The 276,287-nt window shown below is 38.9% G+C and overlaps 1 protein-coding gene and 1 long non-coding RNA gene across 2 annotated transcripts; both read left to right on the forward strand.

Moving 5' to 3' along the window:
- Positions 1 to 8,987: 8,987 nt before the first annotated feature.
- On the forward strand, positions 8,988 to 209,525 carry LOC110674320. Its single transcript, XM_021838608.1, has 3 exons — positions 8,988 to 9,626; positions 209,219 to 209,372; positions 209,432 to 209,525. Exons 1-3 carry the CDS (start codon positions 9,329 to 9,331, stop codon positions 209,523 to 209,525), a joined length of 546 nt encoding a protein of 181 aa, XP_021694300.1. The 5' UTR covers positions 8,988 to 9,328.
- On the forward strand, positions 186,006 to 186,682 carry LOC110681522. The gene is made up of 4 exons (XR_002503234.1): positions 186,006 to 186,220; positions 186,284 to 186,353; positions 186,408 to 186,475; positions 186,598 to 186,682. It is a non-coding gene; the product is annotated as an uncharacterized LOC110681522 (long non-coding RNA).
- Positions 209,526 to 276,287: the final 66,762 nt, after the last annotated feature.

Here is a 276,287-nt window from a genome sequence, read left to right on the forward strand (position 1 = left end):
TCTCTGTGGTAAAATTAAGAACTGCACCAACGATTTTCAACCGACTACATTAATCTGTTAACTCTATACTAAAACATAGTCAACATTACTACACAAGAAAATATATTCTGTTTGTTTAACCAGAGTTGTAGTATTTATGACTAGAAACATTCTAGATTTAACAAGCTTGGTATTATACTTTTGACCACACTGTGTTGTACGGTGGGTGCCACGGATTGATTTACAATGCTTTGTAGTGGATGCTACACGCTAAGATCAGATTACCTAAAAAATGGGTAGTTGAACGACCCATTTATGGGTTTTAGATCTAGTACTCATAATATGGGTAAAATATACCTATAAAAATTGGTAAAATTCACTCATATTGTTAGTGAACTGTCTTTACCCAAATATGGGTAATTGCCTTTACCCATATCACAGATAACAGATGTTTAAGTCCGATTGAAAAATTGTGTAAGGCAATTAATGGTGATTTAAAGTGGCAACACAAGTAGCAACATCGTGGTGGCGTTGTTATCGCTAAGTTCCCATGGTGATGTACGTGGTGAATATGAAACATTTCAAGATAGTTATATTCACCACTGATTGCAGCAATACGTTGTGCCCAACTAACATTTAGTGCAAATGTTAACATTCTCTAAGCCTTCTTTATACGGCTTCATGCTGAGTAAAGGCGCTGTACATAAGAACGAAAGCTTCTATACGATCCTTTCACCAACAAATCTGGCGAATCTACTCAGCTATTTTTAAGCTGTGTTGGCAGCTCTTATTCATACCGATTACTGCTCTATCTCGACAATTATACGACATGTAGCTGTGTAAACATCTTCGGAAGGCGCTTTTTCAATTATTTCGCAACTGTTGAATAATTTTTATACAGCTTCGCTGTATTATCGAGTAAATATTATATCCAAGCTGTTTCACAGCTTCCAGAATTTAGATCATAAGTATTTGAATTAATGTTCCCAAAGTTACTCAATTAAAGGTATCTGCCACCGCTTGGAATCGAACTCACGATCTCTGCATCCACAATTCTCGACGTTGTCCTTGCTGCCACCACAGTATATATCAAAGTCAAAGAAAACACACCGTTTTGTTCTACATCGAAACGGTTCATATAATATTCTATAATGACGGTAAAAGATGTTAGGGATCGTTCAAATATTACGTAACGCAACAGGGGGAGGGAGGGGGTCCAGCATAGTGTTACGGTCCATACAAAAATTTAAAATTTTCCATACAAAAGCTGTTACGTGGGGGAGGGAGGGGGTCTAAAATTGGCAAATTTTGCGTTACGTAATATTTGAATGAACCCTTATAGCCACGCTTACACCACTTCATCAGGCTGTAAAAGGGTGTGAAACGTCAAACGCAATGTTTACATCCAACAGGCTGTGTAGATTTGCTCTCCCATTAACGGAATCTTTTTTGATCAAGTGAAACTGCTGCTGAAAAAAGTGCGCGTGATTCGGTTGTGTGCGGTTATTCGGCGGAGTACTACCCGAAGGTCCACGGACCTTACGATCCTGTCCGTTTCTACGGCAAGCCGGACTAGGTGAAGTTGAATGAATTGGGTGCTTGGTTTGGCCACCGTGACAAGAACCCAAGGCTGCCGCTGGAGCCGTGAGCCGTGTCTTTTGGAGATGGCAACAGAAGTACTGAAAACCCAAGCGGATGGGAATTGCCCCGTTCTTCCAGGTCAACGTCGGCGGAATGGTGTTCTTCTATGCCAAAATGAAGCACCGCAGTAACTACAAGTACCACTAAACGAAGGCCCCTGGAAGTGCGATCCGCGGAGAATAATTTTGGCAGGATCTGGAGGGTGGTTTCGGCTTGTGGAAGATAGCAATTCGGTATGTATTGGCAAGCGGATGCTGGCATATAGTGAAAATCTGCTTGTTCGGAGAGTAAATTACATAATTTGCGAAAAATAAAACGTGAAAATCTAGCGCAAATTTCGTGTTTCTGTTAAATGATGGTCACTCCTCCTGTGTTGATTCTTCGAAAATTAAGTATGAGGTTAATGGAATTGCAATAGATGCGTCACAAGTTGTTGTTTTACAGCTTACAACTGTATATTCGCTGTATAACTAACGATAAAGCGCTTCTTAATTATATATTGAGCAGCATAACAAATCATATTGTATAGAAGCAGCCGGAATAATAATGGGAACTTTTATTTCACACCATTTGGTTGCTACTTTTTACAGTGTTGAGTTATAGCTTAGTGAAAGCAGCAAAAGCGATAACTGACGAAGTCTATTCAGCTAATATTTGTAGCTGCAAATCGTTTGCAATACAGCTGTATTAACGCTAATAGTTCTATTTTTGACAGCTTTCAATTTTTGTTGCGATCGCTGCTTCAATTCAACTGTTATACAGCACAAAGCAAATAATCTTGGCTTATAGCGCTAAAATTGTTAGTTGGGTGTGGCGGCGCTAGTGTTTTCAACGTGTTTTAGTTTGAATATTTACACAAGTTTTCAGAAGATGTTTGTTCTAGCATAAACATCTGTTATCTGTGTCCATATTTGGATGAAAAAAAGAAAATTTCAGCAATCTGTGTGAGTCGTTTATGAAGTATACTTATAATCCATATTGGAGCAGCTTTCTTCAAAAAATATCTAAGTTCGTGGGATGGAAAATTATGTTTTTTACTGAAAGTAAGTAAAATAATACTCTTTTAATCTTTGACAAGCTTATTATTTTATACCTTGTCAAGCTTATCCGTGATTTATTTTTTGTCGTGCTTATGTAGTGAAACACGCTACCCTTGGGACTTTTCAAAATTTAGTTTCATTTTGTTCGGTTCGGTATCAGAATCACATCGTCTTCTTTAGCATATCCTCGAATAATACGAGTCCAAGCAAATTATTTTACATCCGAGTATTGTTTAAAACCAACATTCTATGTCCCAAGTGAAGCCCATAAAACAAAACCAGAATGTGGAGAAAATAAATGCTCACAGCAGATCAGCACTCAGCTCTTATCAGAGACGCCATCCCCAAAGGAGATTTGTCTCAGGAAATTTGCCGCAGGAAGAGATTGGAAGCTCATAATGGGGTGAAATATGGAATTACGATCATGAAGGTATGTTCATTTATCAGAATCGTATCGATGTTTCGTCATCATCCAAAATTTTGCAGATTATTTTGTGAGAGAGCTCCATTCCGGTCGCCGTAATCAAGTCGGAGACAACTGCGATTTTGATCAACGCGGAACAGGTTGGAATAAGCATTAACCATGAGTTGCAGAGACACATTAACCAAGATATAATTTATATGAAAATAAATGAGTTGCATGTGAAAATTGTTTTTCTTACATTTTCATTGCCTTTGTTTATTGACTTCGCAGCACTAAACCGTAGTCGCGCTTTGACCATGCGATGCGAAGTTTTTGTGCGAAGTAACTGTCAAAGCTGCTAATGACACAGAGCTGTGGTGAAACCTATGCCGTCTGAATGTAAATAAAACAAATCGATCATATAGTAGTGTTTTCTTTCGGACAGCTTTTGGATTGCATTCAAACTAAATAAATATTTAAAGTGAGTTCGAAAACGAAAATATTTCAGAATGAGCAACGTTATCATCAGCAACGTTTAACGGAAGCACGCAAGCCCGAATACAGTGTACCACGCTCTCTGCGGACACTACTTTCTCGGTATTTCAAGAAAGGATCTGGCTCTTATTTACGGAAAGGCTTTGTCAACCATCTGCAAGTGGATTTCTAAATACGAGGAACATGGATATTTCACCCGTAAACAGCGCGACCAGGTATACAAAAAATTTGGATCGGTCATGCGCCAATGGGTCATTGATTTGTATCGGAAGGAGCCGGTACTCTTCCTGGAAGAAGCCAAACACAAGTTTCATCTGCACTTCCATCAAACCATCAGCGTATCATCAATCTGGGTGATTCTTCATGAGGCAGGGTTTTCATGGAAGTTCATCGAGCGTCGAGCAATCCAGATTCGGGATGATGAAATTATTCGTTTTGTGAAAGAATTGTTATCTATTCAGTGGGATTTATACAATCTTGTGTTCCTCGACGAGGTAGCTTTCGACAATCGAGACATGCTTCGAAACAAAGGATACGGCGTTGTTGGACAGAAAATAATTTACCGAGGAGAATTCTGTAGAAAACCTCGGGTATCCTTTCTTTGTTTTTTGGGGCTAAATGGCATTGTTGAAAGTTTTTGGACAAAGGGAACCTTCAATAGGACGAAATTCTTCGATTGCTGCAGGAAATTTGCTTTGAGAAACCCGCATGTCCAACAATACCCAGGATTCCATTCCGTTTGGATTATGGATGGCGCAAGAATCCATTGCGACCCGAATATAATTCGATACCTACGCTCAATTGGGATTATTCCAATATTTCTTCCTCCGTATTGCCCGTTTTTTAACCCGATCGAAGTAGTTTTTGGGTTGATGAAGCAGTTTCTCAGGAAAACTCTCCAATTTTGAGAGACGTTTGTGGAACAGTTGATAGATTTAAAACCTTTTCGACAAAACACATTTTCGAGCATTGTGGATACTTTGGGGGTGGAGTTTTCCTACCTGAAAAAGGATTGGGTCAAGATCCGAAAGATATGGATTTCAATATCATGCCGTATTGATTCAGTTTTAGATGCATGATCGTACATATTGGTTTATTTCACAGTCAACAGAAATAAATTGATTTTAAAACAAAACAAAACTTCAATTTCTTGCCAAATCGTTCATATTGGTTTATTTCACAGTCAACAGAATAAAATTGATTTTAAAACAAAACAAAACTTCAATTTCTTGCCATAAAACAACAAACGGGAATTAATTTCCAAGTCCAAATCTCTCAAGCATGGTCACAGGCTGTAATGTTGATTCCATAGCATCAAACACCTCAGATCCAGCTGAACCTCTCGCTTTCATCGCACTTAGTCTGCTCGATACTCCTTGTAAAATGTTGAGAGCCAATGATACATCTTTCTCCAGATCCGCTACCTCCTTTGTCCATCCAGTATTTACAACATTGGCCACGACCATCCCTCGATGCATAGCTTGTAGTCTCGCTGATTCAGATACTGCTGCCCAGCGAAAATATTTTGCCAGCTCAAGAGGAGGGGCACTGGCAAGCTTCAGACGATCACGTTCGTGTGCTGGTGATGAGTTTACGTAATTCGCCCACAGCAGCCAGGAGCTGAAATGTCCTTCGATGTCCGGATGTGACGCGCAGAGTTCACTAGCAAGTGAGGAATCATCACGCGTGGAAATGGCACCTGAACGATCGGGATTTTGTGGGGAAATCAGCACGCGCTGAAGTTTTTGGTGCTGTGTATTCGTTTCCACATTTAGGGAATACACGTACACAAAGATTTTTAAAACTCTTCCTCGCCACAAACGTAACACTCGAGGTGTGATACTAGCGATAGAGTAGAGTTTTTTTGGTTTGGTCCTGGAGCATCACGAACTCACCGATGTCTTCAAAATCCAGATGTTCTTTGTCGCACCACGACGGTACCTCATCTTCGAATTGCACTTTGCGATTAACATGGTGTTTTGCGGTGCTCCAAATACATCGTAGTACATCATCCACGGAATCGCCGAAGATATCTCTGGAAGACATTTGCCCGGGACGAAGTTGGCTTCGGAATAGCTTACAGAAAAATGTTCCTTTGAAGGAAAATACATAGCTCTCGGTCGCTACAGCATCCGAGGGCTTGTCGGCATCATTCAAAGCTGTTTCTTCCACGAAGTTCTTCTGACCATAATCAACTGAATCATTCAGGGTTTGGTTCACATCAGGCAAAATTTCTGAGGTGTATAGTTGATTTCTTTCAGAAGTGCCTTCCAGGGGATCATCCTCCAGCCGCTCTTCTTCAAGGAACTCTTCGCTACCAAATGATCTGTAATGTAATGATGCATTTATTAATGTATGTGACAAAAAATCTTAATATTATTTAGTATATTTTCCTACCGATTCATTATTCGTTTCGTATTCCACAAACTTCAATTTTTCAACCAAAACAAACTTCTCTGGAAGATGGGCTAAAAACAAGTCACTGAAATGTCAATCCGAATCAAGAGTAAACAACAGTTGCACACTAAATGGCGTATAGCGAACTAAACACAAAATGTTACGCAATGAACAGATTATATATACTTTGCACTGATTTCGATGAAAAAGTTGTTCCTTTAATTGAATTAGGGCAGAATCATATACGTATATAGGTAAATAACAAGATTTGGCGTACAAATATTAACATTTCATTTTGTTATATAACTATTTATTTGCACTCACAATTTAAAATGTTTTAACTCACTAATGAGTACTATTTTTAGATATGCAAATAAGTTCGCAACTCGAAGGCTGAGTTGCGATCGCTATTTGGTTTTTATCAAAAAAGTCAATAAAATGGTCATTAATGCATAAACTTTAGTAATTCGGTGTCTATTTTTATTTATGGGTGTACAGTACAGTGACCGTGGTTGCGAGAGAAGCAAAACTACCCAATCGTAGATAAAAACTTAATGCAGCCTACTCAAATTTGTGTTTAAGAACTTATTTTTTGAGTAGTCTGATTTCTCCGTGCATGGTATATGCCATGACTTTAGACCGAAGTTCATGAGAGAAATGAAATATCACCGAAAGTTCACCGAAGTTCGGCGTCGGCATTCTACCAAAGTGCTACGCCGACAAAGGTAATCCTTATGCGTCGGCGAAGCACCAAATTAGAATGCCGACCCCTAACTTCGCCGAAGTTTTGACTGCCGAGCTTCTAATTGTCACTTTAATTGTCAATACGGAACAGCTGATCGCCGCAACAGCGTCAATAGGTCCTAAAGTGTTTAATGAAATCTTGTTTTTATTTAATAACAGGAAAGAGTATGTTACTGCAGTTACTTTAGCAATTTTTCCCGCTCAAATAACGGCTATATCATATTTAAACTTTAAATCAAAAATTGGGTCCATAAATGAACATTGACACTTTTGATCATGTTTGACGTTCGCTCATGTTTGACGATCTATCTGACAAGCTAATCGAGCCCTCTGTCACCATAGAAGATGGTGTCTCCATCATGTCGATAACCTGACAAAAACACCACAGGGGGCACTGAAAACAAAATACACCCGAAATTTGAGTTTAAGCCAAGGGGTGTGACAAAATCTATTGAAAACATAAAAAAAATGTTCTTTGGGCTTAGACAAACGAAAAACATTATAAAATTGAGTAAACATGTGTTTTTAGTCTAAACTTAAGCGTTTGGCACTAATATTGGGACAGAGCTTTAGGACCCTATTGACAGGAGACCTGGGATTAAGGCTAAGTAGCCCGTCATTCGTTTTGGCAACAATGATTACTTTTTAGCTTGCATTTCAAAGTGATAAAACTCAGTCTGGATGGTTTATATTGACTTGAAAAAGTATCACTGTACGCGCTTACATGCATAAAGTATGCTGATACTTTTTCAGCTGTGTCAGTGCAAAACCAAATGATTTTCTTTGATTCGAAATCGTGAGACGAATTAGCAACAATTTCAATGACGGCCTACTTCGCCTTAAATCCAGCGTGATTTTTAACAACGCCTCATTTTACCAAGTGGAGACATGGAGTAATGACAAATAAAAGATACAAAAATGTACGTTACTGCAACATTGCACCTAGTTATTGTATCAGCTACCTCTTTGTTACCCATATTGCACATAAAAAGGCACTTTTGTGATCAGAAATGTATTAATATTTTTTTCTCCATTTATGTTTTCGCCTGGATAAAAAGCTACGCTACAAATCCGCACAATCATCAACCATCATCATCGCGATAACTGATGACGATGTTTGAATTCTCCCTGGTCTCCTGTCATTTGACCAGCTTCGTAAAATAGCTCATATTGTCGCGCGCCCACCAAACCGAAACGTTCCCGACATAGGGGAAGGGGTGGTAAAATGAACACCTTAAGGAAATCATCTTGTTTCTGATAGAAAAACGAGGAATTTGTGTAGTTATATCGCTCAACATTAAAAATAGGGAAGTAATCTATAGCAGCGACATGGATTCAGACTAAAATAGCTAAATTTTCACATATTTTCATCGCTATCAAAAAGCGATGCAAATGTTCATTTTACCTGCATTATGTGGGTAAAATGAACAGCGATTAGTGGTAAAATGAACACCACGCAAAAAACGTGAGCAAAATAAATATTTCTGAAAATTTTCATTGCCCCACCGAAAATACATCCATTAATGATTGTAATCCATTGAAAAAGAATTCTAAAGGTATCGGATTTGACATCATATCATAACAATATTCACCTCACTAAAAAACCTCAAGTCTTCCGAGCTTAAAGTTACGTCAGTTCTAAGTTTCAAACGTGGTTTTCTAAAATCTTAGCTTTCGTTGATATTTTCACTTCAATCGACCTCCGTATCAACTCGAATACTCAGATTTGTGCTCTAAATCGTCCTGCGAGATAAAAATTCATCGAAATTTGTTTTTTCTCGGTAAAAGGAACGGTGTTCATTTTACCACCACTTCCCCTAACTGTCATAATGACATGTGTTGCGCTGCATTCTTACGATGTTTACGAACACAGCGCACTATTCATATATTAGTCGCGACGTTTGGAGATTGAGAAAAAATATATTTAAAAAAAATGTTTGTCCTTATTTCTGTCGGATCCATAATAACTTGAGCACATACATCAATCGTCGCATGATCGATTTCTCTTCATCGATCCTCTCTTCTGTAAATAAAGGTGACAAGATGCGGTGTTGTCAGCATTTTTCACCTCATGAAAGATTGCATCGCTATCTTGTGTCCTGAAGTGAAAAAAATGCTAACTAATCCGCATCTTGTCACCTTTATTTATAGAAGAGAGGATCGATGAAGAGAAATCGATCATACGACTTACGCCTTTATTCTAGCATACGCTTGAAATAGCGGGTGCAAGGTATTATTTTTATCAGTGTACAGTGAAAAGCCTTTTGGAGAGTTAACGGCGTGAGCTCTCGTTGTTGCTCGCACGTTTTCGCTTTCGTTGCCGTTGGAAAGTTTTCAACCGTTTTTTCAGTACTCCGTTGATTTCCGAACTGTACAGTCGCGTTTTCAATTGAAGTGGGCTTCACGTGGTGCGCAGCGCATTGATAAAAAGTGCTTTGAAGCCATTTAAGTAATCCGCGAGTGCAAGCTGAAAAAAAGGGGCGATGATGGCCTTCTAGTGCGATTCTGTGCGCGTTCCGGATCGTCCGACCACCTAAACGAAATTTCTAAACATAACCTAAACATAATTCGACGTGACATCACCCGGGTTCGGTTCGGTGTGATCGTTACAAGAAAAAAAAAACAAGCAATGTCCGCCTTGGTCGTTAAGGAGGAGCGTGTCTCCCGGAAGCGCAGATCCTCGACGGATTTGGACGCGTCGTGTAGTTCCGTGGAAAGTTTGCTCGCTTTGGAGGGGGGCCCGGGGGAAGAAGTGGCCGGAGTGAATCAGCAGGTTTTTCGCCTGCAACGGTGCTCCACAGGGGTTGGCCTGTCTCCGATGTCGGAGATAGCGCTGAACCTGAAGGACACCTCGTTGGACACTCCCAAGACCGGACGGGTTAGTAGCGGCGTCGGCGCTGGAGGACGCGAACGGTCCCTGGGCAAAGGTAGGTGCATTTTTTGGGATTGTTTGTGTTTTGGTTGGTCGGTGTTGCGGGCCAGGGATCGTTCAAATATTATGTAACGCAAATTTTTGCGTTTTTGAATATTTGACCATTAAATTTTGCGAAACTTCCGCCCCCATCAGGGATAGGGTGCGACTCAAAACTCTTTCGGTGCAGCACGCGCTGCTGCGAGACAGCACGTTCAATTTGAAAGAGACGTGCTAGTGCAATAAGAATTGTGTTGCACCCATACGCCTCCAATCGCGAAACGCAACATACTGTTAGCCATCTATACTTTAGTAGCGCAACTAGTCAGATGATGAGAGATTTGATTTTTCACGCATCCATCACATGCCGCTGTGGGGAAAAATGTTATTTTCCTGATATAAGACGGTTCACTGTGAAACAGTTAGACGGAAAAGGTAGGAATATCCATTCTCTTTATTTTACATACGTTTGTTTTTTGTATTATTGCACTACTTTCATAAAAATTGAGATCCGGCTGGTAGGAGCACTAGTTTGAGGTTGGAAAACCAGGATATGTGAGGTTAGTTTCATTGGAACTTTCGCCTGAGCGATTTTTGCGCTTGAGTAAAACACGTTTCGGGACATTCTCCGCTGACCCTAAAAATACCATTGGGTAGATAAATGAATTCTCTACCATTGGATCTCATTCAATTTCATACATAAGTGAAGTAAGCGGTGAAAATAAATATTTTGTTCCGAATTTTTTGAAACCATGAATGAGTTTGACATTGCTCTCGTCAACCATCATCATGACGACAGCAGCACACCCTACCGGACGAATTGTCGTATTGGGAGCGTATTCTTTTTTGTGTGCTAAAACTCCCATGTGCCGTTGCTGAAAATCTCTCTGAGCATTAGGCAAGGCTCTCTCAAATAACATCACTTTGCTTTGATGATGGAGTACGGATGGACGCCACTCTCAAACGAACCACACAAACGTTTGTTTACTTCAAATAATACATGAGTTCGCCTCACACATACTTTGATAATTTCGACGACTTCGGTATACTTTTCGTGTTGATCAGGAGTTTTGACAATTTCCTGAACAAATGATTGCTTTGATTAGATTCAATATATCTGACAAAATTTTCGCGTGATCGTTGTGTTTATTGTTGTTTTTGCTTTTAGGAACTAGGTCGGCGATCAACACATAAACAAACCAACAAGCAAATTGTAGTTCGGTCGAACCTGAATCAGGTTGGGGTTGAAACTGTGATTTAGAACGAGTTGCGCCAGTTTCAACGTAGGTTCAAAAACGAATTCTCGCGTAACTTTTCAAAACGGCCTATCTAACAATTCACACATTTCGAGTAAATCGAGCTTGAAGGTTGTGAAAATATATTTTGAAACTGTATCAAAATGAAACAATTTTTCCCCACTGTGTTGCTTGTAGAGGGAAGCAGTGTAATAGAGTTCAACGTATGAAATGAAATTTTGTTAATTTATTTGGAAATTACACTGAAATCTATAAAAACATCAGATAGGACGTTTTGACCAAAAATATGTACATAGGATAAATCACATAGGTCGTTCTGTTTCAACAATTGTTACATTGGACATTCATTTCTGTCATTTTGTTTCAGTTATAGTAACATCGGATATTTTGATTTGAGCACACAACAATCATGTTTTATTTCATTTTGTATCCACGTGCGTTGAACTGCTTCAACATTCAAGTTGAACTGCTCATTTTGTTGCGGTGTGATTATCGCAGGCACCAGCTGTGCTTTGTTTTTATTCATTTGAAGAAGAGACGAATGACCTTCGGGTTAAAGTCTCTCACGAACAACAACAATTTGATTCATTCAATGCCACGCCGTCACTTTTCTCCCCCCGTCTATGTGTCCTATGTAACTACAGAAGGAGGGGAAACGTTGAGCTGTATTTGGGACTTTTTGCTTTCTCACTGTTTCTCTCTCAATATTCCCCCCGTTTCAATGCTGGTTTCGCCCACACTTGTTCGTGTGTGAGTTACCCACTGCACGACGGGTGGTGACGACTGTGTTGCATTCGGCACCAGCCGTCGGCGCAAACAAGAAATAGCGGTGGGAAATGATGACGATGACGGCGCCGTCGATTGTGTTGTAGGAAACCAATGCCAAACAAATACATACATCTTCTCCGCTCTTCGGTGAATGATTGCTCTGCAAATATATGTGCGCAAGTCGCGCATGCACGTTGCTCGTGTTGCTGCCGTGAAGCATATGTATATGCTTCATCGACCATGGATCTCAATAGGATTGATACAATAAGATCATGATGCTGAATATCATTTCCCTACATGCACTCAATTCGCTGATAATCGACATTTTGTTGCGGTGTGCTTATCGGAGACACCAGCTGTGCTTTGTTTTGATTCATTCAATCCAACGACGTCACTTCTTCCCATCCGTCTATGTGTCCTATGTAACAACAGAAGGAGGGGAAACGTTGAGCTGTATGTAGGACATTTTGCTCTCTCACTGATTCTCCCTCAATTTTCCCCCCGTTTTTATGACGGTTTCGCCCACATGATCATGTGAGAGTTTCCCACTGCATGACATGGTGGTGGTGACGGCTGTGTTGCAATCAGCACCAGCCGTCGGTTGAAACAAGAAATTGCGGTGGGGAATGATGACGATGACGACGCCGTCCATCTTGTTGTAGGAACTCGAGAAAGGAGCCCACGTCTAACAAATCTCGCGGAACATTACTAAAGGACCTATCTAACATAGAGAGGCTCTCTTTGTTTACTTTCTCTTTCATTAATAACTGAGTCACGTTAACCTCTTCGGTTGAGTTTTTTGTATGAAACGCTAGTCAAGGAAATTGACTTTCGATCTATAGTGAAAAACTTTCCAAAATCTTTAGTATTCCACTGTTATAATGGAAAGAGAACGAGAGAGGAGAGAACCTCTCATTTGTACATAGGTCCTTTAGTAATGTTCCGCGAGAAATACATAAAGCTTCTCCTCTCTTCGGTGATTGATCGCTCTGCAAATATGTGTGAGCGCGCATGTACGTTGCTCGTGTTGCTGCCGGGAAGCATATTTATATGCTTGATCGACCATGCATCTGAATCAGATTGATACAATGACATCATGATGCTCAAGCAATATCATTCCCCTATATGCACGCAATGCGTTAATAATATGGAAAGAGATGTTGCAGCTGATCCAATCCAGCGAAACGGTAAAACATGGTTTGGCAAAAAGACCAAAATACAGTTTTGTGTAATTCATTCTCTTTTTGTCACTTGAGCGTTTTCAATTTTGCGAGGCAGTGCGACTCTGAAAATATCGACTGAAATGATTGAGAAGCAGTTATTATGGCATTCTATGCATCTAAGTAGTGTCTCAGACACGCTTCTACAAATCATTCTACCTTTTAAACTCCATTCCAAAGCTTTATTCAGGAATGTCCAATGTAACATTAGAATCGTGTTTATTCATAAATGTTACATAGGACATGTGGTTGGTTCTCTGATCAAAGGTCCAATGTAACAATTGATTAAAAGCGATGCAGTTTTGATCATTGGTCATTTTGTTCAGCTTTGAATAGATTAATTTGTTGTTAATATATCAGAACGAGTGTTCTAGTGTGCTGCTGAGTGGTGCAACGCAAATGATTTGCAATGATAATCTCGATTTGTTTACATTTGTTACTTAGGACGTTTTGAAAAGTTACGCGAGAATTCGACATATATTAATGCTGTGTGCGTTTGAAACGCAAATATCAAATGCGGGAAGACCAAACGCGGTAAGATTTTTTTTACAAGTTTTTACAAGGAAGGCGAAGTCGAGAATTCTCGCTAAACATTACTAAAGGACCTATGTACAAATGAGAGATTCTCTCCTCTCTCGCTCTCTTTCAATTATAACAGTGGAATACTGAAGCTTTTGGGAAGTTTTTCACTATAGATCGAAAGGCAATTTCCTTGACAAGCGTTTCATACAAAAAACGCAACAGAGGAGGTTAATGTGACTCAGTTATTGATTAAAGAGAAAGTAAACAAAGAGAGCCTCTCAATGTTAGATAGGTCCTTTAGAAAAGTTGAGCGAGAATTGCTTTTCTACGGAAGTGTCAAGAGTTTTGTTGGTTTTTTTGACGCCGGCAGAGGTGCACAATATCAGTCATATCAGCTGATGGCTGATGGACTAAAACTATCAATATCAGTTGCGAACTATCAATATCACTTTGATCTGACAATCAAGAGCGGTGATGCGACATCGCACTCTAGATCACAATCACTACAGAATGAGTGATCACGTGGTAATTACCCACGCTATTAATGTTTTTCAGTGACCAACACACAGTTTTAATTCGTCTGCAGCACTATTAAGAATATCGTACCGATAAATTGCCATTTTAATTGCCTAATTTAAGGCTAAACTTGACCCATCAGTGATATCCATAGTCTATCACCATCAATGCACTGGTGATGGAGTAGACAGCATGATGTTGATGTGATACGGAATGATTCGAATTGTATCGCAGTCGGCCTGTACAAATCAGCAAATTTCAAGCGTTGATAGTGACAGCAAGCAACTCTGGACGCCGGCTCTTCCGAGGGCAGATTTGTTGTATGAAATTAAAAATAATTTGTCTGGCACAGGGTTCTGAATTTTTGTATCAATGATGCGAAATCTTCGATTTATCGCATGTAAGGAGAATGCTTTTTTGCTTCCTCAAGTGAATAACTTTTTTTCGCTCACACTTATTTTCCCTAGAGTTACGATGGAGGATAACCGAAAATCATACCACTCCAGGGATAATTTCTTTATCACTCCATCACCAACTCCTCCTGAGGATTATCACTAATGTTATAAAAAATGGTTCCGCCGACGGGATTCGAACCTACAACATAGCTGAAAACGACCGCGATGTGTGCACGCTAACCATGCTACCACATTAACTTGACAAGAGCAGTGGTTGATTTGATGCATAAAAGCGCCTGCTGCTTGTGGCGATGAACACATGAAAAGTTCTACATGGAGAGAAAGAGAAAATAAAATTCTCACAGCTGTGGAGTTGTGCCATGATCAATTTTCGCTTTTTTTTTAGACGGATAATTTCGCAAAACAGCTTTTCGCTGAAAATTGTTGTGAGGAAGAAATCCATTCTCGTGAGAATGAGTGAAAATTCGGAAGCTTGGTCTGGCACGTAACAAACAACTTCCTCCCCCCTCCGCATGACTCACCCTACACATAACTCTTTATTTAATTAATGAACGGCCTCTAATAACAAAATAATTTCCGTACATTGTAAGAAATATCCTACGTCCTACTTTCAAATTCACGTCGGGCCCGTTCACAAATTTCATAACGCTGAAGGCGGGCTTGGTTGGCCTTAAGATGTTACAGTTCATACAAAATTCGAAAAAGATTCATACAAAATGCGTTACGAGGGGGTGCGTGGGTGTCAAAAATGGCCATTTTTGGCGTTATGAGATTTGTGAATAAACCCTTAAATGATTTTGAAGTGTAGAGCAAGCAAAAAATGATACGACACCGCCGTCAGTCACATTCGTCCTCGATTATGTTCTCAATGCAAAGCACATTGTGCTTTACTCCATGCGTTTCAAAGAGTAGAGCTGGAGCTATCTTTTGTCTCTCACACAGTTGCGGCAATACTCGCACCTTCTTTTGTGTCACTCAACAAAAACAGGAGACGCATGCAAAAGTCGGGTACAGCACATGCATATATTGCACCGCTCCGAGTTTTCTGCCATTCTCTGGCCCCCATATAAAAAAACTAGCGTAACATTTGAAAAGAACCTAACTGTAAAATGTAAATAAACTCGATTTTTCATTATTCGTGTTCATGTTCGTGTTATATTTTACGTAAATTCTAGCGTAACATTTGAAAAGGGTCTAACTGCAAAATGTAAACAAACTTGATTATTCATTATACGTATCATTTTTTACGTAAATTACTCCTACATACTCTTACGGGCATGCAAAATGCATTATTAATGGTAATTTTATTCAAATTTAAAAGGGCCTTCATTTTCAGATAAAACTAAGAGGGCCTAACTGGTCATAAAACGGCCTAACTGAAAATTTCCATCAAAATCAGATTGGCCCTTCCGTGCATTTTTAATTTTCCTCCATATTTTTCAATATTTAGCCATTGTATAGTGTTTTTCTCACATAATGGAACCTAGTGAAATATTTGAAAAGGGTCTATAAGCATAACGTAAAAATTGAGAAATGCTCGATTGAAGATTCTGTAACATATTGATTGTTACTATTTTAAACTCATTGCTATAGTTTTAAACTTTTGTTCGACTCTCATAGTCTATTACTGGGCCACGTAACGTTTTAAATCTAACATAACATAAAAACTAGTAAAAAATGTTCAATTCAAACATCATCGGCAGATAGGCCCTTTTACGAGTCTTCAAACCAGTTAGGCCCTTTCAAGTAGGCCCTTTAATTGAACATGGTTTCAGTTAGGCCCTTTTGTTTAACATAGTTCCAGTTAGGCCCTTTTGGAATTTGTTAATTTTATTGATTATTGAATAGATTTTCAAAGTTTTAGAACAAAATCAATCGATTATGTGGCAGCGTCCATTTATTACGTAACGCTAAAATTGGAAATTTTTGACCCCCTCCCCCCCCCCCCCTCCGTAACACTTTTTGTATGAAAAATTTCAAATTTTTGTATGAGCCGTAACGCTGGAGCCTACTCCCCCCTCCCCCTAGAGCGTTACATAATTTGTGGATGCCGCCTGTGAGAAAATCAATATTGAATATTGAAAATTCTTTATTGAAGATTCAGTACTATATTGATTATTCATATTTCAAACCCTTTCTCCTATTTACTAGTTTTATACTTGTGTTCGACACTCATAATAGTCTACTAGGTGGCCCATGGCGTTTTAAATCTTAAATAACAAAACAACTCGTGAAAATGGTTGAATTCAAACATCATCGGCAGATACGCCCTTTTACGAGTCTGCAAACCAGTTAGGCCCTTTGATTGAACCTGGTTTCAGTTAGGCCCCTCCAGTTAGACCCTTTTATTAAACTTAGTTCCAGTTAGGCCCTTTTGGAATTTGTTAATTTTATTGATTATTGAAGTGATTTTCAAAGTTTTAGATCAAAATCAATCGATTAGGTATGTGAGAAAATCAACATTGATTAATAAAAATTCTTTATTGAAGATTCAGTACTATATTGATTCCTATTTCAAGCCCATTCTCTTTTTTACTAGTTTTATCATAATCTTAATGCGAAGTTAGTTGGAAAACTGATTTTTTATCCTGAAAAAAAAAATCAATTACATTAAAAATTTTGAATAATTTTTATTTGTTAATTTTTATTTGTTGCCTCTAGGTGTGGATCGAGTTCCAAAAGTCGCGATTTTCACAAAAACAAATTCGTTTGTTTTTGTAACAGCCCTGCAAGAATTGTTCTTATACTTCTTCTTAGCATTACGTCCTCATTGGGACAGAGCCTGCTTCTAAGCTTTGTGTTTAATGAGTACTTCCACAGTTATAAACTGAGAGCTTTCTTTGACAAGTTGCCATTTTCGCATTCGTATATCGTGTGACAAGTACACTGAGAAAAATCTATGGATTTCGTAATTGACTTCACGGTATAATAACATGTGTATCAACATTAGGTTGTCATGTGAAACAAACATGAATATCCAAATATTAAATCATGAAAACCAACTGATTTGCTTATTGAATTCGAAATGTAGTGGCTTTAGATAGTCATGTGTTGTGATAGAACATAAATGTCAAGGGACTGGAAGAAGAAATTTGGTAGAAAAACTTTTTCTCCCCAAAATATGGATCCGAGGCTCCTCTGCTTGTCGCAAGCTCTCTTGATTTTTTTTTCAAACCCGTGAGCCAGCAACAAGCGGGGCGCCGCAAATCCATAATTTGGGAAGCCAGGGATAAGCATATTCCATTTTTTTTTTTTTCGAAACTGAAAGCCGGGAAAATCTGTTGATGGAATCCGATTTTTCTACTAAACTATACATTATAATCAATGTTTTCTTATAGAAAGGTAGAACTCTCGTGTATCGGTCAACTTCACTAATAAAAGAAAAATCGAATTCACAAATTTTCATCTAACACTTTCAGCTTCAAAATTTGCTTCTTCTCTTTGGAAGCATGATGATGACTGTCGTTCGACACGAGGTCCAACCGCAATTCAGGTCACTATGCATCCCATGGGTTGATCACAAACAATTTAGAAGCTTTGAACATGGAAATCGATAGCATAGCTCATGGATTTCATCATAACAATCTCATTGCGCAAATCAATGAATGGACCAACTTGAACATGATGATTATGACACAAGATAACCATAAGCAAAACACACTGAATCCGTGTTGGAGTGATGATCTATGCGGCCAAAGGTTGACACATACGAATCTGAAGAGAACTTATGTGGAAAAAATATGGAATCCCTGTTGTCGGTTGATGAATCAATCCATGAAGCAAAACATAGGAATTTAATGTGTAACACATACGAAGTTTGCAAGAAAATCATAGCAAATCGATATGGACGTTCATGAATCGATCCATAATTTTAAACACACAGATCGAGCGTGTGGATTTTTATCAGTGTAAACTAAAACCATGTCCAATCAAAAGGACAAATTAAAAGGCCAAACTGGTTTGAAGGTTCGTGAAAGGCGCTGTCCATTAATTACGTAAGACAATTTTGGCGCTTTTTAGACCCCCCCTCCCCCCATAGTAAGGTTTTTTTGTATGAAAATTAAAAATTATTTGTATGGCACGTAAGAAATTCCAAAAATCATCATCAGAATCAGATTGGTTTTTTGTATTTTTCAACATTTTATATTGTTTTTTTTTTTCACATGATCCTTAAAATTTTTAAGGAATTGTACATTTACACCAACTTTTATTATAGTTCGCTAATTCGATATCGAGATACAAATCATCGAGTAACGAAGAGTTGAATGCATTAAAACAACTTCACTCAGTCTTCCAAACAGAATCCATTTTTTTTCTATGCTTAAGACTGCATCAATTTGACATTATTGTTGAGTTATAAATTCCTATATGAAGCTGGTGATCTCAAAAACAAAAGACAAGGAAGAATAGAATTGCGGTGTAAACTACGATTCGGGTTCCTTAAAAATGTTTTCAACAAGAATTTGTGGAAAGTGAAATTTGAGGAAATATGATTCTAGAAAAGGATAAGAATGCTAAGAAAAAAACCGTACATGGTTAAAAATTTCTTTTATTTTTTTCAAAAATTGCTGCAAAATTATTAAAGCAGTTTAAAGGAAGTTCCTTCCTGGATTCCTAAAAAATATTATTTAATCTATCAAAGTATCGTTGATTTCTTGACGATTTTCAAAACAATTCCTATAGAACTTTCAGAGTGTCAAGACGTTCTTGGCTGATTCAGAATTGCCGTAGAAATTTCTACAAGTAGCTCTTAGGAATTCTTGATTTTTTTGTATTACAGTTAACTCTCCCTTACTCGATATTCCGTATCTCGATATCGAGTTAGGGAACCATAGTAAAAGTTGCTTTTCATGGCTAACTCGATGGTTCCTTGGAACGCAGTTGCACTGCTTTTGTGTTCTGTAACTCGATACCTCCCTAACTCGATGGTCCCTTCAATATCGAGTAAGGGAGAGATGACTGTAGTATCATTCCAAACATTACATTCATTTCTTATATCTAGGTGTTCTGTGTTATTATACAACACTATCATCCTAATTTGGTAAAACATTTTGTTAACAACATGTTACATTTCATTTGCCGTAGCAGTTCAGATTTTTTACATGTGAGTTGATTTCACCTGCTTATAAGAGAAAAAAACGTTTTGATTTAACTTAACCTAACTTAACCTAAACATATAACGCATTAATCGTGGCAATAGAAGATTGTAACGATTTTTTCCTGAAATTATTAATGATTTTATTTGACATTTGTTCCAATGTTTCAACATTGGATATTCTATAAAACTCATTACTACTATACCAGGGAGGGAGCCTCAGAATCATTTTTAAAATTTTATTTTGAATTCTCTACAGAGCTCTGTTTCTGGTATTACAAAATATCAAAATATATTTTTGTTATTATGATAACATTTCGTCAAAACTTCTTTTGTCTAATTCGATAAGCATCCAACCAGTACATGTTTAAAACATATTTGGATGCTAATACATGAATCCTATCTTGTGTTATATAACAAAATTGCTCTAAAGTGATCAACTTCCCCCCATTTTACGGTAGCTGTAGAAAATTTCTGCAAGGAATCAGCGAGAAATTTCTTAAGCGATTTGTTTTCAGTAGCAAATCAGGCAACCAGACCATCGCGTTTTTTTTCTTCATCCTACGGTCTGCCTAACCGTTTGCAAACGATTACCTGTAGTAGTTGAAGCAGTGGATCTTGCGTGGCACATTGCATGCCTTCTGGAGCTTTAGGTTCTGATGTATAGGCGGCGCAGTTGTTTGCTTTTTAAATTGATTCTGTTTTCTTATGTTTTTGTCAGCATAGAGGAAGTAGTGCATGTTATGTTGGTCTTTGATTTAGAGAATGCATGATAGGCACCGATTCAAAACATCCCAGGTTTTTCTTAAGCTGTACCGCTCAAGAAAAGTGAAAATTTCTTCGAAAAGAATGGTCAACAAATTTCCTACAGCCAGCTCTATTTAAAATAACATTTCTTTTCAACTGCGTATTCCGATCAAAGAAAAATACTTTTCTTGAGCATTCTGGCTAGAAACTCCCACGCAACGAAATATGCTATTACATTTCTTATCCAGTGCACAGTGCCCAATAGGCCGTCCCTTATTTTTCGAAAATGCGAAATGTTATGAGTTCGTCATTATAAAGCAGGCCTGCCCAACCTTTTCGAACCGCGGGCCACATCGCAGGAACAATTTTGTGTCGCGGGCCACATTTTTAAACGCACAATTATTCCCATGAAGTCTGACGAAAGGCAGTAAATGAAGTTCATAAAATCTGACGAAAGATTTTACAACTTTCGTGCCTAGGATTCCTTAGGAATCTCACTCAATAATCATTTTGAAATGCCACCTAGAAATATTTAAAAATTCTTAAAATTATTTCAAAACAAACCTCATCATTTTATTATAAATTTGTTTAGTTTTCTGGCAAAATGTCACATACATTATGTTGTAATTTGGCACGGATTTTACAACATTATGTATTGAATTCTTTGAAAATTTTGGCTATGGAATTCTGGTAAAAATTCTATGAGAATCTTGTCAATGTTATCCGCGAAAATCGTGTCCAGAATTCTTAAAAAAAAATCTGTTCAAAATTTTGTAAAAAGCCTGCCTTTCTTATAATCCTGTCAAGGATGAATGTCAACTGAATGAATGTCGAAGAAAGTCATGGCAGAAACATTGTTGAAACACCCATAATTTGAGATTAGGAATTTGAATAAATTAAGTATCTAAGAAGGTTAAAAAACAAAACAATTTAAATAACTACTTTGCTAATATTTTAGGTTGAAACTAAATTGAAAATTAAATAGGCTTAGTATGTTTTAATTTCGGGTTGGTAGAATATAAAACGGGCCAAATATGAGAAGAATCTTCGAACCCTCCACGGGCCGTACGTTGGGCAGCCCTGTTATAAAGTGCTTGTTTTGGTAAGAAGAAAATCAGGTAAAAATTTGAAGTCCGTACGTGTACGCTTAGTGGTTCCCCAACGGCCCTAAAGTTATTAGGCGTAAATCGAGCTCGCTGCTATAGTGCACGCAGCATGAGTATGCAAAGCCACCAGTAACAAACTGTCCTACGCGCGTTGATAATCAGCATAGAAGTTTGTTTTCTTTGGGGTGATTCAAATATTACGTAACGCAAAATTTGCCAATTTTAGACCCTTTCCCTCCCCCACATAAATGCTTTTGTATGAATAAATTTAAAATTGTTGTATGGACCGTAACACTATGGAAGACCCCTCCCTCCCCTGTTGCGTTACGTAATATTTGAACGATTCCTTTGTAGTTATGAATTTTATGTCAGCGTGCAGTGTTATGAAGATATCCACATTGTAAAATATTATTTTTCTTGAAATTCTATGCTGATCATCAATTTGTTACTAGTGGCTTTTCGTACTCATGTTGCGTGCACTGTAGCAGCGAGCTCGATTCGGCGCACGGGGTCATCTACGCCTAATACCTTTAGGGTCGTTGGGGGACCACTTAGCGTTCACGTACGGGCTTCAAATGTTAACCTGATTTTTTTCTTACCAAAACGACCACTTTACAATGACGAACTTATAACATTTCGCATTTTCGAAAAATAGGAGACGGCCTAGTGCCCAATGGTCGTCTTTTAATTGTTGTTCAAACGAGAAAACCCTAATAAGTTATATGTCAGGAACCCAATTCAAAGAAAACATTTATTCATTTCTACATCCCTATTTTCCTGACAACGGAAAGGTTTTAATTTTATATTTAATCAAATAGGGTAAATGCACCGGTTTTGGCCAGCCTAAGAGAAAATGTCAATAAAAATTAAATGGGAAGCCGTATTTATACTACAAATATGTCAAATGCAAGCTTTCAATCCATATAATGTGTGTAAAATATCAAAACTGAGCTATATCCATTTTTTCGCTTTAAAAAAAACCCGTTGGTCAATACAGGCCAACTCAACCAGTTTCGGCCAGAGATTTATCTTCGGTTCCTAAATAGGCCAGTCGCATTGATTTCTCATGAGAGTAGCCAAATTAAGAGTGTCCTGGCCAAATTAGGTGTATGGGATATAAAATTATAAGGAAAATGAATTGTTTCTCTTATGTTTTGAATCAATTTGGACGAGTAAATGAATGTAACTCTATCATGTGAATGTAATCTACTGAACACAAAAGGCTGATTGCCTTTTTAAAACGGTGTATTATCCTCTATGGCTACAACTGGCGTATGGCCAAAACCGATGCTTCTTTCCTAAGTTCTTCGTCTCGATCTCGATTTTTTCTCGATGGTCCCTTCGATATCAAGATGTGGAGATTCGACTGTACCTCCAAATTTTCTGCAAAGCTAAAATGATTGAATTGCATGAAACTCAGTACGATGCACTTCTACAAGGAGCAAATTGTTACAAATATGAGGCCGGTAGTTTGTAAAAAATCCCCTGCTGAAGTTAAACAAAAGTTCTAGGTATGCGTACAGTTCCTTTTCTCGTTACTTTCACAATTTTCTCTCTTCGGACAATCACCTTGAGTTGAAACTGATCAATCTCACTTCAATATTTAGGGCTCATGCTTGATAAGAATTTATTTTTCAAAAATCACATTGAGGGCATTCAAGCCAAATGTAATAAATATGTAAAATGTCTTTATCCCCTTATTAATAGAAAATCGAAACTTTGTCTTAAGAACAAGCTTTTGATATTCAAACAAATTTTCAGGCCAGCCATGCTGTATGCTGTACCAATATGGATTAGCTGTTGTAATACCAGGAAGAAAGCTCTGCAGAGAATTCAAAATAAAATTTTGAAAATGATTCTGAGGCTTCCTCCCTGGTATAGTACCAATGAGTTACATAGAATTTCCAATGTTGAAACATTGGAACAAATGTCAAATAAAATAATAAATAATTTCAGGCAAAAATCGTTACAATCTTCTATTGCCACGATTAATGCGTTATATGTTTAGGTTAAGTTAGGTTAAGTATATTTAAAGCGTTTTTTTTTTCTCTTATAAGCAGGTGAAATCAACTCACCTGTAAAAAATCTGAACTGCTACGGCAAATGAAATGTTATATGTTGTTAACAAAATGTTAATAAAATCTTAAATTTGTTTTACCAAATTAGGATGATAGTGTTGTCTAATAACACAGAACACCTAGATATAAGAAAGGAATGTAATGTTTTGGAATGATACTAATAAAGAAATTCAAAAAAAAAAATCTCACTTCATAGTGAGGCTAATTCAAGAAAAACATAGAGAAATTAGATGCAAATTCGATGAGATTTTTAGGAAAATAAATTATGTTCAATATTATTTTAATAAATTAGGGGAAATGTAAACATACACTGATCCACTATGATAACAATTTATGTTATGAACAAAAAAATATAACCCACCCTAATTAGAATGCGGCATAACTCTGTGTATATGTGGTCTTAGGGGACGGACCTGGTGTAGTGGTTAGAATACTCGCCTCTCACGCCGAGGACCTGGGATCGAATTCCATCCCCGACATAGTCACAAAAAATTTCAGTGACGACTTCCTTCGGAAGAGAAGTAAAGCCGTTGGTCTCGAGATGAACTAGCCCAGGGCTAAAAATCTCGTTAATAAAGATATAAAAAAAAATGTGGTCTTAATCTGTACGTTAAAACCAAAACCATGCAGAAGGTGTCTGGGAAGGGTGTTCATCCATCCGCGAAATACGGGAAAAGCGGAAAAAAACCCGGGAATTACAAAATGGCCGGGAAAATACGTGAAGGACCCGGGAATCTGGAGAAAACACCGATAAAATATGTATTTAAAAAATGAGAAAACTGGTTTCTTTCAATTTCAAGCATAATGAACATAACAAGAACATTTTTCCGGGACGTGCGCTCAACTCGTACTTCGCATCATGGCTAGTTTTTGGTGAGCTTGTTGTTTGCTTGGTGAGAAAGTTAACAATTCATTTTTTTTATCAAAATCCTGTATAAAAAATCGTTGATTTTTTGGGGAGTAGTTAGTTAGATTTTTCTGACAATGGGTTACATGCATGTCCTGATTCGCTACTCTCCACACCGTAACGCACATGCGCTAGTGTCTATGCACGAAAATTCGCTAAAAGGTAACGCGAAAAATATTTGTATGGCGGAAAACATCTGAGCGGTTCCACAGAAAATGACGACTTTTTTTCCCAAATTTCATTTTTATATTTTTTTGATTTGGATGAAATTTTGCACATGCTTTCTTTATGCCCAAAAATGTTTTTTTTTGCATCATCGGCTCGCCATTTTGACTCTAGCCTTACTTTTGAGAAGGGCCTAAGAAAAAAAAATCCTTAATAATTTTCAAAAAATTATAACTTAGAAACGGTTTGTCCGATCAGTTTGGTGCCTTCCGCAAAGTTTTAGGTTATTGTTGGGACTATCTATACACTGTAAAAAAAAAAATGTAATTTTTTATATATCGAAAATAAAGCTTAAAAATCAATTTTCTCAAAAATCGGATTTTTGATTTTTTTTAATTTTTTTATATGTTAAAGTAGACAAAAAATGAAGTCTTTTGCACAGTGGGTCAAGATGGAGAAATCATGGACAAAAAAGTTGATTTTTTTTTAAAAAAAGGTTGATTTTTCAATATGGTCTAAATAAACTTTTTGAATGCTTTTCGACCCGATTTTATGAAATTACGCAAAATTTTCAACAAAAAAGGTATATGAGAAAATTTTGCTAATTGCTACCGAAACGTTTGAAAAGTTTATTATGACCATTTTCAACAAATTCACCTTTTTTTAAATCATAACTTTTTTGTCCATGATTTCTCCATCTTGACCCACTGTGCAAAAGACTTCATTTTTTGTCTACTTCAACATATAAAAAAATAAAAAAAATCAAAAATACAATTTTTGAGAAAATTGATTTTTAAGCTTTATTTTCGATATATAAAAAATCACAACATTTTTTTTACAGTGTATATTTTTTATCCCAACAATAACCTAAAACTTTGCGGAAGGCACCAAACTGATCGGACAAACCGTTTCTAGGTTATCATTTTTTGAAAATTTTTAAGGGTTTTTTTCTTAGGCCCTATAAATAGGACAGTACTTGTAGTGCAAATATCTTGAAAATAAAGAGGTTTACAAGAAAACTGTCTTCTGCAAAGTTGATCACAGGATTGCTGACTTCCACTTGGTAACTATTTTAATTCAGAATTAACTCACCAGGTGGCGCACAGACGCTCATATCTTCATCGCTCATATCACGCATCAGACGTTTTGCTCATATCTTAGTCCAGCAATGAGATACAAAATTGGTGTCTTCGAAAAAGTTGAACAACTAAATAATACCTATTTGCATAGAACCTTATAAATTCTGAAAACACTCAAAAAATGGCGCTAGTGTGCCAATACTGTATTTGCTTGTATCTTAGTCCAGTTATGAGATACAAAGTTGGCGTCGTCGATGAAGTTGATCAATTAAATGAGACTAATTCGCCTAAAATCTTTTTAGTTCGTAAAACACTCAAAAGCTGGCGCTAATGGTCGAACATGTTGATTGTTTATATCTATGTTCAGTGATGAAATACAAAGTTGGTGTCTTCGACAAATGTGTTCAACTGAATGAGATCTAGTCACCCGAAAACTTATTAGTTCGGAAAACATTCTTTAGATGGTGCTAGTGAGCAGATTTTATTTGTTTGATTTTTCGCCTAAAATAGTTTTAGTTCGGAAAACACTCAAAAGATGGCGCTAGTGGTCGAACATTTTGATTGTTCATATCATATCTCAGTTCAGTGATGAGATACAACATTGGTGTTCAACTGAATGAGATCTACTCACCCGAACATTCATAGGTTCGAAAAACATTCATTAGATGGCGCTAGTGGGCAAAGACTTTATTTTGCTAATATTGAACAACTAAATGAAATCTTTTTACCTAAAACCTTATTAGTTCGGAAAACACTTACAAGGTGGCGCTAGTGGTCAAATATTTTTTAGCGATGAGATTCGAAATGGGTGTCTTCAACAAAAGTGTTCAACTAAATGGGATCTATTCGCCCAGGAACATAGTAGTTTGAAAAACTCTCCCAAGGTGGCGCTAGTAGTTAAACATATTATTTGCTTTTATCGCAATCCAGTGATTGGATACAAAGTTAGTGTCTTTGACAAAGTTGAAGAACTAAATGAGACTTATTCGCCTGGAAACTTATTACTTCGGAAATCACCTAAATGGCACTACGGGGCACACATTTTATTCGCTTATATATAAATCCTTCTTAGTTCGGAAGTCATTCTCATGATGGTGCTAGTCGTCAAATATTTTATTCGCCTATATTGAAGTCCAGTGATGAAAAATTTGGTATCTTCGAAAACGGTGACCAACTAAAGGAGATATTTTCGCAAAAAGAACTTATTAGCTGGGAATTGCTTTTATGTGCGAAACATCAAGGGAACAACCAATAAGAAATTGGTCTGCCTAGATCAAAACAATGGATACTTACTCTCGAGTCGAGCAACAATCGCTTATTTTGGATGCAATGCTCCTTACATTTTTAGATGAACCTCAACCACCATTTATTGAAGGCTAAATGAAGAAAACACATGTGTTTTTGCCGTCGAATGAAGAAGATGATCTTTTGAAGGGAGTAAAGAACGAAAAAAACGATTAATTGGCCTATCCATCCATGAACTGAACTCCAAGAGTGATGGGCGGCTGTCAAATGAGAGTAAAATTGAATAGCCGCCAACCTAAGTGCAGAACCAGTTTTATAGCTAAACGTGGAAAAGTAAAAATTATTATTCGCAAAATTACAGGTAATAAATGCGCTTGAAAGATATTGTTTGCAAGCAGTTATTTACTACGCGCTACTGCAGTGCGTTGTTGCCAATTTAATCTGAAACTTCTATAAAATTACTAAAATGAATGTTCAAGAAAATTGATTACGCCTTCACCATTGTTTGGTCGTATTTTTGTAGGGTTGTTTGCTTTATGGATCCAGTGACACGTTGAGGTAGCAGTAAAGAGCCTCCCTTGCTTAACTCACTCGGTCCAAGAATTGTGACATTTGAGCGGGCACGCTTCCGTATGCTCCCCAGGTATTCTGGCCCGCTGTAGTGTCAAAAATCTTGGACCGCGTGGATTCTGTTCTATCGGTGGATAAGACCAAATGCATTAGTGATGCAGTAACTTCAACGTTATGAACGAATAATGTTGGCTTCAAATACTCACGTCTGTAAAGCATGTAATAGTTGGAGCAATATTTGACTGTCATTGGACTGAAGGACTAACTTTTGATTAGCACTTACGAAATTCTGATATTGCCAAATTATATTTCGATCGCTGTCAAATCCGAGTCATATTGTATACTAATAACTTGTCCCAGAAAAAATATGTTGATAGTTATGTTTTCATTATCAGCTGGCAAGTTTTATGCAATCTTTTTGAAGACCATTCTGAAACATCTGTAGGTTTTTTTTATAATCAAAATATTTGACGAAAGATTTTATTTTGTTTTTGGTATGAAGGATGTAAGTGTGCATAATTGTACATGTACATGTATGGAAATGTATGTATGTCTGTATCTTACTTACGTGGAAGGGCAGAAAATTGAATTGAAGTCACTAAATGATTTAGCTCTGGCATGCGTCTTTCGTCTCTGAAATTTTTATTCGTTATGTTGCAATTTATTTATCAGGGCACGTCCATAAATAACGTCACGCAAAGTTTTGCCATATTCATGCTCAATTTTCCTCTATATCACACTTTTTGTATGGATTTCAATTTTTATATAGGTAGTCACGTTTCCTTGTAACCCCCTCCTTCCTCTTCTGTACGTGACGTAATTTATGAATTACCCCTCTCCTGCAGTTTTTTGTCAACTTGTTTACATTGTAATGGGTCGAAGAGCATGAAAATATATTTGATTAATCTCGAAAATAAACTTATAGAACAACTAGATATGGACGACACACTTTCAAGATTTTTTTTGGATCTCCACCATAGAATTGAAATTTTTTGGTGAAATAAGGTTTAATTTATGGGAATACGACTATGAATAACAAAAACGGAGCTGAATTCCAATTGTGAGATACCTTGGGCGTTAACGGGTTAAAGCTTTCATTTACGAGATATTTGCAGTTAGATGCTTTTCCCCATACAAAATGAAATGAGAAAACTTCTGCTGATCAACTGTGGACAAGTGCAAAGCAGGTAATCCATTCTTACAAATTTCTCGTTGATTTCTTGTGGCAAAATATTGAACAAATTCAAATAAGATCTTTTGAAACATCAATATTTCTAGAAGGGTACATAGCGAGGCGCATTTCAATTTAGAACCGTGACGAATTTTTAATGAGATCTTTGTAGAAATACTAGCGGAAATCGAGGTGACAATTGACCACTGGAAAATAAATTCAAGATTGTGTACAAGATTTTAGTGGATTCTAAAAAAGATCTTTGACTGATACTTCTTAAAATTCTTAGTAGATCAGTAGCGAAAAGCTTAATTAAAAAAAATATGTCAAATTTCTTGGAAGATCTACTGAAATCGTGGCAGATCAATTAACAATTTTGTTTGACGGTTCCTCGAGTTACTGATGATACTGATTCTTGGCTGGGATTGAATTTTGAGAAAATTGAGGGTATTTCTCGCTTATCGTTTATCCGTAACACATCATGAGAACTTGTTTATCATTTTCTGCTACAACAGTGCGCATCGTACCTTCGTGCTGTGCGTACACGAATACTCTCTGATATAGGAAGTTTTTTTGAAAACTACCTAAAGCAATAAAACAGTACTTTTCAGTACTATTTTTTCTACTATTGATCCCTTTACGATCCTTGATTGGAACCGTGCCTTCGATTTTTGTTGGACCCGTTGGCGAAAGCTAGCGTTGGTAATCCTTCTTGGACACCATCTTGGGAAAAAACCTCTCGAAGGTCACGTTTTCTTTATTCACTAAACATGGTTGCAACTACAAACAAAAGGATGGATGAATATCTGAATTCACAACTTCCTTGCAAAAAAGTGTGATTTAAAACTCACTAAACGTGGCAAGAATGGAAGAAAAGACGTTCCTCCGGAATGCGAACTTTCTTTCAAGGGTTCAATGGATAATGTTGATAATTGCATCGAAATGAGCAATCAGTTCGATGCTCTAGACCAATTTTTCGAACACCAAATTGAATCAGTATGTAGCCCAGGCTCTTTGATTCAAGTGAGGAAACAAAGAGTGCCGCATATCGTGGTCAGTTGTTTCGAATTTGGGGGATTTAGGCAGCAAATCTTGAACTCCATCAGGGGAATCAAGGTCTCCTTCCAAATCGCAAAGAAAAGAGACTGTCACGTTTTGCCGGAAACTTTTAAAGATCGCGAACTTCTTCCAGAGTGTCTACTACCTGGAAAAACCTGGAAAACCTGGAATCATCAGGGATTTTTTTTAACCTGGAAAAACCTGGAATTCTCAGGGAATTTCGGCCATAATCAGGGAACTTATTTTGAATCAGTAACACAAGGTAGAATATGTCCTTTTTGTGTCATAAAACATTTTCAAGACGCTACTAGAGATGGTCAGTCCTTATTTTTATAACGATTTTCATTTATCTAACATATTTTTTTAACGATTTTTATCTATCCAACATGAGCTTAAGATGAAAAAGATAGTAAAGACAAGTACAGTTCCCATATGAAACTTAGTTGAAAACATTCCAAATTTGTATACAAAAATGTTTTTCGACTATTTCACAAGTTCTGGAGGAAATTTCAAGGTATGCTTCAGGTATTCTAGTGATCCTTCTCTTATCTTTCTGAACTTCTCCAGGGATGCTACCAGCAATTTTTAAAGGGATGCTCAAATGAATTCCTTCACAAATTTTGTCAATCCAGTGATTTTCAAATAGATCACTCCAAAAAAAAAAAAAGAATTGTATAATCACATGACTCAGGATTTCCTTCTGATGTTTTTCCTCTGATTCATTCACCGACTTTTCTAGTTGTTACTTCTATGAGAAATAACCCCAAAACATAAAGAAGTTCTTCCATTATTCCATAGTTTCAATATTGTTTTCCAAGGAACCCTTGTATAATTATTACGCCATTTTTTTTCATTTTTACATGTATTCTTATTCTATAAAAAAAATCAGCCACGATTACTTTCAGAAATTGCTCCGAAAATTCCTTCAGGCATTATTCGATGAAATTTTTTATGAAATTTTCCAAGAATTCCTCATAAAAATTTACCTAAAATTCCTCATAAGGTTCTTCTTGAATTTTATCTCAAAATTTCTCTAGCATTTCATCAAATTATTGTTGCTGTAGTTCAAACACAAGTGGTCTTGAAAGGTCTCTCAATTGACTATAAGTCAGCTGAAGAGATCGAAAATGGAATAAATGGTTTGCTTGGATTTTCCCCAGTCCAAGTAATCAAAAGAGGTTTTCCCGGTCTGCAACCCGGATAACATACCAAACCGCTATCCCACGAGAGGTTCATAAAAGTGAGACCACTTCACAAAACCACTGAATCGTAAAACTCGATTAACTGCGGCACAGAAGGATTCATTAACGCCTCGGACCAGGTTTTTCTGGTTCCCGAACCCAAGAAGTGTCTTCCCCGAGTGGTAACGCGCACTATTCTCTTGTACATCCCGAAAAGTCGAGTGCATATAATGAAAAATGCACTTTCCACCAAAGGTGGTCATTCTAAGGCCGATTCGCCGCGGAAGGGTCACCCATTTAATAACGCATTAAGCCACAACGAACCGACCGGACAAACAAATCGTAAAACTCCGTCGAAAACAAATTTCCCGGGGAATGAACCGTTTGTTTTTCGGTCCGATGCCCGCGGACAGTGGTCAAGGAGCGACCGTCGTCTTCGTCTTCGTCCGAAATCGCGTAAGAAACCGTAAAGGGTCACTGACTTACACCGCCACCGGCATGACCCCTGCGGCCACTGTCCAGAGAGAATGCCGAACAAAAATCCTTTTGTAATTTATCACTATCCCCGTGCGATGATCGCATCCTAGGGATAAAACAGAAATCCTCGCGCATCGAACCCTTTCACCGAATTTCTCAAGTGTCCGGCCGACCCCGCGAATCTCCTCGTGACTCGCGGCGTCCGAAGGGATCTCTTTCTCCTCCGACTGCATGCAGTCGGTCGACCCGACCAGGAGGTTACGACAAAATTGTTACAGATTTTATTACACGGAGAACGAAATATGTTGGACTCAATTATTTTTCAGGTTGAATCAACTATTCTTATGGGTTATTGAAGATAGCTATAAATACAGTTGAATTGACATTTATAATTGGGTCCTAAAATTTTTAACGAAATCTTATTTTTATTTAATAACACGAAAAAACATGTTACTGTAACTACTTTAGCAATTTTTCCCGCTCAAATAATGGCTATATCATGTTTAAACTTTAATTTAAAAATTTGGTCCATAAATGAACCTTGACACTTTTGATCATGTTTGACGTTCGCTTAGTCGACTCGACAAAAACACCACAGGGGTTTTAGTTTGACCACTGGGGTTATTCCTATCTGACATTTCGTAAGGGACACGGAAAACAAAATACACCCAAAATTTGAGTTTAAGCCAAAGGATGTGACAAAATCTAAAAAAAATGTTTTTTGGGCTTAAACCAACGGAGAACATTAGAAAATTGAGTAAACATGTGTTTTTGGCCTAAACTTAAGCGTTTGGCACTAAAATTGGGACAGGGCTTTAGGACCCTATTAATTATAATTCATTGTTGTTAACAACTACATATACTTTAGGTAGGTCATGGGTACGAAATCTTCTTCCACCAAACTCTTTTGCAATCTACTACGTATGACACGCAGGTTTCGTCCTTTGGCGGAGAGGCCTGTGTCATCCGCAAACAAGGATTTTTGACATCCCTAAGGTAACTCAGGTAAGTCCGATGTGAAAATGTTGAATAATTTAATATTGGTCCCAGAATGCTGCCTTGATGATGCATCTCCATTATTTTTTGCAAAACCGTATGAAAGTTACTTACGTCGATTTGAAAAAGTAATCGAGAATTGTTGTCTGATCCTTTATAACCATTAGTGTTAATTTAAAACAGTCTTCGTGATTATAACTGTGTTATAATATTCTGCAACAACTCAAAAAGCTTCTAACATCAATAAAACAAAAACGTGTTATTTGGATCAGATTTCAATATCATTTTAATGCTACCATAAATTTTGCTGCAATCCACTGATCGGGTCGGTCGAAAAAAAAGGTTGAGGTACCTCCTAGAACTGACCCTTTCCCGCGATGCGCTTGGCTCGCTTCGGGCTTTGTTCCTCGTATCTTTACGATTACGGTTTATTTTGATAAGTAATAAAAATAAATCAACGTGTTTTGAGCGGTGTTCGCGCCTGGCCCCGCGGCCACTTTCTTCGCGACTGTGAGGTTAGGACAATAGGAAAGTGCCCTACCAGAAGCGGACGTGGGACATTTCATACACGTCACACGTTTCTAGATCGGAAAAAGGTCGCGTCTTGGGAGCGATTTTGTTTCCCAAGGGGCTGACAATCCGGTGCTGCAAAACCGCTATTAGTAGCTGGAGGAAAGGTCCGTTCGAATCGAAAGGGATATCGGGCAGGTAGAAAGGGATTTCACGGTGACGCAAATTTCCACCGGAAAATGGTGGCCGTTGAGAGAGCGGCTTTGTAACGGATATTTCTGAGACTGATAGAAGAGTACGGTTTGGTCAAGCCATTAGATAATTCAACAGCATTTAGTGTGATTCAGAACACGCTAAATTACCTTGGTGAAAAGCTTCTCTTGGCTGACGTGAGCATTTGTGAAGATTCTAAAAATGTTTTTTTGTCTAGTTGTCCGGCAAACGTTGTATTGCCACGCTGTAGGCTATTACTGAGGCTTTGTAAAATTCCGTATAAATTTATAGTTTTGGTTTTCTTCAGTTTTCCAGACTTTTCCGACGAATTTCCTATATCCTTAATACCTACGAACATGTCGGAGACCTTGACGAACGCAACAGTGGAAGAACTGTGGAAATCTGTTGACCCGTTCTCAAGCCATTTCGTGACATTCAAAAACCATTCCATTTTCATCTATATAGATGCAGACACCTTCGTATTTTGAGGGTTTTTCAAAATTTTACATAATTTCCGAAAAGGCTGGGAACCAGAATGCAATTATTTAGGGTAGAAGCACCGGTTTTGGCCATACGCCAGTTGTAGCCATAGTGAATTATACACCGTTTTACATAGCCAATCACCATGAAACCTTTTGTGTTCAGTCGATCACATTCATATGATAGAGCTACATTCATTTACTCTTCCAAATTGATTTAAAACATAAGAAAAACAATTCATTTTCCTTATAATTTTAATTCCCATACACCTAATTTGGCCAGGGCACTCCTAGTTTGGCCACTCTCATGAGAAATCAATGCAATTGGCCAATTTAGGAACCGAAGTTAAATCTATGGCCGAAACTGGTTCCGTTGGCCTATATTGACCAACAGGATTTTCAAAGCGAAAATAAAGTTTTAGCTCAGTTTTGATATAATACATACATAATATGGATTAAAAGCTTGCATTTGGCATATTTGTAGTATAAATACGGCTTCCCAAATATTTCCCTGGGCTTGGGATTATATTTTCCAGGGAGCGATGAATTTTGATAATTGATCGCTGTTGTTAGTAGTTTTGTTTAGATGTTGGGTAAATTTCAAAGCAATGGCAACCTTTTTATTACAAAATTTAGATTTTATCTTCTGACCTAAAGATTCTGGTTAAACTACTGTACTATGCAGTTGGGCTGCACTACGCTATCACTCATCAAAATTACTTTCACTTCGGGAAAATATAATTTCAAACTGGCGAGAAGATTACAGACTGAGGGTGGGTTAGGAGCACAATCAGACCCTTGAATGTGCAATGTGGGGTAGTAATTGGGAATGCCATTGACGGTTTGTAATCTTCTACGAGGTTTTCGAAAACCAACAGGGCGCGTGCACCGGGTTGCGGATAGGAGCAAAGGGAGATCAATAGCATCTACCTAAAATAATAGAGCAAAAAGCCGTTCCATGATTAGGTAATGTTAAGCGATCTTCTATGGTGTTCTAGTACTATAAAATTCTTCACTCACTGGGAATTCTGGCCTTGATAATATCAATAGTGGTAAAAACATAAAATAATACCTAATACTTAATAAGTACAATGTAGCTTTAATGTAGTAATAAATGAAATAAAATCAATTTTCTATACTTGACAAGGTTTTGAAGACAATCAATGAGTGAAAGAACTACCTATTAGAAAAGCCACATCAGCTAAGTCTATACATATACAAATGTTGGTCATAGGGTCATGGCGAGCATTCGATATGTATGTCTATGACTGATTCTGATCTAATAGGGGCACTAGAAGACCACGCGGACAATTTCGAAACAAATTATTTTTATACATCGGTCTTACGTTCCGAAAGGCTCAGCTATGCTGCAAAGTAATTTTATAAGTTATTCATTACTGCTGTTTAATTGTTTATAATTCTAACAAAACTACATAATTAACTCATTACTAATCACTGTTCCTATATTCTCTTTTTCTCTCCTTCTTATCTGTTGCATGATTATGAGCATCACTAATATAATGCATGAGCATGCACAATAAGAATAATTTCAGGATTGAAAGCAGTACATGGATACCTGGATAGAATAGCTTCGAAAAGGGCGCTCAAAATATAATATTTCTGGTCAGGGAAGTATTTCATCAAGGGTATGTAAAATTTTTCCATTATTAACACCTAGATCACACAAACAAATGAACTAATATCAAATATTTTTTAAATATTTTTGTATAAATCAGCATCGTCAATCAGTGTAAAAACAGATAAAGTTTGTAAAGTTATCACCATCGATTAAATTGCGCTCTGTATAGTAATGTTCATTCAGTATCAAAATCTCCTAAAGCGTCGCATTGTGCCATCAGCAGCCCTTAGCATCACTCTCATATTGTTATTATTTTGTTGTTTATAAAATTTCTAGAAAGCGATCAGCATATTCTTTCTTACTTGTACAATGGCCGATCTATTTGGAATTTTAATAAGTCAAATCAAACTTCAGAACTCAAATTAAATTGCTTTCAGCACATTTACATTTTGCAGCATTAATCGCATTACTGTGTCAAGTCTTCTCCATTCCCTATACCCTACCCCAACCCTTCTTATCCTTTCCGATGGTGTTCAAGTGGTCCGCATAGACTATTACGGCCATTACCTATCCCTTACCCCGGCTTTGGACTGACTTGCGCTCTCATTGCCCCACCAAACGCTGCAAAATGAAAATGAAAAATGAAATAAATACGGCTTCCCAAATATTTGTTATTGACATTTTCTCTTAGGCTGGCCAAAACCGGTGCTTTTACCCTATATGTATATTCTGAAAAATGTTTGAAAAATTTATTTTCTTTAGATCCTGCTATTTAATTTTTATAACAGGATCACTAGTGTGTTTAAATTTCAGTATTACGATATATATTCCATATCAATAAACTTGAAATTTGAAATGTAACAGGGACATACGATCAGAATGAATCAGTTCAAGACGAACTATTGAAATAAAATTGCGGTCGTTTCCATGTCCAAAATGTAAACATATTGGTTTTCTGCTGATTTTAGTGTATAAGTGTTAGTACTTAGTGAAACATACAATAGGTATTCAAAAATATATATAAAAGTTGAAAAAAATATGGTTTCTTCTGAAAGTCTAACCTGGATATTTATCGCAAATGCGACCTTTCCCAAAAAGGCCACATTTCTAACTTCCTGGTCTTATCAGCCGGCTTCTATAGGCACAAATCAAAAGGCTCAATACCTTTTGATGGAATAAAAGCCTCATTTGCTTGAACTCGTTATTTTAAAAGTTAGGATTTTCGGCTAAAATTATAATAGATAAATTTTATTGCCTAGTTGTGCCTAGTTCTTCAAACGTGAATGATAAAAATGTTAATAATGACAGCGAATGCAGAAGAATGGATCGAAGTGATTTTTTTTACTGTGACTTTCTTGATCGTAGTGCTAAATCGTAGTTTGAATAGTAGTGACTCAACAGCAACAAAAATAATGAAAAATTTCAATTGATTCTCTTTTAATTGCTTAGCAATGATAACAGATGGTAAATGGTAAATAATAACAATGAATTTATATGAAAATGGTGTGCTGTGAAAAGTGATATAATGGAAAGTATATCTGAAGTGTATTACGAAAGTTGATGAGTGATAATCGGTGATATACGTGATAGTGTCGAAAATAAAAGTGACAATAGTGAGTGATGAAATGAAATGGGGAATGAGGACCTTTTAATACAGGGTTTCTCAACCGGTGGTCCGCGGACCCCTAGGGGGCCGTGACGAGCTCTCAGGGGGTCCGTGAAGCCATTGAGAATAAGTGTCGTTTCTCTTGATATAGGTAATCTGCTCTTAATATAGTAGGTGCCGTCCACAAATTACGTAACTCTCTAGGGGAAGGGAGAGTAGGCTCAAGCGTTATGGCTCATATAACCTTTTTTGTTTCATTCAATTGTTATAATATTGGGAAATTACCTTCAATGTATTTTTGTCGGCTTACATAGCAAGCCAGAGATAATTACTTGATCTTGAAAATAGTTTAGTTCTTGGCAGATTTTGCCAGTTTCCTGCCAAGATCCGCCAAAAATTTCTCAGGACTTTGTTGATTATTGGAAATAGTGAACAAAGCAATATTTTTCACAGCTTTTACAAAAAACATTCGCGGAAGTCGTGTGAGGTTTTCATGTAAAATTTTCGTTCGGTATTTTGTGCAGTGATCTTTCGTAGATTTCTACGAAGATTCCTCACGGATATTTGGCAAAGCTTTCGAAGATTTCCTGGCGAATCTTTTGAAATATTCTTCCCACAGCAGAATATAGCAGAGCATAGAAGCCCATTAGCAAGTCTTTTAAAATATTCAATGCAGAGCATCCAGGGCTGACGACTTTTGATGAAATCTTCAATTAGATCCTAAAATTATTGACAAAAACTTATTTTTATTACGTAGGACCGTGTTCTTGTTACTAATTTGGCGAATTTCCCAGCGTAAATAATAGCTATACCATATTTAAACTTTAATTTAAAAAATGGGTTCAAATTCGAACCTTGAAACTTTTGATCATGTTTGACGTTTACTTAGTCGACGAAAACGCTACAGGGGCTATACTTTTTAACATTGGGATTGTTCCTATCTAACATATAAGAAGCGACAGGGAAAACAAAATACACCCAAAACTTAAGTAAAAGCGAAGGGGTGTGACAAAAACTCATAAATCAGGAATAAATGTTTTTTGACCGTAACCCAACCAAATGCATTTAACCTTCCAGTCGTCGCGCGGTTTGCCACCGTCAGAATCACCACGCTGCTGTTGTGAACGAAAAGCGAGGTTTTCTCAGCAGTGCTGTACAAAATACAACAGCGCGACGACTGAAGTGTTAAAAATTGAGTTAATATGTGTTTCTGGCCTAAACTTGTTGAGAAGCCAGTGGGATTTGGAGTGTTAAAGAATGTATTTTAATCTTTGGACTTTTGTTTCACGTCGGCAGGATATTTAGAAAGATACTGAGCTCATATTTGTTTTGAAGAAACATTTTAATTGCAAAGTTTCGGCCAAGAAAAATTCATCATCTAAAAGTGAATCTTTGTTGTCCCAAGTTTTTCTTTATTCTATTCTAAAACCAGACATAAATGCGGTTTACTGCAGAGTTTCAGACCTTCGGATGGAGAAAATCCACAATGTTAAAGTGGAAGATGAAGGTGCCCAAGTAGTTTATCCTACTTGGCCTGCATTATTTTTGTTGGATTTTGTCAACATTGTTTGAGGAGCTTCCTAGTCATACTTTTGAAGACATTCTAGTAGCCAGAAATCTACAATCCTGGCTCAATTATTAGTAAACTCATCCAAAGAATCATAGTAGGATTCTTGCATTTGATTTCAAGCAGGATTCTTTGCATTTGAGGGTCCGCGAGACGTTTGTAAAGCTTCAAAGGGGGTCGCAACACCGAAAAGGTTGAGAACCACTGTTTTAATAAAACTATTTCGTTCTTCACTTTAACCACTCTAGTAGCATTTCAGGCCTTATCATAGTCTGAACTACTAGACTGCAAAACTACGGTACGGGCTGACTGCTGCTAGGGTACACAGTGACCATTTGAGCAACATTGCTTAGGAACGTCTGTGTGATGAACGCAATAGAGGCTTATAAAAGCAAATGCTGGGAAGGAGCTTAGGGCAGATTAAGAGTGCCAGTACTACCCCTATCGCTACCGACAAAAAAAAAAGATTTTCGGCTAAAATTATAATAATGTATATTAATTGCTATAAATCTATTTGTTCAGTATTCGCGATTTTCGCGGATTTATAGCGGACAGAAGGAAATTCTGTCGCGAAAATCGCGGATTTTCGTAGGCAAGTTCAGTTGTGTAGGAAAATATTAAAAGCAGTAACATTTCATCTGTGATTAAACACACATTCAAGATCTGAAGGCACTTTCTAAAGACAGGGTATCTACTACCTGAAAAAACCTGGAAAACCTGGAATTATCAGGGAATTTTATTAAGCCTGGAAAAAACCTGGAATTGTCAGGGAATTTGAACTAAAATCAGGGTAAATATTTTGAGGTAGTAATTCATGGTAGAATATGTTCACTACAAAGGATTTTTGCGTCAAAATCCAGAGATTACCATTACTTTCCAGAATACTCTCTTCAATAAAAGAATTCGGCTGCGCCGCTATCATAACGTTACTTCAGCTATTCAGTGGGGTTCTTTTCAGGCATGGAACTTAATCGCCTTTTTGAATGTCGACGTATTTCTTCAAACTTCCACTATTATATTTTCATCGCAAGACAAAAATGCAAAACTAGTTTTAAGTAAAAATCGCATTTTTCCTCCCTATCCATGGATCGCATCACCGATCAAAGGTGACTCCCAGATATTTTTCCTCTCTCACCAATAAACACCCTTCCCGTAATTATTGTGGAGATGCAGAGGTATTCTCGGTCTCTAGTAGCAACAATCATTACAACCTAACATCCTTCCAATCCTAACTTACTGTAAGGACTTGGCCGGCGCCGTTATTGATCAATAATATGAGATCTGCTAAAATTGCACTCCGAGAGTAAGCGGAAACTCCCATCCCTTATTCAGGGTGTCTACTACCTGGAAAAACCTGGAAAACCTGGAATTCTCAGGGAATTTTATTCAACCTGGAAAAAACCTGGAATTCTCAGGGAATTTTGGCTACACTCAGGGAAATTATTTTGAAACAATAATAAATGGTAGAATATGTCGTTTTGTGACAAAACATTTCCTCAATTAAAAATTTTTTCGGCTGCGCCGCTATCAAAACACTAGTTGATTTGATCAGTCCTTATAACGGTTTTTTATTGACAAGTAATCAGAACTTAAGATTGCCAAACTGGTAGAGACAAGTACAGTTCAGTTGGGTGTCGTTCATGAGCAGTTGATAAGTTGAAAACACTAAAAAAAATACATTTATCAAAAGCATTTTTTTTAGAGTCTTAATCACCATTTTAATGCAAAACTCCAGTTTGGTAATGGTATCTAAAGCCTATATTGTAATAAAAATTATCTCTTAAGTCACTTTTTTGATCTGTTTGCAGTGAATCCTGGTGCAAAATGCTAGAGGTTACAGAGGAACCTATTAGGCGACTATTCCACAAGTTCTTATCGATATTTTTGTCAAATCTCGAGGAATGCTTCAGGAATTCTAGTAATTTCTCCAGTAATTTCTTCTTGAATGTTTTCAGAAATTTCTCCAGAGAGGCTAACAGCAATTTTTCAATGAATAGGTACAGGAATTTCCTCAGAATTCGGTCCAAAAATTCTAGAGCACTCCAAAGCTTCCACAAAAAATTATTCCAAATTTTTTGGATAAAATCGTTTCGACATTTTCCATAAATTGCTTCATATATTCCAGGCATTTTCATAAGTATTTTTTCAATTATTCATCCACGATTACTCTTAGAGTGCGTCGTAAACGCCCGAGAAGTCGTCAGTTATTTTTCCCTCTCGGGTGGCGCGTTTCTTTTCTGCCGGGCAGTGCGTCGAGAAAGTCCGAGCAGTGCGTCGAGAACGCCCGAGAAGTCGTCAGTTTTTTTCTCGGGTTGCGCTTTCTTTGGAGTGCATGGAAAAAGCCCGAGTAATTTTAGTTTGTTTTTCCTCGGGTCGCGCGTCCTTTTTTTCTGAGTGCTTCTGAGGCCGAGCAAACGAGTGAAGCTGAAAGTGGATTGTGGCTGCTCAATCAAGGATTAAGGATCAATTGGTGAGCTCGTTTCATGCTTTTTTCAAATCTGTAAAATATGTATGACCGCACATTTAATCGTTACATAAATATGATTTTTCAACAAACTATGAATGTTTCGTCACTGTAGTGTCGGCATAAACTCTTATTCATAACTTTTTTGTATTATATTTTTTATATAAAATCCATTACCTATATTTTTATAAATAAAAAAAGCTTTGAATGGTTCGGTCTGTTTGTCTGTGCTAGAAGTGTAGACTTGCAAAACTTTCATTTTATTCAAAAAACTTTGAATGGTTCGCCACTGTAAGTGTCGGCATAAGAATATTATGTGATGGTCAAGCCAATCGATTTTTTTTTTCAAATTTGAGTAAAATATCCTAACAGCTGTAGGAATGTTGCTTTTAGCTACTTGTTCAACAAACTTTGAATGGTTCGACACTTCAAGTAATGACATTATTTTCTCATATTTGAAAATTATCCATGTAAATTGAAAATATTATATTCCTAAGTATGTTTATATCTCACAATTAATCGTTTATTATGGTCTAATCGCTTATCAAAGTGAATCCTGTGACCCAACGATCCTCCCCATTAACAACCATCCCTCCCAGTAACCTTTGTGGAGATGCAGAGGAAAACACGGTCTCCAAATAGCAAAGGTTACACACTAACATTCCTCCCCTCAATCTCACCTGACTGCAGTCTAAGCTAAGCTAAGCTAAGCTATTCATCCACGATTACTCTTAGGACCTGCTCCAAAAATCCGTCGGGCATTATTCGATTATATCTATTATGAAGAAGATCTTGATAAATTTAATTCTAGGATTCCTCATTAGGTTCCTACAGAAATTTCTCTTGGAATGTCTCCATCATATCTTCAAAATATTGTTGCTGTGGTTCAAACATTTGTCTAATAATTTTTCAAATTAAATTGCCCAATCTCGGTGGATTATTCAAAACTTTATTCAAAGTTCAGGAATTCTGTCCTAATTTCTCCAAGTAATTCCTTCAAAACGTCTTGTAGAAAATTATATTAGAGATTCTATTTTTTTATATTTTAGGAAGAATTTCATCAAAAATTTAGGAGGTCTTTCTGGTAAAGATGCATAGAAGCACAGCCACGAATTTTCAAGAGTACAAGTCTAGAGAACCAGACAGCCGTTTGTGCTGAAAATTTAACTCACTGGTCACTCGCTGGAGGTGACCCATCGATCAAATTTTCAGTGTGAATGGTTGTCAGGTTCTCTAGTTTTGTGCTCTTGGAAATTCAAGATTTGTCTTGGATGCATCTTCACCTTCAGAGATCCTGGTAGGAATTTAACAAGGCGTACTTAGAACTCACACAAGTTTCATCTTAGGTTACTCCAGGATTGTCTTCCGAAATTCAATGCCGCAGATTTTTTCTTATTTCTCCAAAACAATCTAAAAAATTTCCTTGAAATTTCACCGGATTAATGACTTGAAAAAATATTCAATGATTTTATTGAGGAATTTTTCCAAAAAATAAAATTGGAGGAATTCGTAAAGGAATTATTATTATTGACTTTATTAACGAGACTTTCAACCCTTGGCTGGTTCGTCCCAACTTCCTGAAGGAATTTTGAATTCTTGACGATGCTTTAAACGGGAATGCTGGAGGTAGTCCTAGAGAAATCAATGGAATAATTTGTGATGGATGATTCCTGATGTGGTTATTTTTAGAAAAAATCCAGATTGAATCAATGAAGGAATATAAACGGAATTCTTGGAAGAATTATTTAGAAAGTTCGTGCAAAATCTCAAAACGAACTCTTAAAGAAATCAGCGGAGTAATATGTTAAAAAAGCTAAAGCAAATCGAGCTGCTATACTTGTCGTAATGTCATAAGAAATTCAAAAAAAAAAAATGGCATTAGAAATATACTTCGAAAAATGTGTGTTCAACTTTGGAATCAAACTCTCATCTCGTGCTTCCTGATAGGTTTTTTTAGTATTCACAATTCATTCATTTTTTTAAGCAAGAGGCCATTAAAGTTATTATTTGCAATACGATCGTACTACCTGCCCATACCATACCATACCAGCCCTGATTTCCCCAAAGCAAAAAATACAAAACGCTCTCTAGAAAAAAATATTGCAGGTCCATCGCTGATGTCCATACATCTGAATCCAATTTTAAGGGAAACGATTTTTTTTTTAAATTGATTTTCGTGTCAATTAAATAAAAACCACAAAATTATTTGATTTTTTTATATGTTTACACGTTAACCCGTATAGGCCTGAGTGAAAGCAAACATACTGAAACCCTCACCGCTCAGCGAATTCTTAACGGATTCAAATGATTTTTTGTCTGTTCACTGGCGTACATATCTAGTTTCTAGAAGTGGCCAGAGGAACTCGGAAATATTCATGTGGCCGGAGTTATTCCGGTGGGTCACTGGGTCAAGTCGGGTAAAAAGGGCTATTTTTGGGACATGCCAAGTTACCTTTATTTACTTGCAATGACAATCATTTTAATTTGCATAAATCATTAAGATCTGATATTCAACGTTATAAATGAAGAGTTTTGCACCATTTAAAATATATCGGATGTGCCATTTGAACGTAATGCCCGGAAAAACCGTCTGTAGATTTGCTGGATACTAAACCGTTTCAATTCTCGAAAATTAGAAATCAAACATAATTGTGCACTAAAGTGCGTTCCCACAAGCTTGGCATAGATGTTCGGATACAAATTGGCCACTTTATAGTAAGTTTGAGGCATCCCGGGACCCGAAAATGGTCATTTGTAGGATTAATCAAATGCAAAACTCATAGTTATCCAATTGAATCGTTTCTCAAAAGGTTTACACTGATGCAATTTTCTTAAAATTCCGCCATGTAGTGGCCACATTATAACCGATTCCGGAAATTATCTGTGACTTGAAATTTGCCAACCTTCAGGGGCACAAACGCACAGTACCCTTCTCACCCGACCTGACCCAGTGATCCACCGGAATAACTCCGGCCACAGGAATATTTCCGCGTTCCTCAATCCATTCTAGAAACTAGATATGTGTGCCAGTATACTGTCAAAAAATCATTTGAATTCATTAATAATTCGCTGAGCGGTGAGGGTTTTAGAATTTTTGCTTTCACTCAGGCCTATACGGGTTAAAAGCAAAATATATTATTGTTTTATTGAAGCGAGAAATACTTTGTTAAATAAATTTATTTCGCCTTTCATTTGAAAAAAGTTTTTAATCATCATCAAATCATCAAATTGACTACAGTGATACCCCCATGAGTCGATGTTCCATGACTCGATATCGACTCATGGAACCATACTAAAAACAAAATTTCATGGTTACTATGATGGTCCCTATAAGCAGGTTTGCAAAGGATTGTTGTTCCATGACTCGATATTTCCATTCGACTCATGGAGGTTTCACTGTATTCACATATTTTGGAGAATTTCTTTAACCTGGAATTATTTTTTGAAACCTGGAAATCTCAGGGAATTTCATTTCTGTAAATGAGTAGACACCCTGTTATTCATTTGGATCGAAGTGCAATTCTTACCAGTTCTGACCAATCACGGAGTAGCAACCATTGACATGTACAGTCAGTCTATGCTATACTATGCTTATCTAAAAATCAAATATTTTCAAGTATATTTGATCAGTATAGGATTCACGTGTGTAGGGCTGAAGGGCAGGTCTCTTTTTAGAGACTTGGACTCTATTTTTATTCCAATCTCTAATAAGTCTCTATTTATGATGAAAGGTCTCTAATTTAACCAATATGGTATCTAAAGGATCTCTTTTCCCTATCTTGCTTGTAGTGAATTCTGATGCAAAAGAAACTTTCAGAGCCTGTTACGAGACTATTCAACTAATTCTATTAGAAATTCTTCACATATTTCTAGAGACAATGTTCCGAAAATTTTCTTTGTGTTTTCTCCAGATATTTCATCTGGAATCCTTTCAGGGACTAATACAGGATTCTCTCCAGGAATTCTTCAAGAGATTCCTCTGAAAACTCTACCAGCAATTTTTCAAAGGATGCTTAAGGGAATGTCACCAGAATTTCGTTCAGGACATCCTTGAGCACTTCAACAATACTACCTCCAGTCATTTCCTTAAGAATTACTTTAACTTTTTTTTCAAAGACTATTCTAGGACTTCCTCGAGATATTTTTTCACTAATTCTTCAACTGAATTTTCCAGCTGGAACTTTATCAGATCTTCCAAAGTCTCCCACAGAATATCTTCCAAGAAGCCCGCAAAGGTTAATTCATAAGCTTTCAGGGATTTTTTTTAGAATTTCTACGCCATTATGTCCACATTCACTCCAAAGAATTGTAACATAAATTCCTCGAGTAATTAATTAGTAAATCTATTAGGAACATTTTATATTCGACCTGTGTTTCGTGGTTCAGTTTCTCTATTATTCATTTTTGGGATTTCCTTTGTATTTCATCCAAGGATTACAGTTGTTCCAAACATTCCTCAATGAATCTAATAAAAAATACCATAGAATTCTCAAAAGCTCATCTAATACTCCACATTAGTTACTACTACTGTTTTTCCAAGAAATCCTCCGATAATTCTTACACAATTTCGTAGCGATTTAGTTTTTCAAGGAGTTGCTTCACAGAGATTCAATATTGATCTGTTTTTTTTTTGTTTCAATAATTTTAGAAATTACTCTTAGTTTGTCAAGGGTTTTTCTAAAAATCCTTATTTATCAAGAATGACTTAAAAACTTACACAAGTTTTTTAGAGGTTACTCTAATATTTGCTGGAAATTCTTCACAAAAAACTCTTGGAAGAATGCTTGTGAAAATTTATGAAAACTTCATTGAAAAATCTCTAAAATTTTCTGCAGGAGTTACTGTTAGTGGAATTTCCTGTTTCTGGAATTTCCAAAGAAATCTTAGATATCTCTGGAGTAATTTCTCAAGATATCTTTAGAGAAATTCCAAGTCAAAATCTTGAAGAAATTCTGAAGGACAATTATGTAGGAAATCCTGAGAAATTCCTAGAGGCATTTCAGGTTGAATATTGCAACATGTTTAAAACGGGAGCCTTTGGACGATGTTCTAGGAAACCCATGAGAAAATCACCAATAAAACCTTGAGGACTAGAGATTTTCTTGAAAAATATCTGAAATTATATATGAAGTATTTCCTCATGGAATCTTCGAGGTAATTTCTGTGGTTATTTTTGGAAAAAAATCAGGTTTTTTAAGATACCCAAAATAAAATTCTTGGAGAAAATACTACTTGTGAAACATCTTAGATATCTTTTTGTCTTGTTTGCATCATTTTTTGTCAATATTTTTCAGTTGTGAATGGTTTTGAAATCATATTCTCAAAAACAAGTTATTTCAATTATAGTGACCCAATGTCACCCCCTCTATGGGGTGAGATTGGGTCATTTTTCATTCACTTGTGGTGCCGCTGTGAATAAATATTTGTCTTTAAATTTTTGGACAGTTGTTAATGTACCATCAAAGTACATACACACCAAATTTGAAGTTTATTGGAGTTAAATTGCGATAGCTATTCAAAAAATAAATCGCACATATCTCTTTTTGACCCATTGTCACCCCCAACGACGGTATCAAAATTTAACAAAATAATAAATAACTTATCACAAAAAAATTTAAGAGATTTTTTAACGAAACATTGATTGGGTATTGTGACATGAAGTTTTGTACTTGTACATGTTCGTTTTCGTCATGATTGAAGATTTCAATGACAATTGGAATCATTATTTTTCTGCGTGGATTGGTCGTTCCAGGTGCGGATCGAATTTCAGAAGTCGCGGTTTTCGTGGATACGATTTTGAAGTTTTTGTAACAGCCTTGCACTTCACTTCAGAGCCATTTTCGTGCAAATCAAGAACATTCGAGGCTGTACATTCGAATATTGAAACTTGAAAATATTTAATCATTTTGGAAATGCTTACAACCAATCTATACTACGACCGCTATTCAATTATGTCATAAAGCTTTCGTCACTTATCCTTGACAGCCTAGTTATAGTAGAACTTGAATTCAGTCCCATATATCTTAGCGAAAAACATTTTTACAAATTAGGGCCGTTTTTGTAATCAAGGCTAGACATTTCCATATACCGTTAAACGCCTAGAGCTATGCAACCCCCAATATACTTAACGTAATTCATTAGATTTTGTTCGAAATATTCTCATTTAGGGCGTCTGTACCAGTGATAGTGGCAATATTAACAGTTTGAGGAATAAAAAATCGCCAGAAAACAACGGAAGCTCGTTTTTCATATCTGAATACGTTATACGAAAGTTTTTCTATTCTATTTTACCTAAAAAATAATCTTAGAATGATAAAATCATTAAATCTTTCAAAAAAGCAAAAAAGGAACATGTTTCAGTAATAGTGGCATTTGCTAACGGCTGTTCCTATAATAATGGTTTACATTGATTTCCCATTGAAACCCACTATTATAGGAACGTCCCACTATTACTGATGCAAAGGAGCAAAAAAGTTAAGGTTTTTAATTGTTTTCAACTATTTCCTTACAACACGAGTAAAAATGCAGCACTCGAAATAAGGAGAATGAGTTATGATTTCGGGAGGAAAGTGTGTTTCATGTTATGAAAATACACCATGACTAAAAGTCATGAAATCATGAAGCATTTTACCGTAACGCCGGCTGTACGTTACGTTTTCAATTTAAAGCGAAGAAAAATGTCAGCTGGAATCCTCAAATCATGAAGCATGTATGCTGGAACCATGAATAAGATTCATGGAAACATAAGCACTATTCATGGATTTAGTCATCTGTCATTTATGATTCCTATTTTTGATACGAAAATTGGCAATTTCGGTCATGAAAAAAGTTGCACTTACGAAATTTTAATAAAAAAAGAATTTTACTCAAAAAAAAAAAAAGAAAATTTATCTGTATTGAAAAAAAATAGTGACAAAAAAAAGTGCCCACTTCCTTCTTGGCCCCAGAAAATATGATTTAAGAAAAATAAAAAGCAATTTAATAGTTAATGTGTCCTCCTTTGGCCTTAAGGACTTGCTGCCCGAGCAGAAGAAAATAACTACTGAATACCAAATTGAGGTATTCCATACCAGATAATTTCCAATACTTACAACCTGAATGAGGTATGAATGAGCCCTGCATAAGAGGTAAAATACCTCAAATAATACCTTCTGCATATTCTACAAATACCAAGCTGATAATTAGATCAGGTATTGCAATACCTAAATAATACTTGATGGATTTTCATATAAAAGTGAAATTTTTCAATAATAGTTCAATACCTCCAGCAGTCCTAAATACCTATCGAATACCAAAATGAAGAATTATTAATTGTTTTAATTATTTTTTTCAAATACCATTATAATACTAAAATGAGGTATTGATAACTGTACAATACCTAATTGTGGTATGATACCAAAATATGGTATGCATAAGTAATTGCCGAGTTATTCTTTCCTCCTCGGGTGGAGGCGCACAGTGCGTAGAATGCATGGGGATGCGGGACAAAAATCAAAACTGGAAGATCAAGCCATTTGAGCACCTTGGTATGGAAGGGAAAGTTGTTTCTGGTCAAAAGAGCTACAATTTGCATAAATGACATATAATATACGCGTAATCGAAAAACTGTCCCAAGCGACAATTTCATTATTTTCCCAGATAAACCTTACAAATTGTACTTGTATTGCCTATAATGATGTAAGAAGTCGTTTAATAAAAAGACAATTTACACCGTCTTCAGCCAGAGGCTGCACATACTGAACATAACTAACAGTAGACAACGGACACACGGAACGACCAGTGGACCAGTGAAGAATTTTTCGTTTGACTAAAAGTTTCCTCCGACTGGGGCGGGAATCGAACCCACACTCCATAGCACAATACGCCTAAACGACTGACGCCGCTAACCGCACGGCTACGAAGCCACAATTTGCAAATATGTCTCTTTTCACTCGTTGCTGCAAAAGTGACTTGTACGCCTTTATGAAAAAAATTGCATTTTTTCTGTTTTTAAGGTGAAGATGAATCGAAGCCAAACCTCAAATTTTCAAGAGCACGGATCTGGAGAACCAAACATCTGTTTAAGCTGAAAACCTAATCGATTAGTCACTCGCTGGTGGTGACCAATCGATTAAGTTTTCAGCTCAAACGGGTGTTCGGTTCGCCAGATTTGTGCTTTTGAAAATTTGAGGTTTGGCTTTGATTCATCTTCACCTTAATATAAAAGTTGAATAAAATCTTGAAAACTACAATTAAAATATATTATTTTAAGCATAAACTTGCTTTGGTGTAATGTCTGGTTGAGCCGAGATCACATAGCGTTGCAAAATTTTCGGATTTTTTTATCACAAACAGCTCATTTTCATATTTGTGCTGGTTAAGGAGTATACCTAAAAATAGTCAAAAATCTCGAAGAGTTGCAGGGAGTTGCAGCTGTATCTTTCAGACCTCTTAGAGAACACTCTAAGGAACATGTCTGTGCGTGATTTAGGGTGAAACTCGGTGGAACTTTTTTTGAATCGATAATCAAAGTTACATGTTAGTATTTCATAAGTTTGATTTCATAGCCAACTCATCGTGCCGATTTCTCATATTCAAAGTTAAAATTGGTGTGCTTATCCCATCGAATAAACTTTACCAACCTTGACCAACCATGTTCTCTTTCAAATTTTGATTGAATGGATTGGTTTCAACACCCTCCGTACTAGTTGAAAGTAATATTGAAAACATGCGACAAAATTAAGTTTTTCTGATACTCCGACAACTGTCACTTTCGACGCTTGTTGTAGTCGTCTTAGTGCTTTATAAATCTTATAAATACACGTTTCAATAGCCGATGTTATCTATAAACACTTGTGGATACTTAATATCGCCGAATAAAATAACTTGAAATTTGATTTTTGTCTATGGAGCATCGCACTGTGAGGCGCTTCGGCATGCATTTCACCAGGTGTTGTAGGTGTTGTGAATCTAGTTCTTCCCAGGCGCGCTCCAAGGCTTCAAAATAATTATTTTTGTTGGTAACACCAGTTTTGTCAACTCTGGCATCGAGAATCGCCCACAAATTCTCGATGGGGTTGATGTCTGGGCTTTGTGGAGGCCATTTCAGCGGTTTAATCCGACAAGACCGGAAGAAAGACTTGGTACTCTTGCCAGTATGCTTCGGGTCGATGTTCTAGAGAAATATGAATTACTCTTCAAGGCCCGTCTGGATCAGCGAAACCTCCAGATTTTCCCGCAAGATGTTGATGTAGGAATCTGCCGTCATTATTGCGTCAATTTTCACGAGGCTTTCTACTCCACCCCATGAAAAACACCCCCAGACCAAATTTAATTATGTATAGTACGAATGATATTACTCTTGTTCTTGTTATTAGTACTGGTAGTGTTACATTTTAATACTTTAAAATTAAAAAGTATCTTATTTATTCAAAATATATGTATATACATGTTTTATACATTAGTTCACACTAATACGAGCAAAAAAAATATTGTAGTTAAAATAATTTGAAGAAAATTCATCCACTTATACACATAAGTTATATTGAAGTATTGTGAGATTAATCCTAATGATGTTTTACAACAACACTCGCAGTTTAAAAATATTAGCTACATTTACTTTTGAATAACAAACTGAAATCCTTTTATTCTATTTATGAATATATTTGTACCATCTGTCTAGAACAATTTATATGGTCAAATAAGGTACGATTATATGCTTTCAATTGGAAAAATGTATATTTTGAACTTGCCATATTGCCAAACTATTTTGGACACAGCCTGGCTGTGGTATTGATGGAGATGCCTTTCAAGGCGCTGCTATATTGATTCCTTTAGTTTTTGGTGATGTACCGTATTTCTTAGATTTATTTTCGAAGCCTCTTCTTGACCACAACAGAAAAAAGGCACCATTGATTAATATTATAACTACTGTGATATTCTACCAAGTCGAGAAGACTTTCACGGGGTGGAGCTCTTAGAATAGACTGAGTACACGTTGAAAAGCAAGAGGTCCATATTGAACCATACCAAAAGGTCCGGATTAGACCAACATACATTTTATGATGTTCTATCTAGTTGAGCACAAACAGTGCATAGACTTATCAAAACCATATGGTCAGATGAAAGCTCAGGCTTTGGGCATTCCATTACAACATAACACAGAAACATTGAAGAATTATTGTCGCTTAACCTTAGTGAGAACCTTGGGTCTTTTTCGACCCATTTCAAAATTCAAATCAATGTAACTTTTGATTGAAATAACCTAGAAATTTGAAACTTCCTGACAATTATTTTTTGTGGAAAATATTGTTTTCTCTTCTAATAAGGTACAAACAGTCAGTCAAATCATCGTGCAAAAATTTGGGTTCACCCCTCAGTATGGTGTATCGTGCAAAAGTTTGGGTTCACCTGAACCTGCAGAATCTCAAACCAATCATGTACGCGCCATTATTTGCGCACAAAAAAGCTTTAAACCAGGGTTGGGAAAAATCTTGAAATTCACTCTACAGTAGCCAAGCAAAGCCAATCACAGTCAGCGAAGCCAGTGAAACTCATGCCCATCGCTGCTGTAGGCAAAAAGTCTTGAAAATAGCAAAACACCCGTTGCTAAGGGCAACCCAGAATTACTGTAGAGAAATGTTCTATTTCCCGCTGCATTTCCCGCATTAAGAGCCTTCAATGACACTTGTTTTTTTTTTTAATTTCTTTATTAGTATTATTCCAAACATTACATTCATTATTTCTTATATCTAGGTGTTCTGTGTTATTAGACAACACTATCATCCTAATTTGGTGAAACAAATTTAAGATTTTATTAACATTTTGTTAACAACATATTACATTTCATTTGCCGTAGCAGTTCAGAATTTTTACAGGTGAGTTGATTTCACCTGCTTATAAGAGAAAAAAAAAGTTTTTAATATACTTAACCTAACTTAACTTAAACATATAACGCATTAATCGTGGCAATAAAAGATTGTAACGATTTTTGCCTGAAATTATAAATTATTTTATTTGACATTTGTTCCAATGTTTCAACATTGGATATTTTATGTAACTCATTGGTACTATACCAGGGAGCAGGGATTGAATCCTGCGAAAATTGAGAGAATCGCTCACGTATCGCTCTCTAACTATTATAACATGCTGCACATTATGAGAGACTGTTTATCGTAAACTGCTACAACTTTGATCAGATTGGGGGGATAGTAGTGTATGATAAAACCCCTCTAAACATGCCCCAAACATGCTCCAAGCCTGGGGGACACTATTGCTATTGGAAGTTCGTGGATTGTTTATCGTGCCAGTAAAGAAAAATACCTATCTCCAACGGTAAACAAGCGAGTAAAATGGGTTTTATCATCGCTTTCTCATTGGGGCTCTCGCTCGCTGCTTCCATTTATCAGACTTGTTACACCTTGCGATACAGATCGGTCAGATCGTGGACCGCAACAGATGGGATGTTTTTCTTTGCTTGCTTTGATCGTGCTTCATACTCAATTGAGAGCGAATTCTGGAAAGCCTGCCAGGGAGGAAGCCTCAGAATCATTTTCAAAATTTCATTTTGAATTCTCTGCAGAGCTTGCTTTCTGGTATTACAACAGCTAGTCCATATTGGTACAGCATACAACATGGCTGGCCTGAAAATTTGTTTGAATATCAAAAGCTTGTTCTTAAGACAAAGTTTTGATTTTCTTCTATTAATAAGGGGATAGAGACATTTTATATATTTATTACATTTGGCTTGAATGCCCTCAATGTGATTTTTGAAAGTTAAATTCTTATCTAGCATGAGCCCTAGATACTTAACTTCATCTGACCAATTAATTGGAACCCCTCTCATCGTGATCCTTCAATGACACTCATGATTTAGAAAATTCGTGCACCCAATATAGGCTACTTGGTGAGATTCACGTTTTTGAACTACTGTACTGGAGAGCCACGTGATTTTCGCGAAAATTCAAGCCTACTACTATTACCATTCCCAGCACTGCTTTAAACTATTAAAATCGGTTGAAAATGGCAGAGATATTGACAAAAATGTTGTGCGTGCGGCTCAGGTGAACCCAAACTTTTGCACGATGACTTGACTGACTGTTGCATTGATTTTGAATACTTTCCAGATTTTTCCGCCAAAATTTCGTTGGGTCTCTTCAAAGAATATAAGAGTACGATTCTAATGACACTTTGATTTAAAATTTTGGTCGATCCAATGCTGAGGAAATTAGATATGATTTTTCAGTGTGTTTTTTGAAAAATGTAACAATTTGAAGTAAAAATTTAGTATACAACATTCAAAAAATATTTTTGAAAAAATACATACGAAGTAAGAATAACTCTTTGCCTTTCGAATACGGCTTAAAGAGTTTCAATTGGACATGTAATCACAGAGATATGGACAGAACACTTTTATATGTTTTTTTTAGGGGGTGAACCCAAACTTTTGCACGGGACTGTATCTGCTGATTAAAATTTTATGTTTTGATTCTGCATATAGGTTGCTTTATTATGAGCATATGTACGGTGTATGTGCTAGCATGAAAAATGTTGACAGTCGCTTTACAAACGTTGGATTTTCTTCTTCCTTCTGACGTTACGTCCCATCTGGGACAAAGCCTGCTTCTCAGATTAGTGTTCTTATGAGCACTTCCATAGTTATTAACTGAGAGCTTTCTTTGCCGATTGACCATTTTTGCATGTGTATATCGTGTGGCAGGTACGAAGATACTTTATGCCCTGGGAATCGAGAAAATTTCCTTTACGAAAAGATCCTCGACCAGCGGGATTCGAACCCACGACCCTCAGCATGGTCATGCTGAATAGCTGCGCGTTTACCGCTACGGCTATCTGGGTCCCGTACGTAGGATGTATGTAACCAAATTATAAATACTAATTAAAGTGCACATAGGGCAGAATTGAAATTTATTTTTAAAAAAAAAACGAAAAATGGTTTTAGGAATACTTTAGTAGGCTCAAAGTGTAGATTATGCGTTTGTCAAGCCCATGCAAAGCAAATCTCGATTTGTTCATTTTTGCAGATACGTCAGATTGAAGAGGCCCAGATAGTAGGGTGGTGCTTATTTTCAAAAGTCTTCCGTAGTCAGGATTTACAAAGTGGAAAATGATCATCGGTCCCAAAATAACATCCTGTGAAAAAATGAGAATTTTTGGTGAAGGTTTAGAGGTGGCGCAAAGGGCGTATGTGCAGTTTTCCCATTTTAGCGAAATCTGAAAAATGTTGGTGTGCTTTTCAGCTTGTTTTGGTGATTTTAGGACCCAGTAGGGCAAAAAATCACATCAAAATTGCGATATCTCCACTCCTTTAGATGATATTTGACGAAATATATTTTATGTATACGATTTTTGGCCCTTGAATAGGTTACGCTAACTGATTACTATGAACCCGAATATGCATATGAATAGCTGGGGAGGACTCCTATACTAGAAGAATGGAACAAAGAGCAAAGAAGAATGAGAGAAAGAACAAAGAACACAGAAGAATGTAAAGTGGGGTGGGTTAAACAGGGGGGAGGGTGTAACTGATTATATTACATTAGAATCAACTACGAAACCGTGAAAATATCTCGGTTGGATGTATGTGATGTGATTACATGCAAGTTTAACACTAATTTAGTGGTTTAGAATGTCCGTTGGATATAACTCCAGCAATTGCTTTTATAATCTGAAAGAAATTACAGAGGGGGCCTAAATTCATATAGGGTAAAAATCCGTACACTTCATACAAAAAGAAGAAATTTCATATGAAGTGGAAGGGTTTAGATTCATTTCATAGGTGTTCAGATTCTGATCCCGCACGATATATCCTTATAAGATAAATCCATAAAAAAAATTCTGCTTTCTAGCAATAACAATTCCTCTTAGAATTTCGGGATTATGATGCCATTTCAACAATTAATTGCATTTGGGCTTTCGCCACAACACCTTCAATATAACTTTGGACAAAACGAAAATGCAGTTGAATTTCAATACATCGTTCTACATCTGTATTTGAAATCGATGTATATAAACAAGAGCAGAAGGAAAAAAATTGGTAGTCAAAATTCAAATTAGTGCACAAGCTTCTATAGGGTGCAAGAGATAAAGCACTTCAGTTTGAAAACCTCTCGAATAAAACCAAAATATAATATAATATTATAAAGAACTATGAAGACAGTTCTGAAACATATTTTTTAGGAATTGCGACAGAGCTACATGAAGGAATTTTCACAAGATGTCCTATGTATAAATAAATAATTATATAAATTTATTATGAATTAAATAGATACTGCGTGAGGCTGAATTTCCAGGATGTATATTTTGCAACGGTCCTTTTCGATAAATTGCTGTCATCATTCAGGAAAAAAAAACAACCGAACGATTATTAAACTAAAGCTGTAGAGTGGTCAAGCATTTATCTATATCTTCCAGGAAAATAATGATGAAACTTCGCATGGAGTTGAGGACATTTTAGCCGTTTCTGCAGTTTTTCCATAAAGAATAATCTAAAATCGTATGCGTAAGTCGAAGGTAGTTCAAAAATTTGTGCTTTTCCCCTACTTGAATAAAAATTGCTCGAAATATTTCTGAAGTAGGTTATATTAAATAGTAGTCAACATAATCATCGTTTTCTACTGGAACTTTTCTCCATTGCGTAAAATCGAGATTTTTCAAGATTCCTCAGTTAAACTTTAGACATCACTAGTTTCACCCTCCCACCTGTTTAACCCGCCCCACCTTACATTCTTCTGTGTTCTTTGTTCTTTCTCTCATTATTCTTTGCTATTTGTTCCATTCTACTAGTATAGGGATTCTCCCGAGTTATTCATATGCTTCTTCGGGTTCATAGTAATCAGTCAGCGTAACCTATTCAAGGGCCAAAAATCGCATGCATAAAATATATTTCGTCAAATATCATCTAAAGGAGTGGAGATATCGCAATTTTGAGGTGATTTTTTGCCCTACAGGGTCCTAAAATCACCAAAACAAGCTGAAAAGCAAACAAAATTTTTCAGAGTTCAATAAAATGGGAAAACTGCACATACGCCCTTTGCGCCACCTCTAAACCTTCACCGAAAATTCTCATTTTTTCACAGGATGTTATTTTGGGACCGATGATCATTTTCCACTTTGTAAATCCTGACTACGAAAGATTTTTGGAAATAAGCCCCACCCTACCCAGATAGCCGTAGCGGTAAACGCGCAGCTATTCAGCATGACCATGACCATGAAACTCATATGCTCTGTCACAAATCAATTGATCTTAGTTCCGAGCCGACCGTTATTATGACACAGCACTTTTCAATTTTCGAACCTATAAATACACGTTTGGTATGAAGAATCTATGTCGTCCCACACCTCGCAGATTGAACATTAGGGTTAAGTTGGACTGCACGTCGGATACTTTCGTTCCAAGGAAAAGGGTGCGAAAGAATTCCACTCCCTTTCTGGTGTCAGGACTTGTCAGACTAAAAGCTAAACCATTAACTTGAGTATCGAGATGACTACGGTGAATAACCTCTGGTCTCGTCGTCACGCTTACACCCCCTAGTGCATCAGACGATAGGAAGGGGGAAATAAACCGTTTAAAATTTTCCAATTTTCCAGTGAATGAGAAACGGTAATCTGGAGCCGAGATTAGTAGATTTTGAAGCTGCGCGTGCGACCGCTGCGCCGTCAGTTGACAGGAACCAGAGCTCACGCAGAGCATATTTGTTCTGATAAAAGCGAGAAAAATGAACTGACTGACGCAGTGTCCCAACCTGATCAGTGGATTGCAACAGAATTGTAACAGATTTTGTCCCCGTAACAGCCGTGGGTATACGTCATCAAAAAAAAAAAAAAAATACAAACAAAAATTGCTCACATATTTAGCAATTGCTCTCTGATTCCACAGTGCTAAAACAACGTTGTGAAAATCTAGAATATAAAACACCCTTGATTATTGTAATTTGGTTTTAATTGTGTTCTAATTTCCTTTAACAACTTAAATAGCTACTTTAAAAATTAAAACAAATTTGTTATATGTAACGAATTTTGATATAGTTGTAATACAATTATGTTGCAATCCCCTGTTAAGGAAAGGCCTACCGAAGCGCGCACGCAGGGATAGAAACAGTAACAAAATAATGGATTTGGCGCGTGCTTAATATCAAGACGAGGGCGTATGTGCGCGCGCCGACCACTTCTGCTTGACGTGTGCGTGGAAACGAAAATAGCGAAACGGAAAAAGGACTCTCGCTCTATTTCACTAGGACTGCCGCTATAATCTACCGAGGTGTCCTATAAATAGGAAGGAAACTGTCAGCTGTTCAGAGCCGTCGTCCTCGCCGTCTTCGTTTGTTCTTAAGCGGTCGACAATCATTGTCATCATTCGTTTTACTTTTGGGGGTGACTTTTTCATCAAGGAGTGTTCCGTTTTCGATTCCTTCGTTCGCTTCCTTACGGTTCCTGTTGCGGGTTGAATGCACTTTGAGTCCGTATTGCTTCCTAGGGTTTGTTTCAAATTTGGATTCGTACCGAAAGCGTGAATTGTAATCTTAGACTGGTAAGAAGATTTCATCGGCAAGATCCAGCAAGAAGAAGCAAAATATTGAAACTCCTTACAAGATCCATCAACTGCATATAGGGTGTCCATTCAAAATTAGTTTTCCTACCCAAATTCCAATTGCTGCAACTTCATACATACTTTTCATACTAGTAAGCTAGTATGCAAATCATTCTGCATTGTGTATCTAAATTTTGCCCTAGTTTCAATGGCAAATTTTAATGGCCAAACCATTTTCCTCTAAGGCAGCGTCAATGTATTACGTAACGCTAAAATTGTCAATTATTGACCCCCTCCTCCCAATCCGTAACGTTTTTTGTATGGAAAATTTGAAACTTTTGTATGGACCATAACGCTTAAGTCCACTTCCCCCTCTCCCAAGAGCGTTACGTAATTTGTGGAAGGCGCCTAAGAATGTCTTCGAAGTAATATGTCAGAAATGGTTTAAAGAAACTCTTGATTTGGTGAGATTGCAAGGTGAGATCTTTTCGACAGAAATTACATCTCGTAAAAATAAATGCTTGCTCTCCCAAGTACCGTTAAACGGGGTAACATTGATCAGCGGGGTAAAATTTATCTCAATGTCACTTCTAGTAAGCAGTTCGGATTAACATTTGGTCGGTGTTCAGACAGACTGCACCCAAGTGTTCTTTTAATGGTTTTAGAAAAACGTACCTCAGGCATTCTAAATAAAAAAAAATAAAAAAATATTTGCTGTAATAATGGAACTTATATATTTGATAATTCATCCGAATCGAAATAGCATCGGAAAAATCAGAATTGATGGAGTACCAAAATATCATCTGATTCGGTCTGTCTGACACCGACCATTTATCCATAGAATTGATTCAATGCATGAATTGTGCTTCTCTTTCTTACATTCATTCATAGGCTAACAAAAAATAAAGTTTTTGTGAAAATTGATTTTTTTTTCATGGGTAAGTTTTTGACTTTTCAAAACAATGATTTCCATGACACTACCAAAAATTCATGTCCACATAAGTTCTGCAAATGATATAAGTAAAGAAAATGTGCTGTTTACTAAAAATGACATCGCCGAGAATGATTTCGTTGTCAAAATTTCCTTAGGTCTTTTCAATTCAGCCAAATTTACAAATTACTATGAAGTATGTAGAATTTCCTTATGAAATTTCCTACGTTTAGTCGTATTCCGCGGCTCAATCTATTTTTAATTTTAAAATAACCCATTTTAAATTCGGCCGCCATCTTGAATTTTGTTAGAAAACCCGTTTTTTATCGCTCATTTTGAATTCTGAGATCACCATCAGAAAGCTGATAAAAAACTGAGTAAGAAAGACTGAAAAAAACTAGATGAGCAGTGGTATTTACTTTATGAAATGAACGAATTTCTAAATTATGTACTACGATTTTGATTTAAATGGTAAATGCAATTAATGAAAACATCTTTTTTTTTTGTACAACCCCTCCACAAAAAAAAACCGTCCATCCACCAGAAGACGCCTCACGGAAGACCGTGCTTTGGGGAGCACATCCATCCTCCGTCAGTATCAGATGGTGACTGAGACAAACTGACCCTCTTCGCAGGCAGCTAGCCTCACTAACAGCAGAGCTCTCTCCTACCTGCTCTGTGTGAGCGTAAAAGAGTAGGAGAGAAAATAGATGTAAATATAGATAAGTTTAAAATAGATCTGTATCGGTAAAGAAGCTACAGATCAACTGATTCCGGCACAGTGGTGGCCACGAGCACAGAGTGCCTTAAAAAAACAAGTTTTCAATCGTTGGTTTTGTTTTTTTTTTCGTGTCAAGTGAAAGATAATGAAAAAATCTGGCTGCCATCTTGGATTTTGACGCCATTTTGATTTTAAGTAGTAGAATGGTTTTTTGCCTTTTATTTTTCATTTCTTAATTATATCATATAAAACACTGAAATTGATCGTACTGTATGTAGGGATGTTGCACGAATATCGACGTAAGCATGTCAAATTGAAGGTTCTGCGTCCCATAAACTGCCAATGCAGGTAAGGACTCATTCACAAATTTCAAAACGCGCGAATTTACGACGCTATAGTGATCTAAGAAATGTGCGCGCTTGAGCTGTTTCTATATATTTCACTAGCGTTTCCCCACAATCTTTATCACATTTCGTTAGCAAATCCACCAGCAGTTCTACCTGTGATTCCATCAAAAGTTCAACAAGAAATTCCTCCAGGGATAGAATCACGAATTCCTACAAGGAGTTCATTAGGAATTTTACCGGGAATTCTTCCAGGTAATACTGCATGAATTTCTTTAGGAATTCTAGCAAATTTTTTTCATGGAATTCGTCTGTAATTCCTTCATGAAAATTATGAGGTGTTCATTCAGAAATTTAATCAAGATTATGTCAGTGAAAATTCACCTGGAATTCCTCAAACGATTCCATCAGGAGTTCCTCTAGGGATTCCTTCAAAAGTTCTTCCTTAGATTCCATCAGGAGAAGTTTAGAAGTGTTCATCAGACGTTATTGTAAGAATTCCACCAGGAATTCCATCCGAGATTTATTCTAGAGTTTAAATGCGAAACAGCTTGGAATCAAAATTGAATGGTGTATTAAAACTTTGAAGGCACAAATCTCGCGAAAGAAGCATCAAACCACAATGCAATTTTTATTTTAGCTTTGTGCCACAGCAGTAATTAAAAAAAAAAGATTAATATGTGTCACCTTTAACAAGAGTTCGCCCAGTAATTCCATCAAGAGTACTTCTAAAAATTCTATCACGAATTGCACGAAGAATCAGATGTTCCTTCAGGGTTTCCTTCAGGAATTTCATTGGAAGTTTCTCTAGGGATCCCATCAAGAGTTCTTCTTGGAATTTCGTCAGGAGTTTTTTAGAATTCCTCCAGGAATTCCATTCGAAGTTCCTTCAGGGATTCTACATGGAACTCCTTTAGGAATTCCACCTGGAGTTTCTCGTGACAATTCATCACAACTTCCTCCAGAGATTCTACCTGGAAATCTTCCAGGAATTACATCAGAAATTCTTGTAGGGATTACATAAAAAAATCTTCTGGGGATTACATCAGGAATTCTTTTAGGGATTTGATCAGGAGTTCAATTGCCTTTAGATATTCCACCTGGAATTCCTCCAGGGATTCTATCAAAAGTTCCCCTAAGTCTTTCCACCGTAGTTCTTCTAAGGGGTTTCATCAGGAGTTCCTATAGGGATTCAATTAGGAATTACTCCAGAGATTCAATTGGGAGTTCCTCCAGAGAAGTTCCTGTAGGGATTACATCAAAAGTTCCTCCAGGAATTTCATCAGTAGTTCCTTCAGAGATTCCGTATGGAATTCCTACAAGGGTTCTTTCAGAAGATCCTCTAGGGATTCCATCAGGAGTTCCTCCAGGGATTCCATCTAGAATTCATTCAGGAATTCCACCTAAAACTCCTCTAGGGAGGTCCTCCAGCAATTCCATCTGAAGTTTTTCCAGGGATCCTATCAGGTGTTCCTTTAGCGATTCCACCTGGAATTCCTCCAGGGTTTCTATCAGGAGTTCCTCCAATGATTCTTTCAAGAATATTTTGAGGAATTCCTCCAAGGATTCCATCAAAAGTTCCTTCAGATATTCTACCTGTGATTCCTCCTCCAGATATTATATAGGGAGTTCAGGAGATTACATTAGGAATTCGTCATGGAACTCGATAAGGATTTCTTCTAGACCAGAAATTTCTTAGTAGTATTCCACCAGTATATCCTACGGTGGCTCGGATTTCCTCTAAGGATTCCACTTAAAAATCCCGTACATAAATCCTCCAGGATTCCACCAGAGGTTCCTTCGTGGATTTTATCTAGATTCACCTAAGATTTCCATTAGGAAAACCTCCAAATCTTTCAGCTAGAATTCTTATGAGAATTTTACTGGTAATTCTTTCAGAAAGTTCACCAATACTTTTCCGGTGATTTTACCAGGATATTTCTCCAGAAATTCTTCCAAAACATTTTGGGAAAAATTCAATATCAATATCCAATAAATTCCACCAATAATTCCTTCATAGACTCCACCAGGTTCTCTAATTATTGCACCAGTAATTTTTCGAGAAAGGAGTTTTTTTAAACGAGTTCTTCTACGGGTATCAACAGAGTTCCGCCAGAATTTCCACCTGAAAATTTACCCGAGTTTTGTCAGAGGTTTTACCAGAAAATACTTCTAATGTTTTACAAGGATTTTTCTTTTTAGAATTTATTCAGGGTTATCAAAAAGTTTTGGACGTATTTGGGAAGGCCCAAGCAAGACGGTTTATTTTCGGGACGCCAAGAAGTTTTGCTGTCAGTGTCAGTTTTGTGTTCAGTCGAGAATGGATTACCAACTGGTGAGTTCGTTTCATGCTTATGATAACACATATTTTCTTGAAAGCGTTACTTTTATGTAATATTAAAACAAACTTTGTATGGTTCGTCACTATATGTGTCGGCATTATGCTTTTTTCTTATACAATTTGAATATACATATATTTTTCTCTTTTTGACATTATTAAAAATTATTTATTAAAAAAATCTTTTGAATTGTTCGACAATGTGAATGTTGACGTATTTTCTAAAACTTCTACCATATCGAGACAAAATGCACAGTAATACTCATATGTAATTTTCAAACAAACTATGTATGGTTCGTCACTACAAGTGTCGGCATTATTCCTGTTTCATATAAGTTAAAATATATACATGTAATTTTCAGTTTTCGTCATTAATAAAAACGTCTTTTGAATTGTTCGACATTATAGATGTTGACGTATTTTTCCAAAAACTTCTCGAGACAAAAATACAAAACTAGCTTTAAATACAAGTCGTATATTTCCCCCTTGTCCATGGATCGCATCACCGACCAGAGGTGACTCCCAGATCTTTTCCTCCCTCACTAATAAACACCCTTCCCGTGGTGATTGTGGAGATGCAGAGGTATTCTCGGTCTCTAGAAGCAACAATCATTACACCCTAACATTCCTTCCCCATCCCAACTGACTGTAAGGACTTGGCCGGCGCCGTTATTGATCAATAATATTAGATCTGATAAAATTGCACTTCGAGAGTAAGCGGAAACTCCCATCCCTTATTCATTTGGATCGTAGTGCAATTCTTACCAGTTCCGATCAATCACGGAGTAGCAACCATTGACATGTACAGTCAGTCTATGCTATGCGTTTTAGCTTGCACGCGTTCAGAGTTTAGTTTCTCGCGTCGCCGGAGTGATATTTTCGTTTTGTGGAACGAGCATGCTGATTAAAGTAGCTCCAGCTCCTCAATCAAGGATGGATGATGATTAATTTGGTGAGCTCGTTTCATGCTTTTATTTTAAATGTAAGATATATTATGGAACATCTATTTATTATGACAACGATGGGAATGTTACTTAAATGAATTGACTTAACAATATATGTACAGTTCGTCACTCTAAGTGTCGACATAGACTCTTGTACATTAACGTTAAATAACCCATAAAAAATAACCTTTGAATGGTTCGACGCCAAAAGAGTCGACTTATCGTATGTTCACGTTGTCTTTAGAGTACTTATAGGTGATTTTTTGAACTGAGGTTGCATGAATCGCATCACTTACCAAGGTGAATCCTAATCATGCAGCTATGATCCCTCCCCACTAACAAAACTCCTTCCCATGACAACCATGGAGATGCAGAGGTGATCTCGGTCTCTAGTAACAATGGATGTCACACTAACAATCCTTCCCTTCCCCGATGACCGTAAGGACGTGGCCAGCGCCGTTATTGACTTTTCAATGTCTGGAGTTCTCGAAAGTGTACATTGAAGATGGAAAGCTACTCCCAAGCTACATCTTTTGGTTCCTTGTGCAACTTCGATTAGTCTGGTCAATCACGGAGTAGCAACTACGAATTGTACGGTCATCAATGCTTATGCTTTATGCTTATGCTTTATTCAGGGTTATCAAAAAATCCTCCAAGGAATCAACCAAACAATTTCCAAAGAGTCCACAAGAATTTTTATCTGAATAACCACAAATATTTCCACGAGAGAATCTTCCAGAAATTCCGCGAAGGATCTTTTATCTTATCTTTCTCTTTCTCTTCTATGAAATTCCAAACGATTATTCATCCAGGGATTCTACTGGCATTTATTCAGAAGATTAAACAAAGCATTTCTTCGAATGCCTCCAGGTCGAGTCCCTGAAGTAAACTGGATGATTTTTTTTTGAAAATTTCTGAAAAAATCCAAGGTACAATTTCTTGATAAACCTTGGAGGAATCACCAAAGAGACCACTGGAAAATTTTCTAAATGTTTTTCTGAAAAAAAAACTGCATGAAATACTGGAAAGAACTGATGGGGCCCAGATAGCCGTAGCGGTAAACGCGCAGCTATTCAGCAAGACCAAGCTGAGGGTCGTGGGTTCGAATCCCACCGGTCGAGGATCTTTTCGGGTTGGAAATTTTCTCGACTTCCCAGGGCATAGAGTACCTGCCACACGATATACGTATGCAAAAATGGTCATTGGCACAGTAAGCTCTCAGTTAATAACTGTGGAAGTGCTCATAAGAACACTAAGCTGAGAAGCAGGCTTTGTCCCAGTGCGGACGTAATGCCAGAAAGGAAGGAACTGATGGATAAATTCCTTCAAAAATTCTCGGAGGAATTTTTGGTGGATTCTTGAAGTAGTTCCTGAAGAAATCTTAGGACGAATGCCTCGTACGGTTCCTTTAGGGGGATACCAGGAAGAATCTTTGAAGGAAACACTGGAAAAATTTATAACAGAATTTATTGAAGATTCCTCAGAAGAATCCCTGGAGAATAACCTGGCAGAACCTCTCAAAAAAATGCAAGCGGAATCTCTAAAGAAATTCCTGGTGGAATTCCGTGGAGTGGTGGTGTATTCTTTTTCTTCTTATGATGAGAAATTCATGATGAAATCCCTGTAGGAATTCCTTGGAGAAATTCTTGGTAGAATCACTGTAAGAATTCCTGGATTAAATCTCTGCATGTTTTTCTGTAAGAATTTTTGAAAAATTTTTTAGAAAAAATCGAGTAGGAATCCCTTAAGCCAATCCTGGAAGAATATTTGGATTAATCATTGAAGGATTTTTGATAATAGGGATTCCTGGCAGATTTTTTGTTATGGAATTCCTGTAGTAATTTCTTGGGAGGGATTCCTTGAGCAGTCTCTTTAAGAATTTCTAGAGGAAATCCTGGCGAAATCGCAGGCAAAGAATCCTGAAAGAATCTGCTCAGGACTTCCTGAAGTTTTGCTAGAGGAATTTTCAAATAAATCTTTGGAGGAGTTTTTGATGGAATTCTTGAAGAAAGCATTGGAATAATCACTGAAAAAATCCCTTTGAGAATTTTAGGATTAATCCCAGGAATTTGAAGGAAAAATACTAGAAAGAATCGCTGAAGAAATTCCTGATCCTTCTGACAGAACTTCTAGTGGAATTTAAGGAGAAATCCTAAGAGGAAGCCCTGCTAAAAGTCGTGGTGAAATCCCTGGACAAGTGTTTCAAAGAATTCGTGATGGGATTCCTGGGTAATGCGTGATTGATCCTTATAACTTACTTCTAGAGAAACTTCCGATTTCTAAAGGCATTTTTATAGCAATCTCTGGAGGAATTCTTAGAGGCCGTGAAGAATTACTAAAGAAATCATTTTTTTAGATTGATCTTAGAAGGAATCAGTTGAGGAAATCCCGAATATTTTGTAGAGTATCTTTGAAGGAAGTTCTAAGAGAATTCCTGAAGGTATACCTGAAGGATTTTCACCGGAAGAATTTCTGGTTGAATCTGTGGATAAATTTCTTGAGGAATTATTGATGAAATTCTTGGTAGAATCTTAGGAAGAATTTCTGGTGGAAAATTCTTACTATAACCGATGCATTCCTGGAAAAAACTACAACGTGGTATAACTAGAAAAAAAACCGCTAAAAAATATGGATAGAAGATAAGTGTTTTGCCTGAATACTTCGTGCGAATTATAACTGGAATTCCTCATCAATATCCATTTCTTCCGTCACTTAAATTTCGAAAGTTTTAGTCTTCCTTGCTACGATTGTTGTCCAAAAATCGTAGAAATATTCTCACCACTGCCACAGAATTCGGGAAAATAACAATCACGCATGCACTAGACTTACCGAGATCATTGCAACGAACTTTAACAGTCGATGAAACACTTTTGAAAAAAGTTATTCAATAAAAACCGATTGGCTAGGTAACGATGATCCCCTTTCTGTTCGTGATTTTTTCGAAATAGAAATTTCCTTGACATCCCTGGGCAGAAAGTATCATCGTACCTGCTACACGATATACGAATGCAAAAAATAGTAACTTTGGCAAAGAGAGCACTCAGTTAATAACTGTGGAAATGCTCATAAGAACACTAAGCTGATAAGCAGGGTCTGTTCCAGTGGCGATGTAACACTAACAAAAAGAAAAACCTATCGTGGATTTAACATTGACTCCAACCACTACCTGATAATGGTAAAAATGCACCAAAAACTCTTCTTCGTTAACAACGTACGGTACCGACGCCCGCATCACTAAGCAACATTACGATGAACATTTGATTGGCGTATTTCCCCCCTTCAACATTTTGTCCTTCGTTCTTTCGTCGTAGATTCAGTTTGGAGATGCGAAAAACTATGATGAGAATTTTGACGGAATCATCACAACCAAATCTTCTACGAAAGCCTAGAATTCTGCGGACTTCTAATGCAACACCGTTTTGATCAAGTCCCTATAATTCACCTTGGCTGGGTAAGAGCGCCAAAATACGCGCGCGAATAACGTCCATTCCAATCCCCGATATTTTACCTCGAGGCAAGGAGCAAAAAAAGTACATCTACGTACAAGTCGTAATCTGTGCAAGCAAATCTCTCTCACTTCACCGTAAAGGGGTCGCATTTTGGCGCGCCAGCCTCAATCTTTTACATCGTCTTAAGAAGAGTCCTGGAAATTTAAAGGGCCAAACAATACAATAGCAGTTGGGACTCCTTTGTGCTGTTTGGGTCTACTTGCGTTCGTTGACGTCAGATCTAGTTTCTTCTAGATTCGGCGCCGCTTTTTTTTTTTGCTTTCCGCATTGATCTCAAGGGACCAGAGCCAAGGAGGCAAATTAACATTTTTGCTTCGAAGTTGCTGGCCTGTGTATCTTTTGTCGCTGGAAGAAAGGGTATTTAAATTTTTCGCTGATGATGTCGCGCGGGAACTGGTTTACGGCGAACTTAAAGGGAACCAGGATATGCATTTTCTCGCGCTCTCTCTTGTAGAGTGCATATGAAAGACGTTAACTATGGATAAGGATTGAAGAATGCAAAACATGTTTGCAGCATTGGCATGCAAATGAGCTTTGGCGTTGCGATTTGTTAGTATGATAATTGCCCAAAATGCAATTTCAGAAGTGCTTTAAAATTCGTTTCTTCCATATTGTTGCTATCGGGATTATTATCTTATGGGGAAGAAGCACCAGTTTTGGCCATAGATTTTTTCATATGTAAAAGCCTCATATGCACAAGTTTTACGTCAAATGAAAGCTATCAATCTATGTTTTGTGAAAAAAATATTTCTTGCATTTGATTTATCATGATTCAATTTATCCTATCAGTTTTCTAAATGCTATTGAGGTCAAATAATTTATACACATATTTCTTCGTATACTTATGTTTCTCAATAATGTGGTTATACTACCCTTCCGAAAAAAAGTTGTCACTTTAACTTTTACATAAGTAACTATCTTCGGGATGGAATTCGATCCCAAATCCTTGGCTCTTCGTAGAAAAGTGCATCTCATGACCGAGTTTCAGACAATTGGAGCAAGTAAAACCCGTCTTGATGAAGTGAATTATTAAAGTTTCCGAGTAGCGCCTTGATAGTACTCATCGAGCCTTCTTTAGCTTCTTAGATTATTCAAGCTAGATCGTAAACTTCTTCCGACACGAAAGCCTTTACCGAATGCAATGAATTATAAATTCCTTGACAACTGCCCGCACGCCGACATATCCTTTGGCTCGTGCGCGCTCGTCCTTGTGTGACCGGAAGAAGAAATGTCTTGTCCCCCAATATTGCTTCTGTCACGCTCCACTCCGCTCGAATTATACATATATTTGGCGGTAAGTCAGTTTTGACCTCCTTTGGGTCGCAAACGAAGACGACACCCTCAACGCTGCCGCTGTTCCTCCGTCATATTTGTGTGTAAAACTGTGGAAATTAATAGGTAATTAGAAATTCATAAGTTTCACCACCACCAGGATAGAGTTTTGCCGCCGAAGGACTCCCTAAAACTTTATCAAGATCGACATGTACGAAACGGTAGAAAGGATATTGAACTTTCCCCGAGACTACAAGCCGTATGGCATCGAAATGCTGAACTAGTACTGTTTTAGGATAGGAGCATTAGAATTTGGAAAGGTCAAGGACTCCACTAATGACTATTTTCTACGAATACGTTGTTCTGCAGTAAACGCATATCTATCCAAGTATGTACTTTACAACCTGTTGCACATCGTAGAGTCGCCCCTAACCCGTTACAGTTCGTTGGTTTTCTGTTGTTCTATCAAGACTAGTTTATATGGAAAAATGCATGCTCGTTGCCGCTTCGCGTAGACTTAATTACGTTGCGCAGGAACTTGTTCTCTAAGAATTCTAGAACTAGTACAAAAACTAAAACAGTTTTTATAATTCCTGCAGACGTCTTAACCTTGAAGACTACAGCTGAACCGGTTTCCGTACGAATAGAACAATTACGGTTAACCTCGAAATCAATACCATCAATTTACGCACGTACACCTTTTCCTCTCCCAGCACCCGGTCGATTATCCTGGTGGTCATCGCCGTCATTGATAGGTACATTAACTCCGATATCGCATCAACATCTGGTCGAAACGGGGACTGGAAAATTTTGGCACGTGCTCTTGTTGTTGAAACGTCCATCCCTTGCACCTCCGTGGACTCGTCCTGATCGGCGGACTGCAATTAATTACCCCAAACAGGACGAAGACGAGTTCGACGCTGCTGCCCCTTATCCAATTCTCAAAGGATCAAGGGAGAACGTTGGAGAAATGAAGGAAACTAAAAAAAACATCTGATCACACCGCGAAAAACCTATAAATATTGACGAGTCGCTTCGTTTGGACTTGGACATCGTGTGCCATCTTCATCACAGGGCTGGTAGCAATGCAGAGCAAGTCTCTTTGTTTTAACCAAATTAGTCTCTAAAGTAACGTGTGTTACTTTTTCAGGTTTTGCTGCTAAATTGCAAAATTTTAGAAACTGCAGACCAATTATCGGAGACTCTACACAGAAAGAAAAATACATGTAAATTTCAGCGTAAAATCGTGCACATAAAGGGAATGCCAGATTTGTCGCCAATTTACATGACGCATCGTGTAAAATTACATCAACATCATGTAAATTTATGCCAATTGTCGCATAATCGGTTAGAGTCCATGCTAGATTACACGATGTATAGCGGAAACTTGCTTGATGTTATTGTAATTTTACACGAAGTGACGTGTAAATTTGCGACATCTCTGGTATTCCCTTCATGTGCATGATTTTACGCTGAAATTTACATGGATTTTTCTTTCTGTGTATCGTGGCTTTTTTCTCTAAGTTCCCTCGAAAAAGGTCAGAAATTCTCCAAGTGATTCCTCCAGAGATTTCTTACAAAATTCTTATAAGGACTCCTCCAGGAATGATTCTAGAAATTCTTCTAGAGATTCCTTTACCAATTCTACCTGCAATATCCGAAGAATTTGACTTTCAAAAATCACATTGAGGGCATTCAAGCCAAATGTAATCAATATGTAAAATGTCTCTATCCCCTTATTAATAGAAAATCAGAACTTTGTCTTAAGAACAAGCTTTTGATATTCAAACAAATTTTCAGGCCAGCCATGTTGTATGCTGTACCAATATGGACTAGTTGCAGTACCAGGAAGAAAGCTCTGCAAAGAATTCAAAATAAAATTTTGAAAATGATTCTGAAGCTTCCTCCCTCGTAAAGTATCAATGAGTTACATAGAATATCCATTGTTGAAACATTGGAACAAATTTCAAATAAAGTAATTAATAATTTCAGGCAAAAATCGTTATAATCTTCTATTGCCACGATTAATGCGTTATATATTTATTTTAAGTTAGTTTAAGTATATTCGAAGCGTTTTTTTCTCTTATAAGCAGGTGAAATCAACTCACCTGTAAAAAATCGGCTACGAAAGAAATGTAATATGTTAACAAAATGTTAATAAAATCTTAAATTTGTTTTACCAAATTAGGATGATAGTGTTGTCCAACACTGAACACCTAGATATAAAAAATGAATGTAATATTTGGAATGATACTAATAAAGAAATTAAAAAAAAGAACCGAAGATTTTTTTGAGAAACTTTTTAAAATTTGCTCCTGAAATTCTAAATCTCCAAAGCTATTATCTCCAGTAATTCTCGAAAACTCATTCAATTAGACTTAAGTCAAAAAAGTTAACTCGATGCTACGTGTTACGTAGACAAAATTCTACACGTTGAGCTCTAAAGCACTTCGATTTTTCACTTTTGAAACATTTAATTTCAGGATTTACAAAAACGGCAAAAGTAAGATTTTCAACTTTCGTAACTCAACTATTACTTTCACCGCTCCGTTGTATAGAGAGAATAAGGACTTAACCACAGTTTTAGATGACTAGTTGTGATTCTTTTTAATTAAATTTCTCAAAACCGCATGAAAGTTACTTACGTCGATTTGAAAAAGTAATCGAGAATTGCATTTTTTATCAGGATTCTGCCTGTATTTTATTCTTTGATGCTTGCACCGATTTCTCCAGTTAATTCTCTAGAAGTCCTTTAAATGATTCCCACAAGATTTTTTTCCAATAAAACTAATCCACATTATTTTACAATCAAAAGTTTTTGAATACAGTCGTTAGGGTTTTTTTCCAGTACAAGAACATTTAGGAGTTCTTACGCCGATTTTTTCAGTTATTCTTCTAGCTATTTTTGTATGAATTACTTTAAGAACTCATCCATAGTTTCTCCCAGGAATTGCTCCTAAAATTCTTCTAGGGATTATTTAAGGATATCTTCAAAGGATTTTCCAATACAAGAATTTTACCAGAAAACACTACAGGGTCATTCCATACCACGCGTCAACAAAAAATTGCAATTCGTCGATTTTGACTAAATAATAATAAATAATTTACTTCAGCTCAATATCAAAAAATGTAATTCAATAGCATTTAGTCGAAAATATGTAACACCACCAATTGAAGTATTTTTAGGAAATCAAGTAGTGCAGAAGTGTAAAATTGTAAGGGATTTGGTCGTAATCCTAGACTCTAAACTCACTTTTGTAGAACATTATAATTCCATAATAAACAAAGCAAACAGCATGCTTGGCTTCATTAAGAGGTTCAGCAACAATTTTCAAGACCCATATACTATTAAACTATTGTATACTACATATGTAAGACCAATTCTGGAATACTGTCACCTAGTATGGAACCCGTATCATGTCGTACACGAAGAACGCATAGAATCAGTACAGAAGCAATTCCTTTTATACGCCCTTCGGAAATTGAATTGGACTGTGCTGCCACTTCCGTCGTATGAAGCACGCTGCATGCTCATCAACTTGGAAACACTTAAGCCACGCCGGGAATTCGCAATGATTCTCTTCATAAACAACATTATTTCGAACCGTGTAGACTCTGCTGCACTTCTTTCTCAACTAAACTTCTACACACCCTCTCGGCATTTAAGAACAAGAAAATTATTTTCAGAAAAATCATGCAGAACGCATTATGCTCAAAACGGACCAATAAACCGTATGATGCGTCAGTATAATGTACATTGCGAATTCATTGGCATTACTATGTCCAAAGAGCAGCTTAAAACACAACTAAAGAACAATAGAAGTAATCCATAGCATGTAAGAAAGTATTGTAATTATTGTATGTAGTCTACCTATGCTTGACGAAAAAAATAAATAAATAAATTAAATAGTCAAATATTCGTTTACTTATAACATCCAATACTCCCAATTTCCATGCCTGTCTGATCACCTCTCGACCCGTGATTCTGAATTTGCCAAAAATCCATGATTTTTCTTACCTTCCTCAATTTGTATCTTCGATACTTTAAAGTAGACATAGTTAAATACGATCTTCAGCTTTTTGTGCGAAATTGGTTAAGTAGTTAAAAAACATATACATTTTTAAATTTAATACTTCAAATTAATTTTTCGTAGAATGAGTTTTTTCCAATTTAAAACTTTCAATTCCATCGTTTTTATCGAACATTTTCCAAATCGGAAGCACTTATTTCTAAGTGTTTTCAACACATCCCGAGTTTTGAAGTGGAAAACTCCAAACTTTCTATATTCATTTTGCTAAATTGCATTTGACGAAAGGTTCAGGGCTCAATTCAAAGTTGAGGTATACCGGACTGCTTAGAAAGTACACAATTAAAAATGGTGCCAGTGTTGGTGCCAGTTCATTTTTTTTTTCATTGTACATCCAAGTTCTAAAGGAAAGCAAAAAAAATGTGATTTATTTAATCAAATCAGCCGTTGTTTAAGTAGACAAAATATGGGATGACAGTGTTATCATTTATGCAATGTTGTTTTAAAATAAACAATTTAACGGTGTCCAGTCATTAGGCCGAAGTACAGTAGGCTGGAATATGTTAGGCCGAATGGGTCATTAGACCGACACCTTCAAAACTTTATTTTAGCAAAAACTACTAATTGAATTTTTGCAAACGATAGGCCTATTTCGTCTGCGACTTAGGCAGCATCCATTTATTACTCAACGTTTAATTTTGCAATCAATTCAGGAATGTCTGCGGAGGATTCATCAGAAATTTATTAAAGTAATCATCTTACGAATATTTTCAAGATTATTTGCAACAATTTTGAAAAATTTCGGGAGATCCTGGAAAAACTCTAAATGACCAGAAGAGAATGCATAATATGAATTTAAACGCTAAAGTACCAGTTTGTTTCAAGTTTCAGCACTTTAAGTGAAAATAAGGAAAACTGTTAACAGTTTCCAGTATTTTTTCAGCAGGTCATTTAAAAACTCATTGGTTTCTGGGAAAGATCTTTAACAATTTTTTTCTTACAATTTTTACCGATTTCTGGTCTGCCCATAACTGCATAACAGTCACATTCGACATTTTTGACCAATTAGAGTTAATACCGGGGAGAGTCATCAAATGATAAATACTTTCGATCAACTTACTGAAATCTGCGAGATTGTTCTAGAAAATTCGAAAAAAATACCAAGTTGTGTTGTCACGTTGGTAATTATAATCGCATAACGGTCACATTGAGATCGTAATGTAATAGCAATGAAATTTCTATCAGAATTATTTTCTGACTATACACGTAGTATGCGATATGAGTTGTACAAAATATCAGCCTCAAATAAGCCCTTTTAAGATCCTGGGAATTTTTAGAAATTTTAGTTTCCTCTCATACTGCCATAAAATGCACACTTGGTATTCCATTTACTCAATACCTACTTTTGTCGAATGTTACAAATATGCAGTTATGGGCAGTGGTGAGTTACACAGTATAAATTTCGGACGGCGAGAAATTGAACAGCTACAAATAAGATCTTATGGAACATCAGAAAAACAAACTAAAAGGGGGGTATTCAGGGGTTTCTGACAGGGTCTTGGTGCGATGGTCGATAGTTTTTTTTAAGTTTCATGAAAAATTCTTGATGTGATCTTCGCAGGAATCACAACAGGAATCTAGTCGACAACGTTCTTTGGAAAACAAAACGTAACAAAAATGACATTTTTGCGTGTCTCAAGGAACAAATTATCTGCATCTAGTAGATTTGGAGTTGCTGAAACTGATCCCAGCACGTCAACATTTTTAGCTACAGCAAGTTGTATAAAAGATTGGTTTTATTGATGTTTACATTAAATTTAAAGTATATTTTATCAAACTTTTTTGTGATCTTATTCACCAAGCATGTAAAACAGGACTTAAAATTTTATATTGTATATAATATGGCACAAATTGAACGATTAAATTTAGATTGTACCGATTTCTTCAACATGCTTGCAGTCTCCATAAAAAAAATCTTCGTTCTCTTATATGGCAAAATACAATTCTGTTCTTAACCATAAAAAAATACTTTTCCACACCGAAAGTATTATAAAACTAGCTTACCCAGCGTGGCTATAGCCACGCTCTAACAAAATTTGACAGCGGAAAGCTATGCATAATCTTCCAAAGATTGATAATGTCATAATGTTTATGTTTAACTGCAAAATGACATCAAGGACTAATAGGGGAACTTACGTATTATCGGCCGATTTGTTCTCTTCGTCATGGGGGGTTTTTATCGACCAAAACTTCTGAAATTCGGCAGTAAGATGCACTTATATGGTGAAAGTATTGGTGCATAATTTAAGCCCAATATGTTTTAGAAAACCACCCAAGACGAAGAGAACAAAGCTGCCGAAAATACAACAAGTCACCCTACATTTCTCTGCTCATGATTGTGAAAGTGCTCTATTAATAAGCTGAGAAGCATACTCTGTCCCAGTAGAGGTGTAATGTTAGAAGTAGAGGATAATGGTTATAATTTTATTAACATGACCCGACATTGACACGTATGATACTAATGACCGCCAAATTGCCTAAATTTATGCTCTCACCATACTCTATTGAGCACGTGGCCTTAATGTTGTTGTAATGTTCTAATCTGGAATAATTACAGCCCTAATGCTGTTGTAGTGTTTCTTCAGCTGTGAAACATTTCGAAAATTCCAGAACATTCTATGAATTAGAGAGAATAACATTCTCGAATATTCTACTGATCGCAGTGTTCCATAATTTATTGTTGTCTTTCAAAATCACAGTTGTAATGACGCATGGAAATATTGACTCATAGAACAGGAATGGTTTGGAAAGCCTTTAGGGGGGACCAATTTACATGATGTTATTGTAATTCTACACGATGTGACGTGTAAATTTGCGACATATCTGGCATTCCCTTCATGTGCATGATTTTACGCTGAAATGTACATGGATTTTTCTTTCTGTGCATGATTTTTTGATTTTAGTATGTTTTTAGTTTCACTGTAAATAAAATAAAAACTATTTGGCGGGCAATAATCTGATTCAAACTCGTATTTATAGGTTGGAACTGTAAAAACCCCTTCTGAATCACATATTTAACCCCAACCCAATTCAAGTTCGACCGAACTACAATTTGCTTGAAGTTTACGATTTGATCACCGAACAACACGTTTCATCGAAGTCACACAAAATTGAGATCGATTCAAATGTCAATACAATCTGAAAAACTGCTCTTTTGATGATTTCCTTCGCTGTATATTGCACAGCGCTTATCAATGTAATATGAAATTTTTGAAGCAGCATGTATCTGCACAAAAATGATTTTGCAGCATGAGTGAACATAGATATATTGGTTTAGAAAAGCTCAATTTTGTTTAATTTTTTTTTAAAGAGCAGTTCCCAAAAATGAATACGACAACGATGAAAAATTCTAGAATATTCTACGAATGGAAAAGAAACATGGTCCATAAAACTCTAGAATATTCTGTAAAATAACTGTTGTAGTTCTCTACAATTTAAAATTGTAATGTTCTAAGAATCAGATTTACTGTTGTAGCGCTCATCGAAACTTTTCGGTGAAATATTTCAAAGCGTTACTGACAGACAGACAACTCTGGGATTTTATATATATATGATGTAATAAGTATTGTTCTACACATAAAATTTGAATTATGTGGTAATTCAAGCAAACAAGTTTCTTTACAAACTTGCATGCAAGTTGTCTGAAATAGACAATTTTTGCATTTTCAACAATCAATATCTCAAAAACTAGACGTGCTATTGTATTTTTGTAAACTGCAATGAATTCAGCAACCTTAATTAAGCGTATAGCTGTATTTTGGTGCTTGAGACAGAAATGTGTTTTCCGCAGTGAAATCATTGAAAAGGTAATTAGTGATTTTTCCAGTGATGCTTTCAATAGCTAATAAAATGTTTATTGGATTCCTGAAATCCTTAGCAGATCTCTTGCAGTTGGTAAAAAGTTGAACTGAAAAGATTTTTACGAATTTCTTGGTAGATCTCGGCGGTTTCGTTCTGAAATCCTAGGCAGATTCATTAGGAATTTCTGTTTGGAGGATTTCTGGAGACGCTGACACTGACATTACCTTGAAAAAATCTTCGAGAAGTCCCTGACGGGATTTTGTATGGTTTTCTGCAAATTCTCAGCGATTTTTTTCGGCCAATATGAGATCCCTAATGAATCCATGAAAACGTCTTTGATGTATAGATAAATGGTGACGTCCGGTATATATTTATGAGTTCAACCCAATATGACATTTCTCAGCACATTAAGTTTCCTAGACTACGTTTTGCGAAAGGAGTAGGCTTCAGCTTTTTAAAGAGAAAATCGAAATGTATGGTTTTGAGCAGTGCTAGTGTGAATATTCGACACTTAGCGCGACGTTCGTTTTGTTGCCATGGTCTGCAGTCATTTTATTTATCTGAATGAACATCGAGAAACACAAAAAAACTGTCGATTGAATGTCGTCTGACACGATGACATTTGCTTAAATCATAAGTTTTGCATAGAAATGACAAAAAAAAAACAAACAAAACCGTAACGTTTCCTAGCGAAGCTATCGTGGTCAGAGGCATTCAATTGACATTTTTCTTTCCGACATTCGTTTGATCGTTCGTGTTGTGAATGTATCAGGGAAGCGCTGTCGAATATCAGAGAAGTCGTGTCGACTACCGTGATTGCTTACTACAATAGTTTTGAGAAAATTGGCTCATTGCATTTTTAAATTATATATTTTTTTTTATGACAGATTCTTCTAAAAATGCATTCTAGGAAATTTAGCAAAGTTTTGAAGAGAAATATTATATTGGATAGTCCCTCATATATGTATGTACATAGTCTCATTCTACGCGATTTGCGTTTTGATCAAAACATTCTCTTAAGCAAATTTGCAGATTAAAAATTTCATTAAATTTTACTAAAAAGATTTTAAGAATCGCTCCCTTATTACTTAGATTGAATTGTGGAACCAAATGTTTGTTATTTTATGTTCCTTCCGATCTAAGCGGACTGTAAATTTCTGCGTTTTTTCGGGTTTCGATTTCGGGAGTAAAATCAAACGCGACCGATTGACTCGAATGATTGTACAGAACTTGTTTATTCAGGTTAATTGGGAGACTTACAAAATAATGTGTAGAGTGTGGTTCGGCACAGAAGGTGCTCTAGGAATGTTCACTCTGTTGGGATGCTCAGGTAATCGAACACCCTCCCCGGGTTGAAATACATATTTCAAGCGTTATCTTCATCCAATGGCAAAAAACATATTTCAGTTACTGCCCTCTTAAACTCTCCTCCATTAGGAACTCTTACTGTAACGACGCGAATCACGCCGTCCTCACCAGGATGCGTCGCAGTAATTCTTCCTAGCGCCCACTGCATGGGTGGCTGATTCTTGTCCATCAATAGTACCAAACTGTTATTAACGATTTTCTTTGTTTTCAGCCACTTCTGACGATTTTGGAGTTCCGGCAGACACTCCGCTGTCCATCTCTTCCAAAAATGCTGTACCATGCTCTGCACTAGTTGCCATCTCGAAAGGGAGTTGTATTTTAGGTCGAGATAGGACGGTTCAGCTACCGCTTGCATTTCTCGCCCAATCAAAAAGTGTGCCGGTGTTATCGCCGCGTAGTCACTCGGATCGTCTGAACACGGCGCCAGGGGCCGAGAATTGAGTACTGCCTCGATTTGCGTTAGCGTTGTGTACAGCTCTTCGTAGGTTAGCTTCCGGTCACCGACGATTCGTGTCAAGTGATGTTTGACCTGCTTCACCCCGGCCTCCCATATTCCGCCAAAGTGAGGGCTCCTTGGCGGAATGAAAGACCATTCCATTCCCTTCTCGGTGCAGAAGCTTATGATCTTTTTGGTGGAACACTGGTTCTGGAAAAGCTGCCACAACTCGTGCAACTCTGTCTTAGCCCCGACAAAGTTGGTCGCGTTGTCGGAACGCATCGTTTTCGGATATCCTCGTCGGCTTGTGAAGCGTCTCAAGGCTGCGAGGAACGCATCCGTCGTCAGGTCAGAGACCAATTCCAGGTGTATAGCACGAGTTTGCATACACACAAACAGGCACACGTAAGCCTTTGTGATGAGTGGTTTACGCGCAGCAGAGGATGACTTGACCCAAAATGGTCCAGCGTAGTCAACACCGGTGTTTGTGAAGACCGGAGCTGGTCGAATCCGATAGGACGGTAGATCGCCCATCATTTGCGTTGTTTTCAGAGGGTTTGCTTTGAAGCAGACTATGCAATTTCGAATTACCTTGCGAATTGTAGCCTTAAAGTTTAGTGGCCAGTATCGCTGTCGGACAATCGCGAGCAGTCCTTTCTGTCCGATATGCAAATTCTCCAAATGCAAGTATCTGACAAGCGCTTCGGTAATCGGATGCTTTGCAGGAAGTATCATTTGGTGGCGGCTGTCGTAAGGAATAAATGCTCGCTTAATCCTACCGCCTACCCGTAGAATGCCGTCTTCTTTATCCAGGAACGCTTTCAATCCGTTGAGTCGGTGCTTCGTGTCAGCACCGTCTTGCAGAGCACGTATTTCGGGCTGGAATGCTTCATGTTGGACCAACCGTACTACTAACAGGATCGCTTGCATTGATTCTTCGCTAGTGAGTGGGCCCTTCATCACTTCCCTTTTGCTCGATTTGATGTACCTCGCAAAGCGAGCGAAGTAGGCCATGTAGCGCACGATTTTTGAAAAGTTACTCACCCTGTCAAAAATAATCATTCGCCGAACGGGAACCGTCACTGCCAGCACGACGCCAGCTCGCATTTCAGGAAGCTCTTCATCAGGAATTTCTGCTTCTTCCGTTGCCTCGACGACAGCGCGATTGAGGAGAGGCGGTCCATTCCACCACAGACTAGATGCGACAAGCTTCTTCGGTTGCTCTCCCCGGGATATCAGATCGGCGGGGTTCTCGTTTGTAGGTATGTAGCGCCAAAAGCAATCAGGGACGAGCCCTTGGATCTCACTCACCCGATTCGCCACATAGATGTTTAGCATTTGCGACGGCTTCCCAATCCATGCCAAAACAATTCTTGAGTCGCTCCAGAGATTTGTTGATGCAAATTCCAGCTCTGTAGCGTCTGAAAACTTCACGACCAGTCGAGCGAGTAGCAAAGCCGCCAACAGTTCAGCACGTGGAGTCGTAATAGCCTTTTCCTTCGCCTTCTTTTTTGGTAGAATGCGCGACTTGCTGCAGATTAGTCTCATTTTGACGGAGCCATCCGGAAATAGAGCACGAGCGTAAAGGCATGCCCCGTAGGCCAAGTCGGAGGCATCCGAGAATCCATGTAGTTCCAGTTGGAGCAGACCTTTCCACGAGATCCATCTGGGAAGTTGTATCTGGTTCAGAAGTGTCATTTCCTTGCGCAAGTTTCGCCATTTGGATTCAACTTCATCGGGTACTGATTCGTCCCAGCCAATCTGCAGTTCACCAACCTCCCGCAAAATCAGTTTCGCAGTAGTAAGCACTGGACCAAAGAAGCCCAGTGGATCGAATAATTTTGCGAGCTGACTCAAAAGCTTCCTTCTCGTCACGTCGTCGATGCGTTCGTCGGAGACTGACACCGAAAACTAATCCTCGGCTGAATTCCACGTTACGCCTAACGTCTTCACGATCAATTTCGAGTTGTCATCTGTAACCTCGAACGAATTGCCCCGCAGAGCATCAGGAACATCTTCGAGTATGTCAGGATGATTTGCGCACCATTTATGAGCATCGAAGCAACCCTTTGCTAATAGACCTGTTACTTCTCGTTGCAGTTGACACGCCGCATCAATAGTGTCGGCGCCCGACAGGATGTCATCCATATACGTGCCTTCCTCGTCGACCTTAGCAGCTTCAGGAAATTCATCCTCATGATCCTCAGCGGTCTGCTTGAGCGCCATGGTGGCTTGAAACGGTGATGGCGCCAGCCCATACGTGACTGTTGTGAGCTCTCGAATGGTCAATGGTTCCTCTCGATTGTAGCGCCAGAAAATACGCTGATATTCAAATACGACCCTTAATTTGGTCGTCGTGCTTGTTGGTCTCAATACGCAGTGGTGGGGCAGATAAAACACCGAATTATGTTTCTCTGACGGGTCCTCCTGTACCACACGCATATGCCCGAGCAGCTCGTATTCTCGAATGAACTGCGAGTATTGCTCTTTCAATTCCGGCTGCATATCCAATTTTCGCTCCAGGTTCAGATAGCGTCGCAGCGCCATACTACGCGAATCGCCCAACTCATGTCTTCGTTCGTTGAAGGGGTGTTGCACAACGTATCTTCCCTCTTCAGTTCGTCGGTGAGTGCGCCTGAAATGCTCCAAACATCGCTCGTCATCCGCCTTCGGAGGCAGGCGAATCTCGTCACAAGCTTCCACGTTGTAAAAGCTCTTAAGTAGCTCGATAAGCGGCTCATCCTCAGCAGTCTGACAGAAAGTGTGCGCAACGACTGGCTCGTCGCTTGCGATTACTCCTCCAGCGATCCACCCAAGCTTGGTGTTCGTTAGAGTTGGCAGATTCGGGCCGAGCTCGATGCGGTCACTCTCCATCAATTCCCAGAAGTATTCGGCGCCGATCAGCATATCGACGCGTCCTCGTTTGTTGAAGGCTGGATCAGCCAACACTTCCTTGTTGCGGATAGGGCATTCCGAAATGTCGAAGGATTTCACCGGCAAGTCACCAGTGATTCGGGGAGTCACCAGCAAGTCAAGATCAACAGCATATTCTCCATGGCAGGACTTCACGGTGGTGTGCAGTAAACGACGAATTCGTGTATTGTTGCCGTTCAATCCACTAACCGTATAATCAGCAGGCTCCAATCTCAAGGAAAGTAGATTCGCAAACCTCTCCGTTACGAAATTCATTTGCGAGGCGGAGTCCAGTAGCACCCGGCATGGGTAGGGTGTGTCGCACTTACCGTAAACGAATACCACAGCAGTCGAAAGCAAAGTTTGCTTCTTTTGGCTTTCCACACTTGTACACAGAGTTGTGGAAGTTCCTGATGATGGGCTACTGTCAATCGGAGTCGGACTTGGTTTCACTTCTGGTGTGGGTGCTTCCGTTGGCCTTGCTGAAGAAGTCTTCTTGGAAGAGTCGTCGACATGCAGCAGCGTATGATGTTTCTTGCCGCACTCTCGACAAGAATGGTTCGAGGCACACGCGTTGGTGCGGTGGCCTTTCATCAAACAATTGAAGCAGGCACCGCATCGCTTCAAAACATCATATTTTTCACTCACACTTTTGTTCTTAAAAGACTCACATTTCCAGAGTTCGTGAGTTGCTTTACACACTGAACACTTTTGTTCGTTTTTTGCTTCACGGGTTGACACTAGTGTGTGACTTTTCGTCACCTTTGTTTTGGCACTCTCCGTCGTCGGCTTCGTGTCGATCTTCTCATAGATTCGACATTGTTCTTGTAGGAAATCCAGCGTTGCCGTATATGTGGGCAAAACTCCCTTCTTCTGGCGGGCTTCCCACGCTACCCGCAGCTTTTTGTCCATCTTCGCAGCAATGAGGTTCACCAGCATCTGTTCCCCAAGCCCAGCCACAGGTAACTCTTGATTCCTCAGGGCGTCAACGTTCTTCGTGCAAACGTCGATCATCTTCCTCATGTTCACAACATTTTCCTGTCCAACTTTCGGCAAGTTAAACAGATTCTCGATGTGCTTGTCGATGATGATTCTTTTATCCTCATACCGCTGTTCAAGCACCAACCAAGCGGCATCGTAGTCGTTATTATTGACCAGATCCTGGTCGATGATACCGGCTGCTTGTCCGACCAGGCAATTTCGAAGATGATAAAGTTTAAGCGCCGGCTCTTCCTGCTGATGCCGATTCATCACGGTGGTAAACATCGACTTGAAGGAATACCACTTTTCATACGACCCGTCGAAGGTCGGCAGCGGAACTTGCAACGGGGGCAGATACGGCTGGGCTGGGTACATCAAATGCTGTGAAGGTTTCTGCTGTGACGCTCCCGGTTCGATCCCGGATAGAGGAACCACCTCAGCGGCTGCCGCTTTATTTGCCTTCTCCATCAGTGCACTCAGTCGGATGACCAAGTCATTATGAAGCGATTCAAAATCCACATATTTTTCCCATTGCTCGGCACGACGCTCATCAGAGAGGGGTAGCGCGTAAATCTTGTTCTGAAAGTCGTTGTACTCGCGATAGCAATGCTCCACTGTCTTTTGGTGGAGTTGCAGGAAGTGAACGTTCAAAATGTTCGGATTCGGTTCTTCATCACTATGCCGCAAAGCACTACACACACGCGTCAACTTCCCTTTTACTGCCCCTCTCTGATGAACCAGCACTTTCAACTGCTCTTCCATCTTCTTATTTTCTTCTTTACGCTTTTGTTCTTCTTTTTGTTCACTTATCGGTGTTCTTGGAATCTTCTCCTTCTTAGGCGGTGGTGTGGCAAACATCTTCTTCACAGTCGCGAATCATATCACATTGAACGACCGCCATTTGTGAAAACAAATTCCACCGATACTTGTTAGAAAAGCACTTTCTTCTTCGAGATTTTTGTTCTTTCGAGACGGCTGAGCGTCACATCCAAAGGATGCTCACGGTTTACTCGAAGCGATCGCTTAGTGCAACTGCAGCTAGCGTCGCTACACTCGGCCAGCAGTGGTCGAATGCTCAATTCACTAATTCACTTCTTTTTCACGCGACCGCCTAGCGGTACATCCACTATCGGATCTCGTAAATAAAGTCAAACCAAACCAAACCACTATCGGATGCTCACAAATCACAATCGTCTACTTTCCTCTTCAGAAGTGACCGCCACGTGCCACAGCAGCCAACGCGTCACTACACACGACCTACAACAGCGGACGAATGCTCGAATCGAATTTCAATGTTCGAAGCGACCGCCATTTGCAAAAAAGCACGTCGCTACACTCGGCCGAACGCGATGGCGGAGTGTTCGTATCGGATTTTCACGGGAAAAACGCGGCACAACAACCGTAATCCACCGGTTTTTCGCACATCCGGTCGTTGAAGGACCACAATGTTCCTTCCGATCTAAGCGGACTGTAAATTTCTGCGTTTTTTCGGGTTTCGATTTCGGGAGTAAAATCAAACGCGACCGATTGACTCGAATGATTGTACAGAACTTGTTTATTCAGGTTAATTGGGAGACTTACAAAATAATGTGTAGAGTGTGGTTCGGCACAGAAGGTGCTCTAGGAATGTTCACTCTGTTGGGATGCTCAGGTAATCGAACATTTTATTTCAAGTTACTTCCTAGGATGTCTGTAAAATAATCAGTAAATAAAATCTAGAAAAAAACGGGATGAAAACTTTGTATTGAAATATATTTCTGATCAAATTCTTGGAGAAAATCTTGAAAAAAATTGTACAGTAGGGTAGAAGCATCGGTTTCGACCATAGCACCAATTGTAGCGATAGTACGTTTTACACAGAAACATTTCGTGCTAAGTAGAACACATTAAAGCTACACTCATTTGTTCGTCCTAATCTATCCAAAAAATAAAGAAAAAAATTTCCTTATAATATTACCTTTTAGGGCCAGTGCAGGGATTCAATTCTGAGAAAATTGAAAGTATCTTTCACTTATCGTTCCCTGTAACAATTATGATCCGCAACACATCAGGAGAGTTTGTTTATCATCTTCTGCTACAACTATGAATAGATCGGGAGAATAATAGTCCACGATAAAATCCATCTAAACAAGCTCTAAACCTGTGGAACAGTATTGCTATCGGATGTTTTAAGATTGTTTATCACGACTGTATAATAAAACACCTACTCCAAATGGTACATAAGCGAGAGAAATGAGTTTTAACATCGCTCTCTTTTTGAGTTCTCGTTCGCTGCTATCAATTGTCAAGCGTGTTACAACTAGCGAAACATTGCCGATTATAGACCGATACAGAATGGATGTTATTCTTCGGTTGCTTTGATCGTGCTTCGAAATCAAATGAGAATGCATGGGCCAGTGTATTCCTCATTTGGCCATCTTCAGAAAAAATCAATGTGATTGGTTAATATGGGAAACGAAGTTACATATCTGTCTTTAACTAATTCTAGGGGCCTATAATGACCAAAGAGATTTTTAATGCGAACATAAGGTTTCGAACTGGTGCATCTATCCTAATATTTGTTGTATTTTCACAAACAAAAAATAGAATTAATCCTTAGTAAAATGTCTAATCGAATTCCCTGATAAATATTTTTGAAAACTGTTATATTCTTGTTCCATTTGCATTCCTGTTCAAGTCTCATTTTTCAGGGATGAGTTCTCTAAAGTGTCTATTTTTAGGACACTTGGTCTCTACCATCCCTGTGTAATAATCAGCATATTAACGCGGACGATCCCCTCTCCTTATTACATTTTACGTCGAAAAGTGCGCAACTAGGTCGATGGTCAGTTAGGCGGTATGGTCAGCAGCGGCAGCGGTCCCTCCGCTTCGAGATCCCATTCTGATCAAAGTCGATTGATAGAGTTCACCAAACCAACAGGCATCGCAGATGTGTGACTGCATATAGAACGACGCGGGGTTCGACTGCCTTGCGTGACCTAACTTCATGTGCCGGTCGGCCGGTGGGTGGGGATCTTGAGACAGGACGACGAGAGTCTCCCCTCGCTGACTCCGGACGGACCCTGCGAGCTGTGTATTTGCGCGCAGGAGGACAATGGCACTTACGGGGCGCAGTAGCAACAATGCAGGCGCGACTCAGAGGGTGCGCCTAACTTCGAAATGAGAGGTCCTTGCTCTACTCTGCTAGCACAGTACTATGCGCGCCATATGTTGCGGCCGTCGGTCGTCCTGGTCCCGTCATCGCAGCGCAAAGTTGTACATTCACCCCTTCTGCAGCTCGCTAAACTACGCTAAGGGCGCTGGAAAGTAGTGTTCTTACGCATTAGGGTGCGGTTAGTTAGTACGAAAGTACCATAAACCAAAAGTTTGTGTGTTCTTCTGAACCATTTTTTTTTTCTAGAGTTCACTAGAGGAAGTTTTTTTTTTCCTATTTTTACTTCCCTTCCGAAGGAAGTCGTCACTATAACATTTTTCGTCATAAGTGACTATCTCGGGGATGGGATTCGATCCCAGGTCCTCGGCGTGAGAGGCGTGTGTTCTAACTACTACACCAGGTCCGTCCCCTTAATTTTTGTAGAGGTCTCTGAAAAAGTCCGTGGAAGTATGACAGATGAAATCTCTGAAGAAATCACTAGCCGAATTCCTGACTTTATCTTAAGGAATATTAGAAGGAATTCTCGAAGAACCTGTGAAATATTCGCGTAATAGTCACTGAAAAAGTGACTAGAAATCATTTTGGATAAAAGTGAGACTTTACAAACCTTTATTATTATTATTATCTTTATTGAAGAGATTTGCAGCCCGAGGCTGGCTCATCTCGGGGCATTTTCGGCTTTACAAACCTTCCGTTAATTTGAAAAGATCCTCGACCGGTTGAATTCGAACTTACGATCCTTAGCTTGGTCTTGCTGAATAGCTGCGAGTTTATCGCTACGGTTATCTGGGCCCCTTTGTCTTTTTGTCTGATTTGAATTTTCTCATTTACGTTATTTTAGTTCGAAAGACCACACAAACTTTTGGGTTTCAGAACTATTAAAAAATAAGCCGCACCCTAACACAAACTACTACACCACCGTCAGGCGGCGAGGCAGGAGGATCGACCGTCTGTCTGGTTCTGCGGGATGCATGCAAGTATGTTTTGTTTTAGCTGCGCGTTGCTCTCTCCGCTTGGTACCTAATTGCTCCTTCCCCCGAGGGTTGGCTGCGCGCTTCTGTATTTGTGCAAGTTTGAGGGAGGTCATGAATGAGTGTAGTTTTTTTTTTCCTGGTTCGCACTTGAAGGGTGCAACTAATACGGGATGACGTGAAGACGTGGACGTTTGTAACTCGATTTCCATGGAAAATGGATATCGAACGGTGTTTGTTGGTTTTTGCGCTCTTCGTGTGGGCCCAAGACTTAACGGTTGTTTTCGTTCTAATTGGTTTGATTATTCTGTTACACGTTCAACTGAACAAATTGTATGTGCAGGCAAAAGGTTGTTTTTCGCTGTATTTGGCAGCATTCAATATATAGACATTAGATATGTAGATCAGAGATTGAATGCTGAGAAAATCGCTCACTGATTGCTCTCTGTAACAATCATGATCCGCTGCACAACATGAGAGTCTGGATTCTATACCATTACCCGGAATACCATTACCCGGAATGCAATTTACCGGAAGACCATTTACCGGAATGTACCATTACCCGGAAAAACCATTTACCCGGATGTACCATTTACCGGAATGCACCATTACCCGGGAAGCCAAATCTTCCATTTTCGACGACCTTTCATTGATGCGCAATACAAATTATGTCACGCTAACCATGGACATTCTCGACTCCCTCGGTTTCATAAACACTATTTCAATATACATCTCCAAACAGCTATGGACCAAATATGTTTTCCTTATTGCCGGCGTTACGACTCAACTGAGACAAAACCTGCTTCTCAGCTATTCTAGGAGCATTTCTACAGTTATTAGCTGAGAGCCTATGTCAACCGACCATTTTTGTTTTCGTTCATAGTTAGACAAGTATGTTAGCTCTAGCTCTGAAACGTTGTCAAATATGTCAACCAGAAATAATTTTGAACCGGCGGTATTCAATTCTACCAACCTCAGCTTGATCTTTCTGAATAACTTCACTTTGCCACAACGTAAGCCTTAAACTATTAACGAATATCACGATACCAAAATGTGACTGACCATGTAATTTTTTTGGCGACCTAATTAGAAAAGAATCACCTGATATATATCGGAAAACTATGTTTTCAAATTTAGGCTATAAAACTAAACATTACGGGCAAGGACAGAAAGAATGAAAAGAATTTTTTATTTTCTTTTATGTTTGAGACTACTTGGAAGGTACCGTAATCCGGGGGTAACATTGATCAGCGGGGTAACATTGATCGGAATGACTCATCTTGTTAAACGTTCAAATAAAGATTTATTGATGAAACATTTTCGAACCATGAATGGTGCCTCTTTTTCGTATATTCATAAGCTAATGATAATTAAGTTTTTTGCCAAAATTGCGTTTAGTTCATGCGCAAATTTGTCAACTTTTTGAAACAATGATTTTTATCATTTTCACTGACACTACCGAAAATTCATGTCTCACATGAGTTCTGCAGACGATGTGATCAAGGAAAATGCGGTTCTTACTAAAAATGGCATCGTTGAAAACGATTCCGTTGTCAAATCTTTCATAAGTTTATTCAATTAGGCAACATTAACTAATTACTATTACGAATGTAGAATTTCCTGAGAAAATTGCCTACTTTTAGGCGTATTCCGCGGTTCAAGGTGTTTTTAATTTTGAAATAACTCAAAAAGTAAATGACTTGTAAGAGTTTGGTCTTCATATTCGGCTTCAGGGGCCCTGATTTTAGTAAGTAACGACATTTCCAATATTAGCGAACGTTGTTTACTTGGGTGATCAATGTTACCCCATATCAGCTGAATCAAAAAATCACTTAAAACATTTATTTAAACATGTTTAAATCTTTCGAAAAACAAAATAAAGTACATAGTTAGGAGCGGTGGGTGCCAGTACTTGCTTTAAAAATATGAAACTTGTAACATTTGTATTGTGAAGTGAAAAATTTAAGAAAAAGTAAAAAAAATGATGAATGTTACCCCGGATTACGGTACCATAATTACATATAAATCGAAATCAAAAAAAGCCTAACAAATAAGGTAGGTTGCATTTGAGTAAATGGAACAATCCAGCATTTAAAAATGTTTGGCGTTTTGATGGTTTTCTTATTTCCTTACGTTAAAACAGATCAGAATCCAATTTCAATATTGCATCAAAATAAAAAAAAAAACACTTATCTTGCGAGGGAAGCAACATACAACAGTTCAATTATCATGTCAGCTTTATGGTTTGGGGAAAGCTTAAAAAAATCAAGACGAAAACTAGGAGTGCCTTGGTGATTTAGAGTAGGGACACTATTCGCCATTGTAACGTCCATCTTTGGAACCTCAATAGATCTACATTTCCTTTGATTCTGATTGATTGTGCTATTTTTCTCCGAATGTCATAACTCTGAATGTCTGTACCCCGAATTCAATGTCAGTGTAATAAACAAGGAAGAACAATAAACAATCAAAATAATAAGAAATTTGGTCATTTTCGACTAAACACATATTGCAAAAAATGTCGAGATCGATGGAACTTGAAAGAACCGCCAACCAAATAAAGAAGGGTGAATAACAGATGACCCGAAATAGGTCATTCTGGAAAAAGGGATATACGGGGGATTTACAATCGGTTGATTGTCGTTTCTGGTAACGACATTCGGCGAATTGACACTTGGCGAAAAGTATAAAAAATTCTAATCATTGCTTATTTATTAACATTTGGACACTTTGAGAATCGACGGTGGAATATTAAACGTAAAGCTACATAGTTGTAGCCAAATTTAGCCAGTTCAGCCAAGACAAGCTGAAAATATAAGTTGAAAGAACAGCTTATTTTTAAAAGAAGGGTGAATCATTTATGAATGCAAATATATGAAGATGGTGCATATTGACATGATCAAGTATGAAGATATCTTAGACTCCTCTCTGGTGCTTATCGTTGGTAGTCATTTTTAAATATTTTTAAGTTAACATACTGACCTGAATGACCGTAAAACGATTACAAGGACGGTAACGAAACAAGTAGCGAAATGGTGATATAATTTTCCGGTAAATGGTCCTTCCGGGTAATGGTTTTCCGGTAAATGGTTCATTCCGGTAAATGGTTTTCCGGGTAGTGGTCTTCCGGTGAATTGCATTCCGGGTAATGGTTTTCCGGGCAATGTCGGAGAACCGAGAGTCTGTTTAACGTTTACTGCTACTGCTCCAAACCGGAGGGTAGTAGAGTAAGGTGGGGCAAAAGTTCGACCTTAGTGGTATGATCAAAGTTTCCAGGAAAACAATAGCGGTTAAAACAAAACAAATACCATACATAGAACCTTCAACATATTGGCTATAATTTTGCTGAACAAACTTATGATAAAATATTTATCCATTTTTAGTTATAACAGTTTCAAAATTGATTGTCTTATTCGAACTTTTGCCCCACTGGTGGGGCAAGAGTTCGAATCTAGTGTGGGGCAAAAGTTCGCTGGCTAAAACACAAAATATCGATCGTTTTATGACAGACATACTTTACAGCAGCCATGAACTTAAGTTTGACGAAAAATACACACTAAATGTTCATCAAAAAATTGCCCAAAACCGGGTTAATTGTAATGTACTCAAAAATAGCAGTTTTTCGCAAAACTAAGTAGAAATGTAAAATTTTTGTAGCAGTTTTCACACAATCAGACAAATTTAACTAAATTTGAAGATAATATGTGGATTTTAGGCAATTTGCAAATTTTACCGTGATTTTATACATGGGTCGAACTTTTGCCCCGCTGATTCGAACTTTTGCCCCACTATGGGCCAAAAATTGTTTTCAAGCATTTATGCAAAAACTAATACACCTCAAAGCAACCTTATGGTAGGCCTAGAAACGCCCTTACATAAAATATTGACAAAGATTTTATCTTCAATTGGTTCCATGCAACGAAAGTTTGACCAAAAAATACAATATTCACGTCGAAAATCTACAAATAGCCATAACTTTTCCAAATCTCAATCAATTTTTATGATATTTGGATTGAAAGTCGCTTACTTAAATGGCATTCAAACCACCATGACATTTATAAGATTTGTTTTGAATTGAGCTAGAAATCTTAAAAAGAAACTCTTACCCCACTCGAACTTTTGCCCCACTTTACTCTATTGTTATAGGATGTTCGGGAATTGTTTATCAAGTCAGTAAAAGAAAACTCCTACATCCAATGGTAAATATACGAGAAAAGCGAATTTTATCATCGCTTTCTCTCTCTCTTTTGAGCTCTCGTTCGCTGCTGTTGTTTATCAAGCTTGTTACAACTTGCGAAACAATGCTGATCATGAACCGATACAGAAGAGATGCTTTTTTTTACTTGCTTAGATCGTGCTTCAAAATCAAATAAAAACGAATTCTGCAATGCCTCATGTAGATATTAGAATACTAAGGTAACTATACATTTTCCTCGTTTTTCTATCTGAAACAGAATGATATCCTTAAGGTGTTCATTTTACTACCCCCTCCCCTACAGATATTATACAGTGTATAAATTTTAATGAAACATGCATATACTCAGAGAATAAGGTCTTTTTTCTCGCCGTGTGTGTTCATTTTGTCCCTAATCCCCCTACCTTATTTTTCGTAAAATTCTTAACAGATTCCTAACGAATTGTTAAAATCTAAACTGAAAAGATGTTTGACGAAATTTCTAGGAAGATCTAGATTGTTTCCTACTGAATATTTGTAAAGATTTATTAAAAACATCTGTTTGACGGCGAAATCCCCGATTTTGTATGGATTTCTGCAGATTTACAACGAATTCTTCCAGATATTTTAAGGGAATTTCTGGCGAATTAATGTCTCGACGGCAAAGTCCTCCTAGGTAGTCTTGGGCAGATTTTTGTGTAGTTCTTTACGAGATTCTTTGCAAAATTTATAGACGTTTTGGGACGGAAGATTTTACACTTTTATGTTAAACTTTCTCTTGGTCAGTCTAAAATGAATTGTGCTCTTCATGAGGTGTTAATGTTATTCTTTGGTTGTTGATAATTATAGACGAAGGGAAAACATGTTTCAATTCAGCCCACAATGAGTCGTTTCACAAAACTTTTAACCAAAATAATCGAATTTTCACAATGTATACCTCTTGGTAAGTGATTTGATTCATTTAGCCGTTATTCAATTAGTCGTCCAGAAGAAACAACTAAAAGAAAGGAAAAGTATCTTAACACTTGTAGTGACGAACCATCCATAGTTCCACAAACTAACGTTGCAAAGATGAAAATGTATTATCATTAGCATGGAACGAGCTCACCATGAATACTCGACATTGCATAGAACCTATGTGAGAAAGAATGGGACTAAGATTGAATCCATGAAAACTTGCTTATTCAAAGATCAAACATTTCTTTCACAGAAATAAAGAGCTGTTAAAGACACATGTCAGTTATTTGAAAAAGTGCAATGAACTTTCAACTGCATTTAGCCATCACCATTTGTTGGCCCCACTGACAAACTCCAAAATAAACTATTTTCATTGTTCACAGTTGGGATTCATTGTTCGTTACTTTCAACAAAAGACTCATCACCTCGCCTAGCTAGGACCATGAACTGCATCAAATCTAGCGAGTGAGAAGAAAGTCACCTCGTCTCTTCCCAGGCATCGAAACTCAATTAAGCAGTCGTCATAATCTCGATACAATAAATTTTGCATATTGACTGCTGCAGCATCAGCAGGAGAACATTCTTGTGCTCTTAACCCTTCTTTTTCTTCTTTTCATTGGCATTACATCCCCACTTGGACAGAGCTTGCCTTTCAGCTTAATGTTCTCATGAGAACTTGCACAGTTCTTAAATGAGAGCTTTCGTTGTTACCGCATTCGTATATCCAAGGGTTGGTGCCCAAGAATATCAAGGATATTTCAGTAGCGAAAAAAATCCTGAACCGCCCGGGAATCGAACCCAGGAGCCTTCAGCTGCGGACTTTATCATTTGGCCAAGGCAGACCTCTCAAATTCTTCTTAACCCTATCCTAATCGTATGTTGATTGTGTTTTTTTGTTGCACCGTCAAAATCAAAGAGGCCATCACCCTCCATTAGGCGGAGTCGGCAGCAATGCAGCGCTCTCGGCTACAAATTTGCATATTATTCACATAATCGAATCCAATTAAACGGGAGAAAACCGGCACTGCGCTAATGCGCTATTCTGCTGCGGCAGCGCAGTTCTCCGAGGAGAATTCGGTGCAACGTTTGCAACGGGAATTTGGCGGTCGTAAATTTGCCATCATAAAGTTTCAAAAATTATAATCCGATTCATTTTTTTCTGAAATTCCAGAACATAATGGCTCTTTATCGATATGGGCTTCATTTCCAGTTTCCCGCCAGAACTTCTCTGGACGTCAAATAGTGCTATGGCCTATCAAGAATCAATCAATCGAACCCCTATTCGTCTGAGGATTTCAATGCGATCGAAATCGAAGTGTCACACAGCGACAGGCCGAGGGTTGCTCCTGGTGAAGCGGTTTTCCCCTTGACTGTTTTCTTAAGATTTGTTGCAGTCGTTGGTCCCATCGCTGCGTGCCGATAGATGGATCCTCGTCGTAGGAAGCGCAGTTGATCTTGACTATAAACAATAACTGCACGTAGTTTCCAAATGTTTTCAACTCGAGAAGGGTACCTCCAGGCGGTTCTGCCGAATTTGTGCAAAGGGCCAGACGGTTTGAAAATAGGTTTTGGGCATAACTTTCCTTTGCTGTAATTTTCAAATTGACACGAAACAAAAAAATGAAGGCATGGCTCCTATCAAAAATAGTATAGGATCCTTGAGGGAATTAGTAGAAAAGCCAATGAAATTCCAGTTGATTCCTTTGAGAAGTATACACAGGAATTGCTGATGGGATCAGAAGGAAATTTTATAAAAAAAAATCTTGGATGAATTCCTAGAGTGATTTTTTAGAAAATATTAGGGTAGAAAATCTTCCGTGAAACTAACATATTTCAAAACATGCACTTAATTACACATACACTTAACATGAACCTGGTCGCATCACTCGCTTATAGTGAATCCTAGACCATCACCTTCCCTATCGTCCAACTTCTTGAAATCTCCGTTACTCCGTTACTACTCAACGATACACAACGCAGAAATTCTTGTAGTAACACCTAGAATAATCCCTGGAGTAATTCTAGAGGATTCTCTTGTAGGAATAACTGGATAGGTTTCTAAAAAAATTCTATACGAATGTTTGGTGAAGTTGCTGGTAGAATTTTTGCAAACATCCTTGGAATTTTCATGTGAAATTTCTGGAGGAATTCATGAAAGAAATTGTTGACAAATTTCTTAGAAAAATCTTTACAGGTATACTTCGTTGATTATCTATTCTATTCTAAATGCTTACACAGCCAACATTGAAAAGCATCCTGGAAATACTTAAATTTCTTTAAGTATTTTCTTGTCAGCATTAATATTTGCAGCATATCAATGATTTGATACAAATATTGAAATGGCCAGACCCACTGTGCAGACTTGGGGTTTGAAAGTATTTAAAAAAAAATCCGGCAATCTGATTATTCACGAATGAATAACATGATCGACGGAATATTGTTTATTAAATGTGGGAAGAAACGGGGACAACCGTACCAACCGTTCCTTTCAGGTAAATCAGGCAATCGTTGGGAGTGGCGTTGCTAAGAAAGCTAATGCGCACTCCATTGTTGCTTGTGTTGCTTTTCCTAGGATAAGACACAGGTTTTCTCCCGTATGTCCTGGCTCTGAAGCCTAGGTTTAAGCGCCCTTACTCGCTCTCTGAATCGAAAACAAAAGTAACTCTGCAAGTATACTTTGTTGATTCTATGCAGGGAAACTTCAAGGACGTTAGGTCAGACATTTCTAAAAGAATACATGGAGAAATTCTTTCAAAAACGATTCGAGCAATTCCTAAAAAAAACTTCTCCAAAAATCTAGAGAAATTCCTGTAGCAATGCATTAAGGAATACTTTGAAGTAATGCTGGGAAATTTTTTAATGAAATTCTTTTTTAATTTGACCAAATTGATTTCAAAAGAAATAGTCTGTGAAAATTTCTGTACGAATATTCGATGAATTGTCTGGAAGAGGTTTTGGAATAACACCAGGATTAAAAATAATTCTGCAGTAATCGCTGTAGGAGTCCCCAGAAACCTGGACTGAGTTGCTGAAGAAAGTTATCAAATATTTTTGAAGAAATCCCTAGATACACCTTGGAAAAAAAACACGAAGGAATTTCTGGAAGAACTTTCTATGGGAATCGTTGAATACTAGGAAGAATTTGTGGAAGAAATAGTGCAAGTATCGTTGAAGAAAAATCTGCAAGAATTCCTACTGAAATGCTGGAAGAAAGCTCCTGTTCCCCTGTTACCATGTAGCAATATTTAGAGAAATACTTAAAACATTCTCATTTTTCTTTAACTCATAGATGCAATCCGTTAATATTTAGAATGTTTTGAGGAAACCTAGATAAATTTATGGGGAAATTTATTGCACCTGCACCAATCCTTCCTGAAAAAAGATAATTGGAAGATGCCCCGGTGTAATTCTGAGAGAAACTACCATCGAAACTTCAATAGGAACTCATACATATCTCAAAAATGGTTTTCAGAAGAATTTATATTCCTTGTAAATATCCTTACAGTTATCCTTGAAGAAAAATCTAGAAGAGTTCCAGAGAACCAATTTCAGTTCTAGTTGTATTCCGGCAAAGATACCCAATGCTCCCAAGATTTTTTTCAGAAATCTACCAAAAGAAGCATTTATTGAAAATTTGGGAATGAACAATCCGTCAAGGTCTCTTCACGAATCATACAGCAATTTCATCAGGAATCAATCAAAGAACTCACCGAGAAATACATAGGGAATCCATTAAAAAGGTCCCTAGTAATTTTTCAATTTTCCTCTTTTTTCGAAGAATGTACTACAGATTCTTCAAGATAATTGTTGAGAAGTTTAACAAGAATTCAGCAAGTAAACCACTCAAAATCTTACCGGATATCCGTCATATAATATGGAATCTTCCAAGGATATCAGCAGGAATCCATCTTCTTCTTGGTATTGACGTCCCCACTGGGACAGAGCCGGCTTCTCAGCTTAGTGTTCTTATGAGCACTTCCACAGTTATTTACTGAGAGCTTTCTTTGCCAAAGTTGCCATTTTCGCATTCGTACATCGTGTGGCTGGTACGATGATACTCTATGCCCAGGGAAGCCAAGGAATATTCCATTACGAAAAGATCCTCGACCGACCGGGAATCGAACCCAGACATCTTCAGCATGGCTTTGCTTTGTAGCCGCGGACTCTAACCACTCAGCTAAGGAAGGCCCCTAATTTCAGGAATTCATCTTAAGTAATTATTATTCGAATGAAAGTTGCATGGGATCTCTAGAAGCTTTTACAGCTTATGAGGCAATTGTTTTCAGCTTCTGGGAGAATCGTTTCTGGTTAGAAGAAGGAATGTCCTAATCCTAAGAGATCTTGAACGACGCTGACAATTAAAGGCAAATGTATTCAGCATGGTTGTCCTGGGTTATCCAAGAAGCTGATAAGCATATCGTCAGGTTTTTGGACAAGGTTTAGGCATTGGTTAAGGATTTCGTAAGAACGAGGCACTCTTAAGAGAAATCAATTAAACGTCTCTTGATTCAATGAGCGAAACTATTCATCTGACCAGACATTTCTAAGAATTTCTATGTGAATACCTCGTGACATTACAGTGTTACTCTCTGTTTTTTATCCAAGAATTTCTTAATCCAGCTTTTTCAGGAGTTCATCTAGTATTTTTTTTGCTAACATTCAAAAAAATATCTCCAAAATGTTCGTTTAGGTAACTAATTATAACAGTATTTTTCTCAAGGATATCTCCAGGAATCCCTTCTAAGATTCTTCCAAAGATTTCTCATAATATTCCACCTTGAAATTCTCCAATGATTCTGTCATGAATTGCCATGAATAAAAACAGTTTTTTTCTGAAGGATACCACCAGGAATCCCTCCAAATATTCTACTAGAGCAGTACTTCCCAAACTGTGCGCCGTAGCACTTCTTCAGGGGCGCCGCAAGTTAACTCATGATTAAATTTGAAATCTTCCCATTATCTTAGAAAACCTCTCAAATTTTCGAAAATAAGTACTGGTCACTGGCTCGTTTAAAGAAAACCGTTCTTCGACGACTTTTAAACAAATTATATCTGTTTTCTTCGACTGTCATTGGAACATTCATTGTAGAGAACTTTTGAACTCGATTTTAGAATTTAAGGCCTACCGCACAGTGTCGTCAAGCATTGTGCTGAGGAGTGTTACTTCGATTCCCACTTCATCCGGATAACTGAGGAACGTTTTCCGATTGTGTCAACAGAGCGTTGAGTGCTGGTCCGTTGTCTAAAGTGGTGCTTCTTTCAAGAGACAAAATGGTCCACTCGAAACATTAAAGTGTTGGATGCAATTAGGTTGACTATATATATTTGATTGACGCAAAACACAGCATTTAAGACTAGTTTTGCTCAGAGTGTTAGGTTTGTCACCGTAATTTTTGATAAAATGTATACGTAATGTAAAATGTATTTTGCTACAAACTTTGAGTTCATAGTTTTAATTAAGGTGATCAAAGTATTTTAGAAAGATCGTTATGCGAATATAATTTGGCCATCCACGGCAAAATCAAATGGAAGTGGCCAAATTATATACGCGTAACGCACTGTCCAAAATACATAAAACACCCGAATAATCCTCCATCCAATTATTTTAGTGTTTTTTTGTCCATATTGAAAGTATCATACTTCTGATAAAGATAAATACAAAAAAGGTATCTCATGTATAAGAAAGTCCGTAGCCTTCAGTGCTTAGCTCCGGTGCGCCGCGCCGTTTCCAGAAAATTGCCAAAGACGCCATGATCTAAGAAAGTTTGGGAACCTCTGTACTAGAGATTTCTTAACAGATACACCAAGAATTTCCATAATTATTTTGCCATAAATTGCCTCCAAAAAAAGGATAGGAGATAAAATATTAGAATTGGAGATCTCCTACATATTTGTTGTTGACTCTTTTAATAATTCAGCCAACAATTCCATTAAGTTATCTTCAGACATTTTTAATTATTTCTAAGGATTTCCTCCATTTTTTTAAAGATTACCTTAAAGAATTGTTCCAAAGACACCTTCAGCGATTCTTTTAGTAATGTTCCAAAGAACTCTTCAAAAATAATAATACACAATTCTCTTCATGGACTTGTCAAGGAAACTTTTTCAAGAAATATTAAAAAACTATTGAACCAAACTCGGAACGAACTTCGAAAGGCAATCGCCGTAGGAACTAGTGAACCCTTGTGGAATTTTAAGTAAATTGATAGAATGCTGAAAAAACTTCCCTGTAAGAATAAAACCAAATCTCGAATCCGGGGTAATGTGTATGATCAAAACTCCTTGAACGTTGTTTATCGACAATTAAAGCTTGTATTATTAACAGGTTATGAACTCGGAGAAAATTTAGAGTATCTTTCACTTATCGTTCTCTGTAACAATCATGATCCGCAACACATGATGCGAACCTATTATCTTCTGCTACAGCTTGGATTAGATCGGTTGGATAACAGTGCATGATAAAATCTATTTAAACAGGCTCCGAACCTGGGATACACTTTTAATATTAGATATTCTGGGATTGTTTATAATGTCATTAAAATAAGAAAAAGCTTCATCCAATGGGAAACACGCGAAAAAAAATGATGTTTTATCATCGATCTCTCTTTGGTGTTTACGTTCGCTGCTGTTATTTATCACGATTATCCGGTCATGGAGCGTTACAGATATTGGATGTTTTCTTCGCTTGCTTCGATCGTGCTTCAAAATCAAATGAGAACGAATTATGCAATGCCTGATTATTAAAATTTCATAGGAGAATACGCCCTTTTCAATCTTAATTTCCTCATTCAAGTCTCGATCCATTCGTCACCGCTAGCATTACACATATTTACAAAACAGTAATACATATCGGTGTCGGTCGGTCGTTTCATTCCTCAAATTCCTTGCAAGAACTGCTTCAGAATCTGTGCAAGACCCTTCTTTCGATGCGGAGACTCGAGCGTCAGTCACGTCACTCACCGGAGCAATCACGACATATTTTCCGTCAACTCTTAGGGGGAACGGAAGGAAAAGCGATTAGTTTAACGACCAGACGCGTATGAGTTATGTTGCAGTTTAGGAACTGCCATCCCAAACTGGTTGCATTGGTATCAACCGAAAATCTGAAGATTCCCCCGAAAATCCTTCAAACATCCGAAGAACCCGCCAAAAACGTCGGAACACCACGCCGTCCGTCGTCCTCTGCTGAATTCAATTATTCTCAATTACCATTGCAATTGTTCGACCTGTACCACCGCTGGATAGCCCCGCAGGACTGCACCAGTGCCCTCTCTACGTAGTGCGGGCAGATTTGATTAAATCCGTGCCTGCGTGACCTTTTCTTTCGACAGTAAGAAAAGCCGTGTGCCACCAGCTGACGGCGGGTGTCCTGAAGTTGCCCGACGCCTTTTCCGAACCGTCCGTAAGAAAAATCCCTCAAACTGTGCCGTTCTCAGCTGGGAGGCCGTCTTGTTTAGATCTGTGTGCCGAAATATATTAAATCGGCGGCGGCGACAGGGTATTTTTTGTAAGAATTCCTGAAAATAATATTTCTGAAATTCTTGGAAAATAATATAAAAGTGGAGGGTGATGGTGACGAAATTGAAAGTGATTGGCAACTGCCCTATCAACGGTAGATTATTATATGGTGAGCTCGTTTCATGCTTCTATTTCAAATGAGTGTGTATATGTAAGCACAGATCTATTTTGAGATAACGGTTTCAATGATACGTATAATGTATTTACAAAAACATTGAGTAGTTCGTAATCACATTTTTTATTTGTTTACAACATATACTTATTCATGTTTTACATAACAAATTGAAACAAACATATCTATTCAATACAAGAAGTGTCGATGTTTTCTTAAGATACTGATAAAGGGCTAACTTTTTGATGTAACCTGTGAATCCAACCTACTAAAAGAAACCCCTTCCTGTGATAATCATGGAGATGCAGAGGTATACTCGGTTTTTATTCAAAAAGGATGCCACACTAACATTCCTTCCCTTCCGCGATGACCATAAAGACGCCGCCGTTATTGAGCTTGTAATGTTTGGAATTCTCGAAATTGTACACTAATGATGGTAACCTTATGCTCATGCTCTCTGAGAAGGAGTTCTAGCAGAAACTTCTCATAGAGAACCCTTGGAAATATTTCATAACTAACCTTTGTAAAATATATTGTTGCATTTCCTGATGGAATCCTTGGAAGAATCGGCTGCGGCGCACAGGTCTAGTTAAGCTCGCTTCAACAAACCGAACCTGAAGAGCAAAGAAGAGGTCAAATAATTATCATAATTACGAATTGAACCGTGTAGTTCGCCCTCTTGGCGTTACCGAGCACTGGAAGGGGTCTTTGTCCCGAGCGCTTTATGCAATTTTTTTCGCCAAATGTATATCACATCTAACAATAATCATCGCTGACTTTGAGTTGCATTGTTTTCCATTTTTTAAAACAAGCACTTGAATTGGTTTCAACATGACGAAGATTGACTTTCCTTCTTATGAATCAGAAGTCAAACCCGAAGAAAACCTCAAAACGGAGACTGATTTTGCAAACGCATTCTCATTTTCATTGTTTTGTGTTTCAAGTCCGTATTTTCGCATTGTGAGGGGGTTCGTCCTTTCGTCTCTCGAAAGACTCTTTCGTTTCTTCTTACATTTCGTCTGGTCTGGTTGGGAAGAATTGCGCCCGCGCACAAAACACAAAAGAAGGAAATGCAGAGCACGAGCCAAAATCGGTCCGGAAGAAAATTGCACCTTTGCAGGAGTTTCTTCCGTATTTGATTGTACGGAGAGCAGGGAGTGGAGAGGGTGGGCAACTGCTTGCATTGCAGAATAGGAATTCACAGGATTTATATTGCTTGCGGCCGAGAAGTGTGTCATCCTTATGGTTCTGCAATCCAGCTGCCCTTAGTTTTGCGCTTTGGAATATCAGCTGTTTGAGCTGCAGTCCATCTGGAAGCAGTTCTTGATGGCAACTTGTTTCTTATTCGAAATACCTTACACAGTGAAACGGTTTTATCAATTAATATACAGCTCACGTAAAATTTATTTTGTGCTGTTTTTGAATTGATGTGTTCTCCAGTAGTTCTACATAATTACACCAAACCAATCAACAATCTCATTTTTGGATAAAAATCCCACACTACACAGCTAAAAATATAATTTAATTTCAAGTTTCCTTCCTTGCACATATTTGGAGCATCGAAACAAACACCAATTTTAACTGGCAGTCCGGTATTTTATAATTTAATTTGATTCAATTCATGATCTTATAAAATTCAAGCATTTTAAATTGAAATGTAAGGGCGTGGTAAAGATGGACAAATTATGAGTAAAATTATGAAAAAATCCACGTGTTTATGTGAGATTCGAACCCATGACTCTTGTATGCTAGACGAGTGCTTTACCAACTAAGCCACCAAGCCACCAGTAACACAGTAACTCAACCTTCCGAGGAGGAATGATTACATCGGTATGGCGGATAAAGAAGACGTGCCAATGCCAACACGCACAATAAGAAGTGAAGGATTCTGCTCAACAACTCAACAACAACAAAGCAACTGGGAAGATTGTGGACGAGACCGGTTTACCCAAGAAACTGACGAGAATGATCAAGGCAACGATTGGTAGTGTACAGTGCTATGTGAAAATATCGGATTATCGTTATCAGACTCGTTTGAAACACGCAAAGGACTTCCAGAAGACGATATGGTCTTTGCTGACTACTGTTCGATATTGTGTTTACTTTTACTTTTGATGGCGCTATGTCCTTAACAAGACCACGGTGCTCTCCTGACCGTTATTATCAGAAAAAAAATCTCCATCAAATCTGTGCTCACTACTCGTTTTCTATAGCTAAGCTGCATGTCTGGGCAAAATTTCAAAAAAATTGTAGGGCCCGTTTTGAAGTTACGCCCTTTTGATAATATAAGTCCACAAACTTCAAAGTAGGTGTATTTAGTTATTTGTAACCTCTGGGCAAAGTTTTGAAAGAGAAAATCGTCGATGTTTTGAGTTACGCTCTTTTTGAAGTGTAACTATTAAAATCACCAATTTCAAATAGATTAATTAGTAATTCTATCGGTAAGCATGTTCACATGTTTCCAATGACACATTGCACTTACATGGCGTCAAAGTCTATCACAAATTACAGATTTTTCATAGGGTCAAGCGAATTTTATGATGTAACCAAATTAGTTTTTATTCAACAATATTCTAGATAGTTTGGTGAAGCAATGAACTCACGATTCAGATTATTTAACATGCAATTCATATTGTATATGGAAGCGCAATTTGACGTCAAAGAATACTTTCGGTCTTGAGTTTTCAGTTATGAGTAGCAGGTTATGGAATAAAATTAAAGTGACGATATAGAAGGCAACGATACAAAATGAAAAAAAAAAATTCAAAGTATAGAATATTCGTTATTATAATGGATTTTTTTTTTGAAATATAATGGAATTTAAAATCGTAGTACATACAGAGCTTGATTTTATATGTTTGTCACCTATGAAAGGTTTGTTGAGCAAAGTATAATTTATTCTCGTTTGTCTTCACTAATTATAGCAGCGGGTGAGTCTTTACTTAACAAGCACAGTTTGTGATGAAAAAAAATGAAAGTTTACAGATAAATAATCAATTTGTGTAGGATTCAAACTCTGTTATGGTAGATAGATTAGCAGGTAGCCAACACGGCCACAGAACAATTAAAATTTTTCCAATAATAAAAACTAGAGGTTAAGCCTTTTTTAAATTTATACCTCTCTGAATTACATTACCCTGAATATCATGAGCCTGAAAAGCATAACCTCGAGTTTCAGTTCGTAGAGCTTAGCTTAGCTTAGCTTAGACTGACTACACATATCAATGGTTGCTATTCCGTGATTGACCGAAGTCAGTGAAAATGCACAAAGAATCAACTAGAAGTTCGGCTGGGATTGGCCATAATCTTCTTCAGTGTGCATAATTCAGTGCCTCTATTTGTACAGGGTCAATAACGGCGCCGGCCACGTCCTTGCAGTCAGGTGGGATTGGGGGAAGGAATGTTAGTGTGTAACCTTTGCTTTTTGGAGACCGTGTTTGCCTCTGCATCTCCACAAAGGTTACTGGGAGGGATGTTTGTTAATGGGGAGGATCGTTGGGTCATAGGATTCACTTTGATAAGCGATTAGGCCATGATAAACAATGATTTGTGAGATATATACATGCTTATACGTAAATATAATATTTTCATTTGATATGAACAATTTCTATGTAGAGGAAAATTATGCCGACACTTGAGGTGACGAACCATTCAAAGTTTGTTGAACAAATACCTAAATGTAACATTCCTACAGCTGTCAGGACGAAAGCATGTGTTATTATATTTTACTTATTTGAAAAGAAACAAAAAACTTGATTGGTTGGGACATCATAGAACACTCTTATTCTTATGCCGACACTTACAGTGGCGAACCATCCAAAGTTTGTTGAATAAAGTGAACCTTTCGCAAGTCTACACTTGTAGTGTCGAACCATTCAAAGTTTTTTTAATTACAAAAATAAAGGTATATAAGAGGTGTTCTGGAAAAAAAAATGTTAAACATAAATAAATCATGAATCAGAGTTTGTGCCGACACTCACAGTGACGAACCATCCATAGTTTGTTGAAAAATCATATTTACATCCCACCATTGTAACGATTGAATGTGCAGTCATACATATTTTATAGATTAGAAATAGTAGCATGAAACGAGCTCACCAATTGATCCGTTATCCTTGACTGAGCAGCCACAATCCACTTTCGGCTTCACTCGTTTGCTCGGCTATAAAAAAGAGTTTTGGCAACAGTGCCAAGAGTGAAAAGTAGTTGTTTTGAGTGTCGCGAAAAATATGCAATTAATTCGAAAAATGAAATTGAAAATTAAAGAACTTATTTGTGTTCGATATTAAATTGTGTAAACTAGAGGAATACAGTGAAATTGTGACTTAAACAATTAGTTAAAAGTGATTCTAGCCGATTGAAAATTTGATGATATGTTTGGTGGTGGAGTGCTTATCGGTGAAATATAGTGGTATCGATGTGTTAGTGACAACCGCTGAATTCATTCTGAGGCATGCGATGATTTCTCTTACTACTCAGAGTTGTGAACGCGCTCCGTATTATTTACGTTCGCTTCGTGCATAATTAGAGTACAACCTTGAGCACTATCAATTGAAGTGATTTGTGACGATTGGGAAAAACAAGAACCTTTCGTGTCGTCGGTGTGCGTTTGGTTTCGTCCGCTTGTCGTGTCTCGATTGCCCACCATTGCAAGATGGTGGCTTGTTCGGTCAGTGAGTTATGGTGATTGGAAGAAATGAAACCCTTTCGCGTCGTCGGTGTGAAACCAAACTCGTTGTTTTTTCGCGTCTCGGTTGCACACCAGAGGGAGATGGTGGCTTAGTCAGTGATGTGTGGCGATTAAAAAACCGAAAACCATTCGCATCGTCGGTATGCGTCTGGTTTCGTTCGTTTTACGCATTTCAGTTGAACACCAAAGGAAAATTGGTTTGGAAAGCGGAATTTGGTGAGTTTGTTCCAATCTGTACACAATACCTAAATGTTACCGATATATGTGCCAGAACGTCTACCAAACGAAAATATTATTCGCGTAATGAAAATAAAACCGTAGAAAAATGAAAAAATCTAAAAAAAAAACAAAATATACCTCTTTGAAATATTAACAATCATTTCATCAAGTATTGTTCTAAGTTGTCTTCAATTTTGAGCGGACGATTTATGAACTATCGGTTTACGCCAGTAGATGGTCCCCGTTGAATGCTTCGTGAAGCCCAAGCAAGACAGTTCGGTTTTGCGTCGTCCGATAGATTTTGCTCCGGTGAGTTTGTTCCAGTATGATACTTTTTCTTTTGTGTCCGCGTCGTGGAACTTCTGGTCGTTTCTTGAACGGAAAATGTTATTTTCGGAGTTTGATAATTATGTTCAGATTGCGCATTCTGTCCGGGCGGGTGTAACGCAACTAACAGGGATCGGTTTTGCTTTTTACTGGCTATTGAGCAAAAATATTACTGCACAATCGACAAGCGTTTCGCGAAATACAATTCATACTATAAATAAACTATTGTTTACTCTTTTGATTGCCGGCATTCAAAAGATTAAATTGAAAACACTTAAACAACAAATGTTTATGGTCTATCGCCAGCTTTCTAGGCGAATCCTGACAATATACCTTCCCCAACTTCCAACTCCGTAGCACTTATGAGGGTGTCGCTGAGTCGGTGGCCTCTCATTAAGTAAGTGCTACATCAACATTTCCTTCCCCTATCCCAAGTTACGGTAAAGATGGGCGTGGCCGGGAATAGTGATATTCATGCTTTTAATATTCTTGTTTATGATTTGAACAGGGTATACTCCCCTGCCTTGTTCCTGAAAGTAGTCAGGATGAGATTATTAAAAAGAAACATGAATGTTACTAGTATCCAATCTACGAAGTATACCGTAACTACGCTAACGCTAACTCGTTTGCTCGGCTATAAAAAAGCACTCAGGAAAAAAAAATAAGCGCGCGACCCAAAAGGAATAAAAAAAACTGTTCGGGCTTTCTTGACGCACTGCCCAGGAGCAAGCGTCAAGGTCGAAGGATCAAACAGAACTAACCGATCGCGGCACTTTTTCAGTTACTCCAACCGAACTCACCGATCACGCCACTTTTTCACTTACTGGACCAACGCGCGACATGTTTGATCCTGCCCTCGTCGCTCGCCCCGGCAAAAGCAAGTGTCAAGGTCGAAAGATCAAACAGAACTCCATAACCTCGAGTTTCAGTTCGTAGAATGGCTTTACTTCGAATTCCATTATCACGAGGCAATGTCATTCAAGATAAATATAAATCCGGGACAATGGCATTCAGCATAATGGTGCATTTATGGTGATGACTCTCGGGTTAATGACAATCGGCGAAATGAAACTCGAGGTTATAGAGTCGAATCTTTTCAAGGGAGGTTTGATTTTAGTATTGATTTTTACGGAAGACATGTGAAAATAAGCTCTGCAAGTATTATGATTTTAAATTAATGAATCCAAACAATACGGAATATTTCTTCTTTTCTTAAACGTATTTCAAGTATTGACGCTTACTCTTCACGATTTGGCTTGAGAATGGGTTGATTGATTTATACAATTCTTTCACTATTGTATTCCAGGATCCAGGACTCTTACGTGTTTGAGAGATCGACCGGATATTTATAAATTTGTGAAAAATCTAAATGTTGTAATGTATGCTATAAATGACCACAAAAGTATTGATAGTGTTCTAGAGTGACAGAGTTTGGCCGATAGTGCATTACTCAGCAATTGAGGTTAAAGTTCTGGGCCAGTACAAAGTTAGCCAAAACAGCCGGAGGCAGCTAGTTGGGTTATAACAATATAAAATTGGCTCTGTAATGCCTTATATCGCTTGAGCCTATGAAAAATCGGTCAATTGTGAAAGATTATGAAGGCATGTGAGTACAATGTGTCATTGAAAACATTTGAACGTGCTTACCGGTATTATAATGCCTTATTATTATATTTGAAATTGATGATTTTTATAGTTACACTTCAAAAAGGGCGTAACTCAAAATTTCGACGATCTTCTTATTCAAAACTTCGCCCAGATGTTACAAATAACTTAAAACACTTACTTTGAACCAAACTTTGATGGTTTATTTCTTCTGGTAATCACGGCCAATAAAAATCCGTTGAAATATCTCAGATTTCCTTTGAATTTGCGGGCTTATACCGTCAAATGGGCGTAACTTCAACACGGGCCCTACGATTTTTTTTTAAATTTTGCCCAGACATGCAGCTTAGCTATACATAGAAAACGAGTGATGAGCACAGATTTGGAGATGATGAGATATGTTTTCTGATAATAACGGTCAGGGAAGCACCGTGAAGACAAACTCAGTCCATGGCAGCTAGCCTCTATTTTCTCGATCGCCCCATACTTCCAAGATCGTCCTCCAATTGGACCAATTGGTCAAACCGCCTAGCTCGTTGCGCTCCTCTTCGGCTTCTAGGTGAACACCATTTTTGCGGGATTGTTGACCAGTATTCTCACAACGTGCCCCGCCCACCGTACCCTTCCAGCTTTTGCGACTTTCTGGATACTCGTAGGGTTGAGCAAGCTCGTGGTTCATTCTTCTCCTCCATACGCCGTTCTCATATATTCCGCCAAAGTTCGTCCTAATCACATGTCGTTTAGCGCTTGCAGGCCTCTTCGAGCATTGTCCACGTCTCATGCCCGTAGAGGACTACCGGTCTTATCCTAGGGAGTGCGGACTCGAAAATTTCGGTTGTTCAAATTGAACACAAACTTTTCCACGAGTGCTAATGCTAAACGTTGTTTGTTTGGTTGTCTCGCAGAAAACCACAGTAAAAGTTCACCCTCAAAATACTTCACACAAATCTCCATAATTTTGGTGAAGACAATTAACCCAATAAATATACTAAATCAGAAAGTTGCTTGCCGTATGTTAGTTAGAAACATATTTCAGGAAAGTTGTAATATTCTCATGCATATTTTAGACCAACTACAGCTTTTCTTAACAGTTGGTGGTCTTTGTGTTATGTAAATTATTTATAATTTTAGCGTGACGAAATCATAACCGTATATTTCTAGGCACACTCAGATCATTTTTACTAAAACTTAAGCTTGACAGCAGCCTGGCTGCTTGTTGATTTCCATTTCGCAACCCCAGGCCTTATCAGGTCTTCGACGTATTTACCTTCAATCCAACCCGTTCTGCTTCACGTTTCAGCCTGGTATACTTCCGACAATGTCCACATCGTCAGCGAAACAGATGAACTGGCTGTGTTGGTGGATCGTTGAACAGCGTTTCGGATCCGCCTTGTAAAAGACGTTTTTTGGGCTTTATGACGTTGTTCGTTCGTAGCTGTCAAACTTCGGAATCAGAAAAGGGCGAATGAGGGGTGTCCGCGGTAGTGCTGCTAGTTCGCGTAACACTCCTCGACCTGTAACGCTGCAGGTTCGTCTCCGGCGCAGCTTTACTAGTTGATTGTACGTCCAGCACTGCGATCTTGCTCATTGGACGACGAAGGTTTCCGTTTCTATTCCGTTTCATTCTAAAGCTCCTTGGTTTCATTCATGGTATAAGCCAATTAATAAAATGAAAATAAAAAATAAGCTAGTCATTGACCAATTTATTAAATTTAATGTTTTAATAATTAAAATTATTGGTAGGATTAAAGCAATTTCTACATCAAAAATTAAAAAAATAATAGCAATTAAAAAAATCGTAATGAAAAAGGTAAACGAGAGTAATTTATTGGGTCGAATCCACATTCAAATGGAGATGATTTTTCTCGATCTGTGATAGTTTTTTTTGATAAAATTGTTGCTAATATTATTACAATAATTGTAATAGTAAAAATAATAATTCTTATAATGAATAATATAATAATTATTTATACTAAAATTATTTAGTCCTTGTGAACGGCTTGTCGAACACGACTATCACGCCCTGCTATCATGAAAACTACTTATGGGGCCCCTTGTTCTCACTTGCATCGGTAAATATGTGGAGTTTTGATTCGTGTCGTGTTACAGTGCTCGTCCATGTTAGACAAAGCGGAAGATCCTCTCCGTCGTAAAATCCGAGCTCTTTCGCCACCGTATTTTATACCAGAGTCATGGATGATCCGTCATCTAAAAACAAAAGCGTACAGGTAGATATTTGAAAAGAACAGAGTGCTTCTGAGTGTGATGTGCGTTTAGGGTTCATTCACAAATTTCATAACGCTAAAAATGACCATTTTCGACTACCACCCATCCCCTCGCTTAATGTCAAATTTCAAAAATGTATGCAACCATGAAAATGATTTTAAAATTAAAGCAGAATGGCACTTTTTCCCAACCTCACATGGAAAAGGTCCTTGTGGCAACATTAACCCTCTAATACCCAAATTTTTATTTTCGATATAAATATTATTTTTCGTTATTTAAAATCGTTCTAAACAAGTTCCGGGCAATTATTTATTTTTATTCGCAAATTTTTGAATTTTGATTTTTGATTTTTTTAATTTTTATTTTTGAACATCCCTTACTTTTTTCATTTTTTCTTGAAGCCTTTTCTGGTTGTTGATTTTTGGCAATAATAAAAATTTAAATTTTTGTGGTACTTTTGAAAATATTACATTTTTAATTTTTTTTTTTCGGAGCGTATTTTATTTTCCGTGTAACTAACGGAAAAACAGGTTTGAAATTATTTTGATACCACCTGGCTCTTCTTTTGGTCGATCGTATAAAAATATAAAAGGTACGATTTTTTATATTACACGTTAAATTAACCCCGGGCATTTATAGGTTATATAAGAATACAATTTTGCAAACAATTTTTAAAAATACAAAAAAGTTTCAAAAGTCATAAAAAAACTTTTCTTATATGCGTGTTATGAGTCAAGGTTTAAGCCAAAAATAAAATAATTTTGATTTCCGAGCTACGAAAAAATACACAAAACTCCAAAGTGTACCCCGTCTAAAGGCGGGGTTGGGTATTAGAGGGTTCAGCGAATGGCTAGAGATGCTAGTATTAGAAAGTCAGCAGAAATTAATAACGCCAAACAATTTTTCGACTGGGCTGTGTCGCAAAAGGTGAAAGACCAATTTAAAAAAGATTGGGAATTTATCTATGCAACTGGAAATGACTATTCAGAGGCTGAAAAATTTCTTCAGGAAAGATTTTCTAACCTTGTTCCAATTCCTGGAACAAAAAAAAAATCATTCATTTGTACCAAAAGACGAACGAAGCATTTTTGCTAGTGAATTCTCAGATGCACATGAAAACCAAGAAAATACAGCATGCTTTGTTCTTAATAATACAAAGAAACGAAAATCTTCTGGTGTTAGCAACCAAAGACAATCTTCGCGGTTGAAAAAATAGATAGTATTGAGATGAAAATGTAAGTTATATACTGAATAATGGAATAAATGAAATTAAAAAAAAAATCTTATTTGTTCTATAGAAAAGAAAGAATCCCTTTTCAGTGTAATGGAAAATTGAGGCAGAAACAGTTTTTTTTCAGTTTTTCTTAGCGGTGTAATTTTTTATGAAAAATATCATCCATTCCGACTTATACTTCATTAAAACCAATTCCATATCTTTTTTTCAGATGTTTTAGAAAATTTGCAATTGCTATGATAAAAAATCTTTGTTTTTCCGATGCTTCGATTGAAATATGGGTTTTCAAAGAAAAGGCTTATATGGTCATTTTCCACAAAATTGGCCATAACTCAAAAACGATAAAAAGTACATTTCAAAAATTTTAGCAATTAAAGCTTATGAAATTACCTTCTCAAAAATATATTTTTGAAAGTTTTCCACTAATTGGAACATAGTTTTTCCGGCTTTTCTTTACGAATTTCCTCAACGGGGGAAAATTTTGTGGAAAACTGTTTCCAGTTAATATTTTTTTTATTCCTGATAAAATTTGCTTTCATTTTCGTAAAAAAAAAACTTTGTTTCTACGATGCTTCATTCTTGAGTTATGATTTTTCAAAGAAAAAGCTCAAAATGGCACATTTGCACATTTTTTACAAAATTGGCCATAACTCAAAAATGAAAAAAAAAGTACATTTCAAAAATTTCAGCGATTAAAGCTCTCTGTATTAGATACAGAGAAATGTTTCATGCAAGAGAAAACCGTTGCAACAAATAACAGTGAAGGTCCAACTAATAATTCTACAGATAAAGCGCGCAAATTGTTTCGAAAAATAGCTTGAAATATCCTAAAGTTCATTTCAATTGAGTCATGTACCAAAAATTATTACACTTGACAGTTAAAGTTAGCCATAACCCTAGACACAAAACGAACGTATCATTTTTCCCCTGTATGTCTGATGTGAAAATATTGTATAATATTGGTCCCAAAATAATGCCTTGGGGAAAACCAACTCTTTCAGGAATTCTTACAAAATTGGAGTTAATTAACACGAAGTGTACGATTTGACAGATAACTTTTAATTATTCTGACAAGGTATGTTGAATTTTTTTTTTAAGATTCAAGCCTGTCGAATGCTTTTTCTATCTCTAGAAGAGCAAGACCAATCAGAATAGTACGATGCGCTCTGATATGAGCTAATTCCTAGACAACTAGTCGCCACCCTTGAGCTTCCTTCTAAACTTCATCAGTCGAACTGTTTCATCAGCTGTCGAGCTGTTTCACACTGTGTCCCAAGGATAATTTATCACCTCCCATGTCCATCCCTCGTCATCTCTTTTCGGTTCGTCCATCTCCCCGGAGAAATCCCCTAGAATTCTTCCGATCAAGTCCCATGTTAGCAACTAGTAGACGAGTGTCTTTTTTCGCGCGCTCTATTCCCTCTAATTTCAACTGATTATGCACATTTTTGCCTCGTTTCTGCCTCACTCCTCAAACTCTAGCTCGAGCGAGTGAGAGTGGTCAATCTTGTCCTATCTCGGGATCCTCCGGTGTTTCCCTTTCTCGGTTGGCAACAAGGCTCCGAGGATCCTGTTCCTCTTCGCTGCTATTGTTGTAACGGTTTCTTGCAATTCCGTTTTGGGTTGTCTCTAGCTTCTGCTGATGATGGGTTCGGGATATTCCTTCGAGTGAATCACTGCCGACTGATGGTGAGGGGAGAATCTTCGGTTTTCTTCAGCCTGCGTCTAGCCCTAGAAGGAAAAGGTGTCCCGAACGGGCGAATCTCAGGTATAGGACGCAAAGGATAAAATTTGTCAAAAGCTGGTTTCTGTGTTTGGGACGTTGCTCGGTCCAAGACTGTGCGTGACTTGCTCCCATAGTCTACCCTGTTGTTGTATCTCAGACGTTTCCGACAAAGGTAAACCAGATTCGCTTTCCTTCGTTAGAGTTTCCTTTCTTCCGATCATTAGATTAATGTGTTATTATTATGATTTCTTCGGGAGGAAGCATTGAACCGGCAGCTACCTCCATTTCTTAGCGCCAGTCGGGTTTTCAGGATAGTGCACTATACTATCGAAAAGGGGGAAAGAAGGTAAACTGTCAATAGACGAGATTGGCAATAAATTTTCCTCGGGACTTACTGCAACTACAACGGCAGCAGCAGCAATCAAGAACGATTCGACTTTGATTTGCAGCACAAGATGCACACTGCGGTGTGCAGTGCTTACAATTTAGCCACGCGCCATCAAGCGGCACAGCTGTCCGCTTTTGCGAAGACGGCTGCATTAAAAGTCGTCCCACTGTGTGCGCCAAAAAGTTAAGGAATCGAACCGAGTGCCGGTGCACAGTGCTTCCTAAGCCATGAATTCGTGGTTGAAATTGTTTTGCGCCCAAGAATTAGGTTTCGAGGGACCTTTCTTAGCCAAGTGGGTAGTGTCCGCGGCTACAAAGCAAAGCCATGCTGAAATTGTCTGTGTTCGATTCCCGGTCGGTCTAGACTCTTTTCGTAATGGAAATTTCCTTGACTTCCCTGGGCATAGAGTTTCACCGTAACTGCCACACGATATACGAATGCGAAAATGGCAACTTTCGCAAAAAAAACTCTCAGTTAATAACTGTGGAAATGCTCATTGAACACTAAGCTCAGAAGCAGTTTTCACTTCATTACAAAAGTGAAGATTGTGTCTTCGCCAAAGTTGTAGATAATCTGCTTCTTAAATTTTGTAAAAAAGTGAAAGTCTATCTCACTTCTAGGAGGATTCATTAGAAAAAATATACTTTCTAAAAAAGGGTCTCTGCATTCCGAAAAACTTTTCCGAAAACATTATATGTACCTATAAAACCAAGTTTTCGGGCGCAAACATTTTCGATCACGAATTCAGGGCCCAGGAAGCACTGTGCGGTAGTTGGAATTTATGGCCCGTCTTCGAGTCGGAAATTGGGGTGGCACTTTTTGGCAACTTTATATTGCAATGAAAATTGGAACATACTCTGCCTACAAAGGGCTTGTGTGAATTTTGTTCGGTTCCCATGCCATAGGCAAGGGTACATAACCGGTGTCCTATTTGCGGACAACCGACGTTTAATCTAGTTTCGTGACCGGTTGGGAAGGAATACTGTGGTTTACAGTTTATGATAGATGATTGATCGCTTTTCGGATTGAAATGTTCCTACCAGTTTATGAAAATGTTGAAAAGCTAGGATACCTGAATATAATCTAAAAAGGTACATGCATGTACGGTGAAACCTCCATGAGTCGATGTTTCATGACTCGATATCGACTCATGGAACCACACTAAAAATAAATTTTCAGGTTTATTTTGATGGTCCCCTTAATTAGGTTAACAAAGCATTTCAGTTTCATGACTTAAATTTCCTTGAGTCGATGGTTCGTTCAAATATCGACTCATGCATGTTTGACTGTAATTACAAGAATAGAAGTCTACCAATAGTGGATTCAGCTTTCATGTTTAAAATGGTGACCAAGCCTCTGTTACGCTATTATTTCAATCAAAGTCTCTAACAAGTCTGTATTAGCAATAAAAAGTGTCTAAAGTCTGTTTATCAAGCAAAATAAGTCGTTCCAGGAATGGTCTGCTGATATTCGACGAGCAAAACAACCTCAAACGTATTTTCACAAAACTTTCGCAAAACTATCATTTTGATAAAGTCAAGCTCACAGAGGAATCGATGTTTCATTATTCGATATCAACTCACGGACAGGCTATATAGATTTCGTTCTCATTTGGTTTAGAAGCACGATCAAAGCAAGCGAGGAAAAACATCTTATCTCTAGCAATCCATGATTGGCAATGTATCGCAAGTTATAACAAGTTTGGTAAACAAGAGCAGCGAACGAAACCCGACTAGAGGCTTGTAACAAAAAAAAAAATAAAATTTTATCAGAATATGATATGCATACCATATTATGATATAATTTTGTTAGGCTCCGTTATCCACAGAACATAATAAAACAAAAATATAACACAATGTGTTTTATTTCCCTTTAAGATATTTTTTTGTTCATTTTTAACAACTTTATAACAACATAAATTGATAGTTATGCATTTCAATACTATACAATATTATCGTATATCGAACAGTATTATAATTTTGATACTTTGTATCAAACATTATAACTTGATTTGATATGTTTTTGATAGAATTAAAACACATTTTGTTATGTTTATGTTACTATTCATACACTTTTTGTTATAATTTTAGTTATTTTAACAACATCCTGCATCAAGTTTGTAACAACCTATGTTCGAAAAAACCTTATAACATAATAACATGTGCTGATATAATTTTGTTATGAATCCTTAGTCGGGAAGTCTCAAAGACAGAGCGATGATAAAATCAATTTTTCTCACTTGTTTAGGGATCATTCAAATATGACGTCCACGAGAGTGTGACAGTACGTGTATAAGGTATTGGAAAAAGCGTGACAGAGGGGGGAGAGGGGTCTAGAAATCCCAAAAAACGATGGACGTCATATATGAATCGTCCGTTACCATTGGGGGTAGGTATTTCACTTAACTGGCATGATAAACAATACCCGAACATCCTAGAGATCGTTTAAATATTACGTAACGGGAGGGAGTGGGTCCGTAGTGTTACGATCGATACAAAAATTCGAATTTTTCCGTACAAAAGCTGTAACTTGGGGCTGGGAGGGGGTCTAAAATTATCAAATTTTGCATTACGTGATATTTGAATCATCCCCTATTACAGTAGTGTCCCCAAGGTTTGAAATTTGTTTTGATGGGTTTTATCATTCAGCTTTAGCCTCTCAATTCCATCATAGCTGTAGCAATAGATGACAAACAGGCCCTCATGATGTGCTGCAAATCATGATTGTCACAGAGAGCAATTAGTGAGAGATTCTTTCAATTTTCACGGGATTTAATTCCTGACACCAACATTATTCTGACATTAAGAGCCAGTTCGCGAGAGCCGCAACCCCTTCTTGTATCGATGTTCTCAGGCTGAAATTTTCAGGGATTATTCTTCTATATAAAAGAAGATGTTTTGCAAAATTTTAGGTTTTTATATTAGGGGGAAGTGGGACAAAATGACCCCCAATGATTTGATGTCACAAAACATGCAAAATCACAAAAACTGATATAACTATAGTAAAAGTGCACGGATTGTGTTGAAATTTGGCATGATTACTCTACGTTATATAAACTTTTAGATTGGCATGGTATTTGGATTTTAAAAGTACTTCAAATCGAAAAAATGTGTTTTTCATAAAAAATTTAGTGATTTTCAAATCGATTTTTTTCCTACCAACCGAACTAGGTCAAAAATCTAAATATGAAGTTTTGTAGGGCAACTCATGGGCTTTCATTTGAGGTATAATCCAGGTATGGCGATTTAAAAATTTTCGAAAAAAAATTTTTTTCTCTGGGTAGTGTTTGAACTTGAGAGAGAAAGAGAGAGAGAGAGGGAGAGGGAGAGGGAGAGGGAGAGACTGGGTGATAACTAGAGGATCCTCCGACGGGTTCGGGTCGGGTTCGGGTTTGAAAATTTGAAATTTTTCGGGTTCGGGTTCGGGTCGGGTTTGGAGGCTACAAAACTATCGGGTACGGGTCGGGTTCGGGCTTACAAAAAGTCGGGTTTGAGTCGGGTTTAGGTCGGGTTTGGTGAGAATTGTGAACAGAGTAACAACCTAAAAGCTTCCCTATGCATCAGAAACGATGAATTTACCATCTTTTCAAACCCGGGTTTTATTCGGGTTTTCCTTACAAAAAAAATTCGGGTTTCGGGTCGGGTTCGGGTTTACACAGCAAACATTTTTCGGGTTCGGGTCGGGTCCGGGTTTGCTTTTCAATTTTTGTCTCGGGTTCGGGTCGGGTCCGGGTTTGAAGAAATAAAATAAGTCGGGTTTGAAAAATGTGAAACCCGACCATCTCTACTAGATGCCTGCGAAAAGGGTCAATTTGTCTCAGTCACCATCTGATACTGACGTAGGATGGATGTGCTCCCCTATGCACGGTCCTCCGTGCGGCGTCTTCTGGTGGCTGGACGGTTTATTTTTTGAAGGGGCTGGGAATTGAATCCTTGACCTTCCGCTTATGAAGCGAAAGCGTAACCTCAAGGCTACGGACCCCCCTTATTATTGTGACAGTTGATACAGCATAAACAAAATTATATCATTCCTTAGTCAACGGTGACTATGATGAATTTGCCGGAAAATTTTGCGATATACAACTCTGAATTTTCCTGTAATCAAAATTTTTCTTGCAACGCATAATATTCTCGAATTTCTTTTGAAAACACCATCAGGATACTTTTTTCATTTGATTTTTACTTCTAATTTTTAATTGCTTCAATAATTATTGTTTAATGCCGTCAATTATTTACTTAAGACATCCCTAAAGAATTTCTGGATGAATCTGGGAGGACTACTGCAGTTATTTTCCAATGTATCTAAAGAACCTCCTGTTTAAAATGTTGAACATATCTTGAATGACAATTTCAGAGGGAATCCTTAGAAATATTAGGAGTCATCTCTGGATCAAGTCTTGAAGATATCCTGAACTAAAATCGCTAAGAAAATCCTTGTTGGAGTTACTTTTAAAAAGATTCCAGGATGAATTTTCAAACTTTCTTGAACGAAATTATTTAAATAGTTCTTTGGTCTATCTACTGGTTCGGTTTGTTTTTTTTTTTTTTTTTTGTTTTCCCAATTCCTGATTGGTTCACAGATGCTTCACAGACCTTCTGAGCTATTAGGTAAACAAGCTGTTCAGTAAGTCAAAGCGACATACCAGAGTCGTAGGTTTAAATCGTATCTGAGCACCTACAGTCAACTACCCATAACTCGATATTGAAGGGACCATCTAATTAGGGAGGTATCGAGTTATAGAACATAAAACCAGTACAAACGCGATTCAAGGGACCATCGGATAGCCATGAAAACCAACTTTTACTATGGTTCTCTAATTCAATATCGAGATACGGAATATCGAGTAGGGGAGAGTTAACTGTAATCGATAATTTCACTCACGGCATAAAAAATAACAAGGCAAGCTCTTTACCTAGTGTAAACATCGAAACCATCCGGACCACTAGATCATTTTTTTTTTCAAATTATAGGAAAAGACGTGTTGTCCAGAGCAAGTAATACTTTATTATGTCACAATTAACTTGTATTTAATTACAGCCTACTACAGTTCGGCCATCTTGAAAGAACACATAGTCCTCGATGTGAACGGCAACTCTAACGACATTTCTCATAACGCTCCAACATATTGACTCAGTCTTCACCGTCTGTTTCTCTCCAAGCTCCTCTCGTATACTGTTAAGCTCGAGAGTAATGCGCCGTCTTGATTCCGCTTCAGATAATCCTTTTAATTTCCGGCTTCACAATGTTCCCGTATCGATAGCTCTGATAACTTGAAATTTAGACTATATTTTTCAAAAGTTTCATCCGCCAACAGCATCTTCCACTTCTTCGTTCCCAAATTTCAGTACCGTATTCAAAGGCTTCGTTACATAGTCTTGCCTGAATTCTTCTACGCCCATTTCGATTCTCATAAACTTTAACATCAACCGTAACATCTCCGCATTCGCCAACAACCATGGAATTGGTTTCGGCTCGCGTTTCATCTTCATCCTCGTCGTTTTCGTTTCTGGTTGGAAATTAGCTCGTCATTCTTGAAAATCGCGTCAGATCTTTATCCCACTTCTGAATTATAGGAAAAGACGTGTTGTCCAGAGAAAGTAATACTTTATTATGTCACAATGAACTTGTTTTTAATTACAGCCTACTACAATATTCAGATGGATAGGAATGACGTCGTCAAGTAGCTGTCAGTTTTCGGAATATATCCCCTTTTCAATATAGTACACCGTAAATTTCACTAATAGTTTCCATCTGTACTACGCGCAATGAGCAGCCTTTGCAGAATTCGTTCTTAATTGGTCGACCAAACCTAGCGAAGAAAAATATCGCATCTGTATCGGTCCATGATCGGCAATGTTTCGCATGTTGTAACAAGCTTGATATTCCGCAGCTGCGAAGGAGAGCCCATTTTTCTCGCTAATTTCCCATTGGGGGTAGGTGTTTTACTCAACTGGCATGATAAACTAAAATCATCTAAAAACATCTAAAAAAACTGGCATGATAAACTATCTTTAGACATGAATGCACCGAATGGTGTAAAATGCCCCTAATAAAAATATGATTAACTATCCCCAAACATCCTATAGCAAAAGTGCCTCCAGGATTAGAGCTTGTTTTGATTTTTTTTTTATTCCCGATATTACCAGAACTGTAGCAGTAAACGATAAACAAACTCTCATGATGTGCAGCGGATCATTGTTACAAAAAGCGATTAGTGAGAGATACTTTCATTTTAATAATTATAAATAAATTGTTAATTATGTTCCCTGAGATTGCCCCTTGTTTCTCCAATCAAATTGCTCTTTTTAATTTTCATGAACTAATACAACAGAGACACCATTGATAGCTCTATAATGACGGTTCAATTCCGGGAAGTTTTTGTTCGAATCTGTACCTTGAATCACGCAAGTCACCAGGCTATCTCCCGCATTACGCCAAGGTGGACTCATGCTGGAAACTTTTTCAAACCGTCAAGTACATCGCATATTCTATCACGAGTGCATTCAATGAATGAAAGTCATCCCGCCGAGTTATCGCCGCTCAGTTCCTCCATCGCACCGGACGCTTTCACCGGTTGGCTTGTGATTTGAGTTATGACCTATATTTTTTGTTCTCGCACCCCCGATAGGCTTATCATTCGGGCAGTAAATTGATTCTAATAAGTTCTGCCATTACTTAATATTCTCTCGTAAAAAAAATGGTTTGAATAAGCCAGTTCGACGCGCGCGCAATTCAGCCCTAGCAACAAATACAAATTGGCACGGTAGCAGACGTACCGAAATCCATTTTTTCTTTTTCAACTCAATGGAAAGGAAGCCGAACAATACAAAATTCTAATCGCGCACGTGTTGAGGAAATAGTTCCATATCCTTTCTCGACAGACCAGGGTTTCCCAACCGGTGGTCCGCGAACCCCCAAGAGACCATCAGGATCGGTTCTGAAGCTATATGAAAATTCTTAGCATTTTGTAGGCTTTAGTAGTCTTGTCAGATTATGTCTGGAATCTCTGTTGTCAATTCTCGGTGTGATTCTAATATTGACAGGATAAAAAAAAATCTTCAAATTATCATTGTTTCAACTATAATTAAATTTTCATTGTTTCAACCCAACCAAAATCCTTTCGAATCAATCAGCAGAATTTGTTACTGTTTTCTGTAGAAGGGATCTCTGGTAGAATTTGACGATTTTGGACGGATGTTTCACAAGGCTTTTCAAAAGTTACTGGCGTTTTTTTACTAAGCAGACCATTTACAAATTTCGAAGAATAATCATAAAAACTTCCAGGTTATGATGTTTGTTGAATGCCACAAATTCTTTGACGTGGTTCTAGGGAAGATCTTCGTTGATTGTAATATGTTCCAATGATAAAGATAATATTTTCAAGAAAATAATATTTTGAGAGTCCATCAGATGTTTCTAGTGCTTCGAAGAGCGTCGCAGTGTTTCTAGTGCTTCGAAGAGGTCGCAGTGGAAACCACTGCGCCTAGACACTGCTCTGTTCAGTGCGTTTTTGTCCTTTCCGCGCGCGCGATTGTTCATTTTAGTTCCGCTGGTGGATCGAATTTATTTTTTGTTCACATTTCTATGCACGCCGAATAAAAGAACCGGAAGGCAGTGGAATTTTTCGGGTCATTATGATCTCGAAAGTGAAGGTGTTCTTGGGGGATGCTGTTGGCTTGTTTGAAGAAACGAGGCAGGTAGCCGGGCTTCGACGCTTTTACAAAGAGATGTAAAGGATTAGAAATTTGAAGAGAAGCTTCGCTGTAGCTGCTTCCTCGATGGTCGTTGTAGCTCCTTTTTCGCAATATGACAAGAACGGATGAAAATGTTGATTACCCTTGTTGTTTAACCTTTCAGTCGTCGCGCGGTTTGCCACCACCAGAACCACCACGCTTATGCTGTGTACTGTAAGCGAGATTTTTTCACCACTGTTGTACAAAATACAACAGCGCGACGACTGAAGTGTCAAATACAATATAGGGGGAGATCCCCCAGTGCCGGACAGCACCCAATACCGGACAAAGTCGAAACATTGAGAAATCATGGTACAATCAAGACGGTGTGTTAGTAGAAAAGAAAGCTATTATGTAGACTAATGTTTGCGTAGAATAACACATCCTTGAAATATGCATGCCTTTTTAAAAAAGTAGAAAAGTTTAAATCTTTAAAAAATTGACGTATCCTCTTAATTTTGAGCCCATTAGTAATTGTTTTGAATATGAAAAAAATACTTTGGATCCCGCAAGCATGATCGAACATAATCCTAATTTGATAGTATGAATGTATTTTGTACCATAATTGAACTAAATATGGACAAATTACAATTTTGGTTAACCACCTCCTGTCCCTCAGTTTCGGACAGCTTGATTTGTTATATGATATCTTTATAATTATTGCATCAGTGTCTCAAAATACTTTCATTTTTCATGGGTTCTGTCGATCATGGTATCAAACATGCAATAAAATTAAGAAGAATGAAAATTCAGAACAACATCGTAAAATGTGCTATTTTTCATCATATATGAAAGAGGTTTTTGATAGGCATCTTGCAAACTAAGAAAAACTCAAATTATTCTTGTAAATGTTGCAAATGCATTGAATTATTGTAATTATAAACTATTCCTATAGTGTACACATTCAATGATGTTCAAATTTAAATAATTCGTGGCATTTCCAGATCGTGTCCGGTATTGGGTGCCACCTTTCAAGATCGATCAATTTGGTACTAAAATACATCATCAAAATGCAATGTCAAAATTCATATTTATATTTTCAAATTTATTTTTGTACATTATAAAAATGATAATATGTATCATAAATGGGTAACACGAGCCCATAAAATCAATAATTTTCGAATTATGAACTTACTGGCTTAAGTGTCCGGTACTGGGGGATCTCCCCCTGTATTGAAAAGATATATCTCGCGTTCAGAATCATAAGGGCGTAACTGCAGTGATCGACTTCACTTCATCGATTTTCTCTTTTTACTGATTGCATTCCGTGTAAGTAGATTTTCAATTATTCATTCCTTATCATTTGCAAGGACGTGGCCAGGACAGCGCTCGACCACGCTCGACTGTTGGAGGATGCATCAGTCTTGTCTAAAGCAACCCTCATACAACGGTCTAGGACTGTACCACCTACGAATGTGTACGAAATGCTTAATGCTTAATGTCGGGACGTTCCGATATTGCGAAGTATAGATATTTGATTCGATACGATTATCGAATCGAAGTATCGATACCACCGATATATTGAATCAAAATATCGATATATCACAATATCATTTGATATATTTGAAGGGCGCAAAATTCTGGTATTGCTAAGTTACCTAGCGTTTAGTTTCCTACGATTCGCAAACAATTCTTTGAACCATCAATATGACCGGCATTTTGATTTATATGGACATGAATATCTTTTTTTTATAAATCATATAACAATAATAACGGGAATACAACTTGCAGACTCACCATCTGTTCATTGATTTCAAGGCGGCGTACGATTCAGTAAAGAGAAATGAGTTATGGCAGATAATGATAGAACACGGTTTTCCGGCGAAACTGATTAGACTGATTCGTGCAACTTTGGATGGATCGAAATCAAGTGTGCGGGTTGCGGATGAGACTTCAACCTCCTTCGTAACCTTAGATGGATTGAAGCAAGGAGATGCGCTTTCGAACCTTTTGTTCAACATTGCTCTCGAAGGAGCTATAAGGAGAGCGGGCGTGCAAAGAAGCGGTACCATCGTCACCCGGTCGCATATGCTCCTGGGTTTTGCGGACGATATCGATATAATCGGAATTGATCGTCGAGCCGTAGAAGAGGCATTCGTGCCTTTTCAAAGGGAGACAGCGAGGATTGGACTTACCGTCAACACCAGCAAAACTAAGTACATGATCGCTGGTAGACAGCGTGGTTCCAATCGTGACGTTGGTAGTGAAGTGGTGCTGGGTGGTGAAAAATTTGAAGTAGTGGAAGAATTTGTGTATCTTGGTACTTTAGTGACTTGCGATAATGATGTTACCCGCGAGGTGAAAAGGCGTCTTGCAGCTGCGAATAGGGCTTTTTACGGGCTCCGTAACCAGCTTAAGTCCCGTAGCCTGCAGACGAAAACAAAATTCGCGCTATATAAGACTCTTATCCTTCCGGTTGCTCTATACGGCCATGAATCCTGGACGTTGAAAGAGGTCGACCGGAAAGCGTTTGGAGTTTTTGAGCGTAAAGTGCTGCGAACAATACTCGGCGGTAAACAAGAAAATGGCATCTGGCGGCGTCGCATGAATCATGAGTTGTACCAAGTATATAAAGAAGTGGATATTATCAAGCTCATAAAACACGGCAGGCTGCGTTGGGCTGGTCACGTGGTACGAATGCCGGAAGAACGACAAGCAAAAATAATATTTAGTAGAGAACCCGGACGAGGCCGTCGGCTTCGTGGTAGGCCGCGCACACGTTGGCTTTTTGCAGTTGAAGAGGACTTAGGGGCACTTAACGTTCAGGGCGACTGGAAGCGATTGGCTCAGGACCGAGCCCAGTGGAGAAGAATTATCCATTCGGCGTAGATTCAACGTAGCGGATTGTAGCCCATCAAGTATCAAGTAAGTATAACAATTGGTATGTGAACCGCTTTCAAATATTTAAAAATTAATTGTACTACGAGAAAACCCTACAATTGTTATACACATATTGGTTTACGATATATCGGAAGGAAATATCGATACCACCGATATATTGAATAGGAAATATCGATACCAAAATATCGAATATCGAAAGCAAAATATCGATATTCCGATATATCGAAAGTATCGGAACGTCTCTATGCTAATGATAACTGTTTGAACTTCGTGTACTACATAACTAAAAGAGAAAATCTACGAAGGGAAATCGTTCGTGGCAGATACGCCTGTATGAAACTAAACGTGAGATATCTAAGACGCAAGTTGCAATTGATGAAAAAATAAACGTTTTGACGTGCTGTCGCTAGGCTGAGCTTTGGACGTAAATATTGTCTGGATTAGAGTCATCTGAGAATTTACGTAAGCAGCAGGGAGAATTTTCGTTCTAAAACGAATTTTATGCTTATTTTTGGACCTTCATACAAAGTAGGTCAATATCGTATCACGAATAAGTTGTAAACTAACAATGGAACGAAAATTAGTACACTTACGCCATAGAGCAAGGTGGGGCAAAATTCAACACTATTGGAATCATCGATATTTCGAGAAAAATTTTAACAGCTGAAAAGAAACATATACCATGATGTTAAACACACGTGCCTCTATCAACTGATGGCAGAAAACTTTTCAAAACGCAATCGATCACGAACATTTTTTTTAAACATGAACAAAAATTCACTATTTGTTTTCTTTTCATTTCAGGTAAGCAAATTTTACGAATAGAAAATAGTAAGTACATACTAGTATTTACTAGGAGAAATGCTGAGTAAGTTATTATGTCGCTAAATATCCTGGTGATGCAGATGACGTTTATCCTTCAGAGAAAGTTGCGCTTGTCAGGGCATTTTTATTTTTAGTCTGCTAGAGCCGCTAGTGCTTTCTTGCCCGGTGTGACTGTTACAAAAAGTGAGTAAAAGTGCGAAATTTAAGATGCCGCTGGAAAAACTGAAACGCTAACTGGTTAATACGAAAGTGACAATTCTAAGGTGAGTGGTAATATAACATTTTTTATATCATGAAGATCTTCGAAAAAGTTTAATGTTGATTGTCTATCGCGCTGAGAATCTACACAAAATTTTCTCATATTTTTTGCCTCGAGTTTCTTCTTTTTCGTTTTAAGTGAACTAGGGGAATAGAAAGGATTAATCTAAACTATATAGACGGATAACTGTTGGGCTATGTTCCGATAAATTTGACCTAAGGTAATTCTGATTTGCGATCTCCTAAATGATGCATGATTTGTCCAGATCCTTTCAACCATTTTTTCTACATTTTCATCGCAATTAAAGTTGTCTAGCAAACGCCATTCTAGAGTTTACAAAATAGATTTTACCAAAATTTAACTTCGTTTTTATCCATCAATAAGAGGTTGAACGTGAGAACTTTTTGTTTTGCGAGGGAGAGTAATACAGAGCTGGTAGCGTGTCACTTATTTTTTATTTTTTTTTTTCAAAAGTAATTGTCTCTAATGTCACTACCGTAAAGTTATCCATATTTCGCTCAATTTCATTTTAAAAATGTTCTACAAAATATTTTTTGTTGGCTAGTAGGGTAGATGTACCCATTATGAATGCAATAAGGCAACCGTGATACAGATGACAATAATACTGTTGACAGTAAAGGCTGTTAACGAGTCACTTTTTAGTGACTTGGTCACTTGTTTCGACCTGATCACTAAGCATTCACTATTTGCTTTTGAACTATTGAAAGAATATACAGTTTCCACCCATTGACTTTACAATGAATTTCCTTGAGAGAGTTTTTAGGATTATGATTGAAGGCATATCTTCCGTATACGTACACAGATAAAAATATTTAAATTCCAATGTAGCGTAAACAGATAGTATAGTAAAGTAAATCAAATTCATCTATTTTTACAGCATTACGATTAATTTTCGCCTGTTTATAGCCTAGCATCATAAAAAAGTATGTTCCCATTCCTGGACGCTGTGAAAAAGATTCGTAATGAATCCTGTTGGGATTATTGGGCTTATTCTGTCAAGTGACGTGAGACGACTAATGTTAATCAAATGGGAGCGAGTCGACAATTGTCACCTCATTCGCCTCGTCTTTTCTTCGCCGCACAGAACAAGCACATATAACATAAACTGTATGAGATTGTTCAAAAGCAATCTTTAGAGGGATTCTCCCAGATTCCCTAGAAGGATGTTTTCATTAAACCAAACGACATTTTTTCAGAATTCTTGCGTGTTTTATTCCAAAATCATAAGGGATTCTCCCACAATTTTGATACTTATCATCTCAGAATCCTAAGAGGGTTTCTTTCATTATTCTGAAAGAGATTGTTCCAGTATCATGGGAGATATTCTCACTGGATCATAAAAGGAATTTTCTTATAATGTTCGAAATTCATACAATCCTAAGATGGTTACTTTCAGTATATTGAGAGGTATACTCCCAGAATCCAGGATGAAATTTTGCCAAAACCTCAAGAGGGATTCTCCCAGAGTCCTGAGAAAGATTCTCTTGTAATACTGAGAAAGATTCACGCAGAATGATGAGAGGGATTCGGCCATAACTCTTAGCAGAATTCTTCCAGAAAATGGAAAGCGATGTTCCTACATTTCTGAGAGAGATTCACTCGTAATCTTAAGTGGGATTTGCACAGAATCCTGAGAGAGATTCATTCCGACTCGTGAAAAACATTATTTCCAAATCCTGAGGAGCATGCTCTACGAATACGAAGAAAGATTCTCTGGCTGAAGAATCCTGATAACGATTTTTTTTATCATTGAGATGGGTTCTCTCAGGATCCTGACAAGGAAAGTCAGGAAATGTAAGGGATTTCCACTTGAGGTCAGGGAAAAAATAAGCGATTATATAACACAAATCTGATCCATATTGTCGAAATTTTTGTTTTATTGATCATGTACAGTGGGATTCAGTATTTGACATGCTCCATTTTTAACACCACCCAAAATCCAACAGAACAGATCCGTTTTTGGCAACATTTTTGAATGTCATTAAAATTTGTATATTTTTGTGAATATTGCATTGCGTCTTTTGGTTTAGTCATTTGAACAGCAGGTTAGCTTCACGTCGAACGCATTACAGAGTTCCATCTTAATTGTTATTTTCCCAAATTTTACCAACTACTTGGGCTCCCATACGCCCTTGTTTGCTTCGGGATGATCATGTGTCGCCGAGATTCATAAAGGCATTAATTTCTAGTGTTTCGGATTCCTAAATCCTTTCTCAGGCATACTTTGTGACAAGCCCATTGGAGAGTGGCGGTAAGTCATACACCAAGAACATAATTGTTGTTCACATTTGGAACAGCTCGTTTAAAAAAACACAATTAGTGAAACAGGAGCAACGAAAAGTCTAAGTCTATGGCTCACTGAAAGGCGCAAACATCATCAGTTCAATCTATCGCTAGAATTGAATATATCGACTGAACCGCTTACCACAGTGGTATTCATACGGTCGAGTACCTCATCCTTCACTAACAAAACACTCCTACTTTCATGGTAGCTGTGGGAAATGCAGGAGATTCTCCGGTTTTCTAGTAACAACGGCTAACTAATTAACTTCCTTCCTCTCCCCGGTGGACATAAGGACGTGGCCGGTGCCGTTATCAATCGAGAAATATGAAGGGTAGTGTGATTGTGCATTGAAGATGGAAAAAAAGCTAAAACCCAAGCTTCATCTGAGTGGTTCTCTGTGCAATATCACTATCCTGATTGATCACAAAAGTAGCAACTACGAAGTGTATGTTCCATCAGTTGATCGAATTTCATGATTTAAAATGCGTTTTTCAAGTACATTTCAAAAATATATATATTTTATCAGTAGCTTCTTCATTAGCTCTACGCCCTATGTTGTTTATTTCGTCACTTGAAAATTGTAAAACATAAATAAGTTGTGTAAGCACCGACGAAGTGTCAGTTAATTTAAGTATGTGATAAATATGCAGAGCTATGTTCCATCTCTAGTAGAGATTATGCATGACGTTCGATATTTTAAAATATGATCTAACATTTTATAGCATAATCAAAATAAAAACCTATGATTTCTTGGGAGACCTATGAACTCATAGTGAGATACAATTGATTTTCAGTTATATTCTAAGTATTTATAGCATAATCCTAATGATTTTGAATAGGTTCCCAACAACATTTTAGGATGTCTTGCAAATTTCAGCTGCAAATATTCAGCAATATCGGAAAGAAATCTTAAAATCTCAAAATTTCTAGCGAGCTCTTAGACGTCTGTGACAATTACCATTGTGAGTATATAGATTCATTGCATATTCCCACCTACAGAAATCTGCTTCGAAGTGGACCGTTCCGAAATCTCGCCATCATATGATTCCTTAAAGATGATGTAACATCATCCTAATGATATTTTTCAAAACAATATTGAAAAATGAAATCAGAAAAAAATGGCTTCTGATTTTGGCACGGTTCCGGTTTTTGGCAACTGAAAATATCGACTTTGTTGCCAAAAACGGAATCCCATTGTACCTTGAAAACCTTGAACCTACTTGAAAAACTTTGATAAGAATATCCGAAGCTCTGCTTAGCAGTATAGTAGATTGGATCCAAGAATCGATTTTTTTTTGTAGGAATGATTCTTTCGAAATCTCACTGAATAATTTGCATTGATCCAAAACGTATCTTCCAAGGATTTCGCCAATCATTAGAAATGAAGCACATATCTTCCCTAAAATACTTAAATGATTGATAAATGCACTGAAAATCTTGCCAATAATTTACTTAGGTTCTCACAAGAAATTCGCTAAAGATGATATTTCCCAGAAAACCATACAACATATCATAAGGGTCTTCACAAAGACTTGTTTATAGATCAATATGTATTAAGGCTTATCATTATTTTCTGAAGATGTCCTCCAACAACGATTGTGCTTTAAATGTAGAGTAACTAAAAAGATGCTTAGATCTCCCACTATATTTGATAAAAATAACCTGTCAATGATTTTGCAAGATCTGATAATTGTTTGTTGTAGATAGGGTAGGATTTAGATTGGAAATTGACACCGAGCAATGTGTGGATGTAGGGTCCCCAGATGCAATACGACGCGAAGCTGGGCATATTCAGAGAGATCACAATTTCAAGGCCGCAGGATTTGCACTCGTCGCCTATTAGATTTCGCATATTAAAATATTTAACGCCTAAATATAGTTGTGGGTTGGCAAACTGGTATTGTTTTTTTTTCATATTCATATCGTTTTTCATTGTGTACAACAAGCAGTGAATATAATTTTGACCAAAATAATCTCAAATGACCGTTGTGCACAACCCAACAATTAAAGAAAGAAGTCAAAGAAGGCAAGAAAACATGCCAACTGACCGTGAGCTGTCTCATTTCTCTCAGGTTGTAACAAATCTGATAAATAGCAACAGCGAAGGAGAACACCAAAGAGAGAGAGAGCGATGATAAAACTCATTTTTCTCGCTTATTTACCTTTGGGGTAGGTGTTTTACTTTAGTGGCATGATAAACAATCCCCAGAAATCTGATAACAATAGTGTTGTAACGAATGAACGAGTCCTGACCTTCAGCAGCTTAAGCGCCACTCTCCGAAGGGAGAGACTGCTGAGGCTGTTTGGGGGCCCGGCAGAGGCTCTTCAAATAGGGCAAGTTAATAGATCGCTCAAACACTCGAAATCATTCCAACGAATCCCAAACGTAGCCAAAAGATGTCAACTACTAACTTCAAGAACACAAAATGATATTGGAAAATGGAAAAACTAAACAAACTAAGAACCCATGATCGGATTTATAGCCTAATATTTAAGTAAGATTCAAAATTGAACAAGTACCGTTTCGTTCGTCAACCTTCCTAGACGAAATCCAAGCTTGCTTTCAAAATCGTGTATTTAAAATCATTCCATAACTGTACAAAGGCCTATCAGCAAGCTATTCGAAAGGTGACGTCACTCTAAACTAACTCTTTTTCGGCTTATAAACTATAATCTGCTTAAAACTATCCTTACAAATACTATCTGACCTTCTTTCGCTGCGAATCGACGGGAACAAACCTTCCGACGAAATCCCTCGCAGCAATCCGATCGGCTTCGAATTCAAATAATCTTCTCCCCACGCAATATCGATTATTCTGCCAAGATCGCCCAATGCAGTTATGCGATCGCTTCGTATGCTCGCTTATGCTCGTTGAGACGGAGACGAAAAACATGCACCCAACACCGCACTATTTCCAAAACGGTAGCACGGACACCAATCGTGGTTCGTGGCTTCGCACAACGGTGTAATGCCGGTGGTGTATCAGCACGACTCCAATACTATGAGGGTGGCGGTGACGGAGCTAACGATGTCACGCCGGTGGTTGTTGTTGTTGCACCACGGGAGTAGGGCAAGCACCATGCGACACGGGGCGGTTGGTGGTGGTTTGGTGGTGAAGGTCTCGTTGGCTGTGAGAGAGCCGCTCACTAGTCAAGCACGCGGGCTTCTCCGCAGAGTACGCTGAGTTCCAAACCTAGGGAAAAATACCCGCATTGATCAGCGAGTATTCGTCTCTTGTCCGAGAATCAACTACCGGACAGTCTCAACTAGGTTATTCGATTCCACTTTACGTAAGAATAAATTCACTTTTCAATGTGACTTGAGAAATAACTTTCCACTAACTTGAAGCTAACTTGGCACGGATATAGACTTTTGCCTAATGTGGATACACGTCTGTTCTTGTCGACGAGTCGTACTGAACTTCTTCAACAATTGCGAACAATAATCGCAGGAACTAAATAGGACTAGGCTATCTATTTTGTTGGGAACACAATTTCCTTTTGTGAATCTTCCAATCGTGCATCCTTATCGCGCCCACACAATATTGTTTTAATTTGTGTATTTAATTTGCATACGCCTTGCACTACGCATTCTCGAACTTGCAGTTAACTCCTTTTGCCGGTTTGTGGAATTTAACCAAAATGAGATCTTGAGTGGAGGCACTCACAAAATTCAAATTCGCGAAAGCTTCAGTGGTCTCATCATTTTCTATAAGAGTTCGCTCTTGTAGCTTTTGGTCAGATAATTACACCTAAAACGATGGTGTACATACATTTTGTTACAGTGTCTCCAGGTTTAGAACTCGTTTAGATGGGTTTTATTATGCACTGTTACCGCCCCGATCAAATCAGAGTTGTAGCCAGGGTGACCAGCGCACCGGGGAATCGGGAAAACCGGGAAAAAGCCGGGAATTTCAAATCACCGGGAGAAAACCGGGAAATATACGGGAATTTCAATTAATACCGGGAAAATTTTGCATACAACGTAATGTTTCAACCAGTATTATCTTTTTAAAGATACTTACAGTATGGCCCATAAAAATTCGAAAATAATCGTGTCATGTTAAGGTAGTTTCTAAATTGAAAATGAAAACGGAACAAAAATGTTATTTATTATTTTTACTGTTAATCTGTTCAGACTCTGGGTGATTTTCATCTGTTAGTTTCTCCTTACTACAAGCAAACCATTAAATTTTATCATGCAGCTATCGAGTTGAATATCTTTGCAATGAATGCTTTTAAAACGTCAACAAAGGATGAGATTATTCAGTCCTTGTCTCAAGCATTCGCCTATGTCAAATATATTTTAGAAAAAATGGGTAATTCTTACTATACTTATTTTTTTTTATCAAAATTTAACAAAAAATAAACTTACGGAAACATTTTATATGATGAATTCACGTTCAAACAATTTTCCCTTTTTTTCATTTTTTTACCATAGCTTTAGCATTTGAATCCCAAGCCAATCAATAATGTCAGAGATAGTATATGGGAACAGAATCTTCATAGAAATGTTTTCAATTAGAACTGATTTGATCGATATTTAAAAAAAATAGTGTACACGAAAACTTTTTCTAATACAGTAATAATTGGACAACAAGTTAAAATCTTTTATTTGAGAAAATAATTTTAAATGATGATTTTTTTATAACGTTTCATGAAGAATTTCATGTTTCAAAATATAATGTTTGGATTCTATCAAATCCATTTCTCTTAAAAGTTTGCAATTCGCGACAAAAACTTTCTACAACTTTCAAATAATTTTAGTTAAAAATCCCACTACATAGTTGATACTTCTATATCTATTGCTAAAATTTATGGCATCCTTAGGTAAATATCATTCCAATCATTTTTCGGAATGAACTTATGAAAAAATTGACCTAACTTTCCAAAAAAAAATCCGTTACAGGCTCTCTATTTTCTTATGATCGGGAAATTATTGACAATTGATAACTCGTTTAAAAGTCTTTAAAGACTGTGTGTCAGTTAAAAGTTACACACTCAGCTCAAACCACCGAAGTCGGTAATTCGTTTACCGAAATCTCAACAGCTTAACGGTCGGTAATTCGTTCGGTAAACGAATAGATTACAGAACTTTCGGTAATTCGGATATTGCAGCTCAGCTGTCAAAACAACCGACGCATCGGTAACCGTTTACCGAAGAACGGTAGGCTGCTCATGATTTTTTCGAGGAATCTCATATTCTCATTCAAACAAAGATCGAAGTTGATAAAGTTTACCAATCACAAAGCTTTATTTTAACAAATAAATGATATATTTGTATTCAATCTGCTTCGAAGAAACAGAAATACTTGATAAATCGTAGGATCCACCAAAAAAGGAAAGGGACGCTGCCGATATTTTTTGCTTGACGCGATGCCCGTACCAGCGCAATCGGAAACATTGCATTCAGAAGCGCACAAAAACTGCCGTCGTTGATATCTGGAATGTGAATTCGTTTGATAGTTATTAAATAAAACATTCATAAACTAGTAAGTCATTCTATATTCTCCATCGCTATAACATAATTTAGTACATTAATAACGAATAAACACCAACAACAATCCCACGACAACAAGAAAAACAAAATCCTCGACGATTTCATGCTGTGAACTAGCCAACTACCGATGTCCGTAATCGATGAGACCCGTTACCGAAAGTTTGGTGCAATATTTTACAGTTTTCGTAACATTTAAGATTCACAGATCCGTCGGTAAAATATTTGACAGATATATCATGATTCACCGAAACTCAGTAATTTCAATGACGACGCGCTGTCAACATGTGGTCGTTTACTGAAATATCGGTAATTTGAAGATTTACCGATCAGTTTCGGTAGTTTTGTTTACCGAACACTCACAGTCTGTTTAAGTGTGTATAGTCATTATTTTTACACTAAACATTTTCATAACAAATCAAATCCACCGATGATAAAATATCGTTCCATATATTGAAATTAAGTAGAAACAGTAAGGCACAATTTTTGATGCAGGAAAATCTGATTTCAATTAACCTTAATAGGAATGCTTTGGTGCATGACCAAAAAACTTGTATTGAAGTCGTTTCAAATGGTAAAATTTGAAATTTACGTTTTTTTAGATTTCAATTAAACCGGGAATATTTTTGAAATATCGGGAAAAAACCGGGAGAAAATCGGGAATTTTAAATTCGCTTTTCACTGGCCACCCTGTGAACAGACTCTCATGACGTGTTGCGGATCATGATTGTTACAGAGAGCAATAAGTGAGAGATACTCTCAATTTTCTCAGAATTCAATCCCTAATCTTGGCCCGACCTCGTTCCGCGTTTTTTTCGACTGGTCAAAATTTGTTTCGGCGGATGGTGCTATACCACGTGCAAATGTTCTGTGGAAACATGTTTTTCATGTTTTTCAATGTGATTTCTTTCCTTCGAAGATTATATCTGAAGATGATTTGTGGAGTCTTTTTTTATGAACTGCAATTTTTTTGTCGATTTTTCGTGCGGTGATTGCATTTTGATGGGCAGTTCTAAGTTACGGCTCACGCTATTGTTCATTATTAGAGGAGCGACGGATTGCAGAGGAATTTAAAGAAAGGAATTTGGTGAGTTTGTTCTGATCAGCAGCGCAATGCGTAAATATTAACCATTTGTCTGCCAGAACGTCTACCGAACGTATCCTATGGCGCTACCCTTTCCATCAACATTCCACAACATATCGTAACACCTATGAGAGGTCGTAGAGTTCTCTGCATCTCTCTTAAGTAGGTGTTCAATCAATCATCCTTTCCCATTCCCCAGCTTTCGCAAGGACGTGGCCAGAACAGCTCTCGATTATTGGAAAATGTGTCAATCTTATCTATGAATTACACACTTCGAAAATTTCTTGTAATTTTACGTCATATAAGACCGACATATTAAAGCGAGCAAAATGACACATTATTGCGTTCGTTTTTAATTTTACAAGAGGTCAAATCGTACAGAGTCGTAAATTTACTTTGTGTCAAATGGTGGAGGTTGTAATTTTACTCGTCCAGTTCGAGCTTGTAAAATTCATATCTGACCCATTTTTAATCGCTTTATCTTGAATTGAAGTTGATTGAGAAGAAAAAAAAGGTAAATAAATCGAAGCCAAACCCCAAATTTGCTAGAGCACAAATCTGTAGAAGCAAATATCCGTTCAGGCTGAAAGATTGTTCGATTGGTCACTGAATGGTGGTCGATTAAGTCTTCAGCTTAACCCGTTGTCTGGTTGTCTAGGTTTGTGCTCTTGCAAATTTGTGTTTTAGCTTCGATTCATCATCATCTCAAAGTTACTTGCAATGTGAATACTTGATTTATTATTTAGTTAATTTTTCCTAAACACGCTTACAAATGCAGAACAAATCAACCATTTAAAAGCAAATTGGCAAAATAAACAGTGTATAGGGTAGGACAGGACAAGATGGGCACCCCTCAGTTTTGCGACTATTTGAATGAATTTTATTAAATCAACGTCATTCATGAATGATAGGAAACATGTTCTATAGACGGTTCCTTATCATTTGAAATAAAAAATAATTGTCACATTTAACAAAAACCAGTGTCTCCTAAAGGTGCTCATCTTGCCCCGCCCTACCCTAATCATGGGTAGTCAAAAAGTAAAAAAACATGATATTTTTTCTATTTCTTTTTTCGGAATTGTTTACACAAAAACGTTAATATCGGTTTTCAATACTTATTTATTGTTTCTCTTTGTTATATAGGTTTTGATTCGTAGGAATAATTTTACGCTTAGTTTATACATTCTTTAATTCTCATTTTTACCTGCACCAGCCAGACGTGACTTACTGTGCACAATACTCCGAAATCATTTTGATGACCTTTTTAACGATTCGCTGTTGCTGCCCTTTACGCGTCGCATTAGACTTCGAGCCATATGTTGGCAAAATCTTAAAAAAGTACTCCTGTACAAATTCCAGAAATTTGGAAATCTGCTGCATGTACATGAAGTTGTGAACATAGTGAACGCATACAAGGTCAGATATAGCGGCAATAACATTCTCTGTCCCCTCGCTGAGTCTTACTTGTTCCGCGAACACATAGTAAACGGTCTTTTCGTTTCCGCAATCTGAAAAAGTAAAATAAAAGTAAATGTTAACTTGTTGCTTTGTTCATAGATATATTATGGATCCGGTAGAAATAAGGACAAACATTTTTTTTTAAATGTATTTTTTCTCAATCTCCAAGCGACGCGACTAATATTTGAATAGTGCGCTGTGTTCATAAACATCGTAAGAATGCAGCGCCACTCTTAAAAACTGATTTCAAAATCGCGCGAGTTGAGGCGCGTCGCGAGTCTCACTGGCGCGATCCGGTTTGGTGGCGGTGCGACAATATACTGCATCGCGTTGAAAAATGGTTCAACTAACGCACGAAAATTAAGTTTTCACAAACTTTCCCGCAAAAAAAAAAATACATAATGTGCACAGGGGAGTACTTTTACGCGCAATATAAGGAATTCATTTGCGACGCATAAAAGATTGATGAAAATACGGTTTGCAAGGTGCTCAAGTGATCAACGCAAACCAGTATACGTACATTTCGTAAGCATAAATTTACACATGTACAGCCTTAGACAAAATAATGCAATGCTCTTAAATGGTTTTTCACAAGTAAAGGCATCGTTTCAGAGCAATTTCGTAAAATGTAATGCTCTTTTATTGCAAGTTAGACATTTATTGTGTATTTCTTGTCAAACGAGAATATCAATTGCCTTTCCTTGCGCGTATTTAAATCAACTAACGGCGTTCATTATTTGCCATGTTAAAATGTTGAAACAAGTGGACGGTCACCCATAAAAGCATAAATGTCTTGTATACATTTTTGAGCCAACATTTTCCTTTCATCGCAAAATTCATGTTTAAATATGATGGACATAAACGCAAAGGGGTGTAAGTGACATTTCGGTCGGTTTTGAATTAAGTACAAGTAATTCTAATGTTTCCAAGCTTCCCAACGTTAGTTTTATGTTTTTTTTTTCGCCCAATTGAAAACATAATACAAGATTGGCTTGTTTTTGCCTCACATACGATTAAAGTAGAGTAAACTATATTTGTTCAAAAGTAGGTTTTTGTCACTTACAACCCCTTGCATAATAACGCCCTCCTATAAGTTACTGCGCAAAATTCAAACTTTGAGCGCTGTTTTCTTAATGCTTACCTTTTTAATATGGAACAGTTATGCTTTTATAAGCAGTGTTACAGTAATAGGTGTTACATTGCGATGTTTCAGTATTTGCTGAACAAAAGAGTGTCCTGACTTGAAAAAAACAACTACATACTATGGGAACACTATGAAAGAAAAGTATGTTCTAATGAAACATCAGTGTTTGGAATAACGAAGGTGGTCGATGCAAAATAAGTGGAGTTCTACGTTTGATTGTCTGTGGAAACATATACAAATTCAACATGTTTAAATTACACTAAATAAATTTTAAAAAGCCTTATATACATACTCCTTTACTGGCATCCTTTAATGCATCTAGCATGAAAATCTAGCTGAGATGCGTATAAATAAATAAATAAATAATAGTGAGTGACCCATAATAGTGTGTATATGGCGTGTTTTGGTTTCAGTGCTCCTTACCTACAGCAACAAGAACAGGTCCTGAACATTCAGTTGAAATATCATCAATTCTTGTCCCGATCTGCAAGAAAAAACATAAGTTTTAACATATATTTTTGTTGTTTAGTTTACTGTTTCTTCACCTCTTTCGATACAATGACATCTTCACATTTTTCTCCCAACAAACTGCACAGGAACTGGATGATATCGACGTCGCTAGCCGTTACAGTCAATGGGGTAGTCTTACGTCCCGATTTTGAAAATTCGATGAGCTTTTGACGTTTTGCGGCGAAATACTTCTCCATTGATCCAGCTGCAACACCAGTAGCACATTCAAAATGATAATCCAGCAGACATTTTCTTCGCAATACTGGGAAATCGGCTACTATTTCTTTCAATGGTTTGTTTTCATCGAAGCGATATCGCACATACGATTGTGATGCTTGAAGAAACTCCTGTGTCAGCAATTCGGTTTCATTGCGGGACAATGATGATAACATATCCTTGGTGCATTCATTGTTTGTTTGTTTCCAATACTCCTTATTCGTACCAGCACGTACATTACGACTTTGACGGTCTTCCATTTTTGATGGTGTTGGTTGATCTTGGTCTTCCTTGAAGCGATTAAGGTACGAATTGCGATTTAACATTTTATGCTTAACCGCGACATAATCCTTTCCTGATCCAAATCCATCGTCGTCCAACACATTGAGGCACGGATACTTGTCCAGAATGTCCTTTGCCACTTTCTCCATAACGCTCGCTTTAATTTCAGTATCAACCGAACGCATTTGGTCAACTACTGAATTAGTGATGTTGCTCCAATCGGTTTTTGAAAGTTGCAGCTGTCGAGGTGCGCATTTATCCGTATTTTCATTACGATACTTTTGCAATTCATTCAGGCGGCTTATAGTGTTATCACTGATCTTGCACCAGTTGATTTGGAAATACCGGAATTTCAGTTCACTTGAAGCAAACTTTTTGGAACTTTTGAATACTTTCACTTCTTCCTGGTTTCTCTTGTTGACAATATTGGGGCACGTAATCTCCGTTTCCTCAATGAGCAATTCCACAATCTGGCTTTTCATTGTGTCATCATTGACCAAAGGTGCGTTTTCAGCGTTATTTTGCTGAGATAAATCGTCATCGCCTATCTCTGCACACGTGATACCATCACTATTAGATGCAACATGCAGAACGGATGAAAGCTCTTTGGAACATCCTGGCTCAGAATTTGATATGGCACTCGACGTTGGGATCACCGAAATCACGTTCGGGGTGGGCTCCGTTTGATGAAGAAGTTTGATGAATGTTGGCTCCGTTTGATGATGCGCAGCTTCGATCGAAAGTTGGTCATTAGAAAGCGTATGCTGCTGAATCACATTTGAATCACCCGCGTTGGTCATACCTTTAAGAGCAAATGTATTTGTATTAGGACAAGTGCACCAATAGTGGAGTAATTAAGGAAAAACAGTCATAATATGCCTAAAAAATAATGAAATGTGTAGTTTTAACGTATCAGTCCATAGAAATCAACTCCTTTTATCGATCAAATGTAAGAATATTACAATTAATGTTTAAATTCCTTCAGAAAATCCTTACATCAAAATAGTAATTCCTTCAGTTTTTTTTATTGGATGTATGTTTTTAGCATGGTTTCTTTAATGGTGCTGTGTAACCCATTGAATTATTTTGGGACTCTTCACTATGATGCACAACTTTGGGTGCAAAGGCGCAAAAAAATGAGGAAAACAATTGTTTTCAATAGGCAAAAGATCAAATTTCATAGGTATAACTCGATTGCTTAGGGGCCCAGATAGCCGTAGCGGTAAACGCGCAGCTATTCAGCAAGACCAAGCTGAGGGTCGTGGGTTCGAATCCCACCGGTCGAGGATCTTTTCGGGTTGGAAATATTCTCGACTTCCCAGGGTATAAAGTATCTTCGTACCTGCCACACGATATACACATGCAAAAATGGTCGTTGGCATAGTAAGCTCTTAGTTAATAACTGTGGAAGTGCTCATAACACTAATCTGAGAAGCAGGCTTTGTCCCAGTGGGGACGTAACGCCAGAAAGAAGAAGAAGAACTCGATTGCTTGTAGCATTCAAACATCGTACGTCATAGTAAAATATCACATTATCATCAATTAGATCAAAACTTGCCATCACACTATGTGTGAACCAAACTATTGTAAAAATTTTGTGTACATCAGATATAGATCCATATTTGGTCTATATTTTCATAATCGGAAGGGTTTGCAAACACAGCGCAGTATTCAAATATTACTCGCGATTGAGAAAAAATAAATTAAAAACAAATGTTTGTCCTTATTTTTGCCGGATCCATAATATTTTATTATTCGATTAATTTTTCGGTCCCTTAAAATTTTCATACATCGTGCTCTCCATAAGTCAATATTTCCATAACTCTATGTCTCCACTAGTCGATATCACATGTGAGGTATTTTTTTTCTCTATAACATGATAACTATTTTGTTAGGTCGCAAGTTTCAATGAAAGTTGAAAAACATGAAAATTGAAGTATAGAATGTCACTACCCGATCAGACGGAAGAAACAAGCTTATAACAGAATGTGTTCCCCTGATATGATTTTTTTATATCACCAGTTGTTATAAAACATGTACCGTTAGTAGTTAAAATAACAAAAATTCTAACAAAATTTGCACCAAATTAAACTAAAATATAACAAACCCTGTTATAATTATAACAAAATTATTACAGAATGTCTTGCACGAATGTTACAAAATAACAAAATTATTGCCAACTATGTTACTGTTTATGACACCGGATATTATTTGCAACAAACTTATAGATGCGATGTCAAAAATATAACAAATGTTCTTATAAATGTGTTACTAAAAAATAACAAATTGAGCGCAAAGCCGTCTTGATTACAAAATTATATCAACTGCTGTTATTTATAACTGCTGCTGATAGGAATGTGTTATAACTTTGTTATGATGTTCTGGTTGGGTAAAAATAAACATATTTTGAAAAAAAAAAGCATTTTGAAAAAAAAAGTTTTCAAATAATATAAATATTATTCAAAATAATGTTCCCTTTTTAAAGAAGTAATCGTAACAGTATTGGAAGCACAGAAAATTGGCTCCTTTGATTTTAGGATTTTTTGTGTCGATTTGTTCTATAACTCGATAGTTCTATAAGTCGATAGTCCCATGAATATCGATACATGGAAAGTCGACTTTTTATTTTAATACAACATATTTTGAATGGTATTTAAAATTCCCCAGATAGTTGTGGTGTAATTTTACCAAAATCCAAAATGAAAAACATATAGATTTCACATCTAAGAAAAAATACAAAACTGTGACAATGACCAATCTAATGAATATTGGAGGACTAAATATTGATAAGTCCTGAAATGGATTCAATAATAATGATTACCTAACAAATATCATCGTTGTTCATTTGTTTTTAATTTAAACTTTACAATAAAACCATTTTTTGTATTATGCAATGTAACACTGATTTTGATGGTTTAATAAAAATATCAAATAACTAAATAAATTATCAGTTTGATAGAGTGATATAAAAATTTGTTATTATTCTGTTAATTTTCATACAAAACTTTGATCTCATATTTTGTTTAGATTGTTGTTAACTTGACCAGAATATTATCATACATGGTCATCATGTAAAAAATAATATCAAAATTAGTTTTAGGGATATAGATTTAAAATCCAGATATTTTGCTTCAGGATACAGAAATACAGATCATTCAGGAACAAATAGAGATTTTAATGTAGCAACCCTGACCCGAACCGTACTAGATTTATATTCTTTCAAACCCGAACCCCAACCCAAAAAAAATACAGTTTACTCTCCCTTACTCGATATTCCGTATCTCGATATCGAGTTACAGAACAATAGTAGAAGTTGGTTTTCATGGCTAACTCTAGGATCGCAGTTGCACTGATTTTGTGTTCTGTAACTCGATAACCCCCCTAACTCCCTTCAATATCGAGTTATGGAGAGTTGACCGTAATATCAGAACCCGAACCCGATCATCTCTAGTATTAAGTAGAAATAATCTATATATTTTATTAATGTTGAAAATTATCATTCAAAATCTTGCGTAAACCCTTTAGGTCATTCATAATCCTGAAACATAGGAGAATTTCATGAAATTCTACGATTATTTTTGCACAATATATATTTTTATATTTTCGGTCTAAAAAGTGTTTTTTCTGTGCCACTTAAAAGTTTTTCTCTTTTATAAGTTTGAACTGAAAAAAAAAATAAAATTTTGGAATGTATCCAATGTGAACATAAAAAAGCTAAACTGAAATACCATAAATTTTCCTACCATATGAGGCAAGTAAAAATTTTCTTTTTAGAAATTGAATTTGTGTTTTTTTTTTCTTCAAGTAACCATCAGTAAGTAAGTTTCTCAATTATTGCATTTCTAATAACAGAGCGTGCTGAATATAAAAAAAAAAAACAATTTACCTAAAGTGTTAAAGGTTCTTAGAAATCTTGAAACTTCCTCAATAACAGACCTTCACGCATTATGATATTTTGGTATCGATTTTGATTGATAGGCTGTCCGCCCAATAAACACTTTAACAAAGGATTACGTTCCAAAAAGATTCACTTTAGATTTCTTTAGAGCTTTTTGTTAACGTGCATCTACCTATCTGTAATTTATTTCGTCCAATTTGCCATTTGAGACGACATTATTTTCACTAGCCCCATTAGTAAGGTAGGTAGATATATATTATATAAAAAATAATGGAAGATACGTTTTACAAAAAAAAAATCGATATTTTTCCTGAAATTTTGCACAAAAATTTAGTTAAAGATATGGATTAAATTTGGCAGTAGTCATTCTAAAAAATAATACACGAATTTATTCATTTTTACTGGAACTATTTTCAATGTCGAGAACCTTAACTATACAATTTTCCATTGGGTCGTAATGAGTCTAACAGCTAGTACCATAGTTCGGTAAAAAGTAATAATTATTACTGAACTTCAGAAGTTGTCAATCAAAAAACTGAATGTTCAGTATTTTTTATGATTATCAATTCATAATCAGTATATAAAAGTAACGAACAAGCAAATCGTGATTGAGTGTGTATCCGTGGCGCAAAGTACCCTTCTACAACACAGTGACACCAGCTTTCAAACGCATTTCTTCCTGTCCAATAACTTGAGTTATGACAAGTAACAAGCTGATAACAGATTCAAAGAATGTACTCACAAAAAATTAGTTCCATTAGATGAAGTAAGCCTAGAAATCTGTAGGATGGTAAGTGGATTGCACCAAGTTGTAAGTGATCTGACGAATCAGCATGTTGGGTACAAAGCTACTTGGGCACTTTCATGATTAACTTTAGCACAGGGTATATTTCTCAGCCTAATTGTCTGAGACTTTGCAATCAGAAGCACTTGACCATGACCCATACTGTGGCCAAATATGAGCTCAGCAGCTTTTGAAAAACCCCACAATCGAAGTGAATTAAAAGTGCCAAGATTAGGAGCCGTCTCCTACGTACTTACCAGATGTAGGCTACCACACTTTCAGGGAAAAATTTATGTGGATTTATTAGAATATTATTTGGTTGATAAATACCTTGATGCACCGTTTTTATTCTGTGATGTATATAGCGTTATCTATAAAATGTTGCGACCTTAGACGAGCAACACTCCATGTTTTCATATGGGTTTCCATGTTTTAGATTCAGGTTCATTAGGAAAACTTGTTTCAAACAAATACTTCTTCTATTGACGTTATATACTGTCAACAAAGGCAATTTTAGTTACTTTTGAAAATTATTTGATAAGGCAAAACATTATATCGTTAAATGCGTATAATCGGTATAATTACTTTTGTACAAAACGGAGTTAAAGTTAAAATTTACATTTTGTTGCTGTGCTGTGATATAAACAATAACAATAATGGCAAACAGTTCGAGAGAGATTCGCGATTAAGGCTTATCTACCAAATAAATAACAGTGAGAAAATAAACTAGGAAATTTTCAACAGCAATTTTTAATCCCAATTGAAGAAGACATACTCAAACTCAAAGCTTTTACTATAAATTCACAATTTATAGACATAATTTTTAAACCTCAACAATCAAGCTGCAATTACAACGCTAGATTTTTTTTGTTTGTGTACATTTTTGTAGTATCGCTCAATTCGCGTAGCACCCCGGATATTCATTGTCAATAATAATTACAGAAAAGCTGAGGGTCGTGGGTTCGAATCCCACCAGTCGAGGATCTTTTCGGGTTGGAAATTTTCTCGACTTCCCAGGGCATAGTGTATCTTCGTACCTGCCACACGATATACGCATGCAAAAATGGTCATTGGCATAGTAAGCTCTCAGTTAATAACTGTGGAAGTGCTCATAAGAACACTTAGCTGAGAAGCAGGCTTTGTCCCAGTGGGGACGTAACGCCAGAAAGAAGAAGAAGAAGAATAATTACAGAATTTCGAAGAATTACTCATTTAAGACTTATTTTATTACCCTACACGGAGAAAATGAAATACTCAAAAGTGAGTTCATTTCACTCAATTCGAGGGGTTCGTGCGTTAAACTAAGTATGCTGTTCGGCTCAAGGAAAGTAAAAATTTCTGCCCAAGATATGGTCAAGAAAGACTGGAAGGTTCTGGAAGGTTGGCAACGCTGGTCAACTACGAACAAAGCTCGCCTAACAATCATCTTTCAAGCGGGCCGGCCCAAACAGCACGGGTCGAAAACGCGGGCCAACCCAAGAAGCAAAGGATTTATTCACAAATTTGATAACGCCAAAAATTGCCATTTTCAACACCCATGCACCCCCTCATAACGCATTTTCTAAGAAAATTTTCCGAATTTTATATGAACTGCAACATACTGACGAAACCCACCCACCGGCTTCAGCGTTATGAAATATGTGAATGGGCCCAAACGCTGACGCTTTTCGACACTCAACAAACGAGATGTCTAGCAGCTTTGTGAGCCACACTAACACACTCGCAAAACATGAACGGTAGGCGTACCTAATTGCGTATACACCCCCCCCCCCCCCTGATTTCAACGCAATTCCGCAGTTTATGAGTCTAATTACTCAATTTTGGCTGAATTTCTCACTAGGTGCCCACTAGGTAATTTACTTCTTATTTCCGTTAGAAAAATATACTCAATTTTGGGTCGATTTAATGTAAAATAGAGTTATTTCATCCCAAACATAAGAAAAGTTGAATTTACCAAAATTTGGCTTATTGAGATCTCACCGAGCAGTGTCACGAACACATGCGCAAATTTGCTAGTGGAAAATGCTGCCGTTTGATTTTGCTGGAAACAGCTGATCTGGACCAAAACAGCGAAAGAGGACCACGTGATTATTGAGCTGAAATCGAATTCAGGTTAACTTCTGCGTTCATGAGTCCTCTCATGGCGTAGTGGTTAACGCGCCCCAACTAGAGATCGGGGAGTCGTGAGTTCGATTCTCACTGAGAAGACGTGTAACTTTTTCGCAAATCTTCACATCAATTTGTCCATCTAATCCAATTGCAGATTATATGTAATGTTTAGCTTTTCGGTAGTTGTTAAACTTCCACTCGGCTGGTTGGCCGTAAACCACGATTCATAATTAAAACAAGCTGATCTTTGTTTATATTTTCTACCAGCACTCTTTATGTAGTGTTGGTGACATGTAACGTGTATGTACATGTACGCAGAAACCACAATTGGGCCAAAGTACAAACATTAAAGTTGACGATTTATAGTTCAGAATTATGATTTATGAAACATAAGTTTAGCGTTTGCATGGCTCGATGGAAAATTTGCGGCGGTCAAGACGAAGGCGATGACAGTTGTGCTTCTGGAGTTTTCGAGGTAATTTTTTATTCGTATTGAATTAATTTCTATGAAATAATTGCGTTTACCACTCTCAGTAAATGGAGGATAAACACTTTAAATCGTGTTTAGTTAGGAATTCAGCAATCGGGGGGTGAAGATAAATTCTGGCGTCTGAATAGGATGACGCAAGGAAAGGCTGATTTGAAAATGTTTTAGGGGGTGTACTAATTATCTTCTTCTTCTTTCTGGCATCACGTCCCCACTGGGACAAAGCCTGCTTCTCAGCTTAGTGTTTTTTTTATTAGCACTTCCACAGTTATTAACTGAGAGCTTACTGTGCCAATGACCATTTTTGCATGCGTATATCGTGTGGCAGGTACGAAGATACTCTATGCCCTGGGAAGTCGAGAAAATTTCCAACACGAAAAGATCCTCGACCGGTGGGATTCGAACCCACGACCCTCAGCTTGGTCCTGCTGAATAGCTGCGCGTTTACCGCTACGGCTATCTGAGCCCCCGTGTACTAATTATGAAAAACTGTATTTTACAGAATGCCAGACATACGATCATTCACATCAGCGTCCAGCCATTTTGAGCTAAACGTGTGGAAGTGATACCAAGCATAATGCTATGGTAAGAATCAATTGCATATGTTTAAGAATGTGTAATTATTATTAAGTTGAAAAAAACAAACAAATACCGTACACCCCCGTTAATTTGAACAGTTCCTAATGCAAACCTGAGAGAGAGGAGACAGCTGGCTTAGATTGCGAGCTCCCAAAAGTCAAGGGAACCTGTCATCAACTGTCACTGGAAAACCGCACATTGGAAGTGCAGAGCGTGAAAAACCGTCAAAATTTGGCCAAACTAAAACTGGGTATGATTGAAAATTCAGGTTGTTTTCCTGTGATCTCGCATATAAAATAATTGATTATTTAAACATCGACAATTGGACTCAAATTGATATTGAAATTTTTAAATTTTATAACCTTTTTGATAGCAAATGAAATGTGAAAATGGTTTTGACCCAGTTTGTGCTCTCCGATCCATTGTGCACAACCCAAACATGGGAAGAAGAAATCAAAGAAGCCAAGAAAACAAGCCAGTTGTCAGTGAGCTGTCTCCTCTCTCTCTCAGATGCAAACCATTGGCAAACGCTTATTGACAAAACCTATGTAGTTTCACACATAAAGGGTGTACGGAAAATTGCTTCAGTGTAGAATTACTGAGTTTATGACCATTTTCTATCTGCCACTCTTCCACTCTGCAGAGATTTTCTATGCTATTTGTCAAGTAGGGGTTTATTCAGAAATTGGCAAATCCATATCTGAGTGCTTCCATCGAATGTTCTGGATTTTTCAATGATTTATCAACGCCCCTAAAAATATTAAAAAAAATGCTGTTTAAATTACGTCTTGTCACCTTCATCCAAAAAAGAGTTTCAATGAAGACTAATCGATTATGCGACTTACGCCCCAAACAATTGAATTTACTCATTGGGGTTTTATGTTTCTCCGTGTATTGTTACACGGAATCAAATGATGCTTATTTTATGATTAGCGTGTAAATGTCAAGTGTCAAATTCTGTACACGCTCGTTCAAATCTACTCAAAAGAGAGTAACTTTGACTCATTTTGAATCAGTTTCTTAGTCCAGTCTGCCAGTGTAAACAATTAGAAGCAAAATTTTGTAAAGCAGTATTCTATGAAATGATTACAATGTGAAACCCTAATTTTCATGAAATAATGTTCAATTACTATATCAATATTTGTGCTTTTAATTTATCGTTATGTGCTCTAATACCAGTAGTTTTAAAAGCGGATTTCTCTGTTCACAACGAAAGGTGTAAACGATGAAGGCGCTGTACGCTTACACAACATCTGCAATGCTTTATAAAGTGACTTTTTTTACATATCCCAGAACAAAACTCAAGCGTGAGCTTGGATAAGGGTGTAAATATCATACTTATCAAATCAGCTGCGCGACTATATATTGAAACCAACCTGGTAGTGATGAGATTTGATTCTCAGTAGTGTCTAGCATAACACTTAGCTCTATGGATGTGCTATAGGAAAATGAGGCTGAGAACCAGGCTTTTTGCGAAACCATTAAGAAGTAAATGTTGCAACAACACAGGTATTCCTCAGGTGAGTATTTCTAGTTAGTACATTTTTCTATTCATCATATTCGAAACTTCGCTTTTGTGATCACCCGGCCTTTCAGAACCATGTATAGAGAATGGAAAGTGAGCTGAAAAGACGATTGGTGGTCGCGAAAACCAAGTTTGGGAAATGCTGTTTAGTAAATTTGTCCAAACGATCGAACAGAATCATTTAGCTTTGCTTTTTGTGAGAGTTGAACAACATGTACAGAACTATGTACATGAAAATTGTATAAATAGAGTTGGGCATGATCAGTTTAAACTACCATTATCAAATAAATAGGGTGACTTACCATCAGTTTGCATTCCGGTTTTATCGCTTGCGGGGTTCAAAGCTTCGACAGGCATCCACATTTCTTCTGCTTCCAGAAGCATAAGAAGGTTATCTTTAAACACATTCAAAACCAAATCCGTGGTTATTCGGCATCCGTCTTGTTCGGTCAATATTTGAGTTATGTTTTTCTCCAGCGTTATTGAACCTAATTGATAATTATACATACAAAATTTGCTTTTTCAATAAACAGTTAAAATACATACCTTGTTCCAACAAACTTGCTAGGGTTCCATAAGAGGGTATGATAAAGCGTCGTAGTCGGGTTGAGTCGCATATTTTGTAAATTGCGATGGATTCCATGGTTTTCTGCGAGCTAGTTTATCAACGGTATCGTGTGTTTAATGAACAGGTATTCCTTACTGCTTTCAATGTAAGTCTCAAGAGGGGTGCGATCTATGAAGGTCTCTATGTTCTTCACTTCAGTGTCTAATACTTCGCGTTGAACCACAAGTAAACCTTTCTCATGGATGTTTGTCACGGCTTGCTTTTCTCCGAAGATATATAGATTGTTGGTTTTTGGCTCGAAAATCAACAACTGTATTTTTAAAACGAAAAATACTTCACCGTATTCATCGTGACTCAGAAACAAGAATTGTCCTTTCTTATAGTCATGTCCGCAATAGACAGCTTCTTCGGCATATAAGTTCTGATCATGCAGAAGACCTAATTTTCCTAGTTGTCCGGTTGTTGAGCACGGCAGAAATGCAGATGATTCCAGATATTTTTCAGCAACAAATTGTTTTTCAAATCTATTGTTTTTAGTGTTGAGCAAACCTTGGTAATATTGGTGATGTTCAGCGCAAAACTTAACCACATTCTTAAAGTTTAGTGTACTACGCAAAGCTCTTTTGAAAAAACAGTGCTTTCGTTCACAGAACAAAGTACAATAGCTCATCAATGGGCCCAGCCATAGAATGAGATGGGGGTAATGCATTGTGAAGTGGTGTTTTGGTTTCAATGGGGCTTCAAAGTTTTCTGACCTGAATTCTAAATATTCTCTTATCAGTACTGCAAGTAACTGTACGTGGTCTTTCGAAATAACAGGCGATGTTATGATGTCAGTTATTTGTTTAATCAACAATAACATCAACATCTCTGGAATATTGTAGTCCACAGTAGTTTTAATAAACAAGAAAGGGATTATTTGTACAATATGCCAGATGTCGCAGGCTTTAGCTTTGATAGTTTTACTTTTTCTCGAAAAGTCCAAAGCTATTTTAGTCTTGATTTTCAGTTGCTTGAATATAGCATTAATTTTAGCTTGCAAGTAGTTAGTGGATATGGATTTTGACTTAACAAGTTTTTTCAAAATCAAAAATAAATCACTGTTGACCCACCCCTCGAATAGGTCATGGGCGATGCAAGGAGCAGATCCATAGTGAAACATGTTGAAGTACGTAAGTTCGTTGAGGATGCAAGGCGCCTTTACTCCACGATATGGTATCTCTGATGGGTTGCAAATGATGATCTGGATATCCTGACTGCTGGATTGCGATGTTCTTGGTTCAGCCAACATAAAACAGTTTTCTTTGAACGACTGATGCTGAACGTAACAGAAACGGCAAAAATAGGAACTCCTAGAAAAGTTTTCAGTGAGTCCTGCCAGTTGATGAGCTCCAAGGTTGTCGTTCATCGTTATGAAAATTGAACCGTAAATTCTTTCTTCATAACCTCCTCCATTAACGATAATTCCGGAATTTTCAAGCGTTTTTAGATCCTCAACTAGTCTTCTTAGAATTGCGTCGGTGCCAAAATAAGCAAAATCCTTTGTTTTGCATAGCAAAACTAATTGAATATTATCCGTTAGACATCGCAAGTGGGGATCCAAATTACCTACTACCATGTACCAACATTCAAGCTTGTGTCGGCCAGTTGCATTCCCCACTGCATTGACCACTACTTCAGCTGCATCTTGGTAGAAAAACAGATTCAACGTCTTTCTACCGAAGAAACCGCTGTTCTTATACTTAAGACCATCTGTATAATCGGTCATGTGATGGGGAACAGACAATTTTTCGCGAAATATTGCGTCATATATCTTTTCGTCATTCAACATAGAAGTAAGAGTTTGCAATATGGGAACATAATAATAAAAACAGCTGTTGTGGTCACCATCTCTTTGCAACAATATATGCACAGGTGAAACATAAGCAAAATTTTCACGAAAAAACTTTTTCCTTGTGTAACTTGATCGAAATTTTCCCTTAGGTCCAAAGAGATTGCTCTGCAAGTTATCTGAGCACATCGAGTTTATCAACTTCTGCTGACAAACTGTTTTCACTTGCAAAACTTTTGCATTTGAAATTTAGAAATTGTTTTTCTATCGTTAGCGCCTCATCCATAGCATCTACTATTTCTTGAATCACTACGTCGGTGACATGGTTCTTCGATAACAGTTTCAGGAGCAAGGATCCGATCACCATCTCAAAGTTGCTGTTCAGCTCAACCCGTTGTTCTATCTCGGTCTTCTCTTCTTGGTCAGCTTTTCCTACATCTTCAACATCTGTGTTACACACTGTCACTTCCGGATGTGGAGCACACACCTGATCGGTCGACCCATATTTCGGCTGGGACACATCCGGTCTAGAAAGGTTGCGAGGAACTCCAATGCGGTGAAAATACATGTTGTGGATTCTCAACGAGTTGGGTGTCGCGAACGGTTTTCCGGTTCGGCACTTCAGAGGACAGAACACCGGATGTCCTTCCGAAATATGTTTCACAACATGTTTGGTGATCCGTTTGAAGTCCGAAGACATGAATTCACAATCCATGATTGGACATTCCACTTCAACACTGTTTTTTCGTCCAATATGGCGCTGCCGGATGTGTTGGACAAACACGGCGAAGGATTTGAAAAAAACAACACAATTTTCGAATGGGCACTCAAACTTCGATTCTTTCTTATGCAACCGCATGTGTTTTATCAAAAACTCGACGTTTTCTGCGGATATTCCGCAGAATTTGCATACTATTTTCATTCTTACACTCAAGCACTCAAACTCACCCTGCGCAAACGACGGACATTTTACTTATGCCCCTTCGCTTTGCGGCTGGCGTTTAGGTGTTGGGTCGTGTAATTTTATGTCATTGTACACTGAAAAGTAAGTGGCTAGTTTAAAAAACAAACGATTGCACTGAAAATTACTACGCTCAAAATTAAAAGTAATTTACAGTGACCGAATTTTAAAAGAACCACTTGTAATCTAATGATTGCGTTTATAATGACGTAAATATATGTCTTCATTACATTTATGTCATCTATCATTATGTCAGGTTTTCCAAATAAATCATCAGTAATATTTAGGATTTTTTAGTGTGTAGAGGTTAGTTCTAAATTTCTAATTTTGGTAACGGACGGGAAGAAGGCAACCCTCATACAATGGTCTAGAACTGTACCACCCAAGAATTTGTGCGAAATGTTTAATGCTAATTCTAATGCTAAATCAATCCCTAATCTTGGCCCAATTCACAAACTCGTTCCCGCCATTTCTGCCATATTTTCTCCAAATATAAGACGCAATTGTTTCAACAACCTAGTTCTATGGTGTTTACCTCACCCTTATTCGGGACAAACAATAAAAGAACTCAAAACTATCGCGATTCCGACTGTAACCGTCATCGTTGAAATCACTAGAGTGTGAAATGTGTAATTTTAATTCAACAATACTCCTGTGCCCTTTAGCCGTCGAACCGACCGACCCTTTCTTCTTACTACAGTCCGAAACCGCCACCTTCATCAGCGCATACCTATTAGAAACACGAACCCAATGAAGACGAAGGGGGGTTCGCGCCACGCAAATATGCTTCTCGGGCTTCCTGTCGATGGTTAAGGCCACAGGTTGTTCCCTTGCACAAAACCAAACAATACCGCAGCAGCTCTCGGCCGCCGAGTTCAGTCAGTAGTTGTAAACTATTACAAATGATGATGACGACGACGACGACGACAGGTTCCTTTCCTACGTGCGCTTTCAAGTATGACGTCTTTCGTTCGGATACCGAGCCGGTAGTAACAGCAGAAGAGTGAGGAAGACAAGTGCAACCGAGTTTGCTGAACGGCCAGCCAGCGCACAGTGGGCGAAAAACGGACTCAAAATCGTATCTTTTGGAAGTCGCTGGTTTATTACGTTATCATCTCTATGCAAAAAAAAATCACGAGGAATCAATTGGTGACAGTCTAGACTCGGAAAGAACCTGATTTTTTATCTATTTGGCACATTGTTATGTAAAATTAGATATTGTATCGTATTTTGTTTGAGTTTACCACAATAATGCTTATTATTGTAGTATTATAATGTACTTGTTCTCATTCATAATAAAGTTGAGTATTTTGTATAAATATAGGTTGCGGTTTTGTTTCCGTTTTTGCCCACTGTGCAGCGCGCTGGTATATCCCTCAGCGAAAAGGGAGGAAAATGGAAATGACTTTACCGGAATTGTGCACGGGAGTGTGAAGTGGCGCGCGCACGCGTTCGAAACCCTCAGTCAGGTGCATTACCTCCTTACAACGAACACCGCCACCACCACATTGTTGAATCGTACTCAACGGTCGTTTGGTTTTCTAACGGCCACCGCAACAATCCATAACGTCGTCGTTTCCGCCCTTCCAAAAGGGACCAAGAAATCTGACCGTTGGCGACGATCGAAGCGAAGGTTCTTTATCGTCGTCGAATCGTAGGAAATCAGATTTCCGTAGTTCCTGTTGTTCGACTGCGCGATTGCTGAACAGGAGTAAATTTAAGAATGTGTCGTCATTATGTAGAAGTTGACGATATTCATCATGACATGACTGTTGTAAGAAATAAGGTAATTTTACACGCTTGACGACACCCCCACACCCTTGCCATTGTGCCCGAAGAAAGATGAACAACCTGGGTGTGGGTCTTGTGCTGCGCACGTGTTCCATCCAAATGTTCGTCTTTAAGGGAAGGATGCATGCTATAAAAGCGGAAGCCTGTCCCAAAAAGTTTGAATATATTATATGCTGTCTGAAGAACATGGAGAAAATATGCATTGGGTATATCGAACGCAAAATGTTGATCCCGTAAACTAAATCTAGCGTGAATTTTAGCTTCGGAATTGCTCGGTATATTTGGCAAACCATTCCCAGGAATTTGGCGAAGCTTTCTCCGGGAGCTTGGGTAGCTTCTTCCTGAAGCATTAGAAGCTACTTCCTGAAGCTTGGAAAGCTTCTTCCTGAAGCTTGGAAAGCTTCTTCCTGAATTTTTGAGAAACTTCTTCCTAAAACTTGGGAAGCTTCTTCCTGATGCTTGAAAAGCTTCTTCCTGAAGCTTGGAAAGCTTCTTCCGGTAGCTTAGAAAGCTTCTTCCTGAAGCTTGGCAAGCTTCTTCCTGAAGCTTGGAAAGCTTCTTTCTGAAGCTTGGAAGGCTTCTTCCGGAAGCTTGGAAAGCTTCTTCCGGAGGCTTGGAAAGCTTCTTCCGGAAGCTTGGAAAGCTTCTTTCGGAATTTTTGAGAAGCTTCTTCCTAAAACTTGGAAAGCTTCTTCCGGAATTTTGGAGAAGCTTCTTCCTAAAACTTGGAAAGCTTCTTCCTGAAGCTTGGAAAGCTTCTTCCTGAAGCTTGGAAAGCTTCTTCCTGAAGCTTGGAAAGCTTCTTCCTGAAGCTTGGAAAGCTTCTTCCGGAAGCTTGGAAAGCTTCTTCCGGAAGCTTGGAAAGCTTCTTCCGGAAGCTTGGAAAGCTTCTTCCGGAAGCTTGGAAAGCTTCTTCCGGAAGCTTGGAAAGCTTCTTCCGGAAGCTTGGAAAGCTTCTTCCGGAAGCTTGGAAAGCTTCTTCCGGAAGCTTGGAAAGCTTCTTCCGGAAGCTTGGAAAGCTTCTTCCGGAAGCTTGGAAAGCTTCTTCCGGAAGCTTGGAAAGCTTCTTCCGGAAGCTTGGAAAGCTTCTTCCGGAAGCTTGGAAAGCTTCTTCCGGAAGCTTGGAAAGCTTCTTCCGGAAGCTTGGAAAGCTTCTTCCGGAAGCTTGGAAAGCTTCTTCCGGAAGCTTGGAAAGCTTCTTCCGGAAGCTTGGAAAGCTTCTTCCGGAAGCTTGGAAAGCTTCTTCCGGAAGCTTGGAAAGCTTCTTCCGGAAGCTTGGAAAGCTTCTTCCGGAAGCTTGGAAAGCTTCTTCCGGAAGCTTGGAAAGCTTCTTCCGGAAGCTTGGAAAGCTTCTTCCGGAAGCTTGGAAAGCTTCTTCCGGAAGCTTGGAAAGCTTCTTCCTGAAGCTTGGAAGCTTCTTCCTGAAGCTTGGAAAGCTTCTTCCTGAAGCTTGGAAAGCATCTTCCTGAAGCTTGGAAAGCTTCTTCCTGAAGCTTGGAAAGCTTCTTCCTGAAGCTTGGAAAGCTTCTTCCTGAAGCTTGGAAAGCTTCTTCCTGAAGCTTGGAAAGCTTCTTCCTGAAGCTTGGAAAGCTTCTTCCTGAAGCTTGGAAAGCTTCTTCCTGAAGCTTGGAAAGCTTCTTCCTGAAGCTTGGAAAGCTTCTTCCTGAAGCTTGGAAAGCTTCTTCCTGAAGCTTGGAAAGCTTCTTCCTGAAGCTTGGAAAGCTTCTTCCTGAAGCTTGGAAAGCTTCTTCCTGAAGCTTGGAAAGCTTCTTCCTGAAGCTTGGAAAGCTTCTTCCTGAAGCTTGGAAAGCTTCTTCCTGAAGCTTGGAAAGCTTCTTCCTGAAGCTTGGAAAGCTTCTTCCTGAAGCTTGGAAAGCTTCTTCCTGAAGCTTGGAAAGCTTCTTCCTGAAGCTTGGAAAGCTTCTTCCTGAAGCTTGGAAAGCTTCTTCCTGAAGCTTGGAAAGCTTCTTCCTGAAGCTTGGAAAGCTTCTTCCTGAAGCTTGGAAAGCTTCTTCCTGAAGCTTGGAAAGCTTCTTCCTGAAGCTTGGAAAGCTTCTTCCTGAAGCTTGGAAAGCTTCTTCCTGAAGCTTGGAAAGCTTCTTCCTGAAGCTTGGAAAGCTTCTTCCTGAAGCTTGGAAAGCTTCTTCCTGAAGCTTGGAAAGCTTCTTCCTGAAGCTTGGAAAGCTTCTTCCTGAAGCTTGGAAAGCTTCTTCCTGAAGCTTGGAAAGCTTCTTCCTGAAGCTTGGAAAGCTTCTTCCTGAAGCTTGGAAAGCTTCTTCCTGAAGCTTGGAAAGCTTCTTCCTGAAGCTTGGAAAGCTTCTTCCTGAAGCTTGGAAAGCTTCTTCCTAAAACATGGGAAGCTTCTTCCTGAAGCTTGGGAAGCTTCTTCCTGAAGCTTGGAAAGCTTCTTCCTGAAGCTTGGGAAGCTTCTACCTGAAGCTTGGGAAGCTTCTACCTGAAGCTTGGGAAGCTTCTACCTGAAGCTTGGGAAGCTTCTCCCCGAAGCTTGGAAAGCTTCTTCCTGAAGCAACCCGAGCAGAAGAAAATAACTACTGAATACCAAATTGAGGTATTCCATACCAGATAATTTCCAATACTTACAACCTGAATGAGGTATGAATGAGCCCTGCATAAGAGGTAAAATACCTCAAATAATACCTTCTGCATATTCTACAAATACCAAGCTGATAATTAGATCAGGTATTGTAATACCTAAATAATACTTGATGGATTTTCATATAAAAGTGAAATTTTTCAATACTAGTTCAATACCTCCAGTAGTTCTCAATAGCTGTCGAATACCAAAATGAAGTATTTTTAATTGTTTTAAACATTTTTTTCAAATACCTTTATAATACCAAAATGAGGTATTGATAACTGAACAATACCTAATTGTGGTATGATACCAAAATATGGTATGCATAAGTTATTGGCGAGTTATTCTTTCCTCATCGGGAAGAGAAGTTTCTTTCTGAAGCATGGAAAGCTGCTTCCTGAAGCATGGGAGCTTCTTCCTGAAGGAAGCTTCTTCCTGGAGCTTGGGAAGCTTCTTCCTGATGCTTGGAAATCTTCTTCCTGACGCTTGGAAAGATTCTTCCTGACGCTTGGAAAGCTTCTTCCTGAAGCTTAGGAAGCTTCTTCCTATGAAGCATGGGGAGCTTCTTCCTGAAGCTTAGAAGCTACTTCTCAAAGCTTGGGAAGCTTCTTCCTGAAGCTTGGAAAGCTTCTTCCGGAAGCTTGGAAAGCTTCTTCCGGAAGCTTGGAAAGCTTCTTCCGGAAGCTTGGAAAGCTTCTTCCGGAAGCTTGGAAAGCTTCTTCCTGAAGCTTGGAAAGCTTCTTCCGGAAGCTTGGAAAGCTTCTTCCGGAAGCTTGGAAAGCTTCTTCCGGAAGCTTGGAAAGCTTCTTCCGGAAGCTTGGAAAGCTTCTTCCGGAAGCTTGGAAAGCTTCTTCCGGAAGCTTGGAAAGCTTCTTCCGGAAGCTTGGAAAGCTTCTTCCGGAAGCTTGGAAAGCTTCTTCCGGAAGCTTGGAAAGCTTCTTCCGGAAGCTTGGAAAGCTTCTTCCGGAAGCTTGGAAAGCTTCTTCCGGAAGCTTGGAAAGCTTCTTCCGGAAGCTTGGAAAGCTTCTTCCGGAAGCTTGGAAAGCTTCTTCCGGAAGCTTGGAAAGCTTCTTCCGGAAGCTTGGAAAGCTTCTTCCGGAAGCTTGGAAAGCTTCTTCCGGAAGCTTGGAAAGCTTCTTCCGGAAGCTTGGAAAGCTTCTTCCGGAAGCTTGGAAAGCTTCTTCCGGAAGCTTGGAAAGCTTCTTCCGGAAGCTTGGAAAGCTTCTTCCGGAAGCTTGGAAAGCTTCTTCCGGAAGCTTGGAAAGCTTCTTCCGGAAGCTTGGAAAGCTTCTTCCGGAAGCTTGGAAAGCTTCTTCCGGAAGCTTGGAAAGCTTCTTCCTGAAGCTTGGAAAGCTTCTTTCTGAAGCTTGGGAAGCTTCTTCCTGAAGCTTAGAATGATTCTTCTTGAAGCGTAGAAAGCTTCTTCCTGAAGCTTGGAAAGCTTCTTTTTGAATCTTGGAAAGCTTCTTCCTGAAGCTTAGAATGATTCTTCCTGAAGCTTGGAAAGCTTCTTCCTGAAGATTGGGAAGCTTCTTCCTAAAACTTTGTAAGCTTCTGCCTGAAGCATTGAGAGCTTCTTCCTAAAGCTTGGAAAGCTTCTTTCTGAAGCCTGGAAAGCTTCTTCCTGAATCGTGGAAAGCTTCTTCCTGAAGCTTGGAAAACTTTCATTCTGAATCCTGGAAAACTTTCATTCTGAATCTTGGAAAGCTTCTCCCTGAAGCTTAGAATGATCCTTCCTGAAGCTTAGAAAGCTTCTTCCTGAAGCTTGAAAAGCTTCTTCCTGAAGCTTGAAAAGCTTCTTCCTGAAGCTTGGAAAGCTCCTTCCTGAAGCAAGAGGAGTTTCTTTCTGAAGCATGGAAAGCTACTTCCTGAAGCTTTTTATGCTTCTTCCTGAAACATGGGAGCTTCTTCCTGATGCTTGGAAATCTTCTTCCTGATGCTTAGGAAGCTTCTTCTTATGAACCATGGGGAGCTTCTTCCTGAAGCTTAGAAGCTACTTCTCAAAGCTTGGGAAGCTTCCTTCTGAAGCCTGGAAAGCTTCTTCCTGACGCTTGGAAAGCTTCTTCCTGAAGCTTGGAAAGCTTCTTCCTGAAGCTTGGAAAGCTTCTTCCTGACGCTTGGAAAGCTTCTTCCTGAAGCTTAGGAAGCTTCTTCCTATGAAGCATGGGGAGCTTCTTCCTGAAGCTTAGAAGCTACTTCTCAAAGCTTGGGAAGCTTCCTTCTGAAGCCTGGAAAGCTTCTTCCTGAAGCTTGGAAAGCTTCTTCCTGACGCTTGGAAAGCTTCTTCCTGACGCTTGGAAAGATTCTTCCTGACGCTTGGAAAGCTTCTTCCTGAAGCTTAGGAAGCTTCTTCCTATGAAGCATGTGGAGCTTCTTCCTGAAGCTTAGAAGCTACTTCTCAAAGCTTGGGAAGCTTCCTTCTGAAGCCTGGAAAGCTTCTTCCTGACGCTTGGAAAGCTTCTTCCTGACGCTTGGAAAGCTTCTTCCTGAAGCTTGGAAAGCTTCTTCCTGAAGCTTGGAAAGCTTCTTCCTGACGCTTGGAAAGCTTCTTCCTGACGCTTGGAAAGCTTCTTCCTGACGCTTGGAAAGATTCTTCCTGACGCTTGGAAAGCTTCTTCCTGAAGCTTAGGAAGCTTCTTCCTATGAAGCATGGGGAGCTTCTTCCTGAAGCTTAGAAGCTACTTCTCAAAGCTTGGGAAGCTTCCTTCTGAAGCCTGGAAAGCTTCTTCCTGAAGCTTGGAAAGCTTCTTCCTGAAGCTTGGAAAGCTTCTTCCTGAAGCTTGGAAAGCTGCTTCCTGAAGCATGGGAGCTTCTTCCTGAAGGAAGCTTCTTCCTGGAGCTTGGGAAGCTTCTTCCTGATGCTTGGAAATCTTCTTCCTGATGCTTAGGAAGCTTCTTCTTATGAACCATGGGGAGCTTCTTCCTGATGCTTAGGAAGCTTCTTCCTATGAAGCATGTGGAGCTTCTTCCTGAAGCTTAGAAGCTACTTCTCAAAGCTTGGGAAGCTTCCTTCTGAAGCCTGGAAAGCTTCTTCCTGACGCTTGGAAAGCTTCTTCCTGACGCTTGGAAAGCTTCTTCCTGAAGCTTGGAAAGCTTCTTCCTGAAGCTTGGAAAGCTTCTTCCTGACGCTTGGAAAGCTTCTTCCTGACGCTTGGAAAGCTTCTTCCTGACGCTTGGAAAGATTCTTCCTGACGCTTGGAAAGCTTCTTCCTGAAGCTTAGGAAGCTTCTTCCTATGAAGCATGTGGAGCTTCTTCCTGAAGCTTAGAAGCTACTTCTCAAAGCTTGGGAAGCTTCCTTCTGAAGCCTGGAAAGCTTCTTCCTGACGCTTGGAAAGCTTCTTCCTGACGCTTGGAAAGCTTCTTCCTGAAGCTTGGAAAGCTTCTTCCTGAAGCTTGGAAAGCTTCTTCCTGACGCTTGGAAAGCTTCTTCCTGACGCTTGGAAAGCTTCTTCCTGACGCTTGGAAAGATTCTTCCTGACGCTTGGAAAGCTTCTTCCTGAAGCTTAGGAAGCTTCTTCCTATGAAGCATGGGGAGCTTCTTCCTGAAGCTTAGAAGCTACTTCTCAAAGCTTGGGAAGCTTCCTTCTGAAGCCTGGAAAGCTTCTTCCTGACGCTTGGAAAGCTTCTTCCTGACGCTTGGAAAGCTTCTTCCTGAAGCTTGGAAAGCTTCTTCCTGAAGCTTGGAAAGCTTCTTCCTGACGCTTGGAAAGCTTCTTCCTGAAGCTTAGGAAGCTTCTTCCTATGAAGCATGGGGAGCTTCTTCCTGAAGCTTAGAAGCTACTTCTCAAAGCTTGGGAAGCTTCCTTCTGAAGCCTGGAAAGCTTCTTCCTGACGCTTGGAAAGCTTCTTCCTGACGCTTGGAAAGCTTCTTCCTGACGCTTGGAAAGATTCTTCCTGACGCTTGGAAAGCTTCTTCCTGAAGCTTAGGAAGCTTCTTCCTATGAAGCATGTGGAGCTTCTTCCTGAAGCTTAGAAGCTACTTCTCAAAGCTTGGGAAGCTTCCTTCTGAAGCCTGGAAAGCTTCTTCCTGACGCTTGGAAAGCTTCTTCCTGACGCTTGGAAAGCTTCTTCCTGAAGCTTGGAAAGCTTCTTCCTGAAGCTTGGAAAGCTTCTTCCTGACGCTTGGAAAGCTTCTTCCTGACGCTTGGAAAGATTCTTCCTGACGCTTGGAAAGCTTCTTCCTGAAGCTTAGGAAGCTTCTTCCTATGAAGCATGGGGAGCTTCTTCCTGAAGCTTAGAAGCTACTTCTCAAAGCTTGGGAAGCTTCCTTCTGAAGCCTGGAAAGCTTCTTCCTGAAGCTTGAAAAGCTTCTTCCTGACGCTTGGAAAGCTTCTTCCTGACGCTTGGAAAGATTCTTCCTGACGCTTGGAAAGCTTCTTCCTGAAGCTTAGGAAGCTTCTTCCTATGAAGCATGGGGAGCTTCTTCCTGAAGCTTAGAAGCTACTTCTCAAAGCTTGGGAAGCTTCCTTCTGAAGCCTGGAAAGCTTCTTCCTGACGCTTGGAAAGCTTCTTCCTGAAGCTTGGAAAGCTTCTTCCTGAAGCTTGGAAAGCTTCTTCCGGAAGCTTGGAAAGCTTCTTCCGGAAGCTTGGAAAGCTTCTTCCGGAAGCTTGGAAAGCTTCTTCCGGAAGCTTGGAAAGCTTCTTCCGGAAGCTTGGAAAGCTTCTTCCGGAAGCTTGGAAAGCTTCTTCCGGAAGCTTGGAAAGCTTCTTCCGGAAGCTTGGAAAGCTTCTTCCGGAAGCTTGGAAAGCTTCTTCCGGAAGCTTGGAAAGCTTCTTCCGGAAGCTTGGAAAGCTTCTTTCGGAAGCTTGGAAAGCTTCTTCCGGAAGCTTGGAAAGCTTCTTCCGGAAGCTTGGAAAGCTTCTTCCGGAAGCTTGGAAAGCTTCTTCCGGAAGCTTGGAAAGCTTCTTCCGGAAGCTTGGAAAGCTTCTTCCGGAAGCTTGGAAAGCTTCTTCCGGAAGCTTGGAAAGCTTCTTCCGGAAGCTTGGAAAGCTTCTTCCGGAAGCTTGGAAAGCTTCTTCCTGAAGCTTGGAAAGCTTCTTCCGGAAGCTTGGAAAGCTTCTTCCGGAAGCTTGGAAAGCTTCTTCCGGAAGCTTGGAAAGCTTCTTCCGGAAGCTTGGAAAGCTTCTTCCTGAAGCTTGGAAAGCTTCTTCCTGAAGCTTGGAAAGCTTCTTCCTGAAGATTGGGAAGCTTCTTCCTAAAACTTTGTAAGCTTCTGCCTGAAGCATTGAGAGCTTCTTCCTAAAGCTTGGAAAGCTTCTTTCTGAAGCCTGGAAAGCTTCTTCCTGAAGCCTGGAAAGCTTCTTCCTGAATCGTGGAAAGCTTCTTCCTGAAGCTTGGAAAACTTTCATTCTGAATCTTGGAAAGCTTCTCCCTGAAGCTTAGAATGATCCTTCCTGAAGCTTAGAAAGCTTCTTCCTGAAGCTTGAAAAGCTTCTTCCTGAAGCTTGGAAAGCTCCTTCCTGAAGCAAGAGGAGTTTCTTTCTGAAGCATGGAAAGCTACTTCCTGAAGCTTTTTATGCTTCTTCCTGAAGCATGGGAGCTTCTTCCTGGAGCTTGGGAAGCTTCTTCCTGATGCTTGGAAATCTTCTTCCTGATGCTTAGGAAGCTTCTTCTTATGAACCATGGGGAGCTTCTTCCTGATGCTTAGGAAGCTTCTTCTCAAAGCTTGGGAAGCTTCCTTCTGAAGCTCTTGTCTAATCTTTACCCAACTAAAATATCATAAAGTCCAGTCTGTCTGAACACCGAACAAATAAAAAAAAACATGAAATGCTTCCTTAGGTGGTTTTGGGTCTATTTTAAATGTGATTGATAGCACAAGCGAGATATTCCTGCATAAGAAAGGTCGATAACTTCAAGTCTTAATTGCTTAAGATTGATTTGATCCCATCCACTGAACCCTCCCTTTGTAACGCAGCCTTTATTCTCCTTCCAGTATTATCCCATCGTCCATTTGAATTCAATACTTGCTTGCATGTGTATTGTGTGTTACATTACTATTTTTATTACAATCCAAATGTAACTAGTTAACCATATAAGTATTATCCTCAACATTCTGGTCTTCTCACTTTGTCTTAGACTCGCGTAAATTTTCCAAAATAACTATCTAACATTGAGAGCCTCTCTTTACGCTTACGTTCAATCTCCCATAGCAACATAGAACATTTTAAGAAGTTACGCAAGAAAACTTAATTGTAGATGAGGACGTACCCAAAATGATGAGCTACATTTGTCAGATGTCATAGATATCAGGACCTTCAATGGTCTTAATATCAACTAGATTCGTTATAACGTTGTTGGTTGGGTGCGTCACGACTTCCAAAAATGACGGAACGATGCATGTAAGTAGCGGCACAGTACAGGCAGATAAGCAGTTGCAAAGGATCAACGTTTCTGGAGATGTCAACAGCTTGTAGGGCGTTTTCCCCGAGTCTATGTCCACAAGGGCGAGGAATGTGCCTAATGCTGGTCAACAACAAAGACAAAATTATTGGTTTGTTGAAGAGTGGCCGATTGACCAACGTGTAGAAGGCCGTTAGAAGAAATATTAGAAAGCGAATTTAAAATAAACAGTAACGAAAAAAGTAACATAGCTGATAGCTGAAGCATAAGACAGCATGAACCGGAACGATATACGGAGGTTTTATGCAATGGTCAACGACGATCGAAAAGGGGAATTTGCTAACAGATAAAATGTAAGTTGAGATCAAGTCAAAAAAGAGAGATATTGTGATGTTAATCGTTCAAGCCGTTTCACAAGGCTTTGAAGATCTTGATGATGAGAAAATACTGTACCTCATCAGCACTTAATAAGTGAAGTTATATATTTCTATTAAGATATATCGGCTATCAATGATTTACTCTAATATGTTGCGAGGTTGACATATTATGTTTTGAAGCAGAGAAGATGTGCGACTCTTCGATTGATCCTAGGAAAGATACCCAACAAAGTAACGATTTTCTCAGACCAATACCCCCTATCTCGTAGCCGCCACTAAATGGGAAGTTGCTTTTCAATTTTTCGCACAACATTAATCCACATAAACTACGTCGTAGAATTCCAGCCCTTGTGTCTGCCACAGGGCCATCAATCCCAAGCAACAAAACCAAAAAGGACAAATTTTCCCGCTTCAATCGACAATAATCGATCCGAGATTTGTTCAGTGGAAAAGATAAATTCAAATAATCCCCCTTCCTCATCATTGCATCATCTAGCTTCACGTTCTGGCAATAATAATTCCGATTTCTTGAGACCCTAATCAATGCATCTTCGTTTCGCGAAGATACACAATGGACCGGTACGACGCTGAAATTTTACGCCATAAATCAAGCTGCACCCGAATGTGTAGCTGTGAATTGCAACTTCCAAGTTTCCCTAGGATTCTTTGCGAAAACTGCATCCCGTTCGCAACAAGTCTTCTCCGCTAACCTAATCACAATGTGTATGAATAAATTAAGCTCTACACAGACCCTTATTTATTGGCCGTAATTAATCTGGAATCGATCGGAACATTTTCGCAGCATTTCTCCTCAATCCCCCGGAATGTTGTTTTCTTCCTCTTCAAGAGTGTGAAAACCGAGTGAAAGTAAACAATCACACAACTTGTAGTAACGTCTCCTGATTTGGCGGAAAGCTGAATTCTTTTCGGAACGTCTTGTGGCACAAAAGCAGAAAAAGGGTGTGATTATGCTAATCAAAGAACTGTTGTTTGCGCCAAGAATAAATCTGCTGGTTGGTATTCGATTTCCGAGCGATAGGTGGAAAAGGTGCGAATAAAGAAAGTGAATTGCCGGATGTTTTGCATTTTCTTCAGGCAGTAATAGCTTGGAACGAGGGGTAATGTGCCAAAAGAATGGAACTTGCTTTTGGTGCAATTATTGTGGATACGTTTCAGGTAATTTTGCGTGAATAGATTCACGCCTTGCATTCATTTTGATTTGGGTTTTTATTTCGGAGAGTTTTGGAGGGGAAGCCTTAGGTCTTTGAATTTTATTTTAACTTATCTCAAGCTCAGTGTACATTTTTGAATATACGCTAAAAACGAACTAACACTAACATCTTAATTGTACACAGATTTCTTAACCATTTACCATCAAGCACGCATTTTTGGCGGGAATTTCTCTCGCCACATGACGTCAGCCGTGTACCCATCCACCGTTTCGTGGGTCCTTATCAACGCTGTGCACCGCTTCGCCCATTAGAGTGGGATCACCGAGCAGGTTCATCAAGCCGTGACCTAGCTGTTGTGCAAAGCCGCCGCAAAGAGAGAGAGAAAGAGCGTGTGCATTCATCATCGTTCGTATTGTCGAGAGCCCGGTACCATTTAGATTAGACCTGTTGCAAAAGGTTGCGTTTCGGGATTCGGAAATCTGCATCCTTGCAACAATGTTCACATCTTTGGGTGTAGGTCGTTAGATTTTTATTTAATGTGACTCCCATTCATCATCGACCCGGTGTACTTACTGTTGTTTCGTTCCATGATGCTGGGAACGGCGCATTTTCGCCGTAACGCAGGGCTGCTGGCGGCCAGACAGCAAAATTATAGTGACTAGAGTGATTATAACGATCAAAATAATGACTGAGAAGTGTCTGAAATATTAGTTAAAAAATATTGCTTGAAACAATAATATTTTTGATGGCATATTTTTGATATAACGGGGAAAGCGGAGAGGATTACCGACGGTAGACAACTTTTGATAGTATTCACGAGTATAGCCTGTCGTGTCAAAAATATTACCTATCGTCACGATATACGATCACCCATCTCTCGTGATTATGAAAAAAAAATAGAAATGCCCACAAAAATATGTCTGGAGTTTCTTCAGCATTTCATCAGAGGATTACTGCTGCAGTTTTTCCAAACTTTTCTCAATGAATCTATGTAAAGAAATAAAAATAGAATGATATTTGTACGTTATGGATTGGCTTGACAACGGGTCAACGGATTTGCATAATTCTTCCACTGTTGCATTTCAAGACTAACAATTGAAAGGCCTCAAGTCCAAAATGTAAACAAATCGGTTTTCTGCTGATTTCAGTGTATAAGAGCCTATTCTTACTAAACCATACAATAGTCATTTAAAAATATGCATAAAAGTTGAAAAAATAACATTTTTCTAAAAGGCCCCATCTCATTTTCCGCTAACCAGGATATTCATCGCAAATGCGGCCTTTTATCCAAAAGGCCTCATTTCTATACCTGACGGAAACCGAGTTGAGGCCTGTTAAACAAACATCAGAATTGCAATGTAGATTGCGAAAAACGTTCGAAATTCACTAAGTAGATGCAGGTTATACTACGGAGCGACTGCTCCTTGTATTATTTGATACAGTGGTTGTCTAAACGGCGAACATTACACAGCGTAACAAAAATGACACTTTCGCGTGTCTCAAGGATCAAATTATGTGTCTCTAGTAGATTTTGGGTCGCTGAATCTGATGCCGTTCTCAGAAATGTTCCAGCACGTCACAATTTTTTGCTACAGGTCGCCAAAGTTGTATAAAACACTGGTTTTATTGATGTTTACATGAAATTTAAAGTATGATTTATAAAACTTTTTTGTGATTTAATCTACCAAACATGCTAAAAAGGACTTGAACTTTCAATTTAGATACAAATCAGTTGAAATTTTACAATAAAATTTAGGTTAAATCTATTTTTTTCAACATGTTTGCAGTCTTCATATAAAATTCTTCGTTTCTCTCATATGGCATAATACAATACTTTTCTGAACCACCAAAAAATAACATTTTACCATCGAAAATATTATGAACTTCATTGATAATTATTGTTCTATGCATAAAGTTAGAATTCTGTGACAAATTGAGCAAACAAATTGCCGTACAAGTTGGAAAACTTGCATGCAAGTTGGCTGAAACAGCCAAATTTAGCATTTTCAACCGTCAATATCTCAAAAACTAAACGTGCCATGATATTTCTGAAAACGGCAATGGACTCAGCAACCCTTAATTTAGTAAATAGCGGTATTTTGGTTCTTGAGACAAAACCGTGTTCCGCAGTGTTATCGGGTTCCTGTAGACTGATGTATTTTGTATCATACTACCTAATAATACCTGTGTCAGCCTGTCTGCACTTCACAAATTATCAACAAAAACACTATTTGGTTTCAATTGCATGAACAATAACGTTCAATTGCAATATTATTTCAATTGAACCAATATTTCCATACATTTTCTCGACGACAAACTCGCGTAGCACATACATAATGTTCATGGATGACGAAGGGTTCAATCAATCACATATTTAATCGACCGCACGAATCTTCTCTTGCTGTAGGGATCTCCATGTACTTTACTTCACCACTTAACACTCTTCTACACTTCAAATTTCTTATTTCATCATCAATTTTGAATGCTTTTCAAAAGGCCACATCAGAAGATGATGAAAAAACAAGCCACAACTAGAAGGCCTCAACACATTTTAGAGTAAACAAAGGCGTCAACTCACAGGCCTCATCAGCGTCGGCCGGCGTCTATGGGCACAAATGAAAAGGGCTGCACAGCTTTTGGTGAAATAAAAGCCTCATTTCCTTTGACTCGTTTTTTTAGCAGGATTTTTTGCTAAAATGATAGTAATGAATATTCATACCTTTAAATCAGTTTATCCATCGACTTTCTGGACGATAAAATAACATACAATGCTTAAATTCATAATTTAAATTTGATTTATTGTTTGACAAAACAAGATTGCATTTTTCTCATTGTTTACTTTTTGGAGATGAGGCCTTTTGAATTGTTAGTCTTGATTTGTCTAGGACTCCGTAGTGTACGAGCGTAGAAAAAATTTAGCAAAGTCTCCGGATGTTCTCAAAAACTTCTCTTAACCTTCCGCGGATGTTAAGAAAAACAATTTAATAAGGCTGATACAAATATTAATTTTCTTTTATGTCACCCCCCCTTAGAAAATCCGAAAATTTTGAAGGGGAGAAAAAAAAAATTCATCATTTTTTGACATCATTTAGGTTTTTTTTTTTCAATTTTTAAAGTAAAAAACAAGTAAAATAATGATCCAGAGGACGATAAAAAAATTTAACAACTATCATTAAAAATAATAATTTCGAAAAAATAGCTTTTTTTTCATTTTTATTTTTTTGTTCCTTAATTATTTTTATAACCCCCCCCCCCCCCCCCCTCGTACCTTCCAAGTGGTCTCGGACATAAAAGAAATTTAATATTTGTATCAGCCTAAGATACTAGGGTCATTATGACCCAGAAATGTATACTTTTATAAATCAGCGAAATATCAACCGAATATTGAAATTTATGCCGCATTCGAAAGATATACTCCTCAAGATTCTGATCACTACCTGGAATACCGGTTCCGGTTCCAGTGGCCACCGGGAATCGGCTACGAAGGGGACCATGTTGACCACCTGGAATCTCAGTATACTCACACTTGTCAGTCCAGAAATCTGCAGTCAACACCAAATTGTATGAGATGCAGGCAATATAGGAACGCACTGTCTTCAGCAAACTTGCTTCGGGGACCAAGAACTTCCACTTGAGGTACAGTTTAGTTCAGAACTCGACCACCGCGTGGCGCTAGCGTCGATATGAACTTCCGGTAGGGACTAATTATGCGATAACTCGAGATTGCGAGCACATTGAAGGATGCCGTCTTCGGCAAAGTTGCTCAGGACGATAAGGACTTCCACATAGGATACATTTTAGTGCAGAATTCGACCACCACGTGGCGCTAGCGTCGATATGATCTTCCGATAGGGGCTAATTATGCTATAACTCGAGACTGCGCGCACATAGAAGAATGCCGTCTTCTGCAAAGCTGCTCAGGACGATAAGGACTGCCACATAAGATACAATTTAGTTCAGAACTCGACTATGGCGTAGCGTTGGCGTCGGTATGAACTTCAGGTAATGGCTAGTCATGCGATAACTCGAGATTGCTTGCATATAGAAGGATGTTGTCTTTGGAAAAGTTGCCCAAGAGGCTAATTTTGTGTCTCTTATGATGAGATTTTTAAGTCTAAGTAAGTTTATCCCAAGACCAACGGCTTCAAGATCTAAAGTGTCCGTCTCACAAAAGAATAAGGTATTCCACATTGGATGCAGTTCAGTTTAGAATTCGACCACCCGATGGATTTGTCGTCGATTTGTATTTCCGGTAGAGGTTAAGTATTGGAGGAGAGATTTCACATTTTTCGAGCCCAAATCCGACCCGTACCCGATTTACTTTATTTCTTCAAACCCGGACCCGACCCGTACCCAAACCTGACCCGAACTTGGAAAAATCCGCTGTGCAAATCCGAACTTGACTCGAAATCCAAATTTTTTTTGTAAGAAAAAAACGTGTTTAAAAATAAGATAAATCAATCGTTTCTGATGCATAAGGAAGCTTTCTGGTTGTTACTCATTCCATAACTCTTAACAAACTCCACCTTAACCCGAATTTTTACAAGCCCGATTCCGGCGTACCCGAATTTTTTTTTCTAGCCTTCAAATCCGACCCAAACCTGGCGAGTTCGGGTTTGAAAACCCGAGACCCGACCATCTCTACTGATGAGGCGATATATCGAGATTGTGAACTTATAGAAGGATGCTGTCTTCGGCAAAATTGTTCGAGAGAATAAGGAATTCGACATGAACATACAGTTGTGTTCAGAATAATAGTAGTGAAAGACGATTTTCATACAAAATGCTCAACTTTGGCATGCTGTAACTTTGTTTCCATATGAGTATTCGGCATGAAATTTTGGCTATGCCAAAATTTCATGCCGATTGCTCATATGGAAACAAAGTTACAGCATGCCAAAGTTGGGCATTATGTATGAAAATCGGTTTTCACTATTATTATTCTGAACACAACTGTACGATCAAAATTTGACCAGCATGTGGTGCTGGCGTCTATATGTATTTCCAGAAGAAACTCATTTTTATAGATTTTATCTTCGGCAAAGTTGTTCAGTTTATTTTTAAATTCTGCGTAGTAAATTCCGCGTGACGCTCGTCATTATATTGCTCTTATATTATATGAACTACACGATCTGACATGAAGTATATGGTACGATACAAACTATATGATATGATAGCTCTATGATATGCTATGAACTATATTGTAATCACTTCTAAAATTCCAACAAGAGTTCAGATACAGATAACATCAGTTATCAAGTTGTAGAAAAAAAAATACTTCTAGAATTTCTTTAGAAGTTTTTGCAGTACCTGTGTACTTTAGTTTTTAATTGGATCCGGAGGAATCTATGACTTTACACCAGTATTTCCTTCTGGAATTCCTCCAAAAAATCATCTGGATCTCAAGGCGTAGTTCATATCAGAGTTATTCAAAGGAGATAGTCCAGTAACCTTAAATGATTTGTTTGAAGAGACTCTTCCAGAGATTTCTCCAGGGATTTTACCAGAAAATAATGCAAGCTTATCTTTACCTTAATCCCTACAGTGATTTCTCCAGGTGTTCTACTAAGACTTGCCAGAGATTCTACCAGGAAGAATTCCATGCATGGAATACTTACAGCAATTCCTCCAGGAATTTGACAAGGATTTTTTACAAGGATTCCTATAAAACAAAAAAAGGAACAAGGATTCCTTTAGAGATTTCGCAATAGTTTCCAGCGGAAATGTCTTTATTGATTTCTTCATGGATTCCTCCAGAAAAATCTTTACTGGGATTCTTACAGGAATTTCCCCAAGGATTCCTCCAGCATTCGATTCAGGAACACTTCAAAATTTCTCCGAAGATTTCTCCAGAGTTTTTTCAAGTAATTTCTTCTGGTATTCCTCTATAAAATTTTCCACAGACTTTTGCATGGATTCCTCCAGAAAAGTGTCTACAAGGATTCTTGCACAGATATCTTCAAGACTTTCTCCAGGAATTCCTTCAGGAGTAACACTAAACAATCTCTTCAAGGATTATTAAAGATGTTTCTCTAGAATTTCTTACAAGGATTCCTCCAAGTACACCAAAGTTATCCCCAAGCAAATCTCTCGAGATTCGTCCAGAAATTATTCCGGAGATTTTTCCGGGATTCCTCCACGGATCGTTCCAGGGATGATTCTACGAGTAAATCCTACAGGGATTTTGCAAGGAATTTCTGCAGGTGTTCTAAAACTCACTAATTCCTCAAGGAAATGACATAAATTGCCTCAAGGATTTCTCAAGACAATCCTCCCGGGATTCTCCAAGAATTTCTCCAGGGATTCGTTCTGAGTCTCCAAAAAACATACCCCCAAGAGTTCTTCTAGAAATTTTTCCAGAGATTCTCCCATGAATTCCTGCTAGAATATCATCAGAACTAATAATAAATATAATCCTTAAGTAAAATCTCTAAATATTGTTTTTTGTTTTTGAAAATCTCTTTATGGATTTCTTTAGATATTTCTCATTAGATTTCTCCAGAAATTTCTCCATTTAAATATTCCTATAAGGATTCTTCCAGGGATTTTTCCAGAAAAAAAAATCTATAGAGGTTTTTTCAGGGATTTCTGTAGCGATTCCACCAGCAAAATCTCTACAATGATTCTTCCTGGGATACCTCCAAGGATTTTTCAGTGATTCCTCCAGAGATGTCTCCAGGAGTCCTTCAGTAATTGACTTAGAGAATCCTTCATGAATTGCTACAGGAGTTTATCCAAAGACTCCTCCAAGGATTTCTGTATGAAAATCTTTTCAGGAATTCCTGCAGAGATTTCTCCAGCTTTTTCAGGAATTTCTCCAACGATCGCTTCAGTGAAATCTCTACATGGTTTCCTGTAGAAATCGTTTCAGGAATGAACTGGTAAAGATTCGACTGTATATATTAATGAAATATGATTTTCGTCTACGTAGTCTTTATTATAAAAAGAACGTTGGAAAAATAAAGACTGCGTAACTGAAAAGCATATTTGTTGTTCCGTGGATTTTGTGACGATTTCCTCCAGAGTTTTCCTCGAGAATTCCTTCTTAGGCTCCTGCAAGAATTTCTTCAGCGATTCCTATAAGAACTCATTAAATAATTTCGTGTATAATCCCCAATTGAATGGTGGAATCTCTGGAATAATTCTTTCGAAGTATCTGTCAAAGGATACAAACTTTAGTGGAATCAAATGGTATAGTACTAAATTCGGTTTTTTCATCTACTTATAGGTATTCTACTAAACAGCTCGAAGATTTATTATGGAATAACTTGTTATAGAATTCCTGGAGCGATTCCTGGAGGAAATCTTAGGAGTGTCTGGAGAATTCATTGTGGAAACATTTTAAGTAATCTTTGAAATAATTGTCGAACTGTATGTTACTTGGAGAAACCTCTGACATTCTGCAAAAATGTCTGTAGAGATCTTCTTTGATGAATCCTTAGGGGAATCTCTATTTTTATTGGAGAAATGTCAGGAGAAATCGCTTGAAGACTCTTTGGAAGAAGTCCTTGAAGTAATCTCTGCAATAATTCCTGGGAAAGTTCCCTGAGGATGGATTAATTCCCGGAGAAATCCCAGGTAAGATTTTACTGGAGGAGTCACTGGAGTTATTTCGCCAAAAATTCCTTTAGAAATTCCTGTCCAATTCACTTAAGGAATCCCTGTAGAAGTATCCCTGCAAAAAAATCCGGTATAATCCTTGGAGAAATCACTGGAGGAACTCCTGGCGAAATTCCTGAACGAATTGCTGTAGGTATTTCTGGAGCCCTGTCAAAACCGGTCTAGAAAATCTGGTAGCAAAAAAAAACTTACTTGTGGAATCTCTTTCACAACCACTAGAAGAATCCCTAACGAAATCGCTGTAGGAATTACGGTAAAGCTTATCTTGAAGGAGTAAAATCCCTGGAGGAATCTTTGAAAGAATTCTTGGAGAAATCTCTGGAGATATTTCTAAAGGAATTCTCAAGGGATCTCTGGAGATTTTTCTGTAGGATTTACTGGAACCCTTCTTGAACTGGTCCCAACATTTCGATTTCCGTCTATAATAATAATTGGCCAGCATCAAAATGTGTTTTTACTTGTTCATCATTTACATCAATTAACACTTGTCGAATGATACCAATTCCTTGTGTTATCTTTTTTTTTCTAATTGTCCCGTAACGGAAATGTTCAAGCATGATTATTTTATGTTTGAGAGGCCCATATAGCCGTAGCGGTAAACGCGCAGCTTTTCAGCAAGATCAAGCTGAGGGCATGGGTTCGAATCCCCCCGGTTGAGGATCCTCTTGGTTTATAAATGCTATCGACTTACCTGTGCATAGAGTTTCGTACTTGCCACACGATATACACACACAAAAAATGGACAATGAAAGCTCTGAGTAAATAGTTCTCATAAAACACTTCTAGATGCAGGTTCCATTCCAGTTAGGACGTAACGCCAGAAACAAGAAGAAGAATTATATCTTTGATTTTTAGTATGGTGTCTGTTTAGATCTGGATAAAAATCATCACATTTGAGCTGTTGCATGATGGATCTATAAGATGATCAGAAGATGTCGACATCATACCCTTCCGGAACTAGTTCCGAAATACTCCGACCAAATACGGCCAAATCTATTTATTGGTCCTCTTGATGCTCTTGTAAATCGGAATGAAAAATCATTTAATATGATCAATCGTAGCATGCGTGCATCTGAACTTCTGAATATGATATGAGTCGCAGTTCCTTCTGAAACAGGGTTCAGGTGCCCTTGTGCCCAGAATGGCCATTCCCATAAAAAGGATCAAGGTTCAATTGTAGAGCTCTATATCTTTCATATAAAGCTTAAAGTGTTCGTTATCAGAACTGTTCAGAAATACTTTTGAAAATTACTCCAGAAGCTATTTTCAAGATATTCTTGTACATTATGAAATGCTAAAAAAGTTCCTGGAGTGAATTCTTTAGAGTTTTTGTAGTTCCCTCACAGGTCTTTTCTATTGAATTCTTCTACGATCTGATTTTAAAATTGTTTTCGGTATTTCTCAAGTTATTATTTTTGGATTTGACAGAATTTTTTAATTTTCTCAAGAGGTTTTTTCGAAAACACTTCAGAGTACCTTTTTAATAATGCGTACCATTGAAGCTATTTCTGGAATTCCTCCAGCTGTTCTTTCTAGTATCAATCCAAAAGATGTTTCTAACATTCGTTCAGGTTAATGTATGAATTCCTCCACGTCCATTTATAGAATTGCAGCTACACACTACGAAAAAATCATGTGATTTACGTCTTTTAGGATGCACATAAAAGAAGCGAGCCGAATGACGTAAATTTGTGTCCAATTTAAAATACGTTAGTGTCTGATTCGGGAAATATCGATCACAGTTCTATCGTTTTCGTGTTCATTCGCATGTAAAATTACATTTTTTGTTCAATACATCTTCATGGACACATTTTTGTGTCATTCCATCACTTACATCATGTGTCATTCAGTCATAACCAGAATTACGTCCACAGTAATTTTCATTATTTTTAAGAGTGTAGCGTAGCTGTAGTATAATTGGTAATGCATCCGTGTATAGAATGGAAATTGAGGGTTCAAGTCCCGCTGGTTGCATAATCTTTTAGCACAATGTTACCACAATTACACTTAATTTGGCAATCATATCTTTATCTGCCGATATTAAATATCTTTCCCCTAAAAAGTAAAAATAGCTGACTGCAGAAGTCAAAAATAAAAAAGAGAACTTGTATTTATCTCAATAATAACATTGATAATTATTACTATCCGAAAACATTGACATCTTTATACTTCAAGTCATGCTCGCAAATCTACTTACTTCTAACTTTCGGAGAGTAGTGTAGGTGATAAGATAATCACCAATCACGCAGAAGATCACGTTCAAATAAAAGTTTACGACGTGCACTTTTTTTTAAGTAAGAGTAAGAAAAGGTAAGAAGATTCTTATGAAATGTGCTCAAGAATTTCTTTCGGAATTCTATCTCTAATTTCTTCTTGGGATACGCCCCAGATTTTTTTTTTCGAGGAACAATTTGGTGTTGACTGCAGATTTCTGGACTGAGTATACTGAAATTCCAGGTGGTCAACATGGTCCCCTTCGTAGCCGATTCCCGGTGGCCACTGGAACCGGAACCGGTATTCCAGGTAGCGATCAGAATCTTGAGGAGTATATCTTTCAAATGCGGCATAAATTTCATTATTCGGTTGATATTTCGCAGATTTATAGAAGTATACATTTCTGGGTCATAATGACCCCAGTATCTTATTAAGTAGTTTTTCTGTGGCGCCATCTTAGAATCACCTTAAGAAAAAATTGTTTTGGTCTTGCGCTTCGTTTCCACAAAATATTAAAAGTCAGGAAATTTCAGAAAGATCCGTTTGATAACAACAGAGATATTGCAGGTTGAAATCCGATTTTGGGTCATTATGACCCCAGTATCTCACTAAGGTTAATAATCTTTTGTTTTAAACAGATCCCGAAAATAATAACTCACGTGATTAAAAAAGTTACTTAGGGACTTTAGTGACATTTTTGAGCAAATAGTGATCGGTTCAGACACTGTGATCAAGTCACTGAAAAGACTCGTTACCAGTCCTGCGTAACGGTAATTCTGACAACGATTGCAACAAGTTCGAACGATTCACCCGGGCTTAATGGTGCTATTTATAATACAAGTTTTGTCTTTTGGATTGGGCCGACGATAGTTTTTTTCCTGAATTGTCTACGCTACGATTTTTGGATTAATGTCCTCTCGGTATGAACAAAGATGATGTGAGAAAAAAACACAAATCTTCGGAGGGGTGTATAACGAAGAAAATGAATAGTTTATGCACTCGGAGCGACGTTTTTTCTCCATAGATCAGAACCTTCCCGGACGATTCCAAAAATATCACCCCTCGCGCTTGGAAATGTGTTGACTGAAAAACTAAATATTATTTCTTACGCCGAGGCGCGCTTCTTGCGAGGAGGGTGATTTTTTTAGAGCTTAGAAGACGTTGGTAGGTAAATCGTTTTACCGCCAAATCCCAACGTCATCTGCATTCGGGGCTGCTTCGAGATATCCCGTCACAAAGTGCATAATTCAACTGGAGCAATAGATCTCTGTCGCTTTTTTTATCCTTCGCCGGCTTTGTTTTCTAACAGGATCATACCGATGCCGGGATAATGTGAAAAAAAAATGCGGAAGAAGCAATTTCATACCCTTGAGAACTTTCTATTTCACAATTCCGGCTAATGAAACGATCCGACGAAGTTACGGCAGTTGACAATTTTAATGATATCAATTTTTTCAAGCATCGCTTGGAAAAAAAATGTCACTCTCAACATCTTCAATCCTTCTCAAGAACTTGGGCCGGGCCCAAAGGATGTGGTTTCTGTGCGAAAAAAAAACGTCCTCGCAAAAAAAAGCCCGTCGCCACCCAAGGCATCAAGTTTTTCCAGTTCTACCCCTGGTTATCATCTGCGCGCTTATCCCAGGGCGCACGTGAGATCCCGGAGGTTACACATAAATTAATCCAATCCGGAGTACTTTCGGGAAGGACAGATGTCGGATTTCAGGCACCTAGGTTTCACTTGGAAAAATCCCAGCATCACTTGGGCACACTGGGCCGGGGAAGGAAATTAGCAAGACAAAACTAATTGGTTTAATCAAAGAGCGTAGATTGCACTGGGAAATTTGTTATTATTAGCTTATTAGATTAGATACCTACTTTTATATTTCGCGCCCTCAGGGCTGGCAGTAGCTCTGTTTTTGGAGACTTGGATACTATTTCAATGCAAGCCTCTAAATAGTATTCAATTTGAATGGAAGATCTCTATAGCTTCTATTTTTACCAAGATGACTATAAAGCCACTTTCGTTATACAAAGTGGCAGATTTTGACTTTTGTGCGATTTTTTTCGCTACCTGTTTGTTGATCGTGTCAACAAACATCTTCTTATCAACTACCGAAAAGCTAAACTTCCACTCGGCTGGTTGGCCGTAAACCACGATTCATAATTAAAACAAGTATCTTCTTATCAGTTTTGCACAAATCGCGTTATATCTGAGCGCCTTCGTTGTGCGAAATTTGTACTGGGTCATGAAGTACGTACAATAAAAATCTAATATAATATATTATCATTATCGATACGATAAAACATAATCAGACTATCGCTTATTTTAATGGAAATTATAAACTTAAGTTCTTGAAATTTCTAAATAAAAAACATTGTAAAACATTTTAGATAAAATGTACTCGAATTCATCACATCGAAGGATTTTAATAAAAAAGAAAACATTTGTTACTACAATAACAGGATGAACACGAAAATAAGCAGTTTTGCTGCTACGTTGCGATAGTGTGCATGTAAATTTGATTTTTTTCTAGAAGGCTCTAGCTCATGATCCTGACCACCTAGAAAATGTATGTTTTCAGCATAATTATTCAGAAGTTTGAAAGCAGTTCGAGGCAGTACATTTTTTGATTTTATTAGTTTCTAGTTAAACTTCTAGTTATTTCTGACATGCAGCTCAATAGTTTACTTTACTCTTGCCAGCACTGTAATTTTAAACCCAATTGTGCAGCTTTGGTTACGGTATTCTAAACAAATTTGATGAAGGCACTATTTTCTAGATCTAGATGGTAAAGATCATAAAACAAAAAGCTTGAAAAGCGACAAAATTATGCATGATACTTTTTAATCCAATGAAAAAAAAAATCTGCTCAAGTTTGCAGAGCACCAGAACTTTGAAAAGTATAAATGTTTTGAGATATTTCATCGCAATTGAAGGATATTTACGATGACAATTAATTTTTAAGAGTGTTGAAAATATTTAATTGAAGTGTTGCAATACTTGATGTAGCGATTACATATTTACGGTAGGTGGTACTATGCAGAAATCACACAAAACTTTCTAAAATACGTTGTATTCACATGCATACTAGCCTCACGTAACGGCAAAATTGCTAACCAAACAGTACAACCCCAAATTGCATTCAAGCTTCTGAACAACTTTGCTGAAGATACGAACTTTCTAGATCGGAATTATTAGCTAGGGTCCTACTGGAATATGATAAATTTTACATGCACACTAGCGCCACGTAGCAGCTAAAATGCTAACCTGTGCTGCCTCAATTTGGTGATCATGAGCTAGAACCTGCTGGAATATTACCAAATTACATGCACACTAGCGCCATGTAGCGGCAAAATTGCGCATTCAAAAGTTCACTTTATGAACGCCAGTTGATTGTCAGTTGATAGAGTTAGTTTTTTTTGGCAAAACCAATTTTCAAAAACATATGAATTCCTGCTTAGAGCAGGTCCTGCCCTATGAGAGCCTGGATAAGGCCTACGGAGAGTGCCCAAAACAAGACGTCAAGATAGTCATCGGTGACGCAAATGCGCAGATCGGGAAAGAAGATTTCTTCCGGCCCGTCATTGGAACGGAAAGCCTTCATTCCGTTACCTTACCAATGATAATGGCCTGTGGCTAGTAACCTTCGCTGCTGCTAGGAGGATGGCAACCAGCAGTACCTACTTCGCACGAAAGAATATCCGCAACGAAAAACACACCTGGCGACACCCGAGTGGCGATGCCTGCTCCCAAATAGACCACGTGCTGGTTGATGGGCGACATTTCTCAGATGTCATAGATGTCAGGACCTTCCGAGGCCCTAATATCGACTCTGATCATTAGGGATCATTCAAATATTACGTAACGCAATAGGGGGAGGGAGGGAGTCTTACGTGTTACGGTCCATACAACAATTAAAAAAAAATCATACAAAAGCTGTTACGTAGGGGAGGGAGGGAATCTAAAGTTGGCAAATTTTGCGTTACGTAATATTTGAATGAACCCTTATCTCGTTGTAGCTAAAATTCGGGCGCGGTTATCCAGTGTCACGAGTTCCACAACAAACAGAACGCTACTCTTCAATATACAATACATGTCCACTGATGGGGTACCTGCACAGTAACGTCAGCAACTAGACGAGCAGTTGGGAAGAATCTACGTTGCTGGAGACGTCGACAGCCTGTGGGACCCTATCCACGAAGCTGTGACAACAACGGCGCGGGAAGTGATCGGCACTGATCAACGACGAAAACGAAACGGCTGGTTCGATGAAGAGTGCCAGAGGGTGACAGACATGAAGAATGTCGTCAGAAGCCGTGTGCTTGTGGCCGGTACCCGACAGAACAGAGAGTGGTACAGGGCAGCGAAGAAAGTGTGGTAGCTGACGCTCAAGAAAGCATGAACCGGAATGATATGCGGAGATTCTATGCAACGGTCAATGGTGCGCGGCACAATACCGTACCAGTGCCCGCCATGTGCAATGATCGAGAAGGGAATTTACTGAACGATAAAACGGCGGTAGCTGCCAGATGGAAGGAGCACTTTCAGCAATTGTTGAAGGGTGAAAATGGAAATGTAGCGAGGAACAGGATAAACATTGATGATGACGAACAAGCTGTGGACCCACCGACCATAGGAGAGGTTAAAAAGGCTATCAGCGAGCTGAAGAACTGTAAGGCTGCTGGAAAGGGCGAGATCCCGATCGAACTTATCAAGCACGGAAGTCAGTAGCTTTATCACTCGATCCACCATGTACTTCTGAAGGTATGGGAGGACAAAGAATTGCCCACCGGCTGGTTGGATGGCCTGATACGCCCAATCTACAAGAAAGGGCACAGACTGGAGTGTGACAATTACAGAGGAATTACCCAGCCGAATTCGGCGTACAAAATTCTGTCGCACATCCTGTTGAACACACTGAGACCGCTCGAGGAGTCCTTCGTCGGCGAATACCAAGCTGGTTTTCGTGAGGGCCGTACGACAACGGACCAGATGTTTAGCTTGTGAATCATCCTAGATAAATTCGGGGAGTATAACTTGCAGGCTCACCATCAGTTTATTGATTTCAAGGCGGCGTACGACTCAGTGAAAAGAAATGAGCTTTGGCAGATAATGTCTGAACATGGTTTTCCGGTGAAACTAATTAGGCTGATACGAACTACGCTTGATGGTTCGAAATCAAGTGTTCGGATCGCAGAAGAGGTGTCAACCCCGTTCGTGACATTAGACGGGTTGAAGCAGGGAGACGCACTTTCAAATTTACTGTTCAACATTGCACTCGAGGGTGCTATTAGGAGATCTGGCGTGCAGAGAAATGGCACTATTATCACAAGGTCGCACATGCTCCTTGGCTTTGCGGACGATATAGACCTAATTGGAATCGATCGCATGTCAGTGGAAAAGGCCTTCGTGCCTCTGAAGAGGGAGACCGCGAGGATAGGCCTGACCATTAACTCTACCAAAACGAAGTACATAGTTGCAGGTAGAGATAGAGTCAGGCATGGTGGTGTAGGTGCTGAGGTGGTGTTTGATGGGGATGTGTTTGAAGTTGTTGAAGAATTTGTTTACCTTGGAACACTTGTGATATGTGACAACGACGTTTCTCGCGAAGTGAAAAGACGTGTTGCGGCTGCGAATAGGGCCTTTTACGGACTACGTAACCAGCTTAGGTCCAACCGGAAATAAAATTCGCCCTGTATAAAACATTGATTCTTCCGGTGGCTCTACTGGCACGAATTGTGGACGTCGAAAGAGTCAGACCGGAAAGCTCTTGGTTTTTCGAGCGTAAGGTGCTGAGGACAATACTAGAAAATGGTGTGTGGAACAGACGCATCAATCACGAGTTGTATCAAGTGTACAAAGATGCGAATATTATCAAGCGTTTAAAATACGGCAGACTTCAGTAGCTGGTCACTTAGTGCGAATGACGGAAGAAAGAATTGCGAAAATATTATTCAGCAGGGAACCAGGTAGAGGTCGGCGGCTTCGGTGAAGCCCACGAATACGCTGGCTGTATGCAGTGGAAACGGATCTGGCGACCCTGAACGTTCAGGGCAACTGGAGAAGTTTGGCCCAAGACCGACGAAGATGGAGCTCATCAATACGCCCGGCAATGGCGTGACGCTACGCTGTAGCTATCAAGGTATCAAGGTAAGGTAAGAGATTGACCAACATGTATCGAACTTTACAAATCGATTAAAGCGTGTAAACAAATCCAGATTGCAAACGGATTGATGATGAAGCACAGGTGCTCCGCATAACATTCTTATTTAAAAAAGTGCTCCGCAAGCCATAAAGCTGCAAACTCCTAATCTAGGAAATCCTCCAAGACGTCATCAAGAGTCTAGAAATTCTTTCAGATATCCTTGTGGGAATTACTGTAGAATATACATAAATTTCATCGACCAAAGGCTTCTTCAGGATTCTCTTTAGAATTACCTCCCGGATGTTTGCAACAACTTTTTCAATTATTTTCAATTATTTTAGTTCCTAGAAAACGCTTTGAACCTTTATAAATTCCTGAAAGTCTTTCTAGAGAAATTCCTTTTTTAAAAGAGAAGCTCTGAACAATTGGACAATTATTAAGTGTAGATCTACGTAAAAATAATAGAAACACTGTCTATTTTAGAAATATTGAGCTTGAGCTTGAGCTTGAGCTTGATTGGCCGCCCGTGGTTGCTACTCCAGTATCGCCAGATCAGCTGCACTTACACAAGGAACCAACCAGATGACTGCTTGGGATTAACAGACACCCTCAGTGTATAAGTGCTGGTGATCTTCTATTTTTAGGCAACATCGGTGCCTGCCACGTCAGAATGCAGACCAATGAGGGGAAGAGGAAGGAGTTAATGATGCATTCGCTGGCTCCCACGGTAGACCGTATATACCACTGCATCTACGCCAGTTCATGCGGGAAAGGTGAAGGGGCGAGGATTTTTTTATGGCAGAGAGGCTTGCTGTTTGGTTAACAGACTACCTATGTATCAGGCGTAAGGAAAGGTGCTCTAGTGATGGAAGAATGGAAGCGTAGGGAAACGGTTTTTTTGTCCGTCTCGGGTTCTAGCAAATGCTATGAACTGAGATAGATCAACTGTGATATATTAAGAGTGGTAGATAGAAGCAAGTGAAAGATACAACTACAAAGTACGAGGAAAGGGACGGGCTTGGGATTGAATCCATGACCTTCTGCTTATGAAGCAGAAGCGGTAGCCATTGGACCACCAACCCCGTCACTGTCTATTTTGGAAATATTCTTTACAAAATGAGATAAGGTAGATAATGGTACTCATGGGTTGAATTCGTTGAAAAGTAAAAAACTCAACTGAAAAACTGAGAAATATATTTTCTTTGACGCTTAAAAAACTGCTTTAAAATGATGTGCTATGATTTTCCATGCGTTTCTCCACTTGGAGAAATCACTCATTTTGTGCGGCCGAATTCTAAGTGGCACAGACTTTACCAAACAAGATTCTGATGTATAAGATTTGTTTGACATAATGGATTTTATAATTAAAATCGTTGAAATAATGGTATATTTATTAAATTCATATAATACTTGAGCAATCATAAAGAGCATCAATATTTAGGTAAATTTTGTATATTTGAATTTTGATAGGTGTGGACAAACAAATCAAAGTATACACACATATATTGAGCTGTATGGTATTCCTATTCATAAGGTTTTAATTGATTGACCTATTACGCGTAGTTAAGATGGATAAATTATGAATGAAATTATGAAAACAAAATCCACGAGCTCAGGTGGGATTTGAACCCACGTCTTGTATGCAAGACGAGTGCTTTACCAATTAAGCTACCGAGCCACTGCCTCTCTGTAGTAAACATAACATGTCGTCACTTCAATGCGAACAACGCGTTGATCTACAGGAGTCGTGGGTTCGAATCCCACCAGAGCACGAAGATTTTTTTTATAATATATACATCTTTGCCACGCGTAACGCTTTCTTTAATTTGAAAAAAAAAACAAAATTTCAATAAAATTTTCAAACTTTCTGTAGCGTTCATATGGTTTAAAACTATAGACTCTATAGTATAGAGGCAGTCTTCTTCTTTTTCTTGTACAATGAACGGACTTGAAACAGTACAACTTCCCGTCTGAAGTTATCGATTTGGATTTCTCGATTGGAATAAGGCTGCTGACTCGTATCGTATATACTTCCAAATATTATAGGAAACCATCAGGAAATCTTCTAAGAATTACTATGAAAATTGTCGCGTAAAAAGCCCTCAGACAATTTCATGAATGATAAAAAAAATCCTTGAGTAATAAAAATGGAATTTCTTCAATATTATTGAGTTATTGTGAAGTATTTGATGTTGTAATTTTAGAGGTTCCTAGAAATTATTTCCTAGCAATTAATACTTCTACAGGTTCTGCAGAAATTCTTTTACGGAATCCTCGAAAAAGATCAACGGGGATTTCATTTAGTGCATTTCAGTGAATACAGAAATACATTCTGGAACACCTTGCGAACTCCTCCTCATATTACCCTAGCTAGTCTCTCACAGTGATTTGTAAAGAAATTCCTCAAGGAGAGATGCTACCAGTAATTGTTCTATATTTCCTCTATCCATTTGATTCCAGTAGTGAAGGACTTGTTTTTTAATTTCATAGTTTATTCGGAAATGATGTCTACGCAGCCGAATGTCAAAGATTTTCCTAAGTTATATCTTGCTATGATTGGGGTAGCTTAGTATCTAATTATTAACAGTAACATAACATACTATACTCTATGGAATTCTTTCATAAAAACCTCCAAGAAATTGTACTAGAATTGTTCATGGAGTTTCTACGCAGATTTTCAGTGATATATTAGATATCTTCACAGAGGGTTGTGCTGGACATTCTCTACAGGAAATCTTTAAGGTATTTCCTGGCTTGGTGTCTTCATGAAGTTCCTCTAGAACTTTTTTACAGAATTTTCAGCATTTCATTCAGAGTATTCTACTGTAACAGACTCCTTCAATGACATCTCTAGTTATTAGTCGAAATAATTTTCAATAAGTTCTTCTAAAAGTTAAACAATTGCAAAGGGTTTCCACTAAAAAGTACTATATTGAAAATTCCAAGAATTTCTCCAATTATTCCCATACACATTTCTTCAAATTTTCTGCCCGAAATGTTTCAGGAATTTCTTCGGAATATCCAAGAATGCGTGTGGTGATTTTTTTCATTAATTATTTCCGCAGGATTCCTAAAGAACCCCTAAAGACTTCTTCAAGGGTTCGGAAATTTCTTCAGAGATCATTGTAGAAGTTCTGTCTTGCAAGAGTTCATGTGATGAGAGATGTGTTTCAAGAAGATTATTCAAATGTTGCTTTATAAATATCTCTTGAATTATTACAAGAATTTCCTCAACAATCTAGTAAAGAAAACCATGTCAACTTCCTGGAAACATTGCTAGATAAATTTCTTTGTGAAATTTTGGAAGAACCTGAAAGATCAGAATATATATTGCATTTTTCTACAAAGCTCTACAACAAAGTTTTGGGCAAATCCTGATATCTTCCAAGAAATTTGCTGATGGATTACCTGTAGAATGTTACTTAATGAATTGAAAAATTTGATACATTTTAGGAATGAATTTGTAGCAATCTTTGGTATACTTTTTGAAAACATAAGAGGAAAATTACTGACTGTTTTTATTATGGTCTCCTGAACTATAACAATGAAACCATTCCTAAAGAAATTCGTGAAAAAATACTGAATGAATTCCGCAACAAATCTTGGGAGTCCACCTGAATGAAATGTTGGGCAAATAATAATTGATCAAATAACTGTTGTTTGAAAAGCTACAGTTTTTGTGTCTTCCACCAATTTTAATATTTCTTTCCTGCTTATTCCCTTCCCTGGCCCAGTGTGCACCGGATTCGACGTGGATTCATTTAAACCGAATCAACGGTCGGTGGTCGATAATGGTGATTGCGCAATTCACGCTAGCCGGCGTCCATCACTCGTCGTCCAAAGCACTATTTGTTTGATGAACCGGAACCGACGAAGGGTTAACTGGTTCTTGAGAGATGTTTACTTTCTTCGGAGTAAAATTTTTAATTTTGTTTGGAAACTGTTTTCCCTTCAATGCCCGAGAGAAACAATGCCCGGAAGATTTGCATAATTCGGACAGGCGGAACATGTTGATTAAGTGATCATGTTGACCCCGTTGCAAGCAGGGATGGACTAGCTGCAACCAGGTGGACGGAGATAAATCTTACGCCAAATGGGGAAGATTACGGAGAAATTATGATGCTGTGGCCCCTGGGAAAACGTCGTTTGCGGTTGGGAAACGAAATTTATGGGATATAAATTTGTTGATATATTGTCATTCTTCGGTGAAAAAATGAGAAAAATCAAGCCAGCCAATTTGAGTTCCATTTGATCGGAATCTGAGAAAATGATGTCGCGAATCGTGATCTTCTTCTTCTTGGCATTAACGTCCTCACTGGGACTCCCACTCCCACAGTTCTTAACTGAGAGCTTTCTTTGCCAAAGAGGCCATTTTCGCATTCTTGTATCGTGTGGCAGGTACGATTATACTCTATATATCCAGGGAAGTTAAGGAAATTTCCATTACGAAAAGATCCTGGACTATATACAATGTTAGAGTAATTCGAAGTTATCTGGGAAACCGTGCTCTTCAGGTTGCTTATCAGAACTCCAAATCAGAGTTGGTATTTCTCAAGGCAGCAGTCTAGAACCAATATTGTGTAATATTTTCAGAGATGTCAAAAATCTTTGTTTGTAGATGACACAGGCGACTCCACCAAAGGACGAAGCCAGCGTGTCATATGTAGTAGATTACAAAAAATTTTGATATTATTTGTTTATACTTGTAAAAATCCTCCTAATGCTTCCAAAACTCAACTTATAATTTTCCCACATGAATCAAAAGCTCTTTATTTGAAACAGTTGTACTTCGTTATCAACAAATATACGTCGTTCAAAAAATCGGACACCTGTCTCTCATTCGTTGCAATTGCAACATTTTAAAAAACTCGTTTACCTCGCGATCGGGAAGGCTGCAAAAATGTCAAATCGTCGGGGTAATGTGCCAAGGGTCGATGTGAGTTGTGGTGTATGCAAAGAACCGGATGATAGCCGGATGGTGTGCTGTGATGACTGTGGTGGATGGTTCCACTTTAAGTGCGTGGGCGTCGATGAAGGGATTGAGGAAGTTGACTGGAGCTGTACATCGTGCGAAGCAAGGCGGGCAGCTCAGGGCACTCCGACCCGTTTGACAGTTCCTGCACAGAGTGGAGCTGCCAAGGCATCGATCGGCGACCAGGAACAGCAGAACAAACAACTCGCAGCGTTCCAAAAGCGGTTGGAGCAGATGCAGTGTAGTTTCCAGGAGCAACAGCAGTCATATGAGAAACTGCTCGCGCAGAAGGACCAAGAGATGAAGAACGCGGTGAATGACTTGCAGCACCAGTTTCAACGCCGACTAGAGCTGAGAGAGGCAGAAATCCGATCCGAACTGTTTGCTCAAATAACTGTGGTTCCTCCTAGTGCAAATTCTACAACGTTAGGAGGCGAAAGCCGTTCTGCGACAGATGTGAGCAATATGATCGTGCGGATTGAACAGCAGCTTCAAGAGATGGCAAAGAAGCAGGAACTGAAGACCAAGCGTCTTGAAGGACGATTGAGAGCGATGGAGATTGGCAACAGCGACCAAGCGGGAACACATTCCAGCGATCAAGCGGGGGCAAATTCCAGCGACCTGAACGTTGACGCGCATGCATTTGTTCCGAATCATCATTCTGGCCTTTCATCGATGACTGGTACACACGAGCTTAGCAGAAGTCAGCTTGCTGCGCGACAAGCAGTTGCGAAAGAGCTTCCCATCTTCACCGGCAATCCCGAGGAGTGGCCGCTGTTCATTGCCACCTATGACAGCACTACAAGAATGTGCGGTTTCAGCGACGAAGAGAACCTTCTTCGGCTTCAGCGGAGTCTGAAAGGAAAGGCTCTCGAGGTGGTAAGGAGTAGACTGTTGTACCCAGCTGGGCTTGCAGGAGTGATTGGTACACTACGTACCCTGTTCGGCCGTCCAGAAGTGATTGTCCACTCGCTAGTAAACAAGATTCGGGAGATGCCTGCGCCGAAGACGGAGAAACTTGGAACTCTGATCGATTTTGGTGTAGCGGTCCAGAACATGTGTGCGACAATCGTAGCCTGCGGTTTGAACGAGCATCTGTGCAACGTGGCGCTTCTTCAAGAGCTGGTGGACAGGTTGCCGCCAACTATCAAGCTTGACTGGGCGAAGCATCGGCAAATGCTGCAAGCGGTCACACTATCGGACTTCAGTTCCTGGTTGGGTACGCTTGTGGAGGCAGCATGCGTAGTAACAGTCCCATCGTCCATCATTGCGAACGTGGGCAAGCAGGAAAAGCGTGGTCGGAAGGAGGAATTGCACTTTCATTACGAGGCCAGCTCTAGCCAGACGTCAGCCCCAACAAGTACGCCGAAGATTGAGCAGAAGCAGACCAGTAAGCAGTGCGTAATTTGCCAAGGAGGCTGCAGTAGCGTGGGATCGTGCAAAGCGTTTCGAGATATGAGTGTTAGTGGGCGGTGGACTACGCTCAAGCACAACAAGCTGTGCCGGAAGTGTCTAGTGAAACATTTTGGAGCTTGTACAGTGAAGCAAGCTTGCGGAAGGAACGGTTGTACGTACATGCATCACGAGCTGCTACATGACGACTCCAGATACCAGCGACAAGAGAGCTCTCAACCGTCGACTTCCCAATCCGCTGTGGAATCGCATACCGAGACGTGTAACACCCACGTGAGCAAAGTCAGCCAAGTTCTTTTCCGATACGTCCCGGTGCTGCTTCACGGAAGAGGAAAGTCCGTACGTACCTTCGCCTTTTTGGACGACGGCTCATCAGCAACGATGATGGAACACAGTTTACTGAAAGAGCTGGAACTTGAAGGCGAATCATACCCCTTGTGCTTAGAATGGACCGCGGATCATCAGCGTCAAGAAATGAATTCTGTGATGTTGGCGCTGGCGATTTCCGGAGCGCACGAATCGAATACCTTCTGGATCCCCAAGGTACACACCGTGAAAAGTCTCTCTCTACCACGACAAACACTCGCGATGGAAGAATTAATGCGGCAGTATAACCATCTGAAAGATTTGCCAGCTGTTTCTTACCGTAACGTCCGGCCACGAATACTCATTGGAATGGACAATATTCGCCTGGGTCATGCGCTAGATAGCAGAGAAGGAGGAATCAACGAACCGATCGCCACCAGAACTCGTCTAGGCTGGATAGTGTTCGGTCCTTGCTCTACAGCAGTCCAAGCGGTGACGGATTTCACTGAGCACCACAGCTTCCACTTGTGTCAGTGCAGTGAGCAGAAGGATATCGAACTGCACAACGCCGTAAAAGCCTATTTTTCGCTGGAGAGCCAAGGTATAACGAGCCCCATCAAACCGCTATTATCGAAAGACGACGAGCGAGCTGAACGACTACTGGTATCGCTGACGCACTTGAAGGAGAAGCGGTACGAAACCGGTTTGTTGTGGCGGTACGATGACGTCCGACTTCCGGACAGCAAGTCAATGGCCATGCGGCGACTGGTATGCTTGGAGAAGCGGATGCAACGTGAACCGCAACTGGCTGAAACGCTGAAGGAGAAAATCCGGGACTATGAACGGAACGGGTATATCGAGAAGCTAACGGAGAGCCAACTGTCAGAGCGTTTCCCACGCGTATGGTATCTTCCCATCTTCCCAGTGGTGAATCCCAACAAGCCGGGGAAATTACGTATCGTGTGGGATGCGGCAGCAAAAGTGGCGGGAACGTCGTTGAACTCTTTCCTGCTGAGCGGTCCAGATCAACTCACTTCCCTTCCATCGGTATTGCGTCGTTTCAGAGAATACCGGATTGCCGTTACCGGCGATATTCGGGAAATGTTCCACCAAGTGATGGTGAATAAAGACGACCAGCAATGCCAGCGATTCCTATGGCGTGACGGGGAGAATGACCGAAGTCCAGATGTCTACGCGATGAAAGTAATGACGTTCGGGGCTACGTGTTCGCCAAGCTGCGCGCAGTACGTAAAAAACCACAACGCGCGAAGATTTCTGGAGCAATTTCCGAGGGCCGCAGAGGCCATTGTCGACGAACATTACGTCGACGACATGCTTCTAGCGAGGAAACTGAAGAAGATGCTGTGAAGCTGGCGAAGGATGTTCGTTTCGTTCACGCGGAGGCTGGATTCGAAATTCGTAACTGGCTGTCGAACTCGAAACGCGTACTGCAAGAACTGGAAGCGAAACCTGGCGAGAAAAGCTTGAACCTTTCCAGCGAGTTGGGAACAGAGAAAGTCCTTGGCATGTGGTGGTGTACCGCCACCGATACGTTCACCTTTAAAGTATCGCCAAGGATTAGTGCGGATTTACTCCAGGGTCGCATCGTGCCTACTAAACGTCAGATCTTAAGCACGTTGATGATGATCTACGATCCGCTGGGACTTCTGTCAAACTTCCTGATGTTCCTGAAAATGCTGCTGCAGGAGATTTGGCGAAGTCGCGTCGACTGGGACGACCAGATCGAAGACGAGCAGTTCCAGAAATGGGGGAGGTGGTTGCGAGTTCTGCCTCGGGTGGAGAACGTTAGCGTGCCTAGGTGTTACCGATTGAAGACCAGTATCGGACAGCAGAACACAATACAACTTCATACGTTTGTAGATGCGTCGGAAAACGGGTATGCAGCGGTAGCGTATCTGCGATTCGAAGAAAACGGCATGGTGGAATGCGCGCTTGTCGGCGCGAAGGCACGAGTAGCTCCATTGCGATTCATGTCGATCCCTAGGCTAGAACTTCAGGCAGCGATAACCGGAGCTCGTTTGTCGAACGATGTCATGGAAACCCACAAGCTGAAGCCCGTACAAAGATTTTTCTGGTCAGATTCTCGTGACGTACTCTGCTGGCTTAATTCAGACCACCGAAAATACAACCAGTTCGTAGCAGTGCGTGTCAGTGAATTGCTGGAGCTGACGGAGACGAATGAGTGGAACTGGATTTCGACCAAATTAAACGTAGCCGATGATGCTACAAAGTGGCAGAAGTCACCAGATCTGTCGCCTACAAGTCGGTGGTTCCACGCTCCAGATTTCCTGTGGAAGCCGAGAGAGCAGTGGCCTTCCCCACCGTCAAATTGCGAAGAGACCGCAGAAGAAATGCGGTCGCGGACGCTCCATCACTTTACGCAGCTTGCGCTTTTTCGTTGGGAAGATTTTTCAAAGTGGAGTGATCTGTTACATCGTGTGGCATATGTGCGACGATATACGGCGAATTTGCGTAAAAAGCTGGCGGAAAACTCAATCGTCACCGGTCCGCTAATGCAGGAGGAGTTGAAGGCAGCAGAATTGTTGATTTTCAAGATGGTGCAGGATGCTGAGTTCGCCCCCGAGATCGGTCTACTAGAGGAGTCAAAACATTCATCGAGAAGTAAGCCGTTGCCGAAAAATAGCTCGCTATATAAGCTGAGTCCGTACCTGGACGGAGATGGATTACTGCGTATGAAAGGCCGTATAGACGCCTGCGAAGTTGTAGACGAGTGTACGAAGCACCCGATTCTGCTACCCAAGCGCCACACGGTAACGGATCTGATCATTGCCAGCGTTCACCAACGGTACTGTCACATGAATCACCAGACTGCCCTCAACGACATCCGACGAAGGTTCTACGTGCCTCAACTCCGCTCCATGTACAATCGTGTACGAAATCGATGTCAACTCTGTAAGAACCGCCACACGAAGCCAGCTGCGCCGGAAATGTCTGCTCTTCCACCTGCACGATTGAAAGCCTTCTGCCGCCCATTCTCCTACATTGGTATCGACTACTTTGGGCCGATGAACGTAGTTGTTGGCCGGAGGATCGAGAAACGTTGGGGAGTTTTGATCACCTGCCTCACCGTGCGAGCCGTGCACATCGAGGTTGCCAATAGCCTCACTACGGACTCGTGTATCCTCGCCCTTCGTAACTTCATCGCCAGAAGAGGCACTCCACTGGAAATTATCAGCGATAGAGGTACTAACTTCGTCGGAGCCAGCCGGGAGCTAAAGGAAGCGCTGCAGCAAGTGAATCAGGATAAGCTGATGGAACATTTCGTCACCGCAGACACTAAGTGGTCGTTCAACCCACCTGCATCTCCGCATTTTGGCGGATCGTGGGAACGCCTAGTACAGACGGTGAAGAAAGCCCTAAAGCACACACAACTCACACGCACACCCACAGACGAAATACTGCGAAACATGTTGACCGAGATAGAGCTGATCGTCAACTCACGTCCATTGACAGAGCTGCCCTTGGACGACGAGCACGCTCAGTCACTCACACCGAACCACTTTCTGCTCGGGTCATCTGACGGTTCAAAGCCCCCGATCGCGTTCGACGATAATACGTACGCCCTCAAGCACACCTGGAAGACGTCTCAGGTCTACGCCAACCGATTCTGGCGACGTTGGGTGTCCGAGTACCTGCCAACCCTAACCAGAAGGACGAAGTGGTTCACCCGCGTCAAGCCCATAGCCGAAGGGGACATCGTGGTCATCGTAGACGAGACATTACCGAGGAACTGTTGGCCGAAAGGTCGTGTGGTTCGCACTATCCGATCGAAGGATGGTCAGATTCGTCGAGCTATGGTGAAGACAGCAACAGCACTCCTTGAGAGACCCGCCGTGAAACTAGCGGTTTTGGACGTTGGTGCAAACGTGAGTACGTCGGATCAATGAGCCCGAAGTACTGGGGGGAGTGTTGCAACTTCGCGTGCATCGCACCATACATCCAAACACATTACCGGTACCAACCTTTAGTTGTCATCCTTGCCCACGGTGACGGAGATTCATTGTGTTAGCCATAGAAGTGTCAGATAACGTCAGTCGAGGAAAAAAACATGCAAGTCAGCTAAGACCAGTCATGTGGAGTTTGTCCATAAAAGAAAGTGCATTTTTTGAGTTAAAATACCTCATAATTACTGCTAAACTAAAACTAGAACTAAATTTAAAAGTCTATCCTAGTTAAAAGTGTGTAAAACAAGTGGATTAAGTGCGTCAGCAAACAAGTAATCAGAAGTTAATTAAATAGTACGGCTTCTAAAATATCTAGGTTAGTTGAAAGTTATCTGTTCAAGAAAACAAATTGAATTAAATTATCTAAATTTTAATACAGTTTCCTGAGCGCCTATAATCTACTGGAACATACTAAGATACTCAAACGAACATAGAACACATTAAAACAGGTAAAAGTTATTGAACTATTGTGAAATTTAACCTAACGTTAAACCTAATTTTAGCTAAATTTTGCTGCCTTCATTATTATTTCTATTGCGAGCAAGCAAGTCACGAGTCAGAGACACTAAACGTAAGTTTTTTCTTAAAAGCTATCATTAAATTACCCTAATCAAGATATAATGAAATGAAACAAAACACACCTACTATGTACAACATAAACTTACTCTACTGTACAACAATTTTCTTTGGTAGGAGTTTTTTAACTTCGTTATCAACAAATATACGTCGTTCAAAAAATCGGACACCTGTCTCTCATTCGTTGCAATTGCAACACTTCTATTTCTACGATAAGGCTGATACAAATATTAATTTTCTTTTATGTCACCACCCCCCTTCAAAAATCCGAAAATTTTGAAGGGGAGAAAAAAAAAGATTCATCATTTTTTTTACATCAGTTAAGTTTTTTAAATTTTTAAAATAAAAAACAGGTAAAACAATGATCCAGATGACGATTGAAAAAAGTTTAACAAGTATCGTTAAAAATAAAAATTCGAAAAAATAACTTTTTTTTTTCCTTTTTTATTTTATTGTTCCTCATTTATTTTTATCCCCCCATTCGTACCTTCCAAGTGGTCTCGGACATAAAAGAAAATTAATATTTGTATCAGCCTAAATGTATTATTTACAAATGTTTGGTTGAATTTACAATATTTTTTGTTTATATATTTTTCTTTAATGACCTGTAAAAATTCTGTACTTCAAATGAAGTGTAATTTGTTAAATGTTGATGATAGCTTGATTTAGTTTTACCATATTATGTTTGGCACAATACTAATCAAAGAATAAACAAAAATTGGAATAATTTACTTGGTCGAAATGTCTTCTAAAACACTTCCGCAGAACTTTGAGCACCATCCACTATCCAAGTTCAGTTGATCGGTCACAGTTCAGTAAACTCTCCAGCATGTTCTGTCAATCAGTCAGCATTTCGTGCACAGAATTTCCGTTACGAACCCCGGACAAATATTGAATGAACCCTGACTTAAACAACATAACCTGTTACTCAATCGCTCTCCTTCACCGTTGTTGGTTGGTGAGATATTCCACTTCCCGAGAGTGTACACTGTTTACCGACGACACTCCGGAATGCGTGTGATGTTTACCCATTCGCCAAGGTAAACATTCCCGTTACATCCATCAAGTTGTCGTCCCGCGGCCGGCAATACAATGTAAATCGATCGAAATAATTAATTCAATTCATGGCGACCCGTTCGATGAAAACCTAACTTCCTTATCGTACCGGCGCAATAATGATCGCATATTTCTTCTTCTTATTTAACATAGGGTGAGGATGGAAAAAATGCGTCTCCTAAGAATAGCATCCTCATATCATAACATTTAACATTGACTAAACAAGAACAACAAACCAAAAAAATGTTCAATTATTATGACACCCGTTAACATTTCATAATTTTGGGCAAATATCTTCTAGAAATCCTTATAACTTACATTATAATTAGAATTCAAATTGTTTGAACGATGTATGTACAGAATTCTGGACAAACATTTCAAAAGGGCACATCGACATTGGTAAACATTGGCTTTGCAAGCCGCTGTTGAGCCCAATTCAACTCGATCACGCTCACCAATACCACTATTAGGAAGAGCTAACACTAATCTTTCTGATAGTGGTGTTAGTTTGCGTGGGCGGGCTAAAAAAGGCTCAACAACAACGTTTCTAAAAAAAAGGCTCAAGACCTCTTGGGCCCTTTTCAAATGTTTGTCCAGAATTATTTTTTTGCTGAACCATAAATATAAATTACAAAACGAGATTTGTTTGAAAACTATGAAAATTACACAACAAAATAATGCAAAAATGTGACATGCGTACGAAAGACACAAACAAACACATACACGTCCATGCACAACACATACTAGATTGCACATACACACATAGCCGCAGTAGTCTCATTGTGTTCTTTTTTTTTACTCCAGGTTCGTTAGTATCAAATCAAAATGCCAACTCAGGGTGTCTACTACATGGAAAAACCTGGGAAAACCTGGAATTATCAGAAAATTTTATTCAACCTGCAAAAAACCTGGAATTCTCAGGGAATTTTGACCACAATCAGGGAAATTATTTTGAGGCAGTAATTCATGATATAATATGTTCACGCCAAAGGATTTGTAAGTCATAACCCAGAGCTATCATGAATTGCCAGAAAACTCTTGAAATTTCATGAGCTTATCAAAACATGATCTAAATTTATTCGGTCAAGGATTAACATATCTAGGGCTGATAGCAGGTTTCTTTTTAGATACCATTTTTATACAAGTCTCGAAAAAGTCTCTATTTTCGATAGAAGGTGTCTGAAGTCTTTATTTTAACCAAAATTGTCTCTAAAGTCTTTTTTTTTTCCTTATCTTGCATGCAGATAACTAAGATGCAAAATTTTTCTCGAGAACAGCTGCAGGAAATATCCTTGTGGTTTCTCCAGAGATTTTATCAGGAATTCTTCAAGAAATTCTTTCAGCATTTTTTTCATAGGATGCTCACAGGAGTTCCTTCATAATTTGCTTTAGAAAATCCTTGAACATTTCAACGTTTCAAATTGTGACATACAGTGACTCAACCTCATTTTCGTACGGGGTACTGTTTCCACATCAAGTAGGTTTAACCTTCCTTAGTCCCTAACAAAAAGTTACAAATTGTGACTTAGGGTCGTTTTCGACCCGAAAATTCAAACAGCTCGCAACAATCAGTGTGTTGACCGAATTTAGTTCTGTTGGGCTTAAATGAAGGGCACACATGTCTAGTTTCAGAAACCCTCCCGGAGATCCGGATTTGGTCACTGTGGCCACCGGGAACCTGCTACATCTGAAAAAAGTCCCTTTAGAGACCCTTACTTTGACGACCTGTAGTTTCGTAACTTAACAAGCAATCTGAACCGTTCTCATATTGTTGAATAGGTATTCGCGTGGACTGGGAATAGAGATTCTCAAAACACTTAGTAATCCATACCCGGTTCCGGAAACCCGGAACATCCGAAAAGTAAGTTCCCATCGCAGTTCTGTATATGTAATTCACATCGGTACTATTCGGTTGATGGGTATTTTGGCATGATTTTTTTCTGTAATAAGGAACCAATTACCGGCGCACATTCCCTGAAAAATTTGGTCCAGTATGGTCCATACGGAACCGGTTCCTGGAGTCCCGGGAGGTGGCCAATCTGGACAATTCGAAAAAATTACTAAGATTTAAACCCCAAAACCAAATGATTTGTATCCAATTCTTTACGATTTTTTATGTTTGGATGTATTTTGCCAAAAGAATGAATGAATGGTTATTCTGGTCCTTCTGGAGCACCGGAATGGCCACCGGGAAACCCGTAATATGGGACCACTAGGTTTTAGCACCAAAAGTAGGCATGCGACGGCTCATTCTTCATGATTTTGAATCCCTGTGACTCTGCTAGTTCAATTATCGATGAATGACCACTTTGGTTCTACTGGCCCACCGCAATAACCAAGGAATGGCCACCGGAGATACCCGTATTGTGGGTCATTTTAGTTTTTGTACCAAAACTAGGCATGCGACGGCTCATTCTTCATGATTTTGAATACCTGTGACTCTTCTAGTTCAATTATTAATGAATGACCACTTTAGTTGTTCTGGCCTACCGAAATAACCAAGGAATGGCCACCGGAGATACCCGTATTGTGGAACATTTAAGTTTTTGTACCAAAACAAGGCATGCGACGACTCAATCTTTATGATTTTGAATACCTGTGACTCTTCTAATTCAATTATTGATGAATGATCACTATGGTTCTTCTGGCCTACCAAAATAACCTAGGAATGACCACCGGAGATACCCGTATTTTGGGACATTTCAGTTTTTGTACCAAAACAAGGCATGTGGCGTTTCATTATTTATGATTTTGGATACCTGTGACTCTACTAGTTCAATTTTAGATGAATGACCACTCTGGCTCATTGCTACCACGAAATAACCTAGGAATGATCACTGGAGATACCCGTATTGTGAGACATTTCAGTTTGCGTACCAGAATCAGGCATGCAACGGCTCAATCTTCATTATTTTTAATATCTGTGACTCTTCTGGTTCAATTATAGATTAATGATCACTCTAGTTGATTGTGACCGAGAATAAAACCTGAATTTCGTAGCTTAGCTTAGCTTAGCTTAGACTGACTACACATATCAATGGTTGCTATTCCGTGATTGACTGAAGTCAGTAAAAATGCACAAAGAATCAACTAGAAGATCGGCTGGGATTGGCCATAATCTTCTTCAGTGTGCATAATTCAGTGCCTCTATTTATACATGGTAAATAACGGCGCCGGCCACGTCCTTGCAGTCAGGTGGGATTGTGGGAAGGAATGTTAGTGTGTAACCTTTGCTATTTGGAGACCGTGTTCGCCTCTGCATCTCCACAAAGGTTACTGGGAGGGATGTTTGTTAATGGGGAGGATCGTTGGGTCACAGTATTCACTTTGATAAGCGATTAGACCATGATAAATAATTATTGGTGAGATATAGTGCTTATATGTAAATATAATATATTCATTTGATATGAACAATATCTATGCAGAGAAAAATTATGCCGACACTTAACGTGACGAACCTTTCAAAGTTTGTTGAATAAAGTGAACCTCTCGCAAGTCTACACTCGTAGTGTCGAACCATTCGAAGTTTTTTTTAAATACAAAAATAAAGGTAAAAGGAAAAAGGATTTAAAAAAAATTAGACCTAAATCATTTATGAATCAGAGTTTATGTCGACACTCACAGTGACGAACCTTTCATAGTTTGTTGAAAAATCATATTTACGTCTCACCGTTGTAACGATTTAAGGTGCAGTCATACATATTTTATAGATTAGAAATAGTAGCATGAAACGAGCTCACCAATTGATCCGTCATACTTGAGCAGCAACAATCCACTTTCAGCTTCACTCGTTTGCTCGAATATATAAAAGCACTCAGAGAAAATAGGCGTGCGACCCGAGAGGGAAATCAACTGACGACTTCTCGGGCTTTCTTGACGAACTGCCCAGGAGCAAGCGTCAACGTCGAAAAATCAAAAAGAACTAATCGAACGCGGCACTTTTTCACTTTACTCGACCGATGCGCGACATGTTTGATCCTGCCCTCATCGCCGGGCCCCGCAGGAGCAAGCGTCAAGGTCGAAGGATCAAACACAACTCCGAGAATAAAACCTGAATTTCGTAGACACAAAAGTCAATTTGGACATATTGATATGTAAAATTTGTGAAAAATAATGAAATCGTTCTGGTGAGCTTCGATCCCACGACCCCAAATACGGTAGACTGTGCGTGTTTATCAACTACGCCACAGAACGGGTAACGATTCTACAGCGTCGTCGGCCAACTTGAAACCTGAGGACCTGAGTGGTTTTACCTGGGTGCTGCGGAAAGACTCGATATGCTTGTCAAACGGGAGCCTGATTGCCGGAGCCAAACATTTGAAATTGAGGTTATGTTTGTTTCGGATGAATGACTAATGAGAGTCAAGGAGTATAACATTCTATCAAAATTAAAACCCAAAAAAGTTTTTATTTACTTTTTCATATTTTATAATTGTAGTTCAAAAATCTATATTTTCTGCATTTATGTTTCTCATATTGATTTGTCTTTAAAATTTATGGTTATCATGTTCGACAGTATACAGCCGGCTGTCGAATTCTGATTTGCGTGTTTTTATCGAAACGAAATGCTACAAAGATTCATGTTCAGTGGTATAATAACTCCGAACAAAAGAAGATGAAACTCTAATTCAATGTCTTCGTTTTTGTCTAGTTATTATCATAAAATTTGAGCCACTTTGAGCGGAGAGTAAAATCCGTCGGGAAGCGATAGAAACTCACACGATAATTCCTGTTGTTCCTTCGGCAACCTTTAACCGAGCATTGTATTGTAATCAACAAGTTAGTTATGAGTAAGAATAGAATAGATAGACAATAATCAACATCCCGAAGAGTTTTATATGACCATATCCATATTTCACATGGAGTCGATTGAGTCCAAATGTAACCAAACTTTGAGAAAGTCATGGGTGTTTGAACATATTCAAGCTCTCCAGAGAGAGATCGGTGAGCAAAATTTTGAGAGCAGAGAACTTTGAATGACGTTTGAGGGATCAAAGCGACAAACACAATTCGTCACAAGAAACATGTTTCAAGATTTGCTTGAAAATAAAAGGGGGTTCAGTTCGCAGTACCCAGGGTTTTACTTATTATTGTGTGTGACAAGTCACCTGCCCGAAAAATCAGGAAGATTGAGCCGTCGAATATCTTGTTATGGTACAAAAACTATTGTAGCCCACGATTCAAGATTCTTCTGTGAACATTCCTGGGTTCGTTCAGCGACAGCAAAGGACTAGACTAGCCATCCATTCTTTATTATGTGAGATGAATCACGTGCTCAGAAAACTAGGAAAATTGAGCCGTCACATGTCTAGTTCTGGAACAAAATCTGAAATGTCCCACAATAGAGATAACTTCTTTTTCTTGGCATTAACGTCCTCACTGGACAGTGCCTGCTTCTAAGCTAGTGTTCATATGAGCACTTCTACAGTTATTAACTGAGAGCTTTCTTTGCCTAAGTTGCCATTTTCGCATTCGTATATCGTGTGGTAGGTACGATGATACTCTATGGCCGACCGGGAATCGAACCCAAACACCTTCAGCGTGGCTTTGCTCTGTAGCCGCGGACTCTAACCACTCGGCTAAGGAAGGCCCCATAGAGATAGAGATAACACCGGTGGTCATTCCTGGGGGTTTTCGGTGGTAACAATTATCCAGAGTGGTCATTCACTTATAATTGAACTAGAAGAGTCACAAATTAACAAATATTATAAATCATAAAGAATAAGTCATCGCATGCCTTGTTTCGGTACAACAACTTAAAAATTGCACAGTATGGGTATCTAAGATGTAATTCTTGGGTTATTTTGGTAGGCCAGAAGAACCAAAGTCGTAATTTATCCATAATTGAACTAGAAAAGTCACAGGTATTCAAAATCATGAAGATTGAGTAGTTTTTGTACAAATACAGAAATGTCCCACAATACAGGTATCTCCATTGGCTATTCCTGAATTATTTCGGTGGTCCCGAAGAGCCAGTGCTTATTCAGCTATACAGTACTGACGTGATTTTTTCAGCCCCCGATTTTGTCTGCCCCCGATTTTTTCAACCTATTTTAAATTCGTCATAACATTGCTTTCGTCATGTAAACGTAAACGTGGTTGTACATTGAAACTGATGATGATGTTTGATGTCATGCACACATGGTCGTAGCCATAGGAGGTAATGACAATCTGTATGAATTTTAAACTACATTTTAGGAAAATTTAGGTGGAAAACTCCGGATGGAACATTCTTTGAATTATACTTAGAGGAATTTCAAGAAAAACTTCGAGGCAATTATTGCTGCTATTTTGAAGAAGTATCTAAAAATTTCGGTGTTTTGGGATAAAATCATAAAAAATTTAACGGTCATGTATAACTAGGAATTCAGGTTGGTCCCTTTTGTTTTACTGGCCATAACAAAATTGCTGATCAAACGGACCACAACGAATCGGATCTTCAGATTTTTTTTCCAATAATTATTTCTCCACGAATTAAAATGGTCCCATTACTCAACACTTAAACAAGACGCATTTTGAACTTCACTTTACTTAGGTGAAAAAATTGGATGAATATCTTACATAGTTTTATCACGTTTTATGTTTCATGTTTTATGTTTTATGGTAGTGTATAATGGTCGATTAGGAGTGAAAATCGTGAATGAAATTTCAAGAACCGATTTTCAACCCTCCCCCCCTCTTTTTCCTGATAAAAAAAACCTAGCTACACTCATGTCCACCGCCCCCCTTCAAGAACCCAAGTAAGTTCTTAACGCGGTTCATAAGCAAATATAAACACGTCAATATTTGAATAACGGAAACAAAAAATTGACCCAATTTTGACAGGTTTCCCATTTTGTCAGCCAAAAATTCATCGAGGGGCTGACAAAATCGGGTCCTTACTGTATTTGAATCAGAAGAGTCACAGGTGTTCAGAATCATAAAGAATGAGCCGTTGCATGCCTTGTTTTGGCACAAAAAAATATATATCCCACAATACGGGTATATCCAGTCGTCATTCCTGGGTTATTTCGGTGGGCCAGAAGAACCAAAGTGGTCATTCATCAATAATTGAACTAGCAGAGTCATAGGTATTCAACATCATGAAGAATGAGCCGTCGCATGCCTACAGACTCCGAAAAAAATCATATGATTGTCTTTCGGAAGCACATAAAAGAAGCGAGCCAAATGACGTGAATTTATGTCACATTCCAAATACCATAGCATCTGATTCGGGAAATGATGCTCATAGAGACATCGTTTTCGTGTCCTTTAACGTGTAAAATTACATTTTTTTGTTCAATACATCTTCAACGACACATTTTTGTGTCGTTTTATCAGTTACATCATGTGCCATTCAGTCATAGTCCGAATTACGTCCACAGTAATTTCCATTATTACTGTGTAGAGTGTGGTTTGCTACTAAAAGTAAAATGACCTACAATACGGGCATCTCCGGTGGCCATTTCGGTGGGCCAGAAGAAAAGTGGGCATTCATCAATAATTGAACTAGAAAAGTCACAGGTATTCAAAATTATAAAGATTGAGTAGTCGCATGCCTAGTTTTGGTACAAAAACTGAAATGTCTCACAATACGGGTATCTTCGGTAGCCATTCCTTGGTTATTTCGATAGGCCAGAAGAATCAAATTGGACATTCATCAATAATTGAACTAGAAAAGTCACAGGTACTCAAAATCATGAAGAATGAGTCGTCGCATGCCTAGTTTTTGTACAAAAACTAAAATGTTCCACAATACGGCTATCTCCGGTGGCCATTCCTGGGTTATTTCGGTGGGCCAGAAGAACCAAAGTGATCATTCATCAACAATTGAACTAGCAGAGTCACAGGTATTTAAAATCATGAAGAATGAATCGTCGCATGCCTAGTTTTGGTACAAAAACTAAAATGACCCACAATACGGGTATCTCCGGTGGCCATTCCTGGGTTATTTCGTGGTAACAATGAGCCAGAGTGGTTATTCATCTAAAATTGAACTAGTAGATTTACAGGTATCCAGAATCATGAAGAATGAGCCGTCGCATGCCTATGGCACAAAAACTGAAATGTCTCACAAAATGGGTATCTCTGGTGGCCAATCCTGGGTTATTTCGGTGGGCCAGAAGAACCAAAGTGGTCATTCATCAATAATTGAATTAGAAGAGTCACAGGTATTCAAAATCATAAAGATTGAGTCGTCGCATGCCTTGTTTTGGTACAAAAACTTAAATGTTCCACAATACGGGTATCTCCGGTGGCCATTCCTTGGTTATTTCGGTAGGCCAGAACAACTAAAGTGGTCATTCATTAATAATTGAACTAGAAGAGTCACAGGTATTCAAAATCATGAAGAATGAGCCGTCGCATGCCTAGTTTTGGTACAAAAACTAAAATGACCCACAATACGGATATCTCCGGTGGCCGTTCCTTGGTTATTGCGGTGGGCCAGTAGAACCAAAGTGGTCATTCATCGATAATTGAACTAGCAGAGTCACAGGGATTCAAAATCATGAAGAATGAGCCGTCGCATGCCTACTTTTGGTGCTAAAACCTAGTGGTCCCATATTACGGGTTTCCCGGTGGCCATTCCGGTGCTCCAGAAGGACCAGAATAACCATTCATTCATTCTTTTGGCAAAATACATCCAAACATAAAAAATCGTAAAGAATTGGACACAATTCATTTGGTTTTGGGGTTTAAATCTTAGTAATTTATTCGAATTGTCCAGATTGGCCACCTCCCGGGACTCCAGGAACCGGTTCCGAATGGACCATACTGGACCAAAACTTTCAGGGAATGTGCGCCGGTAATTGGTTCCTTATTACAGAAAAAAATCATGCCAAAATATCCATCAACCGAATAGTACCGATGTGAATTACATATACAGAACTGCGATGGGAACTTACTTTTCGGATGTTCCGGGTTTCCGGAACCGGGTATGGATAACTAAGTGATTTGAGAATCTCTATTCCTAGTCCACGTGAATACCTATTCAACAATATGAGAACGGTTCAGATTGCTTGTTAAGTTACGAAACTACAGGTCGTCAAAGTAAGGGTCTCTAAAGGGACTTTTTTCAGATGTAGCAGGTTCCCGGTGGCCACAGTGACCAAATCCGGATCTCCGGGAGGGTTTCTGAAACTAGACATGTGTGCCCTTCATTTAAGCCCAACAGAACTAAATTCGGTCAACACACTGATTGTTGCGAGCTGTTTGAATTTTCGGGTCGAAAACGACCCTAAGTCACAATTTGTAACTTTTTTTATGGAAGCTCCCCTAGGGGTCATTCAAAACTTTTGTTTCCGCAAAAACAAAATTTCCCACAAAAAAATAATTGTCAGAAAGTTTCAAATTGCTAGGTTATTTCAAACAAAAGTTACATTGATTTGAATTTTGAAATGGGTCGAAAAAGACCCAAGGTCCTTACTAAGGTTAAAACTAATGATCCTTTATAGAGAGATAAGCGGAAGTAAAATGGAATGATTTGGCAACTGACCAGCAGTGCTGATTTTGCTCGGCAACGAGAATAATATTGTAACACGTACATGACTTCCTCATTGCTAAAAAGTGTATTTTGTTTCGTTATATATCTTTGAGCTACATATCCAAACTAGTAAACAGCCGAAAAAATCAATAACTAAAAATCGCATTGACAAAAATTTAAAAAAGAAAAATATTTCATTTTTTGGCTTCATGTAAAATTACTTTTACCGATATAATTTCAAGCGGATTACATTACTCTTCAAGAAAAGTTCAAAACAAACATAACGCATGTTCGTTTGGCTCACATTTTGACAGCTCTCGCTGCTCGATTGGCTCACACTTTGACAGAAATGTCAGCTTCCGCAAATCTCTCTTATAAAGGATTACTAGTTAAAACTATTAAATGATTTACGGACTTTGATATACTTTACTAATAACGAAGGTCGTGGGTGTCATCTATTGCTCAGCAATAACAATTTCTATTCATGCGCTAAAATCTTTGGAATAATAAAAAAAGTATTGAGTTTGTGTCTAAAATTGAGCCAATTCTATATTCGTACACCTAACAAAAATCAAACATACCACATTAAAAACTTTTTTTTATGTGCAAAATGATTGCTCAATTTCTTCATTACGTTGTTCAGATGTAGTAGAGTGAGTGCTTTGTGAAGCCCAAGCAGGACAGTTCGGTTTTGCGTCGTCCGATTGATTTAGCTGACGGATTCGCGCGTTTTCGTTGCCGGAGAATTTTTTTCCCCCTGTTTTGGAGCGTCTTGCTGGGTAGTGCTTTGTGAAGCCCAAGCAGGACAGTTCGGTTTTGCGTCGTCCGATTGATTTGGCTGGCGGATTCGCGCGTTTTCGTTGCCGGAGAGTTTTTTCCCCCTGTTTTGGAGCGTCTTGCTGGGTGGTGCTTCGAGAGGCCCAGGCGGGACGGTTCGGTTTTGCGTCGTCCGATAGAGTTTGTTGACGGTTTCGCGCGTGTTTTCGTCGCCGGAGATTTTTTTTTTTTTTCCCTTTGTTTTGGAGCGTCTTGCTGGGTACGTGTTTGGGAGGGCCCAAGCAAGACGGTTTGTTTTCGGGACGCCAAGAAGTTTTGCTGTCAGTGTCAGTTTTGTGTTCAGTCGAGAATGGATGGCCAACTGGTGAGTTCGTTTCATGCTTATGATAACACATATTTTCTTGAAAGCGTAACTTTTATGTAATATTGGGGCAAACTTTGTATGGTTTGTCACTATAGGTGTCGGCATTGTGCTTTTTTCTTGTACAATTTGAATATACATGTGTTTTTCTCTTTTTGACATTATTGAGGGTTATCCTTTGAATTGTTCGACATTGTGAATGTTGACGTATTTTCTAAAACTTCTACCATATCGAGACGAGATGCACAGTGGTACTCATGTGTGATTTTCGAACGGGCTATGTGTGGTTCGTCACTGCAAGTGTCGGCATTGTTCCTGTTTCATATAAGTTGAAATATATACATGTAATTTTCAGTTTTCGTCATTGATAGGGACGTCTTTTGAATTGTTCGACATTATAGATGTTGACGTAATTTTTCCAAAAACTTCTCGAGACAAAAATACAAAACTAGCTTTGAATACAAGTCGTGTATTTCCCCCTTGTCCATGGATCGCATCACCGACCAGGGGTGACTCCCAGATCTTTTCCTTCCTCACTAGTGAACACCCTTCCCGTGGTGATTGTGGGGATGCAGAGGTGTTCTCGGTCTCTGGAGGCAACAGTCGTTGCACCCTAGCATTCCTTCCCCATCCCAACTGACTGTAAGGACTTGGCCGGCGCCGTTGTTGATCAATAATGTTAGATCTGCTAGAGTTGCACTTCGGGAGTGGGCGGAGGCTCCCATCCCTTATTCATTTGGATCGTAGTGCAATTCTTACCAGTTCCGATCAGTCACGGAGTGGCAACCATTGACATGTGCAGTCAGTTTGTGCTGTGCTATGCTATGCTATGCAAAACACCCCTTTCTTTTTACCTTTATTTTTGTAATAAAAAAAACTTTGAATGGTTGGACACTACAAGTGTAGACTTCCGAAAGGTTCACTTTATTCAACAAACTTTGGATGGTTCGTCACTGTAAGTGTCGGCATAAGAATAGGAGTGTTAGGAATGTTTCATTTAGGTATTTGTTCAACAAACTTTGAATGGTTCGTCACCCCAAGTGTCGGCATAATCATGTTTATATCTCACAAATAATTATTTATCATGGTCTAATTGCTTATCAAAGTGAATCCTGTGACCCAACGATCCTCCCCATTAACAAACATCCCTCCCAGTAACCTTTGTGGAGATGCAGAGGCAAACACGGTCTCCAAATAGCAAAGGTTACACACTAACATTCCTTCCCTCAATCCCACCTGACTGCAAGGACGTGGCCGGCGCCGTTATTGACCCTGTATAAATAGAGGCACTGAATTATGCACACTGAAGAAGATTATGGCCAATCCCAGTCAAACTTCTAGTTGATTCTTTGTGCATTTTCACTGACTTCGGTCAATCACGGAATAGCAACCATTGATATGTGTAGTCAGTCTAAGCTAAGCTAAAGCTAAGCTAAGCTAAGCTAAGCTAAGCTAAGCTACGTTGTTCAGATGTAGTAGAGTACATTTGGAAAAAATATAAGAGGACATATTTGAAACTTAAGTAAATTTAAGAAAAATATCACTTTTTCAGTGTTTTTTGCTGAAAACAATCTAGTAAATCGAACAATAACGCAATTTGTTTTTAGTTCACTTCATTACCAATGAATAATATGAATACTGAACGAGTTTCAAAAACTTATAATCAGCAACACATACGTTGTTTGAAATGGTGAAAACGACAGGTTATATTCTAGTAAAAATTATATCAATGCTCTCCGCTCACTCGGAATATTTTGTATTTTTATTATAAAACAAATGAACCGCAGAATAGGATCCTATTTTGAGAATAATTTGGAAATGAATACAAAAATAATTGAATATTGAGATAACATCAATTATGTGAAGGTATATACAGCATAGTATAGGGTACTTTGTTGTAAAACGAAATGCTTATTTAAGACTCTTTCTACAGTCAAGTTTGAAATTAACCTTTTACTGTTGTTTAGAACGAAAATTTGGTTTACATTGTTTGAAAATCACATGTCAGAAGAGTTTTGAAGTATGACATAACAATTTTCTAAACTCAAGGGAGATAAAAACTTTTTATGATTTCTGTAATCTTTAATAAATCTGTAATAAATTTTAACCAAAACTCATTCAGTGCTTACGAATATATATTTTGGATTGAATCCTGTAGCAAAAATGAACGCTATTGCTAGAATTATTGAATTTATAGCAAAAATCATTGTAAACCGATACTTCTAATAATTTTACCTAAGTTTCAGTTTTTTTTGAGCAATCAACTAGAGCATTAAAATTCAGTTTTGAATGTTGTATGTTAAAAATTTGATAATTGTACGAATATAGGATTGGGTGAATTTTAGACATAAAATCAATACTTTTCCATTAATCCAAAGATGAATGTAAATGGAAACATTTTATGACTGTTAAATAATAGATGACACCTATGGCCATCAATATAGATAAAGCATTTTAAACTCAATATATCATTTAATAGTTTTTTACTTATTTGATGTGACGCCAGTGTCCTGTACGAATATGAAATTGGACCACTGTATTACGGGTCAGTGCGCAAAATCAAGAGATTTTCAACTAAATGCATTTGTATTGCATGATTTGGCGAAAGTTAACAATGCGTCACATGTTACTGTCAAAAAATAACAGTGTTAGAGCTGGAAATAAGGGTAAAATGCCCTTTTATGGGCAGTAGGAAAAGGAATTAGGAATGGATCAATAAATAAAACCTAAAGGCGCTTTTCGGATACACTACCCGTCATAAATACGGACTCACTGAAATAAGTATTGCAACACTCAGCTCAATATTGAATCACCCTGAAAAGTTTAGCATGTATGTATGTATGTATGTAGGTAGCCACCAATCCTTGCTTGAGTCTTGCTCTGCATGCGGCTCCACTCAACAGTAAGGTCAAATTTTATTACCAATCTGCATTCAACATATCGCTGTATGAAGGGCCAAAAGGGGGGTGGCGGACCCGTAAGTAGAAACACTTACGCGAAACCCGCGGGAAATAGAGAATCTCCTTCCAGCCATATGATCCAACAGATTGAGTATTAGAATTTGCAATACTTGTCGAGCTTTCCACGGAAAGGTTTGTTAGAAGAAGGGCGCGTCAAATCTTTTACAACTGTTGGAGAGAAAAGTACTAGACGCGAACGACTAACACTTTTCCTCCTGACTCCGACAAAATCGCGAACCAAACTGTTTGCTTTCCGGATGTCCTTGATCCCCTGAACAACTTTGCTGAAGATCGCTTCTTTGCAAGTCGTAAGGATCTCGATATATAGCAATGTGAATTAACCTGTTTTGAGGTGATGCTAAACTTTTTGGAGGTGATTCATTATTCAGCTGAGTGTTGCAATACTTATTTTAGTGAGTCCGTATTTATGCCAGGTAGTGTAATTTACACTTTCGAGACACCCTGCACCGATCATTCAGAGTTCTGTTTGATCTTCGACCTTGGCAGTGCGTCAAGAAAGCCCGAGCAGTCGTCAGCTGTTTTCCCTCTCGAGTCGTGCGCCTATTTTCTCTGAGTGCTTTTATATAGCCGAGCAAACGAGTTAAGCTGAAAGTGGATTGTTGCTGCTCAGTCAAGGATGACGGATCAATTGGTGAGCTCGTTTCATGCTACTATTTCTAATCTATAAAATATGTATGACTGCACATTTAACCGATACAACGGTAGGACGTAAATATGATTTTTCAACAAACTATGAATGGTTCGTCACTGTGACAGTCGACATAAACTCTAATTCATGAAGTATTTATGTTTAACATTTTTTTGTTTTCAAAACACTCATTTCTTTTTATCTTTATTTTTGTAATTAAAAAAAAACTTTGAATGGTTCGACACTACAAGTGTAGACTTGCGAAAGGTTAACTTTATTCAACAAAATTTGGATGGTTCGCCACTGTAAGTGTCGGCATAAGAATAAGAGTGTTCTATGATGTTCCAGACAATCGAGTTTTTGTTTCTTTTCAAATAAGTAAAATATAATAACACATGCTTTCGTCCTGACAGCTGTAGGAATGTTACATTTAGGTATTTGTTCAACAAACTTTGAATAGTTCGTCACCTCGGCATGATTCTACCCCATTACCCCGAATCCCATTACCCCGAATGCCATTAACCCGAACACCATTACCCCGAATTCCAAAACCCCGAACGACCCATCACCCCGAATGACATTTCCCCGAATTCCACAATCATGGGGAAATGTCATCAATATCATCATGTCAAGATAATTGTGAATTCGGGGAAATAGCATTCGGGGTGATGGAATTCGGGGTAATGGTGCATTCGGGGTAATGGAATTCGGGGTGATGGGATTCGGGGAAATGGCATTCTGTGTAATGGGGTAGAATCGTCGGCATAATTTTCCTCTACATAGAAATTGTTAATATCAAATGAAAATATTATATTTTCATAAAAGCATATTTGTATTTGACAAATAACTATTTATCATGGTCTAATCACTTATCAAAGTGAATCCTTTGACCCAACAATCCTCCCCATTAACAAACATCCCTCCCAGTAACCTCTGTGGAGATGCAGAGGCAAACACGGTCTCCAAATAGCAAAGGTTACACACTAGCATTCCTTCCCTCAATCCCACCTGACTGCAAGGACGTGGCCGGCGCCGTTATTGTCCTTGTATAAATAGAGGCATTGAATTATGCACACTGAAGAAGATTATGGCCAATCCCAGCCGAACTTCTAGTTGATTCTTTGTGCATTTTCACTGACTTCGGTCAATCACGGAATAGCAACCATTGATATGTGTAGTAAGCTAGTGTAAGCTAGTGTAGTGTAAGCTAAGCTAAGACACCCTTCACCGATCATTCAACCATGATAATTGTGCTGATTTGGAAGCATATTTCATCTCTAAATAAGTTGCTGCTCAAGTTTTATGTTTTTTGAGTTTTTTTTTTGTGATACTACATTGTAGTAACTGAGACATGAAATGTTTTCGCTCCACACCAAGTTTTTCACCCATTTGTGTAGGCTAAAAAAATGAAATTTACGAACCATGATGTTTTATGAATTTTATCATTAGTGCTATTGCCTGAAAATGTCTAATCCAATGCTTAAAATGGCAGAAATCTACATTCTTTGGATGTGATCCATAACCGTGGTAAACTATCATTTCCTGGCTCATATTATGGATCACTAGTAAGAACTGATAATATTCAGTATTTAGAATCAACAATCAAGAAATATGTTTTCAAATTCAAACTAAATCTAAGCAAACGAGCATTTTCTATGCTATAACATTTGAATTGTATCACCTGTGGGAGCTTATGAATGCTGACGGCATTTCTTACAGAAAACGACAATATAATGTTAAAGTTTTAAAAATGTTTTTAGAGAAATGTCTGGTCTGATCGAACGATTTTGTCGTGGCTCCTTTTAGGTTTCGTTTTTTGATTACTGTTTTGTCTCTTTTTGGTCTCTTTTTGGTTACTCCTTAGTCTCTTTTTTCCTGGAAAGAAACTTCAAGAAACTCATTCACCATGCACAATTTTTAATATAATTAATGAAAAATATTTAATTTCAGATAAAAAAACGATTTTTGAAAAGCAAACAGGAATTTAAACAACTTAAAATTTAAAATTTCGTAACTATCATGATTAATTTAGAATTTTTTCGAATGAAATGCAAAAAAAATATCTTTTTGTATTACCACAGTTAAATGTTATACGGTCGGACGCGAGTACCCAGGGGCTTGATAATCCGTGTTTCTACTATAAAAAAATGATCCGCGATCCAAAAGTTTTACGAATTGTTTATGTTAATTTAGATGGGTATATATCTACTTTAGATGGGTATATATCTACTTAAATACGTTAAATAACACGATCGATTCAATTTGAGATATTTTAAAGAATTTGGCTTTTTCGCAGATCAGAACTGTACGATAACTTGTTAATACATCGGTAAACTTATTATTTATTGTAAAATATGCCCACATATCCAAATAAAGTTTAATTTTGCGCCCATGAAGCTGTCTTAGTTATCTAAACGACCGATGGAAATGAATGTTACATAATCTGTACTAAAAATACTAAAATAAAAAAGAAAATGCACTTGAAAGTTCCGTTCAGTTCACAGAGCTTTTACTAACGAAATAAAAAATATCATCATAGACAAATACGATTCATTTGAATAGCTGTGGTATTGTTGCCATCTTCATATTGTAATATTGGATATTGGAATGGTTTCAGCATGCTTTACATAATGTTTAGAAGTGTATAAATAGCTATTAAATCAGGGTTTCTCAACCGGTGGTTCGCGGACCCCTAGTGGGCCGTGATGGATTCTCAGGGGGCCGCTAAGACATTTAAAATGTATGAGTTTTTTTTCAGTATTGTTGTGTGTATTTCTATTTTTTTACAAGGGGGAAATTTACAACCAGACCCCTGAAAAGGCTACTCTGGGAGTGTGGAGATATCGCATCAAAGAAGACCCACTAAAACCAACCAGAATTACATTACCCTAGGCCTCATACCCTTTTCTCACCGGAACCACCTTACGGTATTATATTTCAATCTTCGAATATTTTTGTAGAATATAATTTTTTAGAGTCAAACTTTACAGAAACTGATAAAATATTTTCAATGTTTCTCTGTGAATTGGATATTTACGTTGTCTTTAATGACATTTTTCTAAGAAGATTCACATTAGATCAATATAACACGTAGAATGAAGCATCAAATCCATGCAAAATGGTATACCATTTATTGACAATTTGAACTAAAATAGTTTCTCGAGGTACCATACCCACACAGTTACGGATCACCCACAGTGACGGATCACTTTGGCGTTCAACATCGGATAACTCGCTCAAAACATAAACGTTGACGTAAAACATATTTTTCCCATGTTATACTATTTGTCTTCTACCATCTGTAATGTTAAGCACAACATTCGACCGCTAAATAACGGTGTATTTGACGAATGTTTAGTTGGTACCACACAGCTATCATTATATGGTCGTTTTCTCTAAGAAGTGCCGTCAGCATTCATAAGCTCCCACAGGTGGTAAAATTCAAATGTTATAACATATTTTATGCTCGTTCGCTTCGATTTAGTATGAATTCATCTTTGGAAAACATTTTTCTTGATTGTTGATTCTAAATATCGAATATTAGCACTTCTAACTAGTGATCCATAATATGGACCAGGAAATGATCGTTTACCACGGTTATGGATCACTTCCAAAGAATGTAGATTTCTGCTATTTTGTGCATTGGATTCGACATTTTCAGACAATAGCACTAAGGATAAAACTAATAAAATATCAAGGTTTGTAAATTTCATTTTTTAGCAGACAAAAATGGGTGGTAAACTTGGTGTATAGCTAAAACAGTTCATGTCTCAGTTACTACAATGCAGTATCACAAAAAAAGGCCATTTTACCCTTGTTTCCAGCTCTAACACTGCTATTTTTTGCAGTAATATATGACACATTGTTAACTTTCGCAATACCATGCAATACAGATGCATTGAGTTGAAAATCTCTTGATTTTGCGCACTGATCCGTAATATGTCACAATTTGATCCATAATATGAGAATTGATCCATAATATGGTTTTCAGGAACCGATACAATTTTTAATTTTTATGCAATCCTATGTAAATATTACACTCAAAACAGTTTACTAACCGAAGTTCCAATTTGAAACGATTCGATTCGTGCTTTTATATTACAATTTTACGTTTTCCATGTCGTTTTATTGAATTTTATAGGTTGGACTCCACACTATTTGATCCATAACTGTGGGGTCATGGTATGAACAGAAAATTCTTGGCATATTTTCGATTTTCTTGATGGATAACTGACAAGGTTCTCGACAATTCCTTGTGAAATGCTTCCTACGGTTTCAGCTGGACTATGAAGTCAATTATCATGTAGCCTTTGAAAGCATGTTGGCTGAATTCCTAACAAAATCTTCGAACAATTTTTTGGTAGTAAGATCTTTGTGGATATCTGCTGAAATACTTTGAAAACACCTGATGAAATTTTGCAAATATGATTTTTGAGAAAATCTTGAACACGATTTCCTGTGAAAATTTTGGAAGAATTGTTGGCAGAATAATATGAGTCTTCCCAAGAATTTCACCTCTAGACTTGTGTAGAATTTGATCAAGATCCTCCTGGAATGTTCATTAGCAAAATGCTTAGTAGACTCCAGTTTTCATTGTCATTTGATTTCTACAGAGGCAATGATCCTCTGTAGTGATTTCTATCCTGTCAAAGACTGGCTTTCGTAAGTATATTTTTAAAATTGTAGACAGAACTTAAAACAAAATCTCTATTAATGATGTTTAATATCAAAGAAATCCTTCGTTTCCATAAATTTTCATTTCAAGAATCTTCATGTTCAGGGGTCCGCGGAATGTTTGTAGAATTTGAAAGTGGCCGTTGTCCTAAAAAGGTTAGTAACCACTGTATTAAATCGAAAACACTTTAAAATTTGTCATAAATTTGTTTTAAACATATAAAATTGGGATTATCACAAAAGGCCGAATACATTCTAGCCTACCACAAAAGGCCGAATGCACAGAAGGCCGAATCACAAAAGGCCGAATCACAGAAGGCCGGATCACAAAAGGCCGAATCACAGAAGGCCGAATCACATAAGGCTGAATTAAAATAACAAACCTAAAGAATAAAGATTGGATATGAAGAGAACAAGTCCATACTTTGTTAAATGCAGTCATGTCAGTAAACAGTGCAAAATTTACATGCGGCGAATTTACTGAGGCGGCAGAAGGCCGTCGAAGTCTCTGATATCCAAAGGGTGTGTATAGGATCTATACGGTGTCATGCAAACAGCAAATCTAGGCGTTTGCCCGGTATAATGCGAACAGAGGATGTTTTTCCATTTTTAGGTCCGACGAGCGACAGCGAGTTCGGACAGCAAGCATTTGCCTGGTATAATGCCAACATAGTCTTTTACGAAACAAGCAGGAGAATGATTGCTGAGATAGGGTATAACAAGTTTTTTAGTGATCATAAGAACACTAAGTTTACTAAGAATACTTTTCATCGTACAATGCCCGTTCGATTCTGACTCGGCTTGAATTTGGCAACACGGAAATCCATGTACACGAAAAAATGAATCATGATCAGTCACAAATCTTGTCAATCTCAATGTTTCTATGGGCCTTCTCAAGGCTTAACATATTCAAAATAGGTAAATTTAATTCCTGGTCATTATTACGGTGATAAAAGATATAATAAAAACAACCGTTATATTTTGGAACGGTTCAATTTAGGCATGTTGCCAAAATCGGACAGGCACTGTACAACCTTCCAGTTTTCGCGAGGTTTCTACACTTATGTTGTACAAAATACAACAGCTCCAATTAAAGATTTTTTTTTGGTGTGTAAGCTAAGAATAGACCAACTGACACGGAGTAGCAACCATTGACATGTACAGTCAGTCTATGCTATGCTATGCTATGCTATGCTATGTAAGCTAAGAATAGACCAACTGACACACCCAAAAAACACTAACCATATTTTAGCTGGATAAACTGTTATTCAGCTAGTAATGTTACTTGTGCATCTTGTCCCGCCTTACCCTACTATGAAAATGCTCATAATATTGTAGAAAAATGTCATGAATGGTTGTGGCTTTCACTAAAGTTTGTTTTAAAATTTTGGCCTTCGGTGATTCGGCCTTTTGTGATTCGGCCTTCTGTGATTCGGCCTTCTGTGATTCGGCCTTCTGTGATTCGGCCTTTTGTATGTTTCGGCCTTTTGTGGTAGACCCATAAAATTAGAGTATATCTTGAACCTGGAATAATTTTTATAAAACCTGGAAAAACCTAGAAATATCAGGGAATTTCATTTCGGTAAACGAGTAGACACCCTGAAACTGATCGTCGCCAATAGTATAAATGCCCACTTCGATTCGAATAGAATAGTTCAAGCGTGTGCTTGCTAGAATAAGGGCGTAAGTCGCATGATCGATATCTTTTCATCGTTCCTTCTGTGAATAAAGATGACAAGACGAAGGTTTGTCAGCAGTTTTTAACCTCAAGACGCAAGATTGCATCGCTGCCAAGCGGTCTGAAGTGAAAAAATGCTAACAAACCCGCGTCTTGTCACATTTATTTACAGAAGAGAGTATCGATAAAGAGAAATCGATCATGCGACTTACGCCCTTATTCTAGCACACGCTTGAATTATTTAAATGGGCAGATTAGTGCACCTATGCCATATAAATTATGACGTGGTTGAGTTTGAGATTTATGCTGGAATACTTTCCTGAATTCTCCCAGGAATCCGTCCAAAATTTTTCCAGCGGGTTTCTCAGGGAGAGAAATTTTTCCATAATTTTTAGAAAACTACCTATAATTCTTATAAAACTACCTTAATTTTAAACAAACTACCTAAGACGGAGGGACTTTCCTTAGCCGAGTGGTTAGAGTCCGCGGCTACAAAGCAAAGCCATGCTAAAGGTGTCTGGGTTCGATTCCCGGTCGGTCCAGGATCTTTTCGTAATGGAAATTTCCTTGACTTCCCTGGGCATAGAGTATCATCGTACCTGCCACACGATATACGAATGCGAAAATGGCATCTTTGGCAAAGAAAGCTCTCAGTTAATAACTGTGGAAGTGCTCATAAGAACACTAAGCTGAGAAGCAGGCTCTGTCCCAGTGAGAATGTTGATGTCAAGAAGAATAAGAACCTAAGATGAAGAGAACAGAGCTGCCGAAAAAACAAGTCACCCTGTAGAGTATTTTATTGGTTTTGTGAAGTTTTTCGACATCTAGAAAAAAAAACTGGGAATTGGAAAACTGAAATTGAATGGCCCTGGCTGAGGACGGTAGAACTCGAAAGAACCGCCAGTCAATTAAAGAAATTCGTATATCTGATAATTCTAGCACAACCACTACTTCCTATTCCGGTAGAACTACACACTCAATTCAGAATGGCGAATCTCGGTTTATTTTATTCAGATTGTTTTTTTTTTCAAACATGTCAAACCTTTTTGTAATTGGAATTGGCTTGCCGATCTATCTTGCCCACCGACTCATATTGCCCCTTCTCACCCTATTTTTCCAGCGATTTCGTCCGATTTCAAAAGTATGCTCGAGGCAGGCGAGAATAGCGGCGGCGGCAGCGGTGGTCAGCCCGAGCTACAGGAGCCACTACCGAATGGCGACGACGACGACAACGGAGCCAACAACGACGAAGTCGGCGACGAAACTGACCAAAGGTAAGTTGATCATTTCTGGCGAAAAATTGCACAAGATCAATTTTCAAGGCATCCTGCAGACATGGCGCCAGTCCCTTATCGGTCCGAGGGATGCACCTAATCTCTTGTTTAAAGGTCCTGCGATCGATTCCCGCCGTGGAAAACAATCATTAAATGGAAGCCCTGTTGAGGAGGGCCTTTGTTTTCGGGGTATTTTGCAAAAAACACATGATCTTTTCTTTTGGGACAAGTGCATAGATGCTCGATATTGAATAATGCTAGAGATGAAGGTCGTAGGGGTTGGCAAAAACAAAAATCGATTTGGAACGCAACAGCAGAGATTTAATTTTAAAAGGGACAACACGGGATGGCTGCTCGCTGCCGCCGTCCTATTGATGATGATATGCCTTTGTCATTTGGCTCCAGGTACCGATCGTTTGTGACTCGTGGGTGGGTGGGACAAGAAAACCCTAAATCGATTTCGACAGGTTGATGAGCTTTGAAAGGTTGGCTGCCAAAAGAAAAATATTTTTTTCATGGATTCTTAGAATTGTGTTGTCTTTTTTATGAATCTTCAAAGTCAGCTGTCTTCTGTAGTCTCTCGGACATCGAAATGCTAGGTACGATTTCCATATATTTCGGTGACCAACTTGCTGCGAATTATTCTTGCGAGGATTTTTATGGAAATCCTGAAAGTATTCTGATAAGAATCTTGAAAGTCTTATGATTAGATTTGTTCAAGGAATTATGTAGAAAATTCTGAAGATAAATCTAACAGAATTCTTAAGAGGATAAATCAGAGGATTCTGGTAATAGGCTTGAGAAGATTAGGACGAGAATGATTCTGATGAGAACTCTGAGAAAATTCCTATGAGAATAGTAAGAACATTCTGATAAATATCCTTAGGGATTCTGATAAGCATGAAGATTGAAAGGTTCTTGTAGAAATCCAAAGAGTATTCTGGTGAGAATCGTGTGAGGATTCTGATGAGGTTCCTGAAATCATTCTGATGAGAATTATGAGAAGACTCTAACAAGAGTTTTGGGAAGGTTCTTATCATAATGCTGAGAATATTTCGATTGAAGTCGTCAATGAATTTTGATGAGAATATTAAGAGGATCCTTATGCGAATCCTGATATGATTATGATGAGAAACGTGACGGGTTTCTTCTGTTTTTTTCTGCGGGGATTCTAATCGGAATCCTAAGGGAATTCTAATGAGAAACCTGAGAGTTACAATGAAAATTCTGAGACGTTTTTTTAAGAGTCTTGAGAAGGTTGAAAATTCTCAGATTATTGTGATGAAAATCCTGAATGGATTCTGGTGAGAATCCTTAGAGGATGATATTTACAATTTGCTGATGAGAATCCTTATTAGAATATTGAGGAGATTATTATAAGATTCGTATGTATACAATTTTTTTTAAATTAATTTATTTAAGGATTCTCTAGAGAATCTTGAGAGAATTCTTTTATGTGCCCTAAAAGGATTAAAATGAGAACAATAAGGGTATTTAGATAAGATTTCTGAGGTAAAAGTCTTCGGAATTCTTGAGGTGGATTCTTTTTAAGCGTGGTTTCCTCAAAATTCGATTATATGTCATTCTGTGAACGCAATGATGCCTTTATGACGACTTTATGGCGCTATTTGCAAGCTTTAAAGCAGAAATCTAAATTCAAAGTCAATCCTAAGGAAGACTTCGACAGAAACGAAAAAAACGTGTCCAAAGGCGGCACTTTGGATCCTTACCCATATACTTTGATTGCACCTCCAGGCGAACTCTCTCGGACGTGGAGGCGCAGAGAGGCAACCGAGAAGGTGTCGTAAATATCTATTTTTCTTTCACGCATATTCAGATGTGCCACCAGCAGCGGCAAATAACATGGAATTGGTACCGATAAGAGTGCGGCAATGTTTGCTCAAAATTGTGGTTTCTAACGGCCGTTTGAATCTATGCTTATCAGAGGTTTACAAGCTGGGTAATTTGAGAAATCGTTGAAACCCTCTCAGAATTCTGAAAGAATCTCTAATGGTTTTGAGAGAATCCCTCTCATGATACTGAGAGAATCCGTTTCAGGATTCTGAGCGAATCCCTCTCAGGATTCTGAGAGAATCCCTCTCAGGATTCTGATAGATTTTTTCTCAGGATTCTGAGCGAATTCCTCTCATGATTCTAAATAATCCCTCATAGGATTCTGAGAAAATCCCTCTCAGGATTCTGAGGAAATCCCTCATAGGATTCTGAGACAGTCCCTCTCAGGATTCTGAGAATATCCCTCTCAGGATATGGAGCGCATCGCTTTCAGGATTCTGAGTAAATCCCTCTCAAGACTCAGAGAAAATCTCACAGGATTCTGAGCGAATCCCTCTCAAAATTCTAAGAGAATCCCTCTCAAAATTCTAAGAGAATCCCTCTCAGGACTATACGATTCTGAGAAAATCCCTCTCGGGATTCTGAGAAATTCCCCCTCAGAATTCTGAGAAAATCCCTATCATGATTCTGAGAGAATCCCTATCAGGATTATTAGAGACTCCCTATCAGGATTCTAAGAATCTTTCTCTCAGAATTCTGAGAAAACCCCTCTCGGGATTCTGAAACAATCCCTCTCAGGATTCTGAGAGAACCCCTTTAGGATTCTGAGAAAATCCTTATCAGGATACTAAGAGAATCCCTCTAAAGATTCAGAGAGAATCTCTATCAGGATTCTGAGAGAATCCCTCTCAGGATTTTGAGAGAATCCCTCTTAGGATTCTGAGAGAATTCCTCTCCGGATTGTGAGAGAATCCCTCTCAGGATTCTGAGGAAATCCCTTTCAGGATTCTGAGAGAATCCCTCTCAGGATTCTGAGAGAATCCCTCTCAGGATTCTGAGAGAATCCCTCTCCGGATTGTGAGAGAATCCCTCTCAGGATTCTTAGAGAATCCCTCTCAGGATTATGAGAGAATCTCTCTTAGGATTCTAAGAGAACCCCACTCAGAATTCTGAGAGAATCTCTCTCAGGATTCTGAGAGAATACCTCCCAGGATTCTGAGAAAATCCTTCCAAGAGTTCCAAGAGAATCTCTCTTAGGAATCTAAGAGAATCCTTCTCAGAAATGTGAGGGAATCCCGCTCAGGATTCTGAGAGAATCCCCCAGGATTCTGAGAAGATGCTTCTCAGGATTTTGAGAGAATCCCTCTCACGGTATTGGTATGATTGAGATTTGAGTGTGAGTCTATCAACACTGCTCATGATTCTGAGAGATCCCTCTCATGATTCTGAGAGAATCCCTCTCAGGATTTTGAGCGAATCCATCACAGGATTCTGAGCGAATCCCTCTCAGGATTCTGAGAGGATCCCTATCAGGATTCTGAGCGAATCCCTCTCAGGATTCTGAGCGAATCCTTCTCAGGATTCTGAACGAATACCTCTCAGCATTCTGAGAGCAATTTCTCTCAGGATTCAGAGAGAATCCCTCTCAGGATTATGAGAGAATTCCTTTTAGGATTCTGAGAAAGTCACTCTCAGGATTCTGAGAGAATCCCTCTCAGGATTCTGCGCAAATCCCTCTCAGAATTCTTAGCGAATCTCTCGTAGGATGTTGAGCGAATCCTACAGGATTTTGAGCGAATCCCTCTCAAGATGCTGAGAGAATCCCTCTCAGTATTCTGAGAGAATCCCTCTCAGGATATTGGGAGAAATCCCTCTCGAGAAGGTGTCGTAAATATCTATTTTTCTTTCACGCATATTCAGATGTGCCACCAGCAGCGGCAAATAACATGGAATTGGTACCGATAAGAGTGCGGCAATGTTTGCTCAAAATTGTGGTTTCTAACGGCCGTTTGAATCTATGCTTATCAGAGGTTTACAAGCTGGGTAATTTGAGAAATCGTTGAAACCCTCTCAGAATTCTGAAAGAATCTCTAATGGTTTTGAGAGAATCCCTCTCATGATACTGAGAGAATCCGTTTCAGGATTCTGAGCGAATCCCTCTCAGGATTCTGAGAGAATCCCTCTCAGGATTCTGATAGATTTTTTCTCAGGATTCTGAGCGAATTCCTCTCATGATTCTAAATAATCCCTCATAGGATTCTGAGAAAATCCCTCTCAGGATTCTGAGGAAATCCCTCATAGGATTCTGAGACAGTCCCTCTCAGGATTCTGAGAATATCCCTCTCAGGATATGGAGCGCATCGCTTTCAGGATTCTGAGTAAATCCCTCTCAAGACTCAGAGAAAATCTCACAGGATTCTGAGCGAATCCCTCTCAAAATTCTAAGAGAATCCCTCTCAAAATTCTAAGAGAATCCCTCTCAGGACTATACGATTCTGAGAAAATCCCTCTCGGGATTCTGAGAAATTCCCCCTCAGAATTCTGAGAAAATCCCTATCATGATTCTGAGAGAATCCCTATCAGGATTATTAGAGACTCCCTATCAGGATTCTAAGAATCTTTCTCTCAGAATTCTGAGAAAACCCCTCTCGGGATTCTGAAACAATCCCACTCAGGATTCTGAGAGAACCCCTTTAGGATTCTGAGAAAATCCTTATCAGGATACTAAGAGAATCCCTCTAAAGATTCAGAGAGAATCTCTATCAGGATTCTGAGAGAATCCCTCTCAGGATTTTGAGAGAATCCCTCTTAGGATTCTGAGAGAATTCCTCTCCGGATTGTGAGAGAATCCCTCTCAGGATTCTGAGGAAATCCCTTTCAGGATTCTGAGAGAATCCCTCTCAGGATTCTGAGAGAATCCCTCTCAGGATTCTGAGAGAATCCCTCTCCGGATTGTGAGAGAATCCCTCTCAGGATTCTTAGAGAATCCCTCTCAGGATTATGAGAGAATCTCTCTTAGGATTCTAAGAGAACCCCACTCAGAGTTCTGAGAGAATCTCTCTCAGGATTCTGAGAGAATACCTCCCAGGATTCTGAGAAAATCCTTCCAAGAGTTCCAAGAGAATCTCTCTTAGGAATCTAAGAGAATCCTTCTCAGAAATGTGAGGGAATCCCGCTCAGGATTCTGAGAGAATCCCCCAGGATTCTGAGAAGATGCTTCTCAGGATTTTGAGAGAATCCCTCTCACGGTATTGGTATGATTGAGATTTGAGTGTGAGTCTATCAACACTGCTCATGATTCTGAGAGATCCCTCTCATGATTCTGAGAGAATCCCTCTCAGGATTTTGAGCGAATCCATCACAGGATTCTGAGCGAATCCCTCTCAGGATTCTGAGAGGATCCCTATCAGGATTCTGAGCGAATCCCTCTCAGGATTCTGAGCGAATCCTTCTCAGGATTCTGAACGAATACCTCTCAGCATTCTGAGAGCAATTTCTCTCAGGATTCAGAGAGAATCCCTCTCAGGATTATGAGAGAATTCCTTTTAGGATTCTGAGAAAGTCACTCTCAGGATTCTGAGAGAATCCCTCTCAGGATTCTGCGCAAATCCCTCTCAGAATTCTTAGCGAATCTCTCGTAGGATGTTGAGCGAATCCTACAGGATTTTGAGCGAATCCCTCTCAAGATGCTGAGAGAATCCCTCTCAGTATTCTGAGAGAATCCCTCTCAGGATATTGGGAGAAATCCCTCTCAGGATTCTGAGCGAATCCCTCTCAGGTTTCTGAGCGAATCCCTCTTAGGATTCTGTGAGAATCCCTCTCAGGATTTTGAGCGAATCCCTCTCAAGATGCTGATAGAATCCCTCTCAGAATTCTGAGAGAATCCCTCTCAGGATTCTGCGAGAAATCACTCTCAGTATTGTGAACGAATCCCTCTTGGTATTCTGAGCGAATCCCTTTCAGGATGCTGATAGAATCCCTCCCATGATGCTGATAGAATACCTCTCAGGATGCTGAGAGAATCCTTTTCAGGGTTCTGAGAGAATCCCGCTCAGAATATCTCAGAATATCTCTCATGATTCAAAAAAAAAAAAATCTCAGGGTTTTGAGAAAATCCCTCTCAGTATTTTGAGATAATTCCCTTTGAGAGAATTGTTATCTTAAATCCTTAAGCCCTAATTGATTTTATTTATTATTTTGAACCAAATGAATAAAATGTCAATTCAAAATCGGTTTATGAACAATCCAATACGTATTGAGAACCTCTGGCACTGCAGCTGAGAAACCGGAAATAGTTCCAAACAAATTCAGATATTCTCGATCGGTGTGAAATTTTTCGCCTCCCCCCTGTCGCCCTTATTTGCACAACGCATGCCTTGCTCCTCCGATTGAGATAACGCCTATAACATTTTTCTCAAGGTTGGTTTTTGAGCGTTCGCACAACTGTCAACCTGCCCGGTGATCGATCTGTGATGTGGACTAACGGCGATATTTTAAGGTGCCTTCTATCGATTCCTAGAAATATATTTTTCCAACGAAGGATTGCGCCATACCTAGGTGTTTGCTCTCTTTCGCATTGCCTGTATCTTACTCGCTTATCTGGAAGAAAGTTGGCAATCTGGCGCAGGTAATTTATGACACGGCGCTTCTCTTGAGGGCTCTGTATGTTGCAATGGAAGACAATCTAGAAGACAGGCATGAGTCCTTCTTAGGGTGCGGCATATTTTTCTAAAGTTCACATAATCGAATTTCGGAAGCTCTTTTGATTTCAAGTCACTATAAAAGAGAAACCTGAAAGTTTGAGCTAAAAATGAGATTTACAAGTGGTGCAATCGACTGAGTTCTGAATTAACAAAATATGTCTTAAAACACAAAATTATGAGAATGTAACTGAAGGTCATATTTTACAACTTGAAAATTCACCTTCAAGTCGCTTGCTCCCTCTAAATATTAATATTTTGGCTTCTCTTTTCATGTGATCTGAATTTGGTTTCGAACTTTCGAAAAATGAGCAGCATCCTAGTCCTTATTCTCAAGTGTTTGCCGCAACTGACTTGTTGTCTCTTCGAAATGTTCGGAGGTAGTTCGATGCCTTTACATCGGCATCCCATTTCACGCACAAATTATGCAAAAAAGTGCAGTTCATTTCGTTTCGTATTTTCTGGGCAAAATGGAAAGAGAATGGGAAAATTAATGGCTCTCGAAGGAATGACCGATGAAGGAAATCTGTGGCGGTAATTATATCGACACCCAGAGGAGATGGTTTTCATGTTTCTTTGCCTTATTTTTTTTGCAAATCACTACAGGTTCGACGCCGCCTCTATGCTGTCCTTCGCAGTATGGTGCAATTTTCGAACGAATTGGGTGTTTCCTTCTTTTGTTCCCATACTGTTTTTCGGCTGTGTCCTGGCAATTTTGTTCGGATCGGTTCACACAAGCTAATGATTTGGAACTGTGACGAGTTTTGTTTTGGTTGAGATAAATTTGGAATATTGGATCGATATATTGGCTCGGTTAGATTCCTCTAGCACAGGGGTTTTCTTCGTTCAGAATCCTGAGAAGAATTCTCTCAGAATCCTGAGAGATTCTCTCAGAATCCTTAGGAAAATTTGCTCAGAAGAATACTGAAATAGATTCTCCCATAATCCTACGAATTATGTGCTCAAAATTTTTCGAGAGATTTGCTAAAAAAATCCTGAAAAGGACACTCCCAAAATCCTTAGAGGGATTCGCTGTCTGAGAGGGAGTCTCTCAGAATCCTGAGAAAGATTCACCAAGAATACTGAGAAAGATTCTCTCAGAATCCTGAGAGGGTTTCTCACAATACTGAGAGGGATTCTGTCAGAATTCTGATAGCAATTCTCTCAAAGTTCTGAGAGGATTCCATGGGAATCATGAGAGGGGTTTTCTCAGAATCCTGATAAAGGTTTTCTCAGAATCCTGAGAGGGATTCCCTCCGAATCCTGATAATGTTTCTCGTCGAATCCCTAAAAGGATTCTCTCCGTATCTTGAGAAGGATTCTCTTCGAATTCTGGGAGGTATGTTTTTCATCTTGAGAAAGTTTCTTTTATAATCCTGAGAGGCATTCGTTAGAATCGTAAAAGTGATTTCTACGGATTCCGAGAAGGTTTCTGGTCGAATCCCTAGAAGGATTATCTCCGTATCTGGTAGGAGTTCTCGTCGAATCTTCTGAAGGATTCTCTTTAAATCTTCAGAAAGCTTCTCTTCGAATCTTAAGCGGAATTCTCTCAAAATTTTAAGAGGGATTCTCTCAGAATCCTGAGAGGAATTGTCTCAGAATCCTGAGAGGGATTCTCTCAGAATCCTGAGAGGGATTCTTTCAGAATCCTGAGTTGGGTTTTCTAGGAATCCTGAAAGGGATTCTCTCGGAATCCTAAGAGAGATGCTCTTGCAATCCTGAGAGGGATTCTCTCGCAATCCTGAGAGGGATGCTATTGGACTCCTGAGAGGGATTCTCTCGGAATCCTGAAGAGATTCTTTCGGAATCCTGAGAGGGATTCTCTCGGAATCCGGAAAATGATTCTCACGGAATCATACGAGGGATTCTCTCGGAATCCTACGAGGGATTCTCTCGGAATCCTGTGAAGGATACTCTTCGAATCCTGAGTGGGATTCTCTCAGAATCCTGAGAGGAATTCTCTCGTAATCCGATAAGGGATTATCTCAGAATCCGGAGAGGAATTCTCTCAGAATCCGAAGAGGAATTCTCCCAGAATCCGAAGAGGGATTCTCTCAGAATCCGAAGAGGGATTCTCTCAGAATCTGAAGAGAGATACTCTCAGAATCCGACGAGGGATTGTCTCAGAATCTCAAGAGGGATACTCTCAGAATCCGAAGAGGGATTGTCTCAGAATCCTGAGAGGAATTCTCTCAGAATCTTGAGAGGAATTCTCTCAGAATCCGAAGAAAGAGTCTCTCAAAATCCGAAGAGGGAATTTCTCAGAATCCTGAGAGTTATTTTCTTAGAATCCTGAGAGGAATTCTCTCAGAATCCTGAGAGGTATTCTCTCAGAATCCTGAGAGGTATATTCTCAGAATCCTGAGAGGGATTCTCTCAATCCTGAGAGATTCTCATAATCCTGAGAGGGATTCTCTCAGAATCCTGAAAGGGATTCCCTCAGAATCCTGGGAGGGATTCCCTCAGAATCCTGAGAGAAATTCTCTCAGAATCCGAAGAGGGATTCTCTCAGAATCCGAAGAGGGATTCTCTCAGAATCTGAAAAGGGATACTCTCAGAATCCGAAGAGGGATTTATCTCAGAATCCTGAGAGGAATTCTCTCAGAATCTGAAGAGGGATTCTCTCAGAATCCGAAGAGGGAATTTTTCAGAATCCTGAGAGGTATTTTCTTAGAATCCTGAGAGGTATTCTCTCAGAATCCTGAGAGAGATTCTCTCAGAATCCTGAGAGAGATTCTCAGAATCCTGAGAGGGATTCCCAGAATCCTGAGAGGGATTTTCTCAGAATCCTGAGAGGGATTCTCTCAGAATCCTGAGAGGGATTCTCTCAGAATGCTGAGAGGGATTCTCTCAGAATCCTGAGAGAGATTCTCTCAGAATCCTGAGAGGGATTCTCTCAGAATCCTGAGAGGGATTCTCTCAGAATCCTGAGAGGGATTCTCTCAGAATCCTGAGAGGGATTCTCTCAGAATCCTGAGAGGGATTCTCTCAGAATCCTGAGAGGGATTCTCTCAGAATCCTGAGAGGGATTCTCTCAGAATCCTGAGAGGGATTCTCTCAGAATCCTGAGAGGAATTCTCTCAGAATCCTGAAAGGTATTCTCTCAGAATCCTGAGTGGAATTCGCTCAGAATCCTGAGTGGAATTCGCTCAGAATCCTGAGTGGAATTCGCTCAGAATCCTGAGTGGAATTCGCTCAGAATCCTGAGAAGTATCCACCCAGAATCCTGAGAAGTATCCACCCAGAATCCTGAGAGGGATTTTCTCTGAATCCTGAAAAGGATTTTCTCAGATTCCGAAGAGGGATTCTCTCAGAATCCTGAGAGGGATTCTCTCAGCATCCTGAGAAGGATTCTCTCAGAATCCTGAGAGGGATTCTCTCAGAATCCTGAGAGGGATTCTCTCAGAATCCTGAGAGGGATTCTTTCAGAATCCTGAGAGGGATTCTCTCAGAATCCTGAGAAGGATTCTCTCAGAATCCTGAGAGGGATTTTCTCAGAATCCTGAGAGGGATTCTCTCAGAATCCGAAAAGGGAATTTTTCAGAATCCTGAGAGGTATTTTCTTAGAATCCTGAGAGGAATTCTCTCAGAATCCTGAGAGGTATTCTCTCAGAATCCTGAGAGGGATTCTCTCAATCCTGAGAGATTCTCATAATCCTGAGAGGGATTCTCTCAGAATCCTGAAAGGGATTCCCTCAGAATCCTAAGAGGGATTCCCTCAGAATCCTGAGAGGAATTCTCTCAGAATCCGAAGAGGAATTCTCTCAGAATCCGAAGAGGGATTCTCTCAGAATCCGAAGAGGGATTCTCTCAGAATCCGAAGAGGGATTCTCTCAGAATCCGAAGAGGGATTCTCTCAGAATCTGAAAAGGGATACTCTCAGAATCCAAAGAGGGATTCTTCCAGAATCCTGAGAGGGATTCTCTCAGAATCCTGAAAGGGATTCTCTCAGAATCCTGAAAGGGATTCTCTCAGAATCCTGAGAGGGATTCTCTCAGAATCCTGAGAGGGATTCTCTCAGAATCCTGAGAGGGATTCTCTCAGAATCCTGAGAGGGATTCTCTCAGAACAGAATCCTGAGAGGGATTCTCTCAGAATCCTGAGAGGGATTCTCTCAGAATCCTGAGAGGGATTCTCTCAGAATCCTGAGAGGGATTCTCTCAGAATCCTGAGAGGGATTCTCTCAGAATCCTGAGAGGGATTCTCTCAGAATCCTGAGAGGGATTCTCTCAGAATCCTGAGAGGGATTCTCTCAGAATCCTGAGAGGGATTCTCTCAGAATCCTGAGAGGGATTCTCTCAGAATCCTGAGAGGGATTCTCTCAGAATCCTGAGAGGGATTCTCTCAGAATCCTGAGAGGGATTCTCTCAGAATCCTGAGAGGGATTCTCTCAGAATCCTGAGAGGGATTCTCTCAGAATCCTGAGAGGGATTCTCTCAGAATCCTGAAAGGTATTCTCTCAGAATCCGGAAAGGGATTCTCCCAGATTCCTGAGAGCGATTCTTCTGAATCCTGATAGGGATTCTCTCAGATATCAGAGTGGGATTCTCTCGGAATCCTGAGAGGGATTCTCTCAGAACCCTGATAGGGATTCTCTCGGAATCCTGAGAGGGATTCTCTCGGATCCTTGGGAGGGATTCTCTCAGAATCCTGAGAGGGATTCTTTCAGAATCCTGAGAGGGATTCTCTCAGAATCCTGAGAGGGATTCTCTCAGAATCCTGAGAGGGATTTTCTCAGAATCCTGAGAGGGATTCTCTCAGAATCCTGAGAAGAGGATTCTCTCAGAATCTTGAGAAGGAACGGATTTTTTCAGAATCCTGAAAAAGATTCTCTCAGAATCCTGAAAATCATTATCTCAGAATCCTGAAAAGTATTCTCTCAGAATCCTGAAAAGGATTCTCTCAAAATCCTGACTAGGATTCTATCAGAATCCTGACGAGGAATCTCTCAGAATACTGACAGGGATTCTCTCAGAATCCTGACAGGGATTCTCTCAGAATCCTGAGAGGGATTCTCTCAGAATCCAGACAGGTATTCTCTTAGAATCCAGACAGGTATTCTCTTAGAATCCAGACAGGGATTTTCTCAGAATCCAGAAAGGGATTCTCTCAGAATCCAGACAGAGATTCTCTCAGAATCCAGACAGGGATTCTCTCAGAATCCAGACAAAGATTCTCTTGGAATCCAGACAGGGATTTTCTCAGGATCCTGACAGGGATTGTCTCAGAATCCTGACAGGGATTCTCTAAGAACCCTGTGAAGGGGTTCTTTCAGAATCCTGACAGGAATTTTCCAAGAATCCTGAGAGGAATTTTTTAAGAATTCTTCTACGAATTCTGAGAGGAATTCTCTCAGAATTCTTAGAGGAATTCTCTTAGAATCCCGAGAGGGATTTTATTAGAATCCAGAGAGCGATGCTCCCAGAATCCTGAGAGGGATTCTCACCGAATCCTGAGAGTATATCTTTTCTTATACCGAGAAATTGTCTCTGAATCCTGAGAGGGATTCTCTTTGAACCTTGAGGAGGATTCTTTCTGAAACCTGAGGTGAATTCTCTCTGAATCCTGGGAGTGATTCTCTCAGAATCCTGAGAGAAATTCTTTCTGGATCCTGGAGAATAATTTTCAAAGAATCCTGAGAGGAATTCTCACAGAATGCCCAGAGGATTCTCTCAGAATCATGAGAGGGATTCTTTCAGAATCCCGAGATGGATTTTCCCTTCTAGAAATACGATTGAAACCTACTTGATTAGTTTGATTTCATTTCAAGCTTATTATGAATTATTTAATTATTGTGATCGTATCGTCTAGACAAATTATATATACCAATAAAAAAATATTGTATCTATCAATAAAGACAAAGTCACTATTCCTTTGGAATCCATCAATATTCTTATAGAAATCGTATCGGACGCCACTTTTTCGCGCCATAAATCCCTGTTGGATTACCATTGCCAACAACTACCAGGATGAACGCACAAAAAGGCAAGTCCAGATTGATTCTTTAGACCATAGAAAAAAAACAGAAGCATACAACACAGCAGATCACGACAAACAAATATTAAAATCACGCATACTACTCCCACACGCCAACTCAGCAAAGAAGGTCCTCCGAGTTTTGGCTTGTGCCAACCTCGGAGAAAAGGACCAAGGCTAGGCGAGCGAGAGAACCGAAAATCCAGAACAGAACAACACACCCAACCTGTCATAATCCCATTATGAGCTCGGCACCGTCCAAGAGAACAGCAATTAGATTGTGCGAATAGGATATAATATCCCACCGAAGGGACGGCAACAGGTACCGACCGAGGTGGTGCTGCAAAGATGAGGCCATTGACACGAACGAAACCGCACAGGTGAAAACGGGATAGGTAACAGGAAAACCCCTCCACCTGCCTGCTGCTGCTACTGCTCCGCTGGACAATGGGATTCCACCACATACCGAATCTGGGTTCTATGAATGAACCTGCACAAAGACGTCCACAGAAGGTTCTAAGGGTAGAGAGACGATACGGTACTGCACCAACATAGACGCACAGGACGACGATCGGTTTTTCGTGAGCACGCGAACAAAGAGGAGTAGGAGGAGGAGACGAAAGAGGCACATCATCCACAAATGGAGAAAACAAAATAAAAAGTGACACCAACAACAGGTCTCGGGTCTCTCTGTGTATTGTTTTCCAATAAGGAGATCGTCGAGCACGAATGATCACTTGTTCGGGTGGAGAAGCAGCTCTGGGGAAGAGAACAAACCTCGACAGGTACCTGATCGGTGTTGCTCATACCTACACCTTCAACCGCTCGGTTGTGATGGGTTAGATCTTAATTTCACGAGTGTGCTCGATCTTGTGGAAATCCTGTAGGATCAAATGTTCCTCCTCTGGTTTGTGGTTTGCGGTAATTGTCGCCAGATGGCAGATTACGGCTTAGGAAAGGGTTGAATAGGCATGTGCTGTGCAGTACTGTTGAAGTTTGATTTTAGAATGATGAAATTTGCAGACAGTTTCCTTTTATTGACGGAAGCAGAATTTGAAGGTACGTTCCCGGTAAAATTTGGATGATTTTAATACAGCTTGTAAAACGATTATAAGTCACTGTAACGGTCCGGAGTTAATTAATTCTGATGCTCATAGCAGATGAGATGAGATTCATGAGATCATGAGATTCAAGAAACGTGTTTATTATATCTTATGTCCGAAGCTTGGAAAGAGCAAATATCTCAACAGAGGCCTCGACAAGTTGGAAATTCTTCATTTCACACCAAAATTTCACCACTATCGTATCCCCAACTTCGTTCGCTACTGTCGATGACCACTCGATAACCGCTGCCACTGATTCATCGTAGCAGCGTTCGAAGGTCCGGCACGTACTCAATGTATTCTTCAACATAACGCACAGGAAAGCACATCTTGAAATTCTTCTTCCCATGGCTTCTCCAAAGTACCAAGGGTACACTTACGCACAAATCGAGCATCATTAGGCGCGCGCTCCCAGAGCGTCGGCGTCGGCTTCCATATTCAGTTTCAGAAACCCACTTAACACAGAGCCCTTCAGAATTTTTCGGTAGAAAACATCATCCATCCGCACGCAACATTCGGGATAAGCGGCCTTAAAACAACAAACCACTTAAGCTCAGCTGACGCTCTCCGACAGTTCGCTCCGAGTTCAGTAATTATAGGTGGTGAGCCATAAATCCCACGCCGATAAAAGGCAAAAAGGCTGAAATCCGATCCAATCGATATCGGCTATTAATCAAGCGATTAATTAGCGACTGGAGCAATGTGTTTGTCCTCCAATTAAAAATCTAATCCGATATGTGTGATCAATGGCTGGGCAGGGCGACATCTGGCAAACGACCAGAGACTAGGACCCCATAAGGCTCAAGGCTAATATTTGCTTTTCCCGTCTTTAGTCGATAATTTGTGGGTGTCCTGCGAGCGGTGGCTGTTGTTACGAAGAAAGGTCCTCGAGAAATACCAAAAGATGTTTCGAGAGAGAGCTAATCCTCCTTATGTTTCAAACGACAGATTATGCAAATGAGGGTTGACCGACATTTGGCGAATGTGCGTCGTTGTGGGTCGGAAAATCAGTATCAGGTTACCGCTTTTTGACGGTTGGCAATATTGGGTTATCGGAGCGAGGTTACGTTCGGGATGTGCGGTTTCCCTTTTTTGACCACCAGCATGGGACCTTCGAATGCTGGGACTGGTGAAGGGGCTTCGGAAGATAAAAAATCGATCGAAATATTTTTCGAAGGGTTTTGGGAAGGATGCGATCGAGTTTCGGACGATAGCAGATGGTGATAATGCGGGTATAGAAATTATAACTGATCATATTGGTTAAGGTTCAGATTAGGATAACAGATAGTTGTATACTTGATCTAACTTAATCTTTCGGCTACAACGCGAGTTTTTGTAAAACGAGTTGTGCGCGTTGTATTTTGTAAAACATCCTTAGTTTTTCATGTTCAACATGAAATACCTCGCAATCAAGTCAAGGGCAGACTCCATGCGGATTTCCAGGATTCGCACTGAAATTACCGGATCCACAGTGGAATTCCAGAATCTGGACTAGGATCCCATACTGGAATCACAGCATCCAAACTGGTATCCCAGATTCCGATATTTCATCGGAATCCAGGATCTTCATTGGAATCCCGATATACAGACTGGAAACCCAGGATTCACACTAAATTACTGAAATCCATTAGGGAATCCCAGGATACACTTTAACTACTGGAATCTTTGGATTGAATCCACATTGGCTTCCTAGGATCTATACTGAAATTCATGGATCCACACTGGAATCCAAGGTTTTACACTATAATATCAGCATCCACATTGGAGTCCCGGGGTCAATAATGAAATCCCAGAATCCACAATGGAACCCCAATATCCTAACTGTAATCACAGCAGTTACACTAAAATCCAAACTGGAGTCCTTGAATCCATAATGTATCCCCGGATCCATATTGAAATCCTAGGATCCACACTCTAATCCACAATGAAATCCCTTGAAATCTTGTGTTTCACACTACAGTCCCAGTATCCACATCAAAATCCTACGATCCACGCTATAATCCCTGGGTCTAGACAGGAAGTTCAGGCTCCACACTGAAATCCTAAGATTTTCAGTATCATCAAAGGATCCAAACTAAAATACCAGAATTCAGGCTGGAATCTCAGAATCTATACTGTGATTCCAAGATCTACACAGAGCTTCCAAGATCAATACTTCATTCCTAAGATCCACACTGAAATAACAAAATCCAGGCTGGAATCCCAGGATCCACATTTTAATCCAAAGATCCACACTGGAATCCCAAGATCTACGATGTTACTTTACGATCCACATCACAACCTCAGGAACCACTCTGAAATCTTTCGATCTGCACTACAATCCCAGAATTCACAATGGAATAAAGAGATCCACACTGGTATCCCAAGACCCATTTTGGAATCCTGCTATGCACACTACAATCCCAGAATCTTCACATAAATTCTCGCATAACCTGTGATCTTGGTAACCGAGTGTGTAAGGGGCCCAGATAGCCGTAGCGGTAAACGCGCAGCTATTCAGCATGACCATGCTGAGGGCCGTGGGTTTGAATCCCGCTGGTCGAGGAACTTTTCGTAATGGAAATTTTCTCGATTCTCAGGGCATAGAGTATCTTCGTACCTGCCACACGATATACACATGGGGATTTTTTTTTATTACCGTACGGGTTTGGGCCGAAGGGTCTCAGATTTTCATGAAACTTTTTCCACAGGCAGGGCTCATGGATTTATGAATAAAAAAAAATTGAGAAAAATTCAGGGTCGCCTATTTTTCCGGAAACTCAGGTGGAAATTTTTTGTTTTCCCTTGACACTTCTTTGAAAAATCATAACTCAAGAACGAAGCATCGTAGAAACAAAGTTTTATATGAAAATTTAAGCAAATTTTCTCAAAAATCCAATAAAAAATATGAACTGGAAAAAGTTTTCCACAAAATTCTCCACCGTTGGGAAAATTCGTAAAGAAAAGCCGGAAAAACTATGCCCGAACTCGTCGAAAATTTTCAAAAAAAATATTTTCGAGAAGGTAATTTTATAAGCTTTAATCACTGAAATTTTTGGAATGCACTTTTTTTTTCGTTTTTGAGTTATGGCCAATTTTGTGAAAAATGTCCAGATGTGCCATATAAGACTTATCTGTGAAAAATCATAACTCAAGAACGAAACATTGTAGAAACAAAGTTTTTATATGAAAATTTAAGCAAATTTTCTCAGAAATCAAAAAAGAAACATGAACTGGAAAAGGTTTTCCACAAAATTTTTCACCGTTGGGGAAATTCATAAAGAAAAGCTGGAAAATCTGTGCCCGAACTCGCGGAAATTTTTTAATAAAATATTTTTAAGAAAGAAACTTTATAAACTTCAATTCTGGTAACTTTTAGGATGTACTTTTCTTTAGTTCCTGATCTATGGTCAATTTTGTAAAAAATGCAAAGATTTGCCATACATGCCTTTTCGTTTAAAAATCATGACTCAAGACTCATCATGACTTGTCGAACCGGATTCAAATTATCTCAAAAATATGAAATTTTTGAAATGGAATCATTTTTTCTGGACATTTTTCACTGTTTATGAAAACAAATAATGAAAACCCGATTAGCTATTCCAGCTTTCAAACAAAGTATATTTGAAAAGAGCGATCAATAAGATCCAATCCTACAATACTTTTCAATACGCTCATTTTTCGTTCCTAAAACATGATCAAATAATGCTAGGATGAGCTGTTTGAACCATATATTTACAAATTTATAAGTTCATAAACAAAATTTGAACGAAACTACATAGAAACAAAGTTTTCTTCAATCAGAATGTAGGCAATTTTTTCCTGTTAGGTAACTACAAAATTGACAGTTAAATAAATGGGTAGACAATATGACAAACAGGTATTTACCAATTCAAGTTTAAAGCATTGAAATGGCTTGAGATTCATAAGTTTACCAAAAACTAACAAAGAGCAGTGAGAAAGTGCAAGTGTTGTCTATCAGCTGTATATTCCTCGTTATTAATTTTTGGAAAGTGAAAAAAGTCTTCCCGAAGCTGTTGAAATGGACAAAGTTCAATATTACGAATACAATTCTTTATGCTGTAACCCCTTCGGACTGGACGGCCACAAATCAGTAAGGACAAATCTACGATTGATCAGCCAAGGCCTCATCAGTAAGCTTCATTCGAATGGAGTTCGGTGGATTACGGAAAAGATGAAAATTTGCGTGAAGTGCTCCATTACCGGTGACCAGAAGGCTCTCGTAACGGATCTTCCAGAAGCAATGGCGTTCGAGGAACAAGTTTCACCACTATCTTCGTTGGCGAAAATACAGCATGCTTTGTTCTTAATACTACAAAGAAACGAAAATCATCTGGTGGTAGCAACCAAAGGCAACCTTCCCGGTTGAAAAAATAGATAGTTTTAAGATAAAATGTAAGTTATGTACTGAATAATTGAATAAATAAAATAAAAGAAAAATATAAAAAGAATCTTATTTGTTCCATAGAAAAGAAAGAATCCCTTGGAATGGAAAAGAAACAGTTTTTTCAGCTTTGCTTAACGGTGTAATGTTTCATAAAAAATATAATCCAATCCGACTTATACTTCATTAAAACCAATCCCATATCGTTTCTTTCAGATCTTTTAGAAAATTTGCAATTGCTTTGATAAAAAAACCTTGTTTTTCTGATGCTTCGATTGAAATATGGGTTTTCAAAGAAAAGGCTAATATGGTCATTTTTCACAAAATTGACCATAACTCAGGAACAAAAAAAAGTACATCCTAAAAGTTAATAGAATTGAAGTTTATGAAGTTTCCTTCTCAAAAATATTTTAATAAAAATTTTCCGCGAGTTCGGGCATAGATTTTCCAGCTTTTTTTATGAATTTCCCTAACGCTGGAAAACTTTTTCCAGTTCATGTTTCTTTTTTGATTTCTGAGAAAATTTGCTTAAATTTTCAGATAAAAACTTTGTTTCTACAATGTTTCGTTCTTGAGTTATGATTTTTCAAAGAAAAGTCTTATATGGCACATCTGGACATTTTTCACAAAAATGGCTATAACTCAAAAACGAAAAAAAAGTGCATTCCAAAAATTTCAGTGATTAAAGCTTATAAAATTACCTTCTCGAAAATATTTTTTTTGAAAATTTTCGACGAGTTCGGGCATAGTTTTTCCGGCTTTTCTTTACGAATTTTCCCAACAGTAGAAAATTTTGTGGAAAACTTTTTCCAGTTCATATTTTTTTTTGGATTTTTGAGAAAATATTCTTAAATTTTCATTTAAAAACTTTGTTTCTACGATGCTTCGTTCTTGAGTTATGATTTTTCAAAGTAAGTAGTGTCAAGGGAAAACAAAAAATTTCCACCTGAGTTTTCCGGAAAAATAGGCGACCCTGAATTTTTCTCATTTTTTTTTGTTCATATATCCATGAGCCCTGCCTGTGGAAAAAGTTTCATGAAAATCTGAGACCCTTCGGCCCAATTTGTACGATAATAAAAAAAATCCCCACTTGCAAAAATGGTCATTTGGCAGAGAAAGCTCTTAGTTAATAACTGTGGAAGTGCTCATAAAAACACTAATCTGAGAAGCAGGCTTTGTCCCAGTTGGGACGTAACGCCAAAAAGAAGAAGAAGAAGAACCGAGTTTGTAGCTTGATGTTACCGAGGAAACGAATGGATTTACACGTTATTCAACAATGCTACGATGAAGAGAAGATTGTCCTCTATCTTTCAGTGGTGGTAGTCTTCATCGTGGGTTGTTCATTTGCTTAGAAACAAGGAGCTACGCACTCGGTTACCAAGGGCTTTTAGGGCGAGATCACAAATTATGAGAGAATTATAGATCCATTATACAATCCCAGCGACCCACACTGAAATATTTAAATGTTTCACTCTAGAACTCCAGGCTCGACATTTGAATCCCACGTTCCACACTGAAATTCGGAGATCCACATTACAAACCCAGGATCCACTCTGAAATCCGACATTCTACATTACAATTCCAAGATCCACTATGGAATCAATGAATCCATACTAAAATGCTACAATTCACACTGCAATCCTAGGATGCATACTGGAATCAAAGTATCTACACTGAAATACTTGGATCCACCTTGAAGACCCAGGATCCAAACTGGAATTCTATAATCCACACTTGAATATAAATTGACGCTTATATTGAGCTGTTCGGTTCGGTTATGAAAGGGGTCCGCGTGGTCTGTAGGGATTTGAATTCTAAACTTGTAACCAACTCAGTTATTGGGTCACCAAGTGGCTCGGTAGCTTAGTTGGTAAAGCGCTCGTCTAGCATACAAGAGTTCTGGGTTCAAATCCCAGCCGAGCACGTGGATTTTTTTTCATAATTTCACTCATAATTTGTCCATCTTTACCACGCGTAATGAGTTAATTAATTTCACACTTGAATGCCAGGATCCACACTGAAATTCTGCGATCCACAATAGAATCCCATGGTCTACACTGAAATCCTACAATCCAAAGATCTACACTGAAATGCCTGCATGCACATGATATTTTTTAATCCCAACTGCTACCTTGGAATTCCGTGATCCATCCTGAAATCACAGAGTCCATTCTGACATCTGACATAATCTTAGAGCAATCAATTGTTTTTTTTTAAATATATTTTCTGTTATACAGAGCTCTCATTAGATCCAACGGGAATTGCGCCAGATTAAAAATATCTCTAGGAATTAGTTGTGGACCATTTCTAACGCATAATTTTTAAGACATAATAGGGTCCTAAAGCCCAATTTTAGTACCAAACGCCTTAGTCCAGAAACACATGTTTACTAAATTTCTAAATGATTTTCGTTGGATTAAGTCCAAAAAACTTCTTTTACGTTTTTTGAGAGTTTGTCCCTTGTTTTAAACTCAAATTTTGGTTATTTGCGTTTTCCGTATCCCTTCCGAAATGTCAGTTAGCCCAGTATCAAAACTTCAAGCCCTGAGGCATTTTTGTCAACAAAGTGAACGTTAAACATGATCAAAAGTGTCCAGGTTCATATTTGGAACATATTTTAAAATTTAAGTTTAAATATGTTATAGCCGTTTCTTGAGCTGGCAAAAAAAAAACAATAATAGTCGCAAGAACATGCTCTTTGCGACTCTATTATTAAACAATGTTACAAGGGACGAGCCTCAGCGAAAGCCCTGAGGGTTATTTTAGAGATAACTCCTTGAAACAATTCCAAGTCGAATTCTCGGAGATATCATGAACGAAATTATTGGAGGAAAATCGTAAATAAAAGAACTCCTGAAGAGATCTTCGCAGTAATATCTGAAGAAATTTTTGAGCTAATATGTAAAATAGGTTTCTGATGGAAGTCATGGAAAAACAAACAGTAATATTTGTAATATCATGAGTAATACTCGTACTAAATCAAAAAAAAAAAAAACTTAGATTTTCTGAAGAATCCTCATTGATAGATTCCATTTATAGACGTTTTTTTTGGTTTCTTGATTTATACTCATAATATTATGGTCTCTCTTTTGTTCCTGTTTGGTATTTTATTAATTCTTTTCTCAGGCATGAGATCTCTTGAGTTCCTGATCATCGAATGATTCATCGAACAAAATATATCTCGATGACTATTCATCCTGAACTTTACATTTTGAAGTGTTTGCATCCGATTCTTGTTCTAACAATCAGGAGGTTATTTACAGAGCACTCTTTAAAAGGGGTGTGAACGACCAAATAATTCAACACATATCCGCAGCTGACTGTTTCTCAGAAACCGAACTTCGGGTTTACAACATCCGAACCGACTCCAATCAAAATTGACTAAGCAACTTACCAATTTTCAGAAATAACAGCCTGGCTCTAATTTTATTGCTCCAAATTTAGCAAAACTAGAACTTTCTCGGTGCGCTTACCTGGAACCTGAACGCTGACAATCCAGAAAAAGGGTTTTCTTTGAAGCCAACCGCCGTGTAGCTTCAGCATATCTACAAACGCGAACGTCCTTCGACCGAAATTCCATCAATCACCGCCGTGTATCCTCTGTCATGATTTTCATGTTGACTCCTTTTTCGGGCGTCATGAATTTATGACAATCTGTAGTCAGTCAGGCAGTGCGGCTGCGCAGTGATCCATCATTAATCGTAATTTTCCATGCGTTGATGACGAGTCGAAACGAGTTGGGATAGGAAGCCGGACCGCAAATTTGCATGAAATTTCTTTTGGGTTGACCACAGGCCTGACCTGCGTTGGATTTTATCCTTTTTACGAATTGTAATTCAATGAAACGGTTAGAAATTGATTTCGCTTGACGTACGGAAAGCCAAACGAGTTATTACTTATTGTGTGGTTTCAAACCAATGACAATCCAGACCCGTTGGCAAAAGTGTTGTTCCATTAGCGGTGGTAATCCTTTTTGGACGACTTCGAAAGTTTTCTTCATGAATATGGTTGCTGCCACCAACGAAAGGTAGAATAATCTCTGAATACACAACTTTCTCTCAAAAAAGCGAGTTTTAAAACGGTAGCTAAACGAAAATTACAAACATAAACAAAGTCTTCACAAATATGAAAGATAGCGTTTTTTTTAGAATATCCGCTCCCTTCTAAGAGCGGAATGGATATTGTTGAAATTTGCATCGCAATAAAAAATCCGAGCCACAAATCCAAGCAACCGATAAGCATAGGCTTATCGATTCAAGTGTGGAAGCAAAGGCTATCGCCAATCGTAGGCACACATTTCTGGCGACTAAACTGAAGGTATATGCAAGGTCGTCTTAAAGGTCCCACATCTGTATATGTATATATGTATATGTACATCTGTCACATCTGTACACCCACCTAAATCGCGAAGCAGCTAAAATCGGATGTGCGGTTTCAAATTTATGAAGCTCAAGGCCCTTCTTTGTTACAGACCTTATCTGCTGTCCATAAAACTTTAGAAAGTGTGTCAACTCCTTATCATTTCGAACAACTTTTTCCCATCAATAGTTACCAATTATCTCGCCTCTAGCAGTGCAGCATTCCAAGATCTTCTGGTCCTGGCCTTCCTGCAAACTAATTCCAACAATCTCATTGACCGATACGAACCGGTTACGCGCAATTATCCGAAGACATTTTCCGCAAAAATTAATAACTGTTCCTTATCGTGGACTCTCCTTCATTCCTGCATGCAATTGCAGTCCCGAAAACCTGTTACCGTGGGAAAAGGGTTTTCGGCAGCAGCGATTGTAATAATAATGCAACTCTCTTGTCGTCGACGTCGTCGTTGTCCTGGCGAATGCAACTCTCACATCACAGGGAACCGGTAATCTGCAAATTACTTTTTTCCTTGTGCACTGCTTCGCTGCAATAATCATCAGGAGGATGGAGCACGGTCGTGAAGACGTGAGCAGGATGCAATTTGCTGTTTCTTGCAGAAACACCACGATCACACAAAAATGAAGAAGACTTTCATTCACTCACCAGAAACCCAATTCATCAACCTCGGCTTTCGTCTTCGAAAGAACCAACTCACAATCATCAATAATGAAACAATAGACAGTCTCGGTTCTGAAGCTTCGCCAAAAGGGCACCGGAATTTGCATTCCGAACACGTCTTGGCAGTCTTTTGAGTTCGACTGAAACGTTCCGTTAGCTGAAGAAAAAAAAATCGTCTCGATCTCTTTGTTTCAAAAAAGACGATCGATTTCTAGGGAAATTGCAACAATTTCTCGAACTTGTCTGAATTGCACAGTGTTTTTTAAGAATGAAATTCGTGATCAAAATTGTTAACCTCCGAAAAGTTAATTTCAGAGATATAATCTGTTCAAAGCAATTGTTCGGGATATAGAAAACCCTTCTCAAAAACTATTATATCTGTGATTAATTCCCTTGGCAGACATATATTTTTACTTTTCTTACAAAATTGAAGATAAAGCAATAGCAGGGCGGGTAATAAGTAACTTTTTATAGATCTAATCACTTTTGTATTGCAAGTCTCTGAGAGGTTTCTATTGGAAGTTTTTTTAAGTGTCTATTTTAATACAAAATGATCTCTAAGGTACTTGGATGTCCACCAAATATTTTTCCCTAATTCTTTCACCGGTTTCTTTAGATTTTACTCTAGAAAATCTCAAACAGAATTCTTCAGGAGTTCTTTCAGGATATCCACAAAAGTTATTCCTTAGTTTTTGAAGAATTTCACCTATATTTCTTTCCAAGAAACCCTACGAGATTTTTTTCAGTTATCTCTCCAGTTTTATTGTATATGGCCTCCTTCATAAATCCATGGTTACTCCCAGGAATTGCTTAAAAATTCTCAAGGATTATTCGAAGAAATCTATTTCGAACTCTTCCAGGAATTCCTCGATTATTCTCAAGGTATATCTACAGCATTTCGCCAAAGGGTTATTCCTGTCAAACATTTTCCGAGTCATTTCTTTAGCAAAATCTCTTTAAAAGTTCATTCAAGATTTTTCACCAGTTGATAACTACTGCAATAATTCCAGCGACTCCTCCAATCATCTCTACACAAATTTCATCGGAGAAATCGTATGATGTTTTTCAAGGAATTCCTTCAGAAAATTCTGCAGGATATTATCCAGAGATGTGATCTTTTTTTCAATAATCTTATCAATTCATCAAGTGCTTTGTGTAGCCCGAGCAGGACCGATCGTTTTTACGTCGGCCGAGATGTTTTCGGAGCTCCCCTGTCAACGATGGATCATTAATTGATGAGCTCGTTTCATGCTTCTCTTTCACATCTCTATCGTAAAAATGGCATGAATGTTGCATTTATTTATTTGTTCATGAAATAATTATTGGTTCGACAGTTTAAGTGTCGGCGTACTATGATTCATATTTTACATAATACATATTGATGGACACATATCTTTACCTCTGTTTGTAAGTACACATCTTCTTCTTCTTTTCTGGCGTTACTTCCCCACTGGCACAGAGCCTGCTTCTCAGCTTAGTGTTCTTATGAGCACTTCCACAGTTAAACCGAGAGCTTACTATGCCAATGACCATTTTTGCATGCGTATATCGTGTGGCAGGTACGAAGATACTCTATGCCCTGGGAAGTCGAGAAAATTTCCAACCCGGAAAGATCCTCGACCGGTGGGATTCGAACCCACGACCCTCAGCTTGGTCTTGCTGAATAGCTGCGCGTTTACCGCTACGGCTATTTGGTAAGTACACATATAAACTGTAAATAGTTCGACACACGAAGTGTCGTCGTTTTATTCCATAGACTTATGGAAGATTTTTTCTGTTCATGTTCCATAGATCGCATCACTTGCCAAACGCAACAAACTCTTTGAATGGTTCGTCACTGAATGTGTCGACAAGTTTTTTTGAAGAAGAGTTAAATATAAGAAGACTACGTTTCTGGCTTGCAGTCTTATAATGGGCTCACGAATTTATTTTCTCACACGAAAACAGACACTGTAGAGATAGAATTGACACTAACACAAACCAAACAGATGAATTACAAAATGACCTAGACGAATGAACAAAGTTTAAAGACGACTGAAGAGTGAAAGCTAGATAGTGACTATTATACAGTGAATTGTGGGCGAAAGCTTAGACAAGTGGAGGCGTATAGATGATAGTACTAAAATACCAAACTGTAAGTTCATATTCAGACACAAACCAGACCAAATAATATTTTAAAGACAGTAATTTTCATAGGACATCCCATCTTTTATATTACGACAACAGCACAGGCTAAATGTTTTTGGACAGTCGCGAATAATTCTTTATAAGTTTTCGTTAGATGTTAAATTTTATTTTATTTTTTTCAAAGGATGTAAATGTTCAATGTGTTGTCTTTCGTCCAAATAAAATAGATCCCTGAAGAAGATCCGAATTGGGATCGAAACGTTGGAGCCAAGAAAATAAATTCGTGAGCCCATTATAAGACTGCAAGCCAGAAACGAATTCTTTAAGAGCAAAAACCCAGTCGAATACCATTAGATATAAGAAGACTATGTAAATGGATAACTTTTTAAATTGAGATTACACGAATCGCATCACTTACCAAGCGGAATCCAGATTGTGTAGCTTCTGAATCCTTCCCACTAACAAAAATTCCTTCCCGTGACAACCATGAAGATGCAGAGGTATACTCGGTAGGTTAGTAACAATGGATGTCACACTAACATTCCTATATTTCCCGATGACCGTAAGGACGTGGCCGGCACCGTTATTGAGTTCATAATATTTAGAATTCTCGAAATTATACATTGAAGATGTTAAGCTACTTCCAAGCTCCATCTGTTGGTTCCCTGTGACATTTCGATTATTCTGGTCAATCACGGAGTAGCAGCTACGAATTGTACGCTCAATAATCTCATCAATTCATCTAAAAACCAATCTAAAACTTCCTTAATAGGCCACAAGTTCTTCTAGAAATTTTTGAAGGAATTCATTAACGGTTACTTTATAACATATACGAGTTTCATCACTCTAAGATTTTGTTTAGAAATTAATCCCAGATTTTTTTTTTAGAAATTCAGAGATATCCGTGGAGCTAGAAAGGAGCCTCAAAAAACGGTTTTTTGACATCCTTGGGAAATTGTCAGACTTTTTAAGGACCAACGGCTAGGGGGTTTAAAGGTTAGGGTGGCTGGGGGCAAGAAGGACACCTTAAGATATATAGGTTCAAATCATGGTTGATTAGCACATTTTTTGAAGATTATTCCAGTGTAGGGGCAAGCTCACCTCTTGTTCTAAATGATGTTATCGATAGATTTCAAAAATATAAGAAACACATGATGAGATTTTTTGAAAATGTCCCTTCTTATGAGGTTTTTAAACGAGGCACGGGGCAAGAGTGCCACTCATATGGGGCAAGAAGACCACCAGAGCAAAATGCCACAAATTTTGTAAATTATTATTTCCCCGCCTAAACGATAAATTGTAGAGTAAGTAAAGATAAAAACTGAGGGATAAAAGTTGATTTATAGTTAAAAAGTAGGGGGAGATCCCCCAGTACCGGACAGCACCCAATACCGGACAAAGTCAAAACATTGAGAAATCATGGTCCAATCAAGATGGAGTATTAGTAGTAAAGAAAGCTATTTTGGAGAATAATGTTTGCGTAGAATTAGACATCCTTGAAATATGCATGCCCTTTTAAAAAAGTGAAAAAGTTTGAAAATTTAAAAAAAATGACGTATTGCCTTGATTTTGAGCCTATTTAGTAATTATTTCGAACATAAAAAATACTTTGGATCACGCAAGCATATTCAAACATAATCCTAATTTGATAATACGAATGTATTTTGTACCATAATTGGACTAAATATGGACAAACTACAATTTTGGTTAAGCACCTCCTGTCCCCCAGTTTCGGACAGCTTGATTTGTTATATGATATCTTTGTAATTATTGCTCCAGCGTCTCAAAACACATTCATTTTTCATGGATTCCGTCGATCATGGTATCAAACATGCAATAACATTAAGAAAAATTAACATTCAGAACAACATCGTTAAATGTGCTATTTTGCATCATATAAGAAAGAGGTTTTTGATGGACATCTTGCAAACTAAGAAATACTCAAATTGTTCTTGTAAATGTTGCAAATGCATTGAATTAGCAATTATATACTATTCCTATAGCAAACACATTCAATGATGTTCAAATTTACAGAATTCGAGGCATTTCCAGATCGTGTCCGGTATTGGGTGCCACCATTCAAGATCGATCAATTTGGTACTAAAATACATTATCAAAATGCAATGTCAAAATTCATATTTATATTTTCAAATTTATTTTTGTACACTATAAAAATGATAAACATAAATGGGTAACACGAGCACATAAAACCATTATTTTTCGAATTATGAATTTAGTGGCTTAAGTGTCCGGTACTGGGGGATCTCCCCCTAATTTTACGAAATTAATTTAGTTTTCATTTTATTTGACTGTAACAATAATAGTAAAACTCAGACCGACGATTGGAAAGTTCAGCGCCCACCGGCTGACGAACGAGAACGGCCTACGACTGATAGATTTTGCCGCCTCCAAGAACATGGCCATTCGTAGCACCTATTTCCAGCACAGCCTCCCGTATCGGTACACCTGGAGATCACCTCAGCAGACAGAATCGCAAATCGACCACGTTTTGATCGATGGACGGCACTTCTCCGACATAACCGACGTCAGAACCTATCGTGGCGCCAACATAGACTCCGACCACTACCTGGTGATGGTGAAACTGCGCCCAAAACTATCCGTCATCAACAATGTACGGTACCGACGCCCGCCCCGGTACAATCTCGAGCGGCTGAAACAACCGGATGTCGCCAATGCGTACGCGCAGCATCTTGAGGCAGCGTTGCCGGATGAGGGCGAGCTCGATAGGGCCCCTCTTGAGGACTGCTGGAGGACAGTCAAAGCAGCCATTAACGACGCTGCCGAAAGCGTTGTCGGATATGTGGAACGGAGCTCAAGAAACGATTGGTTCGACGAGGAGTGCCAGGAGGTTTTAGAGGAGAAGAATGCAGCGCGGGCTGCAATGCTGCAGCATGGTACGCGGCAAAACGTGGAACGATACAGACTGAAGCGGAAACAGCAAACCCGCCTATTCCGGGACAAAAAGCGCCGCCTGGAAGAGGTGGAATGCCAAGAGATGGAGTTGCTGTACCGTTCTCAAGAAACGCGGAAGTTCTATCAGAAGCTCAACACATCCCGCAAAGGCTTCGTGCCGCGAGCTGAGATGTGCCGGGATAAGGATGGGAGCATCTTGACGGACGGACGCGAGGTGATCGAAAGGTGGAAGCAGCACTACGATGAACACCTGAATGGCGCAGAGAACACAGGCACAGAAGGTCAGGACAGCGAAGACGATGGCTACGTCAGCACAGCGGACAGCGGAAATCAACCAGCTCCCACGATGGGGGAAGTTAAGGATGCCATTCAACAGCTCAAGAACAACAAGGCCGCTGGCAAGGATGGTATCGGAGCCGAACTCATCAAGATGGGCCCGGACAGGTTGGCCGCTTGTCTGCATCGGCTGATAGTCAGAATCTGGGAAACGGAACAGCTACCGGAGGAGTGGAAGCAAGGCGTTATATGCCCTATCTACAAAAAGGGCGACAAACTGGAGTGTGAAAATTATCGTGCAATCACCATCCTAAACGCCGCCTATAAAGTGCTATCCCAGATTCTCTTCCGTCGTCTATCACCTATAGCAAACGAGTTCGTGGGAAGTTATCAAGCAGGTTTCATCGACGGCCGCTCGACAACGGACCAGATCTTTTCCGTGCGGCAAATCCTCCAGAAATGCCGTGAGTACCAGGTCCCTACGCACCATTTGTTCATCGATTTCAAGGCGGCATACGATAGTATCGACCGCATAGAGCTATGGAAAATCATGGACGAGAACAGCTTTCCCGGGAAGCTCACAAGATTGATCAGAGCAACGATGGACGGTGTGCAAAACTGCGTGAAGATCTCGGGCGAACACTCCAGTTCGTTCGAGTCTCGGCGGGGACTACGACAGGGCGACGGACTTTCGTGCCTGTTGTTCAATATTGCGCTTGAAGGTGTCATGCGGAGAGCCGGACTTAACAGTCGAGGCACGATTTTTACGAGATCCGGACAATTTGTTTGCTTCGCGGACGACATGGATATTATTGGGAGAAAATTTGAAACGGTGGCAGATTTGTTCACCCGCCTGAAACGCGAAGCAACAAGAGTCGGGCTAATGGTGAATGCGTCGAAAACAAAGTACATGCTGGTTGGCGGAACTGAGCGCGACAGGGCCCGCCTAGGAAGCAGTGTTACGATAGACGGGGATACCTTCGAGGTGGTGGACGAGTTCGTCTACCTCGGATCCTTGTTGACGGCTGACAACAATGTTAGTCGGGAAATACGAAGGCTCATCATCAGCGGAAGTCGTGCCTACTATGGGCTCCAGAAGAAACTGCGGTCAAGAAAGATTCACACCCGCACCAAATGCACGATGTACAAAACGCTCATAAGACCGGTAGTCCTCTATGGGCATGAGGCGTGGACTATGCTCGAGGAGGACTTGCAAGCTCTTGGGGTTTTCGAACGCCGAGTGCTAAGGACGATCTTCGGCGGCGTGCAGGAGAACGGCGTGTGGCGGCGAAGGATGAACCACGAGCTCGCTCAACTCTACGGCGAACCCAGTATCGTGAAGGTAGCTAAAGCTGGAAGGATACGCTGGGCAGGGCATGTTGCAAGAATGCCGGACAACAACCCTGTAAAGATGGTGTTCGCCACGAATCCGGTCGGAACAAGAAGGCGTGGGGCACAGCGAGCTAGGTGGATGGACCAGGTACACCAGGACCTGGAGAGCGTGGGTCACAGTCGAGGATGGAGAGAAGCGGCCATGAACCGAGGGAATTGGCGAAATATTGTTGGCGAGGCTTTATCAAGATAATTGATGTAAAGCCAAATAAGTAAGTAAGTAATAATAGTAAAAATTTTCAGAAACTATTTTGAATGTCCAAGATGGTTTATTTTGATTTTATTTAGTAGGAAACATTGATTTAATGCAATATTAAACAAGAAAAATAAAAGTTCATTTGATTTTATATGAGAAAATTGCGGTGTCCCTCTTGCCCCATAAGACATACTGTTATTGTATATGTAAAATTTAATGTCAAAAGGACTGTTTCGAAAAAAAATCCTCACAGCTATATTAAACAATTGAAAATCATCAATACTGTACGGAAAAATCAATATGTTTTGTATTTATTGGGAGTCAAACCTTGTTTTCCAGTCTAACATTCTTATAATATTTCGCATATTTCTCGTTGGTGAGTTAAAGACATTTTTATAATTTTTTGTACTTAACATTTTTAACTGTAATATTTACACAACCCTCAATTAGTACTCAATTTATTCTTATCGTGCGTTAAACATCAAAATATTGATTTGAACTACGTGAAATTAGAGGTGCCACTCTTGCCCCGGGTGTCCTTCTTGCCCCATGTCCCCCTACTTCCCCGAAGGAAGTCGTCACTGAAACTTTTAGTGACTATCTGGGGGATGGGATTCGATCCCAGGTCATCGGCGTGAGAGGCTTGTGTTCTTACCACTACATGCTGAGGGTCGTGGGTTCGAATCCCGCTGGTCGAGGATCTTTTCGTAATGGAAATTTTCTCGATTCCCAGGGCATAGAGTATCTTCGTACCTGCCACACGATATACATATGCATACATGGTCAATCGGCAAAGAAAGCTCTCAGCTAATAACTGTGGAAGTGCTCATAAGAACACTAATCTGAGAAGCAGGTTTTGTCCCAGTTGGGACGTAACGCCAGAAAGAAAAAGATATTTTTTCCAAAACACATCTTGTTATTTTCTTAAATAAAAAAAAATAAATTGGTTCGACACTATATGCATAGAAGTATTCTGTATGGTCCAGCCAATCGATTGTTTTTCCTTATATATGAGCAATATATTTTTCAACACACTTTTGATGGTTCATCACTTCACATGTCGACATTATTTTCTGCTATTCTGCTATACTGAGAAAAATGTTTTTGACAAATTATTAATTGACTCAATAATAAAATATTCGTACAAAATCGACCCTTTCAGAGTCCCTCCTGGCTACACTACTGGTCCATCACCCGAAAGGCTTTGGGGTTTTTCATATTTCGACATGTAGAATCCAACAAAAATAGTCCGGTTGAAAACCCCGTGTAACACCATCGTGACCTTCCCTTGTTAGATAGACGAGTTTCATTTTAGGTTACTCTCCCATTTTTCTGAGACATTTTTCCAAAAAAAACTGAACAAATGTGTTTCTTATGTTCCCTGAAATATCCCTGGAGCTGGAAGAATCCTTCGAAAAATGTTTTGAAGACTTCCGTGGGAAATGGGTTTGATGTTTGCAGGTATCTTTAGAGAAATATCAAGAAAAAAAAAAAGGAAATCTGAACGAATTTTTTTTTAGGTAATCCCTGGGATTATTCCTAAAACCATCTCTCAACAAATTACTGGTTAGATTATTAAAGATTTTTCAAACAGGAATCTTGAAGGAATTGTTGAGGGAATTGATAGATGAAACAGTAGATAAATTTCTGGGGACGTTCTAGAGAAAAATCTGCAGGACAGTTTGTAGGAATTCATTATGGAATCTTTTAGGTAGTTTTGTGGTTATCTTTGGAAAATTTTCTTAACAAAACAATTTCGATCACAAATTTCTGCCTCAAGAAGCACTGTGCATTGACTGAAATTCCAATATTTTGCAAAACTAACACAGCAAGTAATCCTGGCAGATCATCTTCTCCTTCGACCCCGGCAGGAGCTCTGAAACGACAAACGATAATCGGCTTTCGGGGGTCCCTCCCAGAAAGACGCGCAGAAGCACACAGTGTTTATTTTTCCTACGGATAAACCCATTTTCAATCGGCACCGGTCGAACTCTAGGAGGGTTTCCGATCCTCAAGAGTGCTAATGCAAATGAGCACACCTGAACCAAGGCAAGTACTGATGTATTTGAATGACAAAGCCTAGCGTAGAAGAAAACTGCCAGGAAATCCCATCTGTTCCCCTGTACCGTACGAAATCGTCGCTGATCTTAAATTAGTTCTTTCTGTGAGGTTTTTGTTTCGATCTTGATGGATGCTGATTCTTCGTTAAAGTCCGGCTGCAGATGGCCGTAATTGAATTTTTTGAATGGAGATTTAAAGGGATGAGTCAGTTAAAAAATTAATTGAAATCGGACTTAGGGATATTTAATTTTTAAAGTTCCACAAAATTGTGGGTGGGTTTTCAAACAGAAGAAGTCAAGTTGTGGACGAAAGTTTACTGCAAAAAGAACGTAACTGTGAGCTGAGCAAAGCTGGTTTTAAATTAATTTTGACACATTGTTAACGTTAACATTCAAATCTCAAAACTCAAGGCAATTTACAGAAGAATGGCATAGTGTGCGGGGTAAGAATTTTGTGCCAATGTTTAGACTTCCAAACAAGATAAGCCACGAAATGACAGCTGAGCCTATGAGTATCAAATAAATTTGTAACATCGACACAAAACATCCTGTTGGACTTTAATAATCAATGAAAAACTAAAAGTAGTAATGACAAAGCTCAGTAACAGCGCCACCATCGATCTACAACTCACAAAATTAATGTCTATTATGAAACTCCATTAATTCTACTGAGTTTCCGAGAAAAATCATTGAAAGAACTTGTGTTGCAGGATTTTTGCATTTCTTTTCCTTTTGGTAAAGGATATCTACTTCAATCTCTATCGCGATTTATGCAATTCAATTCTTTTAATATAAAAATGATTCTAAATAGATTCTAAAAAGATATCTACCATGATATAAAACAAAAAAAAATAAATGTTGCAATTTATTTTTGTTGTGCGAAGGGTTTTAACATGTTTTTTTAGATTGAATTCGTCGGTTTTGCCGATCTTGACATTTTGTTTTTCAATTGATTCAATGAATCTCCAAATTTGGAATTAATGTCAACGGAAATACCGAACTCATTAATGCCAACCATAACCAAGAACGTGACAAAATTTCATCCAGTTAAACGACAACCGATCGCATAACAGAACATGTCCGAAACAATTGCGAAACACATGTGCAACGACGACAATCACTCCGACAAAAACAACAAAACAAAACTAAGACTTAAAAGCCAATCCCATGTTCGATGGAGCGCAAAAAATAGGCCATGGCCAAGGCAAGTCCTCGCCGCGGGATGTCGTCCGATACGGAGAGTTCGAACTTCCAGCATCTCTTCATTGCCTCTTATTGCCATTGTCCAGAACTAGCAGCAGATATCATATGCGGAGATGTGAGATTATAAAAACAACAAACTTCCATTGCCGTCGTCGAAATTGCAAACACATGTAATCCATATGACTGGCGTGGCCGATGGCTTTGCTACAAGTTGCCTGGCGTCGTACCCACATAGGAGTAACAGGACCAAATTCTTGACCGTAAGTCGAAGTATTTCTTGGGGATTCCAACGTGCCTTTCAGTACTTAATTACTTATTTGGCTTTACATCAATTATCTTGATAAAGCCTCGCCAACAATATTTCGCCAATTCACTCGATTCATGGCCGCTTCTCTCCACCCTCGACTGCAACCAACGCTCTCCAGGTCCAGGTGCACCTGGTCAATCCACCTAGCTCGCTGCGCCCCACGCCTTCTTGTTCCGACCGGATTCGTAGCGAATACCATCTATACAGGGTTGTTTTCCGGCATTCTTGCAACATGCCCTGCCCAGCGTATCCTTCCAGCTTTAGCTACCCTCACGATACTGGGTTCGCCGTAGAGTTGAGCGAGCTCGTGGTTCATCCTTCGCCGTCACACGCCGTTCTCCTGTATGCCGCCGAAGATCGTCCTTAGCACTCGGCGTTCGAAAACCCCAAGAGCTTGCAAGTCCTCCTCGAGCATAGTCCACGTCTCATGCCCTTAGAGAACTACAGGTCTTACGAGCGTTTTGTACATCGTGCATTTGGTGCGGGTGTGAATCTTTCTTGACCGCAGTTTCTTCTGGAGCCCATAGTTGGCACGACTTCCACTGATGATGTGCCTTCGTATTTCCCGACTAACATAGTTGTCAGCCGTCAGCAAGGATCCGAGTTAGACGAACTCGACCACCACTTCGAAGGTATCCCCGTCCATCGTGACACTGCTTCCAATGCGGGCCCTGTTCCGCCTACCAGCATGTACTTTGTTTTTGACGCATTCACCATTAGTCCGACTCTTGTTGCTTCGCGTTTAAGGCCGGTTAACAAATCTGCCACCGTTTCAAATTTTCTCCCAATAATATCTATGTCGTCCGCGAAGCAAACAAATTGTTCGGATCTCGTGAAAATCGTGCCTCGACTGTTAAGTCCGGCTCTCCGCATAACACCTTCAAGCGCAATATTGAACAACAGGCATGAAAGTCCGTCGCCCTGTCGTAGTCCCCGCCGAGACTCGAACGAAATGGAGTGTTCGCCCGAAATCTTCATGCAGTTTTGCACACCGTCCATCGTTGCTCTGATCAATCTTGTGAGCTTCCCGGGAAAGCTGTTCTCGTCCATGATCTTCCATAGCTCTACACGGTTAATACTATCGTATACCGCCTTGAAATCGATGAACAGATGGTGCGTAGGGACCTGGTACTCAAGGCATTTCTGGACGATTTGCCGCACGGAAAAGATCTGGTCCGTTGTCGAGCGGCCGTCAATGAAACCTGCTTGATAACTTCTCACGAACTCGTTTGCTATAGGTGATAGACGACGGAAGAGAATCTGGGATAGCACTTTGTAGGCGACGTTTAGGATGGTGATTGCACGATAATTTCCACACTCCAGTTTGTCCACCTTTTTGTAGATAGGGCATGTAACGCCTTGCTTCCACTCCTCCGGTAGCTGTTCCGTTTCCCAGATTCTGACTATCAGCCGATGCAGACAAGCGGTCAACCTGTCCGGGCCCATCTTTATGAGTTCGGCTCCGATACCATCCTTGCCAGCAACCTTGTTGTTCTTGAGCTGTTGAATGGCATCCTTAACTTCCCCCATCGTGGGAGCTGGTTGATTTCCACCGTCCGCTGTGGTGACGTAGCCATCGCTTTCGCTGTCCTGACCTTCTGCGCCTGCGTTCTCTGCGTCATTCGAACACCTGAATGACGCAGAGTGCAGGCTTTCACCTGAATGGCGTAGTGCAGCTTTCACCTTTCGATCACCTCGCGTCCGTCCGTCAAGATACTCCCATCCTTATCCCGGCACATCTCAGCTCGCGGCACGGAGCCTTTGCGGGATGTGTTGAGCTTCTGATAGAACTTCCGCGTTTCTTTAGAACGGTACAGCAATCCATCTCTTGGCATTCCACCTCTTCCAGGCGGCGCTTTTTGTTCCGGAATAGGCGGGTTCTTCTCCTCTAAAACCACCTGGCACTCCTCGTCGAACCAATCGTTTCTTGAGCTCCGTTCCACATATCCGACAATGCTTTCGGCAGCGTCGTTAATGGCTGCTCGAGCTCACTCTCATCCGGCAACGCTTCCTCAAGATGCAGCGCGTACGCATTGGCGACATCCAGTTGTTTCAGCCGCTCGAGATTGTACCGGTGCGGGCGTCGGTACCGTTCATCATTGATGACGGATAGTTTTGGGCGCAGTTTCACCATCACCAAGTAGTGGTCGGAGTCAATGTTAGCGCCACGATAGTTTCTGTACTCCAATGCTCCTGTCCAGCACACCTCCTGCAGCGCTACGATGTCGAATCCGCGGGTCTCCAGTACATCGGAGAGTATGCGAGTACTTCCAATGAAGTTGAGAGATTTGCAGTTCCACGTACCGAGTTTCCAATCGCTAGACCATTTTCGTCGCTGTGGTCTTTGCCGATTGTTCCGGTCCGTATTCTCTCGTTGACGTTCCTGTAATGATGTGTTTTTACGGTGTGCTTGCAGGGCCTGACACCAACCCCTAGATTTCCGGAGGACCATTCCCCCTAAATGTTCGGAGGACCATAGTGCACAGTTTAGCTTAGAGTCCTTCTCTGGCACGATGATCAGCCGCCCCTGACATGGGGAACAGACGCTGTTGTGAGCCGCTCCTAACATGGTGTGCAGACGCTCAAGGTTCAGAAGCAAAAGCAAAAGCAAACCTTCCCTTCCTTGTCAGCATACGATCAAAGTTCCCACCGGGGGTTGGTTACCCGATCTTCCCCAAGGATACTCGTACCCCGGCCAGTACCGCGAGGAGGTAGGGATAGGAGTTGCTGGGCAAGAGGCTAAGGATCGCACAGAGGGGTCTATTTTATTCCTTCAGATAAGCGAGACACCAAAGGTACCATTTACCAACCAAACTCCATCAACTAGTCCAATGGAATTTATCGGGGCACATAATGGGTAGAAGTACCGGTTTTGGCAATCCCACAAGAAAATTTTTTTTTTTAGAAAATAGATGGAAAGCTATGTATGTATTGTCACTATTTGCAAGAAAAAAGACACTTTTTGAGTAAACTGGGCACCAGTGTTAGAAAGTGGCGATCATGTCTGCCGAACCGTAACAAATACAAAACCGCTGCCGTACTCGAAGCTAAATTGATTCGTGAACGTGTTCAGAACTGTCTAGAGTCGATTTCAAATTGAAAAAAAAGCTATTTTCTCTTCGAGATTTCTGGTTTTCAAGGTTTTTTGACCACACACTTTTAGTTTACCGTAGAATTTGGGTATACAATTGATGTGTCTGTCAAACTGTGGTCGGTTATTCGCGAGTAAATGTTCGCGAACTTTTTACTATTTCTTTTGGTATGTTCTTCCTAGCAGCAGGCAGGTGCAAACTTATTCACAGCAAGCTTGTTTACCAGTTTGTCATGTATGTTGGTTGTGTTGGTTTACAGTCGTGATGTGAACATTGACACCATTGCTGGTCTCTAAAGTCACTATTTTGATGATAAATAAGTATTTAATTTAAGCAAAGTTTGATCGAAAAACAGATCTTATTTTATGTAATACATGTTATATTAATTGCTTATGGGATCTCTACACGCAGCGAACTGGACTATCGAATTTCATACATTTTGCCTTATGAAATGTGGATTGATTATTGCAATACGAACGCTTTATGTATCGTTTTAGCATCGCTCCTCATCAAGGCGTCGATAGGCGCGTGGTGTACGCTCGGGCCTATCGATCGCAAGGTTCTTGGTTCGATTCCAGGTTGCCGCCAACACGTTTTTAGTTTTCAAATTCTGGTTTCATAAGGCAAATTTATGAATTTGATTTCTTTTGATCCAGAGATTTCTCTGGAGTTTGAACTAAAAATATAAATAAATTTCGTTATAAATCCTTTCAGAACTTCCACCACAAAGAACCAGAAATTTAGATAGAAATTCGATCAAATGAGTCAAGAATTCTTCCAGTGAATCCTTTCGTTATTTTTATTTGATGCTGCCAGCAATTCTACTCATCGACATTTTTTAAGTATTCCGTCAAAAACTGTTTGAAATTGTACACTGTCTTAAAAAAATTCAAAAGACATAAGGAAATAAATTTATTATAGGGTAAATTTCCAAAAAAAATAAAAACTGAACAGGTAGCCAGCTATTGCACTGTACATGCCTTCAGGCTAATGTGTGAGCGAAAATTGGTTGGAAAGTTACAACAATTTATCAGATGACCATTCTTTCTTCAGATCTTATTTGAGATTTCAAAGAATTCTCTATCAACTTGAATCCGTGAGGATTGTTATCTATGCTTAGCTTAATTTGCTCCTTGGGAAACGAGAAGAGAGATCTCCATTGTTTTTTATATTAGTCACACTATTGTCGTTATGATTCATGTTTTGTTTTTTAATTTGGTGACCCCATTCCTGGAATACAGCTATTTCAAGAATTATTGATGTCTTGTTCCCGATGAGTAATTGTAAAAAAAAAATATTTTGAAATTGCTAATTTTGATAAATGACGTCTCTAATAATTTCATCGAAGCGGGTTCGTTTTTGGCATCACCGGAGTGAAAGTTTGGTTTTAAGTCCACGTTTCGCTTGGAAGCTTCTTGTTGATAAATCGAAGATGGAATTTTAACTGGTGAGCTCGTTTCATGCTCTTGTTTCTAATGAGTTAAACATGATGGTTAACCTTATTATCGAAATGGTTTGTGTAACAAACAGTGAATATTCGGCTACTTCCTGAATATATTTTATTTCAAGTCAGATGCGCGTCCACGTTCGAAATCATGGGTAGGACAAACGTTGGAAAATATTTTTGCGCAGTGAAGCTAAGAAAAAATTTATTCCTGGACTGTAAATTGAAAGTTGGTACATTTGAGGAAATTCTACTGTTTCCAAGCGTTCTAACGATATTTTCAGATGATTTTTTTTTTTGACTCCAATACGATTTGTTTTAAATAAAAAATAGCTGAAAAAACTTCAGAGTAGATTTCCTTAAAACTAGGTTTTTGTCACTGACCCTTTTGCTTCTATCTCGCCCCCCTTTTATATTGGAGATACCTCAAGATTTTAACCTAGATTTTACCAAGGGAACCACAGAGATGGAATTTCTCCAAAGATCATTTAAAAAAAATCTCTGAATTCCTCCAGAAACTCTTTGAAAAGAAAGTCTTTAGCTATTTTATCAAATACTCTGAAATAAACCTTTGTGGATTTCATCGGAAGAAATTTTGAAGAATTTTTTTGAATATCTCCTAGAGTAACAACTGAAAAAATCGGTTAAAGGATCAGTGAGAAAGTATCTGGAGGAAATTTTAGGATAGAAATCAAAGTGATACTGTGGAAATTACTGGAGCTCTTAAGGATTTCCTGGAGCAAATTCTGGAGATATTTTTAAAGCATCCTTTGAAAAATCGCTGGAAATTATTCGAATTAAAATCATTATGAAAATTCCTGAAGGTTTTCCTCAGGGATTTTGAGACGAAATTCTTGACCCCGTTACAGTCGCTGAGGGTTTCTTTGGAGCCTTACAATATTGCATTAGAAGTCAAGCGAGCCGAATAAGTAAAACAGAGACTTTAGATACCGTTTTGGATAAAATAGATTATAGCTTCCATTAAAAAAAAAAACTTTTATTCAAATAAAGAGCAAGTCTCTAAAAAGAAACCTACTACCTGTCCTGTCTTTAACCCCTCTACCGGCAGTTTCATTTTTTACCTCAAGAAAAAAATTCAAATCGCGATATTTTTTTGTTGTTCGGTATTTTTACAACATTTTTTCATCCATCCGCAAATTGACCTGCATTCGGACGCAGCCGGCACCGTTACTGTTTCTTATGATAAGAGCATCAGTACTTGCTACTGATCTCGAGTAGTGTTTGTTGATTCCCTGTGCAGAAACAGCTGTTATTGCAATAACGGAGTTAGCAACTGCGGGCGGTCAATCATATGCTCATGCTCATGTTCTCACAATATATATTAGTCCATTCAAACGTCTTCAAAACTTTTGACCACGAAATAGCTCCTGTTACTCCTGCGTGCGACTGTTTTTGGTGCACTTGTGCGCCTTGCGGAACACCCTCGGATGAATTATATTTGGGATCGCTGAGACACTGAGAGGCAAAAACAAAAACAGATCCCGTTTTCGCAAAAAAAAAAGAAAGAAATAACTAGCCGATATTGCGGCGGATGATGGAAGCCTTCGGGAGGATGTGTGAGCCCAGTTTCTAGGAAAGTCGGCCCCGCCAGGAACGGCTCAAGAAAGTGCACCGCGCAACCGGTCGCACAAATCACACAATTCAAATGTCCCGAACTGAAAAAGAGATTATGTTGTTGTTTTTTTCTTGGTTTTTGAAAAATGAAAGCACGCAACGATAAATGGTTGAGCAAGAAGAAAGCCATCGACGTGACTCTGGCAGTGCGGAATTCCTTTGGTCAAGTGTGTTTGAGATGGGTTTCCTTTGAGTGGAATAGGGCTCGCTGATGATGATGGGAGGGATTCGAAAGCGGAGATTTTCACTTTTAGACCAAGGGAAGGTGTGGGAGGAAAGATGCAAACCAAAAAACCGATGCATGTTTGAGGTTTTTAAATTTTAAAAGGATTTTTGGCGGCAGAATAAGAAGCTAGAAATGTTTAAAGATCACCTAGTAGGGACAGTGATCAGTTGTTACCATATGTTGCTTTGAACATATTTTGTATAGGACAAATTCTGAGTGAAATTATGAAAAAAATCACATGCTCAGGTGGGGTTTGAACCCACGACTCTTGGATGCTAGACGAGCGCTTTATCAACTAAGCTAATGAGCCACTTTACGACTCAATAATTAAGAAGGTTGATAAAGCTCTCGTTTAGTATATAAGAGTCGTGGGTTCTAATCCCACCTGAGTACGTGGGTTTTTACATTTTTAGGTGCTGTTTCAGCGGTAACTTTCATCTTAGTTGATGAGATTATTTGTCTATCCTAGCAAAATATAATATTATAATTTTACCAAAACACAGTACTTCTCTTCAACAACCACCATAGTTGTACGTTGACGTATCTCCTTCAACTGAACATGTACGATCGTCAAATTTACATTGCTCTTGTCGGAAGGCAAACCCTAACCACCTACAAACTGAGTGGGACGATATGGTTGCAAAAAAGAAGATGAAGCACAACTGTTGCACTGGACTTAAGAAGTTAAGCGTAAACACATAGAGTGACTGAAGCTATTGCAGCCTTTGGTGGTCATGTGGTGATACTTTTCCTGATGCTGCATTATGAGTTTTGGAGCGCAGAGCAGAATGACGATAATTTATAGCTACCGTTCTAGCAACTGGCACAGATCGTGAGAACTTCGCATTTCTTTTTTGGAACCAAGCCACTGCAAAGAAAGAGTGATATTTCATAGATTGAACAAGTCTCAAATAAACTACATACAATGCAAAAGTTTAAAAACAAATTGATTTTGCGAAACTTATCATCCCAATACAAAATTTACCATTGAATCGCATCAACTCAATATACGAACTTCGCAAAAATTATTACGATAATTGAATTCATGTGAAAAAAAAAGTTTTCTTAAATCGAGGTTTGCGTGCAATGAATTTTGCTCAATTTCGTCAAATGCAAGCTTCCGAATTCTCACTCACTCTCACGATAATGGATTTCTCCATCACCACATTTTTCAGCGAAAAGCTGCCTTGCGAAATTATCCGTCTACAAAACAAAGCGAAAATAGATAATGGCACAACTCCACAGCTGTGAGAATTTTATTTTATCATTCTCCTCTCCATGGAGAACTTTTCATGTGTCCATCGCCACAAGCAGCAGTTGCTTTTATGCATCAAATTAACTACTGCTTTCGTCAAGTTGATGTGGTAGCATGGATAGCGTGCACGCATCGCGGCTGTTTTTAGCAATGTTGTAGATTCGAATCCCGTCAGCGGCACCAGTTTTTGTTTATCCACATAGTAATAATTCTTGGGAGAAGTTGGTGAGCGAAAATATGATGGGGTGAAAAAGAAATTATGCCCGGAGTGGAAAGATTTTCGGTTATCCTCCATCGTAACTCTAGGGAAAGTGTGAGCGAAAAAAGATATTCACGTGAGGAAGCGAAAAAGCATTCTCCTTAAGTGCGAAAAATCGTAGATTTCGCATCATTGATACGATAATTCAGAACCCTGGTCAAATGTTTTATCAATGTTTTGAACGGCTACACACTCAATCTGTTAGGTAAAAATAACTGGGTTTTGGAACTACCGAAAAAGCCAGTAAACTAAAAAATAATGTCAGAAATCGAAAAACAGAGATATTTTACTGAAATTTTGTAGAGAGCTTTCTTTTTATATCATATATCGATAAAAAATAAAACATGGTGAAATTTGCTTTTCAATTACGCGTGGCGACAGTTTTCATTTTACTGACTTTTTCGGTAGTTCCAAAACCCAGTAAAATTTTACCGACTCCAGTAATTTAATCTAAGTGTGTATGGATGAAAGAGTAGTAGATTTTCTTCAGAACATGGGCTGGAACAAACTTGGAGAGTTTCCGTAGGATTCCACAGAGTGATGAACATTTGGAGACAGTTGTTCGAATGTGGGAAGTCACAGCTAAGGCGCTCATCGATACTCATATTCTGTTACTTTTTCAATTAGTGTACCATTAATCACCAGATCTGGACAAATATCTTTGTCACATTTGAGTGAGCTGAAAATCATCATTTTGGTTTTCATCAGGTTTAGGGCTAGCAGATTGTTTTCCAAATATGCCGTGACAAGCTCCATATCTTGTGTCATCTCATCTACGACTCTTTCCGAGTGTTTAGAAAGCAGAAGCAATTTGAACGGCATTTCCCTACAAATCACCATCACCCCACATAACACACGGATAGACTGCGCAAAGGGTATAAAGTCCCCCTCACACACGGTTGGCAGCAATAACAACAACAGCAGCAGCATCGCACGTCTGTCAAGCTCTACACTCACTGAGCGCCTTCCAGTGAGTGACCAAGCGCATCGCAGTGAGTGACCGTCGCCAGTCCAGCATACACATGCATCATCAATCATCATCGCCGTCATCGTCGTCATCATTTGCGCCTGGAAACAGCGGAAATGTTCTACGCGTTTCTAGAACATGTGGTGCGGGAATATAAATACGCGTGATGTGCGCGGCTGAAAATCAGTTATATTTTCAAATTCGAAAAGTGAAGTGCAAGTGATAAGTAAAGTGAAAAGTGTAAAGTGTAAGTTTAAAGTAGTGCAATAAAGTGAAGTGTTTTGAATCAGTATAACTTGCCTAGTGCTTTCTTCGCGTGCGGAAAGTGTCGTTTTCGTACATTTGGTCCTTCGAACCGGATCGCGCGGATCTAGCAAGTCAGAAGGCAAGGCAAGTTTCGCGTTCGGTCGTAGTGTAAGTAGTCGCGTCGCGAGTCGTTTTAGTGTGCGCGAAAGTGTGATAGTCGCGGGACCGTCGTGACAGTATCCGTCGCAGTCAGCGGAACTGTGGGTCTCGACCAGTCGACTAGTTCGTCGTTCGTCGGTTTACTTGGTAGCAAGACAGCTACAGTGTCCGATTTAGTGCTTCGGCGCGCGTCAGTCGTCGGTTGTTAATCCAGTCAGACACAAGCAGCTGAGGATTTCAACGGCGTCACCGGCCGGCGGTACATTTGCATTTAGTTTGGAACGACGTATCGCAACAGCTTTCGGCATGGCGGAGCTTAAACGACAGCGTGGAGTTATTCTCGGACGCCTGACACGGATCGAAGTATTCATCCGAGACATCGAATCCAAGCCCGGAATCACAGCAGAGTTGGTTCAGGCACGACTGGATGTCGTCAATCAGTGCTGGGATGAGTACGACACCGTACAAACTGCCATCGACGCGGAGGAAGGATTAAACGTCGAAGAGGAAGAAGAAAAGCGTGCCTCCTTTGAGGAAAGGTGCATGAACGCAAGAGCTGCATTGCGTTCCATCATCGAGAGGATGCAGGGTCCAGCAATAGCGGCTGCAAACGTGCACAGAGGCCAGGCCTTGATACCTATTCACCACCAGCAATTCCCCATGGTGCAACAACCAGTAGCTGTACGGCTGCCTACATTGGAATTGCCAACGTTCAGCGGTGATTATCTCGGTTGGCCAGCGTTTCGTGATGCTTTTGAGGCGCTTATCGACAGAAACACGCAACTGTCTGACGTTCAGAAGTTGTTATACTTAAAGTCGAGCCTCAAAGAGGAAGCAGCGTGCATGTTGGATGCGATGGACATCACCGATGCCAATTACCGAGTGGCCTGGGATTTGCTCATTGAAAGGTTCGAGAATCGTCGGGTAATCAAACAGAAACATCTGAAGGCATTGTTCACCACGAAGCAAGTGTCACAAGATTCGCCGAAGGAGTTACGTCGCTTGTTGACTGAGTGCCAGCGAAACATCAATGCACTGAAGCAACTTGGTGAGCCAACCGATCAATGGAGCACGATTCTGGTGTACCTGATCTCCAGCAAACTCGATGGAACATCACGTCGTGATTGGGAAACCCAAACCCAACAAGAGGAGTCACCAAAATACGAAGACATCGTCAAATTCATCAACGGTAGATGTCACACACTAGAGGCGTTGGCAACGGACAAAGAAGAGCTTCGCAAATCCAGTCGTTTCAAGCCACAGCTATCTCATGCTTCTACGAGTTCTACTGGCTGTAAAATCTGTGAGAGTGGTCAAAACCATCCACTGTGGAATTGCAAGAAGTTCATAGCCTTGAGTCCAGAAGCTAGATTCGACGAGGTGAGAAAGTGGAAGCTGTGCTACAACTGTTTCTCGTCTAAGCATGTAGTAAGTAAATGCGAATCCAGAGGTTGTAAGTCCTGCAATGAAAAGCACAATACCTTACTACATGGACAGCAACATCATCAGCAGGAACATCGGCCATCTAGCCACGTGTCATCGTCGTCAGAATCTGTCCCTCAGGATCAGCGCATCGTTAATGCGAGTATGGCGAGTCAGGCAAATCACACCATGCAATCATCGAGTGATATTTTGGCTACTGCTTTGGTCTGCATCTACGATCGAGCTGGGAGCAAATTACCGTGTCGCGTGCTGTTGGATTCCGGATCACAACCGAATTTCATAACGCAAGCTTTTGCTCGGAAACTTCGGTTGAAGGAATGCAATACATCGATCACCGTCCACGGAGTAAGTGGAGTAGAAGCTCAAGTTGGAAGGCAGGTGACGGCTACTATCGAGTCTCGTGTGAACGGAAAGCAGTTTAACGTTCCACTGCTGGTGATGAACAAGATCACGAATGTGTTACCATCTGACAACATTCAATGCGATAGTTTTTCCACTAGAAGAGAAGAGTTGGCAGATCCGACATTCAGCAGACCAGGAAGAATCGATGTTCTACTGGGAGCCAAGCTTTTCTTCAAGCTTTTACTTCCGGAAAAGATTGAAGTTGGTGACTTCATTCTGTGGAACTCTGAGCTAGGCTGGGTAGTTTCCGGAAGCTGCAAGCAGTATTCGCGGGATCACGTGCAATCGAATGTGGTTACTTCGATGACTGATGCTGATCTGCTGCAACAATTGGAAAAGTTCTGGAAAGTAGAGGAGCTGCAAGTTGGAGTAAATGGTGAGGCCAAATTGGATCCAGCAGAAAAACACTATCTCGAACACGTCAGACGCTTATCAGACGGAAGGTACGAGGTGAAGATCCCATTGTCTCAGCCTTCTTCATTGCTTGGTGATTCTAAGGAACAAGCCCTACGAAGATTCCATGCTTTAGAGCGCAGGCTACATGGAAACGACCAACTTCGAGAAATGTATACAGATTTCATGAGAGAGTACGAATCTTCTGGACACATGAGTGTTGTTCCTGACGGCTTGGAAGAGGTGGGTTTGTTAATAAATTACCTCCCTCATCATGCAATCCTTAAGCCAACGAGTACTACAACTAAGCTAAGGACTGTTTTCGACGCATCCAGCAAAACATCATCAGGTTTTTCACTCAACGATATTATGATGACTGGGCCGAACATCCAAGCAGATCAGTTCTCGCTTTTGTTGGGATTCAGATGTTGGAGATATGTTGTCACAGATGACATTGCCAAGATGTATCGGCAGATTCGAGTAGACCAGCAATCATCGAATTTACAGCGAATACTGTGGAGAGAAACACCATCACAACCACTGAAGGTGTATCAGCTGAACACAGTGACATACGGTACACGCGCTGCTCCATTTCTTGCTGTTCGTACGCTGCATCAGCTAGCCGCAGACGAGAAGGACACCTATCCGAATGCCTGTCGTTCTCATTGCAAACGATTCTACGTGGACGACTTGTTACATGGATCAAACAGCAAACAGGCTTTACTGAAAACGAGAGATGAGTTGCTCGCAGTGCTGCATAAGGGCAGTTTCGAGCTGAGGAAGTGGAGTAGTAATGATCCAGAATTGCTGAAGGATTTACCGGAAGGCTTGGTGGAGAAAGGCACAATGTGTGAGATTGACGACGACGAAATCGTCAAGTCTCTGGGATTGAGCTGGGACACCAGGAATGATCAGTTGACATACCGTATCCATCTAAAACAGTTCCAGGTTTACTCTCAACGTACCATTCTTTCTGCGATTGCATCTCTGTATGATCCCGTGGGATTGATAGCAACCGATCATCGTATCAGCTAAAACTTTGATGCAGCAACTTTGGCTCTTAAATGTCTCCTGGGATGACCCACTCCCAGACCATATCGTGCAGAAGTGGCAGCAATTCTATGATAGTCTGCGGCATCTTCAAAATCTTCGAATCGACCGATGGACGTTTGGATGTCTACAGCCAATCGCCGTAGAAATACATGGGTTCTCAGACGCTTCCATGGTCGCATATGGAGCCTGCATTTATGTCAAAACCGTCGACGTTTCTGGAAATGTATACTTTCGTCTGCTGTGTGCCAAATCACGCGTAGTACCATTGAAGAAGGTAACACTGCCACGGTTGGAATTATGCGCAGCAGTTTTATTGTCTGAACTCTTGACAAAGGTTCCAGATTCTGTGGAATTGAGCGTCGACAGCTGTTTTTTGTGGACGGACTCCATGCTAACGCTTCAATGGATTACCGCACCTTCAAACCGCTGGAAACAGTTTGAGGCGAATAGAGTCAAGGGAATTCAGAACTCCACTATTGGATGTCACTGGAGATACATCAGTGGAAAAGACAACCCAGCCGACATAGTATCACGCGGACTTGCAGCAGAAGAACTTATGGAATCAACGCTCTGGTGGAATGGCCCAGCATGGCTTGTGAACCGATCACTTTGGCCTGAACAGCCCGAGCTTCGAAATGAGGATATTCCAGAGGCGCGTAAGGTATGTGGTGTTGTCATAACAGAACCGATATTCTTCGAGAAGTACTCTTCCATGACGAAAATGAAGAATATACACGATCAGTTTCGAAGATATGCCTCCTGCTCGATCCAGACTCACATTGTTGAAGGCGAGCCTTCAAGGCCGGCGGTATGTTTAGAAAGCAGAAGCAATTTGAACGGCATTTCCCTACAAATCACCATCACCCCACATAACACACGGATAGACTGCGCAAAGGTATAAAGTCCCCCTCACACACGGTTGGCAGCAATAACAACAACAGCAGCAGCATCGCACGTCTGTCAAGCTCTACACTCACTGAGCGCCTTCCAGTGAGTGACCAAGCGCATCGCAGTGAGTGACCGTCGCCAGTCCAGCATACACATGCATCATCAATCATCATCGCCGTCATCGTCGTCATCATTTGCGCCTGGAAACAGCGGAAATGTTCTACGCGTTTCTAGAACATGTGGTGCGGGATATAAATACGCGTGATGTGCGCGGCTGAAAATCAGTTATATTTTCAAATTCGAAAAGTGAAGTGCAAGTGATAAGTAAAGTGAAAAGTGTAAAGTGTAAGTTTAAAGTAGTGCAATAAAGTGAAGTGTTTTGAATCAGTATAACTTGCCTAGTGCTTTCTTCGCGTGCGGAAAGTGTCGTTTTCGTACACCGAGTTTGGACCTTTGTATGAGATGGCAGTATCGTCAGCAAAGAGTCTTGGTTTACCTCTAAGTGGTAGTTATGATATATCGTTTAGATAAATGAGAAAAAATAAGGGACTTATTTTTACATGATTCTCAAAGTAATTCCCCAGGATCCATTCTGAAATACAACAAACCACACTTGAATCCCTAAGTCTACATTAGAATCCTAGGATTCACAATGAAGTAACACTATCCACACTAGAATCCTAGGATCCAATCTGAAACCTAACGGTCCAGACAAAAACACCAGAATCAACAATGCAATCATAGAATCCACACTAGATTTCCAACATCCTCCCTGTAATCCCAGACTCCATACTGGATTTCCAGGATTCATACTGAAATCACCGGATCTACACAGTAATCCCAGAATCTGCACTAGAGTCCTAGGATCTATACTGGAATCTCAGCATCTAAACTGAAATTCGACGATTCGCAATGGTATCCCTGGAATCACACTAGAGTCCCAGGACGAGTGTACAATGGATTCCCAGGATCCACACTGCAATCCCAGGACCCACACTCGATATCCAGGATCCACACTGGAATCTCATGCTCTACACTACAAATTAATTATCCACACTGGAAACCCAGCATCCACACTTAAATCTCAGAATCTACATTTGCTTTCTAGGATCAATACTGAAATTCCTTGATCCACACTTATAATATTTGCTCGCGTCGCGTCTTGTGAGCACACTTAAAACTAAGAATCCACACATAAATATCAGAATCCATATTAGAATCCAAGGTTTAACACCAGAATTCCTGGATCAATAATGAAATCCCAGGGTCCACACTGGAACATCAATATCCTAACTGCAATCACAGCATCCACAGCGAAATCCGACCATTCAAACTAGAGTCGTTTGATCCAAAATGGATTCCCAGGATCCATATTGAAATCCTGGGATCCACAATCGAATCCAATCCAATGAAATCCCTGCCGAAATCCTGTGTATCACATTGCTAACCCAGGATCAAAATCCTACGGTCCACGCTACACTCCCTGATCCATACAGGAGTCTAAACTGCACACTGTTATCAAAGGTTGCACATTAATATACCAGAATTCGAGCTAGAATCTTAGAATCTACACTGTGACACCAAGATCTACACAGAACTTCCAAGATTAATACGTTATTCTTAAGATTTACACTGCTACCGAAGTATCCACACTGAAATACCAAAATCTAGGTTGCAATCCTAGGATTCATACTTCAATCCAAAGATTCATACTGGACGACTAGGATCCACATTGGACGACTAGGATCCACACTTGACGACTAGGATCCACATTGGACGACTAGGATCCACACTTGACGACTAGGATCCACACTGGATACCAATATTAACACAGGTATATCAAAATACACACTGTTACTTTACGATCCACATCATAATCTCAAGATACACAATGAAATTCTTTGATCTGCACTATAATCCCAGAATTCAAATTTGGAGATTCACATTACAAACTCAGGATCCTCTCTGAAATCCGACATTCTACATTACAATTCCAAGATCCACTATGGAATCAATGAATCCACACTAAAATGCTACAATCCACACTGCAATCCTAGGATGCATACTGGAATGAAACTATCTACACTAAAATACCAGGATCCACCTTGGAGACCCCGGATCCAAACTTGAATTCTATAATCCACACTTGAATGCCAGGATCCACACTGAAATTCTGCGATCCACTATACAATCCTATGGTCTACACTGAAATTCTACAATCGACACTACAATCCAAAGATCCACACTTAAATCCCAGGATTCACACTAGAGTTCCATGATCTGCACCGGAACACCGGAAGCCACATAGGTATCCCCATGATTCATCCTGAAATCACAGGATCCAATCTGACATCTGACATAATCTTAGAGCAATCATTTTTTTTTTTTAAATATCTTTTGTGTTATAAAGATCTCTCGTTAGATCCAACGAGAATTGCGCCAGATTAAAAATGTCTCTAGGAATCAGATGTGGACCATGTCTAACGCATAACGAAGACATAATAGGGTCCTGGAGCCCTGTCCCAATTTCATTACCAAACGCTTAAGGCCAGAAACACATGTTTACTAAATTTGAAGTCCAAAAAACTTACGTTTTTTTTGAGATTTTGTCACGCCCCTTGCTTTAAACTAAAATTTTGGGTATATTTCGTTTTCCGTGCCCCTTCCAAAATGTCAGATAGCAACAACCCCAGTATCAAAATTAAAAGCCCTGTGGCATTTTTGTCGACTAAGTGAACGTCAAACATGATCAAAAGTATCAAGGTTCTTATTTGGAACAATTTTTAAAATTAAGGTTTAAATATGTTATAGCCGTAATTTGAGCTGGGAAAATTGCTAAAGTAGTCGCAAGAATGCTGGATAACTGGACAGAATAGCCTCGAAAAGGGTGCTTAAAACTAGGATAATCCTGGTCAGACAAGTATTATAATCAAGAGTAAGTTACAATTCTTCATTATTAACTGCAGAATCACACAAACAAATGAACGAATAATATCAAATATCTTTATATAAATCAGTACTTTCAATTATATTTCAGTACATGATAAAAACAGATAAAGTTTGTAAAGTCGTCATCATCGATTGAATTGCGTTATTAAAAGTAATGCTAAACCATTATCAAAAACTTCTAAAGCGTAGTAAAAGCAGCCCTTAGCATCACTCTCATATTGTTCTTATTTTGTTGTTTATAAAATTCATAAAAAACGATCAGCCCATTCTTCCTTACTTGTACAATTGCCAGTATATTTCAAATTTTAATAAGCAAATCAAATTTCAAAACTCAAATTAAGTTGCTATCAGCACATTTACATTTTGCAGCATTAATCGCATTATTATGTCAAGTCTTATCCAATTCCCTATACCCTACCCCAACCCTCCCTTTCCTATCCGATGGTGTTCAAGCGGTCCGCATAGACTATTACGGCCATTACCTATCCCTGTCCCCGGCTTTGGATTGACTTGCGCTCTCATTGCCCCCACCAAACGCTGCAAAATGAAAATGAAAATGAAAAATTTTGCTGACAAAAGAATAATTTGTGTAAATTGTATGAATATTCTGTAGGAATTTGTATACACTACCCGTCATAAATACGGACTCACTAAAATAAGTATTGCAACACTCAGCTGAATAATGAATCACCCTGAAAAGTTTAGCATCACCTCAAAACAGGTTAATTCACATTGCTATATCTCGAGATCCTTACGACTTGCAAAAAAGCGATCTTCAGCAAAGTTGTTCAGGGGATCAAGGACATCCGGAAAGCAAACAGTTAAGTTCGCGATTTTAACGCTAGGTGGCGCTAGTGAGCATGCAAAATTGAGCATTTTGAACTAGTTCTAGCTTGTGATCCATAAGAGATAGAAAGTTCGGGTCTTCGGCAAAGTTGCTCAGGGGTTCAAGGACATCCGGAAAGCGAACAGCTTAGTTCGCGATTTTGCCGCTAGGTGGCGCTAGTGAGCGTATAAAATCGAGCATTTTGAACAAGTTCTAGCTTGTGATCTATAAGAGATAGAAAGTTCGGGTCTTCGGCAAAGTTGCTCGGGGTTCAAGGACATCCGGAAAGTGAACAGTTTAGTTCGCGATTTTGCCGCTAGGTGGCGCTAGTGAGCATGCAAAATTGAGCATTTCAATCTAGTTCTAACTTTTGATCCACATGAGATAGAAAGTTCGAGTCTTCGGAAAAGTTGTTCAGAAAGTCAAGGACATCCGGAAGACAGATAGTTTGGTTCGAAATTTTGCCACTAGGTGGTGCTAGTGAGCATGTAAAATTGAGCATTTTGAACTAGTTCTAGCTTGTGATCCATAAGAGATAGAAAGTTCGGGTCTTCGGCAAAGTTGCTCAGGGGTTCAAGGACATCTAGGTGAATTAACCTGTTTTGAGGTGATGCTAAACTTTTTGGAGGTGATTCATTATTCAGCTGAGTGTTGCAATACTTATTTCAGTGAGTCCGTATTTATGACGGGTAGTGTATGTGCACGGTGAATGGAAGCCGCACGGTGACTGGTGACTTAACGCTACTTATTGTATCATTTAAACGTATTTATTACGACAAAAAATCAAAATTTTGTAAATCGATTGAAAGTTGTTCCTAGAAAAACATTTTTATTAAAAATTTCTCCATTATGAAACTGTGTCCCAAACATTTGTTTACTATCAAGATTCTATAGTGAAAAGTTGAAAAATATTAAAAATGGTGTTTAAGTGTTAATTAGCATTTAAGTTTTATTTTTGAATTTTTCTTAAAAAAAACAAATTATTTTTTCAGTGTATATTTTTCTCTTATAGTCCAAATGGTTCACTACAACTTCTTCATAGAACATTTTTCTCTACAATCAACAGTTTCGGAGTTCATTTTTTTTTTCAATTAAGTTGCATGCAAAAATTTGTAGGCCATTTTCAAAAGTTATTCTCGAGTCAAAATGATCTATTTTTCTATGGAACACACTTATTGTACCATACCAAAAGCATTTGCAAAATTTACTGCAAATCAAAGATGGTCGAGTTTCTGGCTTGCTTTCTGTTATGCCGTTTGGCTTGGGTCCGCTCAATATAAAACGATCCAAGCCAAATGTCAAATCGTCTGATCCTTACCAGAAAGCGAGCCTGTTTGCGGCAGCCATTAGCGCTTTTTAAAAGCTGGATTGTTTTAAAAACTCCAACACGAGTTATAGCATTAAGGGGGCAGGATCCGTCATTGATTTTAGAATTTTCAAGACCCGTTTTTTCGTTCAAAATCAAAAAAAAATACAGGAAAATGTGTTCACTGTATTCTATTCTCCAACCGAAACACAGTGAACACATTTTTAGTTTTGAACAGAAAAACTGCTTTTGAAGTTTCGATGATGACGATGATTACGATGACGGAGCGTTGATCGTTAACAACTTTTCTAGGAATTCCTTAAAACATTTGACCAGGAATTTCAAATAATGTTTTGTCCTGAAATTGCCCAAGAATATCAACAGAATATCATCCATCGATAACTTCTGCAATTCTTTGAAATATTTCTCAAGTAAAATGTTGTCAGGTTCTCTAGATTGGTGCTCTTGAAAATTCTAGGTTTGGCTTTGATGAATCTTCACCTTAAATTTAATGAGTTATGAACATTCGTTTGAACGTATTTACACCAAACTTATAGGACATCAGGATCTTGACATGACGGATGTATTTCATAATTATTTTTTTCCTTCCAGAAAACAGTTTTCTAGCTTATCGAGATCTCAATACACAGAATTCAAAAAGAAAAAGGTATAACATCTTTGCCGTAAACAACCCTCCCTCCTGAAAAAGAAGTAGATTACTGGTGTCACCTACCGGTTTAATTCTCAATTACATTCTTCACCGCCAGATAGACTTGCCTTCTAGCTGATAGTCCTTAGTTTGCTGAACAACTTTGCTGAAGTCACCACCTATCGAGCTCATCGCGATCTTGAGATATTCGTTGCATGATTTTTGGTACGACCAAATCTCTAGCTGTATCTCAAGCTATTGATAAGAATGTTGAACGAAGTTACTAGTACCACCTAGCGGATGAATTCTCAATCACCACCCTTCTAGCTGGAAAGGTTCTTGACATATATAAAAAAGAAAATTTGTTTATTGCGCCACCTAGCGGAAGTGTTTTCAATTACATTTCCTAACACAAGTTTGTCCTTGATCTGCCGAACATTTTTTTTTTTCAAAGACACCAACCTTCTAGCTGAGAAGATTCTTGAGATATCGAAGGATAAAGAAAGTTTGTTGCTAGTGACACCTAGCGTTTGAATTCCCAATCAAACTTTTCACTGCCAGTTAGCCCTTTAGGTATCTGCTGAACAGCTTTGCCGAAGACACCAACCTTCAGGGGGAGATGACTCAATAATTTAAAGCCCAACTTACCGCATTTATTTTAAGATTTATTTCTAATTCATTGATCTACTGGTCTCCAAAATGTGACTATTTGAAAATTCAAGGTTCGTCCAAGGCTTTCGAAGGTTAAGTGAGAGCTTTCTTTGAACAGTTTTCGATTTTCGCATACAAATGCGATATACAACATGTGGCAGTTCCGATGATATCATATCTTGTCAGAGTCTGACGGAACTCCCAAATAAATTCTTTTAGAATTCTCGCAGGTATCTTTAACGAAATTTTTGGAGGAAGATCGTAAGAGAACTCATGAAGGGATTTTCGCAGTAGTATCTGAAGAAATTTTTGAGCTAATATCTACAAAAGGGTTCCGATGAAAGGCATGGAAAAATAAACAGTACTGTTTGTAATATCACGAGTAATACTTGTCCTTAATAAATATCAGATTTTCTGAGGAATCCTCATTAAAAGATTAAGGTATATCCTGGTTCCTGTTTTTTTTTTTAGTTTCCTGGTTTCTACACATATTATTTTGGTCCCTTTTTCGTTCCTGTTTGGTATATTTTAAACTTTTTCTTCAGGCATGAGGTCTCTTAAGTTCCTGATCATCAAATTATTCCAACAAAATATATCTCGATGACTACTCATCCTATACTTTACATTTTGAAGTGTTTTCTTCCGATTATTGTCCTGACCATCAGAAGGTTATTTACAGAGCACTCGATTAAAGGGGTGTGAACGACCAAATAATTCAACACATATTCGCACCTGACTGTTTCTCGGAAACCGAACTTCGGGTTTACAACATCCGAACCGACTCCAATCAAAATTGACTAAGCAACTTACCAATTTTCAGAAATAACAGCCTGGCTCTGATTTTATTGCTCCAAATTTAGCAAACTAGAACTTTCTCGGTGCGCTTACCTGGAACCTTAACGCCGACAATCCAGAAAAAGGGTTCTCTTTGAAGACAACCGCCGTAGATCTACAAATGCGAACGTCCTTCGACCGAAATTCCATCAATCACCGCCATGGTATCCTCTGTCATGATTTTCATGTTAACCCCTTTTTCGGGCGTCATGAATTTATGACAATAATCCGTAGTCAGTCAGTGCGGCTGCGCAGTGATCCATCATTAATCGTAATTTTCCATGCGTTGATGACGAGACGAAACGAGTTGGTCTTATGTCGTCGTTTGTCGGATTGGACAACCGCAAATTTGCATGAAATTTCTTTTCGGTTGACCACAGGCCTGACCAAAAAGGCGTTGGATTTTATCCTTTTTACGAAATGTAATTCAATGAAACGGTTCGAAATTGATTTTGCTTGACGTCCGGAAAACCAAACGAGTTACTGTGTGGCTTCGAACCAATGACAATCCAGACCCGTTGGCAAAAGTGATATTCCATTAGCGATGGTAATCCTTTTTGGACGACTTCGAAAGTTTTCTTCATGAACATGGTTGCTGTCACCAACGAAGGTAGAATTATCTCTAAATTCGCAACTTTCTTTCAAAAAAGCGAGTTTAAAAACTGTAGCTAAACGAAGATAAACTACAGACATAGCCAAAGTCTTCACAAATATGAAAGACATAGCGTTTCTTGAGAATATCCGCTCCCTCCTAATGGCGAAATAGATATTGTTGAAATTGCATCGAAATGAACAATCCGAGCCACAAATTCAAGCGGCCTCTAGCCTCTAGCCTCATCGATTCAAGTGTGGAAGCAAAGGGTACCGCCAATCGACGTCAGTATTACCGAATTTGGTTGATTCAGGCAGGAAATCTTCATTAACTAAATCAAGTTTTGTTTTCAAACCGTAAAGACTGGAAACCCTTAAAAAGAACTTCTCGTCAAACACCTTGAAGAGGTTAAAAATAAAATGAGGCGAATGATTTACTTGCGAGAATAGCTTTTTCGTTAAGCCCTCAACACATATATGAGAAACTGTCTAAATTTGTGTAAAGATATCTAGTTAGCACTTCAGTCCTCTTTTAATTATGCTGGGAATAAACTTAACCGATGGTTAACATTGCGGCTTGATGATGTCGCAGAGGGCAATGATGATCAACAGATCCAGTCATTTTGTTTGTTTCGCGTATATTTATTATGCACATTGACATTCAAAATGACGTCACATAATTAGTACACCCACCTAAAACGTGAAGCAGATCGGATAAGTGGTTTCAAATTTATCAAACTTAAGGTTCTTCTTCGTAACGGACCTTATCTGTCGTCCATGAAATTTTCGAAAGTATGTCAACTCCATATCACTTCGAAACAACTTTTTCCCATCAATCGTTACCAATTATCTCGCCTCTAGCAGTGCAGCATTCCAAGATCTTCCGGTCCTGGCCTTCCTGCAAACTATTTCCAACATTCTCATTGACCGATACGAACCGGTTACGCGCAATTATCCGAAGACATTTTCGCAAAAATTAATAACTGTTCCTTATCGTGGACTCTCCTTCTTTCCTGCATGCAATTGCAGTCCCGAAAACCTGTTACCGTGGGAAAAGGGTTTTCGGCAGAAGCGATTGTAATAATAATGCAACTCTCTTGTCGTCGACGTCGTCGTCGTTGTCCTGGCGAATGCAACTCTCACATCACAGGGAACCGGTAATCTGCAAATTACTTTTTTCCTTGTGCACTGCTTCGCTGCAATAAGCATCAGGAGGATGAAGCACGGTCATGAAGACGTGAGCAGGATGCAATTTGCTGTTTTCATTCACTCACAAGAAACCCAATTCATCAACCTCGGCTTTCGTCTTCGAAAGAACCAACTCACAATCATCAATAATGAAACAATAGACAGTCTTGGTTCTGAAGCTTCGCCAAAATGGCACCGGAATTTGCATTCCGAACACGTATTGGCAGTCTTTTGAGTTCGACTGAAACGTTCCGTTAGCTGAAAAAAAAATCGTCTCGATCTCTTTGTTTCAAAAAAGACGATCGATTTCTAGGGAAATTGCAACAATTTCTCGAACTTGTCTGGATTGCACAGTGAAGAACTAAATTCGTGATCGAAATTGTTAACCTCCGAAAAGTTAATTTCAGAGATATAATCTGTTCAAAGCTATTGTTCGGGATATAGAAAACCCTTCTCAAAAACTATTATATCTGTGATCAATTCCCTTGGCATACATATATTTTTACTTTTCTTACAAAATTGAAGATAAAGCAATAGCAGGGCGGGTAATAAGTAACTTCACTTTTGTATTGCAAGTCTCTGAGAGGTTTATATTGGAAGTTTTTTTAAGTGTCTTTTTTAATACAAAATGATCTCTAAGGTACTTGGATGTCCACCAAATATTTTCCCCTAATTCTTTCACCGGTTTCTTTAGATTTTACTCTAGGAAATCTTAAACAGAATTCTTCAGGAGTTCTTTCAGGATATCCACAAAAGTTATTCCTTAGTTTTAGAAGAATTTCAGTTCTTTCCAAGAAACCCTACGAGATTTTTTTTTCAGTTATCTCTCCAGTTTTATTGTATATGGCCTCCTTCATAAATCCATGGTTACTCCCAGGAATTGCTTAAAAATTCTCAAGGATTATTCGAAGAAATCTATTTTGAACTCTTCCAGGAATTCCTCGATTATTCTCAAGGTATATCTACAGCATTTCGCTAAAGGCTTATTCCTGTCAAACATTTTCCGAGTAATTTCTTTAGCAAAATCTCTTTAAAATTTCATTTAAGAATTTGCACCAGTTGATAACTACAGCAACAATTCCAGCAATTTCTCCAATCATTCCTACACAAATTTCATCGGAGAAAGCGTCTGATGTTTTTCAAGGAATTTCTTCAGAAAATTCTGCAGGATATTTTCCAGAGATATGATCCTTTTTTCAATAATCTTATCAATTCATCTAGTGCTTTGTGAAGCCAGAGCAGAACCGATCGTTTTTGATTCGGCCAAGAAGTTTTCGTTTTCACGCGTTTTTGCGTCCGCTGATTAGTTTATTTTTCTTCTGTTTTCGCGCGTCTTGCTGGGTAGTGCTTCGTGAAGCCCAAGCAGGACGGTTCGTCGTTACATCGACCGAGAAGTTTTTTTTTCCTGTTTTCGCGCGTCTTGCTGGGCCGTGGCTCGTGAAGCAAGCTTACTCGTTACTCATCTAGCCCGTATGGTTTAGGCGTGTTGGTGACCAAATTGAAGAAAGGGACGAATGACCTTCGGGTTAAAGTCCCTCTCAAACAACAACAACAACCAAATTGAAGTGCTTTGGAGCTCCCCTGTCAACGATGGATCATCGTTTGGTGAGCTCGTTTCATGCTTCTCTTTCACATCTTTATCGTAAAAACGGCATGAAAGTTGCATTTATTTATCTGTTCACGAAGTAATGATTGGTTCGACACTTCAAGTGTCGGCGTACTATGATTTATATTTTACATAATACATATTGATGGACACATACCTTTACCTCTGTTTGTAACTACACATATAAACTGTAAATAGTACGACACACACAGTGGGCTGGTCACTTAGTGCGAATGTCGGAAAAAATAATTGAGAAAATAATATTCAGCAGGGAACCAGGTAGAGGTCGGCGGCTTCGGGGAAGACCACGAATACGCTGGCTGTACGCAGTGGAAGAGGACCTGGCGACCCTAAACGTTCGGGGCAACTGAAGAAGTTTCGCCTAAGACCGACGAAGATGGAGCTCTACAATACGCCCGGCAATGGCGTGACGCTACGCTGTAGCCATCAAGCAAGCTGAGTTCGACACACGAAGTGTCGTCGTTTTATTCCATAGACATATGGAAGATTTTTTCTGTTCATATTCCATAGATCGCATCACTTGCCAAACGCAACAAACTCTTTGAATGGTTCGTCACTGAAGGTGTCGACAAGTTTTTTTTGAAGAAGAGTAAAATATAAGAAAACTATGAAAATGGATAACTTATTAAATTGAGATTACACGAATCGCATCACTTACCAAGGTGAATCCAGATTGTGTAGCTTCTGAATCCTTCCCACTAACAAAAATTCCTTCCCGTGACAACACTAACATTACTAACATTTTTTTTAGAAATTCAGAGATATCCGTGGAGCTAGAAAGGAGCCTCGAAAAACGGTTTTTAGACATCCTTGGGAAATTGTCAGACTTTTTAAGGACCAACGGCTTTACTTACCCCGAACGAAGTCGTCACTGAAACTTTTAGTGACTATCTGGGGGATGGGATTCGATCCCAGGTCATCGGCGTGAGAGGCTTGTGTTCTTACCACTATACCAGATCGGTCTCCAAAGAGGACTGGGGGCAGTCCTATTTTTAGAGACATGGTCACTATTTTAATACAAGTCTCTTAAGGTGAAACAGTTTGGAATCAACTTCTAAGATAGCACTTAAACTTCAAACCCACAAATCTCGTGAAAAAAAGCATCCCGCAATAGTGTACTTTTTATTTTGGCTTTGTGCACTATCAGATGTACAGTCAGCCAATGCTATGCTATTACCTGCAATAATTTTCAAAGTGATTACTCTGAAATTTTTACCAGAGATTATCCTAGTATTTCTTCCAGATATTTTCACCCTTATCCTTCCACTGATTTATCTAGGAGATTTTTCAAAAGTTTCTACAGGAGTTTTTTCCGAAAAAGTCCTCAAAGGTTTATTCCACAGTTTGAAAGAAATCGTTGAGGAAATTTTTCAGAAAACCTCTCAAGCATTTGTCCATCAGTTTAACGTGGATTTTTTTTAAATATTTTAATAGGGACAATTCATCCATCGATTTTGTCAGGAATTGCTTTAAAATTCCTCTAGGGATAAGATTCCTCTAGCATAAGAAAAATTCTTCCAGAAATTCCTCAATAAAAGTTATTCTGTGGCTCTCAATCGACCGATTTAGAGCTTTCTTGAAACTATGGTGACTAGGGAGATTATTGAGTTGAAATCGAATTAAGGTTTTTCTGCCTCCATATGTGCTCTCGTGGTGTAGGGGTAACGCGCCCTATCTAGTGAACAGGGAGTCGTGAGTTCGTGAGTCGTGAGGAGACATGTAACATTTCCGCAAATTTCACATCAGTTTGTTCATTTAATCCAATAATTGCAAACTATATGTAATGTTCAGTTTTAAAAAATATTTATAGACAAAATGAAATAGTATATTACTTAAAATTACAGATTTGTTGTATTTGTAACCCTAAAAAAATGCATTGAAAATTAAAGAATTTTTATTGGAAAAACTTAAATCACTTTTGAACTAGAATAGACAACTAACAATCTTTGAGCATGAAAACTGTGTTTTCTCAAGCTCTAAAAGTCGTTCATAAATTACTGTGACGATGAATTATTATTACAGAAACAGGAGTTGAAAAACATATTTTCCTTGGACCACCCTACGTTGCTTCAAATCGGTAAATTTTTAGGCTACAGAAAAACTTTCTAAAGCAAAGATAACTTAAATTTGACATTTTACAACTTTGCCTAAAAGTGTATACCATTGTTTTTGCAAATAAGAAAATTGATTATATCATTCGTATTGATTTTGGGGTCTTCCTTAGCCGAGTGGTTAGAGTCCGCGGCTACAAAGCAAAGCCATGCTGAAAGTGTCTGGATTCGATTCCCGGTCGGTCCAGGATCTTTTCGTAATGGAAATTTGCTTGACTTCTCTGGCCATCAAGTCTGCCACACGATATACGAATGCGAAAATGGCAACTTAGGCAAAGAAAGCTCTCAGTTAATAACTGTGGAAGTGCTCTTAGAACACTATGCTGAGTAGCTGGCTCTGTCCCAGTAGGGACGTTGATGTCAAGAAGAAGAAGAAGAAGAAGATTCATATCGATTGTGGATCGTGTCTTTCACATTGAACAAAATACTTCATTCTTAGAAACAATTTTGTAGAGGAGCGTTTTTGTTTAATATTTCATTTTCATACTCTAAACAAAAAATAATGATTAGGAGTGCTTTGCGAAGACCCAAGCAGTCCGATTCATTTTCGCGCGTTCGGAGTGTTTTTTTGCTGGCTTCGTTCGTTTGCCCAGTGCTTTGCGAAGACCCAAGCAGTTCGATTCGTTTTCGCGCGCTCGGAGTGATTTTTTCCGTTAGCATTTCAATCGCGCGCCATCGGAGTTATTTTATATATCTGCTTATACGTGTTGACGCTGCGATCGTAACTGTTCAGTCGAGGATGGATTACCAATTGGTGAGCTCGTTTCATGCATGTAATAACACATTTGTATCATAACATGTATTTTTTTTTTATGAATTTGTTGAACAAACTATGAATAGTTCGTCACTTTAAGTGTTGACAGAAGCGCTTAGTCCTGTTTTGGAGCGTCTTGCTGGGTAGTGCTTCGTGAAGCCCAAGCAGGACAGTTTTTACATTCAGAAATGGAATTGTGAAAAGTGAAAAATGAAAAAGTGATTTGTTTGATTTGTGTCCTCAGTACTGTTGGTTTTTGGCTGCCCTAAGTTCACCGAACCATCCGGAAGTGACAGGCAGCACATAATTTAGAGAATCAATCCGGTGAGTTTGTTCCAGTATGATACTTTTTCTTTTGTGAGCCTTCCGGATCGTTTTTGTCCGCGTCGTGGAACTTCTGATCGTTTCTTGAACGGAAAATGTTGTTTTCGGAGTTTGATAATTATGTTCAGATTGCGCATTCTGTCCGGGCGGGTGTTACGCAACTAACAATCGGTTGTGGATGCTTTTTAACCGTTCGATGACCCTGGAGGGATCGATTCTGCTTTTCGTATAATTTTGAGCAGAAAAACCGACTGTGTTATCCTAGAGTGTTTAGTTCGAACGCGCTTCCTTTCGTTTTTCGATTATCTAAAAATACAGTACCACCCAGTACAGTTTTTCAATAGGCGTGATTTTTTTTACGCGTTTCGTTATTTTATACAATCCGATGACCCTGGAGGGATCGGTTTTGCTTTTTACTGGTTATTGAGCAAAAATATTACTGCACAACCGACAAGCATTTCGCGAAATACTATTTATACTATAAATAAGCTATTGTTTTCTCTTTTGATTGCCGGCATTCAAAAGATTAACTTGAAAACGCTTAAACAACAAATATTTATGGTCTATCGCCAGCTTTCTAGGCGAATCCTGACAATATACCTTCCCCAACCTCCAACTCCGTAGCACTTATGAGGGTGTCGCTGAGTCGGTGGCCTCTCATTAAGTAAGTGCTACATCAACATTTCCTTCCCCTATCCCAAGTTACGGTAAAGATGGGCGTGGCCGGGAATAGCGATATTCATGCTTTTAGTATTCTTGTTTATGATTTGAACAAGGTATACTCCCCTGCCTTGTTCTTGAAAGTAGTCAGGATGAGATTATTAAAAAGAAACATGAATGTTGCTAGTATCCAATCTACGAAGTATACCGTAACTACGCTAACGCTAACGCTAACGCTAACGCTAACGCTTAAGTGTTGACAGAAGCGCTTATTCATGTTTTATAAAATTTCGAGATTCCCAACTTTTGAATAGTTCGATTTTTAAGATGTCGACGCATTGATAGATAACTTTTTAAACAGAGGTTACATGAATTGCATCACTTACCAAGGTAAATCCTGATCATGTAGCTTTTGAAACCCTCCCACTAACAAAAACTCCTTCCCGTGGCAACCATGAAGATGCAGAGGTATACTCGGTCTTTAGTAACAATGGATGTCACACTAACATTCCTTCCCTTCCCCGATGACCGTAAGGACGTGGCCGGTGCCGTTTATTGACATTACTAATTTCAGAGTCCTCACCACCTTCGGATTGTTCACATTTCGAGCATTTTTTGCTAAATTGAAGTTAATACCATGGGAGAGTCATCAAATGATAACATACTTTCGGACCACACTTACTGAAATATGTGAGATGTTATCTAGAACAATTCTATAAAAAAAATCAAGTTGTTTTGTCACATTGGTAATTAAACCGCATAACCAGTCACATCTGAGATTATAAATGAGCCTCGTAATGTAACAGCAATGAAATTCTACAGTAAATTATTTCTGACTATTCAGCTAGTATGCGATATAGTTTACAAACATCATCACTCAAATAAGGCACTTTTTGAGTTCCTGGTAAATTTTTAGTAATTTTAGTTTTCCATCCTACTGTCATCAAATGCTACTCTTGGTATGCCAGTTACTTCAATGCCTACTTTTGTCGAATGTTACAAAATGCAGTTATGGTAGAAACATTGAGTCTATTCCAAAGACTCCTACAGAGATTTCTCTATGCAAACGTTACAGGAATTCCTGAAGAGATCTTCTCCAGCTTTTCTTCCAGAATTCTCTCCAGGATCGCTTCAAGAAAAATCTCTACATGGTTTCCTGTAATATCGTTTCAGATAACTGGTAGATATTTGACGTATAAAGTAAATGAAATATGAGTTTCGTCTACGCCGTCTCATCATCAAATAGAACGTTGAAAAAAATAGAAGACTGCGTAACTGAAAAGCATGTATGCTGTTCCGGGGATATTTTTGTAAGAGAATTCTCCAGAGCTTCTCTCGAGAATCCCTCCTTGGGCTCTTGCAAGAATTTTCCAGCGACCCCTATAAGAACCCTAAAATAATTTTCTTGTAAAATCCCCATTGAATGGTAAATCTTCTCTGAATAATTCGTTATTAGAATTTCGGAGCGAATCCCTGGAGGCAAATCTTAAAGTTAAATCCTAGAGGAATCTTGAGAGACTACCAGCGAATGTCTGGAAATTCACTGTGGAAATATTTTAAGTAATACCTCGAAAGAAATGTTACTTTAGAAACCGCGACATTCTGCAAAATCTCTGTAGAGATCTTCTTGGAGAATCCTTAGGGAATTTTATTTTTTATTAAGAGAATGTTCAGGAAGAAATCGCTGTGAAGAATCTTTGGCAAAATCGCTGGAGAGTGCTTGAAGAATCTATGCAATAATTCCTGAAAATTCCCTGAGGATGGATTAATTCCGGAGAAATCTATCTGGAGTGAATTCTTCAGAGTTTTTTGCAATTCCCTCACAGGTATTTTTTTATTGAATTCTTCTACGATCTGATTTAAAATTGTTTTCCGGTATTGCTCAAGTTATTATTTTTGATTTGACGGAATAATAGTCTGATTTTTTTTCTAAAGGATAATTTTGCAATATGCTTAGGAGGAATTTTTTATAAAACACTCAGAGTAGTTTTTAATAATGCCGTCCCCAATTGAAGCTAATTTTGAAATCCTCCAGCTGTTCTTTTAGTTATACAGTCCTGAAAATATTTCCAACATTTCGTTGAGTTAATGTATGAATTCCTCCACCGGTCATTATTCAATTGTTCCAGAAATTACTGAAGTCTCCTCGAAGTTCTACATGAGTCTAATTTGATTCTTCTAATCCTTATTATAAATTCTACGAGAAATTTGGATTTTTTGGGAATTTTTTCAGTTGGCGCTTTGCGAAATTGCTTAATTTTTACAAATCTGACGAAATTTTTCATCGAGTTCTTCCTCGCAATATATGTTATCATACAAAACCTGTAGTGGCAAATCAGGTTGTTGAAACATTTCTGCAGAAGCTGATTTCAAAAGAAATTCCAGAATTAACGGAGAAGAATGTGTTTTATGTTGGCGTTACTATCCTGTTAATTATTTTTACTACGCATTTAATTAATTAATTGAATTCTGAATCAAAATCAACTACTTCAGCACTTAAATTTGCGTTAAATCAAATTCACACACTCTATTATTTTACAGTTGATACCTCGCATGAAGTCGATGTTACCAGTGACATTCATATCGACTCATGGGACCATAGTAAAAAACAAACTTTCATGTTACTATGATGTCCTAGAAGCTGCTATCCAAGGAATGCGTTCCATGACCCGATATTCCATGATCGATGGTCCCTTCAATATCAATCATGGAGGGTTTCAACTGTACTTTTAATTATTTACAAAAATAATATTTTTTTTTGATAATTATCACTATCCGAACACATTCACATCTTGTATACTTTTCAAGTCATTCCGAAAACTACTTACTCTCCCTTGCGAAGAAAGAGTATAGGGGTGATGTAGCTAACACAACTCAAGCAGAATATTACGTTCAAAATTAAAGTTTATGACGTGCACCTTTTTTTAAGTAGGTAAGAAAATGTAGGAAGTTTCTTATTGAAATGTGCTCAAGAGTTCTTGGCGGAATTCTAATCTCTTATTCCTTCTACGGCGATACGCCACAGAATTTTGGTTTTCAAGGTGACATCCTTATAAACTTATTCCTAGAGAGAACCCCCAGACTACTCAAGCGCTAATTTTATCAATTTATTTATTTATCCAATGATTTTAAAAATTACTCACTTTAAATTACTGGTTTAGTCTTTTTGGAGTTTTTCAACGATTTCTTTCAGCAATTTATTTCTTTGTTTCATTAAAAAATTCAGTCACAGCGGTATCGAGTTCTAACTAAATTGTATCTTATGTGGAAGTCCTACCCTCATGAACAACTTTGCCGAAGACTGCATCCTTCTATGTGCTCGCAATCTCGAGTTATCGCATAATTAGCTCTACCGGAAGTTCATGTCAAACGCTAACGCCACGCAGCGGTCGAGTCTGAACTAAATTGTATCTCATGGGAAGTCCTTATCCTCATGAACAACTTTGCCGAAGACTGCATCTTTCTATGTGCTCGCAATCTCGGTTATCGCATAATTAGCCCTACCGAAGTTCATATCGACCTAGCGCCACGCACGGTGGTCAAGTTCTGAACTAAATTGTATCTCATGGAAGTGCTTATCCTCCTGAACAACTTTGCCGAAGACAGCATCCTTCTATGTGCTCGCAATCTCGAGTTATCGCATAATTAGCTCCTACCGGAAGTTCGAACTCTGAACTAAATTGTATCCCATGTGAAAGTCCTATTACCTGAGCAACTTTGCGAAGACAGCATCCTTCTATGTGCTCGCAATCTCGAGTTATCGCATAATTAGCCCTTACCGAAAGTCATATCGACACTAGCGCCACGCGTGGTCGAGTTCTGAACTAAATTGTATTCTCATGTGAAGTCCTTATCCTCCTGAGCAACTTGCCGAAGACAGCATCCTTCTATGTACTCGCAATCTCGAGTTATCGCATAATTAGCTCCTTACGAAGTCATATCGACGCTAGCGCCACGCGGGGTCGAGTTCTAAACTAAATTGTATCTATGTGGAAGTCCTTATCCTCCTGAGCAAACTTTGCCGAAGACAGCATCCTCTATGTGCTCGCAATCTCGAGTTATCGCATAATAGTCCTACCGGAAAGCATATCGACCTAGCGCCACGCAGGGGTCGAGTCGAACTAAATTGTATCTTATGTGGAAGTCCTTACCCTCATGAACAACTTTGCCGAAGACTGCATCTTTCTATGTGCTCGCAATCTCGAGTTATCCATAATTAGCCTCTACGGAAGTTCATGTATCGACGCTAGCGCCACGCAGCGGTCGAGTTCTGAACTAAATTGTATTCATGGGAGTGCTTATCTCAGCACTTTGCCGAAGACGCATCCTTCTATGTGCTCGCAATCTCGAGTTATCGCATAATTAGCCTTACCGAAGTGCATATCGACGACTAGCGCACGCGGTGTCGAGTTCTGAACTAAATTGTATCTTATGTGGCAGTCCTTACCCTCATGAACAACTTGGCGAAGATGCATCTTTCTATGTGCTCGCAATCTCGAGTTATCGCATAATTAGCTCCTACCGGAAGTTCATATCGACGCTAGCGCCACGCAGCGGTCGATTCTGAACTAAATTGTATCTTATATGGAAGTGCTTATCTCACTGAGCAACTTTGCCGAAGACAGCATCCTTCTATGTGCTCGCAATCTGAGTTATCGCATAATTAGCTCTACAGGAAGTTCATGTAACGCTAACGCCACGCAGCGGTCGAGTTCTGAACTAAATTGTATCTTATGTGGCAGTTCTTCCCTCATGAACAATTTGCCGAAGACTGCATCTTTCTATGTGCTCGCAATCTCGAGTTATCGCATAATTAGCTCCTACCGGAAGTTCATATCGACGCTAGCGCCACGCAGCGTCGAATTCTGAACTAAATTGTATCTTATATGGAAGTGCTTATCCTCCCTGAGCAACTTTGCCGAAGACAGCATCCTTCTAGTGGCTCGCAATCTTGAGTTACGCATAATTAGCTCCTACAGAAGTTCATGTAACGCTAGCGCCACGCAGCGGTCGAGTTCTGAACTAAATTGTATCTTATGTGGCAGTCCTTACCCTCATGAACAACTTGCCGAAGACTGCATCTTTCTATGTGCTCGCAATCTCGAGATTCGCATAAATAGCTCCTACCGGAAGTCATATCGACGCTAGCGCCACGCAGCGGTCGAATTCTGAACTAAATTGTATCTTATATGGAAGTGCTTTATCCTCCTGAGCAACTTTGCCGAAGACAGCACCTTCTATGTGCTCGCAATCTTGAGTTATCGCAAAATTAGCTCTTACAGGAAGTTCATGTAAACGCTAGCGCCACGCAGCGGTCGAGTTCTGAACTAAATTGTATCTTATGTGGCAGTCCTTACCCTCATGAACAACTTTGCCAAAGACTGCATCTTTCTATGTGCTCGCAATCTCGAGTTATCGCATAATTAGCTCCTACCGGAAGTTCATGTCGACGCTAGTGCCACGCAGCGTCGAGTTTGAACTAAATGTATTTATG

Source organism: Aedes aegypti, chromosome 1 (genome assembly GCF_002204515.2).
Source record: "Aedes aegypti strain LVP_AGWG chromosome 1, AaegL5.0 Primary Assembly, whole genome shotgun sequence".
Lineage (NCBI taxonomy): Eukaryota > Metazoa > Arthropoda > Insecta > Diptera > Culicidae > Aedes > Aedes aegypti.

Bases quoted from the DNA above. Each gene is read 5' to 3' on its own strand.
- LOC110674320 (XM_021838608.1), top strand. From the start codon at position 9,329: ATGTCCGCCTTGGTCGTTAAGGAGGAGCGTGTCTCCCGGAAGCGCAGA. The intron at 9,627-209,218 runs GTAGGTGCATTT...CTATTTTTCCAG, and splicing joins CGAACGGTCCCTGGGCAAAG to CGATTTCGTCCGATTTCAAA. The intron at 209,373-209,431 runs GTAAGTTGATCA...GGCATCCTGCAG, and splicing joins GGCGACGAAACTGACCAAAG to ACATGGCGCCAGTCCCTTAT.